We start from the raw sequence: 288,358 nt of genomic DNA on the forward strand, positions 1-288,358 counted from the left end.
CAAAAGCCTTTCCCTGACTTAGGATGCCCGTCTTTCCTGTAACAGTTCCAAATATAAAAATGAATGTCAAATTCTTGCCTTTAACCCGCAGTGCAGACGTAAGTATTGTGCAGTTAAGATTTTACTGTATCTTCGTGCTTTGTTTTGTGTAGATAGACAAGGTTACCTATATTGTCTCTTGTTAGCCACAATGTTTGTTATCCCTAAGACACGAACCACTACAGCACACGTTTTGTTTGGAAATATCTTCCATCCAAGGCTATTAATTCAATAAAAAGTCGTATCATCGTAATAGGTAATAAATTGTTGCTTTCTTCCATATATTGTATCGTTTTCCTGCACAAATATTTACTTTACGCTGAGCAATTTATATGTCAACTGCATTTAACACTGCTTGGGAGCTATTGGATCGCTGCTTGCCTGTGCAAAACGGCCAGAGAAAAGGCAGGGAAGGTAAAGGCCGTTGGCTACCCCTACTTCAGGGGTTGAAGACAAAACTCGTAACTTTACAATAAAGTTTAGTCCATAAGGAGGGAAATATATTTACAAAGTGTATTAATAAAAATAACTGCACATAAAACGAAGTAACACAATAAGTTACTAGGCTGAGCAACATCTTGTCGTTAATATCACAGTACATATATTTCGTTATAGTGGATATAATCTATACTGAGTCATCATTGAAGACAAAACAACATAATAAGATAATATAGCGTTCTAACGTCAGAACCTGCGCAGAAATGAAACTTAAACTCACAAAGCCATGGTAGTGCATCAGCTGACCTATTCAGATACATTTGCTCAACATCAGTACTACAGCGGTATATAGCATAGTGTCATGATGGAGAGGTGGAGCATGAGATACTGTTTTTAATACGTTTTAATTGGGTGGCTTTCTTGTCTGTCTGGTCAAATTTTGAAACTGATTTTGAATTAACTTCCTGATAATCTAGATATACGAAATTTTAAATATAGCCAAAAACCGGTTGATAAAGCAATATTAACTCTCTTCCTTGTCTTTCTGTTCGGCAGGATCAGGTTTGGGGATGGAATATGACGGTAATATCTGTCATCTAGGCAGGACTGGTGTGTTGTGTGGGTAATATCTCGATGTGCTCCATGTGCTTTGCGATGTGACAGGCAGGACTGAGCAGAGTGAAAGGGGAAGAGTAGATGAACAGAGAGAGAGAGAGGGAGGCAGGATATGTGTATATATATGTTATGATCAAAATGTTCAAAATCCATTGAAAAGCTTCACACACACGAGACTAAAAAGCATACAATAATTAGTTAAATGTATTTTTAATATCATACAGATACCTCAGAACAATAATGACGACAAGAAAGCCCAGGTAAATCACAATAACACACGACCCCATACATAGAAGAACATTTTTTAACACACTGAAAGAAATAAAGGTGGTCAACAAGACCGGAAAGCTAAACCAGGAAACATTAACAAATACGCCATCCAAAGTGAAATTTGTGGGAGAGATCTCGGAACCATTCGAAATGAAGACAAGAGTGAGACATAGAGATGGCCTATCACCCATTCTATTAGAGTCAGTTTTGGAGAAAACAATCAGGACATGGGACAAACGAGTAAATGGGGTAAAGATGGGGAGACACAAGAATAAAACAGTCAACATAAAATGTATGGCCTTTGCTGATGATATAGCCATCATAAAAAATAACAGAAAATAAGCCAGAGAAGCTCTAGAGACACTACACGAAATCTCAGCCAAAACAAGACTACAAATCTCATATGAAAAGACGCAGTACATGGATGTAAAATCCACAGACAGACACCCACTGGTAACGAAGTATGGAAAGATAATCCAAGAAGAGAGTTTCAAATATCTGAAAGATATTGTGCAGAAAACAGGACTGAAATCGACGTTCATTGAAGAAAAGATCGCACAACTACAAAAAGCATACAGACTTAAACGGATCCATTACAACAAAAGAAATGTATCCATCAAAGCCAAATTAAGACACTTTAGTACAGTAGTCTTACCAGAGGCCTTATATGCCTCAGAAACAACAGTAATCAAGGGAAGAACGAAATCAACAAGATGGAGAAACAAGAGAGGAAAATGATGAGAAAGATAGGAAATCATCTGCTCCTTTTCCCAGTCGCTTTAAAAGCTTTGTTGCTCCAGCAACCTACCCAAAAGTGCTACTAGAACGGGAGCCGTTTCTTTCGTATAATGTATCTCATGCGGTCCAGATATCTTTCCACTATTGAGTGATTTTAATTGACGTGTTATTTTATGATCACTTTTCTCGATGTCTGTCAGATCGGCGTTCGTGTGATTATTGAAAGGAGATAGAGTAATGGTATATTCCATACTCCGCAGTAGAACAGTTCCGGAACATTGAATTCAGTATGTCGGCCGTGTATCCATAAATACGAAACAGTATGCACCATTATTTGTATAGAGTGTAGCCATGTATGGAAGTGAAAGACGGACGGTAAATAGTTCAGAAAAGAAGAGAACAGAAGTTTTGAATTGTGGTGCAGCAGAAGAATGTTGAAGATTAGATGGGTAAATCACGCAACTAATAAGGACGTACTGAATAGACTTAGGGAGAAGAGAAATTTGTAGTACAGCCTAACCAAAGAAGGGATCGATTGGTAGGACACATTCTGGGACATCAAGGAGTCACCATTTTAGTACTGGCGGGAAGTGTATGGGGTAAAAATCGTAGAGGAAGACCAAGAGATGAATACAATAAGCAGATTCGGAGGGATGTAGGTTGCAGCAGTTACTCGGAGATGAAGAGGCTTGCGCGGGATAGAGTAGCATGGAGAGCTGCATCAAACCAGTCTCCGGACTGAAGGCTACAATAACAACATGCAGCATTATGCAGTACATAGTTTCAATAAACGTCCACTAGAATCGAATACTGCTAGTAACAGACCGCAAATTTTCAAACTCGTGTTGAATACCTTTCTCCTGCCAAATTCTTTCTAACGTCTGCAGGAATGTATTCAATCCATTTAGTTTTGTTACGAGAATATAGTTCACTGGAGTAAATGGAATACTAGAGGGAACTCTTCAATGTGGTTGTCATTATGTCGGCGTGATTTAACTCACTGATAAATACGAGAAGTAGTTTGTGTGTAAAAGGGATTATGACTTGTTTACATGATGTAGCAGTCCTGATATTTCTCCCAGCTCATTTCTGTTGTGTCCTGCCTACTCGTCGAATATAGGGTGTCTAGCAAACCTGATTTCTCGGATCGCTAGACAACAATTCAAGGAAATCGTATTATTACAGTAAGATAAATGACAATACTGAGAATTGACAATGATGTGTCGCAAGAAATGTGCGACGGGCAACATAAGCAATCTCATCAGCATAGACAGTGCCTAATACAAGTGAAATGATGCATTTCCTAAGTCACTGTTATAGAGCTCGTAGACGGCTAGTCTTCAACTGGGCTGCATCCAGGCGGCGCGGCGCGGGGCTTAACGTTGTCTTCGTCTAGAGGCCGCTGCTGTCTCGGTGTCGTCCTAGAGACGGGTCGGTCAGCGTACTATTGGCTGACGTCTTCGTCACAGCCTTCTCCGCTTTAATGTTCCTGACAGGCGTTCCGGCGCTTGACTTTACGCCGGAACAATTTCAGGCTAATGCTGGGAGGCTTTCTAGTATTTTGCCATGGATGACACCTTTCCCTTTCCTTCCACTCATTAGTACTGCATGTTTAACAGTATTATTATTGACATGTGGAACGATCGGGTCTGCTGCCGGATGTTTGTGTCGCTCTGGCACAATATTTCGGCCACGTAACTCGTTGCCTTCTTCAGGTGCTACCTGAGACTGCCGTGTTGGAGGATCTTGTCCAGTATTTATGCTCAGAGGGCGCTGGGTGCTCTCTTTGCCGTCCGCGCCCGTCTGGCGCTGCTTATAATGTGTTGTCTCTTCCCCGGTGTTATTATTATTATTATTATTATTTTATTTCTGGCCTGGAGTTTCACTTCATTGTCTTATTGTTATCATAAATTTCGTAATCAAAACGATCTGTGTAACTTATGAAATGGTTTATAACCTAGTTTCACTAACATAAATGACTGAAAGAATATAAACAATAGAAAATAATGTAAAAGTGCGTATTCTACGACTGCTTAGTTGAATTAAGCTGCGCCATTTTAGAAAATTAAAAATGGCCATTAAAGCCGACGTTTCGGCCTTATTTGCAGTGGTTTTTTACAGGATCTCTGAACTGTTAGTAGTTGTTTTTAGATGAAAATGACGGGGACTGATGACCAAAAGGATTTTTTTCAAAATAAAACTTATTCCATCTTTGTGAGTTAATAGCTCGTGAGATTACACGAGATCGATCACAGAAAGTCTTTAATGTTGGCTCATTTCTTCTCTTGCGACTGGAAGACGTCTGTTTTAAGATTCTCGCGTCGGGAAGTTTTTCCAAAATTGGACCGTACCCATCTTGTCCCAAACAATTCCTCACATAACATCGATACCATCTTTCTTAACCAACCAAACCCAAAGCTACCTCTACATTTTATGCTCCAAATTTAGACTATCACATCCTCTTCTCTGTGCCTACTCTGCACACCCATCACCTAGCAAAACACATGAACTACTTCTCCGTCGTTTGTGTAAAACATAAAATTTTTCTTCTCATAAACATAGACATTACTATTCCATTTCATTATGTATCTGTACTGTCGGGAAGAAAATGCAACGCCCTCAAGGCCAAGGTCATTTTATTGACATGTGGGGGTGAAAGGTAGTTCATCATTGAGGGAGTATATGATAACAAATCCCGACCAAATGAAACACACAAGCCACAAGAAAGGGTGCCCAAACAGAAAAGGCAGTAGCACGTTGATAACAGCCTGTGCAATGTAGATGGGCACTGCTTACTTTATGTTGCAGAAGCACCAAATGTGACCGCGATTTGTAACTGACAGCCCCCCACACCATGTAGCCTGGGATGGGACATGTCTGTCCTGGGCGAATGCACTCTTGGAATAGAAACCGCATAAGGTCTACACCACACATGTTTATGTTTATATCCATCAGTCGCATACAGCTCCTGTTCGAAGCGAAATAGCGGCAAACAGAGAAAGAACGAAATAAATGGAGGGGGGGGGGGGGGGGGGGAAACGCACACCATGCATGGTCAACAACTCTACCCACAGCGGCTAAGGCTAACGAAAAGCTTCCTCGGAACATCGAAGAAACTACACTACTGGTCATTAAAATTGCTACACCAACAATAATTGCAGATGATAAACGGGTATTCGTTGGACAGATATATTATACTAGAACTGACATGTGATTACATTTACACGCAATTTGGGTGCATATATCCTGAGAAATCAGTATCCAGAACAACCACCTCTGGCCGTAATAACGGCACTTGATACGCCTGGGCATTGAGTCAAACAGAGCTTGGATGACGTGTACAGGTACAGCTGCCCGTGCAGCTTCAACACGATACGACAGTTCATCGAGAGTAGTGAGTGACGTATTGTGACCAGCCAGTTGCTCGGCCACCATTGACCAGACGTTTTCAGTTGGTGAGAGATCTGGAGAATGTGCTGGCCAGGGCAGCAGTCGAACATTTTCTGTATCCAAAAAGACCCGTATAGGACCTGCAACATGCGGTCGTGCATTATCCTGCTGAAATGTAGGGTTTCGCAGGGATCGCATGAAGGTTAGAGCCACGGGACGTAATACATCCAAAATGTAGCGTCCACTGTTCAAAGTGCCGTCAGTACGAACAAGAGGTGACCGAGACGTTGTAACCTCCCCACAAAAATTTAAAAGAAATGACAATATTATTTAGAAATGCTAATGGACATTGCGCTAAGTGTAACCTCTCCACTGAAATTTTAAAGACAGAAATAATAAATGAATAGGAGCCAAGAATAACCTCCCTACAATGGAATGTAATGACAATAAAAGTGTGAGAATCGCAATCTGACCCAAGTATAAGTTCCTCACGAAAATAATGAAAAACAATTCAGTGCTAATGAAATTCAATTAAACCGAAATATCGGTCTTTGGCCTTGTGCAAAAATCAGAATTAAATTTCTTACCTCTTTATAACTGCTAGTCAAATTTCTGCTCTTATTCTTGCGCACGGCTTGGAGGAACTGCATTGCAAATAATAATATTCCTTTTTTTTGTGATCTTACTGAAATTTTTCTTTAACGGAAGTGGAATGAAATGGGAAGTGCAATTAAATAAATTTTGTTTTGTAAAAACTGCTTTGGAATAAAAATTATTATTGGGGCATTTGTTGGAAATTAATTACAATAAATAAACTTTACATTATCTGATGATTACGTTAATTAACAATATACCTCATTCAGCATCTTGACCAGTGTTGCTGACAGACTACATCACACAACCGCACTGGGCTGCTACCACTGACCGACCGCTCTGCATGACGACTACTAGCGTACAGCACGCCACTGAACAGAGCTACTGCTCGCAACAACTACTGACAGAGTACTCGACTACTGCAACTCGCGTACAGCTCGCAACACTCGCGCGGTCAAGCGCATACTCTCTGGTCAGAGACGCTGCAATGCCTCGCCATCGCTGCTACGTTACATACGTGTTTCATAACCCTCCACTGGGGGGGCAAAAATTTGGCAGCGATGGTGAGTCATTTGGACTTGCCAAGCGCGGCAAAATTTTTCTTTAATTAATAAACTTCTACAATTTACAGAATATTTAGATGTAGTACATGAATTAAATGTTGTGCACACGCACTAAGTACAAAATATATCAGGCAAAGACAAAATGTGAGTACAAAACATAATAACAAATCAGAAAAATGTATATACAAATTATTTGATAGATAACAAAGTGCACAGGCACTGAAAAAATTCTTTAGCATATTCAGAACAAATAAACAGACTGGCAAAAAATATTATGTTGACAAGTGACATGAGTGCACATGCACTGCAGTTGAGAACATATCAGTAAATGATGAAATGTATATACAATTAGTAACAAATGACATAAGTGCATACGCATTGAAGTATTGAATATACAGAATAGTACAAATCATATTGAAAAATGAGAAAAGTGCACAGGCACTGAAGTTCAGTAGAAAACATATTAACGCGTAACATAAGTGCACATGCACTGTAGTTCAGAACATATCATTAAAATAAAAATGTATATACAATATAAAAGACAAGAGTGTACATATACTGTACTTCAGAACAAATCGAAAAAATGTCTTTAGCATTTTCGCAATAAATAAACATAATGGCAAAACAAATCATCTCGACAAGTGACATGAGTGTACTCGCATTGGAGTTCAGCGAATCGAAAAAAAAATGTATAACCCATGAACATAAATGATGTTAGCAAAAAAAATGATTTTCACTATGTGACAAGAATTAGGATAGGAAAGGGAAGGATTGCATCATGGTTGTAGCACTTTAGATTGCACACAGCTGTTCTGAAAGTCCATATCTTTCCACAGAAGTACAACACCAAGTGACACAACTTGAAGTTCCTTTCCCATCAGAATTTATCAGTGTAGCCAAGACACTGAATTCTCGTAGTAATATTCCATGTTTTCATTTTGGCAGTACATTAGGTACACCAAACAGTGGGACCATAATAACGTCTTCATCGCTCACGGTGGTGGACAGCATGTCGTGTCAACACCATGCTCTTACAAGGCACACCAACGTAGAATTAGTGCAAAACCAAATATAGTGCTCCATGATCACTAGGATAAACAGGACAAATGGACATTGCAGTAATTCAGGGTAGTTAGCTTATGAGGTGAAGGACATTAAGTCACATAATATTGACAATTACAGTCTTCATTAGTAGTTTGTGGCATTCATAGCCCAGTTATTGAACATTTCTGTACCAAGTATGTAGTATTACAGAAAAATGTTCATTAATTGTTTTACATAGAATCAGCAACCTTCTTTTCCTAGTTACAAAGCATTATTAAATAATCGCATTCTTTTCCAATTACAAAGTATAGCATAGTTAATTAATCATTTGTCATTCCAATATAGTATTAATCACTAGCCTTTTCCTAATTACAAAGCATTATTAAACAGTCACATTCTTTCTCAATTATAAAGCATAGCATAATTAATTAATCATTTGTCATTCCAATAGTAATAATCATTAGCCTTTTCCTAATTACAAAGCATTATTGAACAGTCACATTCCTTTCCAGTTACAAAGTATGGCATAGTTAATTAATCATTTGTCATTTCAATATAGTAATAATCATTAGCCTTTTCCTTATTACAAAGCATTATTAAACAGTCACATTCCTTTCCAGTTACAAAGTATGGCATAGTTAATTAATCATTTGTCATTTCAATAGTAATAATCATTAGCCTTTTCCTAATTACAAAGCATTATTAAACAGTCACATTCCTTTCCAGTTACAAAGTATGGCATAGTTAATTAATTATTTGTCAGTTAATTAATCATTTATCATTCCAATAGTAATCATTAGCTTTTTCCTAATTACAAAGCATTATTAAACAATCACATTCTTTTCCAGTTACAAAGTATGGCATAGTTAATTAATTATTTGTCAGTTAATTAATCATTTATCATTCCAATAGTAATAATCATTAGCTTTTTCCTAATTACAAAGCATTATTAAACAATCACATTCTTTTCCAGTTACAAAGTACGGCATAGTTAATTAATTATTTGTCATTTCAATATATAGTAAGAATCATTAGCCTTTTCCTAATTACAAAGCATTATTAAACAGTCACATTCTTTCCCAATTATAAAGCATAGCATAATTAATTAATCATTTGTCATTCCAATAGTAATAATCATTAGCTTTTTCCTAATTACAAAGCATTATTAAACAGTCACATTCCTTTCCAGTTACAAAGTAACAACATTAAAAACAAGAGCTAATTAATGGCATAATTAATAACAATTCATTGAGTGACATTAATTATTGGCACTCAGTGGCCAGCAAGTATTGAGTAGAATAAAAACATAGTTCATCATTCAGTAGTATTCAGATCATTACAAAGTCAATATTAAAATCAGTTAATTACAGTCATAGCATTAATAATTATGGGCATTATAAGTAGTCTCATTACAATAAATAGTGTTCCTCATTCAGTAGTATTCAGATCATTACAAAGTCATTATTAAAATCAGTTAATTACAGTCATAGCATTAATAATCATGGGCATTATAAGTAGTCTCATTACAATAAACAGTGGCAGTCCTTGGCCAGTTACAAAGCATTATTTTATATATATCTTTTTTTGTCTTATTAAGAAGTCATTACTCGAGTGACATACTATTCAGAGCTAACCAGTATTATTCAGAATTTTCTCAAACTGGTATCACTACTTGGGACTGGTAATACATTTTTTTTTGTTAGCAATGCATTGTGTTGGGATCGATGATTAATTGCTGAGGCATAACACTATTTGCTTTTGACCTATTGCTGCAAATGAGGATAGGTAACGTCATTCGTCATGAGTCAGCTGTAGCAAGGTTATGTAACAAGGCAGTATATGTGATCACATTTATAAATGATAAACACAAATGGGTAAAAAATAAAAATGCAAGTACTAGAACAGGTATAATAAGTAACAGGTTTAGTAAGTATCATGAAAAGCTTCTCCTGGAAAAAATACAAAATGGATTATTGACCTGAAAGAAGAAACGCACACTATGCTGAAAAGTAGTGAACTTCGAATTAACAGGTAGTGAAATGTGTATAAAATGTGTTCCATAGCTGTCCTTTCCAAAATTTTCCGTCATCCTACTATGCAATGTAACACCTGCTGTCAAAACAAACTGCAACAAATACTTAAATAACTACATAGCATAAATACATAACTTCAACATTATCCTCTTCTGTAAAGAAAAAACTTCATTATCCATCACTTCATTATCCATATTATCATAACTTCATTATTATCATCACCTGTAAAGAAAAACTTCATTATTCATAATACCATATCCTTCATCATTTATCCTCATCTGTAAAGAAAACTTCATTACTCATTATACAACTATTCCTTATCTCTAGCATATTTCATCACTAAAACTAAGATGTGTAGTTCAGTCTGACAGCCTGCATCAATCACCTTGTATTCTGAAAGAAAAAATTAGTTAAGACTGCTATTCTACGATGAGTATAGTATATTCTTGTTAATGCCTGCCAATCCTGATCCATTTACTCTTCCTCATAAAGTTATTGCATCTTCTATCGTTTATTCCGTAGGTGAAATTCCCATTTCTGTTGAATTTATCTCTTACACGCATCATTTCTTTCTGAAATTGATGAACAAAGATTAACGTCTTGCATTTAAATCATATACCCACTAAATAAAGACTGGTTTATGGTAACATACTTAAGCATACAGCCTAACATGACAGAAAACGTAACGTGTCAAAGACATTGACAGTGTTCAGATGCAAAATGTACACAGAATATCACAATGCAGCAGCAAAAAAAATGTAAAACAGTCACGATGTTGAGATGTCATAAGGCAAAAAAAATGTCAAAGTCAACTGGTGTGTGTTATATCTTAACTATTTCACAGTGCATATAAACAAAACTGGAATACAATCGTACACAAAAAAAGTGGAAAATGTGCACGGTCTGATGTGTAACAACAAGAAAAGCGACCTGCTAACCTTACCTTGCCGGGCACTTGCAAGAAAAAATACGATAATCGTCAGTAATTAGTCAGGTGAATATAATTGCATTAGTAAATGGCATCATAGTGTGTTGAGTCATACAGTGTCTTCACTCAATAAACGGTTTAATGTTTGAGATATGGTGATTGCCTTTCGATTTTCTGGTTCTCAAAGTTTCGACGTGTACAACATTGGGGTGAGGGATGCTGCGAATCCGATATGGACCTGCGTTTATAAGTTCAAATTTACTGCACTTACCTTTTAATTTGCTGGATAAATAGTGTGTACGTACTAATATCTTCTGTCCAACGTGAAAGTCTCGGCGTCTACAAACCTGTTTTTGTTGTCTTCTCCGGCGCTCTGCGGCACGTTTGATGTTGTTCAGCGCAATGTCAATTATTTCGTGGTGTCTTAGTCGACGACATTTGGGGAAGTTTACTAATTCTTTAATTTTGTTTGGTGGTTCAACGTTTTTCAATATAACAGACGGAGATAGCATAGTGGATTCATTTGGAATGGAATTAATTACATCTTGGAATGAGAGTATGTGTGTATCCCAATCAATATGTCTTTTGTGGCAGTATATTCGGCACAGCTTACCAATTTCTTTCATTAATCTTTCACAGGGGTTCGAAGAAGCGTGGTACTTGGATATATAGATCGGAGAAATGTTTCTGGCTCGTAACATGCGTGTCCATATGGTACTACGAAATTGAGATCCATTGTCAGAAATTACTCTCATCACATGCCCTACATGAGATAGAAAATGTTTTACAAATGCTTTCGAAACAGTTTTAGCAGTAGCTTTGCGTAATGGAGTGAAAGTAACAAATTTTGAAGTGAGCTCAACAGCGACAAATATGTAGCAAAAACCTCTGTTAGTTCTCGGAATCGGACCAAAAATATCTACTGCGGCCATATGTCATAATTTAACAGGTATAATGGGATATAATGGAGGAATATGTGAAGTGGTGTCTGATTTAGCTTTCTGGCAAATTTTACAAGACGCTAAAACTCGTCGTATACGTTTCTCCATGTTGGTAAAATAACAGTTCTGTCTCAGTATAAGAAAACATTTTCGTGCTCCGTAATGTGCGTAACTTAAATGAGTGTACCAAATTAATTTGTTAACCAGTTCATCAGGAATGCATAATAACGAATTGTTGCTGTCAGGATGAGAGCGGCGAAACAGAATGTCATTGCGTACAGTGTAGTGGTTCCTAATCGTAACATTATTCTTATCTTGCCAAAGGTGTTTAATTTCTTTCCACACATTGTCTTTCTTTTGCTCCTTTGCTATGTCCTGTAATGACGATGAAATAAAGTTTTTCAAATGCAACTTGCTGAATGTACATGACACTGAAATTTGTTTTGCAGAAGTTGGTTGCTACGTCTTGCTGATTGTTGCCGAGAGAACGCGATAGTGCATCTGCTATAACATTTTGTGTGCCGGGAATGTGAACAATCGTAAAATTAAATTCCTGTAAATATAGTTTCCATCTGCTTAATCTGTCGTGAGTAAATTTAGCTGAAATCAAAAATTGTATAGCTCTATGGTCTGTGTAAACGGTAGTATGTCTGCCATAAAGAAAGTGCCTAAATCTCGTGAAAGCCCATACAACACACAATGTTTCAAGTTCTGTAACGGAGTAATTTCGTTCAGCAGGTGACAGAATGCGACTTGCAAATGCGATGTTTTTAATTACTGTAGAGCCATCTTCTTCAATTTCCTGGAAAATGTGTACGCCTAAAGCGGTGTTGGAACTGTCGGTGGCAATGGAAAAATCTCTAGTAAGATCTGGGTGCGATAAAGGTGGTGCATTCAACAGAGCATGTTTCAAATAACATTCTCGTGATCAAAATTCTGCGTGTCAAAATTAATGTTTGCGTTACTGTAATATGCAATCTGTGCTGTATCTGGTTAAATTCTATCGTACGTGCTATTATTTACGGGAGGATGCTGTGGCATATCCACTATATGAACTGTTCTGTTATTTCTTACTGACGTGTTACGCTATGGATGACACCTATTGTCTGTTCCATTCATGATTATTTGTTGTTGCTGATGTTGTTGCTGCTCATAAGATCGACTGTTATTAAATGTACGCTGAAAATTGTGCTCATCATTTTTTTTTTTTTTTTTACGTCTGTCATGATAGTAATTTCTATACGGCGCATTGCGATACGAGTTGAAATAGTGTGTTGTTTGTACGTGGTTATTTCTTTGCTGCCATGCGTTACTATTTGTTGGGGCTGGGACTATACGTGCACGCGGCGAAACATTAAAGTTTGGTTGACCTTGTAGACTGCATTGTTGGATAGGTATGCTAAGCGGCTGACTTTCATGCTGTTGCGGTGAAAAACATCTATTGTTACAAAAATGTGGTTCCTGTTACTAATACTTTTACACATACTGATGATTACGATTTTATATGTAATTAAAATTACGGCGGTAGTTGTCATTACGGGAGTGCCTACTGAAAATTGTCACATTCGGTAAAGATTTGTCATATCCGGTTTTCATTACATATTCTTAATCCTAGATAGAGCAATAGTTAAAGAGCAGTTTTGATAGATATAAAGGATAGTAGAAGAAAAGGCAGCAGTGCAGAAAACTAAAGATGAAACAGCACTACTACAGCTCGGGGCCCTATGCTCGCTACGGCACATATTCATTAAAGCGTAATGAATCCCCTGAGGTCAATTACGCACTGCAAATAAATTTTAGCTTTTGCGTTGCAAGCAATAGCGGTAAAAATCCAAAAGCAAATTGTTGTATCCATGTTAATTCCAATTTCTGCATAATAGATAATGCTGATGAAAATACAATAGCAAATTGTCGCCTCTGGTTCAAAGCTAGTTTCTGCATTACAGGCAATAGCGGTGAAAGTACAAAAACAAATTGTCGTATACAGCTCAAAGAGTGTATCTGTGTTCTGTCATTATTAAATTCTTTAGTTTTTCTGGCAAATACAAATTGCTTATTATCAACGCTCTCGTCACTGAATTTGAGAACACGTTCAGGTTTGTGTGTGAATCTGTTCGTCTGTGTCATTTCGGATTTCAAGTTGCGTAGCTTTTCGGATTTCAAATCGCGTAGCTTTTCGGATTTTAATTCGCGTATTCTCTGTAAATTGCTCACATTATACGCGTTGCGCGAGTCTGACAAATGTTCGCAAAGTGGCGTCTGCTGTGTTGAGTTATTAACTGAAATACTTTTCATCTCTGTTACTTCTTGTTGTAAATTTGACAACTTCCTACGTAACGTGTTGTTAGATGAATCGATCTCATTAATTGTCTGTTGTAAATTTTGAAATTCAGGTGTTTGGTTAAATGAAATCGGTGCAGTATCGTCTGATTTATTATCATTAGCACTTTCGATAGCATCAATACGACTGGCCAATTCATCATATTTTTCAGTCAGTATTTTTGCCTGATCATCGGTTTTAGTGTCAGTGGCATTAATCTGTTTTTGCAATTTACGCGTAGTTTCATTCAGTTTTTTAACGTCAGTTTTGACGACATCGCAATCCTGTGTTAGTTCTAATTGTTCGACTCTGTCGGTCACTGTTTGAATATTTACTGTGTGTGTGTCTGTTTTTAATTGAAGATTGGAAATTTCGTCACCTAATTCCGCGTTCGACTGTTTGATGGAATTAATTTCGTCGGACACTGTAGCAATATTGTTGTCTACGTACGTCTTCGCTTTCGTGAACATTTTACGTTTGTCTTCTTGTCTTTGTGCAGTGATTGTTTCCATGACCTGACGTTTTACTTTGTTTTGATCTTGAATAAATTTGCGGAAACGCGTATCACTGTTTTGTATGTGCTGATTAAAGCGCTCGTTAATCTGAGTGTTCTGCTGTTCGAATTTCGCGTCTATCTTTGCGTCCACTATGCGCGAAAGTTCTACCGTCATTGCTTTAAACTCGTCCCGTAATTGTGTAGCTTTTTCAGAGCATTGTTTAGCGACTCCGCTAATTTCGTCTCTGAGTGTTTCTGTTGCGGCTGTTTGCATTTCCCTTAATTCTTGCGCAACAGACTTAATTTCTTCGCTATTTTTTCTTGAACAAGCCTCAATTCCCGCGCGCAACTGTTCCTTAGTGTCATGACACTGCGCGGCAACGGCTCTTATTTGTTCACTAAGCTGTCTGGAATTGTCGTCTAATTTTTCATTTAACTGTTGTTTGAGTTTTTCATTATCTTGTTTGACCTGTTCACTAAGTTGTCTAAAATCTTCACTCTGTTGTCTGAAGTTTTTGTTCTGTTCACTAAATTGTTGTTGTAGCAATCTTGCCATAATTTGTTCAAAGCCAAAGTTAGCGTTTATACTCTCTGTGCTGTTTAGTGGTGGATCTGGAACTTTCTCGCTTACTGTAACCATTTGGTTATTCTGAGATTTGGAAAAAGGTTTGTCAGTCGGGTGTACACTGTCAGACATTATTTCGGAATTAAATGGATCCGTCGTACTCTCACTACACTGACCATTTTCATTCGAAAAATTTGTTTGTATGTTACTTGAATTTTCCAAACCGGTTGTATTAAGCTGGGTAGCGCTCATTACAATAGAGCGTCCCGCGTCATCAATTGTCGTCAAATTAACAGAGGACATAACCGAGTTCGTTTGTTCATCATTAAGACAAAAGTCATCATTAGTGGTTGGAATACACTGATTGTTAGTGAACGCAGGATTGACATCATTACACTGCGTGTCACATGTCCTATCGGTAAAGTCGTTTGAGCCGGTAATTTCGTTCGTAATACCTCGCGATACACTATTCACAGTCTTTCGCGGCATTTTTACAATAGTCACAAATATTCACAAAACAAATAAGCACAATGCAAAAACAACACACAAATACAACAGAGCAAACGAATTGTCGTTGATCTGTGGAAAGAAAGTCACAAAATTAGTAAAAGCGTTGCGCCAAACCCTAATTATATCTAAGCAAATAAGAGCAGATATCTGACTGTTGTTCAAAAGATTCTCAACGAAATTCGATCCTGGCAGGGTCGCCAAGTGTAACCTCCCCACAAAAATTTAAAAGAAATGACAATATTATTTAGAAATGCTAATGGACATTGCGCTAAGTGTAACCTCTCCACTGAAATTTTAAAGACAGAAATAATAAATGAATAGGAGCCAAGAATAACCTCCAACCTCCCTACAATGAAATGTAATGACAATAAAAGTGTGAGAATCGCAATCTGACCCAAGTATAAGTTCCTCACGAAAATAATGAAAAACAATTCAGTGCTAATGAAATTCAATTAAACCGAAATATCGGTCTTTGGCCCTGTGCAAAAATCAGAATTAAATTTCTTACCTCATTATAACTGCTAGTCAAATTTCTGCTCTTATTCTTGCGCACGGCTTGGAGGAACTGCATTGCAAATAATAATATTCCTTTTTTTTGTGATCTTACTGAAATTTTTCTTTAACGGAAGTGGAATGAAATGGGAAGTGCAATTAAATAAATTTTGTTTTGTAAAAACTGCTTTGGAATAAAAATTATTATTGGGGCATTTGTTGGAAATTAATTACAATAAATAAACTTTACATTATCTGATGATTACGTTAATTAACAATATACCTCATTCAGCATCTTGACCAGTGTTGCTGACAGACTACATCACACAACCGCACTGGGCTGCTACCACTGACCGACCGCTCTGCATGACGACTACTAGCGTACAGCACGCCACTGAACAGAGCTACTGCTCGCAACAACTACTGACAGAGTACTCGACTACTGCAACTCGCGTACAGCTCGCAACACTCGCGCGGTCAAGCGCATACTCTCTGGTCAGAGACGCTGCAATGCCTCGACATCGCTGCTACGTTACATACGTGTTTCAACGTGTAACCAATGGCACTCCATAACATCACACGCTTCCAATGTGCGTTCACTGCGATGTCGCCTAACACGGATGCGACCATCACGATGCTGTAAACAGAACCTGGATTGATCCGAAAAGATGACGTTTTGCCATTTGTGCACCCAGGTTCGTCGTTGAGTACACTATCGCAGGCGCTCCTGTCTGTGATGCAGCGTCAAGGGTAACCGCAGCCATGGACTCCGAGCTGATAGTCCATGCTGCTGCAAACGTCGTCGAACTGTTGGTGCAGATAGTTGTTGTCTTGCAAACGTCCCCATCTGTTGACTCAGGGATCGAGACGTGGCTGCACGATCCGTTACAGCCATGCGGATAAGATGCCTGTCATCTCGACTGCTAGTGATACGAGGCCGTTGGGATCCAGCACGGCGTTCCGTATTATTCTCCTGAACCCACCGATTCCATATTCTGCTAACAGTCATTGGATTTCGACCAACGCGAGCAGCAATGTCGCGATACGATAAACCGCAATCGCGATAGGCTACAATCCGACCTTTATCAAAGTCGGAATCGTGATGGTACGCATTTCTCTTCCTTACACGAGGCATCACAACAACGTTTCAACAGGCAATGCCGGTCAACTGCTGTTTGTGCATGAGAAATCGGATGGAACCTTTCCTCATGCCAGCACATTGCATGTGTCGCCACCGGCGCCTACCTTGTGTGAATGCCCTGAAAAGCTAATCACTTGTATACCACAGCATCTTCTTCCTGTCGGTTAAATTTCGCGTCTGTAGCACGTCATCTTCGTGGTGTAGCAATTTTAATGGCCAGTAGTGTAACAACCACTGATAAAGGAGCCAGGCTACAACTATAGAGGGCTGAGACAACCTACCCTCTAGTTTGGAAAAGATTTTCAGATTCCTTATCCTCTGGTCATGATGAAAATTGTCCGGTCTGGAAGTCTTTGAATAGGCCGAGGTTGGGAGAGGACAGATCACGGGTTACCCGGAAAAGTGGGGACACATTGAAGAAAACAAACCCCAACGTGACTGCAGGGAAGAACAGATTGTTCAACACATTCTTCAGTGTCGACTGTGTCCAGCCACATGCACAGAAGATGACCTTCACCAGGCAATGGGAAATGCACCGGAAGTGACCTAATTTTTGTCAAAGATTATATAAACTATATTGATCTGTCAACAATTGTATAAACTATGTTTTATGTATGGTTCTGACACAAGAATAACAGTAATACAGACGGAACCTACTCTCATCCATGAAGAGAACACAGCACCATTCCTCTCTCCAGTCCACTCTTTCACGGCATCAGAGTAGCCATGTTTGCATTGTCGTGGTGTCAGCAGTAGCCTGGGTAGAGGTGTACGTGATCTTAATCCTGCAACAGGCAGACGCCTCCCAATGGTCCCTGATGATACAGCAGTTGCACCGTGTGCCCGAATTTCGTCCTTCGTTGATGTCTGATCAGCCACCGCTGCTCTCACAATGTGTCGATCATGACGTGCGTGCCGGCCGCGGTGGTCTAACGGTTCTAGGCGCTCAGTCCGGAACCGCGCGACTGCTACGGTCGCAGGTTCGAATCCTGCCTCGGGCATGGATGTGTGTGATGTCCTTAGGTTAGTTAGGTTTAAGTAGTTCTAAGTTCTAGGGGACTGATGACCACAGATGTTAAGTCCCATAGTGCTCAGAGCCATTTGAACCATGACGTGCGTCATTATCACGCGAACGCCCAAAAGCTTGTTTACATGTGTGGGAATGTTCCACACACCACTGCTGAAAGCAGCAGCACACTACCGATACATTGTGCCCAACATTTGCATCAGTGCGTCGATACGTCCGCCTAGCTCCTCGCTGGCCCACAGTGCGATCCCTTACAAAAGGTTCAAGCTGTTCAAAAGGAGTATTTATTCGCTGGTAGAGCATCGTTTTACCCCAGAATGAATGTTACATGCGAGGTCTGTTCAAAAAATTCCGTAACATTAGTAATTTCGCACCAACGGTGTGTTGGATCGAAATACTGTCGGCATCCCTGCACACGCCTGCGTTTAATGTGTAACTGCCGGAAGTTTCATTGTTGTATATCTGTTAGTTGTTGTTCAGTGCTGTATTGAATAGAAAGTTGTGTAGCATAGTTTGCGGATATCGAGATGTCAGAGGTAGAGGAGCAACGCGTCTGCTTTAAATTTTGGCGTGAATCTCAAGAGAACCTTTACAGAGACACAACAAATGACGCAGGAGGCTTGCGGTGATGAGTGCTTAAGCTGTAGTTACAAACGGCTCACACGGTTAAAAAATGACCCGACGGAAGTTAAAGATGACCCTCGTTGTGGACGCTCTTGTCAGGAACGTCAACGAAATTGTTCGTGCCAATCGAAGACTGACTATCCGAGAGATTGCAGAAGAATGTAATATTTCAGTTGGATCATGTCATGAAATCGTAACACAGCATCTTGCACTGCATTGTGTTGCCGCCAAGCTCGTCGCACGGGATGAGAAAGACCTTCACCTGGTAATCAGCGAAGAGCTTTTGGATGAACGAGATATTCCGTAAGAGAACCATCATTGGTGACGAGACATTGGTCGACGGTTATAATGTTGAGACCAAGGTTCAGTCATCACAATGGGTCGAGAAAGGTTCTTCTAGACCAAAAAAGCTCGTCAGATCGGGCCAAATGTCAAAGCCATGCTGATAGTTTTCTTTGACTGAAGGATTAGTTCATCATCCCTTCGTGCCACAGGTACAGTTAATCGATGGTGCTATCTGGACGTGTTGCGACTCTTGCGAGAAAATGTGAGAAGGAAACGGCCTGCAATATGGCAAGACAATTTATGACTCTTGCATCACGACAACGCACCCGCACATTCATCCCTGTTGGTACGTGACTATTGCACAAAAAACGAAATCACTGTGCTGCCTCATCCTCCGTACTCACCAGACCTAACCCCTGAGGACATTTCTTTTTAATTTCCAAAGTTGAAAACCCCGTTAAAAAGACGAAGATTTGCAACGATAGACGAGACAAAAGAAAATTCACAGATGGCGCTTTGCGCGATCTAGCAAGAGACGTAACAAGACTGCTTCCGGAAGTGGAAACGGCATTGGGAGCGGTGTTACAATTGTGGAGTGGGGTATTTCGAAGGAGACCATGCACGATAAGTAAAAAGTAAAAATTTTGTGGACAAAGATACGGAATTTTTTGAATAGACGTCGTACGCTGTTTACGGCTAAGCTCAGCATAGTTACTATCAGCAGAGTCGAAACAGAGGGTGCACAGATAGGCATCCAGAGCTCCATCTAGTTGCTGATGGCCGTGACAAGTGAGTCACTAACACTACAGCCCCTCAATGTGCACGTGTAATACCTGCTGCCACCAAACATTGTTCTGGATGGTGTTGCAGGTTTTCCAGCAGTCTGTCAACTACTTCGAAGCACTCTAGCTCAGACAATCTCGATTCAGTTCCGAGACGTCACAAACCGTCAAAAATCGAAAACTGTCGGTCAGATGGCATCGTTATTTGCTTCAGCACCCGGTCGCCGACCTTTGAGACCGTAGAATACCATACCTACATAACTGGCCATTAAAATTGCTACACCACGAAGATGACGTGCTACAGACTCGAAATTTAACCGACAGGAAGAAGATGCTGTGATGTGCAAATGATTAGCTTTTCAGAGCATTCACACACGTTTGGCGCCGGTGGCGACACCTACAACGTTCTGACATGAGAAAAGTTTCCAACTGATTTCTCATACACAAACAGCAGTTGACCGGCGTTGCCTGGTGAAACGTTGTTGTGATGCCTCGTGTAAGAAGGAGAAATGCGTACCATCACTTTCATAAAGGTCGGATTGTAGCCTACCGCGATTGCGGGTTATCGTATCGCGACATTGCTGCTCGCGTTGGTCGAGATCTAATGACTGTTAGCAGAATATGGAATCGGTGGGTTCAGGAGGGTAATACGGAACGCCGTGCTTGATTCCAACGGCCTCTTATCACTAGCAGTCGAGATGACAGGCATCTTATCCGCATGGCTGTAACGGATCGTTCAGCCACGTCTGGATCCCTGAGTCAAGAAATGGGGACGTTTGCAAGACAACAACCATCTGCGCCAACAGTTCGACGACGTTTGCAGCAGCACGGACTATCAGCTCGGAGACCATGGCGGCAGCTACCCTTGACGGTGCATCACAGACAGGAGCGCCTGCGATGCTGTACTCAACGACGAACCTGGGTGCACGAATGGAAAAACGTAATTTTTTCGGATGAATCCAGATTCTGTTTACAGCATCATGATGGTCGCATCCGTGTTTGGCGACATCGCGGTGAACGCACATTGGAAGCGTGTATTCGTCATCGCCATACTGGCGTATCACCCGGCGTGGTGGTACGGGGTGCCATTGGTTACACGTCTCGGTCACCTCTTGTTGGCGTTGACGGCACATTGAACAATGGACGTTACATTTCAGATGTGTTACGACCCGTGGCTCTACCCTTCATTCGGTCCCTGCGAAACTTTACATTTCAGCAGGATAATGCACGACCGCATGTTGCAGGTCCTGTACGGGCCTCTCTGGATACAGAAAATGTTCGACTGCTGTCCTGGCCAGCACATTCTCCAGACCTCTCACCAATTCAAAACGTCTGGTCACAACACGCCAGTCACTACTCGTGATGAACTGTGGTATCGTGTTGAAGCTGCATGGGCAGCTGTACCTGTACACGCCATCCAAGCTCTGTTTGACTCAATACATAGGCGTATCTGGGCCGTTATTACGGCCAGAGGTGGTTGTTCTGGGTACTGATTTATCAGGATCTATGCACCCAAATTGCGTGAAAATGTAATGACATGTCAGTTCTAGTATAATATATTTGTCCAATGAATACTCGTTTATCATCTGCATTTCTTCTTGGTGTAGCAATTTTAATGGCCAGTACTGTAACTAGCAGCAAAAACTCCATTGTTGTAACGGGACGCTCAAAAAGTTACCGTGCGAAGGCCACACTAACACCTCGCTTACGTATCGGTGCTTTATACCCGCGTCGGAGTCACGCTGGCTTGCAAACGCGCTGCGGCGCCGCCCTCAAACGGAATTTTTTTGATCGCCTCTTATACGTAAGCGGGCTGTGTAGATGGCAGCTGTGTGAACCTAGCGCAGTGTTGTCTTATAAAGATGGCGCGGTGGTTGAAACAGTGCTCTAGCGTTAAGGAGCAGCGGCGTTCTCCTAGGGCTGGTTAGAAGTAGATTTTCCATGGTTTCAGTAGAGTGCTTAAAGCAGCTGTAGGGATGGTTTCTTTGGAAGGGCACGGCATCATTCCTTGTACTCCACCTCTAATAACGTAGCCCTCGACGGGACATTAATACCTGACAGTCCTTCATTCTCGAACCGAGGCAGTTTAATGACAAATGTACGAGGGTGAGTCAAATGAAAACCTTAAATTTGTAATAACAAATCGAAATTTCGCGCCGTTATCCTGTAAGTTGGTAAGCGTGCTACAAACAGCGTGCAGAATGGCCTGTAGGTGGCAGCATAGTGCAGATTCACACATAACATCGCACTATCAGTATAAAGATGGCCGCCACACTTGCGACTTGCACGAGGCAAGAACAGCGTCCCGTCATTCGGTTTTTGCATAGTGAAGGTGTGAAACCTATTGAAATTCATCGATGAATGAAGTTTCAGTGCGGTGATGCATGTTTGTCACAGCAGCAAGTCTACAAATGGAGTAGGAAGTTCGCAAATGGTGTGACTTCAGTGGAAGATGCTCCTCGTCCAGGTCGGACACAACGAGTTGTGACTCCACAGAACATTGCAGCAGTTGAAGTCATAGAGAAGAAAAACCGCTGAGTGACACTGAATGACATTGCAGCATGTTTACAGATTAGTCATGGGTCAGCACACCACATTGTGCATGATGTGATCCAGTTTCACAAAGTGTCTGCAAGATGGGTGCCACGGCAGATGCCTCCTGAAATGAGAGAACGACGTGTTGATGCTTGTGAAGAACTTCTTCGGGGCTTTGAACGAGAAGGTGATGGCTTCCTTGCAAGAATCGTTACTGGGGACGAAACCTGGGTTCACTTCCACCAACCGGAGCGAGCAAGGGATGGCGCCATTCCTCATCACCAAAACCAAAGAAATTTCGAACAGAACCATCAGCAGGGAATGTTATGCTGATTCTCTTTTGGGACGAAAAAGGCGTCATTTTGGAGCCTTACATGCCTAGAGGGACCACTGTCACCAGTGCATCATACGCAGATCTCCTAAAAAATCATCTGCCGCCTGCAATCAAATCAAAGCGACGTGGATTGCTGTCAGCAGGTGTCCTTTTGCAATATGTCAATGTAAGGTCCCACACTGCCCGTACAACAGTTCCAACAATCACAGACCTGCATATTGTGTGTCTTCCTCATCCACCATACTCACCAGATCTTGCCCCAAGTGATTTCCATATGTTTGGACCACTCAAAGACGCAATGGGAGGAAAGAAGTTCCGTTCTGATGAAGAGGTACGCCACGCGATGCATGAGTAGTTGCGCGGACTACAAAAAGAATTTTTTTCTAAAGGAATTTATGCACTTTGTAAGCGCTGGAGAGCTTGCATTGAGCTTGGGGGAGGCTATGTTGAAAAGTGATACAGCTTTCTGCAACTTCTGCACAATAAATAATATTTTTAAAAATTATTTAAGGTTTTCCATTTGACTCACCCTCCTAGTTACGAACACTTTTCCTGTAACTTTGATAATTGTCTTTGTGATCTTCATTCCAAAGACGCAACTCTACACGGAGTGTATTCCTTGAAAGCCTGTTCATCTCTGTATAATTACTTAAAACTACGACCATTTGAACCTACTTACTGCAGTTAAGCCTTAGTCTTTCTCTGCAATTTGTATCCTCCGCACTTACCAGCATTTCCAAATGAATGTGGGTTGCAATAGTTATGCAGAGAGGAATAGGCTTGCTAGAGATACGCTAGCGTGAAGGGTTGCAACAAACCAGTCTTCGAACAAAAGACGACAGAAGACAACAACATGTAAATGTTTTACGCCAACTGAAGACGGGTGAAAATATAAAACGCGTCTTGTCATAAGTAAAGCTACTGCACGCAAAAATTGCCGTATTTCTGCAAGGTATTTCAATCCACAGGCACTGAACTCAACTATCATTATCAAGGATAAATTAACGTTTGAATTTGTCCTTTATATTGTACACAATAGCAGTATCCTAATCACAGTCCAACGTAGACGAACTGAGGTTAAGACATGTTTTGATAAGACGCTGCCGCTCACTAACAAGGAAATCATACAACCAACGGGTTACACATTGATGGAACAAATGCTGCTAAAGTACTCTGCGCTTCTTAAGGGCTTCCAGTAAATCTACATTCAAAGATTTGCCAGCGTGTTGAATACCATACGAGAGTGCCAGCCGTCGCGCAACGACGGTAAGACGGCAGATTACAAATCTGTCCGTAGTGCGTTCGAGTATCTTCGCATCTGATTGTTTCCGAATCTTCCACTAGACTCATGGGCCGCTACAATTAATCGTGTTTCCCTGGAAAGGAACAATAATGATGATGACACTCATTGTAGTAGACCCAAGGCGAGGTATAATAAGAAATCGTGATGCGATTAACATTTATTTACCTATGCTTTGACGCGCATATCGCAAATATAGTGTACCCCATTCAAAGCAGGTACAGTCCTTCCTAATGTCACTACGATACGCGCAAGAAAGTATCGATAAACGATAGATAAGTTCATCACGATTCGTTAGAAATCTTGTTTATACCTGGCCACAAATGTACCAAAACATCATTATATTATTGTTATTGTTGTTGTTGTAACAGTTCCATTCCGAAGAAATCAAGATTCATTGTAGTGAAAGCGCTGCTTGGTGGAATAATAATAATAAAAAAAAAGAAATTTACGCGACTCGACCACAGTACGTGCAGACTTCTAATCAGCCGCCTTGGCTGGTTACTCTACGCAGCTTCTCGAAGGCTACTGCTCTCGTATGGTATTCAACACCCTCCTAAAACTTGGCATCTCAATTTCTTGAAAACGCTTAAGAAGCGCACCACAGTAGAAAAGGATTTGTTTAGTCGCCAAAGACGTCATCTGCTTTGCTATCATTGGGAAAAAGTGTGCACGATAACCGTGCGAAAGATGAGGAAAACTGGTGAGCAGTTAGATGGCCAGCAGTGTTTTTCGCAGTGGTTCTGTGATCGTGGTTGTGTAGACCGCCCGCGCTGCGTGTGTGTTGCAGGTAGCGCGGCAGGCGGCGAACTGAGGGGCAGCGAGGCGGGCAGATCGGTAGGCGTGCGGGACAGCCGACGGCGACGCCTGCCGCGCCCCCTGCGGTCCAGTGCGCATGCGCCGCGGGGCAGCAGCCCCAAGATGGCGGGCGTGCACCCTGCGCCAGCGGGTGACGACAGCTACTGAGTGCGCGCCGGCGGAAATGGCGAGCGAACGTGGATCGCGGGCCCGGAGATCGCCCGTTCACAGCCGGGAACGGCGCGGGGTAGGCCGTGGACGACGAGAGCAGCAGCCGCGACGCCGCGGAGCGACGCCCCGGCCGCCGGCGTCGGCATGAAGGGCGGAGTAGTGTCGTGTCGTGTGCCTCTGCCGCTACGACTGTGCAGTGAGTAGTGAGCCGCACCGGGAAATCAGCAGCCTCGCCGCTGCGGCAAGACCGCCGCCGGATCCAGGACTGCAGTGGCGACAGGAAAATTATAATATATATCGTCCGGGAGAACGGAAAGGGACTCGCACACGACGGAGGGAAACATGCAAAAGGAAAATAACACCAACTCTGGGGAGCACCAGCAATATGTTGGACCCTTCAGGCTGGAGAAAACACTCGGAAAAGGCCAAACAGGTAAGCGCAGTGTCAGTATTTCGTCCGTAGTGCACCTCCGTGCGACGTTGCCAGCACACTGTTTCCCGGCGCTTTGCGACGTTCGGCGAGGGGCGGAATGCTTCTCCGCCTGCCAGTTAGGCAATTCTGGCGTGCGCTGGTGCCAAGTGTGCTGCATTCCCGTGCCGCTGCAGGGGCCACATTGGCAAGCAACAATATTCACTGTAGAACGCCGATACTACCGAAAAGTGCCTACCTATCAGTTATAGAAAGTGTTGTGGAATAGCTTCCACGATAGATGTTTACAACCCCGTTTAAGAAACACAAAATGTCAATACTGCAATGTCCTAATTGCTGCCAGTGCGGAGAGAAGTAAAGAAAAATAATAGTGGTTTTCAGTTCGCCCCACATAGATGGTTCTCGACTCGAGGATATGCAGCAGTACTATGAATAACGATATTCCCTAGAGATTCAGCATTACTTCTCATTCGTTTTTATTCTTTAAATCCTGCAATAAACCCGCCAGTGCTTATTTTTCTTGAGTTTGCTTCTATTATTGCCAAATAAATGCCGATTATTATCAGCACAGCCGCTATAGCCAATTAGTGCGACAGACAAATTAGTACCGAGTGAAATATAACTGCTACCGTTTTGCCACTCATTTATGTCTAATAGAAATGATAAAATGAATAAATAAAAAGAAAGTCCGAGTTTATAGTTAGGTGGTAGACCTGCAAATTATCTCAACACGAAATATAGCCAACACTTGATATTCATTGTTCTTCACCTCAGAATATCTTCTTACCGTAGTAGAAATTCTGAAAGCATACATCCATAGTGAACTAATGCGTTTCAGCCAACAACTAGTCCTTGACAACCTTCTTTGTATCTTGTCATTTCCTTTTCACACATTCGTTTTCTTCTGTCTGATAAAACTGCTCTTTCTGTTTTATATAAACAACAAACTTTTGAAATGAGTTATATTACACAAATCAAACTGACAAAGTCCTGTTATCAATATTTACAAATTCCCATGCCGTAACCCATTATGCCGAATATTGACAGGCTGACAGCAGTTCACCAGAGAAACTGTGGAAACCTTTAATGATTCTTTTCTTAAAACGTCTCAGAATAATCAGACTGCATTGATTAATGACGATAGTGCATTCTGAAATATTTTTTTCATTACCTATTAACAATATGCCCCAAAATATTAATTAAAATAAGAAATTGTTATATTTATATTAAGGAAGATTTTTGACAAGGTGTAGAACAACTTTTTGACAAGCTCACAAAAACTCGCTGTAGTTCAGGAAGCAAACGTTTTGCCTCATATATTCGTCAAAAATCACTTAACAAAGCAGGTAATGTAGCATAACCTAAAAGCCACAAGTTATATTCCTCTCCCCTTCTAACCAGATCTAACATAAGAAAATGACAATTTTATCATTAACATCTGAAAAGTTATCTCCATAGTGGACAATATTTTTCACATCACAAATAATTGTTTGGAATCCATAAGCATGATGATTACAGCCATTGATATTTTTCTTAATTTTCCAAAGCTTTTACTTGTATATACCACAATATGCCTACACTTCTATTGAATGTCTAACAGAGAGTAATATTTAAAGTCTGACAACAAGCAAAGGCAGCAGCAGTTAACACCTACCTCTCCAAATATCCTGATGCTTCATGGCAAAACTTTTACAGTCACAGGATTTTGCAGTTAGGTGTGGTTTGATATTTCAGGATACATTATGTAAAACATATGTAAAATGTGAGCCAATTTGTATGTGAGCTTTGCCAACATGATGCATTTGCCATGAATATAAGCAGGCAACTACCATTAATATTCAAGGCATTTCTTTCATTTTATATTATAATATATCCACTTGCTCCAAAATTTTGTACTAACTGATCACAGAAATTCAATAATCTGTCTGCAGAAACACTTAGCAAGCTAATTTCTTCAATTCACTTCAGGTCTCAAGAGCTTGCAAAAGGTAGTAATCCCACACAACAGTAGATGCAGAAACAGTATTGTACCCAATGTTCCAGAACACATTATATAAAGTGATCTCAGCTGGAAACATCTTATTCTCTAGGCCTTCGAAGGACTATTCTTGACATTATTTTCCTTGAGATAATTTCTTATATTGGAGACATAAATGTACTAAAGCTGTGTTGTTTTAATGACATAGTGAATTATGAATTATTTTGTAGATGTACACTGGATATAATTTCTGACACAAAACTTTCACAAAGGCAAAATTTTAGTATCAAAAGATGATCAAACAATCAAACAGTTTGAATTCTTCTAATTGAACAGATGTGAAAAGCTTTCTTGAAAGTATCACACATTTCACTCAGTGTGGCTTTCTTCACTGTGAGAGTAATCTCCACTGTCTCTGCCACTGAACTCTGAAAGCATATTTACTTTCTTTATTTTGAATCTATTACACCTTGTGTTACATTTTGGGTGAATGCTCTGCAATCATAAAGAATGTTCTCTGTTCAGGGAAGGCCACTACAATATTGTACTGTATGGTGTGAGACTGTGAACTTGATGCAACTAACAGTCCAAGTTGCTCAGGTTTCTAATGCTGCATTCTTGTACATACACTTATGCATTTTACGACTCATAGAACGCTATGACTCATAGTATGTTACCCTCCAACCATGTGCTCAAGGTCACCTCCCCCTTGACTGTCCCTTCCTGGAGATCCGAATGGGGAACTAGTCCAGAATATTTGCGAGTTTAGAGATCATCATACTTTTCATTTATAAGCCACAAATCCTGTTGGTACACTATGTGTGTCTTTAAGGAGCAGTGGTTTCCATTACCTTGTGCATTGTTGTACCATTGAATATTACTGATTCTTTCGAGTAGCGGATTATGGTTCTAAATTCTGGGGATGCCTAGTCTTCCTAATGACCACCACACCTACTACTATTACTACTAAGATAACAACAACAGCAACAACTACTACTAATATTACCACTACTTCGATATTAATAATAATTATAATAATAATGACACTCACTTTTATTTACAAATGAACTGGTAAACTGGGCATTTGAGCATTGTCACTTGTAAAACAAGTGAACTTGATAATCCTTAACCCTCCTCTTTCCCAAATCTTTCTAAAATGTTGTCAAACGATGTGTTTTGGCTTTAAAGTATTTGCAGCACTGGTTTTTCAGTTGAGGTACAAGCAAGAGCTGATAAATGATTCTGGGCTGCACTGTTCCTCAAATATGTTTTTACACATTTAAGACAAGAAAAACGTCTTCCAACTGAAGCACTTGTTGCAGGAATGGTAGCATTTAGACAAAATAGTTTGAAAGATTCTTGAAGAATATGGTCCATTTCATTCTCAGTCATTCTTTCAATTACATCTCCCAAACTTTATCTGCCGGGAACAAAATACAGTCTCCACTTCTACATGTAAATGCAAGCAACTAAAGGATGCACCATACTTTTGTAATACTGAAACCACACCATCTACTGGGAAATGCTGAGCATATTTGGTGAAATGAGTAGTATCACGAAATTTAAGGAAGAGCTGTTGATTACAGTGTGAAAATCTTATTTCCAGTTGCATTACAATATTATCCAGTGCCTTAACTGTGTCTGTTTATATTTTGACATCAATGAATTGCCACTGTATTCATCCATCATCTCAGCTCTACTAATGGAAGCTTCAGGTTGCAAATTAACCAAGCATGTCATGAAATTAAAACAATCCCAAGTTTCTTGTATGAGCTATGCACTCTGAGACAGCATTGTTGCAAAACTATGCATCATTGATATTCTTCTGAAGAATGTTCAAAAGCATATGCTTTGATGAACAGAGAGAAGAAAAACACAGTCAAAGTCTAGGCTTCTCTTGTAGTTGTTGCACTAGAGTCTCTACTGACAATTGTCTCATTTAAAACCTCAATTATCTACAAATTGTTTTTGAGAATGGCAAATGTTATTCTGGTGGTAGAGTTCCATCTCGTTTCACTGTTGGGAGGAATTTGTTTACCAGCAATACTGTCTAGAATTGTTGTTTGTTTGGAAGACTGGTGAAAGAAAGCAGGAATATCCTGGAGTGCAGAGAAAAAATTCCTTACTTGTTGTATACAAGAACAGTTCTGGTGCAAAACTGAATCTAAGCAATGTGCCAAACAGTGAGTAGAAAGAGCTTGGGAGGCAATTTTATGGACCATAGCTTGCAGACCATTTAATTCTTCCACCAGAATGGAAGCACCGTCACAAGTTTGTGACACCAGTTTGTTCTTCATACCATAATTCTGAAAAACGCCACCCAGCACAGTGAATAAAGCAGCAGTAGTTCTATCTTGGCTAACATCATGCAAATCAAGAAAATGTTTGTGAATGCACTGTTGCAGTCCACCAGCCTCACAACAATAGAGCCACTGTGATTTGTCCAAAACATGTTGCATTGTCCACAATGCAGACATAAATGAGGTTCTGTCCGAACCTGAATATATATATTCAAATGTTGACGCATTTATACATTCAGTCAGTTCATTCTGTATATTTTTTGAAAATCCCAGAAACAGCCCATTTGCTTCCAATATGATTTCAAATCTTTGCTTCTGTTTATCACAAGTTTAAAAAGGACTCAGAAAAATTCAAGATTCAAGGAATCTTCTGTCTCATCATGACCTTTGAAAGCTAGCTCCTGATTTCATGAAATACTTGCGACATCACTTAGAATTTTCATAATCTCTCTATTAGCTTTCACTACATTGTTGTGTCAAATTTTCATTGGTTTGTGATGTTCATAAAGTAGATCTGAAATTCCAAACACTTCTTTGGATAGTTCTTTAACTGAAATAAAATTACTGAGATGATCTTTAGAGGAAGCATGCCATGTGCATCCTCTAGACAGATTCTTCACATAACTGAAACCCTCAGCAGACAATACTGTTTTTCTTGTGCTTAAGAGCAAATGTGGCCAGCAGAATAATTTTCTTTTTGTAGGACTAGCAAATAACCACTCGTGCTGCTCATACAAGTTTGGAATGCAGATGTCTTGAATTTATCTTTCTGAAGAAGATGTGACACCAGTGTTGGACATCCTTTCTTCAAAATTTCATGTCATTCAGTTTCACATTTCCTCGAAAACAAAAGTTCGTACAAGGAAGTAATGATATCCTCACTCAAAAGCATTACATCAGTACTTGTACAAGGTTGGACATCATCCACATTCATGACACATGGGTTAACTAACATAAGCGAAACCTAGAGAGGCAGCACCACAGCTGCAGGCCTCCCATGTCATGGAGGTACACAGCAACATGGTTTAAGGCAGCTTGTACCCCCCTCTCCTGTTTCCAGCAGTGATGTTGTAGCCGTGCACTACTCTCTGAAATAACTGGATTAATAGATTCATGTTGTAACCAGAAACCAAATCTTTATTATCACTTTGGTGAACACTAAGCTATTACAACAAGTAAATTATAAAGAACAAACAGGAGTGGTGAACTTCTCATATGTCTCAACTATCGTCGCAGTAGCCCCCTCCCCCCCCCCCCCCTTTTTGAATGTGGTGGCTCTCTGGAGATCATGTCTGCTGTTTCTTCTCTTCCAACTGTAAAAATCTTCTTCTGGAGCTCTGGTATGCCTGGAACCCCTGGACACGTAGGATAAATGCAACTCCAGCTAGGAAGAACACTTCTCTTCATTGTCCTGTTATTGATCAAGGTGCCTCACTACGTACCACAGTCAATGCCCATAGCCTTCTTTGCTGTTCCCATGACTGCAGTTGGTTGGCTGCTGAGGTGTCTGCAGTGTAGGGGTGCCGAGGTAAAACTTTTCTTCCTGCTTGCATTCTGTATTCTGCCTGAACTTCGTGCTCAACTGGCTGCTTATCTTCTTCTGTTGATGCGTCTGTGAACTACTTTTCTCTTTGCTTGTAAAGATCACTGTATTGTCAGATGTTAATGTCTCTCAACCTTGTCGATTGTTCGTGGTTTTGAGTGTTGTAGGTTGCACTGTGTCCTCCTCCTGTGCCACAACGTAATGATTACCATAGCAACTAAATGTTTACCGGTGGCCTCGCTTGTATCTAGCCTCTTTGCTGTATGCTCCCCTCCACCTTTTGCTTTAGGTTAGGGCTAAGCTTTTGCACTTTGACTTATTCTCTAGTGCTGGTGGTTTAAAAGGAACAATACAAGCTACTGTCTTTCTTGCTTGCTGACAAAACTACATGAAGGTTTATTGTAACAAATAATTACTGCTAATACTACTACAACTACAACTACTACTTCTAATACAGAAAACTGAGGAGATCCAGCCTTGCTTGGCTCCTCTGATAGCTACCATTAATTCTTCTGCCTTTTAGGGACAGTTTCCCACACCAAGGGAAAGAGAGTGCCCTGGACCTCTGTCCAGTCCTCCACCCTCTTTGACAAGGCTGCTGGCAATATGAATGTGACTTCTTATGCTGGATCTCTTCAGCCACATGTATCTGACAATTTTCATTCAGAATTTAAGCAGTAGTGTGGGGTTGAACCCAGGACCCAGGATGTTTTAATTACTAGTCAAAGACGCTACCCCTAGACCATGTATGTATTTCATGACATATTTTGGTGAAGTGTATGGGTATGTAACAAAAGTAAGTGACTGAGTGTCTCAATAGTTTTAAAATCTGGACATATATGTGTCCTCTGAAAACCACTGTGAAGTACATGGCAGAAAGTATTTATCACATTTTAAGAACCTCTAAATGAGATATTATCCACATGTATTTCAACTAAAAAAACACTTTCAGTTTTCTCCAATGGCTTTATGTAGGTTTCTTCCAAGCAGTAAACTATCTATTCCGTTTAACTTTACACATTGAGCAGCTTATTTTTTTTATTATTTTGCATTTTATACAGCTTCTTCATGATCCATTTTTGTTTCTTATTATGAAAGCAGGCAGATTAATATTTATGTCTATTCATTTTTGCTGTCAATATTTTCTGCTTAATGTACTTTAGTTATATAGTTTATAAATTATTCTTCCGTATTAACCTAATAATGTCTGTCTTATGTTTCATAATTTGCATGTCTTTCACTCCATTATTGATTATTGGTATTGCAGTACCAAAGGTTTTCTTTCAGTTTTGCGTTTTCACTTCCATTAAAATTTCTGTGGAATAATTTAAATGATTAAATGTAACTGTGTCAGTTATTGCCATTGAGTTTAATGTCTGCTACTGTCCTCAGCACATTTCTTGACATCCAACTCTATTCCTATATTATTTGTAGATTGCATTTTGATTGTAGAGGCTGTGATGCCATAAGGGCATTGAAAGAAAGTGCTTGGTGTAGCTTTTTCATCTGGCACATTGTCAACAACAACTTCAGTAAACTTTGCTGTCAAAATGTTTTAATATTTGTTGGCTTCTCTCCAGTTGAAAATTGCCAAGGTTTGCTATCAATATTAAGTTTACCCATAAGCACAGGTCTCACAGACTTATGGATGGAAACCCCGTATTATTGGCGAAGGGCTAGCAGTCATCATATTGAATTTTGAAAAATGAAATAAAAGTTGCCCTAAATGTGGTCCAGTCCAAAGCTACAGGCTGTGATTGCTGGACCCCTTCAGAACAATTCCTATCACTAGCAAGATGCTTATGCTCATTAATACGGGTAAGCAAATCATAAAAAGAAACTCGACAAATTTATATCACTTCACATTGATTCCTAACAAAATACACTACTATCCCCTCACCTTGTATATACTGCAAATGAAACTAATCTGGTTCACAATTCAGACACCTTTTAAATAATTACAACTCATTTTATTGAATTAGCAAGAGAATAATTATATAAAACAAATTACATTATAGTTTCTTATCCATAAAAGGCTCTTGTTTTCCCATTTCCATTCTAAAAGTTACAGCATAAAAAAAATGGGCACAGAGCACAGAACTTCTGCCACAATGCATGCTGACAGACAGTGGAAGCTAATTGTTATCTCTGCCACACTGAGTACACAAACAGCATTTAAAATTATACTACAATGTCAGTTTAAAGAAAACAGCAGATATATAATGTATTACTTCCAACTCCATTTTAAGTGATCACAGTTTTTAAAAATGTTTGTAAAAAATTTAATCAATGGAAAATCCAGTATGAATTATAACAGTATTACAAAAAGGATAAATTACTACTCAACATATAGTGGAGATGTTAACTTGGAGAATTGAACTATGTACATACACAAATACTTGTAAACAGGGCTCACATGCACATGTGACCACTGCCTCTGGCCGCCGAGGACAGACTGCAAGCAACAGCGTATGGTGGGAGAAGCAGTCTCAGCAGTTGGGGTAATGAGGGGGCTGGGATCAGGAGTGGGAGGATAGCAAGGTAAGTGTAGAGTACGGTAAAGTGCTGCTTGTGGGAACATCCAGGGATGAGATGGAGTGAGGGTAAGGCAGCAAGGTGCAGTCAGGAGATTAGGTAGAGATTGGGGAAGTGAAAAAGAAGAGAAGTAAAAAGACTGTGGGAGCATAGGTGGAATAGAAGGCTGTATAGTGATGGAGTGAGAACAGGGAAGGTGATAGGTGATAATTAATTGAAACCCTCAGCTGCTGACAGGTGTTGTTGATATGTCTCGATATGGATTGCTGAAAATGTGTACCCCGACCAGGACTTGAACCCGGGATTTCCTGCTTACATGGCAGATGCTCTATCCATCTGAGCCACTGAGGACACAGATGAATAGCGCGACTGCAGGGATTTATCCCTTGCATGCTTCCCGTGAGACCCACATTCCGAACTGTCCACAATCTACATACGTAATGTACCTAATAGATATTTGCCCATCCACTCATTGCTTGTGCACACTAAGGTGACGATTCCCGTAAGACAGTCGGGAATGTGGGTCTCACGGGAAGTGTGTAAGGAATAAATCCCTGCAGTTGCTTTATTCATCTGTGTCCTCAGTGTCTCAGATGGATAGAGCGTCTGCCATGTAAGCGGAGATCCCAGGTTCGGGTCCCAGTCGGGGCACACATTTTCAGCTGTCCCCTTCGAGGTATATCAACAACATCTGTTGGCAACAGAGCATTTTGATTAATTATCATTTATTCTAGAGAAGCTGCATGGTCATCAGTAGTATCTGTTCTTTCGAGAACAGTTACGATCTTCATATATAAGGTGATAGGTGGTTGAAGGACAATGACTAACAAAGGTCAAGGCCATGATAGTTATGGGAATGTAGGATATATCACAGGGAGAGTTCCCACCTGTGAAATTCACAGTCATTGAAATGATGGTGTGTTGGACAGTGTACTTAGCAACTGGGTAGTCCAGCTGTTTCTTGGCCACAGTTTGTTGGTGTCCATTCATGCAGACAGGTAACTTACTGCATAAAAATTTCTCGATACACTTGTCATGTGAAATTTGGATAAAATTCAATGCTTTCAATGAGATCCTCCAGTGTTTTCGTCAGGGACTAAAACTGACTGTCATGAACTGTTAATGTTCCCGCATCTTTTCCCCTGAGGAAGGCATCTGATTAGCTGGATTATGTCATGATGGCACGTATACGTGTGATGCACTCTATGTAGAATGCACCACCTCTGTACATGCCATCATGATGTAATCCAGCCAATTGAATGCCATCCTGTGGGTATAAAACAGGGAACCTTGCTAATTCCTGACTGTCAGTTTCAGTCCCTGATGAAGATGATGGAGGATATCACTGAAAGATTGGAATTTAATCTGAATTTGACATTACAGGCAAACTGAGAAATTTTTGTGCAGTGACTCTGTCACAAAAAACTTAACTGGCAGACAGCTTGTTGGTTGTCATGCCCATGTAGAATGCAGCACAGTGGTTGCAGCTTAGGTTTTAGATGTCTGATTTCACAGGTAGCTCTGCCTTTGATGAGATAGGTGATGCTTGGGATGGGACTGGAGTAGGTGGTGGTGGAGAGATGTATGGGACAGGTCTTACATCTAGGTCTATTACAGGAATATGATCTATGAGGCAAGGTGTTGGGAGCAGGAGCTAACTAGGGATGGATGACAATATTGTGTAGGTGCAGTGGGCAGCAGAATACCACTGTGGGAAGAGTGGTAAGGACAATGGGAAAGACATTCCTCATTTCAGGTTGCGACAAATGGTGGTCATCACCCTGAAAGAGAGTGTGAGTCAGTTGCTCCATTCCTGGATGATACTGAGTCACAAGGGAACTGCTCCTCTGAGGCCAGATGGCGAGACTTTGGGACCACCCAATTCACCCCCCTGTTCACTTTCCAGAATTTCTTAGCCTCAAATCTTGCCTCACCATCAATCTCCAAATCCCTCAACATAGCAAGCTAACCTTACATCCGCAGAAATAACTGCAATCCCTAACCCAAAAACTGGTCCTGGTCTTATAATCCCACCTGCTGACAGAGACTCCACCACTTTGGTTTTGAACTGCAGGTATTATCTGGTGGAAGGAATCTGCCAAAGATCAGATTCATCCAACTACAAGCCCTGCCTCAGTGATCCAATTCCAGAAATCTTGTAGGATCCCCAGTCTCTCCTCAAATCCTTAGGTCCATCCCAGAACCTCTTCTTCGAGTCTCCCTTTCTCCTCACCCCTACCACTCACTGCACTCCTGTCTTCTACATACTTTGTAAGTCCATAAATACAAACGCCCTGGATGCACCATTGTGGCCAGTTACTTTGCCCCCACTGAGAGAATCTCTGCTTTCATAGACCAACACTTTCAGCCTATTACCCACAACCTACCCTCCTATATAAAAGACATCAACCATTTCCTCCACCAATTCTCCACAGTTCCTGTTCCTTTACCACACTGTGTGTTGCTCATCACTATTGATGCCACATCCCCTTTACGCTAACATCCTCAATTCCTACAGCAAAAAATGGTTCAAATGGCTCTGAGCACTATGGGACTTAACTTCTGAGGTCATCAGTCCCCTAGAACTTAGAACTACTTAAACCTACCTAACCTAAGGACATCACACACATCCATGCCCGAGGCAGGATTCGAACCTGTGACCGTAGTGGTCGCACGGTTCCAGACTGTAGCGCCTAGAACCACTCGACCACCATGGCCAGCTCCTACTGCCAAGCTGCTATTGAGCAGTACCTTCACCAATACCCAGCAGATTCCAAACGTGTGACTGCCTTCCTCGTCACCATGACCAACTATATCCTCAGGAACAATTACTTTTCCTTTGAAGGCATCACTTACAAACAAGTCCAGAGTATGAAAATGGGCACCTGCATGACACCAGCCTATGCCAGCCATCTAGAGGTTTCCTTCCCAACCCCAAGAATCCCAAACTGCTCACCTAGTTTAAATGCACTGATGATGTCTTCATGATCTGGATTGATGGTGAGGACATCCTACCTACATTCCTCCAGTACCTCAAAACCTACTCCACCGTTCACTTCACCTGGTCGTCCTCAACCCAATAGGCCACCTTCCTTGATATTGACCTCCACCTCAAAGATAGCTACATCAGTACCTCTGTCCATATCAAACCTACAAACCACCCATTACATACAAAGAAGTCCCTTCCATACAGCCTAGACACCCGCGGCTGTTGCATCTGTAATGTTGCAATATACGGTACCAAGGATCTCATTGAGATCTTCACAGACTGTAATTACCCTCCCAAACTTGTACAGAAACAGATCTTCCATGTCTCATCTCTCCAGTCGCTCACCATCTCCTGATGTCCCACCGTTCAGTCAGAAAAACAAATTCCTCCTGTGACGTAGTGCCACCCAGGACTGGAGCAACTGAATCACATTCTCTGCCATGGCTACAACTACCTCTTGATGTGCCCTGAAATGAGTAATGTTCTTTCTTTCCACTCCTCCAACAGTGGTATTCTGCCACTCACTGAACCTACACAATGTCATCATCTGTCCCTACTCAATCCCTGCTCCCATGCTGTTCCCCTCATGGCTTGTATCCCTGTAACAGACCTGTCCCATACATCTTCCCATTACCATCTTTTCCAGTCCAGTCACAAGCATCACCTGTTCCATCAAAGGCAGGGCTACCTGTGAAACCAGTCATGTGATCTACAAACTAAGCTGCAAATTCTGTGCTGCATTCTACTTTGACATGACAACCAACAAGCAGTCTGGCTACATGAGTGGCCACCAACAAACTGTGACCAAGAAACAACTGGACCACCCAGTTGCTGAGCATGCTGTCCAACACAACATTCTTAATTTCAATTACTGCTTCACAGCCTGTGCCATCTGGATCCTTCTTACCAACACCAGCTTTTCTGAATTGCACAATCAGGAATTCTCCCTGCAGTGTAGCCTATGTTCCCATAATCCTCCCAGTATGAACCTTCTTTAGTCTCTGTCCATCACCCTCCTATGCCCTTCCCTGTTCTCACTCCATCACTACAAAGCCTTCTATCCACCTATGCCCCACAGTCTTTTATTTCTCTTTTTGACTTCTCTTCTTTTCTGCCCCCCCCCCCCCCCCCTTTCCCTGCTCTCTGTCTGATTGCAGCTAGCTGCCCTACCCTCTCCCCTCCTGATCCCTGTATGCTCTCTCAAGCAGTGCTTTACTATTCCCCAGTCTCACCATGCTATCCCTCCCCCTCCCCACTCCAGCCTCCTCTTAACTCCCACCACCCACATTGCTTAACTTATTGTGTGCTGTTGCTTGCAGTCTGGCCTCAATAGCCAGAGACAGTGATAATGTGTGCAGTTTTGCATCCTTGAATGTGAATATGTATGTTGTCTAATTCAGAAGAAGGCCTTTGGGCCAAAAGCTTACTTGTTTAAAAATTTGTTGTGCCTGTCAGCATCAACACCTCCTCTGTATGGTAAACAGCAATCTATGCTTTTGATAATTTTGTCAAAAATGTCATATTGTTTACATTAATCTTTGGTACAACATCATTCTACCAACAGTGGCTAAATATGAGCCTTTTAAAGAGATTCATTGTTCAGGGAATACAATGTGATTGTTTTATTTTATCTAATTCTACATCAGCTGATTAATTAGTGATGCCAGTATGTTTTGGTTCTGTTAAATACAATGTACATTTCAAGGCAAATAGGTAAATTACTGCTGAAACTTCCATGTTCTACTCTTCCAAGTATTTGGGGTGGGGGGAATTGTATCAGTGGTCTGACTTTTGTGAGAGTGCTGTTGTCATCCTATCACTGCTTTTAGATCTGAGAGACATTTCTAATCAATACTGTAGCCTACCAATTTAATGTACAAATGCCTCCCATCTTTAAGTAGGGGAGGTGATGAATTCTTTTTTCTGAGATCCATATATATCCATTGTTGTTATAACAGTTGTTAATAATTTAAAAGAGAGTCATACGAGAGAATTGCATGACTTACAACAAAATTGAAATTTTATTACATTCTCATCTTACAATATTACCATGTTTTGTGTCTTGGATGTTTTTGAATATATGCTGAAAATTTATTATTTGCTGCTCTTAGGTCTGGTTAAACTTGGTGTTCACTGTGTTATGGGCAAGAAGGTAGCTATCAAAATCATCAACAGAGAGAAACTGAGTGAGTCCGTGCTTATGAAGGTAAGCAAACAAATATATTAATTCCACTGATATACTTCAGTCACAACTGTGGTGTGGTGCAAGCTGATATACTTCAGTCACAACTGTGGTGTGGTGTAAGCTGATATATTTCAGTCACAACTGTGGTATGGTATTAGACAACACAAAATCCACTTTTGTAGTTGCTATATGCCATCAGCACCAGAAATATTTTAGGTTTTTCCACTTTGTGATTGGGATCTTCTTTCCATCACAGATAGACAGTTCATGGCATTTATTATGCAACAAACTCTGATATATATATATATATATATATATATATATATATATATATATATATATATATATATATATATATATATATATATATATAATGGAAGGAAACATTCCACGTGGGAAAAATTATATATAAATACAAAGATGAGGTGACTTACCGAACAAAAACACTGGCAGGTCGATAGACACACAAACAAACACAAACAAGCTTGTGTCTGTATGTGTGGATGGATATGTGCGTGTGTGCGAGTGTATACCTGTCCTTTTTTCCCCCTAAGGTAAGTCTTTCCGCTCCCGGGATTGGAATGACTCCTTACCCTCTCCTTTAAAACCCACTTCCTTTCGTCTTCCCCTCTCCTTCCCTCTTTCCTGATGAGGCAACAATTTGTTGCGAAAGCTTGAATTTTGTGTGTATGTTTGTGTTTGTTTGTGTGTCTATCGACCTGCCAGTGTTTTTGTTCGGTAAGTCACCTCATCTTTGTATTTATATATATATATATATATATATATATATATATATATATATATATATATATATATATATATATATATATATATATATATATATTTTTAGTTGTTCTTAGTAATTTTACCAGTTCCGCAGCAGCCACAAGCATTTGTGGTGTATGTGAATCTCTTCTGACTGATATAGTTTATTAGTGTTGTACAAACATTTCAAGTTTAACCAATATTCTTATTTATACTGTGATAGTATTCTGTCTTAAGTCTGTTGCTTTTCCTAATTCGTAGTCCTACAGTATCACCTGTGTTAAGTAAGCAAGTAGTACACAAACCATTTATAGGCATATGTGAAACATCAAAGTTTCTTTTTGTGTGCTTGGAATGAATTTGAATAAAAAATAATACACCAAATTGGTTTTATGCAAGGTTATGATCTCTGTAACATTCAAATTTTACAGACATTTAGTTTCATGTAACCACTAACAGTATCATATGTTCAATAAAACATCCACACAACAGCACTTACATTACCAGAAAAGTTATTGTTCCTACATTAGTTTATGATCAAAGTAATACAACATAACATGTTTGTCAGTGGATTGCATATGTGTATATGTATGTTTTAAAATATAAGTATGAGTAAACCTAAACTGATATTTCAACAAAGTAAACAGAGCAATAACTTGTATTATGATAAATATTTCATAATTAAAACACTAATGTTTCTCTTATTTACCTTTCTGTTAAGGTCATATCTGTAAACACTTGGGGCAAACTGACATTTCAAATCACTACTGAAAGTATAGGGAGTGACATGATTTGTTTTTACATTTGAGGCACAAGTTTCACATTTTCAAAAATGGCACTTCTTTTTTTGAGGGTCCCAGGCAATGTCCAGCACCTTAGACTGTAGGTACCCAAAAGAAAACTTTGCATGGATTGAAGTCAGTTGAGTGGATGGGTCATCTGATGACATCAGACAGAGAGACTGAATGACCAGGGAACAGTTCTGTATAAACCAAGAATGATTATGAAGAATGTGGATTATGGCCTTTTTTACAATAATCACAGATTCACTGTTTTTAAAAAAATGTTTTGAGACTAGAACCACATTGTTTGCACAGCTCACTCATGTTGCTCATTGCAATTGACAGTATCATAAATAACTAACAATACTTCTCTGACCGTGTACCACAGCAGTGATACCTCTGTCACTCGAGGTCTTATCATTTTATCATTGCTGACAAGCAAAGTCATGGGAATCTTACTTGAATGCCTTCAGTATGGTGTACTCAGTAGCTGCTGCAAATTCATTGATGCTCTTTACAAAATGCATAATTTGTTTTTTAAAAAAATGAAATTTTCTGTACTTCTTGTTATTTTCATTGAAAATGGGAAAGTTATTTATGGCACTCCCTGTGGGAGAGAATTTTTTTGAGGCACAGAATAATACAACAGAGTAAAAGGTGAACTCATGAGTAATAGGCCTAATGCGTGAAGTAGACAACAGTGAGGAAAGTATAATTTACGGAAGTATACATTTTAATGTTAGATGACACTTCATTAGATAGACTAATAATGCCTGCTGCTACAGTAAATAAGGTCTTCATGAGTATGTTCCATCCTGGAAGCACATGAAATTATACACTACAAAATTTTTGTGGATGTTTTCAGTGCTACATGAGAACTATTCAATTCGCCCATAGAAAAGTACAAAATGGTAGTTTGGTTCGTACCTGTCACAACTACTGTGGACATAATTATCAACAAAAGTTCAACATTCATAGTAAATTCTTACTTGAAGGGAAGGGGTAACAATAGCAATAATAATCACAATTTTACTATCTTATGGGATCTTGTCCAAAATAAATATGACTTACCTTGCAGTTCCGTGTATTTATATGGCATGTTTAATTAATTATGGTTATGATTGATTTGAGTCTACAGACATCCACTCTACAAAAAAGTTTGTGCCTTTCATTTTCCAAGGCCTCAGCCATTTATCCTGTAGTATGTGTGATTACATCTGTAGGAAGACTGTTTCTCCACTGCCACTGACAAGAAAAACTCCCCATCACACCTCCCACCGATTTAATGGTAAGATGGCCCAGTGGACAGTCCATCAAAAACTGAACACATGTCAAGCATGAAAACAGCCAGGAGCTGTACTGAACTATGATAAAAGAAGCAAAATCAGAGAATGAATGAACCAAGCTCAACCTATGCAGCACTTAGTAAGTTTCAAGAGTCAAATGGTTGTGTGGTCACAGTGTTGAACTGCAAAGTGGGAGATCTGTGTTTGAACCTCCCTTGTGCTCCCTCCTCCCCCCCCCCCCCCTTCTTTTTTCCAACAAAATTATGAATTGACTGTCTGGCCACTGACAGGTCTGTTTGCTGTATTCAGATTTGTGTCTGCGTTGTGGTGCAATGTCCATTTGCAACAGCAAGGTGTAAGGAAGGGACCTCCAGATTTACGTTTCCCCTATTTGTTTTAGACATGTACCACATGTTATGAATCATGCCTTCCATTTTGAAAATTTTTGCTCTTGATTTCCTTTGTTGTAACTTAATTCACATCAATTTATTTGTTGTTTTAGTTTCTGTTAGAGATCTGTGTGTCATCTCACCTGATCTCACCATTCGTCTCATTTGCTTATGATGGTAATACTTTCTTTCCACATTATTCATATTGTATTACCAACACGTAGTATGAAAACTGCCAATGCTGCAGAGGGATGACAGACACACAATACCTGGGTGGTCAGTTCATAACTTTGTGGGGGGAAGAAAAAGAAGAAATGAGGTACAAGGGAATTAGAATATGGGTTTCCTGCTTTGCAGTCCAACACCATGACCGCACAACCACAATGATGTGACTCTTAAGATTTGCTCTTAGGCTTGGACCATTCATTGCTTCTATTTTGCTTCTTTTTTCACAGCTCAGTACTCCTTCTTCCTGTTTTCATGCTGGATCCACATTCAGTTTTTCACAGACTATACAGTAGGCCACTTTACTACTAAATCTGAGAGGGTGTGATGGAGTGTTTCCCTCATGAGTTGACAGAGCTAACTGAAACATCTCACCATATGACACATTTCTAGGTTGAAAAACGATCATAACTAATACATTATGGCATATATTAGTTATGAAAGCAGTCATTTTTTCATTCCTTGTATGTTACTTTTGTAATTGGTTTTGTAGCACTAAGGTTTCAGTAACACAAGTTTTATTGTCAAATCTAAACTGAAAATGAATTTATTATTTAAATCCAAAGTTTTGACCTCATATGCCCTTATAATGGTTATTGTCTTTCTTTATTTCACAGTAAAGTTACTCCTTTTTCATAAGGCTTATTTTTTCATCCCTTATTCCCCTCAAATCTAAACTGCCTTTTTTTCACACCTAAGTAGGTAGAGCTAAACATTTTCTTGAGAAATTTTTATGTTCATTACAGGGTATGAAACAAGAGAGAAAATCAGATGATTTGAAATGGTGACTGACACATGTGATGATAATTAAAGCAGATATTTCATATTCCTAGTGCACCATATGTCACTATCTGATTACATTACTGTAAGCAAACCATAGACACAGTCACTGTATTTAGTTACATTTTAATTATCAGGAAAAACTGTTTTCTTAACCAAAGTTATTGTAATAAAATTTGTCACACTTTTTAAAATGTTCCAAGCTAAAGTCATGGTCAGATTAATTTATTTTTGAAACTCACTATCTCATCCCCATCTGCGGAGGACATATTCAAGGAGGGGGCATTATGGGAGAGAAAAGGTGGTGGAGAGAAGGGGTTTGTAGCTGTTTCAAAGGTGTGATGTACACCATGGTTAGCTACAGACAAGTAAAATATAATTTCTGCATGCTCCTGCAGCAGTTGTCAGTTGCTGTCATTCAGTACTGCTATCACCTCTTCATGGAAGACGTACACATCTTCTTCAGCAATTGAAACCAGATACCATTCAGTTTCACATCTCATTATTTCAGTTAAATTTATTTGGATATTTAGTAATTTCTATGGCCTCTTTGTACAGCCTTTGCTATCTACTTTGATGGCATCCTCAAAGATCACAAGGGCAACTGTAGAGGGGGAGAGGCACTCAGTCAGCCATTGTGAAACATGCTTTTCACCCAGAAGATTCTTGGATTCAGTTTAGTAAGGCTTGTGTACTATCAGCCACAAACCGACACTATGAAACATTTTATCATGTTTTGATCACCCTTGGCATGCTCTCTGCAAGATGATCAGGGCACTTCTGCTCAAGCAACAGCTTCAGTGGCAATCCTCCAGATGAGGTGGCATCCTGCAGTGTCACACTGCAGGTTTTGACTAGTCACAGTCACATTCAGTCTTTCAAGGTGATAATGTATGGGCACAATGTGCCACCTCAAAAAAGCACATACACCAACTATGCAGATGATGAGGGTAGTCCAGAATTTTTGAGCAGTTTATATGCATATGAAACAGTCATAAATCAATGTAATCAATTATATCTTCAGCCTGCTTTGAGATTTTGTTTTGGAAGCAATCCCAGTTCCCAGTATAATTCTGTGTTTTTACCTTCAAAGATTTAACTTCTATGTATTCCTCTTTCAGGTGTCAGCTGCAATTTATAAATTAGTTGTCAGTGCAAACACCATGCTATAATGATTATTTTGTCATTTTAGGTTGAGAGAGAGATTGCCATTATGAAGCTGATTGACCATCCACATGTTCTTGGTCTGTCTGATGTCTATGAAAACAAGAAATATCTGTAAGTAATGAAAATAAAGAGAAGATATATTTTGTTTCAAGTTTTGCAAATCATATCACTATCAAAGTACAAATGCAGTGGTAGATATTTATTTTACTAATATTTTTAATCTAACACACTAGCCTCTTAACTGACATCAAATAACCATAACTTTCTACATTAAACATATTTATTAACAGTAATAATTTTGGGGAGCATGGAGTAATATTTATATTTTTGGTAACAGCATAATTTAGAATTTGCAGTACCTATCAACAACATTAAGCACAAAAGCATCTGCAAAGCAAGAAAGTCAGAGACTTGATAAAATTTTCTTGTGTACGCTCATAAACATATATATTTTTTGAAATTATAACAATAATCAGGACTTCAGATAGATCCATCTCTGCAGTACTGAAAATAAAGATGTTGTGTTGGTGTAGCACCTGGAAAATGTTCTATTTTATGTCCTTACTTTTTCAGGGTAGAGTCACGTTTTCTTCCAGGATTACAGTAATCATCTTTTACACATGGCATAAGACACAGAGTCATAGCTATTAGGCTTTAATTTATTCCAGTAACAATGTCATTTTTCCATACAGCTTATCACATAATTTACTTTATCAATAAAAATAATTGGCTTTTCTTTTAAAATGTAATATAATTGGACTAATAAAAAATCAACTCACCAAGTGGCGTCAGGAGAAAACATCCAGAGTGAAATTTTCACTCTGCATTGCAGTGCAGGTAAAAAACTTTCTGGCAGATTAAAATTGCGTGTTGGACCAAGACCTTTACATTTTGTAGGTAAGTGCTCTACTGACTGAGCTATCCAAGCACAATTCACAACCCCTTCTCAGAGCTTCACTTCCACCAGTACCTTGTCTCCTACCTTTCAAACTTCATACAAGTCCTCCTGCGAAACTTGCAAGACTGTCACTCCTGGAAAAGGTCCTGGGTTTGAGTCTTGGCCCAGTACACAGTTTCAATCCTCCAGGAAGTTTATATCAGCACTCAGTCTGGCGCAGAGTGAAAATTTCACTTTGGAAACATCCCCCTGCCTGTGGCTATAACCCATCTCTGCAGTATCCTTTCTTCCAGGGGTGCTAGTCTTGAAAGTTTTGCAGGAGACCTGTGAAGTTTGGAAGGTAGGAGATGATGTACTGGGGGAAGTAAAGCTGTGAGGCTGGACCATGAGTTGTTTTGGCAGCTCAATCAGTGGAGCACTTGCTCATGAAAGGCAGAGGTCCCAAGTTCGAGTTTCGGTCCGGCCCACAGTCTTAATCTGCCAATAAGTTTCATCAGAAAACATATATAAAGAGTAAATAAATGTGCAGGCTTTTGGAGCCCGTGGCTCCACCTACTGGAAAAAGGGTTGAAGGGGAAGGAAGAGGGATGAAGGAAAAGGACTGGCGAGGTTTAGGAAATGGGGAGAATTTGGAAAAGTCATCCAGAACCCTGCCTCAGGGGAGACTTACCTGACAGGATGAGAATACATAATATTGCTCTTGTGGCAATCAACACTTCTTATGTAACCCTCTTTTCATTCTTTGTTGTTGTCTATATTGATCAAACTGTCTCTGTTTTCGCATTAAGTGTGATTTTGCCCAATTTACATGTACTATCTGTATTAACCAACATCTCGGTCCTACGTCTTTTCTAGTAACGATATCTGCGCACTTATATGAGTCTACTGTTATTTATGAATTTGCATGTAGCACTTCATTTATGGTTTTTTTCACTGATTCATTTGCAAATTTGACAGCGCTTTCCTTCCCGACCTGTCACTTACTTTGTTTCTATCTTATTATTTCATTTTTTTGGTGCATTTGTTTCTCACCAAACCATACTGATTGACTGTTACCGCTGTTTCCAGTATTCTTTCATTTCCCAAGTACAGTAGATTCCATTTTTTCCACTAATTTCCTTTTTCTGTTTGCTTTGTTTTTAAACTTTTGTCTGTTTTCATGTCTTTTCCATGACATTTCCCTTGCAATTTATTGTTGTAAATTTTTACTGTCATAATTTTTTTGGATCTTATAGCCCACTTTTCTAGTAAGAAATTCACACCCACTCTTCTGTACTTGGGCACTAATTACCTCCTCTGTACTCCTCACTTTTCTCATGATTTTTGTACAAATTTTTCTATATACTTCCAACTTCCTGTTTTTTTGTGTGCTTGTCTTCCTTCTTTCTCTTGTTTTTCCCACTCTCATTTTGTTTTGCCACTCCCATCATCACTAATACTCCAAACCCTCCTCTGTTGACATGATGAATCTCATCACATATTTTATTTGGTCCTTTCAAAAATGTGCTTTTCCTCTATCAAAACTGAGGTCTCACATTCTGTTACTCCTAACCCTCCTCTGTTGACATGATGACTCTCGTCACATATTTTGTACGATCTTTTCAAAAATGTGCTTTTGCTCTATCAAAACTAAGGTCTCACATTCTATTTCCTGGAATCTGCCTGTCCTTAGCAGTTATCCTAACATTTAAAGTCCTTATTTCTGGATGTTATCCAACTCCACCGCCTTCTTTTACAATTCCAAGTGTAGCAATCTCTTGCAATTAAGCAGCTAATCTGTGACCTATATGTCTTATTTGGCATTTTCCACTCCACCAGATTTCTCACCTTCTACATAATTCTGTAGTTATCTGCCGTTTATGTTTCCTTGGATGGTATCATCTGCCAAGCTAAATTCAAACTGCAGCAGGTCAGAGTTCATCTCAAAAAGCTGTTCTAAGTGGTATTTTCCTTCCTGTCACTCTGCAGCTCCATAAATAACCACACTATCAACTACCACTCCTCTCTCACAAACTGAGCTTTGCCAACCTTATTAACATATCCTGGATTTCACCACAGACTTCCAGATCATAAGAACCAGCCACAATAGTACAATATTCTCAGTCTTTTATCTAAGGCACTCTCCCCTCCTGACTTTTCTGTACTATCCAAAGATATCACTTTCAGCTCAAAACCTGCTTCTTTGGTGAAGATCCTACTTTTTTTCATGCTGGATTGCAGAAGGATGGTGTAGGTTATCTTCAATCAGAAAAAATTCCCAACAACTAGTAATAAAATGGTATTTATTAAATATGAAGAAATACTCAACTTAAATGATGCTTCTTAGGTGTTTGAAATTGTTACAAGTCCTCTAAAATATTAAAATCCTGTCACTGTTCGTCTGAGTGATGCCTACATAGAGTCCAGAGCTGGCCCACGATGACTATATAGCCTAAGTATCAGAGACAATGGACTAACACTGCAGCTTGTACACATGGCAGTAACTGGAGACTGTACAAAACTCAGTGCACTGAAGAGAGCTGTCTGCCTTTGCTCAGTGCTCCAGTATTTAATGAGGCATCAACCAGTCACTATCCACACATGTGATGCCCATGGGTTGGCAGCTGCAGCCCCTGATGAACCTTGGTATAGTTTGTACTGCCAACCCATATAGCTACTGCACTATGAATGTTTTTGAGTGTTGTTTATCTATTGTGGTGTGGTATAGAGTGCTGCAATGCTCAATGTTTGACCCGTCACGGCTTGCCTGTTGACAGGGGCACCGAGCCGCTTGTGTCCGACCCCATATGACTTGGCTCAGTCACGTACTTGCCCCATGTCTGTTGTCTGGATTCCAGACATGTGGATAACCGAGCATGACTGGTCACTGCTGATGTCTCACCTTGCCTCTCCCCGAGTCACTGCACTGTACTGTAGAAATCCAGTGCCTCTCTGTCTCTGTCTGTCTCTCTCTCTCTCTCCCTCTCTCTCTCTCTCTCTCTCTCTCTCTCTCTCTCACACACACACACACACACACACACACACACACACACACACACACACAATGTATTTACCTCTGTCTCTCTCTCTCTCTTTTAATACAAAAGCAACGTTACCAAGAACCGGTACATGACACAGCTAAATTCATAAAGCACTGGGAAAGTAAAATGGTATTTCAATACAATCACAGATAGAAGACGAGTCTCATTTCCAAACAGAAAATATATCTTTTCTTTCATTGATAGGAAACAGTAAATAAGTGCTGTCCCTGTAATCTAGAAGACAACCATCTTCATAAAAAAAGCATGCAAAGAACATTAAACATTTACAGACATAACTTGTCATACTTTTCACTTATTTGCAACAGAAACAAAATTATAGTTATTGTTGATCAGCAGCAAATTACTAACGCATTCCGAAATTAATTGGCTGCGATGATTTGTTAGTAACATGCTGACTTTACTAAATCTTCTTTCAATAGGTGTGCTTGTTGCTGGGATGCATAAAATACATCTTGCAACTGCAGCCAGGCCTGGCAGATCTGTTTCATGTCTGCTCCACCATTTTAAGATGTCATCATCATCTCCAGGGTGCATTAGAATGTAGAGATCTACTTCATCTGCTGTGGATGATCTGTTGTTCCTCCATTCCTTGAAATGATCGCTCTTTATAGGTGGTGATGAAAAATACTTTAAGGATCTATCCACTAACTACGCAAAAATGATTATGTTAATGATTGCATGTTGTACCTGTGTAAGTAGCACACATTTGTCACAAATTGCTAAGAATTTCCTGCTTTTCATTTATTTCAACCATATTAAGATCACGGTAAACAGCCAAAGAAACGTAGCAATTTTATGTCTGGAAGTGATCACAATGTTCTCACAAATGAAAGTCAGGGCTAGATTTTTAATCCTTTGTACCTCCTGTTAAAAAATACATATCTGTTAGTACACATCAATTACACTAGTTAATTATAAATCTATCGTGTATCATAATGAAACAGTGCTTTTAACTGCAGTAATTACTCACTTGTCAGTCAGTGTCATTGACACTGCCAATTTGTTGCAGTTTGTGAAGACAAAGAAGAACTAACTGGACTGTCAGTTCTTTTTCACCTTCTAATTCATCTGTGGCCTATTTAACTGGTCTCAGAAAATGCGCAATTTTTCCTGCAAGCTCGTTATCATATCCTTGCAAGCAGAGTCCTTTTCTGTCACCAAAGCAGCAACTTCATTATACTGAGTGTGTGAGGATTTCAGCATAGTTTACAAGCTGTTCCAGCAGACCTATTGTTTCAATGATGATTTCAAAGAAGAGCAGAGGCCACTTTTCTTAATGTACCTTACAATGCATTTTGCAGTATTTATTGTTGATGCGATGTTCGGGGCAAGATTTAAGAAGAAGTTATCTTCATTGAAAGTATGACTAAGTGCTGTGTTTACACAATGAGCAGCACAAGGAATCCTTTCGTGATTTTCCAAAGCCTTTATTACATTGGCACCCTGGTCGGAGACAAAAACAAAACTGTGCAACATGTCCGGCAAAATGTCTGAATCGGCCATCCTCTCTTTAATTTCTTTCATAATATTTACTCCTGTCTTCTTAACGTCCGGGAATTTTGTTGTAAATAAAACATTGTTCACAAGAGACCAATCTGTGTTAATATAATGTGTTGTAAGTGTCAGATAGTGCACCTGATTATGCGAATCAGTCCACTGTCGCAGAATATGTTTTATTAACAACTTCTGCAGTAACAGAAGGCATTATGCTGTTTCGTATTGCAACAGCTTGTTCTTTGACATGTCTGCTTATAGTAGAGGGATGTGACATGACATCTGCCACGTTAACTTGTCCATAATGTGCACCTAGATGTATTAATTTTTGGTGTAGGTCTCTGAAACCTTCACTGGAAACAGCATTAAAAGATCTCATATCGTTAGCACACATTGCAACACACTTTGCTGTAATACTATTTTTTATTACTGTCAGTATCCCTGAAGGAGCTGTATCTTTGTGAGGTTTCTTGCAACTGTTTTTTTTTTTTTTAAATGAGTGGTTCCTGACTGTAAACACAATAGTGTGGACCAGTTTATGCATGATACATACCCAGTAGATACACTGTTTTCATCTACAACCAACAGAAATGTACTCCGTACTTGGCTTTTTAGACCTTCCCATTTCTTCAATGTGTAAACATTGCTTTCAATCTTATGTCTTACTGCACTGGCTTCCTCACACTGCATGGTTACAAAGAGAGACATGCCACAAATGAGAAGCCCGTACTGGCTGCAGTCTCACACGGATAACGACACATGTAATGTGTTTGAAGTTATGTGCTACGTATTCGGTCATGGCTTCTATGCTCGGTCACTAGGACTAGTGCGGGCAGCCTATCCAGTTAGGGTGTGCTTGCCCCATCTCGTATTTTGTGCTCGCTTACTTGGTCGTGCAGAATTATAGTGCGGTACTCTCTGGAATGGTGAGTACCATCACCACACTTCACACATACTCCATAATAATCATACACACACTGGAAATATCACTTTGCAACCCAGTCCCAAAATCTTTCCAACAGTAAACACTGAACTCCAGGCCCTTTGTTTCTTAAAAACTGATGACTCCATGATATCCTCCCAGCAGACAAGGTCTCTACTACTGCGGTACTTGATAGATGGGAGTATGTAAGTGTGGGTCTACATCAGCTGTCTGATACCTCTATGTGCAGAATCTACCATCAAGATCCTATCCCTGCGACAGAAACTGATCTGCAGTCCCTCCTTAAAACCTCAGGCCTCTCACAAGGACTAACACCCGGATTCATAGAACTTCTCACCCTACCCAAACCATGCACTTCCACAAGGGGATCCCCTTGAAAGAAGTTGAAAAAATTAGGACCTAAACCCAATTTTGGAAGCATTCTAGATGCCTCAACAATATATTTCAGTAGCAATTAAAACTCCTAAAGTGAGCCAATTTAAGCCTAGATCATAACTTATTTTACCATTACAAAGTATCAAAAAGTTATACAATATTAACATTTAAATTTATCAACAGTGTGTGTATGATTATTATGGATTATGTCATAAATAATTGAGGAAACTATTTCAAATTGAATAGTTTCTCAAAGCAAATTGTGCTTGAATTTCATTGGAAACTAGTTAGGTATCTACACTGCCTCAACAGGTCTTTTTCATTAGTCCATCTCCTTCTCCCCCCTCTTTGTACATCTACTTCTTCACCCTCATTGTACATCTCCTTAGCCCTCCTCCCTGTCCATCTCCTTCTCCTCCCTCTTTCTGTCCATCTCCTCCACTCCCACTGTCTATCTCACACTGCCCCTCTCCCTATCCATCTGCTCCTTTCCACTCTCTCTGTCCATCTCCACCTCCTCCTCTCTCTGTCTGTAGTCGCCTCCCCTCTCTCTCGTCCATGTCCTCTTCCCTTTCTCTGTTTATTTCCTCCTCCCCATCCTTCTGCCCATTTCCTCCTCTATCCTCTATCAGTCCATCTTCTCTGCTGACCACCCCCAATCCATCTCCTACACTTTCTTTCCTCTGTCCATGTGCTACTCTCCATCTCTCTGCCCATCTCCTTCTTTTCCCTTTCTCTGTCCATTTCCCCTTCTCCTCACTGTGTCCATCTCCTCCTCCCTCATATTTGTCTCCATGTCCTCTTTCTCCCTCTCCTCAGTCTGTCCATCTCTCTGCCTTCTCACCATCGCTCCAGTAGGAAGTTGCTGGTTCTTACACCCCCCCCCCCCCCCCAAGTATTTGTTTCCAGATAGTAATAGGTGTACCACATTTGGTAGAAACTGATCCAAGGGTTTAGGAGGAGCTTTTAGCCACAGCTTTGCCCAAGTATGCATGTGTCACATATATTTTGTATTTATTTAACATATTTCACACATTTTTGTACACATATTTCACCTGTATCTATAGCAAATTTCATAATGAAGTTTTAATTTCATGCAGCGCAGACTTTGTGATGATATATTTCCTGAAAAATGTATTACACAATGATATAATTTTGCAGGTACGTTCATTGGTATATTTGGATACTATGTGCAAAATGTGCTGCAAATAGAGGTTATAGTAAAGATGTAATAAATTAAAAGTCACACATATTGCAACAGTTTTCATGCATCTCAGTGTTTATTAGGTCATATCTCCTGAACTATTCTAATATAATTTTGTAGATACATTCAGTGATATATGTGGGCACTGTATTTGTTACGAATAGAGTTCGTAGAAAAAAAGAAATAAATGTAACTGTCTTGCATGATGTGACAGTTTATCAAATATCTTAGGGTTCATGACATCATTTCTCCTGAACTATGTCTTATACAATTATATAATTTAGCAAGTTAAAGTCAGTAGTGTATGTGAATACTGTCTACAAAACATGTCATGAATACAATTAGTAGTAAAGAAATAATAAATCAAAAAACCATGTCTCATGCGACAGTTTTGATACATGAGCAGCAAAAATGTAGTAGTGATAAAATTTTCTACTTTTATCATTTTGTCAAGCTTATCAGCAAGAAAAAGTTTCATAAAGGTTTTAAATTATGTGTACAGTTCGTTCTAAGTCACTATGTGCTCTCATTCTGAAATACTGGATGGATGAAGTCTGCAAATTTGTGCATAACGAGCTACACTATTTTTTCACACCAACAGTCTCCCCTTTCACAGGTAGGTAGTTCTTACCCACAGTGATTCTTTCCAGACAGTAAGCGATATGCATACCATGTTAGGTTGAAATCAGTCCAATGGTTATGATGTGGTATGGAACATACATAAATACTTATGTACATTTTAATAACATTTATTTTTACAGTTTAATTTAGTTTATTCTTCTTCTTCATCATCCTTTCTTCCTAGACTAAAGTCTGTTACCTTCCATACCTGAGGTTCTCAATTGTAATCTACCCTCTCCTTCCTAGTTGCAGCTATTGCCCACAATAAGCGAAGTCTTGTATGAAAAATTTGAGAGGAGTGAAGATTACAATAAACTTTCTAGTTTACTTAGCTTTCTATGTAGAGTAGGTCCAGTTCTTCTTGTCTAGGGGTCTGATTCTTGAAGCTGAAATTATCACATTTTAGGTCCACATGGTTGAATTTATCCAAATAAATTTGAAGATTGTTGCTGCAGAATTTCTGTTGTTATGTTAATATACATTTTAGTATATCATACAGTCTTTTGAATTTTCACATTAATGGAGCCAAAATTAAATTGTTTGTCCAAAATACAAAAATACATCTGACCACATCAGAGGCATGCTTACTACTACTTCACTCTGCGATAATAATCTTATTCCATAAAGTTTACAATTTTTCTTGACAAATGAATTTCTATTAATTTTGATTATTATTTCATAAATGAATCCAGAAATAAACCAGTAAACAGTACTAGATTGCATAATAAATAATAGAAAATTAAGTCTACCAAATAATTTGTAATTTCAAATGTTTCTAAAAATAATTTTAACTGTACATTCAGAGCTAGTACTTATCAATTGTAACATTGAAAATAAAGTAATTCCTTTTCATAAAATTTATTTTGAAATATAACATATTGTGTATAAATTTATACGAGTTTTCAGAAGAGCACTCGAGATAATATTGACCTGTCCAAAATTTGACAAATAATACTGGCATTGACAACTACTGTTAAGGAAAAGTAATACTAGAGGAGGATGTCCTGTTACACAGTCCATCCTTTCCTTGGACAGCTGATATTTTTTTTACCAGCTGGTGATTTATTTCTTATGATTTTTGTAATCTGCCATTCATCCATCCTGTCTATGTGTTTGTTCATTCTTTTTTATTTTTCGAACATTAAAAATATTTTTAAAAACGGAAACAAAAAACTATGAAAACAAGGGATAAAAACGTAAGTATTTAAAAAGTCAGAAATGATAAGCGAATCAAGCGAGGTGGCACAGTGGTTAGCACACTGGACTTGCAATTGGGAGGACAACAGTTCAATCCTGCATCCAGCCATCCTGATTTCGGTTTTCCGTCATTTCCCTAAATTGCTTCAGGCAAATGCTGGGATGGTTCCTTTGAAAGGGCACAGCCAACTTCCTTCCCTGTCCTACCCTAATCCAATTAGATTGATGACCTCACTGTTTGGTCTCTTCCCCCAAACAACCCAACCCAACCCATGATAAGTGAAATATGGTGTCAAGAGTATAAGGCACAATAATTATATAAAGTTCAATCTAAAGTGATTGAAATACATTTCTCCTGTTGTCAAGATTGGATATAAATATACTAGCAGCATTTATAAAATCTACTTGGTTCAACAACATCTAGGGCACACTGCAAACTGCTATGTGAATGAGCTCTTCTATGGCATTATTGAAGGCAGATAGTTCTTCAGTCATCAAGAGGAATCTGCTTCACTGCTTGAGTCGGGGTACACAAGCTCAAGTCTTACTAATGCTTGAACATTAGCAAATAACTCATGAATTTCTTTTTTCATAGTAACCAAAACATCTTTCATGTCTTTCAGGCATTTTATATTGTATCATAGATGAAAGAGTTGAAGTTCTGTTTTCAGAGATTTAACATTGATGTCCAGACACAGAGCTAGCACATCATGCTCTTTTTCCTCCATCAACACTTTTTCTAAGAAAACCTGTTTCTTCATGCCAGGTTGATCAAGTATTCAATATTTAAACACTCGCTCAGCTGTATCGATGATTCTGATGGGTAAATTGCTAGTTTATTATAAACTTCTTGCAGGGAAGATTCAATGAAAAATAATATACACTGAGGCAGCAAAGAAATTGGTATAGGCATGCATATTCAAATACTGTAGTATGTAAACAGGCAGAATGCAGCACTGTGGTCAGTAACACCTACATAAGACAATTGTCTGGCACAGTTGTTAGATCATTTACTGCTGCCTCAATGGCAGGTTATCAAGATTTATGTGACTTTGAATGTGGTGTTATAGTCTGTGCACTAGCAATGGGACACAGCATCTCTGAAGTAGTGATGAAGTGGGGATTTTCTCATATGACCATTTCATGAGTGTACCATGAATATCAGGAATCTGGTAAAACATCAAATCTCTGACATTGCTGTGCCTATAACAAGATCCTGCAAGAGCGGGATCAACAATGACCAAAGAGAATTGTTCAGTATGACAGAACTGCAACCCCTCTGCAAATTGTTGCAGATGTTAATGCTGGGCCATCAACAAATGTCAGCGTGCAAACCATTCAACAAAAAAAATCATCGATATGGGGTTTTGGAACTGAAGGCCCACTTGTGTACCCTCGATGAGTGCATGACACAAAGCTTTATGCCTCGCCTGGGCCTGTTAACACCGACATTGGACTGTTGATGAGTGGAAATATGTTGCCTGGTCAGATGAGTCTCATTTCATGTTGTATCAAGCAGATGGACAAGTACACGGGTATGGAGACAGCCTCATGAGTCCATGAACCCAGCAGGTTACCAGGGGACAGTTCAAGCTGGTGGAGACTCTGTAATGGTGTGAGGCATGTGCAGGTGGAGTGATATGGGAAGTCTGGTACATCTAGATACAACTCAGACAAGTGACACATTTATATGCATATTCTCTGATTATCCCCATCCATTCAGGTCCATTGTGCATTCCATCAGACTTGGGCAATTCCAGCAGAACACTGCAACATCCCACATGTCCAGAATTGCTACAGAGTGGCTCAGTGAATACTCTTCAGTAATTGATTTCAGACAGAATGTGATCACCTTCAGACCATTGTGCAGCATGATGATGGGCAGCAGCAGTGAACAGAACAGGTACCTTGACTGTACAGATGTCAGCTGTGAACATACAATACCTGCTCGACCATTGATATTCCTCATTATAAATGTCCTCACAGTTACTGAAACCATTCTTAAATTCCATTAAACAAGGTGCTCTAATACACTGTGGTGGTAAAATTTAAAATTGAGTGAACTGGAATACACTTTGTAATAAATATTTACTTATCATATTTACTTATCATAATTCCTTCAAAAAAAAACAAAATTATCTTAACCAACGTGCCCACCTAATTCAGTACCTATGACATCCGTAATCAACTTTACACTTACCAACAACTACTTTGCCTTTAAAGGGCAAACGTACAAACTGACTAGGGGCGTGGCCATGGAAACCGGGATGACTCTTTCCAATGCTGACCTTTACATTAGTTGCTTGGAGGGAGCTTTCCTGAGATCCATAAGCCTTCATCCCTGGTTTGGTTTAGATACGTGGATGACATCTTTGTCTACAGACTCATAATGAGGCTAAACTGTTAAAATTTTTAGAATTGCTAAATACATTCTCCCATTCAAATTTCACATGGTCGTATCCCAAATCCCATGCCAGTTTCTTTGATGTTGACATCCTCACTGGGTATCAGCTATACACTTCCATTCACGTTAAACCTACCAACAAACAACAGTACTTACATTTTGACAGTTGCTATCCTTTCCGTGTCAAATGTTCCCTCCCATACAGTCTTGGCATTTGAGACAAGAGTATTCATTCAGATGCAGGCTCTTTACAACAGTACACCACCAGCCTAACCTCAGCCTTCACTGCATGTAATTACCTCACCACCTAGTTCAAAAGCAGATTTTTTAGACTCTCATATCTAATATTTGTACTGCTGATCCCTCCAAGAGTATACCTCTCATTACTCTGAATATTGAAATCTTGAAAGTTTTAATCAACTACTTTGACAAAGCTATGACTTCCTAAAATCTTACCCTGAAGTGAGGTCCATTTTGCCTGACATTTTGCCTACAACACCTAGAATAACTTTGCGGCATTGCTCCAATTTCCACAAAGTCCTTGTCGTACACTATGTTCCTTTTGCGCCAATTTTGCTACCCAGCAGTTCCTACCCCTGTGGCCATCCCCACTGTAAGACTTGCACTCTTTTGCCTTCAGCTATTCCAGCTCTGTAGCTGACAAAACATACACTATCAAAGGAAGAGCCATTTGTGAAACAACACGTCACATACCAGGTGTTATGTAGACACTGTTCAGACTTTTACATTGGTATGATTCCATCAAGTTATCAGTTAGGATGAATGAACATGGGCAGAGGGCATATACTGGCAACCCACATTATCCTGTTGCAGAGCATGCCCTACGACGTGACAGTTGTGACCTCGGTGCATGTTTCACCAAACGTGCCATCTGGATTCTTCCCCCAGGAACCAGTTTCTGAGTACACTGCAGGTGGGAACTGGCATTACAATATGTCCTTGGTTCTCACTACCCTCTTGGCCTTAATTTATGTTAATTTCTTCAGTCTCAGCATTTCTTCTCAGTAACTATCCCTTTCTTCACATCATTTTAGTTTCCTATTTCGTTTGTTTCCTGACCTGATTATTTTCTTCCTACCCTCCACCTCTACTACATAAAGTGCACTTAGCTTTCTGCTGTTATTAAGTCTTGCACAGTGTTTTTCAGTGATCTGTGTCTTGATTATTACCCCATCTTCCTCCTTTAAGCTCTCAGGTTTTCAAACCTCATCTAGTGCAGTCCCCAACAATCAGTATTTCCTTCTCATTTCATGTGGGATAACTCTCCCATGACCCATGGATCTGGACAGCTTTTCCAAACTCTCCCCATTTCCTAAACCTTGCCAGTTCATTTCTCTTATCCCTTTTACATCCTCTTCAACTCTTCTGCCCAAAGAAGGAGCCACCTTGAACAGCAGACACAAGTTCAAAGCACATACTGTCAAATCATGCGGCTGCCTTATTAAATATTTATGAGAAATCACTGTTAACTTTAAATGTGAAAATTTTAAGTTAAGTTTGAAAATACTACAACCAACCACATTTATGCAATACAATGCATCTTTTGGACATGCATGCATCATAATCAGAATAACGCAAGCATGCAATATCATATTGAGCTTCTGATACCAGGCAAGTGACTTTCAAGTACTACGTCTGACCTGTATGGGAACTTACATATGAGCACAGGTAATAGGAACATGGTTGATGACATATGGAAGTTTGTGTCTGGCCATGAGTCATGCATGGATAGGCAAATGGCAAGGCAACTGCTCGCAATAAGTGGGAAATCCAGGTTCGAGTACTGGTCCAGCACAAATTGTCATTGTCATCATTCCAGTCTACAACTGATGATCATCCTTATTCACAATTGTGAATTCATTCAATGCAGCCACATCTATTGTTCTTAACATGATGTGGAAAGAGAAAATAGAAATTTGTATTTTCAAATTGGTCTCAGAACTGATGTTAGATAATATGATGATAAAAAATGTAAATCTTATGCTTAACATGATCTGAGACATATCTCTCTGCTCCTTTTAAAAATGAAAAAAGTAAGTACATTAGTAAAATAAAGCCAGCAGTGGACTACACCAAGATGTAGGCCTACATCAGTGAGAAACAGAGAAGTGAATCTTGAATAGAAAAACTGACTTATAGAGGCAATGAATAGTACTAAATAGTGGTAAAAGTTCTATACAAAGATAAAAAACTAGAGAGGATGTGTTCAACTCTTCATCAATCCAATGAAAGTGAAGATGATCTGACGAATACTTCAGAAAGATTGTGCAGAATGTCTAAATCTATTTTCACAAACAATACGATCAGAAAGTCTTAAAGCTCACAAATAATTACATAATAAAATCATTAACATTTGAATTTATTACTGAAATCTGTGTGTTTCAATGAATGTCATAGAAGTCAGGAGGAAAAATATGTTGGAAAACAAATATAGAGGGTAAGAACAAAGCAAGCGCTTGGTGCTGATTATGCTCAAATAGCAAGGCTTTACTGACTGTTTTACTGTGCATCCTGTAAGAATCTTATAAAATATAATATAAATAAGACTTTCTGTTGTCTTAAATTTATCATTATGTCCTTTCTTCTGTGCAGGTATTTGGTGCTAGAACACGTATCTGGTGGAGAACTGTTTGATTATCTGGTGAAGAAAGGTCGTCTGACTCCAAAGGAAGCAAGGAGATTTTTCCGTCAGATAATTTCTGCCCTTGACTTCTGCCACAGCCATTCTATCTGGTAAGGAAAGCATAAATCAACGTTTTTGAGTAGTAAAATTCATAAATCTTATGCTTGTTAAGAGTAACATCTCTATATACAGGGTGTTTCAAATGAATATACAGGTTTTAAGGCTTTGTTGCATTTATTATGTTCAACTTACAGTTATAAATAATACATCAAATTAAAGAGCAATTCAAACAGTTTTGTTTTTGTACCCACATGCAAAGGGAAGAGAATGGAAGGAGCCAAGAGTGACCAAAGAACGTGCTGAATGAGTGAGACCCTTTCACGCATAGCCCCAAGAAATCAGTTCAGATGGGTAGTCGTGATTTAGCAGTTCCAATGATGTCTGTGTGGAGACTTTTGTTTAGAGGAGATGTTTGCAACTATGTCTTTATCATTTGCAGTTGTTACAAGCTCTGAAGCCTACAGTGTATAATTTACATGCCAACTTTGCGAAACAAAATGTTGCTGCATGTCAATGAAGATCTTCAGTGATGGATTGACATTTTATGTAAGTGGAAATGTGAACACATGTAATGTGTGCATCTGGGGAGTCAACAAGGCTCATGAGATGGTACAGCTGGAACAGGACTACCTTAAGTTGAATTTTTCTCTCATATGCCAGTGGAAAGTTTGAGCCATTCTTTTTCCATGAAGCAACTGTAACTGATGCTTCTTATCTTAATGCACTAGAGTTTGGCCCTTTTCCTGAACTGGAAGAAGCTAACCACAGAACTTTATTTGGTAGCAGGATGTGTGCCTTCTCACTGGCATAACTCAATACATGATTGGTTAAACGACTTTGTTCCTTACCGCTAGATTTGCTGCAAGGGGCTAAATGACAGAGCTTGTTTTGCATGACCTCCATCTTCACACACACAAACTGACTCAATCTCACTTTTACATTTGGTGATTCATGAAGAATGTTGTGTATGTTTCTCCGCTACCAGCTGAGCCACCCGACTTTAGAAACAGCATCGTTGCAACAATTATACTGGACCCACCGATCAAGGTTTGGGAAGAGCTCCCATACTGATTCAATGTCAAATGAATGGTGGCCTCATTGAACATTTGTAAGATAAACTGTTGTAGCTGCTCTTTCATTTGATGTATTATTTATAACTGTAAGTTGAATGAAATAAATGCTACAAAGGTTTAGAATCTGTACATTCATTTTGAAATGCCCTGTATATTTGGACACACATTCTTTCTATTTTTTACCTAAGTGTCTCTTAGTTGTTGATGGTAATCAGTCTTAGGAATAAAATTAAGAAGAAAATAATCTACAAACTGCCAATAAATTTTGGCTATACCCAACTTCGAAGCATTTCTTCTCATAGATTTGGATTCATGTGTAAGTTCATAGCATTTTTGTTTTGATTGTTGAATTGTGGTTCCTTTGTGTTTGTTTATCAGTTTTCTATTTGTACTTTACTGTTGCTATTTGAGTCTGCATATTTTCTATCGGAGATAGTGATTGGAGCTGTGCACACTAGAAAATGGGAGTGCCAAATGGAGAAACTGGAACATTTACAACAAACACTTTTGTTTGAGTTCATAGAGGAGTGACAAGGCGACCTGAAAGATTTGTGTCTTACATTGGATAATGCTGTTGGACAGAGCAAGGCAAGAAAATGGTTTTCCTGTTTTAAGAAGGATCGTTTTGACTTTAGTGACACTCTACATTCAAGAAGATCTTTGGAGTTTGGAGAAGATCATTTAAGCGCATTAATCCACTAAGATCCATATCACTTTACTCAGTAACTGGCAGATGTGATGAAATGTGATCATTCCACCATTGTGTGACATTTGCATGCAACGGAGAAGGTTCAGAAATTGGGTGTACGGGTACCACATGCTCTAAGCCAAATTCACAAAAATAAGCAGGTGGACATATGTGCATCTCTACTTGCTAATCATCAACTGACTCATGAACAACACCAGCCATTCCTATCCTGTATCTTTACTGATGATGAGAAATGTTGTCCTTATGCTAACATAAGGAAAAGAAAGGAAACTTCCCATACAAAGACCTATGTGCGTCCACAAAAGATAATGTTATGAATCTGGTGGAACAGAAATGGTGTGGTGTACTGTCAATTGCAACCCTAAGGTGTAGCCATCGCTGTTGACATATACTGTCAACAACTGAGTTGTCTTGCAGACACAATCAAAGAATGACCAGGAAGACGGTATGAAGTGATGCCCTCTATGATAACACCTGCCTACAATCTGCTAGACTGACAAAACACACTATACAGGATTTGGATTGGGAAGTTATTCTACCCCGATATTGCACAATTAGATTTCATCTTTTCAACTGAAAAATTTACCCCTGAATTTGCAAGCTGTTGTAAATAGTGAAAGAGAATGTATTATAGATGACTAAAGTCTCTGATATGTGTATCTGTTGTGTTTATTAAAGTTAAGGAAAAGTATTATGAAATTATTCACCAACCTAGTGTATTTAGTATCCAAGGGGGCTGCATTGTAAATTATTACTTGCAGTGTAATGTATCACAAAGACTCAATTATACTGTTTGGGTCATAATGAGACATCTGTCTGTTCTTTTTTATAAGTTTCTTGGATAAATTTGTCTCCTTGTTTGTTGCAGAACACACTCACAACGTTGTCTTACTGCTATCTTCCACTGCAAAATTTTGTGGGATATTAATCCACAAAATCTCAAACAGATGTGATGACAGTTGATGTTCTTGATTTGTGGTGGCAGATATTGCAACATTTTATTGCTCACTGGTTCAAATTTTTTCTGTCAATTCATCTACCGGGGGTTCTAATTAAAGTACAGTTACACACGGAGGTCCAATGTGGGCTGTAATTGTCATACAGTAGTGAAGCTTGGTGGATATGCTGATGTGTTAATGTGGAACCAATGTATGCTAGAAAAAATTATTTCCAATTTTGGCCACCAGGTGCAAGTCTTGCTCTGTATAGCATCTCATTGACATATCCTGGCAAATATTAAACAAATCGTGAAAGCAGCAGTTAATAATAAAATCAAAATTATGACCTTCTAATCTGTTTGACCTTTCTGCCCATGTTCCATTTCTAATCCACTATGTATGGAAACATTTCTACACTCTTTCCTGCATTCAAAGTGCCACACAACAGTTGTGGCTCCTTTTTGTCAGTTATGATAGGGTCCAAGTCCTGTGATTGCTCTTACATGATATAGTCCTAATATTTCTACTAAAGTTTTGTGGTCTATCCAGGCAAAGGCTGTTATTAGACCCATAAATACTCCTACGCATTTATTTTTAGAGTCTTAGTTTGGTTAAGATACTCTCAGTGAGATCAATGACTGCGTTGACCTCTTGGGTGCCAATTGGTTCTTCAAATTGGTTAATTCAAATTTCATTAGAAATCCAATGAGTCTCTGTGCATAAGGTCATTTTCAATATGATTGGCAACAGAGCTGTGGATCTATAATTTTCTGGTTTGTATTCATTTCCCTTTGTCTGAACTGGTTTTTATCAAGGCTGTCTTTAACAAATTTGAAAAAATTCCTTCCAGGAATGACATGTTGATTAAGTGTGTAAGATGTTATTTGTTTTCCTATGTTTCATTTTCTATAGTCCCCCCCCCCCCCCCCCCCCCCAAAAAAAAAAAAAAAAAAAAAAAAAAAAATGCTTTAGATTTCAGGCTTTTTCTTATCTCACTGGACACAGTACCACTCTTATTTTATGGATACTGACATGTTTTTTATGTGTTATTGCATTTTCTCTTACTTTTGGCCTGCTGTGCCGAAATGGTCATTCAAGAGATGGATGATATTACTCTGTTCTGTTGTAGATTTTTTTGCTGATTATAAACTGTATTTTGTTGTATTCCTGTGAGTTTCATGGTGTACAATCTTGTATTTGTAATGTACCAGCAAGCCTTACCTTTATTGTCAGTACTACTTGTGTTAAGTCTTTGTGTCTAGTAGTTTGACTGCATGCAGTGCATTGGCATGTATTTTTTATATTTTCTGAAATAGACTTTAATATTTTTATCATTGCTGGCCTTTTATATTCTGTGCTAAATTTTCATCTTGTTCCTAGTGATCAAAATACCTTTTGTTGTCCATTGTTTTTATTGGTGTTTTGGTATTGGCCTTTTTTTACTGGGAATATTGTATTGAGATAACAGGAAAAGATAGTGAAAAAAGTTGTCACTTTATGATCTAGTAAAGAATCTATTTCCACCATTTCCCATCCTAATTTTTGAAGTTTAAGCTTGTGAGTTGTTGGGTTTTTTTCCATTTCGGCATTACCTTTTCTTTGGTGGTGACATTGTTTTAAGTATATTTTTATTGCATCATGGTCTGATAGAGCTGGTTCTATAACTTCAATTTTGTATTGGAAGTCACACAGATTTCTGAATATGTTATCTATTTGTGTACATATTATAAGTGATTAATGGAAAATCTCATATAAGATGTGAAACAAATACTAACAAAGAGATAGAGGGGCTGGCCAGTACTTATCTCAGCTCAGTACAGCTGATAGATACACATAAAACAGAACTGAAAATTTACATTCCTAGCTTTCGGAACTTTGTTCCTTCATCAGGGAGGAGAGAGGGGAAAAAAGGGAAGAAGGGAAAGTGGATTCAGTTACTCACAACCCAGGTTATGAAGCAACAGGGAAAGGTAAACAGGGAGGGTAGCAAGGATGGAGGCATGGTTGTCAGAGGGAAGCCAAAGATATTCTACTGTAAGTACTGTGCCAGCTTCAAACCAAAGAGGATGCATACAGAAGTAAAGAGGTATATAGTATAAAGATAAACACAACTATGTAGGATGAAAAGATGCGTGAATGGCTAAAGAGGAAAGGGAAAGAGGAGAACGCTGAAGAGTGAATGGGAGTGAGGTTGTTTAACGTAGGTTCAGTCCAGGGGGATGGCGGGATGAAAGGATGTGTTGGAGTGCAAGTTCCCATCTCCGCAGTTCAGAGGGACTGGTGTTGGGTGGGAGAAGCCAAATGGCACATACGGTGTAGCAGGTTCCTAGGTCCCTAGAATTATGCTGGAGGGCATGCTCCGCTACTGGGTATTGGGCGTCTCCTAGGTGGACAGTTCGTCTGTGTCCGTTCATGCGCTCAGCCAGTTTAGTTGTTGTCATGCTGATGTAAAAGGCTGTGCAGTGCAGGCATGTCAGTTGATAAATGACATGTGTAGTTTCACACGTAGCCCTGCCTTGAATTGTGTATGTTTTACCAGTAGCGGGACTTGAGTAGGTGGTTGTGGGGGGATGCATGGGGCAGGTTTTGCAGCGGGGTCGGTTACAGGGGTAGGAACCGCTGGGTAGAGAAGGTAGTCTGGGAATATTGTAGGGTTTAACAAGGATGTTACGGAGGTTAGGGGGGGCGACGAAAGGCAACTCTGGGTGGTGTGGGGAGAACTTTGTCAAGGGATGATCTCATTTCAGGGGTTGACTTGAGAAAGTCATATCCCTGGCGGAGTAATTTGTTGATGTTTTCGAGGCCAGGATAATATTGAGTGACAAGGGGGATGCTTCTGTGTGGTCTCCTATTGTTGTTGGATGGGGAGGAATGTATTGCTCGGGAAATCTGTTTGTGGACAAGGTCTGCAGGATAGTTGCGGGAGAGGAAAGCACTGGTCAGGTTATTGGTGTAATTGTTGAGGGATTCGTCACTGGAGCAGATACGTTTGCCACGAATACCTAGGCTGTAGGGAAGGGAGCGTTTGATGTGGAAAGGATGGCAGCTATCAAAGTGAAGGTACTGTTGTTTGTTTGTGGGTTTGATATGGACAGAGGTGAAGGTACTGTTGTTTGTTTGTGGGTTTGATATGGACAGAGGTGTGGATGTGAGCTTCAACAAGATGAAGGTCAACATCCAGGAAGGTGGCTTGGGTTTTGGAGAAGGACCAGGCGAAATTCAGATTCGAAAAGGAGTTGAGGTTATGGAGGAAATTAAGGAGTGTTTCTTCACCATGAGTCCAGACCACAAAGATGTCATCTATAAACCTATACCAGGCCAGGGGAAGCAGCTGTTGGGTCTTCAGGAAAGCCTCCTCCATGCGGCCCATGAAAAGGTTGGCATAGGAGGGAGCCATCCTGGTTCCCATGGCCGTTCCCCTGATTTGTTTGTAGGTCTGGCCTTCAAAAGTGAAGTAATTATGGGTGAGGATGAAGTTGGTAAGTGTGATAAGGAACGAGGTTTTTGGAAGATCTTCGGGTGGGCGTTGGGAGAGGTAGTGCTCAAGGGCAGAGAGACCATGGGTATGTGGGATGTTTGTGTAAAGGGATGTAGCATCTATGGTGACAAGAAAGGTTTCAGGTGGGAGAGGAGTGGGAATGGATTTGAGGCGTTCTAGGAAGTGGTTTGTGTCTTTGATGTAGGATGGGAGTCTGCGGGTGATAGGTTGTAGGTGCTGGTCTACCAGAGCTGAGATACGTTCGGTTGGGGATTTGAAGCCTGCTACAATGGGACGGCCAGGATGGTTCTCTTTGTGGATTTTGGGTAATAGGTAGAAGGTAGGGGTACGTGGCTCAGGTGGAGTGAGTAAGTCTATGGAAGCCGTTGTGAGGCCTTGTGAGGGACCTTGGATTTTTATGATTTTTTGCAGCTCAGTCTGGATGGAGGGAATGGGATCCTGGGTAACAGCTTTGTAGGTTGAGGTGTCAGAGAGTTGACGCAGTCCTTCTGCCACATACTCCACATGGTCAAGTACGACAGTTGTGGAGCCTTTATCCGCCGGGAGGATGACAATAGAGAGGTCTATTTTCAGCTCCTTAATGGCACGGGATTCAGCTGGGGTGATGTTGGGGGTTGTCGGGATGTTCTTCAAGAAGGACTGGGAGGCAACACTGGATGTGAGGAATTCCTGAAATGTCTGCAAGGGATGGTTTTGGGGGAGGGGAGGAGGATCCCTTTGAGAAGGCAGTCAGAACTGTTCTAGACAGGGTTCAACACTGGGTCTAGTACTTGGGGGCTGTGTTTGGGTAGTGAAGTGATATTTCCAGTTGAGGTTCCGGGTGAATGAGAGGAGATCTTTAACCAGGGCAGTGTGGTTGAATTTAGGTGTGGGGCTAAAGGTTAAGCCTTTTGATAGAACAGATGTCTCTGGAGGAGAGAGGGATCTGGATGAGAGGTTTAGGACTGAATTGGGACTGGTGGTATGTGGCATTTGACTGTGGTTGTAGTTGAGATTTGGTCTGTGTGGGGTATGTGCTGGGATGGGGAGATTGAGTAGGGTGGCTAGGCTAGGTTTGTTGGCCATGAGGGGGGTTTGTTGAAGGTTCTGCAGATTCAGTATTACATTATTTAAGCCATCTGTTTTCACTGTCTTAAAAAGTTCCCCTATCATTGGAATCTTGTGATATATGTTCAGATCACCTAGTGGTATGAGTTCACAGCTTTTGCTTGGAATGATATGTAGGAGTTCCCCAACATTTTTTATGAAAGTGTCTGTGCATCCATTTTGCTGTCTGTAGACATTCAGGATGTACAGTGAAGAACTACTTCATATTATTTTTTGGCATGTTACTTCTACTACATTTTCAATATTATATTTTTTGCATAATAAATGAAGCCTGTGTATACAGTTTCTTTTTATTTGTTATGGATTAATATTACAACCCTCACTGTTCCTTCTGAATGGGCTACCTGCTTCATTATAATTTAGTAAAGTAAGATCTAAAATTTCAAGCACATTTAGTTGACATTGTGTCAGTGGTAGATTATTGGGAGTTTCTTCATGTAGAATTATTTCTAATTGATTTACCTTATTTTTTATGTATTGTATGTTCTGGTGGACTATTTTATATCCAAATGTCCTGGTTCCTTTTGGTTTTTGTGTGTTCATTTTCATTTGCTTTGTTAATTGGTCATGAACCCTGACTTTTGAGATGAGGCAGATGATGTGAAAGCTGCTGGCTGTGAGCTATATTTTGAGAGTGCAAAATGACTAATTTTCTGATACAATAATACCAGAGGGATGGATTATGGGAGTGTTGTTGTTGTTGTGGTCTTCAGTCCTGAGACTGGTTTGGTGCAGCTCTCCATGCTGCTCTATCCTGTGCAAGCTTCTTCATCTCCCAGTACCTACTGCAACCTACGCCCTTCTGAATTTGCTTAGTGTATTCATCTCTTGGTCTCCCTCTATGATTTTTACTCTCCACACTGCCCTCCAATACTAAATTGGTGATCCCTTGATGCCTCAACACATGTCCTACCAACTGATCCCTTCTTCTTATGGGAGTATGAAGTGATAAATGTAAACAATTCTTTTGGCTTCTAGATGTAGTGATATTTGTGTTTAATAGCTGAAAAGAATGCATAAGAGAGTAAATTGTAACATTTACTAGAAGGAACTGTGGTTTGCTGAAACATGTCAGTGCTACCAGTGAGGTCACTGAAAAGTAGAAACAATCTAAATTTAAATCCCAAATTATTCATAGAAATTAAGACCAGGACTGATATTGTATACTTTGGCACACAGGTAAGTAATGTATCTGCCCTGCTTGTCCTTCCCCTGTCATTTATTCTAATCCTCACATTAAAATAGCAACTCTGTAATGTAAAATTTTGTTTGTAAATGGGCAGTAGAACATAATACGTGTTTGTTTGGTAACAATTTGCAGTATTTAATATCAAAATACAGAAAAACAATAAGCACCAAATAACAAAGTGTTATAATCATGAAGGGAAGAGGCAGGAGAAATGTCAAGAGTATTTCCCTTTCTCTTACTTAGATTATCCATTTTACTTGCTGATATGCACAATTGTTGTTTGAGTCTGCACAAGGCTCATATTATGTGGCATCAAGACTATTGCCTTCATATTATAATGCTGCTTGGTTGGTAAATGTGCTAATAATAGAAACAAATTGAAAATCCAGTTTGTTAAAATTTTCTGGATGTTTGCCCAAAATTTGGTCCCCTCTAAATTTCAGTGTCCTAGGCAACTACATAGTTTACCTACATGGTAGTGCCAGTCCTGATAAAGAATTGTGTTGAACTGATGGCTAAAAGAGAATAAAGTTGTTGTTTCTACTTCTTTGTTCAGTTGATTTCATACATGACACAGTAAAGTATGAAACATGTATGATAGCTGGTATTTGTTCATGTTGTGTTCCTATTTTCATTTGCAGATGTTTTGTTTACCTTCTGACATTGGATTACTAATAGTTTTTGTCCCTTCCTTTCGTTCTCTTACACTCCTTTTTCCTGTAATGCCTTCTTTATTACCTGCTCTTGTGATGTATTAGGTTCCAAAAGAAACAAATTTTGAATCTGAAAGCTTTCTTTTTTTTTCGAATTTCTTTCAAAACCCATCGTGGATCATTTTTCCCCTGTTTTGCTCACAGCCATCGAGATCTGAAACCTGAAAATCTTCTGTTGGATGAGAAAAACAACATAAAAATAGCTGACTTTGGCATGGCATCTCTTCAGCCAGCTGGCAGTATGCTGGAGACTAGCTGTGGATCGCCTCATTATGCCTGCCCTGAAGTTATACGGGTAAATATACCAAATAAGAAAGAAAAGTGTCATTTATTTTAGATGATCTTATGTATTTATAAACTTAAAATTTGAAGTAGCAAAATACGTTAAGTATATATTCATTCTAGTATGCAGTATGGTAAAGAAGAAAAAGTATTACAGTAGTCTTAAACAAAAATAAATGTTGGAGATTCAGATGTTTACTTGCATCCACATTATCAGATATGATTGACATAACCCAGAAGGGTAGTGAGCCATGTTCTTATTGCTTAAATGATATCATAAAACGAGATGTTTCTTTCTACTGCAGTTAGTTTTGATGGCATTGGGTAGAGGTCCCCTTGCCCCACAAGTGAAGGTTTACGTAAGAAACTGAAGGTGAGGAGATTATATCATTAATGTGATCAACATGACACAACACAATACTGCCTACCACACACTTGAATGTGTCTGTAATGCCTTGGTTTCAATGTGTCACCACACTCACTGTTGGACACACTATTACCAATCCTCACCTTCAGCCATATTCTGATAAAGTGAGATAAGACTGATGGGTCAGCATATGGAATATCCTTCCTGCTACAACACATAATGTAAGCATTCGTCATTTTCGACCATTTCTTCATGAAAAGAGATAAGAATTTATTCCAATGTTTGTGATGTATTCAATATTGAGGATGACACTTCCATTATATGTGGCTTCAGCAGCCAGTGAGTTTTGTTTGCGTAAGTGTGTGTGTGTGTGTGTGTGTGTGTGTGTGTGTGTGTGTGTCTGTCTGTCTATCTGTCTGATGAAGGCCTTGTTGGCTGACATCAGTCATTTTGTTGAGCCTTTATGCAACTCAGCATCTGCACTGTATGGTGAGTAGCAACTACCCTTTTATAAAACTGAGGTGTGAATTTGAAGCAATTTGATCAGATTCACAGGTAAAGGATTTAATCACATACAGGGGAGTGAGGTGGCTGTTTAGTTAAGACCCTAGACTCACATTCATAAAGACAATGTTGCAATTCTCTGTCAGGCAATTCATATTTAGGTTTTCTGTGTTTTTCCCATATTGACTGGAACAGTTCCTTTCAAAATAACATGAAATCTTCCTTCCGTATCAGTGTTCTATCTGAATTAGCACACTGTTGTTCAGTTATCACACCAATGTGCTTTTTAAATATAGTTTCAAATACTTACACCTCATGAGTGCTTTCTTTGCAAGCATTCATTTTCGCATGCAAGACCGGGTACAGAAAACAATATCAAGGATAGTATGAGTTGTTAGCATCCCACTTAGTAAATGAATCGACTTCATTTACTTCCAGTACGATGGACGTGTAAGAATTATGGGCAAATTTTAAACACATTGTAAATCATGCATTGGACAAGTGTGTACCGAAAAAGTGGGTTACGGACGGAAAAGACCCACCGTGGTTTAACAGCACAGTTCAGAGAATGCTCAGGAAGCAAAGGCAGTTGCACTCACGGTACAAGAAAGATCAGGAGAATGAGGACAGGCAAAAGTTAGAGATTTGTGATGCTGTAAAAAGAGTGATGCGTGAAGCATTCAACCACTACCACTGTCATACCTTAGCAAAAGATCTTGCTGAAAACCCAAGGAAATTCTGATCTTATGTAAAGTCGGCAAGCAGGTTGAAGGCTTCCATCCAGTCACTCACTGATCAGTTTGGCCTGGCAACAGAAAACAGCAAAACAAAAGCTGAAATTGTAAATTTAGCATTTGAGAAATCTTTCAAGCAGGAGGATTATATAAACATACCGCCGTTTGAGCCTCGTACAGATTCCCGTATGGAGGACATAGTGATAGACATCCCTGGGGTTATGAAGCAGCTGAACGGGTTGAAAATAAATAAATCACCAGGTCCTGATGGGATTCCAATTCGGTTTTACAGGGAGTACTCTACTGCATTGGCTCCTTACTTAGCTTGCATTTATTGTGAATCCCTTGCCCAACGTAAAGTCCTGAGAAACTAGAAAAAAGCGCAGGTGACACTTGTATATTAGAAGGGTAGAAGGACGGATCCTCAAATTACAGACCAATATCCTTAACATCAGTTTGTTGCAGGATTCTTGAGCATATTCTCAGTTTGAATATAATGAATTTCATGAGACAGAGAAGTTGCTGTCCATGCATCAGCACAGCTTTAGAAAGCATCGCTCCTGCGAAACGCAACTCACCCTTTTTTCACATGATATCTTGTGAACCATGGATGAAGGGTATCAGATGTATGCCATATTCCTTGACTTCCGGAAAGCGTTTGACTCGGTGCCCGAGCATATGGGATTGGTTCCCATGTATGTGAGTGGCTCGAAGACTTCTTAAGTAATAGAACCCAGTACATTGTTCTCGATGGTGAGTGTTCATCGGAGGTGAGGGTATCATCTGGAGTGCCCCAGGGAAGTGTGGTAGGTCCGCTGTTGTTTTCTGTCTACATAAATGATCTTTTGGATAGGGTGGATAGCAATGTGCGACTGTTTGCTGATGATGCTGTGGTGTACGGGAAGGTGTCATCATTGAGTGACTGTAGGAGGATACAAGACAACTTGGACAGGATTTGTGACTGGTGAGAAGAATGGCAGCTAACTCTAAATACAGATAAATGTAAATTAATGCAGATGAATAGGAAAAAGAATCCTGTAATGTTTGAATACTCCATTAGTAGTGTACCGCTTGACACAGTCATGTCGATTAAATATTTGGGCATAACATTGCAGAGCGATATGAAGTGGGACAAGCATGTAATGGCAGTTGTGGGGAAGGCGGATAGTCATCTTCGGTTCATTGGTAGAAATTTGGGAAGATGTGGTTCATCTGCAAAGGAGACCACTTATAAAACATTAATACAACCTATTCTTGAGTACTGCTTGAGCGTTTGGGATCCCTATCACGTTGGATTGAGGGAGGACACAGAAGCAATTCAGAGATGGGCTGCTAGATTTGTTTTGGTAGGTTTGATCATCACGCGAGTGTTACGGAAATGCTTCAGGAATTCGGGTGGGAGTCTCTAGAGGAAAGGAGGTGTTCTTTTCGTGAATCGCTACTGAGGAAATTTAGAGAACCAGCATTTGAGGCTGACTGCAGTACAATTTTACTGCCGCCAACTTACATTTTGCGGAAAGACCACAAAGATAAGATAAGAGAGATTAGGGCTTGTACAGAGGCATATAGGCAGTCATATTTCCCTCGTTCTGTTTGGGAGTGGAACAGGGAGAGAAGATGATAGTTGTGGTACGAGGTACCCTCCACCACGCACCATATGGTGAATTGCGGAGTATGTATGTAGATGTAGATGTAGATGTAGAAACTGTACTGTGTCTGATAATACAATGTTTATTCAGAAAGTAGATTATGTTTTTGTCTGCAGCAACAACAGGCAGGTGTAGTGCAGTCATATTGCTGTTTGAGCATATGTCCATTCAGTTTTCGTCCAGCCATGCCAGTGTGAGGTTTGTGTCATTTCTCATTATTTCACAATAATAGTTGTAAATTTTGCCACAGCTGAAAATCCCATAAGTTGTGAAGTACATTTAGTAATAAGTTTTTGTTGGAAAAAAAAACCATAAACTGATTGATATTTATCAGAAGTTGTGTGAACTATACAGAAATGGAGTGTACGAATAGTGCATTAGATTTAAAAATGGCTGAACCAACATTCATGACAAAGAGTAAAGTGAACAACCAAGCATTATGACTGTTGAACTGGTCACAAAAATCAATGAGGAGATTCAAGAAAACCATCAGTTCACATTGACAGAGCTCTTGTTTAGTTTCCCACTTTGGAAAACTTAAGAGGAGCAATTCAGAATAAGTGTAGAGGAAAGTTGATCTCAAAAATATTGTTCTTGCACGACAGTGCTCAACAACACACAGTAAATTGCACTTGAGAGGTAATCGATGGTTTAAGATGGGACATATTTCTTCATATTCCATACATTCTGGATCTTGCACCCAGTAATTACCGTCTGTTTCCAATAGGTGAAGACCTGGTTCACAACACAGCAGTTTGACAAGTGTAACAGCCACTGTCTCCAGTCATTTCTTTATTTGACAAAACAGCATGAATAAAACATCATTTTTTCTCACACTTTGTTTTAATACAAAAATATAATCTACTTTCTGGATAGCCCTCATAGTTCTGGACAACGGTAACAAACAATTTAGTTGAGGACTATTCCAAGAACATAAAATAGTAAATGCTTGTAAGTTTTGATTTAAAACCTTTACATCACTTATGATACTCACCAGATGGGCCTAGAAATATTAAAGTCCAAACATAATATTGAGCAAGAATTGTGGAATGTATTACACTGTATTGTGCATTTCAGCTGTTATATGCAGTAATGAGAACATACTTCAAATACCTAAAGTTATAGCTATCATATACTTCGATAAACTTCAGGGATGCAAAATACATTTGATGGCTCACATCTATTCTGATCATTTGATGTAAACATGATGTCCATTGCCAGAAGAGCCCATAAAAATCAGCCACCTTAGACACACAGCAATCATGCAGAAAATATCTACATGTCAACCACAAAAACACCTATGGAATGTCAGTATTGTGTTCTGTAGCATCTTTGTTCATAGTAGTTCATAAGCATCATATCAAAGTACAAATGTTTACAGTACCAATAAAATGTAACTCAATTTGAGGAGAAGATTACCTCAAACAGTTGTTGGTACAATAATGCTGTCAGTATGAGATTCTTAAATTTGCAATGATGGGGCAGTCATGTTAACAATATTACAAAGTAAATGAATCATGGCAAATTACATAACAATAGATCTTGTAATTAAAAAAAAAGGAAAGAGAGAAAACCTGCCTGATAAAAAAAGTGGAGCACTGAGAAGGAGAAGAGGAAATGAAATGAAACAGCACTTTTGGTGGTTATGAAATAAGGTCAAATATACAATTAGCTTGACAGTATGAGACCAGTTATCAGTGTGATGTTGCACCTGCCTGGCCTGAATGGATGCTGTAATTTGATTGGGAAGAGTGTCACAAAGCACTGTATCCATTCCTGCAGGAAGATAGCCCACAACTCTTATAATTGGTCCTTGATATCCTCAATACTGACACTGAGATGGAGTTTGTGGTCAAGCAGATCCTACACAAGTTCTGCTGGGAACAGATCTGGGCATCTTACTGATCATGGGAGTATGTAAAGATCACTTGTACAGAATTGAGACACATGCATGCCTGAATGAGCATTGACCTGTTGAAAACTGGCACTGTAATACTGCTGCATGAGAGGAAACACATGAGGATACAGAATGTCCTTGATGTACTGTTGTGGCATCAAAGTTTCCTCAATTGCTAGTAGCCAGGACCTGAAGTCATATCCAATGGTTTACCACAACATATTCCAGAAATAACACTGCTGTTTCTCTCATAAATATTTGGAGATGGAACCTCTCCACAGGTTACTGGCATACTCTCTAACGGTGGTCATCCAGGTTAGTGCAGAACCTAAATTCATTACTGAACACAATGTGATGCATTTCATCAGCAGTCCATGCCTCCTAATCATGACACCATGTTTTGGTGTTAGTCTCTTGCTGATATTGTGAGATAATACATAATGTTGCAGGGAGTCCTTTAATTGTTCTCAGATGCCAAGCACATATGTGCTTGGGCTATGATTTGCTTGGTGCACAATACAATGATTCTCATTTGTGGTGAGTAGATGTGGTCGACCAGGACCTTGCTGATTGGTGTACCTGCCCTCATGTTACAATTCAGTCCAATATCAAGTCCCCATCACATCTGAATGGCACACAAATCTAGATATTGTACAATTCAACCAGCCAGCAAAATGGAGACCCACAAAAAGATCTCTGACAGGTTCTGCTGACCCTGTCTCACACAAGTACATGGCATCTTCCTGACCTTCACAGTGATCACTCAACATCTGACACTGTTCACATATCATATGCATCTTACAATGCCTGGCAACGACATTAAATGCAAGCAACACTTATACACTCTGATGGGCATTCTATCTGTTACAGAAAATTGCAACTCTAAACCATTTACATACCTGATAATGGTGGGTACATGTATAAAATTACACTGATAACTAACCATGCAATGGTAAACACCAAACTTTATGTAACAAAATTCATTTTAAAAAAACCAACATGAAAAAGATATAATAGTCTCACTGTGTAGGGGAGATGTTGAGTTGCAGACAGGCGCAGTGAAAAAGACTACTAAACATATAAGCTTTTGGACAAAAAGTACTTCTTCTGAAATTCACACAAGCATGACTTACACACACATGGCTACTATCTCTGGGCACTACAGGGGCATAAAAAGTACTACATGCCATATATGGAAGTGCTCTTTTCTTTGTCATATTACTTCTAAAACCTTTTTTCATTACACTGAATGCATAAAATTTATTGTGAGTTACTATAGCATAAGATAATTGATATCTCAGTAATAACAAGTGTTTTCCTATTCACCAACTCCATTGCAAAATGTAGTAATATTGTTACATGCAACAGGAGCTCATAACTAGTTGGTTCTGCTGGAAAGGTAAATTTTCTGTACCAGAAAACAGTTTTTTTAATATATTTATGTATTGAAAATTATCACTGACTGAGAAGTAAACCAAAAACATTCACGTATCAAATAACATAGTTCGCAGGAGAGCTTCTGTAAAGTTTGGAAGGTAGGAGACAAGATACTGGCAGAAGTAAAGCTGCGAGGATGGGGCGTGAGTCGTGCTTGGGTAGCTCAGTTGGTAGAGCACTTGCCTGCGAGAGGCAAAGGTCCCGAGTTCGAGTCTCGGTCCGGCACACAGTTTTAATCTGCCAGGAAGTTTCATATCAGTGCACACTCTGCTACAGAGTGAAAATCTCATTCTGGAAATAACATAGTTGTTGTTCAAGTTTAACTTTTAGTAATAAAGCAATCTTATTTTTACAGGGTGAAAAGTATGATGGCCGCAAAGCCGATGTGTGGTCATGTGGTGTTATACTTTATGCACTTCTTGTTGGAGCACTGCCATTTGATGACGATAATCTCAGGCAACTGTTGGAGAAAGTGAAACGAGGTGTATTTCACATTCCACATTTTGTTCCACCTGACTGCCAGAACTTGCTGAGAGGAATGATTGAGGTCAATCCAGAAAAGCGACTTACAGTAAGTACATAACATTATTTAATTTTCATTCATTCAGTCAGCATGTTCTGTAGATGGCATCAAGAGGGAGAACTGTCAATGGTGTGGAGCAACTAAAGATAAACAGATCATAGAAACTTAATCTGTGCACTGTATTAAGTTAATCTGTGTACTGTATTTACAGGAAAAGTGTCACTAAATTACAAATTACAGTGCTACTTTGGGGTGCCTCCACAGCTGTACTACATAGTCACATATCATACAGCTATACAATGAACACTACCATTTTATATATAGCTAACAGAACCTTTCAAGCATTCATTCTAGATTTTCAACTAATCTGGAGAAAAAGTGACTGAAGGGGTATGTTTTTATTTTTAATTTGAAGTGATTGGGGGTCTGATTACTTGCTTTATGTTAGGTGGAAGCTTATTGAACTTATTTACATCACAGTACATTACCATACTTTTGAACCCTAAACAAGGATTCTGAGAAACTTATCTCAACAAAGATTTGAAGACCCCTCTTAATAATTAGTGCAACAAGAAATGTCTTTTCTTATTGTATTGTTACAGTCTCTGATTTTATCAACTGCAGTGAAAAAATTAATTGTGGATAAATGCTATTAGAATAATGTAAATACTCTGATGAACCCAAATATTAGGGCCACTTGCTAAACCTCTAGAGACCTGAAGAGAGAGTTATACAGTGAACCAAACACAACAAGCTTTGACATGTTGGTTGGCACCACTGATTGTAAAATATTAATGAATAAAAATTTTTATATTTACAAATTGTTCCAGGCCATGTATCATATGTGATACACCAGGTTGCTAACAAGACAATCTGCCACAAAGTTAAGAAATAAATGTTACTTTATATTTGCTTATTTGCATGACATATATCCTCCTCATGTTAGAAAATGCACAAAATTGTTAAAATTGTCTAATTACATGTCCTTGTGGAAATATAAATTGTTAAAAGTATAATAAGTAAACATTACAAAAGCTTTTTGCAATTTTTTAAAAATGTTGCAGGATATTTTTATGAAGTATGAAACTTTTTGAAACAGTTTCTTTCCAAAGTAAAGCACAAAATCACCATACATTCGGAACATCTCACATTCGTTAACTTTGAACAGCCCATTCCTCTGCATCTTGATCTGTTCTTTTTCTCAGTACCTGTTTCTGGCATGTGCAAAACACATTTGTATCTTTTGGCCATTGGTGACATTGGCTGAACTAATCTTCTCTTCTTTTCATTGTTCTCTTCCCTTTATTCACTTTCCTCTTCATCACCTTCCTTTTCATATCTATCTGGGATGTTTATGTTTCTTTCGGTGGTGCTGAACATCAGATTTTCAGCAATATCCATCTTGAAGGAGAAATGTGATAATACTTGTTTTCTTTGCCATTTCTCTTCAAGTGCAGCATTCTTGTATTCAATATATGATGGAGCAATAACAAAATTTAAAAAAATGGTGCAGTACCCTTATTGTCCACTTCTTTGTTCTATCTCCCATGGCATATTAGCTAATGACCCTGTCCATAAGATCCACACTACCCATGTGAGAGTTATACATCTTTACAGCAAAAGGACAAGGGCTCTATATGTAATAACCTTGCTGCTTGCTCAACCTTCAACAAGTTTCCACAGGATTTACCCCACAGTAGGTAGAAGCCAAATGAATGGCATGATTATCATGCCACTTTATGATTGCAGTTCCATCATCACCTCTCACCATTTGCTCTAAACTTCTTCTTTCCTCACATTTGAGAAGTCCATCTTTTTTCAAGCCAATGCTTTTTGGTAACCTTGAAGTCATCACTGTTCCACACCCTCAAATTGTTCTGTGGTTGATAAGAGAACTCAGAAGAGGCAAAGAAGTGAAATATCGGTCCATGAAAATCATTGTTCCTGCTGGCAGTATATAAGACAACTTCAATACCACTTTCCCTCCAATATCTAATTTTTCAGGCATACGTGTCATCTCTGAATTAATTGGTCTTGGTTCACCCTCATACATAAAAAAAATTCTAAGGGTAGTCCACTTGATGAAGCCATTACAAAAGTTTTCATGCCCACAGGTTGAGGTTTTCCTCTAACATATTGTTCCATGCGAACTTGCCCATGGAATGGCACCATTTATTTGTCAATAGAAACCATTTTTGGACGAGGATGTTGCAGACATGCTTTCCTAATCATTGACAACATTGGTCTTACTTTCCAGCATCTGTTAGTTGGTTTTTCATTGTCACTGACAGCATTGTCAACAACAACCTTGAGAGATGCTCTAAGGCAGTAGAAACGATCTCCGCTGATGTTTTCTGCAACCATTGGATATGTAGTATGTTGTTCCCAACACATCCTAAGCTTAGGAATACCAAGAAGTGAAATCACAATACTTGCCACCTAGTATTTCTTAATCCCATCTGGGTTGGTGTTGAGGGATTTTCCATGTGAAGAAACCAGCTTCATGTTTTTTTTTTCCTGCCACATTACTGAAAAATCTTCATTTAAATACTTATTAAAACATTCAAATGGTTTCCTAACTCCTGTACTGACAGATTCTACATCAGAACTTGATGATGTTGACATTGTGGCAGTTGAGATACTGGGCGAAAATCCAAAATAGAAAGAACAATATTGTTTAAAAATGATTCTTTTGCAATAATTAACATTCATGCGTATTTAAACTACTAAAAACATTATGTACTCTGTTCTGTGGTACCAGTGTTGTGTTGGTTCTCTAGGTGATGGAGTTTCATGAGCTTGTGTTGGCACTACTAAACTTTCACTGTCTGAAACTTCATCTTCTTCTTCAGATGCTGTCAGTTGCAATCCCTGAATGTGAACTTTAGCATCATCGCCATCATTATCATCATCATCATCAATTTCAATGTCAGAAAAATTAGTGGCAAAGACTTCATCCAGAAGCTGAGCTATTTCTGAACCAGTTAGTCTGGTCAATAATATTTAGATTTTCATTTTTAAATCATGTCTGTGAAGTTTTATTTGTATACAAAGCATTATAAATTCCTATCCCATTATTAAACTTGTGAAATGTGCACTAAAAATAATAAAATAATGTTGAAACAATGACTGAACAATATAAAATGCAGCTGACCGCCATTTTCTCACCGGCATATGAAATGTAGTCATCGAGACCCAATGTATCAAATGAGATGCATCTACTAAAATACGATTTTTCAGAACTAAAATCATCTTTCATGCCACTTTCTTTGATAGAATTATATCAGGGAACTGTTAACAATATTTTATCCTTTTATAGAAGTAAATAAATGATGGATTAACAAAACTAACCTTTCTTGAAGCCATGCTTACTCGTCCAAAACACACTTGTTATTGACTGCTCCTGACAGCTAGTGGGTCATTCTAAGAACTATGAGCAGGCTGCCTGCTTGTTCTGTAGAGTGTATTGAATATGATAAAACTGACGCTTTTACAAAAAACGGCACACATTGCGTAGGAACATCATTTGAATGGATGTATCTTATATGATACAAGGAATCACTAGAGGTTAACCTTTATAATACAATACAGTAGCAATTCTGCATGGTATTGATCTAACAATGCGCTGGCAAGTTTCAAATTCTTCCAATATTTATTAACATTGCATCTCTCTTGCACCTGTACACAGCTCATGGTCTAGTGGTTAGCTTCATTGTCTCTAGGTCACTGGGCCTTGTGTTCATTTCCCAGTTGGATCAGAGATTTTTTTTTTTTATTCAGACCAATCGCCAGGTATCACCTGACAACTTTTTTTTATTCGGGGACAAGATTTATTTGACCTAAACATCCCATCTCATCTTCATCGATGCGCAAGTTTTCAAAGTGGTGTCACATAGAAAGACTTTTACCATGTGCCCAATAGTTGCTGATAGGGTCTCCTGGCTAATAATGCTGCATTGTCATTTAATTTTTTCCCCATTCCACCTTAACCAAGCAGCATGACAATGCATCCATGCATACTTCAATCATGAAGGAATTACTGGGCTGAAACATGCCAAATGTCCCTTACCATCCTACTTGCCAGACCTATCCCTGTGTTAATTTTACATGTTCCTGAAGATGAAAATTGTGTTAAAAGATTGGCATTTGGACTTGATTGAAGACTACCAAGTTGAAGCACAATGGACCCTGAACACCGTTTGCCATTTAGTCTTCCAGCAATGCTTCCAAAAATGGGAACAGTTCTGGGACTTTTGCATGCATGCCCAAGGTGACTACCTTGAATGTTTCAGAGGACATTAGGATGTGAGTATAGTTTTCTGATTTTTTACAATGAAATTCTTGGATGTTTTGGGTAGCACCCGTAATCTTATCCTCCCTCACATCACCTGTTGATTGTCGCTCTTCAAAATTAATTTCTTTTGATAAGCTTCAAGAGGAGTAAGATTTAGAAATAAACTTTTTTACTTATCTTCTTTTCTTGTAGTTGGCTCCAGTTCATCACATCTAGGGGTTGATTCTTGAGGCTACAATTTTGGGCATTATAGGTTCCAAATGGCATGATATTTATTATGTCACATTTTTCTATCTCACACTTTCTTTACAGTTTCCCCTTCATGATAAAAAATTATGTGGTTGTTGCCAAAAATAAAAACACATCTGATTCCATTAGAGGCAGCAGGTTGCATAATTAATAATAGGAATTTTAAGTGTGGCAGATGTTATAACCTTTAATTACTAATAAATTGCGTGGATATACAAACGTAGAAACAATAGCTAGTTACATGCTACCAATTCTGTATCGGTCATTCGACTGCCGTGCCATGACATGCGGCCGGCGCCGTTCGTAGCTAGGTGGCACTCCCACGCTCAGCAGAGTTGCGGAGCACCTCTATTGCCATTTGCGTGTACTGATGTGGTGGCACTCTTAAATGTCGTGGCACTGTCGCAACACCTTTCCCCCCTTGAAAAAAAAAACACTCACTTCCTGGGAGACACGGACAGCATGGAGACATCCATGGCCTCTTGGGAGGCCCCGAGAAGATCCTGCGGAGAAACACGAGAGTACAGTCGAAAATGTCCAGGACGGAAGCCCATGCGTGGAACGTGCCTCCTGGATGAGATGATGGGTGAAAACTCCAGAGCAGCATCCATAGGTGTCATGGACCTGGGGGTGTGCTCCAGTGAGATGGGTCCTGGAGAAGGCGGCGTCGTGACTGGGGCCGGTTCCGGCATACTCGGAAGCGGTAGCGACGTCGGCTGCAGCAACACGCACGGGAGATCGGCAGCAGCGACAGGACTGGCTTCTCAGGCTGGTGGAGGAAAGGAAGGGGCGGTGGCACCGGCGTGGCCACCACTCGTGGGCGCATCTGGTCATAATGGCGAACAACCATGCCGTTGTCCGTACGTATTTCACAAAGCCGGCGGCCGCGAAGACCCTTGACCACCCCTGGAATCCATTTAGGGCGAGATCCATACCCTCGTGCCCACACGTCGGTGCCCACCGAGTATTTTCCCGCACGAGGGGACACAGTACAAGGCCTGACAGGGTGAAGCAGGTGCAGTAGAGTGCGCGGTTGGCGGCCATGCAAGAGTTCAGCAGGGCTGCGATCACCCAGAGGCGTGAAGTGATAAGAACTCAGAAAATGCAACAGAGCGTCATCTGTGGAAAAATCACTAAGGAATTTTTTTATCTGGCTTTTGAAAGTGCGGATAAGGCGCTCGACCTCCCCATTCGATTGCGGATGGAAGGGCGGTGCTGTAACATGATGAATCCCTTGTCCAGTACAAAAATCACGGAGAGAACTGAGGGCCATTGTCCAAAAGGATGGAAGACCTTCTAGCGCAAAGATTTTGGACAAAGCCAGCATCATCGCCACATGGTGGGCGACGGACATCGAACAACAAATGGAAACTTTGAGAAGGCGTCAATCAACAGTGCCGAGGAAGGGGCCGGCAAAGTCAGTGTGCACCCGTTCCCGTGGCTGCGCCGGGTCAGGCCACGAAGAGGGCATTGTATGGGGTCCAGCCAGTTGTTGAGCACACTGACCACACACAGCGACCATGTGGGTGATGTCTGAATCAATACCGGGCCAATAAACGTGCCTGCGGGCCAGGGACTTAGTCCGAGAAATCCCCTTCATGCAACAGTTTGAGAACATCTTTGCGAAGAGAGGCTGGCACCACGACCTGTGGAGATGCGCCATCTGTGGCCAGAAGAACACCACCATCACGAACAGACAGACGAAGGTGCAAGGTATGGTAGTTGCTAAGGGGATCCGATGCCCGGCCCTTGGTCCTGTCCGGCCACCCCCGTTGAATAAAACCGATCACCTGACGCAGGACCGGGTCCCGCGCAGTAGCTGACGCGACCTGCGACCCTATAAGCAGAAAACCCTTGACCGCACAACGTTCTGCCTCATCAATGTGGAAACAGAGTAGTTCATCTCGATCGAAAACCGGGTCGGGGCCCATCGGCAAACGCGACAACGCGTCAGCGTTGGCATGCTGGGCTGTGGGGCGATAGTGAATCTCATAGTGAAAACGAGACAAATATAAGGCCCAACGTTGCAGGCGGTGAGCTGCCTTATCCGGAAGCGACGCTGATGGGCTGAACAGAGAGACCAGCGGCTTGTGGTCGGTGATGAGGTGAAACTTAGAACCATACAAAAAAAACGCTGAACGTTTTTAGAGCATAAATGATAGCGAGCACCTCCTTTTCGATTTGAGAATAATGCCGTTGCGCATCGTTGAGGGTCTTGGAAGCATAGGCGATGGGTCATTCCGACCCATCCTCATACCAATGGGCAAGAACAGCCCCTAGGCCATACTGGGACGCGTCAGTCGCCAGAACCGGATGGAATGTGGCAAGACAAGGCGCCGACTGCAAATGAGCCTTCAGGCAGACAAAAGCTTGCTCACACTCGTCGGACCAACAGAAAGGAACGTTTTTGCGTAACAGCTGATGCAGAGGATGAGCTACCACCACCGCAGATGGAATGAATTTGTGATAATAAGCAATCTTGCCTAGAAACGCCTGAAGTTCTTTTACCGTAGACGGCCGGGGTAGAGCGGTAATGGCCGCAACATGCTGATGTAGAGGACGTATACCCTCACGGGACAAGTGGAAACCAAGGTACACGATGGAGGGTTGGAAGAACTGTGACTTGTCCAGATTGCACTTCAACCCAGTCGAATGCAGAACCCGAAACAGTGAACGCAAATTGCGAAGGTGCTCCTCAGTGGAGGCCCCCATGACAACAATGTCATCCAGATAGTTTATGCAGCCGGGAATGGAAGCCATGAGCTGTTCCAAAAACCGCTGAAAAATGGCCGGCATGCTAGCGATGCCAAACGGTAACCACTGGTACTGATACAACCCACAAGGAGTGTTGATGACGAGAAATTCCTTGGAAGACGCATCCAACGGCAACTGATGGTACGCCTCCGATAAGGCAAGTTTGGAAAAAAACTGGCCCCCAGCGAGCTTGGTAAATAACTCCTCAGGACGGGGAAGAGGATAAGTGTCAATGAGGCTCTGAACGTTGACAGTGGCTTTAAAATCACCACACAATCGCAGACTCCCGTTTGGTTTAGAAACCACCACGATTGGCGATGCCCATTCACTGGAGGTAACAGGAAGGAGAATCCCTGAAGCTGTTAACCTGTCTACCTCAGCCTTGATAGGTGCACGCAACGCCACCGGAATAGGGCGTGCCTGGAAAAACTTAGGGCGAGCTGCAGGTTTAAGAGTAATGTGGGCTTCAAAATCCTTGGCACGACCCAGACCAGTAGAGAACACGGGCGAGAATTCGGAACACAATCCATCCAGCTGTTGATAAGGAATATCCTCAGATATGAGGTGCACATCATCATCAATGGAGAACCCGAACAACTGGAAAGCATCATAACCGAACAGGATTTCAATGCCCGCATGATCCACCACATAAAATGTGAGGGGCCTAACAACAGACTTGTAGGCAGTGGACGCATCAAACTGGCCAACGATAGGAATTTTCTGTTTATTATAAGTTCTCAGATTTCGCGTAACTGGAGACAAGGGAGGGGAACCCAACTCCAAATACGTGCGAGAATTAATGAGAGTTACTGCAGAGCCAGTGTCCACTTGCATGCGAATGTCTTTATCCAGAACACGAACAGTAACAAACAACTTATTTGTTTTAGAAAGCACACAGTTAACATCCATGTCCAATGCCTCGTCCTCATCGGCAGGAACTTTAGGGGACTGACACACAGAAGCAATGTGGCCTTTTTTCCTACATGAATTACACGTGGCCCAACGTTTTGGACACGCGGCCCTGTCATGCTGTACGAAACAACGTGGACAAGAAGGAAGTGTGGAACGAGCCTGCTTCTGTGGTTGCTGTTTTCACTGCGAGCGTGGTGGCCCAACGCAATGTTGTTGGTGCGAGTGAACCGCCGCCACATCGTCGGTCCCCTGGGAAACAGGCAAATTGTCCATGTCGAAAGTGGTCTGTATAGCGCCTACATCACACCATGCGTGTATTTGCTCACCAGCAGCGTGAGACACTTCAAACGATTGAGCGATGCTTAGAACTTCCGACAACGATGGGTTTGGCAGTTGTAAGGCATGTTGCCGAACTTCTTTATCAGGAGCAAGCCGTAGAATAGCATCCCTAACCATTGAATCAGCATAAGACTCATGATGAGTGTCCATGACAAACTGACATTTCCTACTCAGACCGTGTAGTTCCGCTGCCCAAGCCCGGTAAGATTGATGGGGCTGTTTACGGCACCGGTAGAACGCCACGCGGGCGGCAACGACGTGGGTGTTTTTTCGGTAATAGTTAGACAATAAGTCACACATTTCTTGGAAGGACAGAGAGGCAGGTTCCCGCAGCAGGGCTAACTGAGATAGCAGCTGATAGATCCGTGGGGAAATCCAAGATAGAAATAACGACTTACACATAGGAGCGTCGACAATGCCAAAAGCCAAGAAGTGTTGCCGCAAACGCTTCTCATAATCCTCCCAGTCTTCAGTGGCCTCGTCGTAAGGAGGGAACGGAGGCGGAGAAGAGGAAGACAGACAATGAGTAAGCAACGTTGACAACGCCTGAATAGCAGCTGTCAGCTGTGTTAGCTGTTCAATGAGCGCTTGCATAAGCTGTTCCATGTCTGCCCCGACACGAACACACAAATCCACAATGCAGGAACAAAAATATCCCATCCTCGTCGCCAAAAAGTGTTATAACCTTTAATCACTAATAAATTGCGTGGATATACAAATGTAGAAACAATAGCTGGTTACATGCTATCAATTCCGTATCGGTCATTCGATTGCCGTGCCGTGATATGCGGCCGGCGCCGTTCGTAGCTAGGTGGCGCTCCTGCGCTCAACCGAGTTGCGGAGCGCCTCTATCGCCATTTGCGCGTACTGATGTGGTGGCACTCTTAAATGTCGTGGCACTGTCACAACAGCAGATATTTTGCAATTTCAAATGTTTCCAAAAGAAAAGTAATTTTGACTGTACATACGGAGTTATTACATATTGATTGTAACAAAGTAATTACTTTTTATACATTTTTGCCTAAAATATACCACATCATATATAAAATCATTTGAAATTCTTAGTTAAACAGCTGAGATAATATTAACCTATACAAGATTCGAAAATATTTTTGGTATTGATTACTTCTGTTGAATAAAGCTGATGTTAGAGGATGACACCCCTTTACACACCTCATGTACTTGGTTAAGACATTTTTGGTCTGTGTATGTTGTCACCATAGTACATCAGTGTGAAATTACAAACAGCAGTATATACAGGGTGAATGTTAATAAACCCAACAAAATGCAGGGATGGATTCCTAACTGGAAATGGAGGAAGAAAGGTCCTATGAACTTGTGTCCAGAAATGCATTGTTGCCATGTATATGGTGCTGACAAATGGAAGTTTCTCTGACCACGTGCTGTGTGTTCCTTGGGTGTTGCAGGCTGTGTGATTGATGCAGTGTACTGTAAGTAGCAGAATGGGTCAGTATTCATATCAGGAACAAGCCAAGATCACATTTGTGTATGGCCAAGCAGATGTAAACAATCAAGAGACAGCACACCTGCATGAAAACAAGTAACCTCACAGACAACAATCACATCTCACAACATTTTGAGCGCTTTTTGGGTGTTTGTGTGGTCATGGCCCTTTCAGAGAGACGAATGTGCAGGGAGGCAGCAGACTGTGTGTACACCAGATTTGGAGGACTGGGGTTTGCAGGATACTGAGATGAACTCTAGTATAAGCTCTAGGCAAGTGACCCACTGACATGGAGTAAGCCAAATGTATGATTATGTGTATCTTGCATGACACTGTATCCCATGGAGGCCACTTTGAACATCTGGTGGGACGTGGATGCGATGCAGTCTGTACTGTGTTCCAGGGTGACTTGTTGTCACTGCATGCACACTGTCTGTTTTCAAATACACTATGTGATCAAAAGTATCTGGACACCTGGCTGAAAATGACTTACAAGTTTGTGGCACCCTCCATCGATAATGCTGGAATTCAATACGATGTTGGCCCACCCTTAGCCTTGATCACAGCTTCCTCTCTCACAGGCGCACGTTCAATCAGGTACTGGAAAGTTTCTTAGGGAATGGCAGCCCATTCTTCACAGAGTGCTGCATTGAGGAAAGGTATCAATGTTGGTTCAAGAGACCTGACACGAAGGTATTCTATAGGATTCAGGTCAAGACTCTGTCCAGGCCAGTCCATTACAGGGATATTATTGCCATGCATTATGAACAGGTGCTCGATTGTGTTGAAAAATGCAATTGCCATCCCCAAATTGCTCTTCAACAGTGGGAAGCAAGAAGGTGCTTAAAACATCAATGTAGGCCTTTGCTGTGATAGTGCCATGCAAAACAACAGGAAGTGCAAACCCCCTACATGAAAAACACGACCACACCATAACACCACCACCACCTCCAAATTTTACTGTTGGCACTGCACACGCTGGCAGATGACGTTCACCGAGAATTTGCCATACCCACACCCTGCTGTCAGATTGCCACATTGTGTACCGTGATTCGTTTCTCCACACAACATTTTTCCACTAGGCATCGTTTGACATTTACCGGTGTGATGTGTGGCTTATGGGCAGCTACTCGATCATGAAATCCAAGTTTTCTCACCTCCCCCCATCATAGTACTTGCAGTGGATCCTGATGCAATTTGGAATTCCTGTGTGATAGTGTGGATAGATGTCTGCCTATTACACATTATGACCCTATTCAACTGTCGGTGGTCTCTGTTAGTTGAAAGACATGGTTGGCCTGTACACTTTTATGCTGTACGTGTTCCTTCATATTTCCACTTCACTATCACATCGGAAACAGTGGACCTAGGGATGTTTAGGAGTGTTGAAATCTCACTTACAGATATATGACACAATTGACACCTAATCAACTGACTACGTTCAAAGTCCATGAGTTCTGTGGAGCACCCCATTATGCTCTCTCACAATGTCTAAAGACTACTGAGGTCACTGATATGGAGTACCTGGCAGTTGGTGGCAGCACAATGCATCTAATATGGAAAATGTACGTTTTTGGGGGTGTCTGGATACTTTTGATCACATATTGTACATGCTCATAGCACCTTTTTCCTCCCTTTCCAGCCAGGAATCCATCCTTGCAGTTTGTTGGTGTTATTAATGTTCATCATGTATAGAAATGTTCAAATTTCTTGTATGGACTTGCACAATTGGTGCGTAGTAAGATCAGATATGAAGCGAGTACTTGTTTAATACTGTGGGTTACACACATTAGAAATCAAGGTACTGCTGTTACATTGGTGCTATATTGGCTTTCTTGCTTCATGCTGTAGTTCTGTGACCAGGACAAGCCAGAGAATGATGGTATGGTGGCTTCTTACTCATCAACTCATTCTCTCTTACTGAAGCATGCAGGAGTACAGGCCTAGTTGTCTTAGTAGAGAATTTGACTGCACAATCATTATTTTGTAAAGTAACACTGACAGTGTGAAATAATCGACTTTTGGGATCAGAAGTCCTCCAACTGTATTTTGTGAGACTTGGTGGGTGCAAGACGAAAATTTTATGTGCTCCATAAGAAGAAGAGTGATTTCCAGAATAAATTTGATGCTGACAGTAAAAAAAAAATGTTCAAATGTGCGTGAAATCTTATGGGACTTAACAGCTAAGGTCATCAGTCCCTAAGCTTACACACTACTTAACCTAAATTATTCTAAGGACAAACACACACACCTATGCCGAGGGAGGGCTCGAACCTCCGCCGGGACCAGCACAGTACTAACAGTCCATGCTTAAGATGGAAAACATACAAATTTCATCCAGTGGAGACAAAGTGATTGTGACCTTGTTTATACCATATATATCATGAGAAAACATGTGCTCTGTCAAATGAAAACTGGGCACAAAGCAGCATCCTGTTACGCCCTAGTGATCAAAAGGTGTGCTATTTGTGTGTTCTCTCAGCCATGGTAACTTGCATTACTAGGTTAATAGTGAGTTGTGTAGCTTATCATTCACTGCTGAAACTTTTCCAAAGACTGCTGTAAATTTATTTTAGTAATGAATCAATGACAATACATCTCTTCCCAATATTCTGTTTCCTTGTGCTGTCAGCACATACTAAGTAATGTGGGAACTGTGTGCATGTCAGTGTAGTTGTTAGACATTCTCTGAATATAGATTAAATATTGAAATTAATTTACAGCAGTCTTTGAGAAAGTTTTATGCATTATGTATATATGTTATAGTGGAAGTGGAGGTTTCAGGGAAAGTATACCATCACTGGTGATAGTGCACCTTCACTGGCCTATTTAGTGAAAGTGGGTTACTGTTTCCAGTTCCGTCAAACAATACACATTGACTAGGGATAGTGGACTATCATGAGTGAATGTATACCTTCACTGCCAAGAGGTAAGGAATGTGAACCATTGCTGAAATAACAAACAGTCATACTTCGAAAGTTACATTTATCACCTGTAGTATGAAAACATAGTCATATTATGTAAAATTCATTTACTGTAGCGAGGATATGCACTATTGCGCTTTGAGTTGCACAACGCATTTTTGTTTTTGCAAAAGCATCTCAGAATCTGACCTTTTTACTGGCAGTTGCATCTGAAGACTCCCTGGCCACTTCCCATCGACTGAGATGTTGCAATTGTCCTCAGGGCAGCAATTTTCTCTGTTAGAACTTCCTCCTCTGAGATTATTCTTTGAGTGCAAGTACTGGACTGGGACCTAAAACAAAACATTGAAGTTGTAGCTGCAGTGGCATATCGTATCACCCCTTCCATCATTATTTAAAAACAACCAATTTATTACCGTGCATATAGTTCACTCAGCACACCATCTCTCATGCCGATTCACTAGTAGCCATCGGCCATTGTCTAGAGAATATCAAGATCGACCTAGCATCTCCTTTTCCTCTGTTGAGGTCAGGAACTGAAATTCTCGCAGTACAGCCCTTTTCCACTGTTGGAAACCGCAATCTGAACACTGCCACATTCTTTGCACTTGTTCTTATAAGCACTCATATGCTTTAATTCTGTGTTTCGTAATAGCACAAGTTGGCTCATCCAAATCAATTGGGCAGTAGTCATTATTGTCAGAAATACTTTATTTCTGTTCTCAACCTCTGTTGCTGTTGGTATGTTATCCCCTTGCAATGGAGATTTACTGTGATCATTATCCTGAAATGTTTCAGTCTGTCTCACTGCTAACACTCACTTGATTAATTATATTTTCAAGGTTATCCTCAGAGTGAATGTTCATCAGTGCTTCAGGAGGTAAAATTGTTGAAGACAAACCATGTTTATGAGGGCAGCCAAACAACACTTCATATGAAGATCTTTTAATTTCAAAATGTACAGCATTATTCTTCGTTAGGTGCATAAATCTTAATACACGGCTCCACTCCTGCATCCATGTAGTTAGCATATTTTTTATGTCTTGATATCTTAAAATTGGGCCATAGTTCAGTCAAGCTGCTCATTATTTTGTTAACAAACTCTCTACCATTGTCAGACTGCAATACTGAGGGAGCGCCTAACAATGTAAAAATGTCAGTAATGTTATTGCATACCTATTATGGTATATTGATAATTTTTACTTATGGACTGTCTGGACTACAAAAGTTGAAGATGTTATTGCATACCTCTTCAGCTGTTTTGGTCTTCAGTGGCCTGAGAACAAACATTTAGGGAGGTGGTCCTGATAAACCATTATGAATTTGTAATCTCCATCTGGCTGTGATTGGAAGTCAGAACTAGTTCTATCTTAACATACAACCAAAATTTCTGGAAGTTCTGGGGAAGCCCTTGTGATAATGTGTTGCTCTGACAGTTATTGCATTTCTGACTGACACCCATGTTTCTATCAACATTTGCGTATCTTTGGATTATGTTTTGCCCTGGGCCCATTGGCAGGAAATATGCTGTTTCTTGCCGGCCAGAGTGGGCATGCAGTTCTAGGCGCTACGGTCTGGAGCTGAGCAACCGCTATGGTCGCCGGTTCGAATCCTGCCTCGGTGATGGATGTGTGTGATGTCCTTAGGTTAGTTAGGTTTAATTAGTTCTAAGTTCTAGGCGACTGATGACCTCAGAAGTTAAGTTGCATAGTGCTCAGAGCTATTTTGCTGTTTCTTAAGTAGTTTCCTAATGTTGTTTGTATACCATGAAGGGTCTCTATCATCTAGTTCTTTGGAATTAAATGTTCAGAGTATATTCTTTCATGACTAATAGTTCTGTCTTTGCATCAGATACCAATGTTCCTTGAAGCATGTTATTTTTTGTGAAACAATGCAAAAATACCCCAAATTTTATTGATACATTGAATGCTTTTAATAAATTTCTCCAAAGAGCTATCACATCAATTTACACATGAACTAACAGTGAACACACAATGAAAAACTGTCTCAGAGAATAAATCCAGAGCCCAAGATGTAACAAAATTCTCATGCAAGCTCACTATATATGATTTGATGCAGAATTTAAAGCCCTGCATTTCTGGTAACTTAGAAGAATTTGGTAAAAAACAGAAAAAGTCCAAAATTTAGGTAGTTTCCATCATGGCTGAAATTCTACTCAGAAAAATGGGAAAACTGAGGTTATTCATGTCAGAGTTGTATCCGAGTGAATAAAACAGTTTCCAAAACTCCTCTAGTTTTCGGATGGCAGAACTTGAATTTTCTTGGCCTAAGTGCTGTTGCCCACGAGTTTGTGAGTATCGTCATTTGTATTGCAGGTAAACTATTTTCAGTAGCTGGCCATTGCAACATAGCAAGGTAACATTCTTAGAATATCCTTAATTTAATTTTATGTTCATTACTATTAATAAGTGTTGTGACTCGCCGATCATTCAAAGTGCCGCCGTGCAATTACGCGCGTCCTCTACATGCGGTGCTGTCTGCCAGCCATGCAGCAGGTGCACCACCTGAGTGGCCAGCCAGCCAGCGGCTGCTAGACTTGGACTCAGTGCTCATTCGAATGTGACCGTGTTCACATGTCTTGCTTTGTCAATTTGCTCAGTGACTTATATCTGTTGTGTCATTTTGAAATATATGTGTTCAACTTGATGTTATAACAATTGGTGACGAGGTAGTGGATTTTTCCTTTTCACCGTTGACCCACAGGTTTCCATGGCTACTGTCGAGCAACTATTGCAAGGTCTCATTGAACAGCAAATGCTTCTCACATCGGCAATTCACGATTTCGTCGCGTCATCAAATGCGGGGCGTTTCTTGTCGTTGGCTATACATCCTTTTCCTCTTTACGTCAAGACAGCGGAAGACTGGTCTGATTATGAAAAACGTCTTCGACAGCACTTCTTGGCATTTCATGCCACGGACAAACGAACATGTAGGACTCTGTTCCTTTCCTGGATTTCACCTCAAATGTATCGGTTGTTGTCGCAATTGGCTCCTTTGAAAGATCCTGCGTCTTTGTCCTTTGCTGAAATGTGCTCACTTCTGTCTGTCTATTTTCAGAAGCAAATGCATGTGGTAGCCTCTCATGTTGCCTTTTATTGTTGTCAGAAACAACCGCATCAATCCTATCACGCTTGGGCTGCTGAACTTCATGGCCTCAGTCGAAAGTGTCAATTTGTTACTGACGTTCACAAAGAATCCTATACCAATTCCATGGTATGGGATGCTATTATCCGATTAGCGCCCGACAAAGATGTTCGGCAACATGCCCTTCAGTTGGCAAATCTGACTCTAGATTAAGTCCTATCCATTGCGCAGTCTTTTGAAATTTCTCGCGCCGCTGGGGTGCAAATAGAGGCGTGGGGTGATGTTGGGGAAATACAACCTCTGTGCGCTGTTGACGACGCATGCGGTGCATCCCTGCCAGCTGACGAGGCTGCAGTACGCTCCCACACGCAGCCTCGGCCTAACCATAAACAACCTTCTAAGAAACTGCAGCAAAACCCCCAGCAACTTCCTTCATGTCTGTGGTGTTTTACGAAACATTCACGTGAGGATTGTCCCCAATGTTGGGCTGTGTGTCACAATTGCAAAAGAAAGGTCATGTGTCTTCCATTTGCAAATCCGACAGCATACATGATGTTCATGAACATGATGCTGATTCTGATTCTGTGTTGTCTGTCAATTGCACTTCTTCCCTTTCAGAGAAGTTATTCCTCACTGTCCAAATCCTTGGTCGGGATGTTCACATGCAGGTGGATACCAGTTCTGCTGCCACTATAATTAATTCTCAGACGTACCTTCAGTTGGGTTCTCCACTCCTATCACCTGTCACTCAGCAATTACGGATGTACAATAAACAGAAGATTTCTCTCTTGGAACAATTTAATACTGAGGTATCTTACAAATCAGTCGTTCGTACTGTTTCCATATTTGTGGTCAACCAGAGTAACACAGAGAATCTTTTTGGTTTTGAAGCCTTTCACATTTTTGGGTTCTCAATAGACGACTCTGTCAATATCGTCTCTGATGCTATTCCTTATGCTCAATTGGATTCCTTATTGACGACATTTTCGTCCCCTTTTTCTCCTGGGTTAGGCCATGCAAAAGACTTCGAAGCTCATATCACGCTCAAACCCACTGCTCGGCCTAAGTTTTTTCGGGCTCGGCCTATTCCTGTGTCCCTTCATGATAGGGTAAAATGGGAGCTGGATCATCTCACTACTTCAGGGTTCTTGCTTCCTGACACTTACAGTGAGTGGTCCTCTCCTGTCATTGTTGTTGCTAAGCCCAATGGTGATATTCGTCTCTGTGGTGATTTTAAAGCCACTGTAAATGCGCAATGCCTCATCGACACTTACCCTATGCCCCGACCTGAAGAATTGTTCACTAAACTTGTGTGAGGCCAGTATTTTTCTGAAATTGACCTGACAGAAGCTTATCATCAACTTCCTCTTGACACTGCTTCCCAGCAGTTTCTGGTCCTTAACATGCCTTTCGACCTCTGTCAATACCAACGATTGCCATTCGGGGTTGCCAGCACCCCTGCTCTCTTTCAGCAATTCTTGGAACAATTATTGCTCCCTGTCCCTGGGTGTATAAATTACATGGATGACATTGTTGTCACTGGCTCCACCACTGAAGAACATCTTCAGGACCTCCGCACACTCTTTCATGTCTTACAGACTGCCGGTCTTAAGTGTAATCTTCAGAAATGACAATTTTTTCAGGCATCTATCACGTACTTGGGGTTTCAACTCTCTCAGGATGGTATTCGTCCGCTTCAGCAAACTGTCGCTGTGATCGATGCTCTTCCTCGCCCTACATCTGTTAAGGAACTGCAGGCCTTCTTGGGGAAAATAGCATACTATCACAAGTTCTTACCATCTGCTGCTTTGGTGGCTCAGCCGTAGCATCGCCTGTTGCATAAAAAAGTGCCTTTTCACTGGTCCGTGTAATGTGATGCGGCTTTCCATAAATTGGAGACTATGCTGAAACAGGCCCTGTGCCTGGCTACTTATCAACCTGGCCAACATCTTGTTCTTGCCACGGACACCTCTCAATACAGGGTCGGAGCAGTCCTTGCGCACCGTTTTTCAGATGGCTCTGAACAACCCATTGCTTATGCCTCCAAAACGCTCATGGACGCCCAACAAAAGTATTCTCAAATTGAAAAAGAAGCTTTGGCCATTATTTATGCTCTTCATAAGTTTGGTGTTTTTCTCTATGAATCCAAATTTCTTCTTGTTACGGATCACAAAGCGGTTGTTTCCTTGTTTCATCCATCATTGTCACTTCCTGACAAGGCTGCACTCCGCCTCCAGCGTTGGTCTCTTTACTTGTCTCGTTTCAATTATGAGATTCATTTCTGGCCGACGGCTCAACATGCGAATGCTGATGCACTGTCTCGCCTTCCCGTGGGTCCTGATCTGGCATTCGATAAGGACTAACTTTTGTGTTTCCATCTGGATGTTGCCAAGCAGCGGGTTGTGGACCGGGGACCGGCTGGTGGCGGCTACAGGTTCTGATCCTACCCTCTCCTGGGTTTTACACTGTATTCAGAAGGGTTGGCCAGATCGTCCATCCGCAAAGACTTCTGACCCGTTGCGGAACTACTACGCTTTGCGCTACTGCCTCACGGCTAGGGATGGTGTTATCCACCTTTCCACCGACAATGCTTCACCGCGTGTTGTGGTACCTGCATCTTTGCATGCTTCGGTCTTGCGCCTCCTTCACCAAGGCCACTGGGGTGTGTCTCGCACAAAATCTCTGGTGCCCCGTCATGTGTACTGGCCTGGCATCGACTCTGAAATAGCACACATGGTCGCTGCATGCGGCCTTTGTGCATCACAGGCCGCCACCCCGAAGTCATCTTTGTCACCGTGGCCTTTGCCTGAGATGCCCTGGGAGTGCATTCATGTTGACTGTGCAGGACCTTTTTTAGGTACTTATTGGCTTCTCGTAATTGACGCCTACTCTAACTTTCCTTTCATTGTCCATTGCACGTCGCCTACCACCGCGGCAACCACAAGTGCTCTCACCCGCATTTTTTCTTTGGAAGGCCTTCCTTCTACTCTTGTTACTGATAATGGTCTGCAATTTGCCTCTTCAGAATTTGCAGTTTTTGTGCTCGTCACGGCGTTATGCATGTCACGGCCCCTCCGTTCCATCCACAATCAAATGGTGAGGTTGAATGGCTGGTCTGCACATTTAAGGCTCAGATGCGGAAACTCCTGACTTCTTCTGCTGCTGATGATGAGCTTCTCCAGTTTCTGGCTTCTTACCATTTCACCCCCATGGGCGACCACAGCCCAGCTGAGCCCTTACATTACTGACAGCCCCGCACGCTACTTCATCTTCTACGGCCTTCCACGTCACGGCCGCGGGTGCCTTCGCTTGGCCGGTTCACCGCCGATGACCTTGTCTGGGTACGGGGATAAGGCGGCCAAAATGGAGTCCGGGCCGCATCTTACGACACCGTGGCCGACACCTGTATGAAATCCAGACAGACACGGGTGTTGCAGTGCATCATTCGGACCAGCTTCAGCCTCGTGTGCTGGCAACGCCTGTTCCGAATGTCACTACACCACCTTCAGCTCTATCTGACACTCAGGATCTCGGCATCTCTCATTACTCACAACACAGCCCTCTCACCGTCATCTCGATGCCAGTACAAGAACGGACGCCACCAGGGGATGTGCCCATGCAGGAACCGGATGACCATCATCTGTCAGAGCCAATCTACTCGCCTCCTTCTCCTACGGACGCTGACACATCGCCCATGTCTCCTGTTATATCAACTGGACTTGCCGCAACGGGCAGATTGGCGCATGGGGCCCTAGCAGATTCGACCCCTACGTCTCCTGTCATCTCAACCCGTTATCATTGGGGACACTTACGTCCATACGGGAAGCCGCCTCCTTGAGGCTTTACGGCCAGTCACACAACACCTATGGACGTTAGCAATCTACAGGCCACCTCCATCAAGACCAGTGAAAAAATTTCAAAGGTGGGAAAAGTGTTGTGACTCGCCGATCATTCAAAGTACCGCCGCGCAATTATGCACATCCTCTACATGCGGCGCTGTCTGCCAGCCGTGCAGCAGCTGCGCCACCTAAGCAGCCAGCCAGCCAGCGGCCGCTAGACTCGGACTCAGTGCTCATTCGAATGTGACCGTGTTCACATGTCTTGCTTTGTCAACTTGCTCAGTAACTTATATGTATTATGTCATTTTGAAATATATGTGTTCAACTTGACGTTATAACAATAAGTAACACACTTGAATATAAATTTTCCAGTTTTGTGCTTTCACAGAATATTATATTTTTCATTTGTCATTTCTACTAAAGCACTAGACTCACAGCCATCGAGCTCTCAGAGGCGACAGGCTCAGTGGAGGTGGGCAGTGGGTGTATTGGGAGCACTGTCTACCTCCACTGATCCCGCCGCTTCTGTGCCATAACAGCAGCCAGCACATCAGCGGAGAAGACACAAGGTGATGGGAATACTGTGCTGCTGCTTACATTACACCCTCAGACATAACATAAACATAAAGACAGATAAATACATAGACTGAGGCAGGTACAGTATTGTTTGTGCTACACATAAACTCTGTATGTAGGCCATTCTGTGTGAGGTTTTCACAAATGCTACTGTGTGCACATCATTGCACTTCACAGTAATGGTTACTATAAAGCAGCAATGTACTACCACATTAATAACACTGGACAACCATTACAACAGCCAGTTTAACCCGAGAGTCCACCATCCAGATTTGGCTTTTCTGTGGTTTCCCAGTTCACTCTAGGTAATTGCTGAGATGTTTCCTTTAAAAAGGTCATGGCAACTTCCTTTCTCTCATGAACAAGGTGGAAATTCTTTTCCATCTACTTCTCTGCTTCCCTTGCTTACTAATTCGTTATTGTTTGAAATGATACCAGTTGTTAGAAAGACATTGATTGTTGAAATTTATGCATGAATGCATACTGCCATTTCTGAACAACATTTACTGCCATACGAAAACACATCACCACAGAGATGTCACTGACAAAAGGATTTTACTGACTGATTTTTGTGATGAATATTATATTTATTAGCTAAATGACTCACAGTAACTTTTTAAATTTTATGTATAAATACACACATATAGTGTCATTTTGTGCTCTATTACAAGTCCATTATGATGTACATCTGTTGAAAACCTCTCCCGAAATCAAATCCTAGTTATACCTATGATCTGTTCCCTCATGCTGCATTATCATTCTCTTAACATTTTACAGCAGATATCTGTAACACTAATCACTGTCAGTTTCAATGCATTTTTTTACTATAAATTACGTGTTACTCAACACAGATAATTTACTTGGTTTGTATGGATTTTAGCTGGCAGACATAAACAGACATCCCTGGGTGACGGCTGGTGGAAAGGGCGAATTAGAGTTGGAACTGCCAATGATGGAGGTTGTCCAGACACACATTATACCTTCCATTGATGCCATGGATCCAGATGTGCTTCAGGCCATCTCTAGTCTCGGTTGTTTCAAAGATCGGGAAAAACTAATTCAAGAATTGTTGAGCCCAAAGTAAGTATTATGTATTTCTTTACATTCAATGTAGTTTAGGGTCAGATGACAGATGATTTCATCTGGAAAAAAATTTCTCTCTGTATTTTTTTTAATGCCAGTAATAATTCTGTGAATGATATTCTATATGTTTTTCTTTATTTGTAAATTTAATAAAACCTCTTGATAAGAAAAACTTAATCATATGCACAGACTAGCTGAAAACTCAGGAAATAAAGAAAAAGTATGAGTTTGCTGCATTTCATTTCGAAGCCAGAGGAACAAATATAATACAAATGCTATGTGCAAGAGCAGTTAACCTTGTATTGGTATTGTAACAACATCATAAAGTGTGAGGTTATGTCATTACAATGTAATAAGTTCCTATTGTATGAAACTGAACAGTACATGGCCTCTTTCACATACACGTGTGACTCAAAAACATGACTGAATATAAGTTTGCAGAGTACACAAACATGATCTTAGTAAATGTCAAAGCCAAAGATAATGAAAGTGTTGTGCATCAGCTACATACAGATGATTTTTGTCACCTATATGAACTCATCACATGTCCTGTTTGCTACTTTTGTTCAGTAGTTACAAGACAAATGAACTTACACTGGCGACAGGATCGACTATGGTGTTCTAAAGAAGTGCTGCACAACTTCAAGAGGACATACGTTTTAGTATCTGCAGAAGGTGTGACAATGCCGCTGTTTGACACGGTCATCATGGTACTTTAGGCAGACAATGACAGTGTAACAACTGGGAACACAGCCCTGTGAATGGAACTAACTCACCATGTGACTTCAACTGCAGGAAGCAGAGTGCCCATATCCAAGGAGATAGATGAATAACAATCACCCAGCATGTGGCTGGCACAGGCAACTAACAACTGCGCACACAAGAACTCCCAGTACATGTGCTAGGCTAGGTCTGTGGTGGTCTAACTCTGCAGGAGCAATGGCCCATTCCATTTACTGCTGCTGACAAGTGAACACTGACAACATCGGATCTGCCCATATGACATGACAAATGTACCCTCCATGGCAGATTTCTGAACTACTCCACTGTTCTACCCATGCCAATTAATCTGCCTTCATCAGGTTATTCATTGGTAAATGTACCAAATCCCTCTCCTTTGAAAAGGTCACATAAGTCTGAAATGGCCAGGCTTGGGTAGTGGCCTCTGGCACAGAACCAAAGAGAGCGCTGGAGAACCTGGCAGTAGACCAACCACCAATGGAGGCAACACTGATGCTACCAGCTCTACCAGAAGGGTGGAAGGATACAGAAGCTGTGTCAATGACAGGTCCATCAGTAGCAGTGAGGATGAGGCCACTTCCATCAACAAATGAGGAAAGGAGGCAGAAGGGGAGGGGTTGGATCGAAATCTGTGGGCTCCATAATGACAGGTGTAGGTTTGAGCCACAGTGGGGGCCTAGGGTGCAATTGATGGGAGGAAGGTGGAGGGCATGGAAGGAGGTGACAATGGTGAGGCATGCTGCTGCAAGCGGGAGCCCATTCTGTGAATAATGTTATGATCAACACTGTCATTCAGCCAACCGAAAGGCAGGCCCAGGGGTGATGCTCCAATAGGGCATCAGTGCAAGTGATGACATGATGAGTCAGCTCCTCCCCATTGACATCCACCACAAACAACTGCTGACTTTTGTGACCTACTGAGACACCCAACTGCCACCCTAGCTGCCAGCAGAAGGATTGGGCCCAAACAGCAGCCCAAGGAGGAAACTGCAGCAGGCCGTGGTGGTCCATGGCCTGTGACTCCTGACGCAACAAATCCATGAGGCCCCTTGGTAGGTGCCATGCAAATATTCCATTGGACTGCACCGCTGACTGATGTCACCTGGTACATAGCCAAAAAACACAACAATGCATCATTGCGGTGAGAAGCAGACAAGCACTTTTTCATCTGAGTCTTGAATGTATACACAAAATGCTCCACCTCCACGTTAGAAGCTAGATGAAACATGGTGATAGTCTGAGGCTGAATATCATTGTGAATATAAAAGTCTTCAAACTCCCATGACACAAACTGCCTATCATTACCAGATGTGATGGTCCTAGAGGATCCCTCAGTGGCTAAAATAATTGACAGTGCATTACAGTAGCTGTCAATGATATGAATATCAGCTTGGCTGTGTACGGGAGATATGACAATCTATTGACCACCAACTACCACATACTGCTCAAAAATGAACCTACGAAATTAACATGCACCCTGCCCCAAGGGTAATCTTTGACCAGCCAAGGAGAGAACAAACATGATGGAATGGCCTAGTTCTGAGCACAAGCTGTGCAAGTCATACAAGGAGTTTGATATCATGACTGATCACCAGCAAACATAAATGACATCATGCCAATGCCATCATACGGGTCATACCCCGGTGTGAGGCATGGAGCAACTGGAGAACGCAGGGATGCAACACTGGTAGGACAACCACTTGATAGCATTACTCCTCTGTGGCAAGCATGAGGACACTCTGGATAATGTTGAGACAAGCACAGAGGAGAAAAATGTGTGCCACATGGGATCCATATCCATGAGACACACACCTGTCAGCCCATCTGGACTTCTGAAATGATTTTCCAAAAATGTAGGTCAGCAGCTATGGTGATCATGGCCTCTCATGCTGTCAACAGAAAATCCAGCAGGTTTTGCTGCAAAGTGTCATCCAACATGAACATGAGAGCCTCCTGCTGGTCAAACTCCAAATTGGGCCCCACCGGTAATTGTAAGAGTGCGTCAGCATTGGTACACTGGGCTGTGAAGTGGTAATGAATGTCATAAGAATAGTTACTCAGAAAGAGGGCACACCACTGCAACTGGTGGGCAGTCCTATCTGGCAACTTGAAGTGAGGGACAAATGAGGAAACCAACAGCTTGTAGTCAGTGATGATCATGAACCTCATCCCATATAGGAAGATGTAGAACTTTTTTACCCCAAAAATAATAGCCAGCAGCTGATTTTCCTCTTGTGAACTGTTCTGTTACACAGTGGAAAGTGTCTTTGAAGTGTAAGCAATGAGCTGTTCGGTGCCATCCAGGTTCTGGTTGAGCCATTAAAAAGGATGGCTGGCAGATGGTGCACAGCCTGTGAATGAACAGGGCATAATACACAGTCTTACTAAAAACAGACTGGAGCTCCTTCAGATTCTTGAGTGCTAGTGGACTGACAGTGGCCTTGATGTGTGGTGGAGACCACCTCTGCTAAGTGAATCACCCAAAAAAAATGCAGTTTCAGGGAGAAAGAACTGCACTTTTCAGCTTGCAGTGAAGGCCATTATCCAGGAGGCATTGGAAACCTGACTGAAGATTTCATAAATGCTCCTCACAAGTGATGCATTACCCATGACCCATCAAGGTAACTGACCCAATTGGGAATGTCTCGAATCAACTGCTACAAAAATATCATTCATAAATTGCCAGTGCAGGAGAAATTCCAAAATGCTAGCAATGAAACTGGTATAGGCCACAAGGATTGTTGAAGACCAGGGAAGTCCTGGAAACCATGTCCAATGACAACTGTATGTAAGCATCATGCAAATCAATGTGGGAAAGATACTGGCCTCCCGACAACTTTGCCAATGATTCTGCCTGCTGATCAATGGGAAATGAATCTGCAACACTTTGTACATTGACCATCTGTTTAAAATTGGCACAAAGACACATGAAGCTGTTGAGCTTCTCAATTATCACTGAAGGAGTGGCCCACTGACTCAACAAAATAGAAGAAATGATATCGTAATCCTACCATTACTGCAACTCAATCTGTACCTAGCCATTCACGGGGAAAGGAATGGGGTGGGGGCAACAGAATTTTGGGATCACTAATGGCTTAAGAGAAATGTGCCTTGAATTTTCTGCCTAGCCCAAAGTATTCTCAAACAATGGGCTGTAGGACTGCAGAAAGCCTAAATAATGAAAAGGAATGGATTGAGACACTAAATGCAGTTTGTTTTTGATCTGAAAACAGAAACCAGAAAAAGCATCATGTCCAAAGATATTTTGTGCCAATGGCAACTTGCCCACTAACAATGTAAGTTGCCATTCCACATTCTTGTAACACATGAAGACAGAGAATTGACTTCGCAAGGGAAGGTACTATTTACTATAAAACACAATCTGACAGAGCATCCGTATCTGACAGAGCATCCGTTGCAACTCCAGACTCTCCAGTATCCTATATGTATCCTAATGAATGAGATTGGCCGATGTTCCTGTATCTCTTTAAAATTTGACCAGCCACCCAGCCACTTTCAACATTAGCAAAATACACTGGGGCAATAAGCACAGGGAACTGGAAGCAGTACCAGAGTCCAGTGAAGACTCTGGGGTATCTGATGACTGACTCATAATCCATTGACTGTCAAAAACAATTGCCAAATGGCCTATTCACCATTATACCCTTCATTTGTCCTCCATATGTCAGCAATCATGGTGGACATACAACAAATGGCAGTCAGGACAGGAATCCCAGCTAGCCCAATGAGTGGAGAGGGAACGATGTCAAGGACACCAATAATTCTGCTGGTTGGATTGATGATGCTGTAAATGGCACGCACATGCTGACTATGCCACGGGTGAGAATGGGGATACAGTGATGTCTCTGCACTTGCAACATCAACAGCAGAAACACAAGGCAGCTTGGTGGGAGGTGAGGTTGCCTGGGGTTTCATGCAGGGCACTTGGCACTGTTTACTACACACACCGATTTGAGCCACCTGCCAGTTATCAGAAAGGGTGTCCCTTGCTGCCATCATAAGCTCATACAGTTCCACAATTTGGGCCATTCACCTAAAAAGTCCGTGAAAAGCTCAACACCCTAGTCTGAACCTCATGATCAGGAGCTAATCTGACAATCACATCACAAATTAGTGAGTCTACATAGGAGGCAGTGTAAGTGGAATACTCAAAATGACACTTGTTTGGGAGGTCTTCCAAATCTACGAGCCAGGCTGCCCACAACCACCCAGGATACTTATGATGCTGCTACCACATGGGTTTGAAGGCCAAAATTTGTATAAGCAACTGACAAAGCTTGTCAAAGAAAAACTTCTCAGGCTCAATGGTGGGCTTTAAATTTTGGACAACTTCAAGAAGTGGTGCAGCGACTGCTCCCATGTCATTGAGGGCAGAGAAGAGAACTGCCCCCCCCCCCCCCCCCCCGTCCTCCCTCTCTCCACAGTAAGGCAAGGGCATGAAGCAATGAAGCAAGTCCGACACATCCTGGGTTGTCACTAACTGCATCTGCTCACTCCTGTTGCTATTGCAGCTGCTGCCCCTTCTGTAGAAACAACTGTTTCTGCTAGCATTGCACAAATGCTGCATCCATGCTTGTCCCAAATGAGCACTATGAAAATGGGTGAAGAAAGAGGAAGGGGCATCACACAGAAAAACATCCGTCATTGTCACTTTGGTACCTGCAGAAACCATGACAGTCCACTACTCAACATGGTCGGTGTAATACTTCAAGGTGACGGTAAATTGATAACAACAGAGGAACAGGACCCTGTGAATGGAACAATGGACAGTGGAGTGCATGTACCCAGGCAGATACATGTGCAATAGTCACTCAGCATGTGTTGCTAATGGTTGAGCACATGACAACCCTCAGCATGAGTGCTATGCTAGGTCTGCAGCAGTCTAATTCTGCAAGAGGACTGGCCTGCTCTGCTTAATGCCACCCACAAGTAAACACTGATGTCAGTGTGTCTGCCCATTTGACGTAATGCATGCATCCTCCATGGCATGTTCTGCTGTTCTACCCATTCCAGTTCATCTGCCTCCATTGGGACATCTGCTGGCAGGAATACTAAATACTGCATTTAATTGATGAAGATCCCTCAAACAGTGCCTGACTAAGTGTGTATTCGTTGGCTTCCAGCCAGGTTGAAACACTGTCAGACATTTACTACTCTGTGTAAAAATACTCAGTTTTTTCATTGCAGAATTGCATGTAGAGTCAAGTTTACACAACATCTGGAGAGACATTGCTGCCCTGCCTCACCTTTCTGGGGAGCATCTGTTACCAGCTGCACTCACAACCAGTCAGCTCTCTTCCTCCACAACCATGGAGGGCCCAGTGCAGCTAAGGAACTTAGAGTGGCATGCCAAAAAGTCTTACTGATTCCACTGGGATGTTGACCACCAGGCCCTGCTGTCAAAGAGTGGCACCACCATACCCAACACAAATCTGCTGCACATTATGCTTACACCGACACCCACTTAGCACCACTGTCATTGGACAAAACTATGACCAACTGCTTCTACAGACATCACGAGCTGCTCAAACATTTCTTCGCATGCAGTGCACCATTTGCCCACTGTCTTTGCATACAAAGCTGGTCACTGTGTTGTTCAGGACTACTATGTCAGTTTTGCTTTTTGGAACCATTTGTTTCACCTGTGAAAGTTTTCCCATACTTGTGTTGTGAAATACACCTGTTGACTGTCATGTCAAATTTTTATATATAATATGTGTCACAACAGACTCAGACAGATATTCTGAGATGTGTTGTGGCAGCTGCGAAGGCATTTAAGTGTAGCAGATGCCTGGTTACTCGAGTTTGTGCACCAGGCATGATTCATATGCCCAAGTGTGTGTGATAAAGATGATGGTCCCCAACCAGAACTACCATAGCAGTAGTGTATAAGGATATGAATCATCAGTGGAAGAAACAGTACTATAAGTGTTGTATTTCTTGAACTAGCTGCATGACTGTGTCCTTGACTGGGAACTTTGAATTTCGTGGTTATTATTATTACTGGCCAAGTATCTATGCGTGACCTACAACCTATCCTCACAATTACAATTTTACCAGCATCTCTCTCTTTCTTTCTAAATTTAACAAAGCTCACCTGCATACTCAAGTTGGCTAATGCTCCTGAAAGAAAGGATACTGTGGAGAAATAAAATGGAGTGGAACCTATCATGCTGTTCCCAGAGTGAATCTGTCACTCTGCAGTGGAAAGGACTCTGATTTAAAACTTCAAGCCGGATTAAAATGTGTCAGACTGGGACTAAAACCCAAAACCTTGCCTTCCATGGGCAATGCTCCCACCGTCTGTAGTATTTCTATGTGGGGTGTTCAGAAGAGGACTCTGAGTACAATTGAAGTTTTTATTCAAAAGTAATCACCAAAGGCTCAAGCACAACTACACCACTGTTTCATGAGATAAAGGATCACCATTTTCCAGAATTCCTGCAACTATAAGAGAAGCCAGTCCTCCACTGTCCTTCAGTCCACCTTCCAATTTGAAAATTTTCTCTATGAGGCATTGTTTAGCAGACAATACACATCTAAGTCACAAGGCAATATGTCCAGGCTGTAGGGTGGACACTCGAGCTGTTCTCACCTAAACTTTGCCATTATGCTTTGTTTGATCTTGGAGACACATGGGCACATGTTGTTGTAGAGTAGAGTCACTCCCTCAGTGAGCAGACCAGGCCGTTTGCTCTTGATGGACTTGCATAGGCTATGGACTTCCACACGTCACTGTTAATGGTTTTCTGTGCTTGAGAAATTCAATGGGTGTCAGACTTCAGATGTTGAAAAAGACAGTGAGCATCACCTTGCCTACTCAGATCACAGCTTTAAATTTTTTTTAGGAGGTGATGTCACTGTATTCATGCCCTAAATGTCTCACTACATTATCCCAAACCGGCACATGCAAATTTCAGCCAGTTTGGTTCTTACAATATTTCATACTTTTTCATTTGGCTGTTCCTTATATATTCGTAGCAATTACAGGATTTTCTCTTAAATTGGTCTGAGAACCAATGCTCATTTTATCTAAATCTAACACTAAATCTGGTGTCAGATAATATATGTGGACTGCATAATGTTTATTTTCATTCTGTAATACCTCTGAACTGAAATGCTGTTATGGGTTTTTATTTTTACTACATTGCTTAACTTGAAGTATTTTCTGTTAATACTACCAAACAAATATGACTAGAACATGTGTCACAGAAATTGTTGTGGCGTAACAAGCTAGTTACGCCACATTGCGAAGTGAGCCGAAAGAAAGGCACGCGTACACACACGCCGACTGGCATCAAGTCTGGAACAGGATAACTATTGAATGGTAGCAAGAAAAGTACGTAGCTGCTTTATACTTAACTTTTATTCTTTGATGAACACAGCGTTCTTCTTGAGACATTTATACTATAACTCTCAAAGTAGGTAAGGCTAATGGCGCCTTGCTAGGTCGTAGCCATGGACTTAGCAGAAGGCTATTCTAACTGTCTCTCGGCAAATGAGAGGAAGGCTTCGTCCGTATTGTCGCTAGCAATGTCGTCGTACAACTGGGGTGAGTGCTCGTCCATATCTCGAGACCTGCCTTGTGGTGTCGCTAGGTCTGCGATCACACAGTGGCGACACGCGGGTCCAACATGTACTAAATGGACCGCGGCCGATTTAAGCTACCACCTAGCAAGTGTGGTGTCTGACGGTGACACCACATTCCTCCCCTGCAAATCGGCGAACGGTCGTGTTATAAGGCTTCCGCCCGCCGTGGGGAGGACCCCATGTTGACATATGCGATGAGGTGGGGAGCCTAACAACAGGCGAGGCTGTGCCACCTGCACCCGGCCATTCGGTCCGAGGGGAGCTAGGAAACACCTGAAAACCTAGTCCAGGGTGCACGGCAACATGCGGTGTATGCGCCCGTAAAGAGACAGGAGGGGCCGAAGGGTTGACCTGCATTGCGTCGGGGTAGCCGACGCGCGATGACGTCATGTGGTCCAGAGCGGGCGGGAGTTCCATGGCAGAGGACAGCTGGTCACGGGACGCGATCGGCGGCGCGTGACCCAGGGAGGCGCTTGGCGGCTGCAGCGAAGCGTCGAATGCGGGCGGCGCCGGGGGGAGAACAGGCGGCGGCGGCGGCGGCGGCGGCGGCAGTGGCGGCGGCGGCGGCGGCTGCTGCGGCGGCGCGTCACCATGGGGCAAAATGGAAGGCATCATCGGTAACACCTGGGGATGAGGCGAGCCAGTAGATGGGTCCCCAGGGCGCTGACTGGACGGCACCATCACTGAAAGCAGACGGGGAGCGGCAGAACCCGTGCGACGACAGAGGCGCAGCTGATTGAGATGCCGACGCACCTCACCAGAGGCCCCCAAAACCAAATACATCGCACGGCCGAGGCAGCGAAGAATGCGCCCTGCGAGCCAACGCCGTGAAACTCGATAGTTGCGATAAAATACAACGTCGCCTGGAGCAAAAACAGGAGTCTGCCGCTGCACAGGAACCTGATGCGGCGGATGCAGCAAAGACATCAAGGTTCGATGAGGACGACCATGGAGCAACTCAGCCGGCGAGCGACCATCTCGGGGCTGAGAGCGATACGATGACAAAAAGAGCAACAACGCGTCCTCCCGAGAATGCAACTCTTTCAGCTTCAACATCTGTGACTTGAAAGTCCAGACCAATCGTTCAGCGGCACCGTTTGACTGAGGCGAAAACGGCGCGGATGTCAGATGTTGAATACCATTGGCCTGGCAGAATGACTGAAATTCTGCGGACATGAATTGTGGGCCATTGTCGGAAACAATAGTCTGCGGAAGACCTTCAATGCAAAAGATAGCAGACAACGCTTGGATGGTGGCGGAGGACGTCGTGGAAGACATCCGGACAACAAAAGGAAAATTACTGAAGGCGTCAACCAGAACCAACCATCGAGCATTCCAGAATGGACCAGCAAAATCAATGTGCAAGCGTTGCCAAGGGGAAGTGGCTTTTGGCCATGCAAAGACTTTCCGCGGCGGTGCGGATTGTTGTTCGGCACACGCCATGCAAGAAGAACACATATTCGTAATCGCAGCATCGATTTCGAACCAAGTACAGTGCTGACGAGCAAATTGTTTTGTTCGCACTATACCCCAATGTCCTTGGTGAAGAAGCCGTAAAACAGAGGACTGTAACGAACGTGGGACCACTACTCTGGACTGATCATTATCAGAACGCAACAACAAAACACCACGTCGAACAAAAAGTCTCTCCTTGTGAGCAAAAAATCGGCGAACCAACGGATGCGCAATCCGAGACTTTGACAAAGGCCATTGCGTAGCAACAAAACGCAAAACAGTAGCAAGGACAGGGTCAGCAGCTGTGGCGGTAGCTACACGACGAAAATCAATCGGAAACGATTCGACCACTTCATCGGTTTCCGAATCAATGAACAGGCAAGCAAGTTCGGAAGAATCGAAGCTTTATCCTCAGCAACAGGCAAACGGGACAACGCAATGCCGTTTCCGTGCTTAGCAGTGGACCGATACAAGATATCGTAGCGGTACTGCGAGAGGAAAATAGACCAGCGAATGAATTTCTGCACTGTACGCGGAGGTACAGGCTTGGTCGGATGAAAAAGCGATGTCAAAGGTTTGTGGTCTGTGATGATGGTAAAGTGACGACCATGCAAGAAATCATGGAACTTAGTAACACCAAACACGAGAGCCAAAGCTTCTTTCTCTATCTGGGAATAATTTCTTTGCGCAGACGAGAGCAATTTGGATGCAAAAGCAATAGGGCGATCATGGGAGCCAACTTTGTGCGCAAGCACAGCACCGATCCCGAAATCCGATGCATCTACCATCAACAAAAGGGGTTTCTGGGGATTGAAAGGCGTGAGGCAAGTATTAGAAAGCAACGCCGATTTCAACTGGCAAACAGCGCGTTCGCATTCCGTCGTCCAGAGAAACGGAACACCGGTACGGCGTAAGCGATGAAGTGGAGCTGAAATTGAAAAGGCATTGCGCACATTCACTCACACCTTGCGATTCTAAATCGTTTAATGTTCTTGCGACCTCATCACGCAATGCGTGGGGAACATTGCGCGCTCTGAAAAATTTCGGTTGCGCGTTTACTTTCAGTTCCAAATGTGCTTCATAGTTTTTAGCGCAACCTAAGCCCAGTGCAAAAATGTCTGCAAATTCATCACACAGACGAGAAACACTGTCTGAAGGCACAGTTTGATTCACTGATAGGACCTGATTTACAATAGACATGTTAAACAACTGAAATAAATCTAAACCAAACAAGTTCACTGCAGAAGAAGAACGAAGAACGTAAAATGACACAAGTTTTGTATGTCCCTTGTATGTGGCAAGAAGGCTGCACTGTCCTAACACAGGTATATTCTGTCCTGAATAACTATGTAACTTAACATTTGCGGCATGCAACGGAAGTGCGCCCAGTTGTTTGTACGTGTCGTGATTGAGCAATGAAACTGCAGCTCCGGTATCGAGCTGGAATGGTATCACTTTGCCTTCAAAGTCTAAGTCCACAAAAAGTTTATTGTCCTGCAGACGACAAGAGTGACTGTTTTGTGCAATGTGAACAGACACTGGTACAGCATCACTTGCTAATTGACGTGATTTCCGGCGACGTCGACGCACAGTTTTTGTGGGACGAACACAGTCACTGTTAGAGAAAGTGGCACTGGACGAATTGGAATTAACTACATGAATGTCCATGGGCGAAGGTCCACGATCCTGAGTGTCCTTGGTTCGATTCCGGCGCGAAGCAAAGGGCCTGGAATGATTGTGATTGTCTGATCGGAGCTTTTTCTGGCAAACACTTTGAACATGTCCTTTCCTATTACAGAAAAAGCAAATAGCTTGGCGTGACGGGCAATGTTCACGCGAATGTCTAGTAGCACACCGCGGGCATGATTTCACTGCATTTGTGGGCTGGCGCGGCACACCTGGTTTAGAGCGCGGCGGCAGCTGCGTTTGTGTGCGCGAGGGCAGTTGACCGGGCCGCGCAGCTCACCCGGCGGGCCGGTTAATGTTACACACTGCTGGTGAAGTTTCAAAAGATTCCTGAGCACAGTCAAGTGTGTCTTGTCTATCCAATATGTCTATCACTTGTTGAAGGGAGGGATTAACTAGTTTCAAAATGTGCTCCCGTATGCGAACATCAGAAACGTTCTGTGCAATTGCATCACGTACCATTGTATCTGAATAAGAAAGGCCACAGTCACAGTCAAAGGCACAGTCCCTAGTAAGTCCTTGCAATGTTGCTACCCACTCCCTATTAGTTTGACCGGCCATACGTTTTGTACGAAAAAACGTATACCGTTTTGCAACCACATTAACTATTTCTTTGAAATAGGCATCTAAAGCAGACAAAATTTCTTCATAGGACAGAGTTGCTACGTCACGTCGGGGAAACAATTTCGCTATCACACGGTAGGTGGACACACCGACACAAGAAAGCAAAAACGGCTGCCGCTCATTACCTTGAATTCTGTAGGCGGCTAGATGAAATCCGAACTGTCGGGACCATTCAGTCCAAGATTCGTGCGCCGCATTAAAACTGCGAAACGGCGGTGCAACTGCATGTTGGGGCTGCGGTAGCGGTGAAGCGGCGGCTGCCGCATCGGTTTGAATGGCACGTTGACCCTGGACGAGCTGTCCAAGGGCATCCAATAACGCCTGCGTCTGCTGATTCTGCAAGCGAGAAAATTCGGACAGTACATCTGGAGATTGTGGTGAAGCCATGACACAAATAAATCAGAGCAAAGCAAGTAGAAAGAACACGATCCTTTAAGCCTCGTCGCCAATCTGTTGTGGCGTAACAAGCTAGTTACGCCACATTGCGAAGTGAGCTGAAAGAAAGGCACGCGTACACACACACCGACTGGCGTCAAGTCTGGAACAGGATAACTATTGAATGGTAGCAAGAAAAGTACATAGCTGCTTTATACTTAACTTTTATTCTTTGATGAATACAGCGTTCTTCTTGAGACATTTATACTATAACTCTCAAAGTAGGTAAGGCTAATGGCGCCTTGCTAGGTCGTAGCCATGGACTTAGCAGAAGGCTATTCTAACTGTCTCTCGGCAAATGAGAGGAAGGCTTCGTCCGTATTGTCGCTAGCAATGTCGTCGTACAACTGGGGCGAGTGCTCGTCCATATCTCGAGACCTGCCTTGTGGTGTCGCTAGGTCTGCGATCACACAGTGGCGACACGCGGGTCCAACATGTACTAAATGGACCGCGGCCGATTTAAGCTACCACCTAGCAAGTGTGGTGTCTGACGGTGACACCACATTCCTCCCCTGCAAATCGGCGAACGGTCGTGTTATAAGGCTTCCGCCCGCCGTGGGGAGGACCCCATGTTGACATATGCGATGAGGTGGGGAGCCTAACAACAGGCGAGGCTGTGCCACCTGCACCCGGCCATTCGGTCCGAGGGGAGCTAGGAAACACCTGAAAACCTAGTCCAGGGTGCACGGCAACATGCGGTGTATGTGCCCGTAAAGAGACAGGAGGGGCCGAAGGGTTGACCTGCATTGCGTCGGGGTAGCCGACGCGCGATGACGTCATGTGGTCCGGAGCGGGCGGGAGTTCCATGGCAGAGGACAGCTGGTCACGGGACGCGATCGGCGGCGCGTGACCCAGGGAGGCGCTTGGCGGCTGCAGCGAAGCGTCGAATGCGGGCGGCGCCGGCGGGAGAACAGGCGGCGGCGGCGGCGGCGGCGGCGGCGGCAGTGGCGGCGGCGGCGGCGGCTGCTGCGGCGGCGCGTCACCATGGGGCAAAATGGAAGGCATCATCGGTAACACCTGGGGATGAGGCGAGCCAGTAGATGGGTCCCCAGGGCACTGACTGGACGGCACCATCACTGAAAGCAGACGGGGAGCGGCAGAACCCGTGCGACGACAGAGGCGCAGCTGATTGAGATGCCGACGCACCTCACCAGAGGCCCCCAAAACCAAATACATCGCACGGCCGAGGCAGCGAAGAATGCGCCCTGCGAGCCAACGCCGTGAACCTCGATAGTTGCGATAAAATACAACGTCGCCTGGAGCAAAAACAGGAGTCTGCCGCTGCACAGGAACCTGATGCGGCGGATGCAGCAAAGACATCAAGGTTCGATGAGGACGACCATGGAGCAACTCAGCCGGCGAGCGACCATCTCGGGGCTGAGAGCGATACGATGACAAAAAGAGCAACAACGCGTCCTCCCGAGAATGCAACTCTTTCAGCTTCAACATCTGTGACTTGAAAGTCCAGACCAATCGTTCAGCGGCACCGTTTGACTGAGGCGAAAACGGCGCGGATGTCAGATGTTGAATACCATTGGCCTGGCAGAATGACTGAAATTCTGCGGACATGAATTGTGGGCCATTGTCGGAAACAATAGTCTGCGGAAGACCTTCAATGCAAAAGATAGCAGACAACGCTTGGATGGTGGCGGAGGACGTCGTGGAAGACATCCGGACAACAAAAGGAAAATTACTGAAGGCGTCGACCAGAACCAACCATCGAGCATTCCAGAATGGACCAGCAAAATCAATGTGCAAGCGTTGCCAAGGGGAAGTGGCTTTTGGCCATGCAAAGACTTTCCGCGGCGATGCGGATTGTTGTTCGGCACACGCCATGCAAGAAGAACACATATTCGTAATCGCAGCATCGATTTCGAACCAAGTACAGTGCTGATGAGCAAGTTGTTTTGTTCGCACTATACCCCAATGTCCTTGGTGAAGAAGCCGTAAAACAGAGGACTGTAACGAACGTGGGACCACTACTCTGGACTGATCATTATCAGAACGCAACAACAAAACACCACGTCGAACAAAAAGTCTCTCCTTGTGAGCAAAAAATCGGCGAACCAACGGATGCGCAATCCGAGACTTTGACAAAGGCCATTGCGTAGCAACAAAACGCAAAACAGTAGCAAGGACAGGGTCAGCAGCTGTGGCGGTAGCTACACGACGAAAATCAATCGGAAACGATTCGACCACTTCATCGGTTTCCAAATCAATGAACAGGCAAGCAAGTTCGGAAGAATCGAAGCTTTATCCTCAGCAACAGGCAAACGGGACAACGCAATGCCGTTTCCGTGCTTAGCAGTGGACCGATACAAGATATCGTAGCGGTACTGCGAGAGGAAAATAGACCAGCGAATGAATTTCTGCACTGTACGCGGAGGTACAGGCTTGGTCGGATGAAAAAGCGATGTCAAAGGTTTGTGGTCTGTGATGATGGTAAAGTGACGACCATGCAAGAAATCATGGAACTTAGTAACACCAAACACGAGAGCCAAAGCTTCTTTCTCTATCTGGGAATAATTTCTTTGCGCAGACGAGAGCAATTTGGATGCAAAAGCAATAGGGCGATCATGGGAGCCAACTTTGTGCGCAAGCACAGCACCGATCCCGAAATCCGATGCATCTACCATCAACAAAAGGGGTTTCTGGGGATTGAAAGGCGTGAGGCAAGTATTAGAAAGCAACGCCGATTTCAACTGGCAAACAGCGCGTTCGCATTCCGTCGTCCAGAGAAACGGAACACCGGTACGGCGTAAGCGATGAAGTGGAGCTGAAATTGAAAAGGCATTGCGCACATTCACTCACACCTTGCGATTCTAAATCGTTTAATGTTCTTGCGACCTCATCACGCAATGCGTGGGGAACATTGCGCGCTCTGAAAAATTTCGGTTGCGCGTTTACTTTCAGTTCCAAATGTGCTTCATAGTTTTTAGCGCAACCTAAGCCCAGTGCAAAAATGTCTGCAAATTCATCACACAGACGAGAAACACTGTCTGAAGGCACAGTTTGATTCACTGATAGGACCTGATTTACAATAGACATGTTAAACAACTGAAATAAATCTAAACCAAACAAGTTCACTGCAGAAGAAGAACGAAGAACGTAAAATGACACAAGTTTTGTATGTCCCTTGTATGTGGCAAGAAGGCTGCACTGTCCTAACACAGGTATATTCTGTCCTGAATAACTATGTAACTTAACATTTGCGGCATGCAACGGAAGTGCGCCCAGTTGTTTGTACGTGTCGTGATTGAGCAATGAAACTGCAGCTCCGGTATCGAGCTGGAATGGTATCACTTTGCCTTCAAAGTCTAAGTCCACAAAAAGTTTATTGTCCTGCAGATGACAAGAGTGACTGTTTTGTGCAATGTGAACAGACACTGGTACAGCATCACTTGCTAATTGACGTGATTTCCGGCGACGTCGACGCACAGTTTTTGTGGGACGAACACAGTCACTGTTAGAGAAAGTGGCACTGGACGAATTGGAATTAACTACATGAATGTCCATGGGCGAAGGTCCACGATCCTGAGTGTCCTTGGTTCGATTCCGGCGCGAAGCAAAGGGCCTGGAATGATTGTGATTGTCTGATCGGAGCTTTTTCTGGCAAACACTTTGAACATGTCCTTTCCTATTACAGAAAAAGCAAATAGCTTGGCGTGACGGGCAATGTTCACGCGAATGTCTAGTAGCACACCGCGGGCATGATTTCACTGCATTTGTGGGCTGGCGCGGCACACCTGGTTTAGAGCGCGGCGGCAGCTGCGTTTGTGTGCGCGAGGGCAGTTGACCGGGCCGCGCAGCTCACCCGGCGGGCCGGTTAATGTTACACACTGCTGGTGAAGTTTCAAAAGATTCCTGAGCACAGTCAAGTGTGTCTTGTCTATCCAATATGTCTATCACTTGTTGAAGGGAGGGATTAACTAGTTTCAAAATGTGCTCCCGTATGCGAACATCAGAAACGTTCTGTGCAATTGCATCACGTACCATTGTATCTGAATAAGAAAGGCCACAGTCACAGTCAAAGGCACAGTCCCTAGTAAGTCCTTGCAATGTTGCTACCCACTCCCTATTAGTTTGACCGGCCATACGTTTTGTACGAAAAAACGTATACCGTTTTGCAACCACATTAACTGTTTCTTTGAAATAGGCATCTAAAGCAGACAAAATTTCTTCATAGGACAGAGTTGCTACGTCACGTCGGGGAAACAATTTCGCTATCACACGGTAGGTGGACACACCGACACAAGAAAGCAAAAACGGCTGCCGCTCATTACCTTGAATTCTGTAGGCGGCTAGATGAAATCCGAACTGTCGGGACCATTCAGTCCAAGATTCGTGCGCCGCATTAAAACTGCGAAACGGCGGTGCAACTGCATGTTGGGGCTGCGGTAGCGGTGAAGCGGCGGCTGCCGCATCGGTTTGAATGGCACGTTGACCCTGGACGAGCTGTCCAAGGGCATCCAATAACGCCTGCGTCTGCTGATTCTGCAAGCGAGAAAATTCGGACAGTACATCTGGAGATTGTGGTGAAGCCATGACACAAATAAATCAGAGCAAAGCAAGTAGAAAGAACACGATCCTTTAAGCCTCGTCGCCAATCTGTTGTGGCGTAACAAGCTAGTTACGCCACATTGCGAAGTGAGCTGAAAGAAAGGCACGCGTACACACACACCGACTGGCGTCAAGTCTGGAACAGGATAACTATTGAATGGTAGCAAGAAAAGTACGTAGCTGCTTTATACTTAACTTTTATTCTTTGATGAATACAGCGTTCTTCTTGAGACATTTATACTATAACTCTCAAAGTAGGTAAGGCTAATGGCGCCTTGCTAGGTCGTAGCCATGGACTTAGCAGAAGGCTATTCTAACTGTCTCTCGGCAAATGAGAGGAAGGCTTCATCCGTATTGTCGCTAGCAATGTCGTCGTACAACTGGGGCGAGTGCTCGTCCGTATCTCGAGACCTGCCTTGTGGTGGCGCTAGGTCTGCGATCACACAGTGGCGACACGCGGGTCCGACATGTACTAAATGGACCGCGGCCGATTTAAGCTACCACCTAGCAAGTGTGGTGTCTGACGGTGACACCACAGAAATAATTTTAAACATGTGTGTGAATGTGTGTGTGTGTGTGTGTGTGTGTGTGTGTGTGTTTTGCTTAGCAGCACTGAGTGTTTAACTGTTATGCATGACACACTATAACTATGTCAAAGTGCATCATGATATTTACAACATTTCTCTTCAAAACAGCCACAATACTGAAAAAGTTATCTACTTTTTACTTCTGGAGAGGAAGCGCCGTCGCCCAGCATTTGAAGATGACACAGAAGCAATTGTCAGAGTACGCTCAGAATCAAGTGATCCTCCCAGGAAAAGAATAGATACTTGCAAAGTTAATGGTACTGCTAATTACCAGTTTGGGCAGATAAGTGAAGGTTCACCACTTACTCCTCGTCGCCAGCAATTTGGGTGAGTCTAGCTCATGTAGTTACCAATACATACTAGAAAGATAAAGTATGTAATGATACAGAAATGCAGACAGCCCAGCAACAAATGCAACAAAAATCAGAGTTGGGTAAGCAGTGAAACATTTTTTGGAACCAATATTATTTTTATCATCAGAATTTACTACACAACCTACTTTATGTGATACTCTCCTTGTGTTTTAATTATTGATGACCAGTTTTATTGCTAATCACATTACTCATATTTTACTGATTTTATTTAATATACTTTATCTGACCTCAGATTATCATTAGTTTGTCATCTTAATACCCACTAGGTTCACATGCATGTATAAAACAAGACTGTTTAAAAACTACTTGCAGTCAAAAAATTCTGTGTAAAAGCTGGTTGATGTGAACAAGGAGATTCATTAACTTACAGGACCTTCGGTTTGGTGAAACAGTATACAGCACTGCAAGAAACAATGAAATGTTACCTATAAATGAGATCCTAAGACCTGAGAAGTTAGAAATGTCAGAGAGAGTGTAAGACAAGTTGGAATCAAAATAAAATAATGGAAATATGAGTGTGAATATGCCAAAACCTATACCATTCTTGGTTTGGTAACCTGCTGGTTACTATACCTACCACCACAACAGACATAAGTTGAGCCAGTGGCATGTATGGTGTGCACTGACATTCAAACAGCACAATGGCAACTAGTCAAGGTGGCCACCAGGTTCAGCCCTGGTCACTGTTAACAATCACCAGGTCTGCTGTGTGTGTGCAGCACTACACCAGTGACACTTGACATGGATAGCATCTTTATAAGGGCATACACAAGCCTCTGAGCCCTCAGTTGGCAAATGTGTTTGAGACCTGTAAACTTCTGCCATTGTATTCATGTTGATGTCACTCCATGACTCAATAAATTTTACCTCCTTTTTAGCCATGCATTTGCTTGTGCTCCTAGTTAGTGCATTAGTGGTGACGTTGAGGATCATATTTTCGTATGTTTCAGATTGTGTGTTTTTTCTGCCATTCAGCCCTTCTTAGGAGGCTTTACTCCAATCACTTCTGCAACACCAGCAGGTGCATACTGTCACGTTGGAACAGTTGTTGGTTGTTCACCCACCACTGTTCCCCCCCACCCCCTCCCCCGTATAATGAACCCATGGAGGGCTGGGACCCTTTTGAGAAGTGACTACACCAACATTTCGTATCATTCCAGGTGGTTGACATGGAGGCCTATAAGGGTCTTTTTTTATTGTAGATGCCACCTCATAGTATTCGAACTACCTCCTCTGTATGCAGCCAGTGTGACATTCTTTTCATGATATATATCTTTTGCTGTCCGTATATCACCAGAAGCATATGCACATGGTCATAGCACATGTAGAATTCTACCAATGTTGCAAATAATTGCAGCAATTGTATCAAGCTTGATGCAGTCATTTGTTCAGTCCCAGATAATGAGGTGTGTCAATGTGCCCTTCAGTTTGAGGACCCACATTTGAAGGGTTTTGAATATTGCTCACTCATTCAAGGCCACTAACAAACTTTTAATTGAAGTGCAGGTGATAGATAAGCCATTAATCCTAAAAGTTGACATAGGGGCCGCCCTCTCCCTACTCAATTCACAGACATATGCCAGACTAGGGTCCCCACTGTAGGCCTACATGAGCACCATTTGGTGAGCTATAACAAATAGCAGATTTTTATTCTCAGCTGATACAGTTTACAAGTCAGTTGTCTGCTTCATTATATACTTGGTGGTTAATGATGAACACTGAAATTTTGTTTGGCTAAAATGCCTTTTCTGCTATTGGGTTTTCTATTGCAGATGCATTGCATTTGGTGTTAGACCAAGTGCCCTGCCCCCTTGTGTCTGAGTTTTTGGATCTGTTTGCTGCAGGCTTAGATCATGCAAACAATTTCACTGCATGCATCATTCTCAAATGCTCTGCTGACACTCACTTTTTTCAGGTACAGCCAGTGTCAGAAGCTTTACACAACTAGGTTAAGACAGAATTGGATTGCTTAACATCACTGGAAGTAATTAGATTAATTTCCTCAAGTGAATGTGCTATGCCATTAGTGAACATAAAGAAGCCATCCTTAAGCTTCAGCTCTGTGTTGACTTCAAGATCACTATTAATGCACAGGCAGTATTTGACACTTACCCCCTGCCTTGCCGAGAGGAGTTGCCCTCAAAATTGGCTGATGTCAATTCTTTTGAAAACTAATGTGGCCAAAGCCTACCTTCAGATTCTGTTGGATGAGACATCAAACCAGCTGACTGTCATTAATATGCCTTTTGGCTTTTATCAGTATCAGTTGCTGATGTTTGGGGTTAGTATCACACTTTCCGTCTTTCAACATTTTTAAAAAAAAGTTGCAATGGTGTCCCTCATTGGTGATATCATTGTGTCAGGTGCTATGATGGAGGACCATCTATGTAACCTCCCTTCTTTGTTTACTGTTCTGTAGACCCTAAATGTAATCTCACCAAATCTCACTTTCTCCAGCCTTCCATTGTGTATTAGGGTCTAGCCCAGCTGTGTGTGGCCCCCTCTCCCCCTTGCACTATTACAGTTTAGCCCTATCTGTCTAATCTAAGAGAACTTCAAGCATTCCTTGGCAAAGTGGCAAACTGTCACAAGTTTATTCCCAGAACAGCTATTATTGCCCACCCCTTGCATCTGTTTTTCAGAAAAGTGCTCCCTTTGTTTGGTCTGAAACCTGTGAGTGTACTTTTGTGCAGCTTAAGGATAGGCTTCACTCCACACTGTATCTTGGAACATTTCAACTGGGCAAGCATCCACCATGGAAGTGTCCAAGTGCTGAGTGAGGGTGGTCCTAGCCCACTGCCATTCAGATGACTCCGTAAAGCCTATTGCGTCTGTGTCAAAAACATTTAACTCAGCTCACATGTTGCCAAGATTGTTTCAAGTACTCTTCAGAAGTTTCACTGGGAAGTCCTTCACGTCCTATAAAAGTTCCAATCTCTCCTCATGAGATTTCCATATTTTTGGAGTCCTGTCAATTTGCTTCAGATAAAGAGGTGCATGCCTGTGTACAATTATTTCTGTAGGCAACCACAAACATTTTTCCATGAAGGCGTTGGCTGTCTTGTCTCACAGTGGGATAAATGTATTAACAGTTATGGTAATTAACTTTGAAATAATGAAGTTTGTTTCCTTTCTTTCCACCTTGTCATGTCCTGAGAGGGAGTTAAATTGACACGTGTTATACTCAGGGGTCTTACCTCGTTCGTTCTGCTCGAAGAGTGGAAGGAGGCACGGACAGCTTCTGCAACTCCAACATCTAGAAGGAGTAAGCTATTGCTAAGGTGCAGGATACAGAACTCGGTGAGGAGTGGTCATTTATGCAGGGCAGAATTCATAAGATTCCTATAGCTTGACAATCGAAAAGCCCAACTGGCACTGCCTTGCATTAATTTTATCAGTTGAACCCTTTGATCTGGAATCTATCTCCCTGAATGCTACAGAGCCGAGGTTGGTGAATCATACTGAGTTCTCATGTATGCCTTAGAATCACATGGAGCTTGCATCATTAAACTCAGCAGATCTAGCCTGCCTATAGGATACTCCTGACCCCCCCTCCCCATATTTATACTGTTTTTGTGCATCACAGAAAGCTTCTAGAACATTCTATATCTCCTGCTGAGAGGCTGACCACTTACTTGGTGTATTTCCATCATCATGTGATGTATGTAAGCTACTTGGATCACTGTTTTGAGTCTGTACACAGCAATCATGTAGTCATGTAACGTTATTTGTCTCTCGGTGCCACTTCGTTGGCACTGGCCAGTATCATATACAAATACTGTTGCAGTGCTTCTGGGAGCTTCAGCCTGGCTGCTTTTCCAGCTGAATAAGCCTTAATAGATTTAATTTATAATTGTCTCTGATTGAGATTTGCAACAACCTGTTCATTTCCATTTGACTGCCCCTTATATAATATGTGATCAAGTGTCAGTGAAGGCCTTCAGGTTAATCTGTCCATGTTAAGTAGGCCAAAATATAAAATTTTTTGGCAGATGTCCAATCATTGTTTGTGACAGCTTTGTATTCCTTATGCTAACACTACACAGTTATTCAGCCAAAACATAGCAAGAATCAAAAGCAGTTATATATACTGTGTGCTGTAAGAATCTACTCATCTGCTGCCACTTAATACGTGCATGATTTACTATCATTATTTTATTACACTGACTGAAGAACTAATTTTCCATATCAAAAACATAAATTAGCATGAACCAAGTATAGCTGATGGAAGAACATGCTATGACTTTGCTTTATGAACTAATCTGGTTGTTATTTTACCATTACTCTCTTATTAAAGTGTTTGTTGGCCTGATGGGTGTCTATGCACCACTGTGTTCAATGCAAATCCGTGTGTGGTGCATCCCTTAATCTAGACCATTTGCCTCCTCTGTGAGAGGCTTCCTGGCAGGGCTAGGACTGAAGAGGATATTCTGTGTAGGCCACGTACAAGGGATGTATTATTTTAACATATTTCAAACTCAGCTATGCATGCTTTGTGGACCCACATTTTAATATGCACCTGAAGATGGGATACATGTCCAAAACTGGGCTGTGCTTTCCTTTTTAGGAATAAATAATTTTACACTGTAGTGGATTTTATCACTGACGATGAATAACAGCTGTGGATGTTCCATCAAGAGAAATGTGTGTCTACTTTCAACTGCCTGCAGATGAATGGACAAAACCATTTGTGGTGATTAATATGACCCCAGCATATGCAGGGTGTACATAAATTCCAGGAACACTTTCAAGTCTTTATTGCACAAGAACTAAACATTGTACAGATGTCAAACATATTGCATTTTGAAGAGAAAGTCTGAAAGTTTTTTTACAAGCATTCAATATCCAAACCATGAGTTAACCATCAGACATTAATACGGTAATAGAATTCTTGCTATGCCTGTCCCAGCATGGTATCATTGACTGTGGCAGTTGCTTCCCATATTCTCTCCTGGAGTTCTGTTACATCACGTGGGCAAGGTGGTACATACACCAGATCTTTAATGTGTCCCCACAGGAAAAAGCCACACAGAGTGGAATCTGGTGATCATGGAGGCCATTTCATGAAACAGCTGTCCCCTTCTGTAGTACGGCCTGTCCACTGATGCGGCATGTTCAGGTACCCACGAACTTCGCGATCAAAATGGGGTGGAGCCCCATCCTGCTGAAAGATGAATGGAGAGTCTAATTGCATTTTAGGCATCAGCCATTGCTGCAACATGTCCAAGTAGGAATATCCAGTGACACTGCTCTCGGAGAAGAAGAATGGCCCCTACAGTTTTTGACGTGACAAGGCTCAAAAAATGTTTACCTATGCTCAAATTCAATGCATTCGTGTGGATACTTTGTACCCCAGATTCGACAATTATGCCTGCCCACTTTCCATTAGTGCAAAAAATGGCTTTGTTGCTAAAAATGAAGTGATCAACAATGTCATCCTCATCCTCATGCAGTTGTTGTAATTGCGAACCAGACTCAAAACACTTGTCTTTGTTGTGATCATTGAGCTTCTGCACTAGCTCCAATTTGAATTGTTTCATAGACAGCTTCTGTCACAGGACTCTCCACACTGTCATTGGAGCCATTTCAAGTTCACAGGATGCACAGCACACCGATTTATTTGGACTCATTATAAATGTCTCTTGTACTTGCTCCACATTCACTTCACTCACACTGGGACGTCCGCTTCTCTTTGCCGGGCACAAGCAACCTGTTGTAACAAATTTGTTGCGCCAGTGGAAAGTGGCCTTCCTTGTTTGTGGTTTCTTACCATACTTGGTTCTAAACATCCATTGAACAGCTGCAGCACACCTGTTTTTATCAAACTCCAATGCACAGAAAGCTTGCTCTGCACCTGAACTTGCCATGTTTGTGGCTGGTGCTGACTATCGGCAAATTACCAAACTATGCTGTCGTGGTATACATGATAAAAAAACTTCCAGGGTTTCTCTTCAAAATGACATATGTATGATATCTGTACAGTGTTTGGTTCTTGTGCAATAAATAATTGAAAGTGTTCCCCAACTTTATGTACATCCTGTATTTTTATAATAGGTTGCCATTTGAGATCACAATCACTACTGATATATTTAAAAGATATCTTGAGCAACTCATCCAAGGCATCCCCTACAGTGTTATTTATTTAGGTTACTTGCTCATTGATTGGCCATGTGCAGCACATGCACAACCTACAGATACTGTTTTCACAGATCCCAGCCCATGGTCTTTGTTGCCACATTGAAAAATGCATTTTCTTTGAGCCAAGTGTAAAGTACTTGGGGAAAGTCTTAAGTAAAGAAGCTGTGATACCCACTCAGGAGTACATGGATGCAATTACCAGCTTACCCAGTATAAGATCTCAAAAAACTTAAGTTGTTCCTTGGCAAAGTCATTTATTATGCGAAACTTATTCCCAATGTGGCCCAGATTTCCCACTTGCTTAAAAATTTGTGAAAAACGATGTTAAGTTTGTGTGGTCAGTGGTGTGCCAGAAGGCTTTCATGCAACTTAAAAAGTGCCTTAGGTCAGCACCTGTTTAGAAATGTTCCATCCCTACAAATGCTTAAGACTTGCCACTGATGCATCTGATCATGACACTGGTGCCTTACTGTCCCACAAATACACCAGTGGTGCAGTGCAGTCCATTGCATTTGCATGTGAAACATTAAACATAGAACAAAGGAATTATTCACAAATTTAGAAAGAGGCAATTGGTATCACATGTGGTGTCTGAAAATTTTACATGTATTTCTATGGCACTATGTTTCATCTGATCACTTATCATAAGCCTGTATTTTTCATTTGACCCCCATTGAAAACCTCCTGATAAGACAGTACAGTGGTTGCAATCATGGAGTAGCAGTCAAATGCAGACACACCATCCCAGCATACTAAAGCTCCTTTATGTAGCCCACTGGAGAATATGCAGAAAGAAATCAATAGCAAGGTTTATGTCTACTGGTCTGGTGTTGATGCTGTCACAGAACACACTGTCCAGAACTGGTAGGCCTGCATCCACACTTAATCAGCCCCATCACAGCAGTTAAACTCAGGGTTATGCCACATTTAAAAATGCAGTTTCTTTGAGCCAAGCCCCTGGCAAAGAGTGCATGTCAGTTTTGCCAGATCATTTTGAGGAGCAGTGTGATTGCTAGTTGTTGATGCCCTCTCTAGCTTTCCCTATATAGGACAGATGGTTACTATTCTTGTCCTTCCCATCGCATCTTCAGTAAAGGGGGCACCTTCCACCCTGGTTTATGGTAACAGCTCTCAGTTCATGGCATCTGCATTTTAGGATTTTTGTAGATGACTCTGCTATTCCCTGGACTTGTTTTTGGTTAGGTGTTCACTTCATGAACTCACCTGTCATTGACCTCAGGAGCCCCTTGTTTGTCCCTACATAGAGTAGGATAGAGAGATGTACAGTTTCATAAAATACATGGAGTGGGTGTCGGGCTGTGACATTTGAGTACTTAATAGCATTACTTGTAATTGCTGCATGATACCTTGACTCTGTGTGATCAATATGCATGGGTAGGACATCTCTAGAATCTTTTATGTGTGATCCAAGCAGAAATCTGCATCATATGACACTAAATTGTTCCTCCTTTTAATAAGTGCTTAGGTCTGAAAATTGCCAGGATGGTGCCTGGGTTGATATGGCGTGGGGTTAAGGATTGACTGTAGGATCTTCCTTCATGGCTTCCTGCATTTCATTGTCTGACTTGGCTGCTGTCACAGGAACTGCTGGAGTGAATGTCATGCTCTGGGCTAGTTCCCGTGGTGGTGCATCCACTCGTGCAAAGCCACAGCATCAAGAAGCTGGTATCCCATAAGGCTGGCGACAATGCCTGGCTTGGTCTCCAGCCAAACAAGTGAGACCAGATTAGGGAGCCCAACAGTAATACAGCAAATGCTGCCACAGGCACTGGGCTTGCTGTTTCAGTTTCAGACTGTCAAAGAGGGTCCATGATCCATGCCTGTGTAAAATTACAGTTAGACTGCATCCACTGACTGGGGTGAAATGGTATGTAGTCAAGAACCTGTTCTGACCTCTCTGCTGCAGAGTGAAAATTTCATTCTGCTCTGAGCTTGCTAGATGGACACCCACAACATTTGGGTCTTGATAGTTCTGACCATCTGCTCCACCATTGAGTTAGTAACTGGATGAAAAGTGTGTTCTCAGCTCAGGATGTCTAATATTCTGACCCCAGTTCTGACTGTGCACTCCCACAGCATACATGGCCGGTGCCATGGCTACAGAGTGGGCAACTGCCACAATGCAGACCAGTATGTGTCCACTGTGCATGCCAAATACCACTAACAAAGGCACCATAGGTGAGCCATGCCCCTGGACACCAGCCAGCCTTCACACCATTGTGTTTGCTAATCAAAACTTGAACTGGGAGCTCTTCAAGACACCTGGAGTCTTCTGTGTGTCAGCATCAAGTGAACAGTTCAAGTACTCTATGCATAATCAGACGCCAAGGCAAACATTTGCAAATGTTACATGATTACCTCTTTCTCATCAATTTGATTGTCTGTGTTAAAGTATGATATCACCTAGACTGTTTACAGACCATGATTATTATTTATATTTCTATGTATGGTGTTATTTATTTGAAATATGCCTGGTTCACTGTGCCCTGCTTCTTGATTGCAAATCCTGGTTTAACAATTCCTTGTTAGATAGGTTTCCTTCAGATGGAGGCAGTGGTAAGATGTTGAGCTGCATTTCAATTATATAAATGCTTAAATGCAGATGAAACAAAATCTACACCTACAGGTACATGGCTATTCTGCAAATCACCCTAATGTGCCTGGCAATGGAGGGTTTTTTGAACCACTTCACAATAATTTTCTGATATTCCACTCTTAAACAGCACATGGAACAAATGAACACTCATATCTTACTGTCTCAGCTCTGAATTCCCTTATTTTATTATGATGGTCATTTCCCCCTATGTAGGTTGGCATCAACAAAATATTTTCACATTTGAAGGAGAAAGTTGATGATTGAAATGTCATGAGAAGATCCCACCACACCAAGAAATGCCTTTGTTTTAATGATGTCTACCCCAAATGCTGTATCATGTCCATGCACTCTCTCCACTATTTCTTGATAATGCAAAACAAGCTCCCCTTCTATGACCTTTCTCAATGTACTCTGTTAAACCTGTCTGGTAAGGATACCACACTGTGCAGCAGTACTCCAAAATGGGGTGGACAAGCATAGTGTAGGCAGTCTCTCTAGCAGATCTGTTGCATCTTCTAAGTGTTGTGCGTGTAGAACAGTCTTTGGTTCACCTTCCCCATAACATTCTGTGTGTGTTCTTTTCAGTTTAAGTTGTTTGTAATTGTAATTCCTAGGTATTTAGTTGAATTTACAGCCTTATATTTGACTGATTTATCATGTAACTGAAGTTTAATGGATTCTCTTTAGCACTTATGTGGATGTCCTCACACTTTTGATTATTTAGTGTCAACTGCTAATTTTCACACCATAAACCTATCTTTTTCTAAATCGTTTTGCAATTGGTTTTGATCATCTGATGACATTACTAGAAGGTAAATGACAGCATCATCTGCAAACAAGCTAAGGCAACTGCTCAGATTGTCCCCTAAATCATTTTTAAATATAATCACACAATGGAACAGCCAGAATGCAATGTAACAATATTATGAGAAGGAAAGTTGCTACTCAGCATATAGCGGAGATGCTTAGTAGCAGATAGGTACAACAAAAAGACTCTCACTATTAAAGCTTACGGCCATTCACCTCCATCAACAATTGACACATATATGCACATGCAAAAACACTCACGCAAATGCAACCCACACGCAACTGCAGTCTCAGGCAACTGAAATCACGCTGCGAGCAGCAGCACCAATGCATGATGGGAGTGGCGACTGGGTGGGGTAAGGAGGAGGCTGGGGTGGGGAAGGGAGGGATAGTATGGTGGGGGTGGCAGACAGTGAAGTGCTGCAGGTTAGATGGAAGGCAGGGAGGGGAGGATAGCTGAAAAGGAGAGAGATAAAAAGTTTGGGTGTTGGGGTGGAATGACAGCTGTGTGGTGCTGGAACGGGAACAGGGAAGGGGCTGGATGGGTGAGGACAGTGACTAGTGAAGGTTGAGGCCAGAAGGGTTAGCAAAACATAGGATGTACTGGAGGGAAGGTTCCCATCTGTGCAATTCAGAAAAGCTGGTGTTAGTGGGGAGGATAGCCATCATTCCACCACAACACTCAGTCTTTTATTTCTCTCCTTTTCCATTACTTCCTCTCCTCCTCCCCACCTCACCCCTGCCTGCTGTCTAGCCTGCAGCACTTCACAGTCTGCCACCCCTACCATACTGCCCCTCCTCCTCTCCGCCCCAGCCTCCTCCTGACCACCAACCCAGTTGCCAATCCCATCATGCACTGGTGCTGCTGCTCGTAGTGTAGTTTCAGTTGCCTGAGACTGCAGTCGTGTGTGAGTTGCATTTGTGTGTGTGTGTGTGTGTGTGTGTGTGTGTGTGTGTGTGTGTGTGCGCAAGTGTGTGTCTATTGTTGACGAAGGCCATTGGCCAAAAGCCTTAATTGTGAGAGCCTTTTTGTTGTGCCTATCTGTGACTCAGCATCTCAGCTATTTGTATATGTAAGGAGCAACAGAGGGCCTATAACACTATCTTGGGGAATGCCAGAAATCACTTTTGTTTTACTTGATGACTTTCCATCAGTTACTACATACTGTGACCTCTCTGACAGAAAATGATAATCCACAAGCACACAAACTGATTACAAGCTGCCTGCAAGGTACCATGTAAAAAGCCTACTGGAAATCTGGAAATACAGAATCAGTTTGAAACCCTTTGTTGATAGTACTCAACTCTTCATGTGAGTATAGAGCTAGTTGTGTTTCACATGAGAGATTCTTCTAATTCTGTGTTGACTGTGTGTCAATAGACCGTTCTAATCAAGGTAATTCATAATGTTTGAAGATGTATGTTCCAAAATCCTACTGCATATTGATGTTAATGATATGGGCCTGTAATTTAGTGGATTACGCATATTGTCTTTCTTAAATACTGCTGTGAACTGTCAGCTTTCCAGTCTTTGGGTGCAGATCTTTAATCAAGTGGGAAGGCATACCCTGTAAGGAATCTAACTAGTACAAAATGTGGACTGGAAGACTTTGTTTTATTAAGTGATTTAAGTCGCTTCACTACTCCGAGGATATATACTTCTAAGTTACTCATGTTGGCAGCTAATCTTGATCCAAAATCTGACAGATTTACTTCATCTTCTTTGGTAAAGGAATTTTGGAAGGCTGTGTTTAGTATCTCTGCTTTAGTAGCACTGTCATCAATAGTATTTCCATTGCTATTGTGCAGAAAAGGCATTGATTGTGTCTTGCCACTAGCATGCTGTATGTATGACTGGAATCTCTTTGGATTTTCTGCCAGGCTTTGAGTGAAAGTTTTCCTGTGGAAACTACTGAATGGTTAAAATTAAACTTTTCCTATTTAACATGTTATAACATGGAAACAAATTACCGTATGAGTACCAAACTTGGTAGCATTAATGTCCAGAGTATGGGGTGCATGATTTCCATGCATTACAGCACAGCCATCCAGTTCTAACTGTGGCCACCAGGTACTGTGATCAGTCATCATGATTCAGCCTCACACACCTGACCAGTCACAGTGCTCTTGTTGATGTGTCAATGTGAGCTTGGACAAAAGGAGCAGGACACTATTGGTGAACTCTATCCTCCAAACAACAGTAATGCCACAGCTGCACTTCGAGAATATCACTGGCTAAAAGGATTGTGGAAGTTCCTCTTTCTCCACCTGCTGTGCAGAGCTTGATGATGAAGTTTGAATCAACTGGAGAATTGGGCATTGCTCTGGGAAGAGGCCAATGACCAGTTGCACCACAGGTGGTTGATGAAATCACTGTTGCTATGGCTGACAATGTGTGTGCAATGTACATTCAACAGGCAGTGCGCATGCTGTATCATGACAGTCGAACATCCCATGGCCCTCTGTACAGTAGGTGATTCAAACCATTCTCAAGTGGTATCTGTACAAGATCCGTATCGTACAGCACCTTGCACCACAGGATGCACAGCAACTTGTTAATTTCACTCTTCACTTTCTCGCAAGGATTGAAGTTGATGGGGGCTGGTCCTGGACAACCCTACAGACAGATAAAGTTCATTTTTCTCTGACAGGTGAGGTTAACACACTAAATTACTGAGTGGAGATCTTCACTTCCAGTAACTGTGCACGAAGTTCCTCTGTATGGCAAATTTTTCACTACATGGTGTGGCTCCATGGCTATGTTCATTATTGGCCCATTATTTTTTGAACATGTTGGTGCTCAAGGACCAAAGACATGCATTGTGACTGGCCAGCATTACTGTGATATGTCTCACCAGCATGTCATACCCACCCTACAGAAGAGAGATGCATTGAACTCAACAGTTTTCATGCATGATGAGGCCTCACTGCTCATGAAGTTCACCTGCATCTCCAAAACACATTTGGAAGTGTAGGAACTATCAGCCAATCATTTCTAAATGCTTGGCTGGCACAATCACCTGGTCTCACTCCCTGTGATTTCCAGTTGTGGGGTTACCTGAACAACAGGGTTTACAAGGGTAACATTCACACATGTGCTGATCTGAAGCACAGCATATCAAGAGAGGTAGCCAGCATATCTACGGACGTACTTCATTCTGCTGTGCAGAATTCAATCCTGCACTTTCAGACTGATGGGCACCATATTGAGCCCCTTTTGTAACAGTAATGGTGCCAGTATGTAATGATATGATGTACCATAGCAGCACATTAAAAGTGTGTCTGTTGAAATGAGTCTGCATTATTTCACTTCCCTGTGCCCTTGGCATTAATGTTACCGAGATTGGTCCTCGTACGGTAATTACTTTCTGTGTTATAATGTGTTAAATAGGGAAAGTTTAATTATAACCATCTGGTATTATAAGCATCTTATGTTGAAGTCCATGATAAAATCGAGCTTCTGTAAAAGATTGCCAATATTTGGGGCCTTACATTCATTTAAATTTGACATGCTTCTTCATTGTTTCTACAACAGTGTTCTGACCTGTTTTGTATATCATGGGTGGTCAGTTCCATTTTTTGTCAATTTATTTCATATAAACCTTTCAATTGCTGTTGATGCTATTTCTTTGATTTAAAGCCACATTTGGTCTACACTTACACTGTTAATGTGGAAGGAGTGGAGATTGTCTTTCGGGATAAGTAGAAAGGTCAAACCTGTAACATTTGGATGTGGTATTACTAGTGTCCTGCTTGACATATATAGTCAAGTCATTTAAATATCTGGGCATAATGTCAAAAAGTGATATGAGATGGGACAAGCAGGGGAAGCAATTGGTTGATCTCACTTTATTAGGAGAATTTTAGGAAAGAGTGGTTCACACATAAAGGAGACCACATATGGGGTGCTGGTGCAAACTATGCTTGAGTGTTTGGGATCCATATCAGGACAGATTCAAGGAAGACATCAAAGCAGTTCAGAGGTGGGTTGCTAGATTTGTTACTGGTAGGTGCAAACAACACAGAGATGCTTCAGGAATGTAAATGGGAATCTCTGGAGGAAAGGCAATGTTCTTTTCAAGAAACACTATTGACAAAATTTAGAGAACCGTCATTTGAAGCTGACAGCCCAACAATTCTATTGACACCAACATACATTGTGTTGTGTAAGGACCATGAAGATAAAATACAAGAAATTCGAGCTCATACGGAGGCATATAGACAGTCACTTCTCCCTCACTCTATTGGTGAGAGGAACAGGAAAGGAAATGACTTGTGGTGGTGCAGGGTACACTTCACCGTGCACCATATGGTGGCTTGCAGAGTATCTATGTACATGTAGAACACATCAAGTGAATTTTTATATTCTTTTTGGAATAGATATAGTTTTTGTATATTTTTGGTGGATTTGGGAGTTATGATATACAATCTCATTATGACAACCCTGTGTTTATTAATCCCTGCATCCAGTTAGATGCTCATTATTAATGTAGAATTATTTGTGTGTTTTCACAACCATTTACTATTCAAGTGGGCTCCTGAACTAGTTGCTCCAAATAGTTTTTGGAGTATATGTTATCACAATTTTGGATGATGTTTTATGTGTTTCTCCAGATTTAAATATGTTTTTCACCAACATATCAAGGATAAATTGAAGTCACCACCAGCTATAACTGTATGAGTTGGGCACATGTTTGAATTTAGACTGAAGTTTTCTTTGAACCTTTCAGCAATTTTCTCATCTGAGCTGGGAGGTTGGTGAAAGGATCCAATTATTATATTATTCCAGTTGCCAAGAATGACCTCTTCCCATACTAACTCACAGGACCTATCTACTTCAATTTTGTTACACAATATACTACTTCTAGCAGCAACAAACACACCACCAACAACTGTATTTAGCGTATCCTTTCTTAACATTGTTAGCACTCCATCTTCAGGCCGCAAGTGGCCCATCGGGACCATCCGACCGCCGTATCATCCTCAGTTGAGGATGCGGATAGGAGGGGTGTGTGGTCAGCACACCACTCTCCCGGTCATTATGATGGTTTTCTTTGACCGGAGCCGCTACTATTCGGTCGAGTAGCTCCTCAATTGGCATCACGAGGCTGAGTGCACCCCGAAAAATGGCAACAGCACATGGCGGCTGGATGGTCACCCATCCAAGTGCCGACCATGCCCGACAGCGCTTAACTTCGGTGATCTCACGGGAACCGGTGTATCCACTGTGGCAAGGCCGTTCTTAACATTGTTAGGTCCTTCACAAATATTTTGGCTGAAATTATCTCCGGCTTTAGCCATCTTTCTGTACTATTAACAATTTGAGTATCAGTGCTTTCTATTAGTACTTGGAACTCTGATACTTTCCCAACACAGCTATTATTAGAAACATGGATGTGGGAATTACCATTGATTGCAAGAACTGTCACTAGATCCTAGTCTGCAGCTGCCCCAGAAGTGGTCAACATTCTTGTTGACTACCTCAAGATAGTGCCGAAAAATTGTGGGATGCTTCTGATCCCAAACAGCAATCAGTTATATCTGTACGTACCAAAAGACATGTTAATAGCAGGTATGTTTTTAGATTCTTCTCCAATTGAGACTGCATTAATTATTGCTTTTAATTTCATGCATATGTGAATGAATCCTCTTGGTTTATTTACTGATACCACTGGAGTGGCCCTTAACTGAATAATAGTGGATCTATGACTTACATTTCCTGCATGATGTCAATTTTTTATTTAACTGCATCCCACATAGTAAATGGTACAGGGTGTGCTTGCAAGAAGCACAGCTGGGAGGATTGCTGGAAGCATACCCCCATAGTCCAAAAAGATTTGAAACAGGATTAATAAAAATTAGAGAAACACTAAGGTGGTGGTTATAATGCCTCAGGTATTCTACATAGTCTGTCCCCCCTCCCTCCTTCTGAGTACAAAACACTGAATGTTCACACACAGCCGAGTGAAACTGTCAGAAAATTCCATCGTTGGTATGTTGTTCACCTCATGCACCACATTGGCTTGAATAACAACAGTGTAGTGAAAATGGACGATTCACCATATAGAGGAGACACTGAGTCACAGACAGACACAATGAAAAGACTGCTATACCTTTAAATTTTCAGACAAGGGGCCTTCTTCAGGAATAGAGAACATGCACACGCATGCACGCGCACATGCACACGCGCGCCCACACACACACACACACACACACACACACACACACACACACACACACACACACACACTTGATCACTGTTTCTGGCTGTTGTAGCCAGACAGCAGCTGCCCCTAACAATGCTAGCAATCTGACATAGGTCGTCGACTAAGGAGAAGGCATCAGGTGGGAAGGGGGAGGGATAGCATCGCAGGTGTAAGGAAAGGTATAGAGCTGATAGTGGGAGTGTCCAGGGATGTGATAGGTATGAGGTAGGGCTACTAGGTCCAAGTGGGTGGGTTATATTTGGAGAGGGGGAAAGGGGAGTGGGCAAGGAGGGAAGCAGAGAAAGAGAAAAAGAGTAGTGAATGGTTGGTGGAGTCAAAGGCTGTGTAGTGCTGGAAAACTGTTGTTGGGAGGAAGGATCCAAGCTATGAAGCAGGCATTGAAGTGAAGCACATTCTGTTGGATAGCTTGTTCAGCAATTGGGTGGTCCAGCTGCCTTTTGGCCACAGTTTGGCAGTGGGCGTTCATGGAGCCACATAGCATGTTAGTTGTCATGTCCACTCAGAAAATAGCACAGTAGTTGCAGCTTAGTTTGTAGAGCACATGGTTGATTTCACAGGTAACCCTGCCTTTGATGGGATGTAATATGCCTGTTACTGAACTGGAGTCGTTGATGGTGAACGGATGTACGGGATAGGTCTGGCAGATAGATCTGTTGCAGGGGTTTGAGCCATGATCAATGGATAAGAGCAGGGTGGAGTAAGGATGGATAAGAATGTTACGTAAGGTTGTTGTGCACTGGAATACCACTGTGGGAGAAGTGAGAAGGATAGTGGGTCTGATATTCCTCTTTTCAGGGCACGACAATAGTCAGTTGCTCCAGTCATGGGTGGTACTTAATCATGAGAAAAATGCTCTTTTGTGACCAGATGGTGGGTATGTGGGAGATGGTAAGAAACTGGAGAGATGAGGCATGGAAGATCTGTTTCTGTACAACGTTGGGAGGGTAATTTCAGTCTTGCTGGCCTCAGTGATGCCTTAGCATATTTGGACAGGGACAAAGGAATTGATGCAGGCATCCTTGAGGTGTATGTCAACATTAAGGAAAATGACTTGTTACTTGGGGAGGACCAGATGAAGCCAACTTATGCTTAAGACAGGAATCCTTGCTAACCAACCAGAACCCCGAACCCCTCACCTTTTTTACATTCACTGATGGCATCTTCATGGTGTTTACTGAGGGTTAGGATATTCCTCCAGAACCTTAACACTATCTCTCCCCATTTGCTTCAACTGGTCCTCCTCAGCCCAATAAGCCACCTTCCTCAATGTTAACCTATACATCAAGAATGGGTATCTCCATCCACATCAAACCTACCAATCAAAAACAATACTTTTGCTTTGACAGCTGTCACCTATTCCATGCCAAGAGACCCTTCCATATGACCTAGCCATCCATGGCCATCACGTCTGTCCCTCCCCAAATATGCCATGGGTCTCAGTGAGGCCTTCATTGACCGAAATTGCTTTCCTAATTTAATACTGAAACAGATCTGTGCCTTGTGTCCCCAGTCACCTACCATTTCTCACATACCCACCATCTGGCCACAAAGGAGCACTCCTCCCATGACTCAGTAGCACCCAGGACTGGAGCAACTGAATCACATTATCCACCAGGGTTTTGAGTACATCTGCTCATAAGGGATAACCCACTATGCTTCTACTCCTCCTACAATGTTATACTGCCACCCAAGAAACCAATGCAATATCTTTTTCCATCTCTACTCCAACCCAGCTCCAAACCCCTTGCCTCATGGCTCATGTTCCTGAAATAGAGCTACGTGTAAGACCTGTCCCATACTTCATCCCACCACTAAATGATACGGTTCCATCACAGGCAGCCCCTATCCTATCAAAGGCAGAGTTATCTGTGAAAGCAGCTACGTGATCTACAAACTAAGCTGCAACACTACGTTGCTTTGTATGTGGGGATGACAACTAATAAGATGTCTCTGCATGAATGGCCACTGACAAACTGGCCAAACGACAACTGGACCACCCAGTTGCTGAACATGCTGCCCAATGCATGCTTCATTTTCAGTGCCTCACTTCACACATGCATCATCTGCATCCTTTCTGTCGACAATGGCTTTTCAGAAATGCACAGGTGCAAAATCTTCTCACAATATATCCTACATTCTCATAGCCTCCCTGGCCTCAACCTTCACTAGACCCTATCTACTATCTACCTATCATTTTCTCTGCTCACACTCCAGCACTAAAAAGCCTTATATTCTGCCAACACACTCACAAGTGTTTTTCTCCTTCTCTACTTCTCTTCTTTCCCACTCTCTTCTACTGCTTACCAAATCCAAACCTCCTAGCTGCACCTAGCAGCCCTAGCCTATCTCCATCACATCCCATTCCTGAATGTTTCTGGAAGAAGCGATACATAGCAATCTTTTCATTGTGCCTGTCTGTGAGGCGTGTCTCCTGCATGTGAACATAGCAATCTATCTTTTTCATAATATTGTTGTTATTCCATCCTGGTCTTTACAAGAGAGTTCTAAAAAGTAATGCCTCTGGAATTTCCATGTGAAAACCCTTAAAGCCTTTTATATAAAACAAATGCTATTAACATTCTACATCTGTATTCTTCTTGTCTACATATTTGCAGCCATGTGCTGCTAGAGGGCTCCAAATTGTAGCATGCTCTGTGACATCTGCATCAATCCAATGCCTTGGGTTTGCTGTCACTGATCATCCTCCGTACAGTCCCAACTTGGCCCTACCTAATTTTCATCTGTTTTCAAAACTTAAAGAATGCTTTTGAGGACTTCACTTTGATAGTAATTAAGTGATGCAAGCAGAGGTGAGGCTGTTGCTCCATCAATGAAGTCAAACATTCGACAGTGATGGTATCAATAAACTGGTCTCTCATTTGGAGAAATGCGTTCATTGTCAGGGTGTCTATGTTGAGAAATAAATACAAAGATATCAAAATAAAGATGTAGAAAGTTATTAACATTAGTTTTATTTAAAAAGCCTTAAGAATTTTCACATAAAAAATTCAGAGGCATTACTTTGCAGCACACCCTTGTACATTGGTTTGAATGTAAGTTATGTTGTCGAGGCACTGACCCTTCTTATGAATTTCTGCACTTCATCATTTTATTGTAGGTTCATGAATTTCTGCAATTTGTCATTATGCAGTATGTTCATATTGATAACACCAAGTCTTGTTACTTTTGATAATTTTTCAAGATAAGAATTGTCCATATTTTGCATTTCAATCTAATTACAGCAGGCTACCATGCATAATCGCTGTTTTTTGAGAGTCAGGGTATGCAGGATAAACTCTGCACATGCATTTCTTTTCTTCAAAACATTCTGGAGAGAATCTTGTACAATGAAAAGTTCATTTCTACATTGCAGTTTGTACACCACAGTGAAGAAACACTGTGGCTGCATGTCCACAACACTGCCTGCTCATGTTGTTTGCAGCTGATAGTTCAAGCTACCACCATAGTTACTGTGTTGAAATCGCTTATATTCCAGGAGTAACATCAGTCTCCAGAAATTTTGGGTGGACAGTGTATGCACTTGGAAATTTTTCACACAAGCCAAACATGGTTTGAAAAATTGCTTACATTCGGCGCTCACTATACGATGTGGCAGTAGACGCTATAGATACATTGCTGTCAGTTTGAAATTGATATGAGCATGTCTATGCAATATATGTTAGGTGCTACAGATGATCTAACTATTAAAAATATTACTTTGCACAACAGTTGCTTGTAACCTACTTTAATTATGGGTTTGCTCCTTAGTGTGATTCATTGACCATTGTAGGATACAACTTGTCTTTTGAGCTCATTGGAATCATAGGATGTCAATGAGTTGGTATATGTACCACGTAATTAGTGATATTTCTGCATCTGTTTCCAGTTGAAACTTGATTGCTTGTCCGTTGGTTCTAAGCTAGATAATCAGTCTGGTTGGTGCTCCATTCATTGGCTTATCAGTCTTTATGTTGTGGTACTGTCTGTTGCACAATGATGGCATTGTCTGCCTCTTGTTCGTATACACTGACAAGATTGTTTGAGCTGTGACAGGCATCACAGTGCACAGTGTAATGTGAACACTGTTTACAGTCATTTTTGATATAGTAGTGGGGAAGTGCTTTACTTCACATGTAATAATACGACAGTGCTGAGAAGCAGAGGTGACATCTGCATTATAATGTACTAAAAGTGGAAATAGTTAGTAGACCTAGATTGAAACTTAGCCTGGAAACCAATTATAATAATGCCAAAAGTAATGTACAATGAACATGTTAAAAAGAAAAAAAATCCTAATTAAAACTGGGTCAAAGAAACAAAGTGAAAGTCCTAATTATGGCTATAAATATAATGAAGTGGATGATTATGACTATAAAAATAATGAAGTGGAGGTAGGTCAAACATTTATCCAGGAAAACATATGTTAAAGGATCAAGCCAGTTATTTGCTGACTTCAAAGAGTTAATAAATGACCCAGTCAGTGGCCCAATGTAAGGTGTGCAGGTGAGGTACTTCTGTATCAGTGGATCAATGGCTGATGTGATGAAGATAATGAAGCTTTCACTAATGCTGTTTCATCTAAAAATATTACTTTGAGCTTTGTTGCAAGTTTCTAGATTTTTTCCATTATTTAGAAATGGAAAACAGTGTCATTTTAGTTATTCTCACTGTTTTCTGGACAGAAAATGCCTGTTCGCTATAATAGGATGGCGTAAGATAATTTACTGAAAATAGTTTCCTTTAGTACTTACAAACTTTACCCACTTTTTGAGTAACAAATGGATTCTGCAATTTAAAAAATTAGGTTCTTTTAAGGTGATCCACTAATTGACCCAGTCTTTGAAATCATTAAAAGATGTGAAGGAGTTGTCAAAAGGCCATGCTGCATGAACTGAAACAAATGGTAATCAGGATGGATAATGTCTGGTGAATATAGTGGGTGGGGGAAGACCCCATCGAAGTCCTTTCAAAGTTTCCTGCAATCTGTTTACAACAGGTGGTTTGGCATTGTCATGAAGCGAATTGACCTTGTGATGTTTCTGAGCATATTGCAGGGAGGAGGAGGGGGACATTGTCTTCAAGTGCACAATTCAAATTGAATAACTGTGCTTTCACCATCCGACCTAGTTGCAGCAGCCCCACACTGACCAGGATGCATTTTGTCACTCATCTCAAAACCAATCTTTGCATTTTGTTTCCAACAGACCATGTTCTTCAAGCATTCAGTGGCAAACAATGACTTTCCGCAGCAGATTTTGTGAGATGAAAGCAGAAGAGTAACACTTTCTGCAAAGTTGTATTGTAAGAACAAAACCCAACATCTTCAAATCACTAAATAGGTATGTTCTTTTCACTTCACTTAAAAATCACCCACAATATCTTAAAGCCTAATGTTTCTACTGCTGAACTGGTCTTATGTCACAGTCCACTATGCTGCACTTGTACAACTACTGCCCTCTGTTGACAGTATGAATTAATTTGAACTTACAGTCATACAAAAAGTGCTGTGTGAATTACTGAAGCTGTGCACTGTATCTGGAACTGTATAGTGTACTTAATTATTATAACAGAAGAAATTTCAGGATGAGAATAAGAAACAAAATTAGGGAAGACAGTCATTGACTAGCAGATGAATTATAAGTAGCACATTTGATGATTTTACTGAATTTTGCCAGCATGAGTGGCTGGCACTGTCAAAGCTTCACCCTCCATTGCTGGTGGTGAACTGGGGCCGAGCTTGCGGCTGCGGACTATATGTACCTGGTGTGCCAACGTCCGAGGGCTTCTCCGCGGTCATTTCCGGTGCGATTGTCCTCTTGCTACCTGTGATGGTCATTCGCTGCAGTATGGGAAGCCAGGATCCGTTTACCTTAAGGCTTTCCTCCTTCTTGTTGAAGCTGTTCACGTGTTTTTGTATTTCTACAGATTCTCTGAACAAGCGGGTGTGATAGTGCTTCTCTACAGCCAGAACGTCCGTTTTGGTGAATTTTATTATGTGGTGTGTCTCACTCAGTGTGCGCTCTGCCATGGCTGATTTCTCCACCTGCCCCAATCTGCAATGTTGCTTATGTTCTTTGATCCTGGTGTTGATTGATCATCCAGTCATTCTTACATAAACTTTTCCACATGTGCATGGTATACAGGATATTCTCTACATTGCGGGTGGGTCCCTTTTCTCCTTTGCCGATCTAAGACACTCTTTGATCTTCCTTGTCGGTTTGAAAATCATCTTTACGCCATGTTTGCGCAATATACAGCCGATTCTGTCCATCACTCTGTAAATGTAGGCAGATATGCAGTAACTGACATTTCTTTTTCTGATTCCTTACTTCGCCGAGTGTTTGGCTCTGTTACACTTCTAGTATAATTTGTGGAGTACCCATTGCTCCTCAGAACACTTTACAGGTGTTGCATTTCGCACTTGAGGTGCTGCCGCTCACATATTCATCCTGCTCGTGTTATGAGCGTATTAATCATGCCTCTTTTCTGGCTCGGGTGGTGGTTTGATAGTTTGTGCAGGTATCAGTCTGCATGTTTTGGTTTTCGGTACATGCTGTGTCCCAGATTTTCACATTCCCTTGTGACCAGCACATCTAGAAATGACAGTTTTTTGCCCTTTTCTACTTCTATTGTAAATTTTATGTTGGCATGGAAGCTGTTCAAGTGTCTTAGGAAATCACTGAGCTGTTTTTCACAATGGCTCCACACAATGAACCTTTGGTGTTTGGTTTACAAACAAAAGAAGCAAAAATGAGGAATAAGTAGGACTTTTCATGAAATTGGCTTGGAAATCACAGTCTAGTCATGTACAACTAAACAAGACAATGAATGAGGGCAATCGAAGCAAATGTGGTAAACATAAGCTAATTTTAAGCAATTACCCTTTAAATATTTTCTGAAGGTCAGAATTGTTTTATCCTCTGGGCCATTTAATTTTCTGGAATGAGATGAATTTTTCCTTTAAGATTATGAGCATACATTGTATTGGACATCATACGTACATAATTTTGTCGTGACCTGACTTGTAAGCATTTTGTTTGTGCACATGTTCTGCACCAGAGTGCATCATCCTGTTGCACCAATACACACACAGTTGCTATTTTATTTAAAAACCAAATATATGTAACTATTATTGATACATATCCAATTACAGATGACAACACAATAAAAAATTTACTTTCGTATCTGATATTAATATTATATGAGTCAAAATGATCCATATAAACTAACAGCTCTATTTTGAAAATACTCAATTATTTATAGTTAATGAAAAGTGTTGCATCAATAACCATACTGAAAAGAGAACTTTCTGCCAGCTCTGGATCTACCAGGCACCACAGCAGGCGATCACCAGCAAGTGTTCATTCAACTAGCAACCACCAGGTGACCTCACCAGTTGCAACACTACATGCAGGCCTCAATAATGCGTCACCTGGCAACCTATCTCCTGGCCCACAGAGGGCAGCATCTGCGCACCATCACCATCATCACCATTACCGGCCTGTTGGTTTAGCTCCACCATCACCCCATCATCAGAGAGCCAATAGCAGTGGTGGGACGCCTGAAATCAATACAGATGCTTCAGCTGGTAAGTTATGCCTTTTCTTCAGCATTCAACAATGAGGACAAATGGTGTAAATTGTTTGCAGTAATGGCTGACCTCATGGAACATGTTTCTCTATTTATATTTAGTGTAATGATATTCAACCATGATATCCGCACCTCAAAATATGTCACTTTATTGAAACATATGTAGCTCAAGTAATACAGGGTGAGTCACCTAACGTTACTGCTCGATGTATTTCATAAACCACATCAAATACTGACGAATCGATTCCACAGACCGAACGTGAGGAGAGGGGCTAGTGTAATTGGTTAATACAAACCATAAAAAAATGCACGGAAGTATGTTTTTTAACACAAACCTACGTTTTTTTTTAAATAGAACCCCATTAGTTTTGTTAGCACATCTGAACATATAAACAAATACGTAATCAGTGCTGTTTGTTGCATTGTAAAATGTTAATTACATCCGGAGATATTGTAACCTAAAGTTGACACTTGAGTACCACTCCTCCGCTGTTCGATCGTGTGTATCGGAGAGCACCGAATTACGCAGGGATCCAGAGGGAACGGTGATCGACCTTAGGTACAGAAGAGACTGGAACAGCACATTACGTCCACATGCTAACACCTTTTTATTGGTCTTTTTCACTGACGCACATGTACACTACCATGAGGGGTGAGGTAAACGTACACACGTGGTTTCCGTTTTCAATTGCGAAGTTGAATAGAGTGTGTCCCACTGGAAGCGCGTCGACGTATGTGGTATCAGCATGATAGTGCACCTGCACATTCCGCAATTAACACTAGGCTGACCCTTGACATGATGTTCGACGGGCGTTTCATAGGACGTGAAGGACGCATAAATTGGCCAGCCCGTTCTCATGATCTTACACCTCTGGACTTCTTTCTGTGGGGTACGTTAAAGGAGAATGTGTACCGTGATGTGCCTACAACCCCAGAGGATGTGAAACAATGTATTGTGGCAACCTGCGGCGACATTACACCAGATGTACTGCGGCGTGTACGACATTCATTACGCCAGAGATTGCAATTGTGTGTAGCAAATGATGGCCACCGCATTGAAGATCTATTGGCCTGACATGTTGGGACACACACTATTCCACTCCATAATTGAAAACAGAAACCGCGTGTGTACGTGTACCTCACCCCTCATGGTAATGTACATGTGCGTCAGTGAAAAAGACCAATAAAAAGGTGTTAGCATGTGGACGTAATGTGCTGTTCCAGTCTCTTCTGTACCTAAGGTCCATCACCGTTCCCTTTGGATCCCTACGTAATTCGGTACTCTCCGATACACACGATCGAACAGCGGAGGAGTGGTACTCAAGCATCAACTTTAGGTTACAATATCTCCGGATGTAATTAACATTTTACAATGCAACAAACAGTACTGATTACGTATTTATTTATATGTTCAGATGTGCTAACAAAACTAATGGGGTTCCATTTAAAAAAAACGTAGGTTTGAGTTAAAAAACATACTTCCGTGCATTTTTTTATGGTTTGTATTAACCAGTTACACTAGCCCCTCTCTTCGCGTTCGGTCTGTGGAATCGTTTCGTTAGTGTTTGATGTGGTTTACGAAATATATCCAGCGGTAATGTTGGGTGACTCACCTTTTATATTCGTATTACTAATATTTTGCACTGTTTGGAATATAAAAGGGCTTTAAGTCACGGATTAAGTCTATACTGGATTATCAAAAATTCAGGATGCTAACGTGCTGACATTTTATGCCATGGAATAATAAGGGTACCTCTCCTAATACTCAGAAATTTCTGATATCAGTGAAAAAAGAATAATTATTCATTTCTGAGTTTTCTTGAGTCAACTGACATTGCACTTGCATTGAATACACCAGATGCAAATAATATCAGCCACAAATCTAATACACCTTTTCTTTAACATCGGCTTTCCGACTGGTGTGATGTGACCTGCCACAGTTTTCTCTCCTGCACCAGTCTCTATATCAAAGTAGCATTTACACCCTGTGTTCTCCATTATCTGTTGGGTATATTCCAGTCTCTGTTTCTCCCTATAATTTTTCTGTCTGCTGCTCTCAATTGTGGCATTCTACTTTACCGAATGAAGTATGTTAGACACCTTACTTGGGTAGATGAGTTAGAGAACTTGGAAAGAAAAATGTATATGTTGAAGTAAAATGTAGTGGGAATTAGTGAAGTGTAGTGGCAGGAAGAAAAAGATTTCTAGGTATGTGAATATCGGATTATCAACACAAAATAAAATAGGGGTAATGAGAATAGATCTAATAAAGAATAACAAAATAAGAATACCAGTGGAATTCAATGGTGTGTACAAAACTTAAGGATGAAAATCACTTCTGATGTGTCACTGCCAAGTAATATAACTCGATGGAATTTGGACCATATATAAAAAGAACTCCTACAGTATAGTACAGAAAGTAAGTGAAAAAATATACAATGAACCTTTCATTCAAAGGCAATAACTACCTTGAAGTCACTGTGATTTATGATGGCCCCCTGGACATTACAAAAGGTGGGACATAGTTCTTAATAGGCTGTGTGACTACCACAGACAGTGATGCATGCTCTCCAACATGCTCCCTTGTTGACCAAAAGGTTGGTAAGGAGTTCTTATTGTTGGGCGTTCCATTTCTCCACCAATTCAGTTGACAACTGCTGGATGATTGTGAGTGCATGTTGACAAGCTGTAATATGTCTCACCAATGCATTCCAAATGTGCTTGAAGAGATTTACTTTGGGGGAATGGAAAAATTAGTTTATTTAGATTAGTTTATTTAGAAAATATCCTCTCATTCCAGGAGCTCCTCCACCTGTGCTGTTCAATGCAGTTACACGTTGTCATACATAAAAATGAAGTCAGGGCTGAACACACTCCTGAAAGGTGAAAGGGTACAGTGTACAGTAATACTGACTCGTGACTGGAGGTCAGTATGCCCAAGCAACATTATGCCTTCCCACACCATAACAGCTGGACCCCAGAACATTTGCATGATGTGTCACTGCCAAGTAATGTAACTTGATGGAACTTGGACCATACATAAAAAGAACTCCTACAATAAAGTACAGAAAGTAAGTGAAAAAATGTAGAATGAACCTTTCATTCAAAAGCAATAACTACCTTGAAGTCACTGTGATTTATGATGGTCCCCTGGACATTACAAAAGGTGGGACATAGTTCTTAATAGGCTGTGTGACTACCACAGACAGTGATGCATGCTCTCCAACATGCTCCCTTGTTGACCAAAAGGTTGGTAAGGAGTGACTTGAGGTCAGTACGCCCAAGCAACATTATGCCTTCCTACACCATAACAGCTGGACCACCAGAACAATCATGTTTGACAATTTTTCTGGGTTCATTATACATTCTCACCTCTTACCATATGAGGGTATGTCCAGAATCACTACTCGGCCTGAACCTGCTCTCATCCAAGAAAAACGTTCAATCCCACTCCTTGTTGGTCCAGTCCTTATGCTCCTGGCACACTGCAAATGGTGCTGCTGCTGTGTAGGTGTCAACAGAACACAACGTACTGGTTGTCAGGTAGAGAGACCACTCCCATACAGTTGCCTTGTCAATGTGGAGCATGAGATTGCATCCCTTGCTGTCCGATTGAATGTCACTACAATTGCACTCGCTGTTTGATGTGAGTGCCATCTTGCCCATTGCACAATGTAGCCATCGTCTGCTGCTGTTGTTGACCATGGTTGACTACTTCCTCACCTTGTTTGTTGTTGGGAATGCTCTCCATGCATGTGAACAACAATGTGAGCAGTACCAAACTTCTGGGCTATACTCATCACACTTAGTCAATCTTCCCATTTTCCAATGATTCTTCCGTGTGTGAATCCAAACGTTGTCTTTGGGCATGTTTTAATGAAGAACATCACCACAAGGCACAGTAATTGCTCACTGATTCATACACAGTGGAATTTCCCATTCCTTCAACTGTCTTATGTTGTGGGACCAATCCTATCTGGTGCTACAGACATGCTGGTCTCACACCAGATGTCATCCAACTTTGTGTTCATAACTGGGAGACTGCTGGCAACATGCTCCCAAACTTTCATTCATATTCACCACATGGTGTGTTACTTCATTTAGCTCATCCTTAACTTTTGCAGAACAATGCACTATGACTAGAAAAGTTAATGTATTACTATAGCCAAGGTAGAACCAAAGCCAAGATTCCAACAGTGGACAAATATATACATGTGTCAGTTCTGCAAGTGATTAACTTATTGAAAGAATATCTATGGAGATAAAATGAGTTATTCAGACTGCTAAGAAAGAAGAAAAGTCCATTGTGAGGGAGGACTATAATGCAATAATAAAAAAAAAGAGAGGAAGAAGTGTAGGAGAATGTGGCCTTGGGGAAAGGAATGAAAGAGGAAGCTATCTGGTAGAATTTCACATGGACTACAATTTAAACATTGCAAACACTGGGTTTGATGCCCATAATAGGAGATTATCAATGTGGAAGAGACCTGGAGATGCCAGAATGTTTCAAGTAGCTTTTGCAGTGATAAGGCAGAGATTTTGGAACCAGATTTTAAGCTGTAAGATGTGACCTGGCTAAATTGATAGAATCAGTTACTGAAAGAGAGCACTGAGCAGCAATTGACTGAAGCAGGGGAAAGTTAAACAATAGAAGGCAAATGGGTGGCTTTGAGAGATGAGATAGTGAAGGCAGCAAAGAATCAAATAAGCAAAAAGAAAATTTCTCGTATAAATCCTTGGCTAGCACATGTGATATTGAATTTAACTGTTGAAAGGAGAAAATATAACACTGCATCATATGAAGCAGGTGAAAGGAAATACAAGCTTCTAAAAAAAAGTGCAAAATCAGAAGGAATGGCTGCAGAGAAAAGCAATGACGTAGAAGCAGGCATGACTATGGAAAAGATAGAGGCTGCAGACAGAAAAATTAAATAAACCTTTGGAGAAAAGAGAAATACTATATCCTCACCCACAATTACTTCTCCTTTGAAGGCATTACCTACAAACAAATCCACGGTACAGCTATGGGCACCCGCATGGCACCATCCTATGCTAGCCTATTCATGGGCCGTCTAGAGGAATCCTTCCTAAAAACCCAGAATCCTAAACTCCTCACCTGGTTCAGATTCATTTATGTCATCTTAGCTATATGGATTGAAGGTGAGGTCACCTTATTCACATTCCTCCAGAACCTCAACAACTTCTTCTCCATTTGCTTCACCTGGTCCTACTCAACCCAACAAGCCACCTTCCTAGATGTTGACCTCCACCTCAGAGATGGCTACATCAGTACCTCCATCCATATCAAACCTACTAACCACCAGCAATACCTCCACTTCAACAGCTGCCACCTGCTTCATACCAAGAAGTCCCTTCTGTGCAGCATAGCCACCCGTTGTCATTGCATCTGCAGTGACGAGCAGTCCGTCTCTAAATATACCGAGGGTCTCACTGAAGCCTTCACTGACCGTAATTATCCTCCCATCCTTGTACAAAAATAAATCTACCATGCCTTATCTTTCCAGTCTCCCACCACCTCCCAAAGTCCCACAGTCCGGCCACAGAGGAGCTTTCCCCTCATAACTCTGTACCATCTGGGACTGGAGCAACTGAATTACATTCTCTGCCAGGGTTTCAATTACCTCTTGTCGTACCCTGAAATGAGAAATGTCCTACCCACTATCCTTCCCACCCCTCCTACCATGGTATTCCACCATCCACCGAACCTACACAATAATCTCATCCTTCCTTACACAACCCCTGCTCCCAATCCCTTACCTCTTGGCTCATACCCCTGTAATAGACCTAGATGCAAGACCTGTCCCATAAATCCTCCTACCACCACCTACTCCAGTCCAGTCACTAACATCATGTATCCCATCAAAGGCAGGGCTACCTGTGAAACCAATCATGTGATTTACAAGCTAAGCTGCAACCACTATGCTGCATTCTATGTGGGCATGACAACCAACAAGCTGTCTGTCTGTATGAGTGACCACCAACAAACTGTGGCCAAAAAATGAGTGGACCACCCTGTAGCTGAATATGCTGCCAAACATAGTACCCCTCATCTCAGTGACTGCTTCAAAGCCTGTGCCATATGCATCCTTCCCACCAACACCAGCTTTTCTGAATTGCACAGGTGGGAACTTTCCCTGCAATACATCCTACGTTCCCATAACCCCCTGGCCTCAACCTTCATTAGGCAGCATCCTCACCCATCCAGCCCCCTCCCTGTTCCAATTCCAGCACTACACAGCCGTCATTTCACACCACACCCAGTCTTTTAATTTCTTTTATTTCTCTCCTTTGTGCTACTTGCCCCCTTCCCCCTCCACACCTTCTCTCCTGCTCTCCGTCTAAACTGCTACACTTGACTGTCTGCCACTCCCACCATACTATCCCTTCCCCTCCCTGCCCCAGCCTCCTACTTATCCCCACCCAGTCGCCACTCCCATCATGCACTGGTGCTGCTCACTGGTGCTGCTGCCCGCAGTGTAGTTTCAGCTCTCTGAGACAGCAGACGTGTGTGCAAGTTGCACTTGTGTGAGTATGTGTGTGTGTGTGTGTGTATGTGTCTACTGCTGACAAAGGCCTTAATGGCCGAAAGCTATGATTGTGTGAATCTTTTTATTGTGCCAATCGTGACTCAGCATTTCTGCTATGTGGTGAGTAGCAACTTTCCTTCTCTCGTATTCTTGCTAGTGTTGAATACACCAGGGACGTAACATAATGACAGAGAAAAGTCAAGAGGGGTGATCAGCAGAGCACAGCAGCAAAGGGCTAGGCAACCCCTTATAATCACTCTGCATGTAAAGTTGTCTGTGAGATATGTCTTAGCCTGGTGTTCAAAGAATCAAAGAGCACTAGAGAACCATCATTCTCAAAACACAAACTAATGTGCAGTTGCAAGTGAACATCCTACAGAAGTTCAGGCAAGGTATTGTGCATATCGTTCAAATATCATGTACCATTCGAATAATCTGGTAAGATGTGTATCTGATCAAAAGTATCCAGAACTATGTAATGCAGAACTGACCACTAGATGCCACAAGAGATGCACCCATCAGTGTAAAAAGAAGCGGGGACTATTGTTGTTGTGACTCGCCGATCATTCAAAGTGCTGCCGCGCAATTACGCGCATCCTCTATCTGCCAGATATGTAGCAGCCACGCCACCTAAGCGACCAGCCAGCCAGCAGCCGCTAGATTTGAACTCAGTGCTAATTTGAATGTTACCGTGTTCACATGTCTTGCTAGGTCAACTTGCTCTGTGACTTACACGTGTTGTTTCATTTTAAATATATGTGTTTAACTTGAGGTTATAACAATTGGCGACGAGGATGGGACTTTCCTTTTCATCGTTGACCCACAGGTTTCCATGGCTACTTTAAAGCAACTATTGCAAGGTCTCATTGAACAGCAAGCGCTTCTCACATCAGCGATTCGCGATTTCGCCGCAGCATCCAATGCGGGCCGTTTTTCGTCATTGTCTATACATCCTTTTCCTCCTTACGGCGAGACGGAGGAAGACTGGTCAGATTACGAAAAACGTCTTCGACAGCACTTCTTGGCATTTCATGTCATGGATGAACAAACATGGAAGTCTCTGTTCCTTTCATGGAGTTCACCTCAAATGTATCAATTGTTGTCACAATTGGCTCCTTTGAAAGATCCTGCATCTTTGTCTTTTGCTGAAATGTACTCACTTCTGTCAGTATATTTTCATAAGCAAAAGCATGTGGTAGCCTCTCGTGTGGCCTTTTATTGTTGTCAAAAACAACCGAATCAATCCTATCGCGCTTGGGCTGCTGAGCTTCACGGCCTCAGTCGAAAGTGTCAGTTTGTTACTGACATTCACAAAGAATCCTATGTGGATTCCATGGTACGGGATGCTATTATCCGGTCGGTGCCCGACAAAGAAGTGAGGCAATGTGCCCTTCACTTGGCAAATTGTCGGGGGCATACAACCTCTGTGCGCTGTTCACGACACGTGCAGTGTGTCCCCACCGGCCGACGTGGCCGCAGCAAGCTCCCACGTGCAGTCTCGGCCTAAGAGTAAACAACTCTCTCAGAAACTGCAGCAAAACCTCCAGCAACTTCCTTCATGTCCGCCGTGTTTTACGAAACATTCACGTGAGGATTGTCCCCAACGTTGGGCCATGTGTCACAATTGAAAAAAGAAGGGTCCTGTGTCTTCCATTTGCAAATCCGACTGCATACATGATGTTCATGACTGTGATGCTGATTCTGCTTCTGCGTTGTCTGTCAATTGCACTTCTTCCCTTTCAGAGAAGTTATTCCTCACAGTCCAAATCCTTGGTCGGAATGTTCGCATGCAGGTGGATACTGGTTCTGCTGCCACTATCACTAATTCTCAGATGTATCTTCAGTTGGGTTCTCCACTCCTATCACCTGTCACTCGGCAATTACGGATGTACAATAAACAGAAGATTTCTCTCTTGGGACAATTTAATGCTGAGGTATCTTACAAATCTGTCGTTTGCACTGTTCCCATATTTGTGGTCGACCAGAGTAGCGCAGAAAATCTTTTTAATTTCGATGCCTTTCACGTTTTTGGGTTCTCCATAGATGACTCTGTCAATATCGTCTCTGATGCTATTCCTTACGCTCAATTGGATTCCTTGTCAACGACTTTTTCATCCCTTTTTGCTCCTGGGTTAGGCTGTGCAAACGACTTTGAAGCTCATATCACGCTCAAACCCACTGCTCGGCCTAAGTTTTTTCAGGCTCGGCTCATTCCTGTGGCCCTTCATGATCAGGTAAAACGGGAGCTGGATCGTCTCACTACTTCAGGGTTCTTGCTTCCTGACACTTACAGTGAGTGGTCCTCTCCTGTCATTGTTGTTGCTAAGCCCAATGGTGATATTCATCTCTGTGGTGATTTTAAAGCCACTGTAAATGCACAGTGCCTCATCGACACTTATCCTATGCCCCGTTCTGAAGAATTGTTCACTAAACTTGCGAGGGGCCAGTAGTTTTCTAAAATTGACCTGTCAGAAGCTTATCATCAACTTCTTCTCGATGCTGCTTCCCGGCAGTTTCTGGTCCTTAACACGCCTTTCGGCCTCTATCAATACCAACGATTGCCATTCAGGGTTGCCAGCACCCCTGCTCTCTTTCAGCGATTCTTGGAACAATTATTGCTCCCTGTCCCTGGGTGTATCAATTACATGGACAGAATTGTGGTCATTGGCTCCACCACTGAAGAACATCTTCAGAACCTCCGCAAACTTTTTCATGTCTTACAGACTGCCGGTCTTAAGTGTAATCTTCAGAAATCACAATTTTTTCAGGCATCTATCACGTACTTTCTGCCAGGTGAATATAGGGTTATAAATACAAAATCAAATAGTGGTAATGCAGGAGTAGGTTTAATAACGAATAAAAAAATAGGAGTTCGGGTAAGCTACTACAAACAACATAGTGAATGCATTATTGTGGCCAAATAGACATGAAGCCCACGCCTACTACAGTAGTACAAGTTTATATGCAAACTAGCTCTGCAGGTGATGAAGAAATTGATGAAATGTATGATGAGATAAAAGAAATTATTCAGGTAGTGAAGGGAGATGAAAATTTAATAGTCATGGGTGACTGGAATTCGAAATTAGGAAAAGGGAGAGAAGGAAACGTAGTAGGTGAATATGGATTGGGGGAAGAAATGAAAGAGGAAGCCGCCTGATAGAATTTTGCACAGAGCATAACTTAATCATAGCTAACACTCGGTTCAAGAATCATAAAAGAAGGTTGTATACATGGAAGAAGCCTGGAGATACTGACAGGTTTCAGATAGATTACATAATGGTAAGACAGCGATTTAGGAACCAGGTTTTAAATTGTAGGACATTTCCAGGGGCAGTTGTGGACTCTGACCACAATCTATTGGTTATGAACTGTAGATTAAAACTGAGGAAACTGCAAAAAGGTGGGATTTTAAGGAGATGGGACCTGGATAAACTGAAAGAACCAGAGGTTGTAGAGAGTTTCAGGGAGAGCATACAGGAACAATTGACAGGAATGGGGGAAGGAAATACCGTAGAAGAAGAATGGGTAGCTTTGAGAGATGAAATAGTGAAAGCAGCAGAGGATCAAATAGGTAAAAAGACGAGGGCTAGTAGAAACCCTTGGGTAACAGAAGAAACATTGAATTTAGCTGATGAAAGGAGAAAATACAAAAACACAGTAAATGAAGCAGGCAAAAAGGGATACAAACGTCTAAAAAATGAGATCGACAGGAAGTGCAAAATGGCTAAGCAGGGATGGCTAGAGGACATATGTAAGGATGTAGAGGCTTATCTCACTAGGGGTAAGATAGATAATGCCTACAGGAAAATTAAAGAGACCTTTGGAGAAAAGCGAACCACTTGTATGAATATCAAGAGCTCAGATGGAAACCCAGTTCTAAGCAAAGAAGGGAAAGCAGAAAGGTGGATGGAGTATATAGAGGGACTATACAAGGGCGATGTACTTGAGGGCAATGTCATAGAAACGGAAGAGAATATAAATGAAAAGGAAATGGGAGATACGATACTGCGTGAAGAGTTTGACAGAGCACTGAAAGACCTGAGTCGAAACAAGGCCCCAGGAGTAGACAACATTCCATTAGAACTACTGACGGCCTTGGGAGAGCCAGTCCTAACAAAACTCTACCATCTGGTGAGCAAAATGTATGAGACAATCGAAATTCCCTCAGACTTCTAGAAGAATATAATAATTCCAATCCCAAAGAAAGCAGGTGTTGACAGATGTGAAAATTACCGAACTATCAGTTTACTAAGTCACGGCTGCAAAATACTAACGCAAATTTTTTACAGACGAATGGAAAAACTAGTAGAAGCCGACCTCGGGGAAGATCAGTTTGGATTCTGTAGAAATATGGGAACACGTGAGGCAATACTGACCCTACGACTTATCTTAGAAGCTAGACTAAGAAAAGGCAAACCTACATTTCTAGCATTTGTAGACTTAGAGAAAGCTTTTGACAATGTTGACTGGAATACTCTCTTTCAAATTCTGAATGTGGCAGGGGTAAAATACAGGGAGCGAAAAGCTATTTACAATTTGTACAGAAACCAGATGGCAGTTATAAGAGTCGAGGGGCATGAAAGGGAAGCAGTGATTGGGAAGGGAGTGAGACAGGGTTGTTGCCTCTCCCCGATGTTATTCAATCTGTATATTGAGCAAGCAGTAAAGGAAACAAAAGAAAAATTCAGAGTAGGTATTAAAGTCCATGGAGAAGAAATAAAAATGTTGAGGTTCGCTGATGACATTGTAATTCTGTCAGAGACAGCAAAGGACTTGGAAGAGCAGTTGAACGGAATGGATAGTGTCTTGAAAGGAGGATATAAGATGAACATCAACAAAAGCAAAATGAAGATAATGGAATGTACTCGAATGAAGTCAGGTGATTCTGAGGGAATTAGATCAGGAAATGAGACACTTAAAGTAGTAAAGGAGTTTTGCTATTTGGGGAGCAAAATAACTGCTGATGGTCGAAGTAGAGAGGATATAAAATGTAGACTGGCAATGGCAAGGAAAGCGTTTCTGAAGAAGAGAAATTTGTTAACATCGAGTATAGATTTAAGTGTCAGGAAGTCGTTTCTGAAAGTATTCGTATGGAGTGTAGCCATGTATGGAAGTGAAACATGGACGATAACCAGTTTGGACAAGAAGAGAATAGAAGCTTTCGCAATGTGGTGCTACAGAAGAATGCTGAAGATTAGATGGGTAGATCACATAACTAACGAGGAGGTATTGAATAGGATTGGGGAGAAGAGATGTTTGTGGTACAACTTGACTAGAAGAAGGGATCGGTTGGTAGGATACGTTCTGAGGCATCAAGGGATCACCAATTTGGTATTGGAGGGCAGTGTGGAGGGTAAAAATCATAGAGGGAGACCAAAAGATGCATACACTAAGCAGATTCAGAAGGATGTAGGCTGCAGTAGGTACTGGGAGATGAAGAAGCTTGCACAGGATAGAGTAGCATGGAGAGCTGCATCAAACCAGTCTCAGGACTGAAGACCACAACAACAACAACATCAAGTACTTGGGGTTTCAACTATCTCGGGATGGTATTCGTCCGCTTCAGCAAACAGTCGCTGCGATCAATGCACTTCCTTGCCCTACATCTGTTAAGGAACTGCAGGCCTTCTTGGGGAAAATAGCATACTATCACAAGTTTTTACCGTCTGCTGCTTCGGAGGTTCAGCCATTGCATCGCCTGTTGCATAAAACCATGCCTTTTCACTGGTCCGCGTCATGCGATGCGGCTTTCCAGAAATTGAAGACAGGCCCCGTGCCTGGCTACTTATCGACCTGGCCAACATCTTGTTCTTGGCATGGACGCCTCTCAATACAGGGTCAGTGAAGTCCTTGCGCACCGTTTTTCTGACGGTTCTGAACAACCCATTGCTTATGCCTCCAAAACGCTCACGGATGCCCAACAAAAGTATTCTCAAATTGAAAAAGAAGCTTTGGCCATTATTTATGCTCTTCATAAGTTTAGTGTTTTTCTCTATGGATCCAAATTTCATCTTGTCACAGATCACAAACCACTTGTTTCCTTGTTTCATCCATCAATGTCACTTCCCAACATGGCTGCACACCACCTCCAGCGTTGGGCTCTTTACTTGTCTTGTTTCAATTACGAGATTCATTTCTGGCCAACAGCTCAACATGCAAATGCTGATGCACTATCTCGCCTTCCCATGGGTCCTGATCTGGCATTCGACCAACGTTTGTGTTTCCACCTAGATGTTGCTGAGCAGTGGGTTGTGGATGGATTCCCCATCACCGGGGACCAGCTGGCGGCTGCTACTGGTTCTGACCCTACCCTCTCCCAGGTTTTACGCTGTATTCAGAAGGGTTGGCCAGATTGTCTGTTCGCTAAGACTTCTGATCCGTTGCGGAACTACTACACTTTGCGCTACCACCTCACGGCTAGGGATGGTGTTATCCTCCTTTCCACCGACAATGCTTCACCGTGTGTTGTGGTACCTGCATGCTTCGGTCTTGTGCCTCCTTCACCAAGGGCACTGGGGTGTCTCTCGCACAAAATCTCCGGCACGGCGTCATGTGTACTGGCCTGGCATCGGCTCCGAAATAGCACACATGGTCGCTGCCTGCGGCCCTTGTGCATCACAGGCCGCCGCTCCGAAGTCATCTTTGTCACCGTGGCCTTCGCCTGAGACGCCCTGGGAGCGCATTCATGCTGACTTCGTGGGACCTTTTTTAGGTACTCATTGGCTTCTCGTTACTGACACCTACTCTAACTTTCCTTCCGTTGTCCGTTGCACGTAGCTTACCACCGCGGCAACCACAAGTGCTCTCGCTTGCACTTTTTCTTTGGTAGGCCTTCCCTCTACTCTTGTTACTGATAATGGTCTGCAATTTGCCTCTTCAGAATTTGCAGATTTTTGTGCTCGTCACGGTGTTATGCATGTCACCGCCCCTCCGTCCATCCACAATCAAACAGTGAGGTTGAATGGCTGGTCTGCACATTTAAGGCTCAGATGCGGAAACTCCTGACTTCTTCTGCTGCTGATGATGCACTTCTCCAGTTTCTAGCTTCTTAGCATTTCACCCCCATGGGCGACCACAGCCCGGCTGAGCTCTTACATGGTTGACAGCCCCGCACGCTACTTCATCTTCTGCGGCCTTCCACATCCCGGCCACAGGTGCCTTCACTTGGCCGGTTCCCTGCCGACGACCTTGTATGGGTACGGGGATATGGCAGGCAGCCAAAATGGAGTCCTGGCCGCATCTTACGACATTGTGGTCGATGCCTGTATGAAATCCAGACGGACACGGGTGTTGCAGTGGGTCATTCCGACCAGCTTCGACCTTGTGTGCTGGCAACACCTGTTCCGAATGCCGCTACACCACCTTCGGCTCTACCTGACACTCAGGATCTTGGCATCTCTCATTACTCACAACACAGCCCTCTCACTGTCATCTCAGTGCCAGCACAAGAACAGATGCCACCAGGAGATGTGCCCATGCAGGAACCAGATGACCATCATCTATCAGAGCAACTTTACTCGCCTCCTTCTCCTACGGATGCCGACACATCGCCCATGTCTCCTGTTATATTAACCGGACTTGCCGCAACGGGCAGATTGGTGCACAGGGCCCCAGCTGATTCGAGCCCTACATATCCTGTCATCTCGACCCGTTATCATCGGGGACACTTCCGTCCGTATGGGAAGCCTCCTCCTCGAGACTTTACGGCCAGTCAAACAACACCTGTGGACATTAGCAATCTACAGGCCACATCCATCAAGACCAGTTCAAAAATTTCAAAGGATGGAAAAGTGTTATGACTCGCCGATCATTCAAAGTGCTACCGCGCAATTACGTGCGTCCTCTACGCGCTGTCTGCCAGATATGCAGCAACCGCGCCACCTAAGTGGCCAGCCAGCCAGTAGCCGCTAGACTTGGACTCAATGCTAATTTGAATGTTACCGTGTTCACATGTCTTGCTAGGTCAATTTGCTGTGTGACTTACATATGTTGTGTCATTTTGAAATATATGTGTTTAATTTGACGTTATAACAATTGTGTTGTCAGTAGAGAAGCAGTAACAGCAGATTTGGTTGGTCAGGAGAGTGCAATGACTTCGAATGTAGCATAGTCATTGGATTCCACCTGAATAACAAATACATCAGAGATATTTTAACTCTCACAAAGCTGCCCAAATTGGTGGCTAATGATGTGATTGTGAACTGGAAACATGAAGGAACAGCCACAACTAAATCAAGACCAGGAAGACCCATGCACTGACAGACAGGGATCATCAAGTATTGAGGAGGATAGTTGTAAAAAAACTGTATGAAATCAGCATAAATAATCACTTGTATGTTCCAAAGTGCTGTCAGCAGTCCAGCTAGCACAGCAACTGTGTAGGGTACAATTGTTGAGCAGCCCCTCATAAGCCACACATTTCTGTAGGTAGTGCTAAGTGAAGCTTGAGGTGGTGTAAAGATTGAAACCACTGGATGGATGGCTGGAAAAAAATGATTTGGAATGCTGAATCATGCTGTACCTTGTGGTAATCCAATGGAAGGGTTTGGCTTGGCGAATGCCAATAATGAAGTACGGAGAAGGTGGTGTTACTGTGTGGGAGTATTTCGTAAGGCTAGAGTGTAGTCCCTTTGTTGTGTTTAAGAAAACACTAAATATAGGAGGATATTAACATATTTTACAGCACTGTGTTCTACATCCACTAAATAAACAATTGAGAGATGGTAATTGTTTGTATCAGCATCAAATTCCACTTTGCGATAAAGTGGCATCTATGAGGGAATGCTTTGTGAACAGTAACATTCCTGAAATGGATTGGCCTGACTTGAACCCAATAGAAGACCTTTGGTATGAGCTATAACATCAATTTCAGTTTAAACCCTAGAATCCAGCATCATTATTTTCTCTGGTTTCAGCTCTACAGGAAAATGGACTGCCATTCCTCCACAGACTTTGAGACAGCTCACTGAAAGCATCCTCAGCAGTGTAAAAGCCATCGTAAAGGTGTTGAATGAATCTGATAGTGTACATAATCTACTTTTATGAGTGTACTATGCCATGCATTTTGTCCCAATTTTGAAGCCCCAAGCTGTTGTGTTTCCTATGCATAGCTTTTCATTTTACTAATGATATTGTTACCCTTATGTTAGCAGGTCTGAGCACTGTGAATGTGGCACCTTGTACCCCACCTGGATCACCACATACAAGTACAACAGGCCATCATTGGAGATCTAGGCTTACAACAATAAAAAATAGTTTTCTTGGGAGTCCCAGGTTCCATCGGCGGAAGTTGCAAAGTAAGTAGAGTTGGATTATCTGTACAAGTAAAAGATGCAGACAAGGTTCAACAAAATGATATATGTAGCAAAAGTGCATAGACCAAACAGACCGGTAATATGATACAATGGATTTTGCATCTAAACTATTTTGTATAATTGTTAGAACAAATTTAAAATGGAAGATGGTAAAAAATAAGCACTGTCTGGTAAACAGTGACTCTAAGAAACACTTCAGAAAGGTAAATTATGTCTTTAGTGTTCAAAATTACTTCTGTACTGTTTTGTCCCTCTTTTATACCTGTTTTTTCTCGGTTCATAATAAAATTTTCTAATTATTTAAAGAGGTCATGATATATAGCTTCTAAATATTTTGAAAAATCAAGATATGTTACACCAGCTTTATGCCACTTTACTAAATGTATCTGTGTTGTTGTTGTGGTCTTCAGTTCAAAGACTGGTTTGATACAGCTGTCCATGCCACTCTATCCTGTGCAAGCCTCTTCATATCTGTGTAACTGCTGCAACCTGCATCCCTCTGAATCTGCTTACTGTGCTCATCTTGTGGTCTCTGTCTATGATGTTTACCCCCCATGTTTCCCTCTAGTACTAAATTGGTGATCACTTCGTGCCTCAGAATGTGTCCAACCAACCAATCCCTTTTTTTAGTCAGGTTGTACCACAAATTTCTCTTCTCACCAATTCTATTCAGTGTCTCCTCATTACTTATGTGATCTACCCATCTAATGCTCAGCATTCATCTGTAGCGCCATATTTCAAAAGCTTCTGTTCTCTTCTTGTCTAAACTGTTTACCGTCCATGTTGGACTTCCATACATGGCTGCACTCCATACAAATAATTTCAGAAAGGACTTCCTGATACTTAAATCTGTACTTGATGTTAGCAAATTTCTCTTCTTCAGAAACACTTTTCTTTCCATTACCAGTCTACATTTTATATCCTTCCTACTTCAACCATCATCAGTTATTTTGCTCCCCAAAATAGCAAAACTCATTTACTACTTTACGTGTCTCATTTCCTAATCTAATTCCCTCAGCATCACCTGATTTAATTTCGCTACATTCCATTATCCTCGTTTTGCTTTTGTTGATGTTCATCCTATGTCCTCCTGTCAATATACTGTCCATTCCATTCAACTCTCTTCCAGGTCATTCCAAGTCAAGAATTAAAATGTCTTCACCAAATCTCAAAGTTTTTATTTCTTCTTTCTGGATTTTAATTCCTACTCCAAATTTTTGTTTTATTTCCTTTCCTGCTTTCTCAATATACAGATTGAATAACACTGGGGACAGGCTACATACCTTTCTGACTCCCTCCTCAACCACTTTTCTTTCCCTGCCCCTCAACTCTTATAACAACCATCTGCTTTGTGTTCAAACTGTAAATAGCCTTTCACTCACTATGTTTTACCCCTGCTACATTCCAGTCAACATTGTGAAAAGCTTTCTCTAAGTCCACAAATCCTATAACCCTAGATTTCCCTTTCTTAACCTATCTTCTGTGAGAAGCCATAGGGTCAGTATCGCCTTGTGTGTTCCTACATCTCTCCGGAATCCAAACTGCTCTTCCCTGAGGTCCGCTTCTACCAGTTTTTCAATTCAATACTAAATAAAACTGTATAACACTGATGCAAATATAAGTACTGTACATTATTGTCTAGTGAGTGAAGAATGGTTGAAACTATCACAAAGCCAACAATGCAGTTGTCTTATCTTGGTGAGAACAATCACTCAGTGAAGCCGGCAATAGTTACTGACCACTTGCTGTGCCAAACTGTTCTGGTGTTTGCTGAAGGCATCTGATTGTACTGCCAATAGCACCGAGTTAAAAATACGGGAAAATTTCTGACGTGTCCCGGACCATCAGGTGTGCTGGTTTATCAAGTGCTGGGTAATTGTGGTCTTACTGTACCATCCTCAGACATAAAAAAACTAAGTTACAGGACATGTTACTAATAATGATCATTTGTATGTAAACCAACAAATAAACGAACTGCATTAAAATTATGGAATACCGGAAAATACCTGATTACTACATTGGGCAATACGATTACAAAGACTTGTGCTACAACTTACTTATTTAGTCCATATGATCTAATATTATACAATGTAGTATAGGTGTCAGACAAAATATATTAATATTTACAGTAAAGGAGTGACGTTTACAATACATTGCAATAGGTTTTTATAAAATTAGCTTTTCTGAGTAGTTCATGTATTATACTTAATCATAACCAGCACAAAATACATTATTGTGTATGCCAGGTACATTATGGTACATTTGCTTCACTGAAAAGTTCAAGTGTTGTACTTAATCATAACCAGCGTGATTACCTTTCTAGGTATTTTTTATAGAGAAAAAGCAATGGCACACAAAATAATACATGGTGTTCATATACTATCTCTACAACTTATGACTATACTAGTTTTAAAACTATGCTAGATATTCAACATGTGATAAGATAGCTCATAATGTTTTTTTTCCTCATTCATACACATCAGTTTTTGCAACCTTAGTGGCAAGGGTAATGTCTAGTCAGAATTCAATTTCTTTCCATTTACAGTTCAAGATCACTATGGTGGCATGTTAAAATGCATTGTGAATGCATGTCCTATAGCTCTAACCTCAGTTTGGCACACCATATCCTTTACAAAATGCCACAGGAAGAAGTTTAGATGGTATGAGGTCAGGGGATCATGGCAGTCATTGAATTGGACCTTCTTGTCTAATCCATGTATCTGAAAACTTTTCATGTAGAAATTGACAGGCATTTGGAGACCAATTGGGTGGTGTCTCATCCTGCTGGAACATGACATCAGGTTGCAGGTGTTCCAATTGTGGCATGGAGAACTATTGTAAGACTCCCAGGTAAACAGCACTGTTGACAGCAGACTCGGTGAGAAAGAATGGGCCAGTGATGTGATTGCCTACCAGTTGGAGCAAATACAACATACATTTTTAAATGGACTTAATTCACAAAGCATTTGTGTCACAAAAAAGTGCAGTATGCAGAGGTATTGTTGTAAAACTACGTTATAATGCCACCATGTACAGAAAGTCAGTGAATAAGGAGAATCTGCTAGTTGCAAGTGGAGAGAGAGAGAGAGAGAGAGAGAGAGAGAGAGAGAAATAAGCTTCCATTTTCTTGTTTTGTAAGATGTGTTGGTGTCAGAGGGAAGTCAAATACATTCAACACACTGGATACAAAGAAATATCTCAAACTTCAGTCCCACATATTACGAAAAGAAAGGATTTGAATAACCTATTAATTTGCGTGTCATGTTGACCCTACTCCCATTACATTGTACCTCCCAGAATCTGTTTTTTTTTTTTTTTTTTCCCCGGCCTGCATATGTACAACATGGCAGCTGCATAGCCTTGTTTGATGGCACATCAGTATACACATAACACGACACAGTGCAATTGTAATTCGTAAAGCGAATTCCAGTTTCCATTGATAGTTTCTCTGACACAATTGTTCACAATTATTATTTCCTCAGATCTGCACCTAATTTGATATCCACAATAATTAGCCGGCCCCTTTGCAATATCACTAAGTATTAACAATGGAAATAAAACTGAATTAATTTTCTTTGTGTCATTTTCGTATATGCTTCCTAATAGCATCTGTCTTTGTACAGGCTCCAGAGTTTGACAGTAATGTAAAATCCAATTAATGTTTTCAGTGTTACAAAGATGAAATATGAAGTATGTGGTATGCAAGCAAAATCTCCTATTTCTCCAAAAAATCTGTGTATGTGTTATGTATTAGTTCATTCCTTGGTCATTCATCTGAATGATGTTAAAATTTTGTTAGAAATTGTGCAAACATTAGAAGAAACAGGAAATAAGTCTGCTGATTCCATGAATTGGCACAAACAATGATTGTTGTGCTAGTTAAAGTTCATATCAAAAATATAGGAAACATTACAGTAGTAATTTTCAGGGAGGGAGAAAATGGTGTACATTTTTTTTTTTTTTTTTTTTTTTTGGTTAAATGAAGGGGGAAGAAAACAAATAAAGTTAAGCAGTGTGCAAAGCCAATTTCCTGTTATACAATCAGAAAGTGGCTTGTATAAATGGAAGAAAGATTTACACAAACTACAAAATATGTGCTGAAATGAAACTCACAAAAGTGCGAAAGGATGGCTACTCTAAAGATTCAGAACTGCTTATGAAAGTCAGTGCACTGTTACCAAGGGAGATCTATGAAACTGGGGTCTCTAAATTATGACTGAGATGAACATTACTTATTTCCAGGCTTTTTCAATGTAGTTAAACAGATTCAGAAAGTTATATGGAAAAGAATGCTGCAAAATTACAAAGTTTACTTGAAATAAACATCTAGAGGAGATGTCATTATTTGGTAATACTACAGAGAAATTTGTAGCTGACATGAAGGTGAAACTTCTTGTTATTCCCTGAAATGCTGCTTATAATGCTAGTCAGTCAGGTTTCATGCAAGAACTGTTGCAAACTGCACTTTATCATTTTGAGGGTAAAAAAGACATAGTTGCTTTGAGTCAATGAAATCTATGACACATTCGCATACAGCAGGGCCAGTGATAAGTATCAGTGAATTACTATTTCTGCAATTTTTAATCTGTCTGCAGGAACCTGAAGGCGAATTAGTACCAAAAATAAAAAAGGACTAATTAGCTGAAAAACATCTTATAATCGATGTAACTAATCTGTAAAAATGGAAGAGAATAAGTTTCAATATTACATCTGAAACATCTTTTTACCAGTTGCAGAAAATAATTCATTGCTTTTGTTGGAGTCATGGTCTGGACATAACAGGACTTCTGTCTTTAGGAGGACAATGAAAGGCTGTTAATGTAATAATGGGATTCTACCAGTAACTAATAACGTGATTCAGCCTCTTGTAAAAATTTTTTTGAGAGTATAAAGCATTTTTCAGAATCCTGTCAAACAACGTAGTTATTGACAGCTATTTGTCTCTTGGGTTTATCAGTGGAACAATATTGCTAAACTTAAGACACTTGTGCATCATCAGTTTTCGCCACCACATTTTATGAATTTGATCAAGTATGCCTGGTATGCAGCACAATATGCAGAAAAACAACAATGATCACTTTAAATCTGCCCCAGTATTGTCCAACTAAAACCCGTAATTACACTGAACTGCCAGAATGTATTCATTTTTCTTGTATCATGCTTGCCTAGTGTAAGAAAAATATTCAGTTTGTTTTCATCATCCAATAGACACTTCATATTTTTGTGATTACTACAGGAAATAAACAAGGAACTGTTCCATTGTTAGTAAAATCATCTGTGATGTAACATCATACACTGCCTTGATTTTCTTTCTTCTGCTAGTCACTTGTGTAATAACTACATCTGCAACAGTTTAGCTGTTTGTATGAACTGCAAGTCATTCAAGAAACTAATGATTTGAGGGATTTTTGCATGGTTTCAATGCTTAAAATTTGTGTGTATGCATTTTGGACTTTGCTATGTGTGGTGCTACACTCTGTTGTCATGACTGCAACTGTATATTTGCCAATTTGCTCGCAAGGTAGGAAGGGTTGTATGAACTGCTGTTATAAGTGTTTCTTTGCATGACAAAAAAGAGTAACTGGAACATTAAAAGAAATACGTCCTGTGCACCTTAGCAGCTAAAATTTTGGCACTGTATTTCTTTAGATGTATTCTTTCTGTGTGAAAAATTTCATGCTTGGTCCCATTTCCTTGTGAGTCAAATACCTTTTGGAAGTTAAGAAACATTGCATCTACGGGGTGTTTCAAAAATGACCGGTATATTTGAAACGGCAATAAAAACTAAACGAGCAGTGATAGAAATACACCGTTTGTTGCAATATGCTTGGGACAACAGTACATTTTCAGGCAGACAAACTTTCGAAATTATAGTAGTTACAATTTTCAACAACAGATGGCACTGCGGTCTGGGAAACTCTATAGTACGATATTTTCCACATATCCACCATGCGTAGCAATAATATGGCGTAGTCTCTGAATGAAATTACCCGAAACCTTTGACAACGTGTCTGGCGGAATGGCTTCACATGCAGATGATATGTACTGCTTCAGCTGTTCAATTGTTTCTGGATTCTGGCGGTACACCTGGTCTTTCAAGTGTCCCCACAGAAAGAAGTCACAGGGGTTCATGTCTGGCGAATAGGGAGGCCAATCCACACCGCCTCCTGTATGTTTCAGATAGCCCAAAGCAATCACACGATCATCGAAATATTCATTCAGGAAATTAAAGACGTCGGCCGTGCGATGTGGCCGGGCACCGTCTTGCATAAACCACGAGGTGTTCGCAGTGTCGTCTAAGGCAGTTTGTACCGCCACAAATTCACGAAGAATGTCCAGATAGTGTGATGCAGTAATCGTTTTGGATCTGGAAAATGGGCCAATGATTCCTTTGGAAGAAATGGCGGCCCAGACCAGTACTTTTTGAGGATGCAGGGACGATGGGACTGCAACATGGGGCTTTTCGGTTCCCCATATGTGCCAGTTCTGTTTATTGACGAAGCCATCCAGATAAAAATAAGCTTCATCAGTAAACCAAATGCTGTCCACATGCATATCGCCGTCATCAATCCTGTGCACTATATCGTTAGCGGATGTCTCTTGTGCAGCAATGGTAGCGGCGCTGAGGGGTTGCCGCGTTTGAATTTTGTATGGATAGAGGTGTAAACTCTGGCGCATGAGACGATATGTGGACGTTGGCATCATTTGGACAGCAGCTGCAGCACGGCGAACGGAAACCCGAGGCCGCTGTTGGATCACCTGCTGCACTAGCTGCGCGTTGCCCTCTGTGGTTGCCGTACGCGGTCGCCCTACCTTTCCAGCATTTTCATCCGTCACGTTCCCAGTCCGTTGAAATTTTTCAAACAGATCCTTTATTGTATCACTTTTCGGTCCTTTGGTTACATTAAATCTCCATTGAAAACTTCGTCTTGTTACGACAACACTGTGTTCTAGGCGGTGGAATTCCAACACCAGAAAAATCCTCTGTTCTAAGGAATAAACCATGTTGTCTACAGCACACTTGCACGTTGTGAACAGGACACGCTTACAGCAGAAAGACGACGTACAGAATGGCGCACCCACAGACTGCGTTGTCTTCTATATCTTTCACATCACTTGCAGTGCCATCTGTTGTTGAAAATTGTAACTACTGTAATTTTGAAAGTTTGTCCGCCTGAAAATGTACTGTTGTCCCAAGCATATTGCAGCAAACGGTGTATTTCTATCGCTGCTCGTTTAGTTTTTATTGCCGTTTCAAATATACTGGTCATTTTTGAAACACTCTGTATCTGACTGCCTTGATCCATAGCTTTCAGGATATTATATGAGAAAAGCATAAGTTGCATTTCCCATGATTGGCATATTTGGAGTCCATGCTGGTTAGCATAGAGGGGTTCATTCTGTCTGAGATACCTCATTGCATTTGAGCTCAGAATATGTTCTAAGCCACTATAACAAGTGGATGTCAGGGATAATGGATGTTAGTTTGATGTTCACTTCTGCTGCCCTTCTTGTAAATGGGTGTGATTCATATATTCTTCCGATCACTGGGCACTGTATTTCTAATGTAATTCTTCAAGCTTTCCCAGCGAGGTGGTGTCATGTTGACTAATTGGATTTCTGCTGGTTATTCGCATCTTTCCTGTATGATATTTCAACTGCGTGACTCGCAGTCTTCTTCAGGTGCTATCTGATAGCACCTGAAGAAGACTGCCAGTCACACAGTTGAAATATAATGCAGGAAAGACACGAATAACTGGCAGAAACCCGATTAATCAACATGACACTGTCTTTCTGTTCAAGGAATCTTCAATACATTATGGATAAAAGAGGTGCTAACTTGGCTCCAAATATGGTGTAGAATCTGACAGATATTCCTCGGGCAGTGGAGATTTGTTCTATTTCAGTGACTTCAGCTGTTGCTCAGCTGACACAAATATCTGTTTCAGTTGTCTTTGCAGTGGTATGAGAATTAAGTAGGGGCATTACTCTAAGTTTCCATTTGTGGAGGAAAATTTGCAAATAGAGTTGCTCTGCAACTCTCATTTGCAGCTGCTGTCTTTTCCATGAGTGACTGGACACTAATCTTAGTGCCACTAACAGCTTTTACAAATGAGCAGAATTTCTTTGGATTCTGTAAAAGATCTTTCAATAATATTCTGCTATGGTAGTCATTGAAGGCATCATGTACTGCTCTCATAGCAGCTAATACATTTCATTTAGCACATCTCAGCCCAAAGCCGTATGCTCTGTTTTACATCTACACACACCAAAAAATGTTTTGTATCACCCTGGTTCCCAGAACTCCTGAAGATAGATGTTGACTGTGGATATTGTATCACAGACACAGACCCTTTGACTGTTCAGGTGATGTCACTAAACCCACCCAAAGATGTAAACAACCATGCATGAGCAGCACCTATTAGACGGAGGGGGTCTGACAGCCAATCAGTTCCAGTCATTCCACCAGGAAGGAGGTACACAGCTCATGTTGTTTGTAGTTCAACCATGCCTAGACAGTCAATACCACAGTTTGATCACATCCGCATTGGTACCTTGTGCCAGGAAGGGCTCCCAACAAGGGAAGTGTCCAGGTGTCTCGGAGTGAATAAAAGCGATGTTGTTCAGACATGGAGGAGATACAGAGACAGGAAATGTCAATTACATGCCTCGCCCAAGGGCTACTACTACAGTGGATGACCGCTACCTACTTGTCATGGCTCGGAGGAATCCTGACAGCAATGCCAACATGTTGAATAATGCTTCTTGTGCAGCCACAGGACATCATGTTATGACTCAAACTATGCACAATAGGCTGCATGATTGCGCTAATTCACTCCCAACATCCTTGGTGAGGTCCATCTTTGCAACCACGACACCATGCAGTGTGGTACAGATGGGTCCAACAACATGCCTAATGGACTGCTCAGGATTGGCATCATTCATCTTCATGGATGACAATTCGCGCCTCCATCATGCACATCTTGTGAATGACTTCCTTCAGGATAGTGACATCATTCGACTAGAATGGCCAGCATGTTCTCCAGACATGAACTCTATCAAACATGCCTGGGATAGATTGAAAAGGGATGTTTGTGGATGACTTGACTCACCAACCACTCTGAGGGATCAACACCAAATTGCCATTGAGGAGTGGAACAATCTGAACCAACAGTGCCTTGATGAACTTGTGGATAGTATGCCACGACGAATATAGGCATGCATCAATACAAGAGGACATGCTACAGAGTATTAGAGGTACTGGTGTGTACAGCAATCTGGACCGCCACCTCTGAAGGTCTCACTGTATGGTGGTACAACATGCAATGTGTGGTTTTCATGAGCAATAAAAAGGGCAGAAATGATGCTTATGTTGGTCTCTATTCCAGTTCTATGCAGGTGCTGGAACTCTCGAACTGAGGTGATGAAAAACTTTTTTTGATGTGTGTATTATGCAGTAGTCTCTGTTTCTTTAGAAGTTACATGCAGTGCCCTGTGCTGAAAGTTTTTTGAGTTCCTCATTGAGATATGGCACATGGCACCACTGCATTTTTATCTTATTTACTGAAGATATAAATCTTTACACTTATTAAGTTGCCCTTTGTACTTTGGTAATCAGTCTTGCTGCAACTGCCTTATGGTCACAAATACTGGTTTTAATGTGGACATCCTCAAAGAGGTCAGGCCTGTTTGTGGCCATAAGTTCAAATATATTTCTGTCATGAGTGGGATTACAAACCACGTGGCCCAGTTAGTTTTCAGAGAAGGCATTTAGTAATGTTTTACAGGATATCTTGTCATGCCCACCACTAAAAAAAAACTATAATTATCCCATTGATTATTGGATGATTAAAATCTCCTCCAATGATCACAGCATGATTGGGGAACTTACATACTAGTGAACTTATGATTTCTCTAAAGTTTTCAGTTACCTCAGGGAGTAAGACCAGCAGTCAGTAGAAGGAGTCAGTTATAATTTTATGCCCACCCCTGACACTGAGTCTTGCCCAAATAATTTCACATGCAGCTTCAGTTTCTTGTCTACTGCAACAAATGTGCCATCTCCATTTTCCATTAGTGTATCCTTCTGATATGTTTACATTTTCCCCAAAAATCACTCTGCTGTTGCTTTTAGGTTTTAACCAGTTGGCTGTACCTAGTATTATGTGAACTTCACTACTTTTTATGAGTGCTGCAAACTTTGGCACTTGGTCGTGTATATTTTGGCAGGTAACTACTAGGATTTCAATACTGTCATATGAGACTGACATTTCTTTGGTTCTTATACTGATACCTCTAGCTCTCCTACAGTTATTATTAACTGGACTGGATTGAAAGTCATCTACCATAGAAAACTTTGTGTGTACTCCACAGACAGTCAGCCACCTTGTTACTAGCCTTTGATGCATAGTGCACCCCTGATGTATTTAGTGAGACCCTACAGTTCTCAGTCCTGTGGCGCAAGTTAAGGAATTTTCAGCTTAGTCTGTTGCAGAAACTTTGCAGTGTCTTGTTCAAACCTTCCACTTTACTCAGAACCATAGGCCCCTGATCTGTTCTGGGGACAATAATGCAAATTGTGAGCTTCATTGAAACTCTGAGTGAGGATTGCCTTCTCAACATTCTCTGCCAGCCAGTGGAATAATCAAAGTATGATCTCAGTGCGCAGTTGACAGACAGTGTTTGTCCTCATGTGCACCATAATCTGCAGTTGACTGCATCCTGTACCCTTAGTGGCTACCAGAATAGCCACATCAGTATGCTAGATCAGGTTCCCAGACATACACACTGAGTTAACATGGTGTTCCTTCCATCACATGCTGCCTTTTTCCTAGCATATGTTTGAACTGCCAACAAGTAGGACACTTGCTATCACAAGAACAAACACAATTTATGGAGTGTAGTACTTTATAGAGAAACACTTAAGATACAATGAAGTAAAGGGTGTGCGTAGCACTGAACATATTGACTGTACAACAGTAATACAGGTTAGAGAATAGTCCAAGCATTCATTTATGATCACTCAAATAATACTGTTTCTTTGGCAGCTCACAAGAGCATGCCAGCAGGCTGACCCAGGTGGCCTCTATAAGCAGGCCTGTGAACTGTATGCACACATGATCTCTGAAATCGTGTGTGTCCTGAGTAAAGGTACATCAAGACCCTAACCTTTTGTGTGAGCCTCCCCTTGATATGGAACACAGCATGTTTCCCAACAGATGAAGTGAGTCTCGTCAACTCACTTTTAGTTTAAGTGGGAGACAGCACCTCAGATTTGTTGGTTGGGGGAATGAGTGTAAAAACCTGAGTTCTCCCTGGTCCCTGTCTCCCCTGTACAGGCTGCCTAGCTCTGCTGCTGACACACTACTCACAGTCAAGTGGGTGAGTAGTGACAGATCCTGTACTTCCTGCAGAGGAGACAGTACCTTAGGAGGCTTTTAAGAGTCATATACCTTTGGTGTCTCTAGTATATGACTCTTAGGAGTCCTTTCAACACACTCATTTGCAACACCTTTCAATTAATTGACCGTGGTCAGTGTGATTTCCAGCTGCTTATGAACAGCAACTATCTTATCCCATCCTACAAACAGTGTACATAGGGGGACTGCATTGTGATTGGTGCAGTATTTTACAGAATAGCAAACAAATAAGTTTAAACTGAGCTTGTTGATTCTCTTTCACTTTATGGGTCTAAGATGCTACAAGTATTACCAGTAACCTTTCAGAACTGAAGTGGTTAACTGAGATATACATTACAGCAACAGAAAAACTTGTTTCCCTGAAACATTTTTCTGGTTATGTTCACCAATGGATTTGACAATAGCATTAATTTACGATAAATGCAGACAATATATGCTGCTCTTGAAAGAGAAAACTAATGTAATATGACATGACTGTAAATTATAGACACTGATGTTCTATGAAATATGTAATGCACAACTCACAGGTTTAAAAAAAATTCTCAAAAATACACTCCTGGAAATTGAAATAAGAACACCGTGAATTCATTGTCCCAGGAAGGGGAAACTTTATTGACACATTCCTGGGGTCAGATACATCACATGATCACACTGACAGAACCACAGGCACATAGACACAGGCAACAGAGCATGCACAATGTCGGCACTAGTACAGTGTATATCCACCTTTCGCAGCAATGCAGGCTGCTATTCTCCCATGGAGACGATCGTAGAGATGCTGGATGTAGTCCTGTGGAACGGCTTGCCATGCCATTTCCACCTGGCGCCTCAGTTGGACCAGCGTTCGCGCTGGACGTGCAGACCGCGTGAGACGCCGCTTCATCCAGTCCCAGACATGCTCAATGGGGGACAGATCCGGAGATCTTGCTTGCCAGGGTAGTTGACTTACACCTTCTAGAGCACGTTGGGTGGCACGGGATACATGCGGACGTGCATTGTCCTGTTGGAACAGCAAGTTCCCTTGCCGGTCTAGGAATGGTAGAACGATGGGTTCGATGACGGTTTGGATGTACCGTGCACTATTCAGTGTCCCCTCGACGATCACCAGTGGTGTACGGCCAGTGTAGGAGATCGCTCCCCACACCATGATGCCGGGTGTTGGCCCTGTGTGCCTCGGTCGTATGCAGTCCTGATTGTGGCGCTCACCTGCACGGCGCCAAACACGCATACGACCATCATTGGCACCAAGGCAGAAGCGACTCTCATCGCTGAAGACGACACGTCTCCATTCGTCCCTCCATTCACGCCTGTCGCGACACCACTGGAGGCAGGCTGCACGATGTTGGGGCGTGATCGGAAGACGGCCGAACGGTGTGCAGGACCGTAGCCCAGCTTCATGGAGACGGTTGCGAATGGTCCTCGCCGATACCCCAGGAGCAACAGTGTCCCTAATTTGCTGGGAAGTGGCGGTGCGGTCCCCTACGGCACTGCGTAGGATCCTACGGTCTTGGCGTGCATCCGTGCGTCGCTGCGGTCCGGTCCCAGGTCGACGGGCACGTGCACCTTCCGCCGACCACTGGCGACAACATCGATGTACTGTGGAGACCTCACGCCCCACGTGTTGAGCAATTCGGCGGTACGTCCACCCGGCCTCCCGCATGCCCACTATACGCCCTCGCTCAAAGTCCGTCAACTGCACATACGGTTCACGTCCACGCTGTCGCGGCATGCTATCAGTGTTAAAGACTGCGATGGAGCTCCGTATGCCACGGCAAACTGGCTGACACTGACGGCGGCGGTGCACAAATGCTGCGCAGCTAGCGCCATTCGACGGCCAACACCGCGGTTCCTGGTGTGTCCGCTGCGCCGTGCGTGTGATCATTGCTTGTACAGCCCTCTCGCAGTGTCCGGAGCAAGTATGGTGGGTCTGACACACCGGTGTCAATGTGTTCTTTTTTCCATTTCCAGGAGTGTATATCTTTTTTCATTTAAATATACAGTAAAATTATGGAACAATTGTTTCTGAAGAAGGATACTGTTGCTAAAAGCATCTAAAAATCGTGAATTAAGTTTACAATTTATGATATAGTAACAGTTGTTCATCACAAGAATTCCTGAAAATGAACAATGTATCACATTACACATGAGCATTGACACGGTTAGTGGAAGATTATGTGAAAAAGACATGAACAGTACAATATTATAATTTAAAACTTGGCCCGTCTGGCAAATGCAACCATCATGCAATATGAGTTAGATGGGTATGTGCTAAGCAAGATCTTAAGAGATGGAAAAGAGCCACCATGGTACAACAACTGAGGTAGAAAACTACTGCAAAAGCAAAGGCAACTTCACAGCAAACATAAACATAACCAAAGCCTTGCAGACAAACAAAAATTACGCGAAGCAAAATGCACTGTGAGGAGGGCTATGCGAGAGGCGTTCAGTGAATTCGAAAGTAAAGTTCTATGTACTGACTCGGCAGAAAATCCTAAGAAATTTTGGTCTTATGTCAAAGCGGTAGGTGGATCAAAACAAAATGTCCAGACACTCTGTGACCAAAATGGTACTGAAACAGAGGATGACGGACTAAAGGCCGAAATATTAAATGTCTTTTTCCAAAGCTGTTTCACAGAGGAAGACTGCACTGTAGTTCCTTCTCTAAATTGTCACACAGATGACAAAATGGTAGATATCAAAATAGATGACAGAGGGATAGAGAAACAATTAAAATCACTCAAAAGAGGAAAGGCCACTAGACCTGATGGAATGCCAGTTCGATTTTACTCAGAGTACGCGAAGGAACTTGCCCCCCTTCTTGCAGCAGTGTACTGTAGGTCTCTAGAAGAGCGCAGTGTTCCAAAGGATTGGAAAAGGGCACAGGTCATCCCCATTTTCAAGAAGGGATGTCAAACAGATGTGCAGGACTATAGACCTATGTCTCTAACGTTGATCAGTTGTAGAATTTTGGAACACGTATTATGTTCAAGTATAATGACTTTTCTGGAGACTAGAAATCTACTCTGTAGGAATTAGCATGGGTTTCGAAAAAGACGATCGTGTGAAGCCCAGCTCACGCTATTCATCCACTAGACTCAGAGGGCCATAGACATGGGTTCCCAGGTAGATGCCGTGTTTCTTGACTTCCGCAAGGTGTTCGATACAGTTCCCCACAGTCCTTTAATGAACAAAGTAAGAGCATATGGACTATCAGACCAATTGTGTGATTGGATTGAGGAGTTCCTAGATAACAGAATGCAGCATGTCATTCTCAATGGAGAGAAGTCTTCTGAAGTAAGAGTGATTTCAGGTGTGCCGCAGGGGAGTGTCGTAGGACTGTTGCTATTCACAATATACATAAATGACCTTGTGGATGACATCGGAAGTTAACTGAGGCTTTTTGCGGATGATGCTGTGGTATATCAAGAGGTTGTAACAATGGAAAATTGTACTGAAATGCAGGAGGATCTGCAGCGAATGGCAATTGAATCTCAATTTAGACAAGTGTAATGTGCTGCAAATACATAGAAAGAAAGATCCCTTATCATTTAGCTGCAATATAGCAGGTCAGCAACTGGAAGCAGTTAATACCATAAATTATCTGGGAGTACACATTAGGAGTGGTTTAAAATGGAATTATCATATAAAGTTGATCATCGGTAAAGCAGATGCCAGACTGAGATTCATTGGAAGAATCCTAAGGAAATGCAATCCGAAAACAAAGGAAGTAGGTTACAGTACGCTTGTTCGCTCACTGCTTGAGTACTGCTCAGCAGTGTGGGATCCATACCAGATAGGGTTGATAGAAGAGATAGAGAAGATCCAATGGAGAGCAGCGCACTTCGTTACAGGATCATTTAGTAATCGCGAAAGCGTTACAATGATGATAGATAAACTCCAGTGGAAGACTGTGCAGAAGAGATGCTCAGTAGCTCGGTATGGGCTTTTGTTGAAGTTTCAAGAACATACCTTCACCAAGGAGTCAAGCAGTATATTGCTCCCTCCTACATATATCTCGTGAAGAGACCATGAGGATAAAATCAGAGAGATTAGAGCCCACACAGAGGCATACCGACAATCCTTCTTTCCACGAACAATACGAGACTGGAATTGAAGGGAGAACCAATAGAGATACTCAAGGTACCCTCTGCCACACACCGTTAGGTGGTTTGCGGAGTATGGATGTAGATGTAGATATGCAGTCTCACGCAAAGGAAAATTCAGAAGTCAGCTTGTATATGTAATTAAATGTGCAGATGACTCAGATTTTTTTACTTAGCTGAATTTCTCACATCTCCTACATTAAAGTGCCAAAGATGAACACTGCAATGTCAGTTTAACAAAGTCAAAATTGTAAAGACTTAGAATCAATAGAGAACATTGTTCCCTTGAGCCAGTTTGTGCTCATCTTCCATTAAGATGAGTACTGTGAACCTTTTCCACAAAAATTTGGCACAGATCCTGTGTTGAAATCCACAGTCTCAAAGATTATGGTGTGTATTGTTCACATAGCTCCTACTTTGCTAGAAAGAAAACCTTAGTCTGTTGCAGTCTTCATTCAGAAACTGGTTTGATGCTGCTCCCCACACTATTCCACCAGTGCAAGCCTCTTCTTCTCTATATAAGCACACCAACCTACATCGGATTAAACCTGCATATTGCATTCAGGCCATGGTCTCTCTCCATATTGTAATGCCCTCCCCCCCTCCCCCCCCCCTTTCCCTGACTGTCTTCCATTATGAAACTGACAGTTGCTTGAGGTCTCTGGATGCATCCTACCAACTGATCCCCTCTTTTAGACAAGTTGTGCCATAAATTTGTTTTTTCCCAAATTCGATGTCTTTTTCAAGACACTATTCATTTTGTTCAACTTCTCTTCCAAGTCTCTGAATTTTAATGCCCTTTGCAAATTTCTCTGTGGTTTCCTTTGCAGCTTGCCCATTTGAGTAACACTGGTGATAGGCTACAATCATATCTCACTCTATTTTCAACTATGGCTTCCATTTCATGTCTGGTTTTGCCAAAAGCTATCTTTAAACCTACAAATGTGTTTCTTCAGTCTGTCTTCTAAGGTAAGCTGTATGTTTAATATTGCCCCATATTTCCAGAACACAAACTGATGTTCTCCAGTGTCAGCCTCTAGCAGTTTCCCCATTCTTATAATTTGTGTCAGGATTTCGGAACCATAATGTATTACTGAGAGTTCAGTAGTATTCACACTTGTCATCATCTACCTTTGTTTTTTCATTGGAATTATTTCTTCCACTTGAAGTTTGAGGATATTTCACTTGTCATGTATATTTTGCACATCAGATGGAATAATTTTGTCTTAGGTGTCTGTGTCAAAGATTTCAGTAATTCTGAGGGAATGAGGGAATGTCATCCACTCCTGAGATGTTGTTTCCATTTACACATTTCAGGGCTCTCTCATATTCTTCTTACAGCAATGGTGGCTACAGGAAAACCTCAAGGATGGGGTGCTAAAGGTATCTTGAGCTACCTCTTGACTAATCTTCACACTTGTACTTGCTACAACTAGAACATTTTATTATACTTATTCATTCTTGTCTTAATGTTTGTGCTTCTGAAAATAAATTAGCTTCCTATTTGGCAAGTAGTCCTGGGGAGGAGAGTGTGGGGTGGGGTGGGGGGTGAGGGGGACTTAAGTAAAGAGATTTTAAACATCAAAACAGGTGCCAGCGTTATATGATGAGAAATAATTTGTATAAAAGAATAATAAGATGAGAACAAATTTATTAATTATTATTGAGAATGTGTGAGCAGACCGCTGTTTTTCAGTCTCCGCTGAGGATAATGTGAAACATGATGCTAGCACAATATATATTTTTGGATCAGTGAAACAGTAACAACAGTTGTGTATAGACATACATATATTATTCTATGTAAAATAGACTTTAGAGATTTGTGTCAAAGCCATTGAACATATTATAAGATCTGTTTTATACAGCCAAGTACTTGTGAGAGAGTTCCACACAGACATCAACAGTGTCTTAATCAAGAGACAAAATACTCCAAACATAAAATAAAGCAAAAACTGAGCAAGCTGCCTCATTGAAATTGAAGAAGAATTACGGGAACTGTTGAATGGAATGAGCACTCAAATGAGTACAGAATAGGGAATTGAGAGTAGACCAAAGTAAATGAAAATAGCAGAAATGAGAATAGTGAGAAACTTAACATCAAAATCGGTGATTACAAAGTAGGCAAAGTCAGGTAATTTTGCTACCCTGGAAGCAAAGTAACCCAATGGATGAAGCAAGGAGGACTTCAGACACAAAATAGAATAGGCAAAGAGGGCATTTGTTGCCAAGAGAAGCCTACTGGTATCAGACATATCACTTAATTTGTTTTAATTTCTGAGAATATACATTTGTGTCACAGCTTTGTGTGGCAGTGGAACATGGTCTGTGGGAAAGCTGATAAGTGAAGGTAATTGAAGCATTTAAAAGGTAGTGCTACAGAAGAATCTTGAAAATTTGGTGGATTGATAAGATGAGCTAAGAGGAGGTTCTCTGCAGGATTGGCAAATAAAGCAACATACAAAAAATGCTGACAAGAAGAAGGGGCAGGATGTTAGGACATGTGTTAAGACATCAGGGAACAGCCTCCATGGTAATGGAGGGAACTGCAGAGATAAAAAACTGTATGGGAGGACAGCGACCAGAATACATCCAGCGAATGATTGAGGACGTAGGGTGCATGTGCTACTCTGAGATAAAGAGTTTCGTGCAGGAGAAGAATTGGTGCTGGGCTGCATGAAACAAGTAAGATGACTGAAGACACAAAAGGAAAAAATAATTATAATAATAATATTCTGTTTAAATGTTGCTTTTTATATCATTGTATTATAAATCTAGCACCAAATTAAGCTAAGAAAAATTAAATAATGAGTCTTTTTTTCAATAAATGCCATACATCAAGTCACAGTTTCATTGAAAACATGTATTTAAAACATAAGTTGTATGTCTGTAATATCTTTTCAGCATCCTCAGAAGAAGTACACCTTACACCTGAGTCTTCACCTGAACTAACAAAGAAGTCATGGTTTGGCAGCCTTATGACCACTGAAAAAGATGAAACCTTCACTATATTGGTCAAAGGAAAACCATTAGCTACAGTCAAAGCTGATCTCATTCATGCCTTCTTATCAGTGAGTATTGTTTCCAAGTTGTATAACGAACTCAGTTTTATTAAATTGTATGTATTTAGTTCACATGTATTGAAAAGAGAATGAGTGAAGACAATTACTCACCACATAGTAGAGGTGTCGGGTGGTGACTAGGCATATAAAATATAAATGGAACATAGTAACTCAGCATATGAACATTTGGTTTTCTTCAGAATGTGCATATGTGCGCACACACACACACACACACACACACACACACACACACACACACACACACTGAGAGGGATGTGGTCAAACTGGCACAGAATATGTGTGTATGTGTGCAAGTTTGTTGCAAGCTGGGCTACTACATTGCCAGTTCTTTTTTATGTGCCTTTCCACTGCTCATCCCTTCCTCTATTAAGGTGAGTGATTTTCTATGCTCAGTTAATTGCTTCTGTTCCATTCGGAACTTTTCAGTATACTATACATGAACTTGTTTTAGAAATTTCTAACAATTTTCATTCTTAGAAGCTATACTGTAGAAACAGCTTTCTTACTCACTTGTACATAATGCAGTGCAATAATAAACTAATGGTTGGGACTTAACTTGTGCTACCACATAACATTTTATACAGACTTAAAAAATTATTTTATAAAGGGAAAATCTTTAATATAGACAGTATATAGTAACATTTTTCTTTGTAAGGTATTTGTTTGGAAATCTTTTGGTCTTCTAGTTTCTTATTTTCATTTCTAATATCCTGTAGTATTCCTTATGTATGAAGTATGGAATCCATAAAGAAATATCTGTTTAAGAAGCTGGTGATCCTAAGCTTTTTATGTGCATTAAATCATGGAATTTTTCATTAATACCCAATTTTTATGATGTGATTAGTCACTGTAGATACAGGCATGGTATTGTCATATCTCACAGATCAGAGATAGAGCAAAGCATGAATGATATTTTGCAATTACATTTCACAATAAATCTTATTTGTTAATAACATAGACAATGTATCTAATTTAAGAAGTAGATGTCTTCAGTGACAAATAGTCCTTCTCAGAGGATTAGGGTTAAGTCTTTAACAATGGAAGGTCTGGCCAATCTTGCAACATGTCACACTTATGAGAACATTGCTCCTGAAAATAAATGTGAGAAAAGGTTAAAAAATTATTTATCAGCTGATTAAATAATCCTTTTTCAGAAATGATTGCTTTAGAAATTTTAAGATAATTTTCCGAGAAGCAACAATTATACACAGTATCTGTCTAAATGCAGTTACATGAGGAAAAATAGATGAGTGTTCTTTGCTAATACCTGTTAAATTTCGTTAAGTTGTAGAAGGATATTTTTGTGCAATATTGTCATGAGCCATGCTGCATGCACTGTGGCATAACAATTAGAGTCACTGCCTGGTGTGCTGTGACTCAGCATTGATACATTACAGAAATCACCATCAATAGCTTTGTCAACCTCCTCAGATTCACTACTCAGATTGCCTTTACTGGATCGCACCACATCAGAAATCACAATACACTTGAATTCTGCTAAATTTAGAACTAACTCTGTCTCCAAAACATTTTCTCTCCTCTCAGATTTCTCCAACACTTTGCAATCTGATCCATTACCTAAACACATTACTTTCACATTCATCCTTCCACATCACCTCATAATTCATGCTTTCATCAAGAGCCATTGGTTCACTTCCATCAACAGAAATAAATGCACAAATAAATTCCTTCCTCCCATACATCAAGAGCCATTGGTTCACTTCCATCAACAGATATAAATGTACAAATAAATTCCTTCCTCCCATATATCTAAATCAGTAGCTACAATCTTCACAACTTTAGCACCTAAAACATCACCTTTACTTCCCTTTAAAAATAAATCACCCTCTTCTGCTGAAACATAACAAAATTTATCATCAGCTGATGAGACTATTGCTATGCCACCTTCACATATACCTTCACATACTTCTGCTGATTCACTGCAAAATTCATCTCCAGTTGTCAAAACTACAGCTTTTCCGTCTTCAAAGGTAACTTCACCTACTTCCTCCAACACAAAATCATCTACATATCCTTCACCTAAATTACTATAATTGTTGCTATGGTCTAGTGCCTCAGTAGAATTTGTCACAGATTCTGCATTCACCAAAATCAGATTCACCTCAGCCACTCTTATGATCACAGGATCTATCAACACATATGTTCATTCCATCATTCACTTCCCTTTCACAAAATAAATGTTTCAGCCCAATATTCTCATTATCAAATTCTCTAAACGTTCTGCAGCCTTTCACATTCATTCCATCATTCACTTCCCTTTCACAAAATCAATTTTTCAGCTCCATATCCTCATTATCAAATTTTCTAAATGTTCTGCAGCCTTTCTTGTGCCCTCTTTACAGCTACATTACTTCAAATTATTTTCCATTTTATTCTTCCTTGTCATTGATCGACCTGCAACATTTGTGGCTTCTTTGCCAAATGTTTGACACCCACAGAATTTTCATAATAATGTGTCCTTGTCAACACCAGTTTATTTTGTGGTCATCTCTACTTTCCTGATCTCATACTCTGGTGTTGCATTTCATGAGGCTCGTGCCACTCAAACCTCCGCTCCCGGTTTTCATTTCCATTATGTAAGTTCCTATTTCCATTTCTGCTTTGAAAATTGCTATTGTGGTGATAATTATTTCTATTATGATTATTATAATTATTGTGCATATTACTATTGTTCCTGCTCTGGTGCCCATTTGCCTACCTATTGTTCCCATTATATGGTTTGAATTCCAATGCCTGTTCAAGATTCTCAAGAAAATCTAAAAATTCATCACTGAAATTTCTTGGACTGTGGACAAGATCCCATTGTAAATGCTCTGCAATGTCTCTTGAGCACTGTAATCCCTGTCAACATTCCCAGTGGATGATTTGTGTGTGTCAGCTTAGCTAGTTCAAGTATACAAAAATCCTGCATCAACCCAGTTCCATGTCTAAAGCTTTATCCATTTAGGAACTCATTCTGAAGTGCATTTGCATTGCTTCACTCCAGAATTTGTTCAGAAAACAACCCTCAAACACTTAATAGGTAGTTAATGAAGCATTCATTAAATTTGCCCATGATTGAGCATTGCCCTCAAGATGCCTTTTAGCAAACTTAATTTTTGCCTCCTCGGAAATTCCTTTCACAAAATCATCTCTTCACAAAGCAAGAAAATCAACTGTATGATATTTTCAATCATTTTCAAAACTTTATCATCCCCTAATCAACCTATGGAACACCTGTCAAAGTAATAGCCTGTTTTGCTGCTAAAGAATTTAATTCTGACTTCATGTCTTTAAACTGCACAGCCTTTTTATTTAATCATGATTCAAAATGTTCTCTGCTTTTAAATACCTCCTTTTAAAATTGTGCCATTCAACCTAAAAAATTGTTAACACTTATTGGTAATGTCCTCAAATACATTTTTGCTCTGCACAAAAATTTCACTTCCCCACCCAGCTTGTCTCAAAAACATTTTTCTACATTGTATACTATGGTGTTAACCAGGCCAACATCCTCAGAAATTTTGTCTAAATCTGTCCATATAGCATCTAATTTTGAATCTACCATCTCTCTGTACTACATATAATTCCCTTCACCTCACCTTTTACACTTTCTGCTGCACTTGTCCAACTGAACCTGTCTCCATTTTTTTTGAACCTATTTCTGTATCCAGTACCACCATTTCAGAGTTCAAGTTTGTCAAAATTTCCCTTAAATATTAACTGAACCACTTGCAATTACATCTTCTTTTGCTGATCTCTTATTACCTACCCCACTAATATCATCACTATCAACATCACCATGATCAGATTTAGAATGAACTGGTCCACTAATATTATCTGGAACACAAACACTGGGTGACTGCTTAATCATTGCAAGCAACATCACTGACAATGACCCTGTGGGTTCACATATATTAGCACTGCTGGTGCATGTGCTTCACTTGTCGGTAATGCTGGCTGCTTCTGCTGTGGTGCTGTTGCCAATGATGATGATCTTGAAGTCTCCACTGGTAGTCCATGTTACAATGGCCACCACCACCACTGTGCCACCATCAGTCTCTCCACTGCAGAAGGCCACTGCAAACTTGAACTCAGTGTACTTCTGCATAATCTTCTTCTCTCTTGAAGTTCTGTGCCTAACGTCTCCACATCTAACTTTTGTTACTGATCCTCATGCACACAACTGTTGCAAAATCTTATACTCAGAGCCCTGATGCAAAGTGCCTATAATGCTGTAGATTTGGGTCCTGGATCATATAGTCACATCCTGAACGTCAAAACCCCAATTGCAATGGTACCTAATTGTTATTGATGAGTAGTTGCTTCTCCTGACAGAATCCCATACAATAAAACCAGTTGTGTCTTTACCTGTGGTTACTTATACTTTAAGTACTTGGGCTGTGCATGGCTCTGTTCAAAAAGAACAGCTTGATGTTGTCATAGTGTCAAGCTGCATACATCTGCTTTCATGTCCCACAGCTAATTAGCTGAAAATAATAACCTGTAAAATGTTAAGTATATTCTGCCATGCACCTCACCATGGCTGGTATAGTATGTACACAGATGCAGAGAGAAAACATTATTTGCTGTTTATGTTGTAAATAAAGTAACTTTTTGCAACTGTAAAAGATGAATAATAGTTATTTTATATACAATATAAACAGCATTGAATTACTAAAAGAGGAAGAATAGCTTTGTGTATTAAAAATGTTTGAGGATATTTTGTTAGCAGTCAGAATGAATGTCTACAACTATTTGGTCTTACTGAGAATAGTCTTGAGCAGCTAGTTCAACAACACTCACACAATGGTCACTGCGGCTCAGTTCAAAGCTGGACTCATCACTGAAGACAATCCTTCTCCATTCAATGATATTCCATACTGAACACATGTCTGGAGACATCCTTCACAGTGGTGGGATACAAATCTGAGTGTCACCCACCATACAACGCAACAACCATGAGTGATGTTCTGGGGGTGCCATTTATTTTCATACCAGGACATCTTTGGTTGTAATCCATGGCTCCCCTGCAGCACAGTGGTAAATCACAATATTATACACTCTGTTTTCTTGCCCTTCTTGGCAAATTGTCCTGGGCTTACATTCCAACAAGATAATGCCTGCCTGCACATGTCGAGAGTTTCTGCTGCTTGTCTTCGTGCTTGTCAAACTCCACCTTGGGCAGCAAGGTTGCTAGCTCTCTTCCCAACTGGGAATATTTGGAGCATTATGCGGAGCACCCTCCAACCAGCTTGCGATTTTGATTATCTAAAGTGCCAGTTGGACAGAATTTGGCACAGTATCCCTCAAGAGGACACCCAACAACTCTATCAATCAATGTTGAGCAGAATAGTTGTTTTTGTATAAGGGGCAGAGGTGGACCAATGCGTTATTGACTTGTTCAGTTTGTGAAACTCTTTCTTTTTTTCTTAGAGTGTAAGTGTACTGTTGGTGTTTGTTAATTTGTCGTTCACTTTTTAAATTTTGTTTCATTGTGGGTGGTTTTTGCAGAACTACAAAAGCATCAGAAGTAATGTTGTATCAAACCATCTTAATTGCAGTTACAGAAAAATGCAAATAATTTTAGTTTTATTGCATCACTATTTGCATAAAATAATGCATTACTGCAAATAGTGTATCTGTAACTAACAATATAATCATTGTATCATATTTTCTATTGGTTTCACTTAAAACTCTCTTGTGGTGATCATTTATTTCATACTTCATACTTAAAACCTGTTTTTTATTTCAAGTCCTTTTGTGTGAATGCGAGTAGAACTTTGTGCCTGTTGTTTATAGAAAGAAAATGTTCAAATAACATGTTAAGTTAGAAATAAATGCATGTACATTGTAGTGGTTCCTACCAGAGAAAAGTGTCTTTTGTAGATTAAACAATGCAGGCATCTAGATCTGTTCTGTATACCAACATAACACCTACAATTAAAGCAAACACAGACAAAAGAGCTTCAACATCAAGATGATATTTATTAACGAATTTAAAAAAAAATCATTTGATGATTTTTTCCAGTAAGATGTTATAATTCTTTTGGTAATGCAGTAATTTGTTAGAAGAATTAATTGGAATGGTGATATTTTTTGGTAATAAGTACTAACATGTCTCACTACCTTGAGTAATTAATAACCATCACATTGTACTGAAACCAAACAGTGATACCGAAACCTGAAGATGGTTTTAACAACTGTGTTTCTGAAGACAAATGGTGTGGTGTGACTTATCAGGCATAAGGATCTAATGGTTAACTTAGGTCTGTGTGAATAGTGTATGCTTGAAAAATCTAGTATGGAATGTAACAATAATATGAAAAGGATAGTTGCTGCTCACCATAGAGCTGAGTCGCAGATGGGCCCAACAAAAAGACTATCACAAAATGAGCTTTAGGTCCCCAAGGCCTTTGACAAAAATAGACCATGCACACACACACACACACACACACACACACACACACACACACACACACATACACACTCACACACACATGTGCGCGCGCATGTGCATTCGCTCGCGCAAACCCAACTCACACACACATAATCACAGTCTTTGGCAGATGAAGCCAGACTATGAGCAGCAGCACATAGTGGGAGAGGCAACTGAGTGGGGATTAGGAGGAGGCTGGGGTGGGGAGAAGAAGGGATAGTGGGGTAGTCATGCTGCTGGGGAGCATGCGGGGATGAAGTGGAGAGAGGATGGTGCAGTTAGGTGCAGTTGGGAGGTTAGATGGAGAATGGTGGAGAGAAGGGGGAGGGGTGGTACTGGAATAGAAAAGAAGTAAAAAGACTGGGTGCATTGGTGGAATAGAGGGCTGTGTAGTGCTGGAATGGAAACAGGGGAGGGATTAGAGGGATAACGACTATGACTACTGAAGGTCTAGGCCAAGAGGGTTACAGGAATGAAGGATATATTGCTGGGAGAGTTCTTGCCTGTGCAATTCAGAAAAGCTGGTGTTGGTGGGAAGGATCCAGATGGCACAGGCTGGGAAGCAGTCATTGAAATGAAGAATGTCGTGTTGAGCAGTTGCTCAGCAACAGAGTGGTCCAGTTGTTGCTTGTCCACAATTTGTCGGTGGCCATTCATGCAGACAGACAGCTTGTTGGTTGTCATGCCCATATAGAATGCTGCACCTGGGTTGCAGCTTAGCTTGTAGATCCATGACTGGTTTCACAGGTAGCTGTGCCTTTGATGGGATTGTTTGTGACCTGACTGGTGTAGGTGGTGGTGGGAGGATGCATGAGACAGGTCTTACACCTCTCAGTACCACCCAGGACTGAAGCAACTGAATTCTATTCTCCACTAGGTTTTCGACTGCCTCTTGTCATGCCCTGAAATGAGAAATGCCCTATCCACTATCCTTCCCACCCCTCCCACAGTAGTATTCCACCACCCACCAAACTTATATAATATCCTTGCCCATCCCTACACTACCCCTGATCCCAACCCCTTGCCTCATGGTTCATATCCCTGTAATAGACATAGACCTGTCACATACATCCTCCCATCACCACCTATTCCAGTCCACAAACATCACGTATCCCATCAATGGCAGGGTTATCTGTGAAACCAGTCATGTTATGTGCAAGCTAAGCAGTAATCACTGTGCAGTATTGTACATGGGCAACAAGCTGTTGTCTACATGAGTGGCCACCAACAAACTCTGCCCAAGCAACAACTGGACTACCCTGTTGCCGAACACACTGCTCAGCATGACGTTCTTCATTTCAATTACTGCTTCACAGCCTGTGCCATCTGGAACCCTTCCCACAAACATCAGCTTTTCTGAACTGCACAGGTGGGAACTCTCCCTGCAATATATCCTACATTCCCATAATCACCTTTGCCCCAACCTTCGTTAGTCATTGTCCTTACCAATCTAGCCCCTTTCCTCTTCCCATTCCAGCACTACACAGCCCTATATTCCACCAATGCATCCAGTCTTTTTACTTCTCTTCTTTTCCATTACCTCCTCTCTCTCCCCCACCCTCCATCTAACCTCTCGACTCTGCACCTAGCTGCCCTACCCTCTCTTCATCTTTTCCCTGCACTAGCAGCACTTCACTGTCCCACAGCCCTACCCTGCTATTTCTGCCCCTCCCCACCCCAGCCTCTCCCTTAGCCCACCCAGTGCCTCTCCCATCATGTGCTGCTGCTCACAGTCTAGCTTCAGCTGCCAGAGACTGTGGTCATGTGTGTGTGTGTGTGTGTGTGTGTGTGTGTGTGTGTGTGTGTGGTCTATTTTTGACAAAGGCCTTGTTGGAAAAAAGCTCATTTTGTGACAGTCTTTTTGTTGTGGTTATCTGTGACTCAGCATCTCTGCTGTATGGTGAGTAGCAACTATCCTTTTTATAATACTTTTATAATACTGTTGTGAGCTTGAAAAGAATTTTATGAACATGTACTGTGAATTATTTTCAAATCACAATGATATTTTGTCCACAACTCACAACTGGATTTTCAGTCAGGACTTACGCAAGGTATATCACATAATTCACTGAGAGATTCAGTGGATTTGAAAGAACTACTGTGAAGTGACTGATGTACCAGTGTCACTGATATTTTACATAAATAACTTCCTTTGGACATGAGGCTGTGTACAGCTTTTTTGCAATTTCCCTACCTGGAAAGAAAATTAATATACCAAAAACCATCTCTGAAATTTCCTTATTGGCAGTTGCCTGTACAAACTTGCACTACAAAAGCTTATGCCCTCAGAGTAGAAAAGCTTCACAATTTTTCATGAGGGCCCACATCAGAAGGTTTAACCCTTTGAATGTTTTAACACATTGTGCCATGCCATTCCTTAGGTACTGTAGCCAGATAATCTTACCAATATTCCTTCCCCACAGTGTCATAGTTATATCTGTGTGCACTGCCCAGTAAACCCCTAAGTACTGTGCTCATGTTTGGATGTGCTGCTTCTGAAATACTGTGTTCTTGGGATGTGTTGACATGCATAGCACTATTTCTGCACTGAACTTCGGTAACTGTTCAAAGTTTAGGTCATTTGGAATATACAGGTGGGTTTGTGTTATGGTCTTGTGTTGATGTTATCAATTTATCCTTCTGACTCTTACTGATCATCTATATCATAGAATTATTATCTTTTATGTATTCTACACAAGCAAAGAACTTATCAGTTTTTCTATGAAAATGTCAAGTCTATAGAGGAAGAAATATGACAAACATTGGAATAACAGTGAGATTAACTTTTTCAGTACTGATTACTATGCTGGCTCTCTTACCAAATCTTGAAGTGACATTCCTCAGTCACTTGCATTAGCTTGTATAACGCACTGGTTTGTTCTATGTAAAAAAGATGTAACTGGCAGTTCTTCAGAAACAGGGGATTTAAAAGAGAGAATAAAATATAGGAAAACACCATGGTGTAATGGTGAGTTTGATTGGAAAAAGTTATTCTCATCAATTGACATAGGTATTTGATAATTGGATTTCAAGGTGTAATCTAGGTAATGTGTCAGTCACTTGCTCATTTACCAAAATATTTCTAGTAGAAAACCTTATGATAGAGAATGAAACCATATGTTTAATTTTTTTTTCCGCGAACTGTGAAATACGCGAGAACCAATGCATTCTACATTGTTAAAGTTGAAAGACATGTACTCTGAGTAAATTTGTTGACTCTTTGTTATTTTATTCTTATTACACAAGTGAAAGAGTTGAACTTAGTGTTCACTGATCAAGAAATACACTGAAGAGCCAAAGAAACTGGTACACCTGCCTAATATTGTGTAGGGCCCCCACAAGACCGCAGAAGTGCCGCAATGTGACACGAAATGGGCTCAACTAATGTCTGAGGTAGTGCTGGAGGAAATTGGCACCATGAATCCTGAGGGCTGTCCATAAATCCGTAAGAGTACACAGGGTGGAGATCTCTTCTAAACAGCACATTGCAAGGCATCCCAGATATGCTCAGTATTGTTCATGTCTGGGGAGTTTGGTGGTCAGTGGAAGTGCTTAAACTCAGAAGAGTGTTCCTGAAGCTACTCTGTAGCAATTCTGGACATGTGGGCTGTTACATTGTCATACTGGAATTGCCCAAGTCCATGGGAATGCACAATGGACATGAATGGCTGCAGGTGATCAAACAGGATGCTTACACACATGTTGTCTGTCAGAGTCATATCTAGACGTATCGGAGGTCTGATATCATTCCAAATGCACATGCCCCACACCATTACATAGCCTCCACCAGCTTGAACAGTCCCCTGCTGACATGTAGGTTGTATGGATTCATGAGGTTGTTTCCATACTGATACACATCCATCCACTCAATACAATTTGAAATATGACTCATCCTAGCATGCAACATGTTTCCAGTCATCAACAGTCAAATATCAATGTTGATGGGCCCAGGAAAGACATAAAACTTTGTGTCAAGCAGTCATCAAGGGTACAAGAGTGGGCCTTAGGCTCCAAAAGCCCATATCAGTGATGTTTCATTGAATGGTTCATACGCTGACACTTCTTGATGGCCCAGCATTGAAATCTCCAGCAATTTGCAGAGGGGTGGCACTTCTGTCATGTTGAATGATTCTCTTCAGTTGTTGTTGGTCCTGTTCTTGCAGGATCTTTTTCTGGCCACAGTGTGTAGTGTTGACAGATTGCCAACACTACGCACATTATTTAAGGGAGGCGGCCATTAAGCAAGCAGGCGGACTTGATGATCTGTAACAGGATACGTGATGAATGTGATAAAGAAAAGAACGTAGCTACTAGAACACTTAACTTTTATATAGTCCTTTGGTATACAGCATTCTTGATGATACAAGTGAGACTATCTTAAAATGGTTAATGGCGCCTTGCTAGGTCGTAGCCATTAACTTAGCTGAAGGCTATTCTAACTATTGGCTTGGCAAATGAGCGATGCTTCGTCCGTGTAGTCGCTAGCAAAGTCGTCCGTACAACTGGGGCGAGTGCTAGTCCGTATCTCGAGACCTGCCTTGTGGTGGCGCTCAGTCTGCGATCACACAGTGGCGACACGCGGGTCCGACATGTACTAATGGACCGCGGCCGATTTAAAGCTACCACCTAGCAAGTGTGGTGTCTGGCGGTGATACCACACAGTGGTGTCAGAGATTTGATGTTTTACCAGAATCCTGATATTCACAGCACACTCATGAAATGGTCATATAAGATAATCCCCATTTCATCGCTACCTAAGAGATGCTGTGTCGCATCACTCATGTGCTGATTATAATACCGTGTTCAAACTCACTTAAATCTTGATAACCTGCCATTGTAGCAGCAGTAACCAATCTAACAACTGTGACAGTCTCTTGATGTCTTATATAGGTGTTGCCGACCACAGTGCCACATTCCGCCCATTTACTTATCTCTGTATTTGAATATGCATGCCTATACCAGTTTCTTTGGCACTTCAGTGTTTAATTTCAGTCAAATTATGTTTCAAAACAAATTTTTGTTAATTTTGACAATGCTTTACTCCACTGCCAGTTCCATCAGAAAACAATAATTATTCAAAATTAAGAATATTCTCCATAAACTTCATGTGGCAATCCTCTGCGGATTTCTACTACATATCTTCTCTCTTTCTTTAAAATGTTACCTTCAACAGTGAATGTCATCTCTTCTTTTTTCACCAATCTCTTCACATTCAGTAACACTATACCTCAATACATACTATCCTTTTGTGGTACCAATCCCTCCTTATGCTCCCTACTGATCAGTCCTTAGTCCTTTACCCAGCTTGTCCTTGGTCAATACATTGCATCTGCTAATCACCACTCCCAACAGCTACTGTCTTTGCTGAAAATCATCCACTTTTCAGCCCATGGACCTGTTAGCACACTCACGGTAATTCTCACAGAAGCTAGCCATAAAATTAAGAAAGTACATAATCCAGTCACATTAATGTATTACCTATGTTCAACAGCAATGTGCAGTAACCATTTGCGGACACCAGCTAGCAGCACTAGCAGTAGAGGGCAGATAAAGCATGTCCAGAAAAGGGTGTAGTCTTTGTCATAATTTAGAAACAGATTGAACTACCTGAAGTCCAAAAGGGATGGTCATGGAAGTATTTCCGAAACACCTAAGTCTGTAAACAGAGTTTGCATGCTGCCATAGTTAAAGGATACCGTGCATGGCAAAATAGTGCTATCCAAAACCAGTGTTGAGGCAGCTGTGGTGCACTGGGCAATAGATGACAGAGATGAACAATGGCTGCAGAGATGTGTATGGATGAATAGATGTACAAATGTTGAGCAACTGACTGCCCAGATGAACAAAGGGGATACCAACGGTGTCTCTTCAACGACAGTTCACCGAATGTTACTGCATATGGGCCTCTGCAGCTGACACCAGGTTCATGCACTGGTGTTCATTGCTGTTCATTGGTGATAAAGGCTGGAATCTGCATCCCAGTACCACAAGTGGATGTCCACTGAGTAGTGCCAGGCGGCCTTTTCAGATGAATCATGTTTTACACTCTGTAGACATAAAATGTCTGAAAGCAAGCACTCTGCAGCTTTCATCGGAATGGCCCAAGCAGGAGAAGGGAGCATTATGATCTGTAAAATGTTTTAATGGCATTCCCTTGTTGATATTCACATTCTGGAAGGCACAGTGCATCAACACAAGTATGCATCTATCCTTGGAGGCCATGTCCACCCCTAAATGCAGTTTGTTTTTCCTCGGCGCGAAAGCATCCACAAGTATGGCAATGCAGCATGTCACACAGCTTGCAGTATATTTGCATGGTTCTAAGAGCATCAGGATGAGTTTACCATACTCCCCTGGCCACTAAACTCCCTGGATTGATGCCTAGTCAAGAATCTATGAGTCCACCTCGACCGGGCTGTTTGCTCCAGTGGATCCTCATCAAGAAACCTAGTGCAGCTGGCCACAACACTGGAGTGGGCATGGCTCCACATCCCTGTCACTATCTTCCAGAACCTCATTGACTCTTCTCCTGCGTGTCTTGCAGTGGTTCACACTATGAGGGGGTTATTCAGGCTTTTGACAGGTGGTGACATTAATGTGACTGGACACTCTGCTTCACACTACATGAAGAAGCTATCCAGCTTATTAGTCAAACATACTGAAAGTGGTGTACCTCTACTCCTCTCTCAGAACTACCTTCCAAAAATCTGCGACCAAAAGTCCCTCCTAGCCAACAAGACCTGCCTGTCTTCCTTATTTATCCTTCCACTGTAGTGAGAATCAAGCTCCAGTACCTCAGAGTCCCAGCACCCTTTCAATCCTAAATCTTTCATCCAGGTCCCCTTTCCAAAGGCCTAATTTTTAGTTCTGCATTCAAGTTCAGTCACCTTGCTCTATTAATCCTTTAACTGCTCTGGACGTGTTACCGCGCGCGCCTTTGTACCTGTCCCTGTGTTCTCTGAACGTGTTTATGTGCACCATCAGTCCTTCTACCTGGTACTCTGAACATGTCTATGCATAGACACATTCAGAGCACTAGGTAGAAGGACTGGTGGTGCACATAAACATGGTCAGAGCACACAGGGACAGGTACAAAGGCGCGTGCGGTAACACGTCCAGAGCAGTTAAAGGGTTAAAATGTCTCCTTTGATTCACCCACAAAATTAATAGGAAATGTCACTTCAACATTCAGTTAAAACCTACAACTCTAATGAATCCATCTTTTTGCCACCAAATTCAACGTCCCGAAGCTGTAGAAGTCACTGCCCTCAGTATACTAACAATTTACAATTTTTCATATGAGCCCATATCAGAAGTCTCAACATTTTAAATGCTGTGGATGTTTTAACACACTATACCAAGTGGTTCCATAGGTACTTTAAAAGTTTAATCTTACCAATATTCCTCACTTAAAGTACTGTCTCCAAATCTTTCCTGAAAAAATCTTCTAAAATCCCATACCTCACAGGAGTTAAATCATGGGCTATCCATAACCTCAAGGTGCATCACTCTGTCTTCAGTCATCCTCCCTGAAGACAAAAAGCTCTATTATCGTGGTACTAGACCAAGAGGACACCTCAAAATTTATAATTGTTCCTAATGTTTTCATTCCTTCTACCCAGTCTAAGCTGTAGAAAATTCCTTTAAACTTTGTCCCTTAAAACAACTACATATGGATCTCTACATTTTAACAACTCCCCAAAATACACAGAAATAACCATCCTGAGCATACCAATGTTTCCAGCTCAGAGCCTCCACCAAATGTGTCTCAACACCAATAGGCCAGCACCACCAACCCATCACCCAGACCCTACCATACTATGCAGCTGGACATTAAAATTGCAACATTTTAAATTGGAATTAAGCATACTACATGCTTGGATATTAAAATGACTAGAATTTCAGTGTAAGCACACAAAGTAGAGAAAGGTAACTCTAAATATAAGGAATGATTACACAACTGGTTTCTCATTTAGAAATTGTGTTAGAATCAATATTTTGAACAAGGATGCACTCTATAGCAACAGTTACAGAACAGAAGGTGTAATAGACAGTCAACCAGTTGCAGTAAATGGTGGTTTTCAAGTAACCTGTACCATGGTTTCAACAGATTTAAACCCATCTTCCTCAGAAGGACAACAGACTTCACATTAGAAATCAGTCAGTAATGCCATCTCCCCATGACATGATTTAAACCCGTCTTTCTCAGAACAGCAACGAACTTTACATTAGCAATCAGTCAGTAAAGCCATCTCCACATGCCATGTGTTGACAATGGTCTGTATGTCCATATGTAAAAGATAAGGCCCCTAGAATCAAAGGCTTGTCACATCAGTAAAACCAATATCTTAAAATAACAGACCATTTTAATAACTACATACCAGTATGTATCTGTAAACATGGTCCGTTATTTTAAGCGATTGGTTTTACTGATGTGACAAGCCCTTGATTCTAGGGACCAATTAGCTTTTAAATTTGTACATACGGACTGTTGCTGAGAGATGTCATGTGATTGTTAATGTGAAGTTTGCTGTCCTTCTGAGAAATATGGGGTTAAATTTATCAGAAACATGGTAAAGGTTATTTGAAAACCACAATTTATTGCAACTGGTTGGCTGTCTATTATACCTGTTGTATTAGAATGTTGGTTGTCTCTGAGAAGGAGAAATGGCTACTAGCACATGTCAGAATTTAACAGCAGCAATGTCATGGCTTATATTATTCTGTGATATTGTTGCTCACATTGTTCGGGAGTCTATGACAGTAATCTCAATGAGGAATCAATGGGTTCAGGAATACCATACTCAATGCCATGGAGGATCTCAATAGCCCCAAACAACCAGCATCCAAGAGGGTTAGGCCACACAGGTGAACACAGTAACTATTGTTTGGTTTCTCATGACGAGCTAGCAGAGTAATTTGTACTGACTGTGGAACACCCAGAGACAACACTGGACACAGGAGTGACACCATGTCATCTTTTTAGATGAGTCTTAGTTCTGCGTACAGCACCACAGTGGACTTATTGATATATGGAGGTTCCAAGAAGAACAAACACTGCCAGACTGGATTCATCATTTACATAGAGGCAGAGTGGGTAACATGATGGTATGGGATCTCAGTGTGTACAGAACATGATCACTTCTGGGTCTGTTTTATTTCTGATGTGTATAGGTAGGTGCCCTATCTTCAAGATCTCTCTGACACTAGCCTTAGATGAGATAACACAATACTGCCTTTTGCCAATGCTTTTCTGAACTACTGGGATACAGAGGCTGTTTGGCTGTTGCCCTGACAAGCATATTCTCCACATTTTTCTCGCCCACTGAAAACATCTGGTTATGTGTTGCGAGACTGGCACACAACAACTTGCTAGCTATTTCAATTGATGAACTATGGAAGAGATTTAAAGCATCATCCATCACATTAGTTCCTGTCATCAAAGCTCAATTCGACAATTATATTCTTTTCAAAATTTGACAGAACTTCCATAAATTTCATTCACAGGCTTATACTGTGCTCACTTTACTCTATATCTGCATCCATATGTTGACAACAATTGTAAAGTGCATGGCAGAAGGTACTTCCCATTGTACCAGTTATTGGGGCTTCTTCCCTTTTTTTTTGTATCTGTGCAGTGTATGACAATGCCACAAACCATTACTGTAAGTTCAAAGGTAACTGTTCTACCCAACAGTGCCTGGACTGAAAAGCTGGGGAGCTGAACCCTAGAAAAGAGAAAAATGAAACTTGACATGCGAGTTAATTCAGTGGAGAGCACAAAGTCTGAACACTGTGTAGTTAACAGTTGTTGATGTTGAGCAGCAGCCATACAACAATTCTCAAATGAACACAATGCCATTTGACTGTATTATTGTTTATTTAATTACAACCCAGGTTTTGGCCTTTAATGCCATTTTCAAATGATTGAGTTATGTCATTAACATATACTGCAGAACATCGAGCTCAAGCTTGGCCATAAATTTAGAAAAATATTGGCTTCTTACGAAATGAAATGATGGTTAATTTATGGCTAATTTTGTGCTTGATGCCCTGCCATTAGGAAATGATTAGGAAATGAGGCACTTAAAGTAGTAAAGGAGTTTTGCTATTTGGGGAGCAAAATAACTGATGATGGTCGAAGTAGAGAGGATATAAAATGCAGGCTGGCAATGGCAAGGAAAGCGTTTCTGAAGAAGAGAAATTTGTTAACATCCAGTATTGATTTAAGTGTCAGGAAGTCATTTCTGAAAGTATTCGTATGGAGTGTAGCCATGTATGGAAGTGAAACATGGACAATAAATGGTTTGGACAAGAAGAGAATAGAAGCTTTCGAAATGTGGTGCTACAGAAGAATGCTGAAGATTAGATGGGTAGATCACATAACTAATGAGGAAGTATTGAATAGGATTAGGGAGAAGAGAAGTTTGTGGCACAACTTGACCAGAAGAAGGGATCGGTTGGTAGGACATGTTCTTAGGCATCAAGGGATCACCAATTTAGTTTTGGAGGGCAGCGTGGAGGGTAAAAATCGTAGAGGGAGACCAAGAGATGAATACACTAAGCAGATTCAGAAGGATGTAGGTTGCAGTAGGTACTGGGAGATGAAAAAGCTTGCACAGGATAGAGTAGCATGGAGAGCTGCATCAAACCAGTCTCAGGACTGAAGACCACAACAACAACAGCCCTGCCATATATGTTAATGACATAAAAAACTCAATCACTTGAAAATGGCATAAAAGGCCAAAACCTGGATCATAATTAAATAAACAATGATACAGTTAAGTGGCAGTGTGTTCATTAAAAAAAGACACTGTGTAGAGATGAGCTTGGAGGAAAAACAACACAACCAGCACAAATGACTAAAAAACTTGGCTTACAAAAGCTAGAGCATGGGACAAAGCAAGAGCCAGCTCAGAATATGTTGATGTCAGTGCAACAACTGCTGGTTGAGACCTATTCATGCTGACAAAGAATCACCTGGGCCAGTGGCTTTGCCCATACCACACTTTGCATGCACCCTTCATGACAGCATTCTGCACTATTATGCTGTGATACTTATAGCAGCTAATTTGCATGCATATCAGTGTCTGTTGAGAGGGATACTAAATCCCTCACCCATGAAAATGCCTGCCTTCTGCCTTGACCTCCATCATAAAACTAGAGAAGGAGCAAGAGACTCTGGCAGCAGATCAACCACTGAAGGAAACAATGCTGATGCAGCTGGCTCCACGAGAGGGGCAGAAGATTGCAAAGGCTAGGATAGCAGTTTGGTTCAGGCACTGGTGGGAGTGAGGACCCATCCAGTGGTCATTGGGGAAAGGAGGATGCTGGTTAAAATTCCATGGGCTCCACATCAGTAGTTGCTATGCCAGCCAGTGCCCTACTCCACAATTGAAAGTAGGATGGCGGAGGACATGGTGGGATTGCTGCAGGTGAGCACTCTGCCACAGTAGGAAGCCTTCCATCAGAACGATGCTATCATCAGGTGTCGCTTTTCTGACTTTGAGACAGCAACATTGAGAGTCCAATAGGTCAATGACACAAATGATAGGAATGATGAGTCAGCTGCCCTTGACTGACAATTGCAGCAAACAAATGCTGACCTTTGTGATGCACCACTACACCTACATCCATTGTGAAAAATGAGAGCCTCCTGTTGATCAAGCACTCTATGAAAAGGATCCACAATATTCAGGTTTAACGTTTACCAATGCACTGACTAGTAAAGTTATGACCCTACCCACAATGAAGCTTAAATTTCAGCTTAAGAAGTTCCTGTTACAAAATCCATTTTATGCATTAAAAGAGTACCATACTTACATGCAGAATAAGAAAGGCTCAGAAAAAATGTATAAACAGTGTTAAGCAAACCATTTCATTTGTAATTTAATCATTTTGTTAATCAGTGACATATTCAGAAGAATGTATTATTGTGCTATGTATAAGGAATTGTAACCTGTTTTTATACATATGCAATGAATCATTCAATGTTGAATAAAGTATTATTATTATTATTATTATTATTACCTTAAAGATTAGGTCCTGCCAGAAATCAAGATAGTGCATCTCCACTAGAACGCTATGTGGCGGATCAGTAACGAATGTTGTAGCATTAGTTGCTGAAGGAAAGGGGCCTAACTTTTGCAACCAGATGTTTGATACATTAGCTTTGAGTGAGAGCCAAATAAGGAAACCAGTGACTTTTAGTTTGTGATAAGGAGGAACTTTGCTCCATACAAAAAAGCATGAAACTTTTTAATACCAAAAATGATAGTCAGTGGCTCATTTCCCATCTGCTAGTAGTTATGTTCCATTGGGGAAATGTCTCTCATGCCTAAGCTAAGAGCTGCTCAGTGCAGTCTGAGTTCCATGAGTTCCAATGTGACAGAACAGCTCTAATGCCACAATGAAATGCATTGGTGGCCAAGATTACCTGGTGCAAAGGAAGCTAAACAGGGAGTGGAGCACAAACACTGATTAAGAGATTGGAAAGCAAACTGACAGTCCACAGACCACATGAATTTGACACCCTCTTGACAAAGCTGGTTAAGAGGATGACAGATGCATATGGTGTGGGGAGTGAAGTTAGCATAATAAGAAATCTTGCACAAAAAGGACTGAAGCTCCTTCTGGTTATTGGATGCCAGCAGGTTGACGACAGCTTTGACATGCTTATCTGTAGGAACGAGACCTTCTTTGCTGGACCTTTGGAGAAGAAAACTATGTTTTTCCAGTTTAGAATAAAGGCCATTCCTTAGGAAGCACTGGAAAACTGTCTGCAGATTTTGTAAATACTTCTCTTACATGAAGTCCCTGACCAGATGTCATTGCGATTGAGGTAGTTTGTGCTGCAGGGAATGTCCTGAATCAACTGCTCCAAATATCTTTGACAAATTTCTGACACAGAAAATTCCAAAGGGCAAGCAGTTGAACTGGTGAAACACATTAAGAAATTGCAGGAAGTGGTGTTCAACCCCGACTGAAGGTATGCTTCACGCAGGTGAGTTTGTGAAAAATACTGACCTCAACACCAAGGCTCTTGTACATGGCAAAGGGAATGGGGCAAGTGGTGACAAAATTTAGATACTGTTTACTGTGTAAGGTAGAAGTATGCTGTGAAATTTTCTGCCTGACACAAACTATTCTCGACCAGCTGGTCATATGGCCACAGTAAAGAATCCAAATCTTGAAGGAGACTGATTGAGGCACTAAGTGCACTTTGTCAACTATCTGAAAGCCAAAAAAGAAAAGGTCTCCAGCCTACAAACATTTCATGTCAACAGTGAATATGCATTAATAATGTATGTTGCCATTGCACATTCTTATAACAAGCTGTATGCTCAAAGGAATACACTGCTTACTATAAGAGGCAACTTGGCATAGTGGCTGGTGCTGATATGTTGCAATGTTAAACTTGCAAATTCAACAACGCATCATACATCTCAGCATTGGATGTTGCCCACTTGCCAGGCAATTATGTTTTGCTGAAAAGTAAAATTCCTGGTTTTCCACTAGGTGTCCATAAAAGTGCCACCAGAGATTGTGGGTCATGGTAACCTACTTCTTTCCATAACACACATGACCGAAAATAGATCCCAAGGTACCCTGCCGAAGGGCAGTATTTAGGCTGGTGCAAAGCCATTCATCGGCAGTTGACTCTGAGCCAGGACTCCATTTCAAACATCCATCCCATGCTGATGCTGCTGTCTCTGCCACTGAACAGCCACTGCCACTACGGACAATGTTCTGGATCACTGCGACGCAGCTGACAGAGTTGTCTTCATAGTTGTCGATGATGTAAAATGTGGTTTAAAATTATTCTTGTAGTATACTGACATTAGACTGTTCAAAAGGAACTTCATCTCCATTTTGAGATGGAAGAACTTATACCTCTTGTGGAACCTGAACTCCGTGAATTGATGGAAGAACTGAACAGTTGTATGAACTTGACTTCAAGACTGTCTCACTGAGACATATAATTGTCATTTTGTGCAACCAACTTGTTTGTTTCTAAACTATGTCCTTCAGCCAGTGACTTTCTCCTGTCAATTTTGTATTATTATTCCTTGAAGTAGATGAACAGTGTTTTTTGGTTTTGTTAGCAAAATTTTTGAAGTATCTTTAACATTGTTTGTGTTGCCTATGGTGTATTCCCCAGTTGCAACACAGGGCAGCCCAAGAGCTTGTACATATTAAAATTAATTAGGCTGAACAACACAACCATGGTCTACCTGAAACTCAGTCACTCACCCATCCATTACTAAAGATAGCAGAATATGTTTGGATGATGTTTGTGGTGTTTTGGACTCTTGAGTTTAGGGTAAATAGCATGACCTATGATGACCATTTTATGGCTTGTAGATTGTCAAAAACTGTTGCCAAATGGACCACTTGCAGTATATCCCACACAAGACATCTACATGTGTGTATTACTGTCAAAGATGCACCAAAGGACAGTTGGGGAGGATCGTCAGCTTGCCTATTGAGTGGAAATGGGTGCGGATGGGGAGCAATGCCAGGAACACAAAAATGATGTGAGCAGTGATTATTGTGCTTCAAATGATTTGCACCTGCCAGGTCTGATGCAGCTGAAGATGGGAAACACCACGATCTCACTGCACATGAATTGTCAACAGGATCAACACGCAGCAGCTCAGCAGAAGGCAAGGCCACCTGACTTACCCTACAGGGCACTGGGGGCTATTTACCATGCACGTGTAACTTCGTCACATGCCAATTGTCAGACAGTACGTCCTTTGCCGCTGCTGTTCATGTGACTCCATAATCTTAGTAACTTTAGCTAAAGACGGGTTGGACAAAGTCAGTGGCCTAATTTGGACCTTGTGGTCATCTGTTAACTGGATGATAAAGCACATTGAACATATTCAAACAGACACTTGCACAAGACACTCTGCAGGTCAGCAGTATACAACTGCTGAGGCACTTGTGGTGTTGGTTAAATAGTAACTGTGCCACTGTCATAGGTTTGATGACTAATATACTGTGTGAGCAACTGACAAAGTTCTGTTCAAATTCATAAAATCCCACACTACTGGTCAATAAAAAGGCAGCCTCATCAACTGGGTCAATACCTGGAAGTGCAGCAAAAAAGGTGGCAGGGAGAAGGCTCCTCTGCAGGTGCCTGGCCTGCTGCCACTATTGTAACTGCACAGGACATGACTACGCTGTGAATCATCGTTATCAGTTCACATGTAACTATACTAGCCAATGGTAGCTAGTCTGCAGAGCTGGGGAGCTGAAACGCAGAAGAGAGTGAAACTCAACATGTAAGTCCAAATACCACAGAACAGAAAGTCCAAATACCACACAATGTGAACAGTGACAATGATCAAGAAACTTGGCATGTTGAACTCAGAGTAAGGCATGAAGTGAGACCCAGGTCTGAGGATGTTGATGCCAGTGTAAGACATGGCAGTCCGAGCCTGTTGCCACTGACAAATAAACACCGAAGTCAGTGGCTCTACCCATACCATGCTTTATGTGCATCCTCCATGACAGCAGTCTGCACTATTCTGCTGTGGTACCCATGTCAGCACATCTGCACCCATCTCAGTATCTGTTAGCAGAGATACTAAACCTTCCTTTCATATATTGCACAGGAAGAATGACTGTCCAATGCCTCTGTGGTGTAATTAATCTAATCTTGACCTCACAATCCATATGGGAGTGATAAGTATGGTGTTGCAGGATATTCCTAGGGTCATCATTTACAGCTGGTTCTTAAAACTTTGTAAGTAGGCTTTTTCGGTATGGTTTGCATCCATCTACAAGTTTTAGGCCAGTTCAGTTTCTTCAGCATCTCTGTGATTCTCAATAAATGATCAGACAAACATGTGACCATCTCTGTTGCCCTTCTCTGTACACATTCAGTATACACTGTTGATCCTATTTGGCACGGGTCCCACACACTTGAGCAGTGTTCTAGGACAGGTCACACAAGTGATTTGTAAGCAATCTCCTTTGTAGACTGAGTGCATTTCTCTAGTATTCTGCCAACAAACAAAAATCTGCTTTCTTTACCTATGACTCATCCTATGTGATCATTCCATTTCATTCCACACAAAGTAATCCAGATTTTTGTATGAGGTAACCATAGGATACTACGTTATTTTGTTTTGTGAAATTCACAATGTTACACTACTGAACATTTAAAGCAAGCCACCAATCTCTGTGACACTTTGAAATCTTATCAAGGTCAGACTGGATATTGTGCAGCCTTTTTCATATGGTACTGCCTTATAGTTAACTAAATCATCTTTCAAAATTCTATCACTACTATTAATATTGTCTTTCAGAATATTAATACACAACATGAACAGGAAGGGTTCCAACACACTTCCCTGTGCCTCAACTAAAGTTATTTATACATTCATTGATGGCTCTCCATATGGGGTAACATGCTGTGTCCTCCCTAACAAACAGTCCTCACTCCAGTCACAAAATTCACAAGGTACCCATATGGTCTCATTTTTGATAATAAGTGTAGCTGTGGAACTGAGTTAAAAGTCTTTTGGAAATTTTACTGTATCTGCACTGATCCATGCCTTTTGGAATATGCAAGAATCTTGTCAGTTGAGTTTCGTATGATCAGTCTTTTGGAATCCATGCTGGCTGGCATGGAGAAGGTGGCCTGATGTTGGACTGCATGGGAATATGAAAGCAAGCATACTCATCATTAAGGTACTGCTCTGCCATGCCTGACCACCACAAGGAAGAGTCATCCTATTGTGGACCTAGTACATTATAACAAATTAACATCTACACCTGACATCCAAGAAAAAGTAATTGTCTCCCAGCAACATTCTGTTTCATCCTGCATGATTGGTCAGAGACTAGCAGCTGCTGGACTAGGGAATTACCATCCCATACATAGGCTGCCATTAACACCACAGGTCATGCGGTAGTGCTCTCGCTTCCCGCGCCCGGGTTCCCAGGTTCGATTCCCGGCGGGGTCAGGGATTTTCTCTGCCTCGTGATGACTGGGTGTTGTGTGGTGTCCTTAGGTTAGTTAGGTTTAAGTAGTTCTAAGGTCTTGGGGACTGATGACCATAGATGTTAAGTCCCATAGTGCTCAGAGCCATTAACACCACAGCACAAATGGCTTTGTTTGGAGTGCTGCCATGACCAGAAACCATGAACTGCTGATGAATGGTGCTCCATTATGTTTAGTGATGAATCACAGTTCTGCACAAACTTGAATTATTTGCATTGTCTTCAATGCATTATGTCTCACAGGAAATGTTCAAAGCTCCTTACATTGCTTCTAGGCATGTATGCTCAGCTTGCATCATGGTGATCGCCAAATTGTGTCAGAAGATTTCGAAGTTTTCCATGACATACCAGTAAGCTGCCTCGAAATCTAGAAAGGCCATTAAATAAAGTTAAGCCCACATACAAAAATTAAAATGATAAAGGACTGGCAAATATGCAGGCAATGGAGAAATAGTCATCCATTATCTATCTCTTTGTCATTGCAGGCACTGGTCTCTCCATCTCAAACAATGAGGCTAAAATGCGCTAGTGCCCTGAGGGCCAACTTTTATCACTGTCACAAAATGCTTTCTCAGTAATGGCTAAACAGTGAAACACTAATGGACATACCATATGTTTGCTTGATTATTTGGTTTATGGCTTGAACAAAGGTATGTGAAAGAAGCACAAAGGGGAGGGATGTGTCACAAGCACTGATCTGTATTTTCTGTATGCTTCTGTTGACCTCAAATGTGTGCAGTTATTACAGAGATCATACTGGGGGAAAAATTTACATTTCTGTTAGGTCTCCTTTCATCATGTAGCTGAGTAGTCATACTTCTTTATGGTGTGTTTATATCTCCATACTTCTTTAGGCAATTAGCAATCCCTCTGTAAAGGTAAGTGCTCATGAAAATTGCAGGAAATGCAGAATTGATTCTGGAAAAGTAACACACAAGGTACTTAAGCTTTAGAACATAAAAATGATAATCGCATCTTACAAAAGTAATTATGAACAACAAATACAGAACAAAGTAACTGTTTTTTTTCAGGCAGTGATAAGAAACAGAACACTGACTAACAAATGTGAAGTTAGTAAGTTCTTTTTTTTTCTGGAAAATCTGATTTGGGTTCTAAATCCAATACATAAATACTGCGTTCAAAATGAAAAAAAAATTGTATTTATTGTTAAAAATTTCTTTTTCCAAGGAAAAAAAATTGTTTTATAAATCAGATGATTAGTTACAACACACATCAGAAACTTTATTTTTTTAATGTAATTACTCCTGTAATTTTTGTCAATTTTCTAAGCCATACACCATTTCCATCCTGCTTCCACCTTCACAGATCGAATATTCACCATGCCATTGTATCTGCAGTCTGTTACACATCTTGCAAGTCATACATGCCATAAACACACCAATGCGAAAGACCCAAGGTGCCTGAAAATGATGAAATGCATGTATGATTATTCCATGTTTGATGTTAATTTGTTTTTATCTCTTATGTTCTGCTGTAGGTAATGATTTGTTCAACATAAAAACTTTGTATTTCTTTGTCTGAAAAGTTCATCTGCATCTTGCAACACTAAATTTACATATGGTATTTGTGTCAAATGTTCGTGTAAACTGGCCTGCTGCATGTTTTTCCTGTCTTACTATTGTAAATAATTCCACATATATTCTTTGAGTTCAGGTTATTAATAATACTTATAGAAACTGCAGTCTGAAAATGGGCAAGAAACTACTGTTGTGGGTTATATTTATTATTATTTAATTTCCATTTATATGTTTATACAGTACATGGTGGAAGTAGGGGCCAAAGACTGAGGGGGTGGGGGGGAGGGGGGGGGCAGATGAATGTGGTGGAAGATACAAGGACTGAGGTGCAAAATATATATTGTACAACAAGAATTAAGAAAACACAGAAACATTCAGTTTATTAAATAATATGACAAGACTGACACTGCTCATTATGAAAAGACATTTGTGACACACCAAGTTTTGTTTGAGGAAGCAACCAGTAGGCACTCATCCAGTTCAACTTCTCACTCTGCACACACTTTAACTGAACTATTATTAAATACCCCAAAAGATAAATCATAAATGTCCAGTAAAACACCCATTCAGTGACTTTACTGCCAAAACCTGCATGGCATGCAAGATGTGCATGGTGCAAATAAAGGTAAAGCTTTGCACAAGAAAGCACAATCCTAGTAATACATCATATGCAAAATGTAGTAATTTTGTAGACAGTTCATCCATATGTACACTGCATACACTTAATGTAAAGCATGAAACTGATTATATAACACCAGAACAAGTAAAGTCTATTATTTATGATTTTGTGGACTTAATACAGTTCTGACGTTTAATCATATCAGTGGGGGTTTACAGAAAGTTGCATTTTCAGAAAGTTCTTCTGTGACATATAAATACAAGTTTCAAATCCAAATTTATCTAGTTTAGTGATCATTAATCACATTAAAAATTATTAAAAATGTTTTTTGTATCCAGTTACATCCATGTTGGATGGCCCTAAATGACATCAAAACATAGTGTTCACATCATAGTTAAGTCTCAGCTCCTTTAATCCTGCTGTGAGGCCAGACTTAAGTAAACATCCCTGCGTCCCTGGCGTTTGCAGATAGCAGAACTCAGTCACAGTGTGTCGAGTCCGATGTCATTCCGAGTCGAGTACAAGAGGGGTTCTACTGCTCCAGCCATGTTCCAGAGACAAGTCAGGTTCCAGGTGGATGTGTCCACCATAACAAAACAGTCTGGAGACAGCCCCAAGGAGTACCTGTATGCTATAACCTTCACTCTCTTGTCAGGTAAATCCCAAATACTGCAGATAAATGTGATGAGGTATCAGGGTTCCCACATTTCTGCTTTTTAAGGCTAATTTAACTAGTTAGAGATGGGAATCACTCTTTGACAGCAAGCTTCTAGACAGAGCTTAATAACTAAGTACTGCTAGAAGCAGATTTTTGCACCTTTACATAGCAAGTGATGTTTATTATCCATGTAAAATTCCATCAAACGTTGCAGTTATGATGTAAGGTGATAGTGTGTCTCATTTTGCCAGAATGCAAGAATTGATGCAGCATAGCTTATTGCCTGTGGGAGCCCTGCTAGGATGTCTGTTTATCATGGATGGCGACATCCCTCCAAATTCACTACAGTACCCAGCAATTGTTAACTTTTATAATCAAAAAATATTAGCTAACAATATTATTTGAACTTTGTGGAATGTCTATAATATTAATGATGTAGATCAGTTACTATCTACAGTATAATGAGCAGTCCTCTATCTTTTCCTTGCATTTTGCTTACTGTCTGGTGTAGCTGGTGATGGATAGACTAGTGTAATGAAATTAAAATAGCAAAATTGGAATTTATTTAGAAGAATTTTTCTTTTATTGGCTAACAATATATATACTGTAGCATTTTAAAAACTTTTCTAATTGTAGATATATTATTAACGAGAGAGCTGCAAAAACATGTGCTTCATGTGAGTATTGCCTATCATATAACTATATGTTTCAGATAAATGTTCTGGTAATAAACATATCTTACTTTTAGATATGAATATGTGCAAAATTAAACATTGTTGAAAATGTTAATTTTTTATACCACTTTTCTTCTTTACTCAAAAATCTGTTAAACTGCTGTTTGGAGCATTTACTTTTTCATTATTGATAAGATGACCACATTTTCAACCATAATCAATAAAAGACTCTTTGCTATACTAATAACTGATCTTATCAGTATCTTATATTTTTCCTTGTGATACTACACAGTGCTTAAGATTTACTGTATGTAGTCATGAAAGTGTGTGAAATTTTAAAATACTCTAATTTACAGAATTGGTTCAGACATAACTTTAAAACAAATTCATCATTTTTTCATAAAAATGTAGTACCAGCAGTATTTGCTATGGAGTAGACATCCCACATGAAGCTGTAAGCATAACATAAGAGACTGAAAATAATAATAATAGTTTCAATGTAAACTCTGTGTTCACCAAACCAAAAATAAAATACAGAAACAGAAAAATTCCAGAAACATATTTATAATAATACGTTAGTAGCCCTCTTCATATGAATTGCCAGAAATTCTACATTCTGGAACTGCAAATCATTGTTGATACTGTAATGACTAGTGCATATAGTGAAATTATCTTCCATCTCCTTGTAGGTAATTTTTACCATTCATGGGTATCTGTACCATACATAAAACATAGGTGCTGTCTTCAGAGTAGTACAGCTAATGCCTTTAAATAAAGTGGTGAGCCAGTTCACATTGATAGTATATTCCTTAACTCCTGGAAACACAATTTGAGCTTACAGAATATTAGACCAGCTTTTTGTTTCTGCTGAGAACTTTCCAGTAGATGGAACTTAAAATGTAATTCTAAACTTGGAGACATAATTCGATCTCATTTTATGTTCAAGCATACCCAAGGAGGTTGTTATTGTTGTGTCTTCACTCCAAAGACTGAGCTGATACAGCTCTCCATGTGAAACTATTCTGTGCAAGTCTCTTCATCCTGGCATAACAATTGCATCTACTTGAATCTGCTTGCTGTAGACAAGTCTTAGTCTCTCCCTCTACAATTTTTACACTCCAGACTTCCCTCCATAACCAAATTAAGCAGTCTTGATGTCTCTGAACATATCCTATGGCTCAGTCCCTTCTTTTAGTCAAGTTGTGCCATAAAGCTCCTTTTTCTCCAGTTTGATTCCTTACTTCTTCATTACTTATCTGATCTACAATCTAATCTTCAGCATTCTTCTATAGCACTACATTTCAAAAGTTTCTGTTCTCTGTTTTTGTACTATTCATAGCCCATGTCTCACTTCCACAAAAGGCTACACCCAAGGTAACTATTTGCTGAAAATATTTCTCAACACTTAAATTAATATTATGCACTAAAATATTACTCTTGTTAAACATTTCTCTTGCTGTTGCCTGTCAGCATTATATACCTTCCCCACTTTGGTCAGCATAAAGTAGTTTGCTATCCAAAGAGCAAAATTAAACTACTACCTTTTGTCTCTCATTCCATAATTTAGAACTCTCAGAATTGCCTGATTTGGTTATGCTCCATTACTTGGACTGTACTTTTGTGTATGTTATCAAGAAACTATCCATTCCATATGATTGATGTCAAAGTTCTTTGTAGTCTCTGGTAGAATTGTATTACCAGCAGACTTTAAAGTTTTTATTTTTTCTCCCTGGACTTTAATTACCTTTCCAAATACTGTTCACAAAATATATTTGAATGTTCTGGTGAATAATGTTGAAACCTCTGTGAGGCTGTTGGTAGACACTGTATGTTGGCATAGTCTCAACATCAGAAAATTATAGTTAACTCCAGAAAGACATTCAAAGGAATTATGCTTGCAGCAGGGATGGGCAGTAACACTCAATGTAAGAGAAGATGGTATATTTCGCATAAAGAAGTGGAAAGACCTAAACTTGGTTTGCCTTTACAACTCATGATGAAATAGTCACAATGACAGAATATTATGGAATATGCATTCAGAGCAACCCAAAATAGAATAATTATGAAAAACTAGCTGCAGGAAAAGGAGATGCTCATTAGTTATCTGCCCTACCAATCTTATCTTCGGAGTCCTTCTATAGCACTACATTTCTCTCTCTCTCTCTCTCTCTCTCTCTCTCTCTCTCTCTCTTGGCCAGTCTGGAACTCTTAAAAGATAGGATTAACATGAGAGGCAGAGGATATCGAAAGAAGAGCAAAATGTTTCTCCATGGATTAGTGTCGTAAGTGCAAGAGATTCACAGAGATGTAGTTTACTGTGAAGCTTCAGAGAACTCATATTCCATGAAAAGTCTAGCAAAATACAACTTGCTCCCAAATATATCTGATGAAATTACCATGACGGCAAAGTCAAAGAACTCCAAGCTCTTTGAAGGCAAACATTAGTGGCACACACCTAAAGGAGGTTTACAAAGCACATATGCAGACATGGATTAATGATTGTTCCTGTAGCAAACAGAAAATAGTTTAAGTAAAGTGTCCCAAATGGTCATTGTACATAATAATAATCAAAATAATATATTTTTAAAAATCAATCGACATCCCTATACATTCTTGACTGACAGATGTAGGGAAAAGTGATGTGAGAGAGAAAGAGTTAATGAGTCTAGAAAGTTTTCAGTTAATGAGTGATTTTAAGCTCCCACATTGCTTCAAGGATAACATCTCTGTGAGAAAAGATTGATAGTATAATAGAATATGACTCACTCAAAGGTTAAGACTGATTTAAAGTTACAAAGGAGGTTTTTTAAAATACTGATGTACCCAAACTTTTAAAACATTGTGCTGAGTTGATGTCTGAATCCTGATGTGTAGCAAATGCTGGTTGACTTAAGTTTTGTTTTAGTCATGCAACAGTGTCACAGGTGCACAGATGCTATTATTGCCACCCATTTCCATTTCATTCTGTACTTCAATGAAAACAATTATTGACAAAATTTAGCATTTTGTCATTCTATATTTCATATTCTTTAAATGAGAATCACCCAAAAAACAAAGAACGTCTAAGTGTACAGAAGGTCTTGACCTTCATTTCTACAACTTCTTCATTATTTTGCCGGTTAAATTTACATCAGTGTGGACCAAACAACAAGATGTGCAAATATGTACTGTCTGATCAAAAATATCCAGACACTTATTAATGGATATTAATATGGTGTGTGTACATCATTCACCTTCCTGACTGCTTGTCTGCTGGGGACACTGTCACTGAGGTGTCTGAATGTCTGTGAAGGCATGACAGTTCACTCTTCCTCAAGTGCCAAAACTAGAAATAGTAGTAATGAAGGAAGAAAGGAAGATTGGGGTTTAATGCTCCATTGATGTGGAAATCATTAGAGATGTAGCACAAATGTTTCAAGGACGGGGAATAAAATCAGCTGTATCCTTCCAAAGGAATCATCCTGGCAACTGCCTAAAGTGATTTAAGAAAATCACAGAAAACCAAAATCTGGATGGAAGGATGCAGATTTGAACCATTGTTTTCTAGAATCAAGTCCAGTGTGCTGACCACTGCACCACCTCGTTCTCTATGGTAGTAACGATGGACACTGGGGTCTGGAGCAAAGTCAACATGTTTCATGGGGTTTAGGTCAGGAATTTTGGCATGCCACTTCATTTCAGGAATATTATTTTTCACAAGCCATTGTTTCACTGGTGCTGTTTTATTGGGGGAGGCAGGGGGGGGGGGGGGGGTGCACTGTCATGCTGATAAAAACAATCACCACCCCTTGTCTCTTCCCAAACTGTACACAGTACACAATGCTGTTAAAGAAGTTTATACCTTTCTGCATTATCTTCTTCTTAAGATCCATAATGGGAGCACACCCTAACCATGCAAAACAGCCCCATCATCATGTAACACTGACTACAGAAATGTATGCTTGTGAGGAGCTATTCCACCACTGTACATCCTCCACAAAGCTTGATGAGCCCTGTGTGTCAGTACATGACATTTGCTTGGTTTTGGTTTAACTGTGGTAGTTCACTTCTGTTTCCACTTCAAAATAACATCACCAACAGCCAACCTGACCAACTTGAGAAGGACTGAAACGCTCCTGATGAATTTGTTGCTTAGGTGACATCCAGTGGCTAGTCCAGGTTTGAAGTCACTGAGCACTCCTGACTGACCCATTCTGCTGTTACTGCTTCTCTAGTGACAACACAATACTTCCCACTAGCTTTATACTGACACATCCACTTGTTATGACATGCAGTGGTCAATTCTGCATTACACAGAATTGTCTGGGTATTTCTGATTAGATACTGTATTATATGTGCATAAGAGAATATGTTAAACATGATGTTTGTAATGGGATGCCCTTTCCAAATGTAAAAACAACCAACCATTCCCATCAACGTTTATAACTAAGGATTAAGACAATATTATGGAATAACATATTCAGTGGAGAAAGTTTAAATGTACTGATAGACCCCCCCCCCAGACACATGGAAAATGATAGGTCACTAAGAAATTCCATAGTGTAGGTGTTTCTGCCTTGAATAGTTGGCACACAATTTTCAATAAATTCCAAGGTCTCCTTTTCATTATATTATTTCTTTCCAAAATCCATGAATCTCAAATTTTGACATTATCACAAAAGAAGATGATGAATGATAATGAAATATGAATGTCCCCTGAAGCATTAGAAAATGTGTGCCAAATATCTCAATAAAAACTGAACATGCATGCATGCACACGTGACCACACACACACACACACACACACACACACACACACACACACACACACACACACACACACACCACCCAGAGAGAGAGAGAGAGAGAGAGAGAGAGAGAGAGAGAGAGAGAAGATAACAAGATATTGGAAAATAGGTTTTGGAGAAGAAAGTTTTCCTGTTGGTTTATATTATAGTGACAGGACAATCTACTAACTTATAGGTCTAATGTCATATTCATCAACTGCTTTGATGTGTATTAAGAACATGAGATAGCTTTGCTGCCTATTGAAGTTGTTCTTTTCATGACAATGCTCTTCCAAGTGCAAAAACTGCTGAATGTCACAGAATAGACGGGATTACAGTTAAGGCACTGTACTCACATTTGGAGAGGAATGGGTTTGACATAACTGCTTAGTGATACAGATTTATATTTTCAGTGTTTTATGAACTGCTTAAGGTTAATGCCAGAGTGGTCCCTCTGAAAAGAAAACAGTCAGTTTTCCTGCCCCATCTTTCAGTATGAGCCTGTGCTTTTTCCTTAATTACCTCGTTGTTGAAAAGATATTAAGTCCTAACAGTTTTTCTTCTTGTTTGCCAGTGTCTTGATGACAGAATTTTGTCACATCTGTCATTGCACCAGTTGCTCTCTCTATGCAGAGCATATAAATTTCTTTGTTTGAATTCAGGTTAGAGATGAAGAGAAAGTGAATGAAGCTTGACAGTTTAACAACTTATTGCAGCAAACAAGTACATCAAGCAGAAACAAAGATGTTAGGTGAACTGTTTGAAATTCTATGTGGCTACACAGAAAAGTGTTTTTCATTGGCTTCTAAATCGCAAATAGATTTTTATCAAATAGCCATTAATTTCATAATTTCTGTAACAAAGCATCCTTTACATTCTGAAAAATCATCATACACTTTTTGTTTGCTACGACAGCAAATGATCATAACTCCTCCCATTTTATATTTATACTCTGGTGATAAAATGTAGAGTTCATCTTACTCAATCACTGATCATCCCATCACTGTTTTAATTCATTATGTTTTGCTCTCCTGTCCTTTCAGCTTTTCTCACAGAGCGAGGTGGCACAGGGGTAGGACACCAGCATTGGATTCAGAACAGCAATACAAATCCCCATTGGGCCATGCAGATTTATGTTATCCATGATTTCCCTAAATCACCCAAGGCAAATACTGGGATAGGTGAGACTGGTTCCCTTTCCTGTCCTTCTCCATTCCACACTACCGTTCTCTCTCTAATGATTTTGTCATCAGAGGGACATTAAGACCTAATCTTCCTTCCTTTTCTCTCTTTCACTTGATCCACTACCTTGGCACACATTCAAGTTGGTTCAATCCACTGGCAGTGAAGAAATTTAAAATGATCTTTACTTAATTGAGGGTCTTGATTTTTTATTACTCTGCACGGGGTATTTCATCCTTACACTTGATTGCAGTTGTAATTTATTGCTGAATTCTGTGGCCAGGTAACATCAGGAGGTTCAGGAGGGTCTGCGAGCACATCCAGTCGCAGGTGTGCAGTCGCAGGCCGCCCCCTTCCCCACGAGCAGCACGCAAGTTCACCACCGAGCTGAGTGAAAGCTCCAGCTGTGGTTCCGACACGTCTGAGCGACTGTCTCCTTACCCTGGCACAAGGCAGGTAAGGTAACTTAACCTGTTAATTGAGTTGCTCCTCTAAGATGAGGCAGCATATGAATTTAAATAAAACCAAAGGAGAACAATCAATCTGAAACACTGTGCAGGCCTACAGAAACAAGAAGTGACTTTGTATGACCATAGGTTCTCTTGATGAATAAAACTAATAAAATTTGTCTCCTGTTTTCAGCTGAGACAGATCATTGATAGACCATAAGATTCTGATGAGTTTCATACTTGTCATCATCTAGAGAAGTTTTGGGATCATCTCCACTGCCTCATCTTAAAATTCTACAGAAGATTTGCCCATCTCCCTCACCATCCCCAACACCCTCAGTGACTGGCTGCACATTATATATAGGGACTTGCAGAGAGATCATGTCCCATATGTCCGGTAGGAAGGCGAACCTTCAGGGATATTGAACAAGTCAGTAATAGCTTAGTAAGTAGATATCACCAACTGTCTTTGTTGCCACATCAAGTATCAGCTTAATTGACAATAGTCATGTGCTGTTTCTTTACTACATTTATGCTTATGTACAATAGTAAATGGACACCTCACTCTACTCTTCCACAAAACACCACTGCTTTTCAGAGACACTATTTAAGCTGCTGCTAATCTATTGGTATTGTCTGACACATACATATGTAAGCAAGTAGTATTTAAACAGAGCCTAAAATCCATGATAATTTAAATATTGTTTGTCATAGTGTGGAGGGTTATTATCATACATATATTAAACCTCCATTTCATAGAAGCTCGGGTCAATTGGAGGAGGACTTGTTAATAATACATACAGCTGTGTTGCTCAGTTGCTGTTGGAGTACTGGTTATTCTTTGTGTTTACCATTCCTATTAATAAAGTATCAATAAAAAGAATCCCAATAGACTAACTTGTGACTGACCTACTGAATAGGCATGTAAAATCCAGTTTCAAAAATCATTTTGGTTGTAATGGAAAACAAACTGATGTTTTCCATTGGCAATGGGCATGGCAGAAAAGATGTGATGAATCCAGCTACACATCACAAAAATCAGACTACAGATGTGTGCCAAAATGCCAGAAAAAATGTGTCTTACAATTGTTAGGATGAACACCTGATATATTGTTTCAAAAATATGTTTTATATACATAATTATGCCCTGGGAGAAGTAATTCAATTTTTTCATTTGCATTCTTGTACAGTAATTATAAATTTAGCCTTTATGTTAAGGAGGCTGCTTGTGAATTCGTAGAACACAATAACCTTGTTTTCAGTGCCACTTGAGTTCAAGCTAAAATACAGTAATTTATTTCATGCAGCATATGATTTGCTTTGAATGGGTTTGCCAGTACCTTGCAACTCTGTCCCTTATAGTTGTTTACAACAACAGTGGATACACATACATTTACTCTTTGCAGTGAAATACATGTGGCTGACTGTGAGTACATAATGGTATCATTAATCCTAGTTCTGTTCTACTGGTCAATGGTAGGCAAAAAAACTGGCTGAGGCCATACTTCTGTATGAGCCCAAATTCCTCTCATTTTACCAACTTCGTTATTACGCAGAGTGTATATTGGTAAAGTGGATCCCAACCAACATAGTTATCCATAATATTTTCTAAATGGTTCAAAATACCAAAATAATTTGTTGAGAAGTATGGCACACATACAGTATGGACCAGTATTAATATTATTATATTTATCTGCTAAGTTCTCGACACAACAATATTTTTAATAGATAGATGCATTTCTAATAGCACCATTAAATAAATATAAAAAGATTTTTTGTTATAACTGCAACATACTGCAAAAACAGTTTGTAAATGAAACACTTATGACAGTTACAATGCTACTGGTTTGGGGTAAGGAGGAGGTTGGGGTGGGGAGCAGAGGGGTGAGGGACGGTGAAGTGCTGCTGGCGAGCATGCAGGGATGAGATGGAGAGAGGGTAGGGCAGCTAGGTGCAGTCAGGAGGTTAGATGGAGGACAGCGGAGAGGTGGCTGGTGGGGAGGGGTTAGTGGGAAAAGAGAAGTAAAAATACTGGTTGTGTTGGTTGAGTAGAGGACTATGTAGTTCTGGAATGGGAACAGGGAAGGGGTCAGGAGGGTTAAGGGAACATAGGATATATTGCAGGGAGAGTTACCACCTGTACAATTCAGAAAAGCTGGTGTTGGTGGGAAGAATCCATATGCCACAGACCATGAAGCAGTCATCGGAATGAAGAATATCGTTTTGGGCAGTGTGCTCAGCAATAGTGTGGTCCAGTTGTTTCTTGGCCAAAGCTTGTCGGTGACCATTCATGCAGACATACAGCTTGTTGGTTGTCATCCCCACATAGATTGCAGCACAGTGATTGCAGTTTACACCCAAACCTCCAGATGTCAGTCACTCAGATCTGGACCAAACAGTATGTCGATTGAGTATCAACCAAAACTCCTATTTAGTTCATACTGTATGCTGTTGTCCATCAGAATGTGCATAAACATTAATTAAAAGTAAGACCAGTACTACCAGAGAAAATGGAAAGTATGTCCTTGATACATTTTATGAGTGGCTTCTATGGGTGATTTGGTAAAAATCAGCCATGGAAGCCACTCATAAAATGTGTCAAAGATATGCTTTCCATGTGCTCTGGTAGTTCTGGTCTTACTTTTAGTTAACATTTATGTACATTCTGCTGGATGACAGCACATGGTATGAAATGCCGGCATGGTAGCTCAGCATGTTCAAGCAGAGAGCTGGCTGGTCTCAGTAATAAAAAACTGAGTGAAGAGATTAAAAATGAACTTCAGTGTATGTCATGTGATGTCTGATATGATCAAATACAACGAACAAAATGATAAAAAAGGTTAGGTGTTAGATTCTTGTCCTGGAGGGTCCCGAGTCCAATTCCCCCCCCCCCCCCCCCCAACTGTATTGTGTGTGAAAGTGTTACATGTGACAACATTTTCCTGACATGCAAAAGGTCTGTTTAGAGTTTACAGCAATGTCTGCTGGCAGTCTGCTTTCGCTTTTGTTTCTTTAAAAGTAATAAATCTATGGAGGACATTTGTAATTTCACAGAAAAATACAGAAACAATTGCATCACACATATGGAAGTAATAGTAATAATAATAACAATACATGTAATACAACAAACAGTAGTAAACATAAACACAATAATACATCTAATGTATGTGGTACTGCCATCTGCAGTCATTATTATTATTATTATTAGTGTTAGTATTATCATTAGTACTTCCACACTTTTGATACAATTTTTTTTTATTCTATTGTCCCATTGTCTCTGTTTATTCTGTGAAACTACAAATGCACTAGCTGCTTCATCATGAGTCATGACTGCTCTGTCGCACATGTCCAATGGAATACCACACCTATATATACAAATGTACTTTATCAGTTTGCTGCTTTCAACAAATGAAGCAAAAGCAGACTGCCAAAAGAACATTTTTACAAACTCCAAAAAGTCTTTTTGCATGTCAGGAAAATCTTGTCCCATACAATACTTTCACACATAATGCAGTAAGAAGAGGATTAAAAAAATTGTTGCCATTGGGATTCGAACCCAGGACCATCTGTACATCACTCTACGACTCCATCATGTCACCCACCAAGACCACACATAATGTGGGTCACAGATGTGCTTTTCATGTGCTCTGGTAGTACTGGTGTTACTTTTAATTAATGTTTATGCCCCTTCTGCTGGACGATAATACATAGTATGAACTAAATCAGGGTTTTGATTGGTACTTTACCACCATACAATGTTCGGTCCGGACCTGAGGCTCTCACATCTAGAGGTTTTGGTGTTAGCTTTTAGATCACATGAGTGGTTTCACAGGTAGGCGTGCTTTTGATGGGGTAGATGATGTTTGGGACTGGTGGAGTAGGTGGTGGTGGGAGGATGAATGGGACGGGTATTGCATTTAGGTCTATTACAGGGGTATGAGCCATGAGGTAAGGGTTTGGGAGTAGGGGTTGTGTAGAGATCGACAAGTATATTGTGTAGGTTTGGTGGATGGCAGTGTAACACAATGGAAGGAGTGAGACGGATAGTGGACAGGACATATCTCATTATAGGGCATGGTGAGAGGTAGTTGACACCCCGGCGGAGAATGTAATTCAGTTGCTCCAATCCTGGGTGGTACTGAGTTATGAGGGGAATGCTCCTCTATGGCTGGACAGTGAGACTTTGGAGGTGGTGGTTGACCGGAAAGATAAGCCACAGGAGATTTGTTTTTGTATAAGATTGGGAGGATAATTGTTGTTGGAATGAGATTTCAAATGAGGTTGTTGTTGTTGTGGTCTTCAGTCCTGAGACTGGTTTGATGCAGCTCTCCACGCTACTCTATCCTGTGCAAGCTTCTTCATCTCCCAGTACCTACTGCAACATACATCCTTCTGAATCTGCTTAGTGTATTCGTCTCTTGGTCTCCCTCTATGATTTTTACCCTCCATGTGGCCCTCCAGTACTAAATTGGTGATCCCTTGATGCCTCAGAATATGTCCTACCAACCAATCCCTTCTTCTAGTGAAGTTGTGCCAAAAACTTCTCTTCTCCCCAATCCTATTCAATACCTCATCATTAGTAATGTGATCTACCCATCTAATCTTCAGCATTCTTCTGTAGCACCACGTTTCAAAAGCTTCTATTCTCTTCTTGTCCAAACTATTTATCATCCATGTTTCACTTCCATACATGGCTACACTCCATACAAATACTTTCAGAAACGACTTACTGACACTTAAATCTATACTCGATGTTAACAAATTTCTCTTCTTCATAAATGCTTTCCTTGCCATTGCCAGTCTACATTTTATATCCTCTCTACTTCGACCATCATCAGTTATTTTGCTCCCCAAATAGCAAAACACCTTTACTACTTTAAGTGTCTCATTTCCTAATCCAATTCCCTCAGCATCACCCGATTTAATTAGACTACATTCCATTATCATCATTTTGCTTTTGTTGATGTTTATCTTATATCTTCCTTTCAAGACACTATCCATTCCGTTCAACTGCTCTTCCAAGTCCTTTGCCATCTCTGACAGAATTACAATGTCATCGGTAAACCTCAAAATTTTTATCTCTTCTCCATGGATTTTAATACCTACTCTGAATTTTTCTGTTGTTTCCTTCACTGCTTGCTCAATATACAGATTGAATAACATTGGGGAGAGGCTACAACCCTGTCTCACTCCCTTCCCAGCCACAGCTTCCCTTTTAGTGTCCCTTGACTCTTATAACTGCCATCTGGTTTGTGTACAAATTGTAAATAGCCTTTTGCTCCCTGTATTTTACCCCAGCCACCTTCAGAATTTGAAAGAGAATACCCCAGTCAACATTGTCAAAAGCTTTCTCTATGTCTACAAATGCTAGAAACGTAGGTTTGCCTTTCCTTAATCTAGCTTCTAAGATAAGTCGTAGGGTCAGTATTGCCTCACATGTTCCAATACTTCTGCAGAATCCAAACTGATCTTCCCCAAGGTCGGCTTCTACCAGTTTTTCCATTCGTCTGTAAAGAATTCACGTTAGTATTTTGCAGCTGTGACTTTTTAAACTGACAGTTTGGTAATTTTTGCATCTGTCAACACCTGCTTTCTTTGTGATTGGAATTATTATATTCTTCTTGAAGTCTGAGCGTATTTTGCCTGTCTTATATATCTTGCTCACCAGATGGTAGAGTTTTGTCTGGACTGGCTCTCCCAAGGCTGTCAGTAGTTCTAATGGAATGTTGTCTGCTCCCAGGGCCTTGTTTCGACTCAGGTCTTTCAGTGATCTGTCAAACTCTTCACACAGTATCATATCTCCCATTTCATCTTCATCTACATCCTCATCCATTTCCATAATATTGCCCTTTTATAGACCCTTTATATACTCCTTCCACATTTCTGCTTTCCCTTCTTTGCTTAGAACTGGGTTTCTATCTGAGCTCTTGATATTCATACAAGTGGTTCTCTATTCTCCAAAGGTCTCTTTAATTTTCCTGTAGGCAGCATCTATCTTACCCCTTGTGAGATAAGCCTCTACATCCTTACATTTGACCTCTAGCCATCCCTGCTTAGCCATTTTGCACTTCCTGTCGATCTCATTTTTCTGACGTTTGTATCCCTTTTTGCCTCCTTCATTTACTGCGTTTTTATATTTTCTCCTTTCATCAATTAAATTCAATATTTCTTCTGTTACCCAAGAATTTCTAGTAGCCCTCGTCTTTTTACAAACTTGATCCTCTGCTGCCTTCACTATTTCATCCCTCAGAGTAACCCATTCTTCTTCTACTGTATTTCTTTCCCCCACTCCTGTCAATTGTTCCCTTATGCTCTCCCTGAAACTCTGTACAGTCTCTGGTTTAGTCAGTTTATCCAGGTCCCATCTCCTTAAATTCCCACCTTTTTGCAGTTTCTTCAGTTTTAATCTACAGTTCATAACCAATAGATTGTGGTCAGAGCCCACATCTGCCCCTGGAAATGTCTTACAATTTAAAACCTGGTTCCTAAATCTCTGTCTTACCATTACATAATATATCTGAAACCTGTCAGTATCTCCATGCTTCTTCCATGTATACAACCTCCTTCTATGATTCTTGAACCAAGTGTTAGCTATGATTAAGTTGTGCTCTGTGCAAAATTTTACCAGGCGGCTTCCTCTTTCATTTCTTATCCCCAATCCATATTCACCTACTACGTTTCCTTCTCTCCCTTTCCCTACTACTGAATTCCAGTCACCCATGACTATTAAATTTTCATCTCCCTTCATTATCTGAATAATTTCTTTAATTTCACCATAAATTTCTTCAATTTCTTCGTCATCTGCAGAGCTAGTTGGCATACAAACTTGTACTACTGTGGTAGGTGTGGGCTTCATGTCTATATTGGCCACAACAATGCATTCAAGTAGCTTACCCACACTCCTATTTTTTTATTCATTATTAAACCTACTCCTGCATTGCCCCTATGTGATTTTGTATTTATAACCCTGTATTTGCCTGACCAAAAGTCTTGTTCCTCCTGCCACCGAACTTCACTAATTCCCACTATATCTAACTTTAACCTATCCATTTCCCTTTTTAAATTTTCTAACCTACCTGCCTGATTAAGGGATCTGACATTCCATACTCCAATCCGTAGAATGCCAGTTTTCTTTCTCTTGATAATGACGTCCTCTTGAGTAGTCCCCGCCCGGAGATCCAAATGGGGGACTATTTTACCTCCAGAATATTTTACCCAAGAGGACGCAATCACCATTTATTTATACAGTAAAGCTGCATGCCCTCGGGAAAAATTACAGCTGTAGTTTCCCCTTGTTTTCAGCCGTTCACAGTACCATCACAGCAAGGCCGTTTTGGTTAGTGTTGCAAGGCCAGATCAGTCAATCATCCAGATTGTTGCCCCTGCAATTACTGAAAAGGCTGCTGCCTCTCTTCTGGAACCACACATTTGTCTGGCCTCTCAACAGATACCCCTCCGTTGTGGTTGCACCTACGGTAAGGCTATCTGTATTGCTAAGGCACGCAAGCCTCCCCTCCAATGGCAAGGTCCATGGTTCATGAGGAGGGGGGAGGGGGGGGGGGATAATTACGTTATGTCAAAGCCTAAATGAGACCCTTGGTATATTTCGAGAGGGACCGCTTCTCACTGCAAATGCAATACCCATGGGTAGCTAGGCTGTATGGTAGGGACTTCTTGATGTGGAACAGGTGGCAGCTGTCAAAATGGAGGTATTGCTTGTGATTAGTAGGTTTGATATGGGCAGAGGTACTTATGGAGCCATCTTTGAGGTGGAGGTCAACATATAGGAAGATGGCTTCTTGAGTTGAGTAGGAGAAATGGAAGTGAATGGGGGAGAAGCTGTTGACATTCTGAAGGAATATGGATAAGGTGTTGTTACCCTCAATCCAGATCGCAAAGATGTCATCAATGATTCCGTAGCAGGTGAGGAGTCTAGGATTACGGGTGTTTAGGAAGGATTCCTGTAGATGGCCAATGAATAGGCTGGCATAGGATGGCGCCATGTGGGTGCCCCTATCCATACACTAGATTTATTTTTAGGTAACGCCTTCAAAGGAGAAGTAATTGTGGGTGAGGATATAGTTGGTCATGGTGACTAGGAAGGAGGTTGTTGTTTTTGAATATGTCAGGCATTGGGAAAAGTAGTATTCAATAATGGTAAGGCTATGAGCATTAGGGATGTTAGTGCAAAGGAAGGTGGCATCAATAGTAATGAGCAGGGTACCATGTGGTAAAGGGACTGGAATTTTGGAGAGTTGGTTGAGAAAATTCTTGGTACCTTTCACACAGGAGGGTATGTTGCGGGTAATAGGCTGAAGGTGTTGATCTATGAGAGTAGAGATTCTCTGCATGGTGCACAGTAACCAACCACAAAGGGCTGTCCTGGTTGGTTGGGTTTATGGACTTTGGGCAGCATGTAGAAGGTAGGAGTGCGGGGAGTGGTTGGGGTGAGGAGAGAAATGAACTCCGGGAAGAAGTTCTGGGATGGGCTTAAGGATTTGAAGAGAGACTGGAGATCCTGCTGGATTTCTGGAATAGAATCACTATGGCAAGCTTTGTAGTTGGATGTATCTGACAGCTGCCAGAGTTCTTCTTCCAGGTAATCCTTGCAGTTCAAAACAAGTGGGGTGGAGCCTTTGTCCACAGGTAGCATTATAAGATCAGGATCAGTTTTTAAATGGTGGATTGTAATTCCTTCTGTGGATGTAAGATTAGTTTCCACTGTAGGGACTGAGAGAAGGAGAGAAGGTCTTTAACAAGTACTGCATGATTGAATTTGGGAGTCGGGCAAAAGTTGAGGCCTCTGGAAAGGACCATTATTTCTGAAGGGGTAAAGCTTTTGGAGGAAAGGTTTGTGCCTGTTTCAGGTGTGTTTAGGCTCTGGATTTTGTGTGGTGGTGGGAGTGAGTTTTGGAGGGTGGTGCAAATGTAGTAGGTCTGTGAGACAGGGTTTGCCAGTTATGAGGGGATGTGGGGGAGGCTTGGAGGTTGTTGTAGAGGTGGTGGACAATGGTACTCCAAGGCAGTAGTAGGAAGTGAGAAGGGTGGAGAGTTTTTTGAGGTGGGGTTGTGCACATTGCTCTAGTTCCTGGAGGGCAAGAGCTTCAGTGTGTGGTATGGGTTCCAGGACATGAGATAATTAAATTCCCAGTTAGGCATCTCCATTCAGTGGTCACTTGGAGAAACTATCCTGTGCTATCTAACTCAGCCATCACATTTAGCACTTGTTCAAGTCAGTATTATAGAACAGTTCACTGAAAAAATTAAAACAATCTGTATTACTCTACTCCTATCAAGACCCTTCCAGAGGTATAAAGAATTTAGAGGTACCATACTCTGTTACTATCTCCACTGATAAAAATTTACTTGCATTAAGTATACCTCAGAATACTTCTGTGCTGGATACTGTTCATCCATCCATTCATTCATTCATTCATCATGTTCAGCAGATCTTATGGAGAATGAGAACCTTTTGAGATGGGGAATGAGTCACATACATATTAACATAAGATGGAAATGGAAATGAGCGTTTGGCGTCATTGGCCGGGAGGCCCCTCGCGGGGCAGGTCCGGCCGCCATATCGCAGGTCTTATTACAGTCGGCGCCACATTGGGCGACCTGCACGCCGGATGGGGATGAAATGATGATGAACACAACACAACACCCAGTCCCTGAGCGGAGAAAATCTCCGACCCAGCCGGGAATCGAACCCGGGCCCAGAGGACGGCAATCCGTCACGCTGACCACTCAGCTACTGGGGCGGACAACATAAGATAAAGACTTCATAGAAATGGCATCTGTGTGGTATGTTAACAATAAAATGTCACTACGCTTTAATGCTATTCACACTTAGGTCATCCACATTTAAATGAGTAAGTTAATGAGAAAACTGCTACTTTGGAAAACTGCCTTCTCAGTTTTATTATAATGGTTTTTTTCAAAGAAAACATTTTTTCATTGTTTGCACCTACTGTATAAATACTAATCTAACAGAACTTTTCAGTTTTCAAATCCAGATAATTGGTAGAAATGGTGGCTAATGAGGCACCATGTTTTTAGTTTTTCCTTTATAATTAGTAGGGATTCTAAGTTTCTTCCTTTATATTAGGTAGGAGCTTGTTCAGTATCTCATCGACACAGCACATAACTCCTTTATGTATACTGAACATGGAAGTGAATGGTGTAATGAAAATTATTTTTGTGTTTTGTATTGCGTGTACATCACAGCTCAGTTGAAACTGATTTTTATTATCAGTAGTAAAAACCATTAAGCAGTAAATGTTTTGGTAAGTGAGCGGAAAAACTGCAAGATGTTTAGAAAGTCTTCTACACATTGTATTGTTATCTATTGTACACAATATTGATACTGTTCACTCCTACTGAAAAAATACTTTTTCCAGTTTAGAAGCATTCCCACAGAAGATAGTTTCACAAGATAATATGCCAAATAAGACAACACGCTTGTCTTAAGTCAGCACAATAAGAGGTGCTCCTAAGGGCATGAACACCAAGCTTCTTGATTAGTTTATCTGTGTGTTGATGCCATTTTAACTTGTTATTTCACACTGTGCTTCACTCAATATGTCACCATTAATGTCTGCTTCTGGTGCTAGAAAATCATTGTTGCTTGTCTGAAATTGCATAGTATGAGTGTTTATGACATTAAGACTTAAACTGTTAGCAGTGAATCGCTTTTGTACCTGTTCAGCTATCATCTAAACTGTGTCTGCTAGGGCTGAGTTTGAGCACTTGGTTAGTACACGTGTGTCATCAGCAACATTATAGTTTCAACTTCTAGTGAATCTGATATTAGTATCTTGAATCATTTATGAAATATTCCAAGTACCAACCTTATATGGGAAGCCATGTGTGACAGCTTTCTCAACATTGGCTCCTGGAAATTTGAGAGTAGTTGTTTTCATTATGCCCAATACTTTTATTTCAAAATATCCCACTAGGGTTTGTTGGAAATATCTGTTACTTTCACATTCTTAATAAACAAAACCTATGAAAGGTTGCGAAATGTTTTGAACTGTCAGTCTGTTGATCATGTTTGGGTTCCTTATCAGACAAAAGAATGCTTATCAAGAATGAGCTGGACAAGAGTTTTTGTTAACAACTTCCTATATGGATGAATTTTACTGGAAAAATTCTTTCAAAGTGTATTGCAACCTAGCATCTATTTTTTTACAACTACATTTAAGTGACTGCTATTCCTTACTAACTGAAAGATGTAACTTCTAAATATTTGAGTGCTGTGACTCAGTATAATAACTTATCAGCAATGGTGCAGCAAACTGTTTTAAATATTTTTGATTCTTTATGCATGTCACATTATTTTTATTCATATGGAGAATGATCTCTTGCAATTGCACCAAGCACTGATCACCTGCATGACCTGGGGCCAACTGCCTGAATAACTGAAAAATCAGAACTAAGTCATGCATATAAATTAACAGTGTAGGAAAAGATAGATTACTATTTACTATAAAATAGACACATTAAGTTGAAGACAGGCAAAATTAAAAGACGCTTATATAGAGCTTTCAGCCACAGCCTTCATCATCAAAATAGAAACACACACCATTCATACACACAAGCAAGCACACCTCATGCACGCAAGTCCACCTACTCCAGCAGCTCAGGCCAGATTTGTGGGAGCTGGCAGTCATGTGTGCATGAGGTGTGCTTGCTTGTGTGTATGAATGGTGTGTGTTTCTCTCTTGCTGTAAGCTTCACGTAAATGTCTTTTAACTGCCAAACAATGGTTAGGCTTAGAATCCTACTATGACAGAGACATTATTGCCTATCGTACATTTTCTATTGGAGTTAAGGGAGATAAGAACTATGGTACAGCTGTTGTACTTATTGATAAACCATTTTCTTTATATAGCACAAATAGGAGACGTGTTAATGCTAATGATAGAGTTAATATTTGGGCCAAGATTGATGGTGTTTCAACTAATTATATTAAAGTACAAGGTGATGTGACTGTATATTATCATCCTTAATAAAGTGACCATCCTTATCTATCCAGTGAGATTTTTTTTTTTAAAAAAACCAAAAACACTAAACATATGCACTGAAGGGTGCGGGAGTTCCGACTCCTGGGGAGGTGGGTGGGTAATATATCATGGCTGTGTGTGCCGCCACATTGGCAGGTGACCTTGAACGAGTTTCGCTCGGCTGCCGCTAGGGCTGGGAGGATCGCACTATAGTTTTAACTAAGCGCGATCTGCAGAATTGCTCGACTTCCGTCGCCGCCATTGCAGTTTATCACCGCACTACTTCCTGCCGCACCCATTCTTATCAGTAGGCATATCCGCTATACAGGCAGCTGCAGGCTCATTTGACACAAGGCAGCTGCACGAAGCACACAGCCATGCCTTACCGTTGGAGAAGATATTACAGGAAGCAGAGAATGCCAGTTTATAAAACCATGGACAGTTTTGGTTTTGTACCCAATAATGCCTGAGACTGCAGTCATGTGTGTGTGAGTTGTGTTGGCGTGAGTGTGTGTGTCTGTCGTCTATTTCTGAAGAAGGCCTTACTGGCTGAAAGTGTTATCTGTGACAGTCTTTTTGTTATGCCTATATGTGACTCAGTATCTCTCCTATATGGTGAGTGGCAGTTTTCCTTTTCATAATATTGTCTTCCACCTGTGCTTGTTTGCAATTTGAGATATCTTCTTTATGGTAAGTAGCAATTTACTTTTCCTACCATGCTGATATTCCTACCTGGAGTTCCCATTGTCTGATCATGCATATAAATTGTTAGTAGTGATTGTTCTATTACACTTCCTGTATTAATACAACACTATTTCATCCATCACTGACAACTTCTCAAATAAGGCAAAGTATTTCGTCCTACAAGCTAAGTAGTCCACAGTGCCACTTGCTGGTCTGTTGCATGTGTTTGTGTTTTATTTACTTGATGAGATGATGAAATTTATGAAAGGCTTTATGCAAGTAATTAAGTACAGCATTAGCCTGAGTGCATCAGGTGTGGTGAGAAACACGTCCATACAAACCAAAAATCCCAGTTGGACATGGATTTTTTCAGTCACTTCACCTCTCAGTAACGTGAGGATTCACCAGGAACAGCATATGTTCAGGCTCTGAAAATGGCTCTGAGCACTATGGGACTCAACTCATATGTTCAGATTCCACGTTAAACTGTAGGTCCCCTTTCCCCATATATTATGGTAGATTAAGTACAGGAAAGATGCCAAAACTCCTTCTGATTGAAAGACTAGCATTTTGACACTGAGCCATACAAACTTAATATTATTAATGTGAGTATCATTATCTACAGCCTTCTGTAAATGACAAATCAATAGGACAGTCAGAATATCACACTATTGCTATATTGGGAATCCATACTTTTTTTACATAGCACAGCTGTTGTATTGTTTCTTCAGCTGAGTCACTGTTAACAATTCTGAGTATCATTTGTTTGATTGGTTTTATGTCTCTCTCTCTCTCTCTTCGTATTCTGAGTTTATTTTTTTATCTGTGCTTACTTCTTACACTCAGTACCATAGCACATGTCCCAAACTGTCATTTTGGCGCTAAGAATTTACCATTTGTATATTTTTATCTATCCTTTCTACTAGCTCCTTTTTTCCCTTATTTGAAATACTTCCAACTCTTCTCTAGTTTTACAGTTATCCAAGTTTCACTTTCATACCATGCCCTAATCTGCTCCTGATATATTTCTAACTTTTGTGATCTTGTGAATTCACAGATCCTAATTAACAGTATTCTTTTATTGTCATCCTGAAGTATTTTTACTACTATTATTCATCACTTCCATCTTTGTTTTGCTTGTTCTCAATGCAAGTTGTGTGTTAAGTTGTCTTGTAACTGTATGTACCATTTGAAAGTTCTTCTGAGTTCTCTTTTCTTTAGCCATACTTTTATTTAGCCATGAGAGCTATGTTATGTCCAAATTTCTTTGAACTCCTTCATTACTTCTTCAAGAAAAAAAAGTTAAACACACTGATGATAGCCTTCAGTCTTGCTTTACACTTTTGTTACACGTATTGTGTTTCTGTAGCTATTGTAGAGTTTTTCTGTCTCCTAATCCTACCTCCCATCCCGTTCAGAATTTGAAACATTTTATTGTTCCCCACAATGAATTTCTGTATGTTCGCAAATAACGTTACAAAATCTAGATTTCTAAATTTTTCTTTTTTGTTTCCTAAGGCCAGAATCACTCTGTTGGTTCCTATACCATTCCTGAATCAAAACTGATATTCATCCAGTGCCTGTTGATTTTATTCTTTTATTCTTAAGTATTTTATCATAGTGGGTAATTTAAGATGTTATCAGTTTGATTGCTGTGTACTTTTCACATATATCTTTCTTCATAGTACGGTGATAGCCCTCTTTTGGGAATCTCAAGAAATATCTCCAGGGTCATAAATTCTTGTTATCAAAGTACTTACAACAGGCCTCTAGTTTACACATGTCCTTGTGGTTTTTATAGTTCAGAATGTACCTCATTAACTCCAGCTAACTTGTGTGGACCCAAATGATTCAATGGTTTCTCAAATTATGATCAAATTAGCTGATTTGTTCTACTTGACCTTCTTCTCTTCTACTGCTTTTCCATTCTTTTTTGTCACACAGACTACGATTATTCCAAATTTACCCTGTCTATAATACTTGACTGATGATTTATATTTGTTTCTCACAGTTCCACACTTACTTTTTACCTCCCCAAAGTTACAGTTAACTTTTCTCACATTCTGTAATCGTATATAATTTTTATATGCTTCTGTCATTAGTACTAAACTGATGACATTGTATTTACTGTAGAGTTCATTTCTAAGTAGTTTATACTAATGGCTTTCCATGATACCCTGTGACTCATACATTTCCTTCTTTCAGTGATAAGCTGCTGTATTTCTCTTTACTGTATTATACTCCTCATTTACTGAACAGTCCTCTGTGGTTTTATTTAGTCTGATATTCACTTTTATTCATTTATTTACTAGCATTCAATTTTAACCTGCTGCCTGGGTACTGCAGCAGATCATGGTATATCTATTATTACATATTTTTGACTGAGTGCACAGGCTTCTGCTTTATGGTGATATTAGTGTGTTCATATATTTTAACTAACAATATTATGAGAAGGAAAGTTGCTACTCACCATATAGTGGAGATGCTGAGTCGCAAATAGGCACAACGAAAAGATTTTTACACTTAAAGCTTTCAGCCAATGGCCTTTTCTGTGAATGGAGTTTCTGTATCATAGAGGCAGATTTTAACAACTGGCATCAGAAGGCTCTCCAGTTTCACACAACACAGTCAGGTGCTTGATTTCTGAATTCTGATAAACTGGGACTGTGGCTGATAAGGCTCCTTGGTCAAAGCCATCTTCAGTTACCTGCAACAAAAAAGATTGTTATAACTTCTCAACCATAACTGCTACTTTGAATCTGTTTGGAGGAATGAACTTGTCAGAAAAATGCTGATGTTATTTGATCCATCATATGACCCCATTTCTCTCTCTCTCTCTCTCTCTCTCTCTCTCTCTCTCTCTCTCTCTCTCACACACACACACACACACACACACACACAATATTGTCAATTTCAACATGGCACCCATGTTTTGTACATACCATAAAATATAGACCATTCCTGCAGGGTTTTTGACACAATAGGGTGTACTGTGACTTTTGACTCACACTGTACTTATTCAGCTGTCCTAGGCGGAAATCATGTAGTTAGTGCTGTGTTTGAACATGACGTGAACTGTTCGAACAGCATACATCACAGTCAGGGAAATCTTGAGTTCTGTCCAATCTTTTGATTGGCCTGTAACCTAGTGGCTTTTGTTAGTACTGTTACAATAATCTGTCTTAGCATTTTTAATGCACTGTCGATTTCAATGATAAAAATAGCCGTAAAACACAGACTAAATATCTTCTAGGATAGAGACCATGTGTAACAGTGGCAACTAATAAATAAATAAAAGATTGCAATCATGATTCTCTCTGATTTCTGAGCTTTTGCTCATTCCACAATCTAGTGACATCTGATGGTATTATCTGCAAGATGGGCCTTGCCACTGTAATTCATTCTCATGATAAACTTTACAGTCACTTTATTATGATATATTTTGTTTTATTTGGTTTTTAATTCTTCATTAACTGTCTTAAACTGTTTAATCTGAATGTTGCTGTCTTGTTTCCAAACTGATTAAAATCTGGTAACACTTCTTTTATCTGTTATTCTAATACATGAACAGAGACTGAATTGCTCATTTGCAACCTACTTAGTAAATTGTTACTGCCTCTCTTAAACAAATAAAGTGTAATACTGGGTTCAGTCAAGTAATATGTTTTGGTGGATAACATATTTGTCTTTATTACCTTTATTTAAAAAACAGCATAAATGTCTGTACATCCATATATAGTGGCACTGTATGACAACTCATACTGTAAATTTGTTCAAACACAATGGGAGTTTTTGTAGTGTTTTACAAAATTTTCAAATTTCAAACAGAGCCATAGCTTATTGTTGCAGCTAGTTTGTAGTTTCTTGCATTTCCCTGGCAATCATACTGCATGATTCGAATGTCAAGTGACCATTCAAACAAGCTTGATACTGTATTGAATGCTGCATCACATCAGGAAATCTTGAGCCTCCTTCTATGTGAGTATAATTTCCCAAATCCTATATCCAGCTGCCTGTTCCACAGCACTGATGAAATCCATGATAGATGCAGATTTAGGAGTGTGTGCAAAACTGAGTCCGTTCTTAAGAACTGAAAAAACATTCTCGCCTAGTTGCTTGGCCATGAGATTGATGATAGTCCTGCAGGAAGTCTCAGAAGGTTGTCTCTGTGTTATATGCTCAAATTTTAATGGCTGATATCCAGTGGCCTTCCTTTGTTCAGAATCTCCTGTGGCACATGTGACACCATCAGTCCACTCTGTGTCCAAGAACTGAACTGGTTGGCCAGCTGTAGATGTAAAATGAAAAGTTCTTTGTTAGTTGAGTCCAGGCACTGACAAATAAAGCATATTCTCCATCCTACTATGGCTAGGATGGTACATTTCTTCATTCTTCTAGCTGTCACTGAGTTGATGTGATGCGTTACCTTGGCAAAGTTTGACACTACACATTGTTCAGAGTGTCTCATAAGGAATGAAAGTGAACTCTGCAAATGGCTCTTCCAGTGGCATGGCTTGTCAAGTCGAGACACAAACAGCACATTAGATTGCAGGAGTCATGGAACATTGCCTACTGGAATTACACAGAACAGATTATGACCATACTAATGTTCTGACACAGACATCTAACCTGTGGCTCTGTGTCATTAAAGTCTTTTATCAGTATTTGAGTAAGGGAACAACTGATCAGTCATGATAGCACCTACATCCTTAGTAAGGCCCGGGAACCTGCAATTTGTCTGATTAAGAAGAAGATGGAGATACCCCACAAGGAACCAATTTCAGTGGCAGGTGGAGGGACAGCAGAAGTGCCACCAGCATGTATACCTGGGTGTGAACCTAGGACAGAGCAATGAGTGGACAGGAGGAATGGGAGAGGAAAAGCTGGGTATGGATGGTGCCTACAAAAGCAGATCAGAGGGAGGGGAAGAAGAGAGAACAGTGCCACACTGACCTCCATGTAGACAGTTCGTCAGCACATCTGTGATGGCAAAGTGGTTGCTTGCCAAAATATTGCACTCTTTGGACATCCACCCAGGAACTAAGTAAACCTGGAAGTAAACCTGGAGAAGATGAAGAATCACATGTGGCATCTTCTTACCAGTAACAGCAGCTGCCATTCTAACTGTGATTAAATATGTAGCTATCTCATGCCTGATCTGAAAGCAGATGCTTGTCAGCATGCATTTGAAACCTACAACCAGAATGTATGTGGTTACTATGTGCTCATTGCATATTAAAATTATTTTTGTAACTGTTATGTCCTTTTCAAAAACGCAATGGTAGCCATTAGTTTGAGTGCTGTACACCCTTGCTGACTTGTTTCCTACCATGGCTGCCTGCTGTATTTATAATATTTGGGAAACAGTTGGTTTGAATTGAGGAGCACCTTACCATAACATTTTACTAAATCTTAATACCCTGCCTCCTAGTTCACAGGTTCCTGCCAATGTGTGAACACTCTTCTCAGCAGCTTACACAGTTGTCTGACCCTTATAAACATATTACTGAGTCCATGCTGTATTTGGTTGACTGTCTATAGTACTGGAAACACTTATGTCCTTCCAATGGAATGCACTTGTCTGACAACGTATCTTAAGGCAACTACCAAGTTGTTGATTTCTCCAGGTATGGCTAAACTCATGTTGTCCCCAGATTCCTAGTATAACTCTGCAGGGCCTATCTCATAGTTACTAGACTTCTTCACGCCTGACAAAATATACCCACAGGTTTTCATATCAAATTTTTTGTGTCTGATGTTATTCACTTTAAGGCTTCTTGATGATTTGCTCTGTTCTTTTCTGTCCATGCCTGAAGCAGAACTTGTGTACTGTAAGAGGCAGTCAAATGAAAACTGAACATTCACCACAATAGAGCCACAGAATTGACCCATTCAAAGGTAATTACTGTAAGTGTTAAGACATTTATACTACTGGGAGAAGAGAAGATCAATTCCTGTTTTGTAGAATGTGGTCTTCAGTCACACAGTTTTCTTGGTGGTGGCCTCGAAACTTGACTCCCACAGTTTGCTCCGGCACACTTGTCCTGATGAAGCTATTTTGCAGAGGAGGCACTGGAGAGGAATTTATGATTTTCTGCTGCATTTGGATTTTAATAGGTGCTGAACACTGCCTTAACATTTTCCTCTATGGAATGGCCCTCCTAGTGTTTTGGACCCAAGTGGATTGGATATCTTCTTCCTTCAAATGTTTCCTGTCTCTTTGGTCTGTGTCGTTAACCACTTGTGTGTATTTTCTGCTCTTTATTCTGTATACTTTCCTTGCTGGCCATAATTGGTTTGCTCTATTTCTCTCTAGAGGAGCATTTGGCAAGTCAGGCATTCTTTACTCTGAGTTTGGCATGTTTCCCCTCAGGGTACACACGGGATGTATTTTAGTAGCTTATTTAAATTTGGACACTTTTTTTCTGGTGATTGTGTGCACCAAAATGTGCACATACTGCCACTCCTTCTCTACAAGCTGCTGCAAAGCTGGCCGCTGTGGCCGAGCGGTTATAGCCACTTCAGTCAGGAACCGCACTGATGCTGTGGTTGCAGGTTCAAATCCTGCCTTGGGCATGGATGTGTGTGATGTTCTTAGGTTAGTTAGGTTCAAGTAGCTCTAAGTCTAGGGGACTGATGACCTCAGATGTTAAGTCCCATAGTGCTTAGAGCCATTTTGACTCAGGTTCTGGTGACAGAAAGACTTGAAAACCACATGGGAGCCATGTACTGGAACTCTTCAAAATCCAATTATATTCTTTTGATGTCCATCAGATAGTTCCTTGTCCAAGGAGTGACCTGTATCACATGGTGCACAGCTTCTTTATTATGTGGTCCTTTCTGAAATAGCATTTGACTTCTTGGTTCATCTCAGCGTTCAATTTGTCTGTACATTCTGGTTGAGTAACACATCCATAAGCTCAATCTCAGACAGAACAGACACAACATTGTACGTTATAATAAGCAGACACCTTTGCTGTGGTTGCTCAAATTTAAGATCCTCTGTTAATTTTATGACAGTATTATGAAAAGATAGATTGCTGCACACCATATAGAGGTGATGTTGACTTGCAGACAGGCAAAACAGAAAGACCACTAAACATATTAGCTTTTACACATTTACACCTACATCTACATGGATACTCTGCAAATCACATTTAAGCATCTAGCAGAGGATTTATCGAACCACCTTCACAATTCTCTACTATTCCAAACTCGTATAGCATGTGGAAAATACAAACACCTGTATCTTTCCGTATGAGCTCTGATTTCCCTTATTTTATCATGGTGATCATTTCTCCCTATGTAGGTCAGCATCAACAAAATATTTTCATATTTAGAGGAGAAAGTTTGTGATTGGAATTTCATAAGAAGATTGCTCCACAATGAAAAATGCCTTTGTTTTAATGATGTTCATCCCAAATCCTGTATCATTTCAGTGAAACTCTCTCCCCTATCTCGTGGTAATACAAAATGTACTGCCCTTCTTTGAACTTTTTTGATGTACTCTGTGAATCTTATCTGGTGAAGATCCCACACCATGCAGCAGTATTCTAAAAGACAATGGACAAGTGTAGTGTAGATAGTCTCCTTAGTAGGCCTGTTACATTTTCTAAGTGTCCTGCCAAGAAAAAACACAGTCTTTTGTTAGCCTTCCCCAAAACATTTTTTATCTGTTCCTTCCAATTTAAGCTGTTCATAATTGTAATTCCTAGGTATTAGTTGAACTTAAGGCCTTTGGATTTGACTGATTTATCGCATAACCTAAGTTTAATGGATTCCTTTTAGCACTCGTGGATGGCCTTACACATTTCGCTATTTAGGTTCAATTGCAATTTTCGCACCATACAGATATCTTTTCCAAATCATTTTACAATTTGTTGTGATCTTCTGATGACTTTACTAGACAATAAATGACAGCGTCATTTGAAAAAAACCTAAGACAGCTGCTAAGATTGCCTCCCAAATCATTTATATAGATAAGAAACAGCAAATTGGGGAACTACAAAAATCACTTCTGTTTTACTCAATGACTCTCCATCAATTACTATGAACTGTGACCTCTCTGACAGGAAATCATAAATCCAGTCACACTATTAAGATGATATTCCATGAGACATAAAGCCTTCGTCTGAGATAGACAACATACACACCCATATATTCACACAAATACAGCTCACACATGCATGAACACTGCCTCTGGCTGCTGAGGCTACATTCTGTTAATTTTATATTTGCTATGACTTTTTGCTGTGTCTTTTGGTGTCTCAGTCTCTAAAAATGTGGATTTATTTGTTGCTTTGATACTCTTTTATTTTCTTGTTGAGGTCTTTTAAGTTAGTAAACATTTTATTTGTAGCCTTTGCTTCATCATCTCTTATTGACCTCAAGCCTCTATGGATGTAAGTTTCATATTTGTTGAATCAATCTGTTTTCCTTACCCTACAAAAACAATGCTACCATAGCTCATTTTCTCACAGATGGGGAGATCAGTGCAGAGTTGCTTGACCTATTTCTCTATTTCTTCATTCTTTGCCCAGTTTTCCCTCTACCATTCACTGTATTTTTCTAACTTCTCTTTTATTTCTATCAGCCCTCATTTGGCACATGCTCCAAACCAAGAGTTTTCTTTTAAAATCTGTTGCCTTTTGTTCTGTTAAGTCATCACCAATGTATTTCAGCATATTTTCATTGAATTCCTGGATACTGTTGACAGTAGAGTTTGAGTCTTCAACCTCACTAGTTTGTGGGTGCTTGTTTATCTTGTTTCCTGATATTGACTGTCTGTAGAGAATTTCCACACTATTTTTTCCCTTTATACTCCTCCCTGCTTCAGATCTCATGGTTAAAGGATTATTTGATCAAGCATACTGGGAGAAAAAGTCCAAATGTGAATGTAAAAATAAGATTTTCAGTGATTCAACATCCACCAACATCATACAACAGGAAATTCCTTTATGACCTGTCATTAATTTTCTTCTTTTTTGCGACTTAACTGACACTATTTTACATAAATTAACTACAGCTAATTGATGGGCTTACTTATTTGAGAGCAAATAAAAATGCCCTCTCTTACTTGAAAATTATTTGCGATGAATTTTCTTTTAAGTATGTGAAACTTTCACCTTCCTTATCCACAGAAAAATACTATGATTTTCCTCCGTGTCAATAAGTTATCAACAAACAAATTTAGGAAAGATCGACAGGAGATGCAAGGACACAGTAACACCTCAGAAAATTGCACGAACTTTTTAGTGAACTATCATTGTTTTGTTTCATATAAATACAGACTTTATTCCTTCTTATTTCTATTTCCATTGCTATTACAGCTGATCACTCAGGCAGGTATAGTCAATATTTTTGCAGCTGCAGAAGTTCAATGTTCTCTCTCTCTCTCTCTCTCTCTCTCTCTCTCTCTCTCTCTCCTCTCTCTATGTCTCTCTCTTTCCTAGTGCATACTTGCTTGCATGCTGCTTGCTTATAACAGTTACTGGCAATAGCTTGCTTGACAACCAATACAATTTTCTGAGTTGCTACTGATGACTGTCTCCCTACCTGAATGATTAGGGTCACAGCCTTTGGTATAGAAGAACCATTCAGTTTCGAGTATCAACTTAGATTTTTCTGAGCAGGTGAGGAGCTGCTTGAATAAAGACATAGGGGTGCTACCAGGATTCATCTACTGGCAGTAACGGCTGGAGGGATTGGTGACTTGCTGAACATATGTTCCACAATCATAGGTTACTACTTGTAGTGCACCATAGGCAACAATCGGCCTATTGGAACAGACCTAAGGCCTAATCTGTGGTGTTTATGTTTAGGAATTACTAATGGTTTACCAGTGACACATGCCTTTCAAGTGTTCATCCAACTGTGATACAACTTTCAGAAATATGTTTCTGATTTATGTGGGCCAGTGAGCAACTATCAGGCTGTGAATCCTCCTTTGCAGTGAAATTTCTTAAAGCCAAATATATGGGCAGGGAAAAAGGCACATAAGTATTGCCACTGTGAGTACTTGTAACTTACACAACCATGGACCCAATTCCGATCCACCATCAGAAATGCTGGATGAAACTTTGACAAAGACTGTCACCTGAGTAGTCAAATTTAAACAATATTCATCCAAAAACGTTGAGAAAAACATTATAAAGGCATCACATCAAGAAGCACAGTGAAACCCTTTAAGTATTTCACACAGATCTAAATCCCTCTTTCTTGTCAATTCCAAAATATTTTATTGTACTTAACAAGACTTCCACTATTGTCTATTCTTGGTGAGTGTGAAAAATGCCTGATTGCACTGTGATTCAGATTCTGTGTGTCCTCCAATAACTGACTGATAGTTCACATATAGGAAGAAGGTGAAGTGACCACCTCCAGTAAGGACATGCAAAGTAAAATAATGTAATGTCAAACTTTTCTTCATGCTGATGACTACTTTACTTACATGATTCTGGCAAGAAATGCATCTAACTTCATTTACAAACACAGTATTAAAATACAAACAGCAGTTGCTAGAACACAGTATAAATGACTGTTAAACCATTGTATACTTTTCTATTTTATAGATTGTGCTTTATAATTATATCTGCACTGCATATGTACATATACTTTAATTACAGGTGGAATCTGACATCGAAAGTGACACCTCAGTGTTTGATGTCAAATCTCCAACGCGAGACACAAGCCCAAGTGGAGGAGGCAGCAGTGGAAGTGGAAGGAGACGGAGTTGCACCAGCAGCAATAACAACAATAATGGGGGTGGCAGTGGAGGCGGCTCAGGGGGAGAGAGCAGCAGTGGTGCCACAACAGTCTCCTGTCCCACGTCCACTGAGACAATGACTCCTACCCTTAAGGCAGTGCGTTCAAGTAGTGAAAGCCCCAGTGGAGTGGTGGACGCACAAGGTTCAGCTACGTGAGGACTGAGCCAATAAGAGTGTTCAACTCCCTGTTTGAACTGAAGAGCAACAAAGCTTTTTGCAGCATTTTTGTGGCTTGGTCATGAGGACTGCTCTATTCACAAGATGCTGGTCCTGGGAGTGTGTTTACACTCAACTTTCTCCCTCAGACTTCAAGTGAAAAAATTGTGATGAGTATTAAAAAGTGCAATAGTGGCACTAGTTATCAGGAATGCTTTCATAAGAGTAAGGCAAAAAAGTCTTTTATTTTGCATATGATTACTTTCACATCATCAGCTGACTATATATAGGAACACTGCTTCAGCAGAGCACAGAACTAAAAAGACAGCCTTAGTGAAAATGTTGCAGATGACAGCAAGTTTCAGTGGAGATAGTTGAGAGAACTGTCTGTTACACTGAACTTTTACAGGCTTTACAAAACAATGGTGTGTAATATGTAAATTGCACCACTGGATGACATTCCACAAATGAAGCACATTTTATGATGCCTCGTCATAATTCTAATTTGTGAAGAGCTTTGATTTTAATCTGATAGAATAAATAAGCTTGTTCAGGGAACGTTTATTCAGGCCTTGCCTCGCAGTTTTCATTTAGATATGCATGTTGTACTGTTATATGTGTATGTAGTATTTATGAGAAAAGTTGTACAATCAGTTGTTTTCAGAACATTTTTGCTATGCTGGCCAGTGATAACTTGTGCAATAAATTTAATTCTTGTGATTACTGTTATTAAATTAGTTACTGTTATCCAGTTTTCAAAAAAAATTGCAACATTGTATTAAATACTGAGTTGAAAAGTTGTTGGCGCATCCTCCTCCTCCTCCTCACTTTTTTAATCTGTAGGGTTTATGAATGCCTAGCAGAGAGAGAATTATGTAATTATCTGCTTTCTTCCTAATAAGGCATTAATTCCCTAAAATGTGAGGAGTGACAGGCAAATGCATCATCTTAAGTAAAATTGTGAAATGTCCCACCAGGGAAATTATGCCGTCATCTTAAGTGTATATTACTGTTAATTTAGCACCAGTGTTGTGACTCTATTTGATAACTGAGGAAAGACTGTGTTTAAATTGCTAAGTAATGCTGAAAATGTTAAAACTACTCTCTAAGTTTGTTTCGTCTTTTACACTGATGCTATTTATTTATTAGATTTCTGTGTTATAACTAATTATGAGCACTTCACAAACAGTGAAATATTCTGGTATACCAGAGTTATTCCAGGTAGAAAAACGATTTACTGGGATAATTTTTATCATATCTTTTATATGTACTGATGCATATTAGCAGTCATATGCAGCAATGCTGTGATATTACTTTTAGATTGATACAACTGATACGTTACCACGTTTTACACATTTGAACATTCCTAGTAGATAAGTCCTTTCAATTAATTTAATTGTATTTGGGGAAACTCTACCATTTCTGTCTCTGTAAACAAATTTACTCTGCAAGGCTTCTGTATATGATAACAGAATTCGTTTTGCTGTGGTGTTGCACTGCCTTGCCAGAATATGTTGTACATAATATTAGCAATCATTCGCCCTCAGACTTATTTGTCATTTACTTTTTGATGATATTCATAATTGGCTGGCTTGACTATTCCCTCACGTATTGCTGATAAGACTGTTTTGCATTATTTTTCAATATCCTAGATGGTAAGCTGATTTCCACTTTCAAAACTATTGTAATGTGTAACTGAAGTAACAACTGCAAATTGTAATAGCAGGACAGAAAGGAAAGGCAAAAATATGAACCACTGAGGGTTGTACTTTTGCAAGTAATAAATGCAAGAGATGTTTGTTTCTCAAATGTATATGCATAACGAGAATAAGACTAACTTCTTAGGGTGAGCTAATTTGTTTACAAATGAAGGACATCAGTTAGAAAATGCCAGAACCATGTTTTCATTACTCTTGTGTGAATCTGCATAGATGTTATACAAGCTGATTATGTTACAAAATCAAATACAAATATTTGTTCCTGTAGCAAGAGTAAAAACATATTTTTAATTCAATTGTGACATTCACATTTACTTTTATTTTTTCACAGTGCTTTAATGATGACTTGTATATGTTATTCCCATTCTTTCTCTTTGAGGTACATGCAGTTTCTAGCATTCCACTTCTGTAGTCATTTTTCATCTTTAACTTCCACATAATCTAATTTAATGAATCAGGAAATGCACAGAAAAACCATGCCATTCCTCATATTAGACTTCAAGGTGTTTCACAATATAATTATTTGATAACAACATAAATTGTTTTAATCTTCTCCATTCATTCTCATCTTGTCATACCTAAGTGAAAAAATTCAGCTATAGAGATTCAAACTTTGCAAAGGAATTAATTATTCAAAAGCTGCCAGTAAAAGATTGGTAAAAAGCAAACATCTGCAAATGAAAAAAAAGATGAAGAAAAGTGAAGGTGGAAATGTGAGGCATCTAACATGCTTCACAACTTTTATTTGTAATGTTGTTCTTCCCACTTCAAGGGTTAACAGCTCTACATTGGCAACTTATCTCTTTTTGTTCATCATGTTGTCAATTGACACCATAATCAACTACAGTGGGGAAACACAAAGTGTCTTTGTTCCAAAACAGTGATGGCAGATGACACACTTTAGCTCTGCTGTCTGCCATGTGCAGTGCTTTTGTCTGCTTCAATTTCGATTTACAGTTGAAGCTTTATCATTTTGTGGGGTATATGCTAAATACTCTGTATGGTGCTTCATATATTTTCTTGCAATTTTGAGTCAGCTTAAGATTTATTGAAGGTGAAGGTCATAAATATTGCTTACATGTGATAGAGTGAACATAATTTTCAGTTACATTGTGAGCGATATTTCTTTTCTCAAATTTGTGTCGAGGTGATTTCAAGTGACACCATTTTCTTCTTTTTTTTTTCAAAAATTGTTAACGAAATATCAGTTGTTTGCAGTAAGGGTGTTTAGATAAATGATTTTACCAAGGGAAATGCAAATACTTGGCAGAAGAAATATAGTTACACTCTACTGGATCCTCACTTGATAACTCCAGTTTTTAACACAACTCTTCATCTGATTCTTGGCACTTTCAAGTGCCATCTACCCATTTCTGTGTAGCTCATACTTTTGATATCTTCATGACCCAAAGACAGATCTTCAATAGTTTTCCTGCATTTTATTTACATGTGGTATTAGTTTCATGGCTTAGTATTTTTCTAGACAGTGAAAATATTTTCATATTTTTGAGCACTCCAATTACTCCTTTTGTACATCTTTCGTGTAAGTATACCTTACAAATTATCTTTACACACTATGTTTTGTCTGTTAAAGATATGAAAACTGCAGACACTATGGGCTTCATGTAAGATATTTTGTACCATGTCATCTAAAATTATTGCAAAGAGAAAATGACAAACACTGAATCCTGGTGCAGATAACATTTAATGGCAAATCTTTATTTTAATTACACATGTGAGTTTCTTGCAAGTAGGAGCAACAATTTCCAGTGGTAGTGTCAAGTAAAGATGCTTAAGAGCAGCAGGATAACATACCCATACTTCTATGGAGAAGTGAAAAGAGAAAGATCAGAGCAAAGGTCAAGAAACCAGTGGTGAGAGAACAGGAGCAAAAGGCCTAAGATGTGAAGACGTCTATTGTGACAATAAGAAGAGATGGTAAGCAACTGCATGCCACTCTCACCTGAAAAATGATATCAGTCTTACAGCTATCCACTATTCATTGTATACTTGTCTTGATATTTCATAATCACAGCTACAAGCCTTTCACAGAGGAATAGAGATCACTGTCATATGCTTCTATTGGAAAATTTTTCATTTAGGTTGCTCCCTCACCTTCCAACCCCCTTCCCTCCTCCCTCCCCTTCTAACTCCCCACTTGCACAGAATGCATCTTGTGCTTTGTCGCCACTAAATATAGGCCTGAAAAATATAATTCCCACATTACTTAAGATATTTGGCATTGTTTTAAGCCACAAAAAAAGCAAATAAGTATCCTAGTATGTTGTGAATTGTATCAATATAATCTGTGGATTGCAGGGAAGACATTTCAGCAATTTCATCTGCCTTTTCATGTAACACATGGTCAGCATTCAACATGGTCTTTAATCCCCTTCCAAATCTGTACTAATTATTATGTTTTTTATTTCATTGTTGTATTCTCAGTGATCAGCAGTGATTATCTAATTACTTTTCTTGCCCATTGACATTTTGTATTTGTATTAAAATGCCCCACTTAACTGACAATTCTTTTACAGAGAATTCACAAAAATCCAAACCTAATAAAAATGAAACTGAGATGCCAAGTATTTCACTACACTTTCAGTGACAAAAACCTATGAGGAATTACTTGACTGCAGAAGATTAGTTATGTAGTTAGACAGAGAATAAATATGGTTTCAGACTATTTCGATACAGCACAGTCCTTCACTGTTTTGCCTTGAGATATTACAAAAATACATTATTTGAAATGCTTTCAATTTCCAGCCACTTCATTAATACTGCTTCAAAATGCCTTGACTCATACAAGAAAAATGCTAATAAATAATAACCATGAAACTGTCTGACACATCAAAATAGTGTGTCAGAAGAAAGCTTAGGATGACCATTCAGAAAATGCAGGCCTCTAATTTGATTCCACAGTTAAGCATACATTTACCATCTGTTATAAAATAGACAGTTTAGCATACACTCTAATGTTGTTTAGACTGTTCTAATTCAGGGCTGAAGACTTTCACACACAACTGGAAGCAAAACATTTTTGCATCAACTTTTTCACTGCCCTCACAATTCACATCCAAAAATCTCCATATCTTTTAAATGTTATTTTGAAAATCAGGCTTACAGGTCCACAGTGGCAAATTTGGTAAAACTGTCATATCATTACACTAGTATTATGTGGTAGTAACTTATTCAGCCATTTATTTTTATTTAAGATCAAAAATACTATCAAAGTAACAGTAAAGAGACGTCTAAGGAAAAGTGACTGTTATTTTGCATGCTTCAAATACACCTTCCTTTTGAAGCACACACACTTCATTGTATAAAAGAAAAAAATATATCATGTTTTTGCAGCACAGCAAACACATTTCTGAGACAAAAAAGCCATTACTTTTGCCTGCTAAGAAAGCAAACATCCATGTTTAAATTTCTGCTAATGTACAATTTTTATACTGTCTAGTATTAAAGTCATTCCTTATATATAAAGATCCTCCATGTGTTTGGGTAGATTTATTTCCCCTTGTTTCGTGACGTCTGAGCTGCAAAAGCTGTTACATTATAGAAATGTTTCTATGCAGTTTTTATGCTTCTCTGTTCATATATTTATGTATGTTTACCGCTTAGGTTACCTTTGTATTTTCCTCAGTTGCCTCCAATAATTCTTCTACTTGAGATTATGTCCAACCACAGCACAACACAAAAAAAAACATATCTTTCTTTAACTGTTCATACACTTCACTCCTGTTGTCCTCATGTCAGTATTATCATTGCAGTTATGAAACTGCTTTACCACCTCACTATAGTAAATGACCAATGTCACTAATACGGAATGTTAGGGTGGTAACAAAGGAAAGTCTAAAATGACAGCATTAAGCAACCTGGAATCATATGGGTCTGTATACAGTAGCTGAAAAAAATTAATCTGACAATATAGTAATACATAGTTAGAAACAATGAAAGAGAAATGCAGTATCAATTATATGATGCAGAATTTTCATTTGGGCCAATGTCTCTGTTGGAATGTTCCTTTTGATTACTTATTCTGACCTCATTGTATGATTTCCTGGATCTTTAGTCCTCACAAGTATCTTTTACTTATGAAGAGTATAATATTAGTGTTAGGCAGTGCAACAAGCATCAGTGTCATTTAAATGAAAGATATTTAATAAAAATAAATACACTATACCTCTAATTTTAAATTCACTTTTTTAAGCACTACACTGTAAGCAGTCACAGATGTTAAATTATTTTAATTTTCAAAATTTTTGAGAGCTTTCTGTTGTAGCTTCTCATGAAAGGAAAGAAAGTCACTTTAATTGCAAGAATTCAGCAGTACAATTAGTATTTCACAGTTACACCAACTGACACTGAAGTTTTAACAAAACAGTTTAGGATGTTTCTATAATTTCAGTGCTACCTTGACCATCCATTTAAGTCTTATATGAATGCATATTAATCTTAAAATAATGCTGGCATTGCATCAAATTTTTTAAAGCAAGTTATTCATAGGTTTTTCTCTATGCTCCCATGTAATAGCTGCTACTTTCTGTTCTCTTTTGATACAATAATGCACACTTTTGTTCTTAAACGCATACACTACACTTCTAGTGAATATATTAAAATGTTTCTGGCAAAACAAATAAAAAAGTATTGAATAATGCTGCTAATCTATGAATCCCTTCACATGACCTTGAATGTCTACAGTACATGACAATGTGCTACATTGTGCAAACAATGAAGTGTCAACTGTTACAAAAAATATCTTGGACAGTGCAGACAAGAATTATAACTTCTTTTGACAAATGTACATGTATACTTTTCCTACATTTAGTACATAGACAGGTTTTGATATATCAAGGGGTGCAATTCATTGAAAAGTTGTGCAGAATTAGTATATTAAAGCATATTTTAAGAACTGAAACATTATTTTTTAAAATTATCATATTATAAAGCTGGATTGAGACACAAGCCCATCATGCTCAATAAATGGCTATAATAATTAAAGCATGCAGCAAAACTGTTAAAGACGCCTGTGTAAAAATGAAATACATAACAGTCCAACTTTTATTTCAAGCTCGATTAAATTTCATAGAGCTTGCTGCCTTTCTAGTCATTAGTCTATAGTAGTGAATACTGACTGTATTTATACATATTATAGACAGCATAGAACTTGTCCATTGTAAACTTAGATATGAAGTTCACACATTGCATAAACCAAACTAAACAGACTGTTTTGTTAATGTAATATACAAGCTGTAAACATAGTGCAATTTTTTGTACTAGTATTTCTGAAAAAAGCCATCATGAAATAAACATTAATTCATCAGTTTTTGGTCTTGTACCTCTGTTGACAGAAAATAAAATTACAAAACTCTGAAGTACTGTTAAACCTAATCATAACTTTTATTGTGCAACTATTTTAAAGAGAAGAAAAGACCTTCTGATATCATGGATATGTTATTACTACATGAATGTGTTGTTATATTAATACTGAATCTTGCAGTAAAGATAAACTAACAGTGAGCAACATAATGACATTAAAGTTCTGTTTGTTATCATCTAATAAAAGATGTTATTGAGAAGAAGTGATTTCAACACCGCATAATTCAAATGCGCTTAATATTTGTTTAAGTTGTGCAAGTTACTAACGTACATTTACATCGCATAACATCTCATATACCATAGATACCTCATGGTGTGGGTACCATAAAGTGTACTTACAGATAAAACAACAGAGAATGATCAAACTGTGACTGTGATTTTTATTAGTCCCATAAATTTAATTTTGTATAGTTATGTACTTGTAACATGGGACACATCATTATGTTTATAATCTAGACAATATAGGCAAGATGTATGAAACTGGCGAAATACCCTCAGACTTCAAGAAGAATATAATAATTCCAATCACAAAGAAAGCAGGTGTTGACAGATGTGAAAATTACCGAACAATCAGTTTAATAAGCCACAGCTGCAAAATACTAGTACGAATTCTTTACAGATGAATGGAAAAACTAGTAGAAGCCGACCTCGGGGAAGATCAGTTTGGATTCCGTGGAAACACTGGAACACGTGAGGCAATACTGACCTTACGACTTATCTTAGAAGAAAGATTAAGGAAAGGCAAACCTACGTTTCTAGCATTTGTAGACTTAGAGAAAGCTTTTGACAATGTTGACTGGAATACTCTCTTTCAAATTCTAAAGGTGGCAGGGGTAAAATACAGGGAGCGAAAGGCTATTTACAATTTGTACAGAAACCAGATGGCAGTTATAAGAGTCGAGGGACATGAAAGGGAAGCAGTGGTTGGGAAGGGAGTAAGACAGGGTTGTAGCCTCTCCCCGATGTTGTTCAATCTGTATATTGAGCAAGCAGTAAAGGAAACAAAAGAAAAATTCGGAGTAGGTATTAAAATCCATGGAGAAGAAATAAAAACTTTGAGCTTCGCCGATGACATTGTAATTCTGTCAGAGACAGCAAAGGACTTGGAAGAGCAGTTGAATGGAATGGACAGTGTCTTGAAAGGAGGATATAAGATGAACATCAACAAAAGCAAAACGAGGATAATGGAATGTAGTCGAATTAAATCGGGTGATGCTGAGGGAATTAGATTAGGAAATGAGACACCTAAAGTAGTAAAGGAGTTTTGCTATTTGGGGAGCAAAATAACTGATGATGGTCGAAGTAGAGAGGATATAAAATGTAGACTGGCAATGGCAAGGAAAGCGTTTCTGAAGAAGAGAAATTTGTTAACATCGAGTATAGATTTAAGTGTCAGGAAGTCATTTCTGAAAGTATTTGTATGGAGTGTAGCCATGTATGGAACTGAAACATGGATGATAAATAGTTTGGACAAGAAGAGAATAGAAGCTTTCGAAATGTGGTGCTACAGAAGAATGCTGAAGATTAGATGGGTAGATCACATAACTAATGAGGAAGTATTGAATAGGATTGGGGAGAAGAGAAGTTTGTGGCACAACTTGACCAGAAGAAGGGATCGGTTGGTAGGACATGTTCTGAGGCATCAAGGGATCACCAATTTAGTATTGGAGGGCAGCGTGGAGGGTAAAAATCGTAGAGGGAGACCAAGAGATGAATACACTAAGCAGATTCAGAAGGATGTAGGTTGCAGTAGGTACTGGGAGATGAAGAGGCTTGCACAGGATAGAGTAGCATGAAGAGCTGCATCAAACCAGTCTCAGGAATGAAGACCACAACAACAACAACGTATGCATATAATAAGTGCAACCACAGTGGAGGAGTATCTTTTGAGAGGCCTGAAAAATATGTGGTTCCTGAATAGGGTCATGTTATGATACGAACAAACATGATTTATGGAGCATAGTACTTTACAGAGCAGCACGTAAGATACAGGTTGTGCATATCCTTGAACACATTGACTGGACCACAGTAATACAGCATAAAGAATAGGCTGAGCACTTGTTTGCGATTGCTTGATTAATGTTGTGTCTTTGGCGGCTGAGCTGAGAGCACGAGGGGGCAACTCAGGTGGCCTCTATAAGCAGGCCTGTGAAGTGTATGAAAGTGCACTGTCTGAAATCATACTCGTCATGAGGGAAGGCATCTCACTCCTCCCTTCTAGGGGGGTGGAAAACCCACAGATATACATACATAAAAGACACTAGGCACAGAAAAATGCATGGTGCAGAAAAAAAGCACTGACACTGAAGAAGCACTGGTAACAAAAAATAATTGGTACTGTGGAAAAAAAAGACCTAATCTCACAAAGCACTGAGATTACGAGTTACGAAAAACACCCATGATGGTGCTGACATCAAGTTTGTCACCCGACGACGATGGTCGCTGCAGCATGTGGTGGGCAGCCTCCAGCGAGTAGGAGTAGAAATGATGAAGGGGTAGGTTGATGTGCTGTCCCTCCACATGTGAGAGGCTGTAGTGCATGACAGGGGATAGTGCCTGCATAGCAACATCCTCGTCAAGCTTAGCAGTTGGCACCGCAGGCATCAGCAGGGAGGCCAGAGATGATGGCCTCAAGGGACCCAGCAACAGAGGTGGTGGATGCGATGGCTGCAGTGTCAGTTGCTCAGGTGCAGTGGGGGTTGCGCTGGCGATGGCAAGAGTGGGATCAGAGGCGGGAGGCCCAAACAGTGATCTGCAGGTGTCAAACCCCCTGCTGTGTGAAATGGACTGTCTGCAACACAGGAACATGAATTGGCAGCAGTGGGGGCAGGGGAGGTGGTCGGCCCTCAGGAACAAGCCCCACCACTCATTGCCACAGCTGGTTAAAGTGACAGGATGTTCACCTGTCAGGAGTGTGAGTGATGCACAGGCACTGGTCCTGGCGACACTCAATGATGGCATGTATCCGGATTGGCCAGTGGCTGAAATCACGAGACCAAACAGACACACGTGGTTGGAACTGTTGCAGAGCTGGCAATGTCAGTGGACATGGCATGAGATGCAGCAGGTGAAGGAGTGTCCATTGTTGGCATCCATGTACCAGCTCCACCAGGCTCTTGTCCCCCACTGGAGTTAAAAGGGCTGAACTCAGAAAATAGTCTAAAGCAACTTCACAGGACTTGCCAGATACATACTTCTGGATCTGAGTTTTAAATGTCTGAACCATTTGTATTGCCTCACCAATAAACTGGGGGCCATTATTGGTAACCATGGTACTGGAAGTCGCTCAAAAATCTTTGGCAAGTTTGAGACTGTGGGTGGTGTGGGACAATGGCGTCACATAGAGAAACTTGAAATAGGTGTCCATTACAATGAGCCAGTACTTATTTAGGTAGGGCAAAGCAAAACTGACACGTAGATGCCCCCATGGGTGCTGCGATGCTGGCCAGGGAGAAAAAATTTGCCCATGGGTCCGCTTGTTGCTGAACACAGTGCATGGAAGTGGCAATAAGCCATGCAATGTCCTCATCTATTCCCAGCCATTATGTATGCCAGTAGGTCAAATCTTTGATGCAAGAAGTCCCACAATGACCAACATGTGGAAGCTGCAGTACATTATGGTGAAATAAAGCACTAATCACAGCTTGGGGAGCACTATCCTCCATAGGTAACAAAAGAACTGCATCAAACACACAAAGGCAGTGCTGGAGGGAGATGTAATTATGCAAGGGATCCAAGGAAAGGCACGGGGGGCTTCTGGCCAACCCTGCTGCACAAAAGTGAGGACTTAACTAAGTACAGGATGCTGTTGTGGCACTAGTGACGGAAAAACCATTGACTGCGTTCTAGTTCTCAGTATCTAAATAGAAACAAAGCAATTCATCCTGACTGAACACTAGGTCCTGCCTCATCTAAAGCCAAGATAAGGCAATGGCATTGGCGTATTGCATTGTTCACCGGTAATGAATCTGATAATGATAACGGGAGGGGAAGAGAGCCCACCACTACAAACAATCCACTGCCTTGTCTGTAATGGCAGCCGAAGGTTTAAAAAGAGCAACCACCTGTTTGTGATCTGTGATTAAATGAAACTTAGAGCCATGCAAGAAGACATGAAATTTCTTGAGGGCCAACACAATTGCTAAAGCCTCCTTCTCAATCCAAGACTACTGCTGCTATGCAGGAGTTAAAATCTTAGAAGCATAAGCAATGGGTTGTTCAAACTCACTGCATATTTGTGCACCAAGACCATGCTGAGAGACATCTATAGCCAACATTAAATACTGACTGGCTGAAAAGTGGCCAGACAGAAGGCAGATAGAAGCTTCGATTTAAGCAAAGTGAATACTCAGTCACAAGCTGGTGACCAGAAAAAAGGCACATTTTTATGAAAAAAAAATGTGCAGTGGATGAGCAATAGTGGATGTACCTGGTAAAAACTGATGGTAGTATGGAACTTTACCTAGAAATACCTGCAATTCTTTAACTGTGGTCAACCGCAGCAAAGTTGCAATCATGTCAACATGGTGATACAACAGCTTAACTCCTGTGCAAGAAATCTCAAAACCTAGGCACTCAATTGATGGCTGAAAAAATTAAGATTAGACAAGACTGCACTTGAGACCCTCAGACTGCAAAACAGAAAACAACAATTGGAGATTGCTAAGGTGGTCTTGTGGAAGAAGCTGAAATAATATTGTCAAGTTAATTGATGCAGCCAAGTACAGAGGCTATCAGCAGTCCTAAAAAATGCTGAAAAATTGCGGACATGCTAATGACACCAAAAGGCAAGCATTGGTATTGGTAAAGGCTGAAAGGCGTATTGACAATGAGAAGGTGCCTAGTGGCGTCATTCAAGGGAAGCTGGAAGAAAGCTTCTGATAAATCAACCTTGGAAAAGTGGTTGTCTGACAATTTTGCAAGCAACTCGTCATGGTGGGGCAAAGGGACTGTGCATTAATTGTCACACCGAAGTCACCGCAGAGATGAAGCTTACCCATTGGCTTCTTAATGATAACCAATGGTGTAGCCCATTCACTGGATGAAATGGGCCAAATGACATTGAGCAATATCAAATGGTACAATCTGGCCTTGACAGAGTTGCACAATGTGACAGACACCTATTGCACCTAAAAAAGCAAGGGTGGGCAGACTCTTTCATGGTAATGTGGGCCTGAAGACCAATAGCACAACATAGCCCAGAGGTAAACAGTGATGAAAATTCACAGCAGAGGGATTCCAACCTCAATGGGAATGAAGAAACCAAAAGCAATAAACATATCTAACCAGAACATGTCTGCGGTATGGGAATGATCCACAACAAGAAAGGTGAGAGGGTGAATAACAGATTTGTAAGAGGCCAGAGTGGAGAACTGACCTAGGATTGGAATCTGCTGTTAATTGTGATGTGTTGGCAGAAGAGCCAACACTGTTTTGCTAGAGGAGGCCGAAATGCATGCGTTTAATTACACGCTGACTGGCGTGAGGTCTGGAACAGTTAAGGGAATTAATAGTAGCAAATAGAGTACGTAGTTGATATAATACTTAAATTTAATCCACAATTGTAGAACATCTCTCGTTACGGTACATGCTTCACAATATTAATTATCAAATGCTATGGCGCCTTGCTAGATTGTAGCAAATGACGTAGCTGAAGGCTATGCTAACTATCGTCTCGGCAAATGAGAGCGTATTTGTCAGTGATCCATCTCTGGCTAAGTCGGCTGTACAACTGGGGCGAGTGCTAGTAAGTCTCTCTAGACCTGCCGTGTGGTGGCGCTCGGTCTGCAATCACTGACAGTGGCGACATGCGGGTCCGGCGTATACTAATGGACCGCAGCCGATTTAAAGGCTACCACCTAGCAAGTGTGGTGTCTGGCGGTGACACCACAAATTGCAGCTAAACAACTTCCGTGAAACCTGTGTAAGGGGAGGGAAACCCAAGTTCATGCACATTTGTGCATTTACTATACTGCAGCTCCTGTGTCCACTTACTTGCATTTTTAGCGGTTTATTAAAATACACACATCAATAAAAAATTTGTTTGGGGAAACAGTCACCGTAGGTGTACATTTTATGTCCATCAGTACTAGTGTGTTTGCAACGTTTGAAGAGGAGTTACACACTGACACAAAGTGGCCTTTCTTTCAACACTTGTTGCAAACTGCCCAATACTTAGGGCACACAGCATACACATGTTGGACAAAGGTGTATGAGCAAGTCAGAAGGAGGGCACACGGCTGCTGTAGTGACTGGCCTGTTTCTGCTGTAGCCATAGCTGATGCTGCTCCATGCCACGCTGAGTCAAATGATGTACTGCTACAACAGCTTTCCTGTCATCCTGGACACTTGCAGCATATCTAACAGGGGTTGAGCAACTTCTGATACCTCCCCCCATGCAGAAATTTGACTACCTGTGGCCCATGACACTACACAGGACTGCGCTATATTGAGCACATCTGTAAGCACTGGATTCTCTCACTGAAGTGCTTTTTTGCAGACTTCCCTATCTAGGACCACACGAATAACAACATCACACACCATATCATCAGCATAGGATTTGTGATGGGTACTAGTGACAAATTTACAAAATGGTTCAACCAGTGTAATTCTGCAGTCCAGGTTTTGTAAGACTGACAATTGTAAAATTCTACACGTGTCGCAATGACATGCACTCTGTCACAGTAATAGGTTGAGTGAAGCTTGCACGTTTCATCAAATGATAAGCTAGCTGGTTCTTGTAAAGCCACAATTTGGCACAACAACTGATAAATTCACAGCAAAAGGCAGGGAAGAAAGAAAGCCCTACTCAGGTTTACATTGCCAGTGCGAAAAACCTGGAAATGTTGGCATAACCATGTCTTGTAGGAGTCCCAATCTTTAGATATTTCATCATAAAGGGCAATGGTTGTACTGATGGAGGGTAACATGTCACAGACAGACTGGCACCCCATGATTGTGAGTGGTGGCAAGACTCTGCTGTTGTTCTGCAAAAGCTTGCTGCTGGGCAATGAGGTGTTTGAGTATTTCTGCCACTGAGATGACTAAGCACTGACACTAACACATAGAGGAAACAATCCTCACTCGTCACCAAGTTTGTTATAGCAAGAACAAACATAATTTATGGAACATAGTACTTTACTGAGCAACACATAAGATGCAGGTTGTGTGTAGTGCTGAACTCACTGATTGGACAACTGTAATATAGCATAAAGAATAGGTCAAGCACTCATTTGTGATCATTTAAATAATGCTGTTTCTTTGGTGGCTCACCAGAACGCGACAGGGGGCTGACCCAGGTAGCCTGTTTAAGTGGGCATGTAAACTGTATGGGTGTGTACTCTTTCAAATCGTGTGTGCCGTGAGTGAAGGTGTGTCAATGCAGCAGTTTTGTCAGTAGTTGCAGGGGCAACAATCTGGATGATTCACTGATCTGACCTTGTAACATCAACCAAAATGGCCTTGCTGAGCTAGTACCTACAAACAGCTTAAAGCAATGGGAAACTAGAGCCAGATTTTTTCCGAGGGCATGCTGCAATACTGTATGATTAATTGATGATGGCGTTCTTCTGGGTCAAAAATTCCAGAGATAAAACAGCCCTCCATTCAAATCTCCAGGTGGGGCTACTCAGGAGGATGCCATCATCAGCAAAAGCAAAACTGGTCTTCCGCAGATCACAGTGTGGAATGTTAGATCCCTTAATTAGGCAGGTAGTTTAGAAAATTTAAAAAAGGAAATGGAGAAATGGATAGATTGAAGTTGGAAATAGTGGGAATTATTGAAGTTTAGTAGGAGGAGACACAGGACTTCCAGTTAGGTGAATGCAGGGTTATCAATATATGATTGTATAGAGTAATGCAGGGGCAGATTTTATAACGAATAAGAAAGTTGTAAGGTGGGTAAACTAATATGAACAGCATAGTGAATGCATTATTTATATTTATGTTTATATACCAACGAGCTCTGCAACTGATGAAGAGCTTGCCGAAATGTATGACGAGATAAAAGAAATTATTTAGATAGTTAAGGAAAATTTAATTGTGATGAGGGACTGGATATCAGTAGTAGGAATAGGAAGAGAAGGAAAATTGTATGTGAATATGGACTAAGCAAAATGATTTTTGCACAGAGTGTAATTTAACCATCGCTAATACTTGGTTTACGAATCATGAAAGAGGGTTGTGAATGTGGAAGAGACCTGGAGACACCAGAATGTTCCAGACTGACTATATAACAGTAAGGCAGAGATTTTGGAGCCAGATTTTAAAGTGTAAGATATTTCTGACCAATTTATTTTATTTTATGTACTGTAGATCGAAACTAAGAAAATTGCAAAAGTTTAGGAAATTAAGGAGATGCGATTTTGGTAGGCTGAAAGAACAAGAGGTTGTTGAGAGTTTCAGAAGGAGCATCAGGAACAAATGACAAGAAAAGGAGGAAGGAGTATAGCAGAAAATGACTGGGTAACTCTGAGAGTTGAAATAGTGAAGGCAGCAGAGGATCAAATAGGTAAAAAGACAAGGCTTCATAGAAATCTTTGGCTAACTCAGGAGATATTGAACATAATTGAAGAAAGGAGAAAATATAAGAATGAAGCAAATGAAGCAGGAGAAAAAGGAAGACAAACCTTTAAAAAATGAATCTCACAGGAATTGCAAAATTGCAAGCATGAATTGTTAGAGGACAAATGTAAGAATTTAGAAGCACATTTCACTAAGGGAAGGATAGGTAATGCTTACAGAAAATGCAAGAAGCCTTTGAGGTAAAGAGAAACAGCTGTCTGAATATCAAGAGCTCAGACGGAAAACCACCCATAAGCAAAGAAGGGAAACTTGAAAGGTGGAAGCAGTATACAGAGGATCTTGGAGGCAATATCATAGAGAGCAAAGTTGACATAGATAAAAATGAGATGGAAAGCGTGATCTGCAAGCAGAATTTGACAGAGCTCTGAAATATATAAGCCAAAACAAGGTTCTAAGAGTAGACAATATACTGCCAGAACTGCTGATAGCCTTGGGAGAGTGAGAAATGACAGAATTCTTCCATCTGATGTGTGAGATATATGAAACAGGCAAAATACCCTCAAACTTCAAGAAGAATTTAATAATTCGAATCCTAAAGAAAGCAGTTGCTGACAAGTGCGAAAGTTATATCACTGTTTGTTTAATAAGTCATGGTTGCAAAATGCTAACATGAATTCCTTACAAAAAAATGGAAAAACTGGTAGAAGCCAACCTCTGTGAAGTTCAATTTGGATTCCAGAAAAACGTGGATAGTATTGATCCTATGAATTATCTTAAAAGAAAGGTTTAGGAAAGGCAAACCTGATGAACACCAACAAAGTAAAACAAGGACGGTGGAATGTAGCTGAATTAAGTTAGGCAATGCTAAGGGAATGAGATTAGGAAATGAGACCTTTAAAGTAGTAGATGAGTTTTGCTATTTGGGCAGCAAGGTAACTGATAATGACCAAAGTAGAGAGGATACAAAATGTAGACTACCAATGGCAAGAAGAGCATTTCTGAAGGAGAGACATTTGATAACTTCAAATATAGATTTAAGTGTTAGGATGTCTTTTCTGAAGACATTTACATGGAATAGGGCAATAAACAGTGTGGATGAAAAGAGAACAGAAGCTTTCAAAATGTGGTGCTACAGAATATGTCTGAGTATTAGATGGGTAGATCATGTAACTAATGAGCAAGTACTGAACAGAATTTGGGAGACAAGTACTCTGTGGCACAGCCTGACCAAAAGAAAGGCCTGTTTGACGAGATGCATTCTGAGACTTCAAAGGATCACCAATTTGGTACTGGAGGGAAGTGTAGAGGTCAAAAAATGTAAAGGGAGACCAAGAGATGAATACAGTAAGCAGATTCAGAAGGATGTAGCTTGCAGTAGTTATTCAGGGAAGAAGAGGTTCACACAGAATAGAGTTGCACAGAGAGCTGCATCAAACCTGTCTTTGGACTGAAGACCAAAACAACAACAACAACAACAACAAGTTACACAGTAAATACTTATAATAGCTTCCACAGTATATACACAATGTTACATAATGCATGATAATTTACAATACATAATGACTTACAGACACCATGCTGAGACTGCAGTTGAAGTTTAGCAATAGGTCAGTTTCGTGTAAATGTTTCTAATAGGGATGACCCACATTTCACCTTAATAATAATTTCAAGTCTTGTATGTGATATTAGGATCAGGTATAAAAGGACGTCTGATAGATGGAAGTCCTTTCTTTCAAGCAGCTGCATACAAGTAGATTTTGTTGTAGGTTTTCATGCACTTCTGAAAATTGATGATCCAAAACATCTTATAAACATTAAATCAGGCACATAAGATGATACTGAAAAGACAGCCCCCCAATACTTGCACAATATGAAAAACAGCCTATTCTTAAACTAATCCTTCATGTTTACACTCATCTATTCTGTTGCCTTCATATGTTGCAAGAATGTCATTTTCAGTAAAATATCTCCCAATGCTTTGCTCATTGACCAACGTAAGTGGTTCAATGTAAATCCTTGGCATTGCTGTAAAGGCTCAAGCCATCATTTTCGAGGTTAACAGTAAGACTGCAAAATTTGATGGGTGCTAATCATTTAGGATTCTCCAAAATTCACACTTTTCCTCTCCTTCCAGTTACAATTTTCAGTGGTTCAACCCATACACCACATGAGGTAACCACTCACATTTCTCAGTAGGATGTGTGGCTCGGCATATGCTTGTCTATGAAAAGCATGTTCTTAACAAATACCAAAACTAGCATGGTGTCAGGAGAGAATTCTAATTATACATTTTATTCATGAGGGAGAGAATAAGTTAATATCATTTTAAGTAACTTACTCTGCAATGCTGACCTGTATCTGGAATTCAAAAAGAGATCTTATCATTTTTCAGTTGCAGGTGCCCATAGAATTTCTATTCCATTAGGTTTTTGGGAACAGGTGGTTGAGGTATGATAAAAATTTTAAAGTCTCTTATACCAACTTGTTATATAATATGTGGCATCCATTCAGCAAACTATATTTGGATTCAGAGAACTCTACGGCGTTTTCCTTTCTGTCCAATCAGTTGTTTCATTATGTGAAAGAAAACTATATAACCATGTTATTCACAATATGCAGCTTTACATTTTGTAGGACATATAGATACCTCTGATCACAGTGCGTTCATTTCAGTTGCAGAGGAAAAATACTCTGTTGGTATTTTTTGTAACTTTGTCAAGGTATTTGACTTTATGTTCTGCTTTACAAGAAAATAGATTATAATTTTACATCGTAGCATTAAAGCTCTCAGTGGGAGAGGTTGGTAAGATTGTGAAATTAATCAGCACCATGTACCAAAAAATCAGTAATGGCATATATCACTAAATCAGTAGCTAAATGGTAAACAGACACTGAAATAAACATCAGGTCCAAATTCCTTGATTTCAATATGTATAACAACTAATGAGGTATCTTGGCAATGAAATGCACAATAAATTAAGTTCATCTCATATATTCTGATAAACAGGCAACAATAGTAAAACATTTTTCAGATTTTCTCTTTGTTTGCTCATGGTAAAGGCAAGGAAATGCAAAAAAATATTTATTCTAGTGAAATGAATCATGAGATAATTCAGGGTTGCCACAAGTTTCCCCAAGTGACATTCTCTGATATTTCCCTGAATTACAAACAAATTTTAACATTTTTACCTGACAAATTTTGATATCTCAAGGGTAAGTAAAGACATAAGTTAACAAAAGAATGTAAGGACTTCTGTATTTCTCCACCATGTGAGCGAAACTCTTACGTATTAACACCAGCATCTTTTGTAATGAACTGTTTTACATGGAAGCCAAATGATAAATGTGTTTTATTAATCCCACTGTCATTATTTTATTTCAATAAAACAAAACACATTTGGCACCAAAATACACATTTTAATAGATGACAGAGGAATTGAAAAACATTTAAAATCACTCAAAAGAGGAAAGGACACTGGACCTGATGGGATACCAGTTCGATTTTACATAGAATACGCGAAGGAACTTGCCCCCCTTCTTGCAGCGGTGTACCGTAAGTCTCTAGAAGAGCGTAGCATTCCAAAGGATTGGAAAAGGGCACAGGTGATCCCCGTTTATAAGAAGGGACGTCGAACAGATGTGCAGAACTATAGACCTATATCTCTAACGTCGATCAGTTGTAGAATTTTGGAACACGTATTATGTTAGAGTGTAATGACTTTTCTGGAGACTATAAATCTACGCTGTAGGAATCAGCATGGGTTTTGAAAAAGACGATTGTGTGAAACCCAGCTCGCGCTATTCGTTCACAAGACTCAGAGGGCCATCGACACGGGTTCCCAGGTTGATGCCGTGTTTCTTGACTTCCGCAAGGCGTTCCATACCGTTCCCCACAGTCGTTTGATGAACAAAACATCCTGCCTCGGGCATGGATGTGTGTGATGTCCTTAGGTTAGTTAGGTTTAATTAGTTCTAACTTCTAGGCGACTGATGACCTCAGAAGTTAAGTCGCATAGTGCTCAGAGCCATTTGAACCATTTTTTTTTTTTTTTTTTTTTGTACTGAAATGCAGGAGGATCTGCAACGAATTGATGCATGGTGCAGGGAATGGCAATTGAATCTTAATGTAGACAAGAGTAATGCAATACAGCAGGTCAACAACTGGAAGCAGTTAATTCCATAAATTATCTGGGAGTAGGCATTAGGAGTGATTTAAAATGGAATGATCATATAAAGTTGATTGTTGGTAAAACAGATGCCAAACTGAGATCCATTGGAAGAATTCTAAGGAAATGCAATCTGAAAACAAAGGAAGTAGGTTACAGTACACTTGTTCACCCACTGCTTGAATATTGCTCACTAGTGTGGGATCCGTACCAGATATGGTTGATAGAAGAGATAGAGAAGATTCAACGGAGAGCAGCATGCTTCGTTACAGGATCATTTAGTAATTGCGAAAGCATTACGGAGATGATAGATAAACTCCAGTGGAAGACTCTGCAGGAGAGACGCTCAGTAGCTCGGTACAGGCTTTTGTTGAAGTTTTGAGAACAGACCTCCATCAAGGAGTCAAGCAGTATATTGCTCCCTCCTACGTATATCTTGTGAGGAGACCATGATGATAAAATCAGAGAGATTAGAGCCCACATAGAGGCATACCGACAATCTTTCTTTCCATGAACAATACGAGACTGGAATAGAAGGGAGAACCGATAGAGGTACTCAAAGTACCCTCCAGCAGACATCGTCAGGTGGCTTGCGGAATATGGATGTAGATGTAGAGTAGATTTCCTTGGTGTTGCAAGTCAGGATTAAAATACATTTGCACTGATTTCAGAAATAATCACAGAAAAACAGGCCTCTTTAAAGAAGTGTATAAGGCAGGGAAGAGATGTGTAAACCAACACTATAGGTGACTGCCAACAAAATGTTGGTTCTACTATGTTTGTTATTGTCTGTTGTTATGCAGGTATTGTATGATTTTTCTTTTGAGAAATGTATGAGTGTTTAGTGTACAAACTGCCAGTGATGTCTGAAGTACCAAAATGTACTGCAATGAATAAAATGTCTATAAAACACCACATTGTACAATGTACTTGCAGTGAGACAGTCACAATTCCTGAAATCTATCGCATGTGGCCTTGAGTCTGCCGAGTAGCACCTTGGTCCTAGATCCATGGGTAAACCACAAAAATCCACTGCATTATGCCATACAAAACAGACCTGGTCTGCAGGCAGATTGGTGAGACTAGATCCGATGGGCATGTGCTATGCACTGCACATTAGTGAAAAACAATGGGCTTCAGATCAGCAGGCCCAATCCATAAGAGATACCCCCAGAAATGGCCTGCAGTCTGCCACTGGAATCCACTCATGTGGCCAGCTATTTGCGTCTCACAGACAGCATGTTGATGAAATGAGATTGCAGTGATCAATCCTTGCAACAGATAACTTGTGCAAATGCTCTGACAATCAATAATAATGAGGAACCGTAGCAACTCACCCTAAAGATGACTGCTGAGCTGCAGGCAGATGGGTAGAATCACACTCTCACAACTAAATTTTCAGCCATAGCCTTTTGCAAGAAAATGAGCACACACACACATTCACACAATCATTGAGACACAACTCATGCACACATTACTGCCTTCTCTGGCGGCTGCATCAACAGTCTCTGAGATTCAGATAAAAAAAAAAAAAAAAAAAAAAAAAAACACTCCTCAAATCTCCCCGCCTCTCGTAGGCAGCTGCCAGATTGTGGCGAGAAGTGGTGGCAGCACTGACTGCAAGCTGAGGGGAGTAGTGGAAAGAGGAGAAGCAGTAGTAATGAGGAGTAATGAGCGAATAGGGAAGAAGCGCATGTTCTCAGCTGTGTCCAGACATTGACGATGCATATCTCAGTAAACACACCATTCAAGCAACTGAGACAAAAATGAGATTTTTCCAGTGTTTTTTTTTTTCAATTTCCCTGATATTTTCCCTCATTTCCCTGACATGTTTGAAATTCCCTGATATTTCCCTGATTTCCAGAACTTGTTGGAAACCCTGTAATTATGCAATTTTGATAAGCAAGCGTAAGACAGGGATCATGTCATTATGAATCTTTCATTGTGTACATTTACACATGTTACTGGATTTGCTTATGTATGATAAAAAATATTTTTTTTTCAGACTGAGAGAAGAAATAGAAAACATTATGTACATACATCATAAAGAATCTAATACTGGCCACATTATTTTTAAGTAGCTGTCATTCCATGTAATGGGGGTGGGGTGGGGGGTGGGGAGCAAAGAGGAGGGGGGGGGGGGGGAATATCCTAAGTAACTCTGGGATCAGACCTAGAGAAAGGCTGAAAGGCCAATATGTCATCCTCCACCCAATGGCACCATTGGATGCCTCAGTTTAGTCATCAGACCAATGCAAAGTTATTATAGAGTCAGTGACACTGAGAAAAACTGAAATTGTTAAAATTGAACAGTTCCAAAGTGTGATGGAATACCCATCAGATTCTACACTGAATTTGTAGCAGTGTTAGACCCAAATATACTTGATGGCCATCTGCTGTAGAATCTTGGAACTGGAAGCATAAGGAGATATCTCATAGGTGACCTTCTTTATGCCAATCAGCAAGGATTCTGAAAACATTGGTCATGCAAGATCCAACTCTTGCTTTTCTCACAACATCCTGGAAGCCACGGATCATGGCAGACTGATGGACACAGCTCTTTTTGACTTCCATAACGGATTTGACTTAGTAACACTTCTTTTTCTTTCGTTCTTTCTTTTTCTTTTGCCTCTGTCCCACATCGGTGCAGAACTGGTATGGTTAATAACAGATTTGGCATGGTTAGTTTAAATAGAGGCAGGATACTCTTCCTGTTGCCACCCTGTTACTTTCTGGGATGGAATATCTGTACCACAGCTGTATACATGTAGTGTTCTTCATGTGAGAGTGAGCAGAAGTTTTCTAAATGTTTGTAAATCATATAATTGAGGCAGGACTTGGGCAACAGCTCAGTATTCACCTAATGAGATTTGGGAAACTGCCTGAAAATCACATCACTGCTAGCTGGTTCACCAACTATCATCTTCAATCTGCCAGGTGAATTGGACCTGAGGCCAGTGTAATTCCCCATCCCAGAAGTGGTGTTTTAACATGAATGGCTGTCTGGGTGGGTATTTGGCTCAGTGCCACATCTATCATAGTTTTTGAAAGTACTGTCATATGGAGAATTACGTTGGATTTGTGAGTGGAGTGAGAATTTCCTGGTGGGGAGGGCTCGCGGTTTATCTTCGATGGAGTCATTGATAGATGTGGAAGTAACTTCAAGTGTGCCACAGGGAACAGTGTTGAGATCATTGCTGCTCATGTTGCCTATCAAGGATCATACATAAAATATTAACAGCAACCTGAGACTTTTTGCAGGTGATGCAGTTATCTGTAATTAAGTACCATCTAAAAAGGACTGCACAAATATTCAGTCAGATCTTGGTAAGGTTTCAAAGTAAAGCAAAGACAGGCAACAAGCTTCAAATATTCACAAACATAAAAGTGAATAATTCACAAAATGAAAAAAAAAGTACGAGTCACAAGTGGAATCAGTCAACTCATTTTAAGGACTTGAGTATAACAAATTTGCAGGAGTGTCAAATGAACAACTGCACAAGCTCAGTCATAGGTGGATTTGTGGAAGAATTTGGTCCATTTGAAGGATATGGGGAAAGCGCATTCAGTATACAAAACATTTGTGCAACTTATCCTACAATAATGCTCAAGTGTGGGGGATTAACAGGGGATAATGAATGAATGCAAATAAAGGCAGCATGAATGGTCACAGGTTTGCTTGACCTTTTCATGAGTGTCATGGAGATGCTGAACTGGCAGATGGTTGAAGATAGACACCACCCAATTTGTGAAAGGCTACTTACCAAGCTTCAAGAACCAGCTTTATGTGAGGCATCTAAAGCACAGAGGCATTTATGCAACCGGTCTTCCCACATAATACATACAAATGGAATGACGGAACCCTTAATAACTCATACAGTGAGAAGTACCTCCTGCTATGCATTTCACAGTGGTTTGCAGAATGAAGTGTAGATTTAGACTGAGATCATGGGGTCAACACACAGTTCTCCCATGCATTGTCAGCTTTCCTGATCTCAATCTGTTACATCTCATTCAAGTATCAACTTGACTGACGTCACAAGGCTGGGTGCACTCTGTTTCAGTCCTTCAGCCAAGGGAGATTGGGAATTGAACCTGTGTCTATAGAGGCTGACATTTAACTGACATAAACTGAAAACTCAGTTAAAGAATTTTATTAGGAGGTATTCTCCTCTGGAAGCTATGCAAATTTCTGTAAGCTATAATCACAGGCATTTGTTAACATCTTTTGGGTGAATGCTCATTTTGTGTTAGATTGTCACAGACCAATAAAACATTTACTTTACTCATGAAAAGCATGAAATAACACAGAAGCCAGCCGCAGTGGCCGAGCGGTTCTAGGTGTTCCAGTCCGGAACCGCGCGACTGCTACGGTCGCAGGTTCAAATCCTTCCTAGGGCATGGCTGTGTGTCATGTCCTTAGGTTAGTTAGGTTTAAGTAGTTGTAAGTTCTAGGGGACTGATGACCTCAGATGTTAAGTCCCATAGTGCTCAGAGCCATTTGACCCATTCAAACCATAACACATACCCTCAATCACAAGTAAAATGTCTGTTTTTCAACGATAGAACTAAGCAAGATTTTCTGTAATGTTCAGTCTTCGTTTCCAAAAGAATACGTAATAACATACAATATTTTCACAGTTTTAAATAAGTCTCCACACTTCTATTCAATCTGCTGTTGTTGGAGAGATTGCACTTGACAGCCATTACCAGCCTTCCAAAAATTATTGCTCAGACAAAGAACAGAAAACAGTGAAATAAACTAGGAGACTAGTGTATTAAGAAACCTGCATAGCCAAGCGCTTTAAAGTGTCGTGTTTCACACTAACAAAAGATTGACATGTACTTATACCTCTTAAGGTATGCATTTTACATTCCTGTTTACTGCACATTTTTGTCTTATTTTGGTCTCTAAATATGGCATACTCTTTTTCAACACCTTCTGTATGTAAATGAGGAAAAAAGCCCCTGCTCAATTTCCTACATGACTCAGCTGCTGTTTTTATCTAAGGTATCAAACAAAGCATTTTTGTAGCTTATGCAGAACACTATCAGCTCTGCCTATATACTGACAACAAATAATAGAGTTGTACAGAATTTACATCCTCGAGTACACATGTTCCGAAAAATACTAGGAGTGACTAATAGTGCAGTTGGGAATTCCAGTTTCATGTCTGGTGTTTTCCAGCACTGTGTTATTATGGACTTTTGAAATAGAGTATTGCACTCCATTCCGAACCCTAGAGAGGGATGCAAAGTCTACATGAAAACAATTTTTACTTTTAGTATCATGTTTGTGAAGTGCAGAAATAATTGTGAATTCACTTTTGTTACTAAAACAAACACCATTAGTGAGTATATGTATAGACATAGTGTCATGTAAGTGCACTAATTCCTCGATCTCTGAAGGGATTTTTAGTGGAAGTTCATTTATAAACTGTACGCAATATTCTTGTAGCACACTTTTGTAGAATAATCACTTTTACATTTTAGTTGCATTGAATCTGAAGACTATACCACAAGACAGTATTGGGTGAAAGTATGCAAAGTATGCTAGCAATCCTGTCGTAAATGAACACAATGAGAGATATTCCTAAGTGCAAAGGAGGCAGAACTGAGCTTTTTGGTTAACTAATCAATGTTCTGGTGCCACCTCAATTTATTATCCATAACGATATCCAGGAATTTCACACATGGAGCCTTATCCAGTGGATTCAATTTATCTTTAATTCTAGCAAACCTATCTGTCAGATATTATTTTAGATAAAATAGTGACATATGAATTTTTGTGTGATTAAGGATTAAGCTGTTGGCTGTGAACCAGATGTAAGCTTATTGCATTTTCTGCTGCATGTGTCTGATATGGATGTGTTTCAGCTCTTTGTTAGTACTTGTGTCATTAGCAAACGTTACTGTTTTTGAACAGTCCTCCAATTCCCTGTGTAAATCATTTACATAGAACAATGAAAACAGAATGTTGCAGTGCACTATATTTAATGTTTATGCCCTCTTAATTTAATCTTACTCCAGTTGTGCCACTTGCTGATGTGATCCTTGTGTTTTCTGTTCTTAAGATAATACTAAATCAACACAAGGGAATGGCCTTTAATTTCCATATTGAATTTTATTATCTACGTAATTGAAGACCTTCCCACGATCATGTAAAAGTCCGCATGGTAATTTTTATTGTTCAGTTCTCATAGACTTGAGTTCATGAGACCCTATATTGGCTTCTCAGTCAAGAATCCTTTTCAGAAGCCAAAATGAGCAGATGTTAAAGAGTTTATTCTCAGAAATGTGGTTCAGTATTCTATTGTAAGCTACCATCTCAAAAATTTTTGTACACTTGCAAAGGAGGCAGATGGGTCTTCAATTAAGAGGTTACTTACTTGTATCCACTTTTATGAGTGGATATTCATACTGAATACTTCAGACTTTCAGAAATACAACAGGGCTCAATGACAGATTACAAATGCAACTCAACGGTGACACGACCAAATCATCACAAGAATTTCATACTTTGGCTGAGTTATTATGTCCACACCAGTGGATATAATGCCTATGGAGTATTGCCTCAGTTGTGCAACTGGATTTGTGATGTCCTGTCAGAAGGTCACAGTTCGTAGTGATAGATGGAAAGTCATTGAGTAAAACAGAAGTAATATCCGGCGTTCCCCAAGGAAGTATTATAGGCCCTCTATTGTTCCTGATCTACATTAACGACATAGGAGACAATCTGAGTAGCCATCTTAGATTGTTTGCAGATGATGCTGCCATTTACCGTCTTGTAAAGTCATCAGATGATCAAAACGACTTGCAAAATGATTTAGGTAAGATATCTGTATGGTGCAAAAAGTGGCAATTGACCCTGAATATAGAAAAGTGCGAAGTTATTCACATGAGTACTAAAAGAAATCAGCTAAATTTCGATTACACGATAAGTCACACAAATCTGAGGGCTGTAAATGCAACTAAATACTTAGGGATTACAATTACAAATAACCTAAATTGAAACGATCACATAGATAATATTGTGGGTAGAGCAAACCAAAGACTGTGATTCATTGGCAGAACACTTAGAAGGTGCAACAGTTCAACCAAAGAGACTGCTTACACTACACTTGTCCGCCCTATTCTGGAGTACTGCTGTGCGGAGTGGGATCCGCATCAGGTGGGACTGACAGATGACATCGAAAAAGTGCAAAGAGGGCAGCTCATTCTGTATTATCATGAAATAGGGGAGATAGTGTCACAGACATGATATGTGAATTGGAGTAGCAATCATTAAAACAAAGGCGTTTTTCATTGTGACGGGATCTTCTCATGAAATTTCAATCACTAGTTTTCTCCTCCGATTGCGAAAACATTCTGTTGGCACTGACCTACATAGGGAGAAATAATCGTAATGATAAAATAAGAGAAATCAGGGCTCGCACGGAAAAATTTAAGTGCTCATTTTTCCCGTGTGTCGTTCAAGAGTGGAACGGTAGAGAGACAGCATGAAGATGGTTCATTGAACCCTCTGCCAGACACTTTATTGTGAATAGCAGAGTAATCACATAGATGTAGATGTAGTTCCAGCTTTTTAGTTATAGTACCTAATGGTCTTTGTGGTGTCTCTAATAGACACTTTGGCAGAACTGATGACTGGTTGTGGAGTATGTAATACTCGGCTAAGTAAATCTATCAGATCAGCCTTTGATAGGTTTTTTTAGCTGATTTTACAAGTAATTCACTGACTTCATTAATCAATTAAACAATGATTTTAACTACTAATCAATTAATCAATGATTTGAATTACATATCATCTGTCTCACTGCTGCTCTCATCTGGTAATTTAATACCAACTGCCTTACTGAGTTTATTCATTTCATACATGGTAGAGCTCCAGATTTTCCTGGCCTTGTACCCAACCTTTTTCCCAACTTAAATTGAAATTTTCCATGACCCATGAATAACACAGATTGGATTTATAATGTTGTAACTATTTATTATGAAATAATTAAAGCCATCATTCACTGTGAATTCTTGGTAAATTTTTTTCTCCTGTTTCATTAATTCTTCCTGAATAGTGAACTGAGTCAGCATTTACAATTTTGTGAATTTTAATTTTTCCTTTCTTATTTAAACCAGACTGTTGGCGTTACTTTATTGGTGCAATTTGACCACCATTGTCAGCTAAAACATTTATTTTGGAGCTAAAATCTACTTCATACATGACAGCTGCTGTTGTACTACATCTATCTAGTCTCACATCTCAATCTGAAATCCATGGGTTAAGACAAACAAGTGAATGAGGTATTTCTCAACTTCTGAAAAGCAGTTGACTTGGTTCTACACTAACAGTTATTAACAAAGTATGCTTATATCTTTCTGTTGTTTCCTTACCAGTACCTTCCCACTGGTCCATGGACTGCTTTCTTCTCGAGGCACACGATATCGTACAATCGAACGCTTCTGGGTGATTTAGGCTTTTTGATTAAGGTCTGCATTTATAGTGTTCAGCCACCATAATTTAGGCCTCCTTGCTGTCTTTGGCTTTAAACAATGACATGATGGGCTGAGCTGATAACTGAGCTGGATAGTGTCCATACAATATTTCCATACCAATGTATGGAACGAAGGACTTCTACACAAACTGATAAAAGTAATCCCCTGCTGTATGACACTGAGACTTATCAACAACATGCTTTCGGATAAATACTTCCAGGTGATACAGGGTAATGACATACGCAAACAGAGGAAACTGAACAATGGACTGCCTTTAGGATCAGCAACAATGCTCTTTAATCTTTACATTTTTGACCTGCCTGAAACCGTCTCAAGGAAGTTCAGCTATGCTGATGATATGGCCCTAGCTATCCAAAGCAAGCAGTTTGAAGACACTGAAAACATCCTCACAACTGACCTAAACAAAATGCATGAGTATTTCACCAAATGGAGGCTAATACCAAATCCCACCAAGACTGTAGTCAGCTGTTTTCATTTGAACAACAGAATGGCGGGATATGAGCTGAAGGTTCATATGAATAACAGTCAACTGTGATATTAGCCATATCCAAGGTACCTGGGGGAGGGGGGGGGGGGGTCACTCTAGATAGGACATTATCCTTCAAAAGACACATGGAAAATGTATCCAATAAAATAAGCTCACGGAACAGCCTCATTCAGAGGCTCTGCAGCACTAACTGGGGAGCAGCAGCAGACACACTACGAACCTCTGCACTTGCGTTAGTGTACTCTGCAGCTGAGTACTGTGCACCAGTGTGGTTAACCAGCAAGCATGTAAACAAGGTGGACACCCAGCTCAATGCTGCTATGAGAACCATAACTGCATGCATAAAGGCTACCCCACTACATTGGCTTCCAACACTTAGTCATATAGCTCCACCCTCCCTGCAAAGACAGGAAGCTCTGATGAAGGAAGACATAAAAATAATGAATAACTCCCTACTTCCTATCCATGAAGATGTCCCAACTTTGGAAAGAACACTACTTCACTCCAGAAATCCCCCTTTAAGACTGGCCCAACAACTGTCAGCTGCCAACTTCAGCATGGATACTAAATGGCACGACAGCTGGACTGATAGTGCCTCCCCTGACAACCATGAACTTATCTGTCTATCAGAGAAATCTAAGGGCTTTGAACTTCCATGACAGCTATGGAAAAGCCTAAACAGAATCCTAACAGGACATGACTATGCGCACACAATCTACACAAGTAGGGAAAGCTTCCCAGCCCTAGCTGTGACTGTGGGGCACCTAATCAAACAATACGGCACACCACCCAGGACTGTGAAATGAGAGCCTACCAGGGTAGTCGGGCTGAATTCTTCAACGCCACACCGCCCTGCCTCAAATGGATCACCAATTTGGACATCAGAATTTGAAGACTTATGTAACGCAAAATATCTGCTGTGATGTTACTTTTTATTGTGTTTATGCATTATATTTTATCTGAATATGTATCCTTCACTTATGTATTTTATAGTGTATTTTATCACATAATTTCATATTGTAATAAGTGTAAACCATGTATGTAGTGCCATACGCTAAATAAAATAAATCCATTCTTGCACATTCTCAATGACTGGAGCCACTTCATTTAGTTGTTGAATCGTGTTGTCGACATGGTCAAAGAGAGAAATTCATAATGATCATCTCAGTATTTTCATTTATATAACTTGCAGTGATTACTCACCAAATCTAGGTGTGATGCAATACTCAGCATCATATAAAGCAACTGGCCTCACCACTGTGCGGTATGTCTTTGATTTCAGTTGGATACGCATCTTCTTAACACACCCCCAAACACCAATGATATCTCTGAATTGCATCCAAACTACTCTGACTCTTGCTCCCACATCCTCATTCATTTAGCTGTTAACCTGTAGTTGAGAACTTAGGTACTGAAATGTGTCCGATTTGGTGACAGTGGTTCCATTAATTTGTACAGTTCCAGGACATGGAGCTGTTTTGTGTTACTCAGTCTTGTGGATGTTTAAATGGAAGCCAAATGTTTGCAGACAATCTTACCATGTTTGGGCTTAAGTTTCAAGATATTTATTGGTATCTGCTACAAAGCATCACATCCACAAATATGATATATTTACACCGATTGTTTGCAACAGATATGGCAACTTTCCTCCTGTAAAACCAGTCTTGCCCTGATGAAGACCACTGTAATACAGCCCAAATGTCAGTTTAATAAATATATCAATGAAAATAATCAATTTTTGAGAATTTAACATAATCGAATAAAATATGTACTCATCAAACAATGGCAGGAAAAGACACATACAAAAGTTAGGAAATATGCCAACTTTCAGAGCCAGTTGCTGCTTCTTCTGCCAGAAGGGCTGAGGGGGGAAGGAAGAGGGATGAAAGAAAGGGAATGGCAAGGTGCCCTTATACAACCTTTCATTTGGAGGTTGGTAACTAGAAATTTATGTTGAAGGGCTAAGCCTTCAGATGGTATGACCTCAGTGTCTATGACAACTGTAAAATCGTACCTGCAAAGAAATGTGTAGTCAATCTCAATATTGTCATCCCCTTTTTGCTGAGTGGTCAGCTTGTCTAACTGCCATGCAGTGGGCACGGGTTTGATTCCCAGATGTGTCGGAGATCTCTCCATCCACGTACTGGGTGTTGTTTGTCATCATAATTTTATCATTAACAACACGCAAGGCACAAAATGTGGCATCAACTGCAAACACATATATCTCAGTGGCTGAACTTCCCTGCATGGGGTCTCCTGGCCAACAGTGCCTTATAATCATTTCATTTCATTTCAATCTTGGTATTGCACCTGCCACTAGTGTAGATGGTGAGGTAAGATGAGCATTTCTTAAATAACACATTGATGATAGCTCGGTTATTTGCTTCAGCAAATTCTAGCATTCAGTACCCATCTTCATCGCTGATACCATATCCAAACTTTTCATGGCACCCATACTCCTTGCTGTTACTGGCAATATACCCACTAAAATCTCCACAGATTATAAATTGCTCTGGGCATGAAGTGTATAGTGACATGTACTTTGATGACAAAAGTGTAATTGTCCACTGTTTACTGTGTAATAAACTACGAAAATACCTAGGGATGGAAAGAGAAAGTGTCATTTTTTTGGATGACTACACAAAGAGTGGTCTTTTGTCAAGAAAATACGTACAGATATGAAACGTTGTGTGACATCTGTAGCTGTTTCATCTCAGTAACTCACGGAGGTAAGGCAGATGTGAGGCATCACATTTCTACGAAATCATACATACAGATTCGCAGTAGCGTCAACAGCAAAGCCTATTTCTACATTCATGACTAAAGAAGACGCCTAGGAAGAACTGCTCATTGCTGCTGCAGAACTAATAACAGCTTATGAAGTTGTCAAGCACCATTCAGTACTTTAGTACTCTTGACAGTACCGCAAAACTGAATGCCTCAGTGTATCCTTACTCCATAGCAGTGGCGGATACGTATCTATGTGCCAGACAGAACCGTAGAAAATGATGATGATGTGGATGTGCGTGCTACATAGGAAATTACAACTACTCGATAACTAGATTCAGTCGAGATGACTGATGGAAGAAACGAACGAATAGCGTGCACCTGACTGAACATATGCCTGCGAGAGTGGAAGCTGTCATCAAGGCTAAGGGTGCGCCAACACTAAATTGAATTCCATCATTACCGGTGGAGGGCACCACGAACTTGTAAGTCATTATCAGCCAGGTGTCCGTATACTTTGGATCACATAGTGTATGTATTTGTAGTAAACAAAGTGTGACTTGGAAGAATGGAAGTCTACACACTCCGTGCAAGAAAGGTGGATTTACTTTCTTAAGGAAACCGAAAATCCTGAATGCAAATGCCAACTGCACACAACGGCACTGTGGAAAGAGTATTTTTGCTGCCGTCGTCCCAGTGAACTGATGTGAGAAATCGACAGCTGCCAGGAACTATGGAATGAGTGTTACAGTGCCAGTTGGACTACAAGCTGATTTGCATGGAGTAAAAGGGGAAAAAGACTTGAAAAAGGTGAAATATCCCCTGCTGCAACAAGATCCATGTAATTGTGTTCTAAACAAGAAGCAATTAAAGTAAACAATTTTTTTACTTCGTTTCTACAATCAGCAAGCTTATCAGAGTGTCCCGATGAGGTCCCAGCCAGACATGGCAACCAAGTTCAAAAATGTTCAAATGTGTGTGAAATCTTATGGGACTTAACTGCTAAGGTCATCAGTCCCTAAGCTTACACACTACTTAACCTAAATTATCCTAAGGCCAAACACACACACCCCTGCCCGAGGGAGGACTCGAACCTCCGCCGGGACCAGCCGCACAATCCATGACTGCAGCGCCCCATACCGCGCGGTTAATGCCGCGCGGCAACCAAGTCCCGCCCCATCTCTCAGCTGATGAAACGAGCTGTGCCAAACATAGGAGTGTGCAACAGCACTGCTTGTAGAATTTCCAGTGATAATCCTGGGAAATCAGCAGGAACTCGAGGGAATAAGAGGTAAATATCAGTTCAGTTCAAATTACTGTTCGACAGTACTCTGAAACTGTCTTTCACTTTTGCCTGAATTTGTTTAAAATGTTAATTAAGTTTGTGTGTGCAAAGGCTGAGGGAATACCGGTACTGATACTGTTTCAATATCAAATACTGGTCTCCAGGGAAGGGATTGACTTTTTCGAAAAAATTTGGACATTTATGGTAAGATCTTATGGGACCAAACTGCTGAGGTCATCAGTCCCTAAGCTTGACCATTACTTAACCTAACTTAAACTAACTGACGCTAAGGACAACACACACACCCATGCCCGCGGGAGGACTCGACCCTCCGACAGGGGCAGTGTCGCGAACCGTGACAAGACGCCCAAGACAGCGCGACTGCACAGCGCGGAGATTTTTTTGAACTTCGGTATGTATACAGTTGTGAAGGTTATGTTCCCAGTTACTGTATAGCATCTTATGATCATTATGCCAATGAACCTTCGTTTGCAAATAACAAAAAAAGGCCTGTAATCCACTGGTGGACTGTGGCTGGAGTAACAAGTGTAAATTCGAAGATCTCACATAGGCTAATTTACGAGTCCTGCTGCAAGAAATTTCTTTCATAGACCATCATTGTTATTTTTATTCAGTTAATTGTATCTGCGTGGCATGACACGTGGCCATATATGTTCTAGCAAAAGGTTGATCCCAGTCTAGGGGAACATGCTTGTGGCATCTGTACAGTCTGAATAAAATGTAGTCCTACTTTCTGATGTATTTTTTTAAATTTCCCTGTCATTTAGGCCAAAGTCGACCAGGAAAACCCAGAGGGATGATTTTGACAGGGGTGTTGTGAGAAAGACGATAGAAGATTTTTACTTGGTGCAAAAAATTGTTCACCGTCTGTGGAGACTTCTGCCAGTACTCGAGGAAAAGAATGGCTGGACTTGGGACATTACATCTCTAAGGAACATTTTGTTATCGATGGGATTTATATGGAAAAAGGTGGTAAATAAAAGCACTTCAATGTTAGGGCGTGGAGACATTATAGATTGGTAGTCATGTTTCACTTTGTAAATGAAACATATTTGGGAAGCAGCGAGTAAAATATTTTTCTGCACAAAACATGGATTGACAGCAACCTGACAAATGAAAAATGTTGGCAAAAGGATGATGTTACCGGTCTCATGGAATGGGGAACCTCCTTTAAAATACTTATTGTTTTATGTGTTGAATCTTAGCAGGGATTCGCCAAGGAAGGCAAACTAAAATTTTTGGCAAAGTCATCCAGAGGGGACTTATGGACAGATGACCTCACAAAACTTTGAAATATAGTTCATGAATGTGGTTCTACCTGATCTGTCCCCGAACTCAGTAACTGCGATGGACAGCACTCCGTATCACAAAAGGCAGATGCACAAACCACCCACACGGTATGACACGAAAGCGAGGGTGTTAGAATGACGGCAGAAGAGGAATGTGAAGTGTAATGTCTACACGAGAAAGCAGGCCTCGTTGCCTTTAATTAAAAAACAAACCTGAATAGCAGCTGTATGTAGTCAGTGAAATTGCAAAAGAGGAAGGCCATGTGGTTGTCTCCTTGCCTCCATATAACTGCGACTTAAATGCGATGAGTACATCTACATCTACATCCATACTCCACAAACCACCTGACGGTGTGTGGCGGAGGGTACCTTGAGTACCTCTATCGGTTCTCCCTTCTATTTCAGTCTCATATTGTTCGTGGAAAGAAGGATTGTCGGTATGCCTCTGTGTGGGCTCTAATCTCGCTGATTTTATCCTCGTGGTCTCTTCGCGAGATATACGTAGGAGGGAGCGATATACTGCTTGACTCCTCGGTGAAGGTATGTTCTCGAAACTTCAACAAAACCCCGTACCGAGCTACTGAGCGTCTCTCCTGCAGAGTCTTCCACTGGAGTTTATCTATCATCTCCGTAACACTTTTGCAATTACTAAATGAACCTGTAAACGAAGCGCGCTGCTCTCCGTTGGATCTTCTCTGTCTCTTCTATCAACTCTATCTGGTACGGATCCCACACTGCTGAGCAGTATTCAAGCAGTGGGCGAACAAGCGTACTGTAACCTACTTCCTTTGTGTTCGGATTGCATTTCCTTAGGATTCTTCCAATGAATCTCAGTCTGGCATCTGCTTTACCGACGATCAACTTTATATGATCATTCCATTTTAAATCACTCCTAATGCGTACTCCCAGATAATTTATGGAATTAACTGCATCCAGTTGCTGTCCTGCTATATTGTTGCTAAATGACAAGTTATCTTTCTTTCTATGTATTCGCAGCACATTACACTTGTCTACATTGAGATTCAATTGCCATTCCCTGCATCATGCGTCAATTCGCTGCAGATCCTCCTGCATTTCAGTACAATTTTCCATTGTTACAACCTCTCGATATACCACAGCATCATCCGCAAAAAGCCTCAGTGAACTTCCGATGTCATCCATAAGGTCATTTATGTATATTGTGAATAGCAACGATCCTACAACACTCCCTGCGGCACTCCTGAAATCACACTTACTTCGGAAGACTTCTCCCCATTGAGAATGACATGCTGCATTCTGTTATCTCGGAACTCTTCAATCCAATCACACAATTCGTCTGATAGTCCATATGCTCTTACTTTGTTCATTAAACGACTGTGGGGAACTGCATCGAACGCCTTGCGGAAGTCAAGAAACACGGCATCTACCTGTGAACCCGTGTCTATGGCCCTCTGAGTCTCGTGGACGAATAGCGCGAGCTGGGCTTCACACGATCGTCTTTTTCGAAACCCATGCTGTTTCCTACAGGGTAGATTTCTAGTCTCCAGAAAAGTCATTATACTTGAACATAATACGTGTTCCAAAATTCTACAAATGATAGACGTTAGAGGTATAGGTCTATAGTTTTTCACATCTGTTCGACGTCCCTTCTTGAAAACGGTGATCACCTGTGCCCTTTTCCAATACTTTGGAACGCTACGCTCTTCTAGAGACCTACGGTACACCGCTGTAAGAAGGGGGGCAAGTTCCTTCGCGTACTCTGAGTAAAATCGAACTGGTATCCCATCAGGTCCAGCGGCCTTTCCTCTTATGAGCGATTTTAACTGTTTCTCTATACCTCTGTCGTCTATTTCTATATCTACCATTTTGTCTTCTGTGCGACAATCTAGAGAAGGAACTACAGTGCAGTCTTCCTCTGTGAAACAGCTTTGGAAAAAGACATTTAGTATTTCGGCCTTTAGTCTGTCATCCTCTGTTTCAGTACCATTTTGGTCACAGAGTGTCTGGACATTTTGTTTTGATCCACCTACCGCTTTGACATGAGACCAAAATTTCTTAGGATTTTCTGCCAAGTCAGTACATAGAACTTTACTTTCGAATTCATTGAACACCTCTCACATAGCCCTCCTCACACTACATTTCGCTTCGCGTAATCTAACTCGGTTGTTGCACCACGGTGGCTCTTTTCCATCTCTTACGATCTTGCTTGGCACATACATACTCATCTAACACATATTGTACGATGGTTTTGAACTTTGTCCACTGACTCTCAACACTATCTGTAATTGAGACAAAACTTTTGTGTTGAGCCATCAGGTACTCTGAAATCTGCTTTTTGTCTCTTTTGCTAAACAGAAAAATCTTCCGACCTTTTTTAATATTTCTATTTACGGCTGAAATCATCGATGCAGTAATCGCTTTATGATCGCTGATTCCCTGTTCTGCGTTAACTGTTTCAAATAGTTGGGTCTGTTTGTCACCAGAAGGTATAATATGTTATCGCCACGAGTCGGTTCTCTGTTTAACTGCTCAAGGTAGTTTTCAGATAAAGCACTTAAAAAATTTTCACTGGATTCTTTGTCCCTACCACCCGTTATGAACGTTTGAGTCTCCCAGTCTATTCAGGCAAATTAAAATCTCCACCCAGAACTATAACATGGTGGGGAAATCTACTCAAAATATTTTCCAAATTATTCTTCAGGTGCTCAGCCACAACAGCTGCTGAGTCAGGGGGCCTATAGAGACATCCAATTACCATGTTTGAGCCTGCTTTAGCCGTGACCTTCACCCGAATTATTTCACATTTCGGATCTCCATCAATTTCCTCGATACTATTGCACTTCTTATCGCTATAAACACGCCTCCCCCTTCACTGTCCAGCCTGTCTCTGCGGTATACATTCCAATCTGAGTTTAGAATTTCATTAATGTTTACATCTGGTTTCAGCCAACTTTCTGTCCCTAGTACTACGTTGGCATTGTGTCCGTTTATTAATGAGAACAGTTCTGGGACCTTTCTATAAACGCTCCTGCAGTTTACTATTGGCAGATTAATATTGTTATTCCCTGTTGCATTTTGCCTGTTCCTACCTTGCCGTGTCTCAGGAGGCGTCTTGTCGGGTCTAGGGAGGGAATTATCTAACCTAAAAAACCCACATGTGCACTCCACACGTACTCCGCTACCCTTGTAGCCGCCTCCTGCGTGTAGTGCACGCCTGACCTATTCAGGGGGACCCTACATTTCTCCACCCGATAGCGGAGGTCGAGAAATTTGCACCCCATATCTCCGCAGAATCGTTTGAGCCTCTGGTTTAAGCCTTCCACTCGGCTCCAAACCAGAGGACCGCGATCGGTTCTGGGAACGATACTACAAATAGTTAGCTCAGATTCCACCCCGCGAGCGAGGCTTTCCGCCTTCACCAACTCCGCCAACCGCCTGTATGAACTGAGGATGACCTCTGAACCCAGACAGCAGGAGTCATTGGTGCCGACATGAGCAACAATTTGCAGTCGGGTGCACCAAGTGCTCTCTATCGCCGCCGGCAGGGCCTCCTCCACATCTCGGATGAGACCCCCCGGCAAGCAGACAGAGTGAACACTGGCCTTCTTCCCCGACCTTTCCGCTATTACCCTAAGAGGCTCCATCACCCGCCTAACGTTGGAGCTCCCAATCACTAATAAACCCCTCCCCCCGTGTGCCTGCTCGGACCTTGCTGAAGGAGCGGCCACATGTCCACTCACAGGCAGAGCGGGCGATGCCACACGGCCAGCCTCCACATTGACCCTCTGCCTCGTGCGCCGCGAACGCCGCTGAACCCACCACTCCCCTTGGGGAGAGGGTGGCCCAACCGCGCCCGGTACCCGCGAAGATGTCTCGATAGCAGGGACCGTGGGTGAAGCATGTAACACTTGGGGTGTAGCATGCGACGCACCAGAGACCCCACTGCCGCTACACTCCGAGGCAGCAGCCTGAAGACGGCTGACCGCGGCCACCAACATGTTCAGCTGTTCGTGAACAGTGGCCAGCTCCTCCTGCGTCCGTACACAGCAGTCACACATCCTATCCATCCTAACAGGGGAACCTCCCCATCGCACCCCCCCCTCAGATTTAGTTATAAGTTGGCACAGTGGATAGGCCTTGAAAAACTGAACACAGATCAATCGAGAAAACAGGAAGAAGTTGTGTGGAACTATGAAAAAATAAGCAAAATATACAAACTGAGTAGTCCGTGGGCAACATATGCAACATCAAGGCCAGTGTAAGCTCACCAGCACCGTGGTCCCGTGGTTAGCGTGAGCAGCTACGGAGCTAGAGGTCCTTGATTCAAGTCTTCCCTCCAACAAAAAGTTTTAATTTTTATTTTCAGACAATTATCAGAGTTCAGGCACTCACACATAATCAATTTCGCTCTCCAAAATTCCAGGACGTGTTCAGATTTGCTTGGACATATGCAGGATTTGACGGTCTACACAGGGAAAAATTTGAAAACGTTAAAAACATATGTTTTGACAGAGCACAGAGAAAACTGTGCGACTGTGAAACGGTTGCATTCATTTGTTGCAGTTTATGTGATACATTCTTATGTTTTCATCACATTTTTGGGAGTGATTATCACATCCACAAGAAAACCTAAATCGGGCAAGGTAGAAGAATCTTTTTACCCATTCGCCAAGTGTGCAAGTTAGGTGGGTCGACAACATATTCCTGTCATGTGACGCACATGCCGTCGCCAGTGTTGTACAGAATATATCAGACGTGTTTTCCTGGATCAAATGTTTTCGGTTCCCATTGGAGAGGCACGTCCTTTCGTCTACTAATCGCACGGTTTTGCGGTGCCGTCGCAAAACACAGGCCCTAAACTTATTACAGTGAATAGAGACGTCAATGAACGAACGGACAGATCATAACTTGCTAAAACAAAGTAAGTAAACTTTTCGCTCAAGGGTAGACTTGAACCAATGACCTTTCACTCCGCAGCTGCTCACGCTAACCACGGGACCACGGCGCTCCTGAACCCTGATATGCCTTGATGTTGCATATGTTGCCCATGGACTACTCAGTTTGTATATTTTGCTTATTTTTTCATAGTTCCACACAACTTCTTCCTGTTTTTTCGACTGATCTGTGTAGAGTTTTTCAAGGCCTATCCACTGTGCCGAATTATAACTAAATCTGAGGGGGGTGCGATGGGGAGGTTCCCTTGTAAGAAATCAATTTACTGTAGAGAGTTAATCAACTTTTAACTAGACTGCTAATTCACTAAAGGCGGCTGATAGTTGACAACTGTGGTTACTAGACACTTTTTGTAGAAAACAATGAAAATAGCACTACAGTCTCTGGACTGTATTGAAAAAAAACACTAGCACTACTGGCACTGTGGCTGACTAAAGGGACTCTCTCTGACTGTATTCAAAACAAACACGAAATCTATGGAACACTATTACTAGCACTCGACAATTAAAGCTTCCTAAAAGCAAAAACACACGGAAGAAGAAGTGATAAGTAAGAAAAAAAGTTAATACTTAAATTAACGTAGCTCGCTGCTAGCAGACGTGACGCAGACGGCAGTTAATAAGACTGTTTAGGGAGCGATATACTTCCGGTGTCTAACGAAAATTTGTTTAAGATTACCAGTGAATCCCTTCTGACAGTAGCTGCTGGAGACTGGCAAGCATACTGCATGAAAGTCCAACAGCAACATGATAACTGTATACGCGATGGTGTTGTGCAACCTGTGACAGACTAATTCATTATTGGTCCTGTCGAATCGGATGTAGCAATGATAACAGAAACTCTTGCACAGATGAGGTATGCAATAAGACATACTCACAGTGATTCGTATGTTTTAATAATTAATTATTTTTTAATTATTTTATATTTATGTGTTACATACGTTAATAAATGTTTGAAATTTTTATCACTCTTTCTTAGTGCTACAAATTATTTTATATTTCTGCCTCTTAAATTTAGAATTATCTGTGAGAACTGTTCTGAAATTAGTAGTAGCAAGCACATTTATATCGCGTTATAACATCAAATTCAATATCATGAATTTAGTAAGCATTTGTTACGCCCCCTGTCTCTCTGTTTCTACTTCCATGGATGTTAGATGTGAATGTCAGGTCACTAGAGCCTCCCGTCGGGTAGACCGTTCTCCGGGTGCAAGTCTTTCGATTTGACGCCAGTGCAGCGACTTGCGTGTAAATGGGGATGAATGATGATGATTAGGACAACACAACAACCAGCCCCTGAGCGGAGAAAATCTCCGACCCAGCCGAGAATCGAACCCGGGCCCTTAGGATTGACTTTCTGTCGCGCTCACCACCTTTTTTTCCCATTTTGTTCGATATACAGGGCTATTACAAATGATTGAAGCGATTTCATAAATTCACTGTAGCTCCATTCATTGACATATGGTCACGACACACTACAGATACGTAGAAAAACTCATAAAGTTTTGTTCGGCTGAAGCCGCACTTCAGGTTTCTGCCGCCAGAGCGCTCGAGAGCGCAGTGAGACAAAATGGCGACAGGAGCCGAGAAAGCGTATGTCGTGCTTGAAATGCACTCACATCAGTCAGTCATAACAGTGCAACGACACTTCAGGACGAAGTTCAACAAAGATCCACCAACTGCTAACTTCATTCGGCGATGGTATGCGCAGCTTAAAGCTTCTGGATGCCTCTGTAAGGGGAAATCAACGGGTCGGCCTGCAGTGAGCGAAGAAACGGTTGAACACGTGCGGGCAAGTTTCACGCGTAGCCCGCGGAAGTCGACGAATACAGCAAGCAGGGAGCTAAACGTACCACAGCCGACGGTTTGGAAAATCTTACGGAAAAGGCTAAAGCAGAAGCCTTACCGTTTACAATTGCTACAAGCCCTGACACCCAATGACAAAGTCAAACGCTTTGAATTTTCGGAGCGGTTGCAACAGCTCATGGAAGAGGATGCGTTCAGTGCGAAACTTGTTTTCAGTGATGAAGCAACATTTTTTCTAAATGGTGAAGTGAACAGACACAATGTGCTAATCTGGGCGGTAGAGATTCCTCACGCATTCGTGCAGCAAATTCGCAATTCACCAAAAGTTAACGTGTTTTGTGCAATCTCACGGTTTAAAGTTTACTGCCCCTTTTTCTTCTGCAAAAAAAACGTTACAGGACACGTGTTTCTGGACATGCTGGAAAATTGGCTCATGCCACAACTGGAGACCGACAGCACCGACTTCATCTTACAACAGGATGGTGCTCCACCGCACTTCCATCATTTCTTAAACAGGAGATTGGAAAACCGATGGATTGGTCGTGGTGGAGATCATGATCAGCAATTCATGTCATGGCCTCCACAATCTCCCGACTTAACCCCATGCGATTTCTTTCTGTGGGGTTATGAGAAAGATTCAGTGTTTAAACTGCTTCTACCAAGAAACGTGCCAGAACTGCGAGCTCGCATCAACGATGTTTTCGAACTCATTGATGGGGACATGCTGCGCCGAGTGTGGGAGGAACTTGATTATCGGCTTGATGTCTCCCGAATCACTAAAGGGGCACATATCGAACATTTGTGAATGCCTAAAAAAACTTTTTGAGTTTTTGTATGTGTGTGCAAAGCATTGTGAAAATATCTCAAATAATAAAGTTATTGTAGAGCTGTGAAATCGCTTCAATCATTTGTAATAACCCTGTAGTTTGTTGCGTTTTGTCTGGGCGGACGTCACAAGACATCTGTTCAAGTTGATCGTTGATGCCTTGACTCAGATTTTTCATTACAGAGAACACGCAGCCCTCTGACCAAACACGATGAGCTACCGTGCCGGCAGTCAGCTACCGGGGGCAGACTTTTCATGCATGTTATGGCCGTGCCAAACGCATCAGTCTTTGTGCTGGCCAGCAGATGGCACCATCAGTGCCTCTTGGAATATAAATTTATTTTTGACGGCACGTATGTCGCCAGCACTGCATTACATAAATCACTGCTTGTTCTCCCCACATGTCCCTAGCCCCTCGGTAGCCTATGTATTGAGATTCGGTGGGTGGAGCTTGCTTCGTCCGCTTTCCCCCACTCCCTCAGAATCCGTTCTTCACACTGTGAACAGATAATAGAGTGAGTAGAAATGTTGTTCAGTACCGGTAAAGCTAAGCTAGGATTAAACGAGCAAGAGTGATTTAAATAACAAAATGCTGCACCAGTTAAGTTTTTATGCATAACACGACGAGTTTCAGGAATTTATTCCGCCTTTCAAGCGCTGCTGAAGTTTAAATTAGTGTTGTGTGAGATTTCTGTGTTTGTTGTCCTACTTTTTTCACCCTGCAGGGAAAGAGATGCAGAACAACACAGATGCAGACGCTACTGTTAATCTCCTTTTGAGATTGGTAGTGAACACACACAAATGCACAACACCTCACAGTTAAATGAACGTATTTTGTTACGACCTGACACACGAGCAGGTGCAGAAAAAAAAGTGGTTCAAATGGCTCTGAGCACTATGGGACTCAACTTCTGAGGTCATCAGTCCCCTAGAACTTAGAACTACTTAAACCTAACTAACCTAAAGACATCACACGCATCCATGCCCGAGGCAGGATTCCAACCTGCGACCGTAGCGGTCTCGCGGTTCCAGACTGTAGCGCCTAGAACCGCTCGGCCACTCCGGCCAGCTAGCAGGTGTAGAGCCCCGCCATTTTAAACATGATAACAAAAGAAACAACATACCAAAGATCACACAAGAAAGATAGTTCACATCAATGACAAACCGGCCGACCCCCCACCCCCGCCTGATCTATGACCACCACTAACTTCCGATGGGTTTTCAGCTTCAGGTTGGTCGACGGCCTTTGTCAGTCAGCTACGTTCTTCTCACTTGTGATATATTCCAAACTTAAGTAGTTGGCGTCCGCCTCCTCTTGTACGAAGAACATGTTCGGATACGTATGTTTAGTCTCTTCTGAAGCCTCACAATTTTCAGCAAGTTCCTCCACACCTTCATTGTTGATGAAAATCTTCATAGGATGCAAGAGAAAACAATCTTGAGCAGTCGCACTGAGAAAACTGTTCATCCACTTTGGGTCTTTTACGGTTTCACTTAGTGCAAACAAGCTGTGCTCAACAGTGCTTAGAGCCGTTGTTCGTTGTTTCCTGCTGCTCCACCTCGTAGCTGCACCCACAAACACAGTCAAATATCCACTAAAGGATTTACGGCGATTTGGATTAGCTGCCTAGTCTGCATCAGTATACACTTCAATTTCCTTGCCAGTCTTCCGGTAAGCGAGCGCATCATTAGTTGTCCGTACCCCGCAAATAACGTAGTGCGTGTTTCACAGGACGCCAGCGCTCCTCACTCGAACTGCTCCTGAAGTGGCTTAGATACGTCGCAATGACGCATGCTGAATCTGGCCTTGTACCCGTTGCCAAGTAAAGAAGACTTCTGACTGCAGTTATTACCTTGATGCATCGTGTTCGCTGAGCTTGTCTTCATCAGTAGCATTTTGTAACTTTACACTGGAAATGAGTGGAATTTGCTCAGGTTTAGAGTTTTCCATTTGGAGTTCTTTTATGAGTTCCTTTGGATATGCTGTTTGGTCTAAAACCAGTGTTCCATTCTTCCTTTATCTCGGATTGACTCTACATGTTGCGCTATCTAAGGTCACTTACTTCAAATTAAGTTCTTAAAATATTTTTCAGTTTACTTATTTCAATTTTGTTTCCATACAACATTATCTATAAATTCAGTTACTATGAGTTCATGCCGTAGATCATAGTAAACACACCGGTCAGCTATTGATCGCAGCATCCCTTGCTTGCGCAGGAATACGTCGAGTGTCATCTCAACCCCTGTTGAGACTGATGCAACCCATGATGATGATGAAGTCCCATACTCCTTGACAGAGCGTAGGGGACGATGCGGGAGTGCCCGCACCGCTGTACTAGGCAAGGTACTAGCGGAGGTGGTTTGTCATTACCTTCCTCCGACCGTAATGGGGATGGATGGTGATGATGATGAATACGACACAGCAACACCCAGTCATCTCGAGGGATGTGAAAATCCCTGACCTCGCCGGGAATCGAACCCGGGACTCCGTGCTCGGGAAGCGAGAACGCTACTGCAACATCACGATATGCGGACGATGCAACCCATAGAAGCACTTTTTAAGCTCGCAGGTCAACTCCTGATCCGGCATGACATTGAATTTTCTTGGTTCAAATGGCTCTGAGCACTATGGGACTTAACATCTATGGTCATCAGTCCCCTAGAACTTAGAACTACTTAAACCTAACTAACCTAAGGACAGCACACAACACCCAGCCATCACGAGGCAGAGAAAATCCCTGACCCCGCCGGGAATCGAACCCGGGAACCCGGGCGTGGGAAGCGAGAACGCTACCGCACGACCACGAGATGCGGGCTGAATTTTCTTCTTGGTTTGTCAGTGACATCTGTGAAACCCATGTATAGTTGGAGATAAGACTCCATCTCTCATGTCAGCCATCGAATATACCGCAACAACGTCTAAATGATGAACTTCCCAATCGCGTTCAACTGCTGCTCCCATAAGTAGTCGCATAGTTTTCATTTTTACAACTGGACCGTAACTTTTGTCAATGCCTGATCTTTTCTCATTTCCTAAAGCCACAACTTGTGCTCCGCGTTTAGCAATGTTTCCATTCTCATCACATATTCACTTGAAGAACCATGTTGTTTATATCTACACCTACATGGTTACTCTGCAATTCACAATTAAGGGCCTGGGGGAGGGTTCATCGAACCATTTTCGTACTATTCTCTATCATTCCAGTCTCGAATGGCGCGTGGGAAAAAGGAACACCTAAATCTTTCCGTTCGAGCTCTGATTTCTCTTATTTTATTATGATGATCATTTCTGCCTACGTAGGTGAGTGCCAACAAAATATTTTCGCATTCTGAAGAGAAAGTTGATGACTGAAATTTCGTAAATAGATCTCGCCGCAAAGAAAACCGCCTTTGTTTCAGTGACTGCCACCCCAACTCGCGTATCATGTCACTGACACCCTCACCCCTATTGCGCGATAAGACGAAACGAGCTGGCCTTCTTTGCACTTTTTCTATGCCCGTCAATCCTACCTGGTAAGGATCCCACACCGCGCAGCAATATTCCAGCAGAGGACGGACAAGTGTAATGTAGGCTGTCTCTTTAGTGAGTTTGTCGCATCTTCTAAGTGTTCTGCCAACAAAGCGCAGTCTTTTTTTCACCTTCCCCACAATATTATCTATGTGGTCTTTCCAATTTAAGTTGCTCGTAATTTTAATTCATAGGTATTTAGTCGAACTGACAGCCCTTAGATTTGTGCAATTTATCTTATACCAAAAATTTATCAGATTTCTTCTAGTACCCATGTGGATGACCTCGCACTTGTCTTAGTTTAGTGTCAATTTCCACTTTTCGTACCATACAGAAATTCTATCTAGATCATTTTGTAATTGGAATTGATCGTCTGACGATTTTACTAGACGGTAAATTGCAGCGTCATCTGCAAACAATCTGCAAACATCTGTCCAGCTTCAGTTTCGCATTAGATTTTCCAGTTCTTCCGACATTGCTTCTTGCCATTTGTTTTTACACTCCTGGAAATGGAAAAAAGAACACATTGACACCGGTGTGTCAGACCCACCATACTTGCTCCGGACACTGCGAGAGGGCTGTACAAGCAATGATCACACGCACAGCACAGCGGACACACCAGGAACCGCGGTGTTGGCCGTCGAATGGCGCTAGCTGCGCAGCATTTGTGCACCGCCGCCGTCAGTGTCAGCCAGTTTGCCGTGGCATACGGAGCTCCATCGCAGTCTTTAACACTGGTAGCATGCCGCGACAGCGTGGACGTGAACCGTATGTGCAGTTGACGGACTTTGAGCGAGGGCGTATAGTGGGCATGCGGGAGGCCGGGTGGACGTACCGCCGAATTGCTCAACACGTGGGGCGTGAGGTCTCCACAGTACATCGATGTTGTCGCCAGTGGTAGGCGGAAGGTGCACGTGCCCGTCGACCTGGGACCGGACCGCAGCGACGCACGGATGCACGCCAAGACCGTAGGATCCTACGCAGTGCCGTAGGGGACCGCACCGCCACTTCCCAGCAAATTAGGGACACTGTTGCTCCTGGGGTATCGGCGAGGACCATTCGCAACCGTCTCCATGAAGCTGGGCTACGGTCCCGCACACCGTTAGGCCGTCTTCAGCTCACGCCCCAACATCGTGCAGCCCGCCTCCAGTGGTGTCGCGACAGGCGTGAATGGAGGGACGAATGGAGACGTGTCGTCTTCAGCGATGAGAGTCGCTTCTGCCTTGGTGCCAATAATGGTCGTATGCGTGTTTGGCGCCGTGCAGGTGAGCGCCACAATCAGGACTGCATACGACCGAGGCACACAGGGCCAACACCCGGCATCATGGTGTGGGGAGCGATCTCCTACACTGGCCGTACACCACTGGTGATCGTCGAGGGGACACTGAATAGTGCACGGTACATCCAAACCGTCATCGAACCCATCGTTCTACCATTCCTAGACCGGCAAGGGAACTTGCTGTTCCAACAGGACAATGCACGTCCGCATGTATCCCGTGCCACCCAACGTGCTCTAGAAGGTGTAAGTCAACTACCCTGGCCAGCAAGATCTCCGGATCTGTCCCCCATTGAGCATGTTTGGGACTGGATGAAGCGTCGTCTCACGCGGTCTGCACGTCCAGCACGAACGCTAGTCCAACTGAGGCGCCAGGTGGAAATGGCATGGCAAGCCGTTCCACAGGACTACATCCAGCATCTCTACGATCGTCTCCATGGGAGAATAGCAGCCTGCATTGCTGCGAAAGGTGGATATACACTGTACTAGTGCCGACATTGTGCATGCTCTGTTGCCTGTGTCTATGTGCCTGTGGTTCTGTCAGTGTGATCATGTGATGTATCTGACCCCAGGAATGTGTCAATAAAGTTTCCCCTTCCTGGGACAATGAATTCACGGTGTTCTTATTTCAATTTCCAGGAGTGTATATACGCGTTCTTCTTTTCTTTTGTCTTGTAGTCCATCAGCCAATGAACTGTCATCCGGAACATGCTCTACAGTGTTCATTTATTCCAGATTGATGTTGGTGACAGTTATTATCCTCTTTCACGGAGTAACCATTGTCAGTACTCTCATCCTCCTTTAGATCTCCTCTACGTCAACGTTTTCGGAAGGCATGCATGCATGTTATCATGTTACCATGTTCTCCTATTTTCATAATATCCACATTCTCTAATGCTTCTTCATTGTCTGTTACGGTTGTGATCTTCAGGTCAATCACTGTTTTCAGGAAATACTCTTTCATCAAATACAACATCTCTGGAAACAGTTATATTTCCAGTCGTTGGACGCCACAGACTGATGCCTTTCATGGTTTCTGAATATCCAGCCATTACGTGAGGTTCTACTTTTGGTTCAAATTTGCCATGTTGGTTTTTCATTTTTGTCCACGAACAACATCCGAATAATTGCAGATGATCAATATTTAGCTATCGTCCATGCAATCGCTTGTAGGGATTTCCTCCACTATTTGATGTTGTCGGGCACCTATTTCGCCCCAGAAATTTTGTCACAATCCACTCTCTAACAGCGTGCATCACTCGGTATTGAAAGAGTTTGGTTGAACTAGTCTGATGCAGCGCTTTGTTGAGGTGTGCCAGGCACAGTCAACTGCTCCGAATTCCTTCTTTTAAGAGGCGTGTTTCGATTTCTTTACTCATATATTCACCTCCATTGCCTGAACGTGGTGTTCCTACTCCTTTCTGTTGACAGCTTGCTGCACACACTTTACATTCTTTAAATAACCGAAGCACTTCACTTTCGCCTTTTAATAAATGTATCACCTCATGTTTCGAGTAATCGTCAATGAAAATGACAACATATTACGCTTCACCAAGCGACTGTGAGCCAGAGATACATATTACATCAATGTCTATCAAACGTAGCAGTTTATTTTTTTCTGTTTTCATTTACTTTAGGAAAAGGCTTAGCTTTCACTTTGACCCATCTGACTTGTGTCTTTGCTTTATTGATGTGAATGTGGCCTAGCCTTTGGCGCCACGTATCCAGTTCCCAACTAACGTTAAGATTTGCGACATGACCACTTCCACACATTGAAGTACTGGACCTGTCTTCACTAAAGTAATAGAGGAGTGAATTTTCACGCCGGCCGCGGTGGCCGAGCGGTTCTAGGCGCTGCAGTCTGGAACCGCGCGACCCTACGGTCGCAGGTTCGAATCCTGCCTCGGGCATGGGTGTGTGTGATGTCCTTAGGTTAGTTAGGTTCAAGTAGTTCTAAGTTATAAGGGACTGATGACCTCGGAAGTTAAGTACAATAGTGCTCAGAGCCATTTGAACCATTTTTTGAATTTCCACTACCGATAAAACTCCTGAAACAAATATTTCAGTATTCCATATCACACCTGTGTACGAATTCAAAAAATCAGTTTAAAAATCCTTATGAACAAATTATCCTGCAGGTCATGTTGTCATTGGAATTACGTCGTTGTGCAATGTGTACCAGCCTAACAATAAAAAAAATCATGTGGTATGTGTCGAGCTGGGAACCCTTCGCCTTACATTGTAAGAGGGGTCACTGAAACAGCCGAGAGAAATTAATCCGTAGCGTTTCTCTGCTTACAATGTCTTTCGGTCTAGGGAATATTGGGAACAGTTTTGACATCCTCCACTGTACCTGCCCGCCTGCTGAAGCAAACGTCATGGCCGTAGTTCTTTATCAACGTTAAGTATGGGGTGGGGCTAGCTGGGGTGGTAATAAAGGGCGCACGCTGTGAGATAAGGGGTGAAGAAGTGCGTCCGTAGGGCGGTAGGTAGCCTGTGCTCGTTTATTAACGGTGTAAAGGGCGCCGAGGGGAGGCGAAATCTGCTGGACTCTTTTGGATGCCTCTGGCACAAATTTCAGCTGCTGTTTGGACAGCTAATACAAGGTACTAAAACAAAGTTTACTGTATTCTAAGTTTATGTATCTCTACGATTAAAAATAATATTCATTATGTCGGACATCGTGGTAAATGAGACAAAAAGGGCACTGATGAGCTTTAGAGGCATCACAACAAAAGCCAGAATTAATAAAATCTTACAATTAGAGGGCTATTGCAATGAACAGACACCTTACGTGGAGTTTCTAGGAGTTTGGATAAATGAGCATTTAACATAAAAAACGCCGAACAATTGAACAGAAAACTGAGTAGATACTGTCATGTCCTAAAAAGTGCTTGAGGATAGTTATAACACTGAAACGGTTCTGTGTGCTTATGGAAATATGCATAGCATGTTACAGTATGGCGTGTGCTGGGGAAATGCAAGTTTCGCAAAACAGTCACTTAAAATTAAAAAAAAACGAACAATAAGAATAAAGAAATGGATTATCAACAGGCAAACAGGAAAGAACATTTTGTTTTAATTGAAATTTCTTTCCTTATGGAGTCTCATATATACGAAAGTATTTGTTACTTTAAATGCAGGGATAGATGCAGCTCAAGCTCGGGATGTTTCAAGGACGGGGAAAGGAATCAGCTGTGCCCTTTCAAAGGAACCGTCGCAGTATTTGCCTGCAGCTACTTCGGGAAATCACGGAAAACCTTTATAAGGATAGCCGGACGCGGATTCAAACCGTTGTCCGCCCGAATACAAGCCCAGTGTGCTAAACACTGTGCCACCACGCTCGGTAGAAGTAGGAATGATTTTGATAGAGAATTATACAGCAAGGGCGATATCAGGAAAAAGTATGCTGTACAAATAAAAAAAACCATCAGTGAACTTCCAAGCGTTAAGAAACAATATAAGAAAACATTAGATATGTTTAAGAAAAAGTCGTAAAAGGTGCTAATACCTGAGGGTTTTATATACTAAGGAACAGTTAAAGATCCACAATTACACTTTGTTCAAGAATGTTTGTACTAGTATGATTTAATAAGTCCTTCACAGAGAAACGGTTCTGCTTCTGTGTTTCGTTTTTCAGGCTGTCAGACAATTGGGAAGCTGGCAACATGAGCTTCCCAAGAGCAATAATTGTTACGGTAAATTGATAATTTTACTTATGGCCCGTCTGACAGCAACTGAATAAAACACGATTTTAGTGCCATACGCGTTTCGCCTTTATTTTCTGCAAGGCGTCATCAGTGGCCTGGAATATGTACATATGTTTGCTATTTAATTTACATTTTTGTCACTGTACCTATAGGTTATAAACAGTTCTGGTGGTTGGTATTTCCTATTAAGTAGTAATGTTTTGAACTGTACTTACAGGCTGTGTGGTCAATTTCTTACATATTACGCTGCTGCTGTATTTTTGGCGTTGTTCTTCTTCTTATGGATGCCAATTTGCGGTTTTTTCCCACATTCCACAGCACTATGAACTGAACGCTTGTTTCAATGCAATGTTTTGGTTTCTGTTGCCGACTGTCAAATGTTTTTGCCAAGGATCGAATGTTATTGACAAACTTTCGAGTGTAATTATTGAAGTATCTGTGACCTGCTCGTGTATGCATTTGTTTCTGCGTTTGTGTGTGTGTATAAAACACAGATGTTTTTGCCAGAGATCGAATGTTATTAACAAACTTTCGAGTGTAATTATTGAAGTATCTGTGACCTGCTCGTGTATGCATTTGTTTCTGCGTTTGTGTGTGTGTATAAAACACACACACACACAAATGCATACACGAGCAGATCACAGATACTTCAATAATTTCACTCGAAAGTTTGGCAATAACATTCGATCTCTGGCAAAAACATCTGACAGTCGGCAAATGTGTGTGTTATATATATAACCCCAAAACACACAGACACACAAACGCACACACAAATGCATACACTAGCAGATCACAGATACTTCAATAATTACACTCGAAAGTTTGGCAATAACATTCAATCTTTGGTAAAAACATTTGACAGTCGGCAACAGAAACCAAAACATTGCATTGAAACAAGCGTTCAGTTCATAGTGCTGTGGAATGTGGGAAAAAACCGCAAATTGGCATTCATAAGAAGGAGAACAACACCAAAAATGCAACAGGAGCGTAATATGTAAGAAATTGTCCACACAACCTGTAAGTTCAGTTCAAAATATTACTACTTAATAGGAAATACCAACCACCAGAACTGTTTATAACCTATAAGTGCAGTGACAAAAATGTAAATTAAATAGCAAACATATGTACATATTCCAGGCCACTAACGATGCCTTGCAGAAAATAAAGGCGAAACGCGTATGGCACTAAAATCGTGTTTTATTCAGTTGCTGTCAGACGGTCCATAAGTAAAAATTATCAATATACCGTAATATTACACGCAACTGAGGAAGACAGGACTACAAAAGGTGAAGACAGCAATAATTGTGTTTATGTAGTGGTGTGAGTGGACTGGTGTCACTGTGATGCGTGCGTGATGGGATTAATAATAGTCCTAAGAATGTTCTAGTTCAATTTAATGACAAGTTGAAGATGTTAGTGTGTGTGTGTGTGTGTGTGTGTGTGTGTGTGTGTGTTACGACACTAGAAGTAATGAAGTATGAAGGAGAACATCAGCTTTTCATTGTATTTGTACATAATTAAGAGAAAAAATTGTTTCTATCTTATATTAATGACATTCTGTGCACCTCTTTCTGAGAGAATTGTCTAATCGTCGCACAACCTGATCAAAGAATGAATAAATATTATTATTAGTTTTATTAGTGATGGAAAACGTTCATGTAATGACCATTTTGTCCGAAAGTTTGAGACGTTCATGTGTCATGAAATTGTTTTAAGAACTACATTGGACAACAAAATGAAAGGATCGCTTTATCGAAACTCCGTAATTGTCGCCCATTGCGACCCAAAAGTTGAAATTTGGCTCAGAGGTGTCTGCAACCTTCCTCTGTAATGGTAATGGTGCTAAAGTGTGGCGTTTCGCAACGTCATCCTCGGACTCGCTGAGGTTTCAAAGCATAAGTTGTCGATAAATCGAAAAAGAAAAAAGGTCAGAGATCAGAAAGTTCATATGAGGTGTAAGGTGAATTAATGATGTCACATTGCCACCAAATTTCACTACGATTCTGCCCAACGGCACCGTGGATACGTCCAAGATGGGAAGATCGTCGCATCCCCTTTTAGTCACATTTTACCTCTTTTGACACCTCTGCGATGGAAGCCAGAACCTTGACGCCCAGCGCTGAGATCACAAAGTTTTCGTAAACGTGGCCAATAAAACATATCAGACGCACCGCTGCCCATAATAGACAGGAGGAGGTTGCATACAGGGCGTCAATGAAACTACCCATTCCCTTGGGGTGTTATTTCTCACAAATTTAGATGCTGAAACCGACTGTTTGCTCCATGATGAGCAACAGGACATGCTGTTGACAGCGTTAGACTTTGCTGACACTCCCCCACCCTCCGAACTATTTAGGCCTTCGCCGCGGACATCGTGAGGATGCAGTTCCACCGGCTGCTGTGGCCAAGAGGTTCTAGGCGCTTCAGTCCGGAACCGCGCTGCTGCTACGGTCGTAGGTTCGAATCCTGCCTCAAGCATGGATGTGTGTGATGTCCTTAGGTTAGTTAGGTTTAAGCAGTTCTAAGCCTAGTGGACTGATGACCTCAGAAGTTAAGTCCCATAGTGCTTATAGCCGTTTTTATGAAGCTTCAGTGGTGTAGCAGGACTGTAATATTTGGTCTGGTATACAGGGCGAAACCACTACGGGCCATTCAGAACCATTCGTCGAAATTCTAAAATAATACGAAGCCCTCCTGTTTCATGACCTTCTGTGGTGTTATCATGAGGGGTGGGGGCAATGGGTGGTGAAACATTGACAAGTGCGTGAATAAAACGGCAGAGGATCCCTCTAAGACCCTCAGTTCAGCAACAACCTCGTTGCAAGCCATGCACGCTTGTTGTTCACATTAAAAATGTACCTGTACAGAGACTTCGACATCCATTCAGCTACATGACGCTCCGCTGCTACTCTAGCGCCTGAGGGCAGGCAACCTCTTTACACTTCTTATATTCTTCATGCCAGTAAGTAGGTGCTACAGCAACAGCATAGCATCACTTAGCTCAATGGGTGTCGAAGTCTCTTTACAGGTACATTTTCAGTGTGCTCAACAAAGGTGCATGTGTGGCGCTGAGAGTGTTGCCATACTGGAAGGACGAAGAGGGACTATTTGCTGTTTTATTCACACGTTTGTGAATGCCACGTCACTAATGATCACGCCACAGGAGGGTGTGAAACATAGGACTGAAAAAGCATAAACACCTTTTACTGCTTCGGACAGCATTCAAATTTTGTAAGATGGTGGCTACACCCTGTACACCAGGGCAAAAATTGCTCTCACACTGCACACCGTAGAAGTCTCATCACGTTCAATGTGGAGACAAGCCCACGATATCCTTAGAGATGGCTTTAATTGTGGGGGATGGGGGTGTCACCAGCATCAAAGGTTGTCAAGAACGCCTTCCTGTTGCTCGTTGCACTGTGAACTCTCATTTTTGACTGAGAAATGTGTGGAAATCAACGGCTCAAGGGAAGTGATAGTTTCATGGATACACTTTATGTCACCTCCTGAGGCATTTGTGGGTTGATTCTGGGCGACGGTGTACGTGAACTGTTGTCCTTCGCCACCCATTAACTAGCCGTGTGGTTTACACGCTAGACAACACAGTTCTGACCCACATTGCAGAGACGTCAAAAGAAGGGGTGACTTATGCTTAGGAGGGGGCACGACGCCCTTTCCATCGCGTGAATCACCCAAAATGGCGTTGCGCAGAATCGTGATTAACCCTGGTGCCAATGTGACATCATTAACCCACCACGCACCTGAGGTCTGGCCTTTCTGTTTGAAGTGCCGCTGAGCCCAAGAGTGACGTCTCAGGTCGCTACGCTTTTGCATCATCGCAAAGGAAGGTTGTAGGCACCTTTTAATCAAATTTCAGACTTATGTGTCACAAGGATAGGCAGTTACGGAGTTTCGGAAAAGTGATCCTTTAATTGTGTTGTGCATTATAAATTGAAGTGCCAAAGAAACTGGTATAGGTATGCGTATTCAAATACAGGGATATGTAAACAGACAGAAGACGGCACTGCTGTCGGCAACGCCTGTACAATACAACAAGTGTCTGGCGCACTTGTTAGATCGATTACTGCTGCTAAAATGGCAGGTTATCAAGATTTCAGTGAGTTTGAACGTGGTGTTAAAGTCGGCGCATCAGCGATGAGACACAGCATCTCCGTGGTAGTGATGAAGTGTCGATCTTCCCGTACAGCCATTTCAATAGTGTATCGTGAATATCATAAACCTGGTAAAACATTAAGTCTCAGACACCGCTGCGACAGGAAAAAGATCCTGCTAGAATGGGACCGATGACAACTGAAGAGAACCGTTCAACGTAACATAAGTGCAACCCTTCGGCAAATTGCTGCAGCTTTCAATGGTGGGCCATCAAGAAGTATCAGCGTGCGAACCATTCAGCGAAACATCATCGATGTGGGCTTTCAGAGCCGAAGACCCACTGGCGTACTGTTGATGCCTTTACGCCTCGCCTGGACCAGTCATTGGACTGTTTATGGTCGGAAATATGTTGCCTACTCGCACGAGTCTCGTTTCAAATTGTATCGAGCGGATGGCTGTGTACGGGTATGGAGACAACCTCATGAATCCATGGACCCTTCAGGTCAGCAAGGGTCTGCTCAAGCTGGCGGATGCTCTGTAATGGTGTGGGACGTGTGCAGTTGGAGTGATATGAGACCCCTGATGCGTGTAGATACGACTCTGACAGGTGACACGTATGTAAGCATCCTGTCTGATCACCTGTAACCACTGATGTCCATTGTGCATTCCGACCGACTTGGGCAGTCCCATTGGACAATGAGACACCCCACACGTCCAGAATTGCAACAGAGTGGCTCCAGGAACACTCTTCTGAATTTAGACACTTCTTATGGCCACCAAACTCCCCGGACATGCACATTATTGAGCTTCTCTGGGATGCCTTGAAACGTGTTGTTGAGAAGAGATCTTCACCCGCTGGTACTCTTACGGATTTATTGACAGCCATGCAGGATTCATGGTGTCAATTCCCTCCAGCACTACTTCAGACATTAGTCGAGTCCATGCCACGTCGTGTAGCGGCACTTCTGTGTGCTCAGTGGGACCCTACACGTTATTAGACAGCTGTACCAGTTTCTTTGGCTCTTCCGTCTATAATAGTAACAAGCTCTCATAACTTCCGCAAAGTGCTAATTTTCGCGATTTAAAATCCATGTGTGACCAACATGATCAGAATTTCACTTAGCACTGACATTGTGGGCGCAGGTCTGAGTATGCAAGCATGTAAATGGTGCGGGGATGCAATGCAGTTTCTTTCAATCGTATCCACTTCCGTTCACGAAACCCAGTCTTTCTGGTTTTTAACTTTTCTCTTATTGGACGGTCTTCACTTCTTTGTCTCACTTCACTCAACTACCTGTCCGCCCCCGGTAACTGAGTGGTCAGCGCGACAGAATGTCAATCTTAAGCGCCCGGGTCCGATTCCCAGCTGGGTCGGAGATTTTATCCGCTCAGGGACTGGGTGTTGTGTTATCCTAATCATCATCATTTCATCCCCATCGTGCGCTTGAAAGACTTGCACCCGGCGAACGGTCTACCCACGAGAGACCCTAGTCACACGACATTTACATTTTACTCAACTACCTCTGCTTTTCTGGTGCCACTTTTGTACTCAGGAATAGTGTGTGATTTGTTGTCGTCAGCAGATCTGGTCAGCCAGTGAGTGGGTGCCTTTTCGTGATTTGGATGTTCTTGGGGGAGGAGGGTCGCCGGCGGGGAGAGGGGGGGGGGGGGGGGGGGGAACTGGCCTCATGAACCCCATGGCCACGCGCCTTACAACTTCTGCACTTTCTCTCACTGAAACTTTTAGATCACCGAGATTATTATTTCACAACAGCATCATTGGAATGGACATGGGAAAGACCGTTTTGTTTCACGAGTCACGGTACATTTCGCTATACGGCGACAAAAGGATACAACTAAATCCACTTGAGGCGCTTGCTCTCAGCCCACGTCTCGGAACCACGTGCAGTGGCGTAGTGGTTAGCGCACTCGTCTCGCTTTCGGCAGGGTGACGGTTCAAATCCCTGTCGGGTCATCCAGATTTAATTTTTCCGTGATTTCCCTAAATCGCTCCAGGCAAACATCGGGACGCTTGCTTTCAAACGGGACGGTGGATTTTATTGCCCATTCGTATTCTAAGCTTGTGCTTGGTTTCGAATGACGTCATTGTGGCATCATGGCACTCATCCAGGTAGGTGATGCAGAGTTTCTCCCGTGGGGAATATTTAGAGGGGGTACTATGGTGTCCTGCTACGACTGTTATTCTCTCTCATCTGTGAAACACACACGAATCCTAAATTTGTTATTCAAGAACTCTCAACAAAGGAGCTATCCAGCACGATTATGGACCACCCTTTCGCTCTCGAATACTATCAGAGTGGTTGTCTTCGTAAAACACACCAAAAGCAGTAAACTTAGCAGGCCAGTCACCCCATCACTCCTGAGTTGTGTCAGAATGGTTTGTTCCTAAAGCGCCACACAAGTGGTCATTTCAGCAAGACTGTGCATAACCACATCACTTCCGAACTTGTTTTCGTAAATCACACTGAGTAGTGGTCGGTTCAACAAGGCTATAAACATACCCACATCACTCTCATCGCTCGAGCTACCACAGTGGTTAACACAGCGTACTCAAATTCGGGACAATGTTACAGTCCCGCGCTCGACCATCTAAGTTTCTCCGTGATATCCCTAAATGGCGATACGTTTCCTTAAAATGGCACGGCCGACTTTCTTCCCCACCCTTGGAAACATTCCTAGCCTATGCTCCTTCACAAATGAACTTGATGCCTATGGGACGTTTAACACTGATCTTCTTACTTCCCACCACTTTAGAATTGTGTTAGAATGGTTGTTGTTCTGAGGAACCAAGGAAGCATTCATTTCAGTGGTGCTACGTCACTCTGTCCTTCCTGAATTGTGTAAAAATGTTTGTTTTGGTAAAAGACCCTACAAGTGGTCTGATCACCAAGTCAGTGAATTATCACACGACTCCTGAATTGTGGCTTTCCGGAAGTACCTCACCAGTGGTTTGTTTAGCAAGTGTCCGTCATCCCATCGATTCAGAATTGTACCAGAGCTGTTACTTTCTTACAGATACACCCAGGTGGTCTATTCAGAAAGACGTTGCACTAACCTCTTGCTGCGGAATCGTGACGGCATGGTTGCTTTCTTATCGCTCCCCTCAAGCAGTCGTTACATATCTCACTGGAGGCTCTCGCTGTAACAGTTGAGCCTACCAGTGTTTGTGAAAACGCCTCTAGCGTGATATGCTCGCCCACCAGCCAGCCTCTGTGGCTCTGTGGAGAAGCATTTAGGCAACTCGAGCTGCCTCTGTGCCGATCTCTTGGGGGACGTTCATCTGCTGCGGCAGCAGGCCTACGGGAGCCGTATATCATGAGGCACTCCCTGCTGCGTTCGTGTGGGAGTGAGACCCCCTGTATTTGGCGCTATTAGAGCGCCCACTGCGAAGCCGTGTGTGATTCAGAAGCCGAATGTATATGTCCCTACGACTTGAAACCGCGATATAAATCCTGCCGGCATTCTCTCTACAGATATAGTATACTAGCGAACCAGGCAAGTTTCGCAACTGCTAAACATGTTTGGGAATTAAACTAAGTCCTAATCTCCTACTCTCTCCTCTCTCTGCCCATCCCCTCCTCCCCCCTCTCTTTTTCCATTTCCTCCTTCCCCCTTTCTTTGTCGATCTCCTCATATGGCCTCTTCCCTCTAAACAGCACTTCCCCCTCACTTTGCGGGTCACCAACTGCCCAATCTCTGCCCATCTCTTCCTACACTTCCCTCTCTGTCCATCTCCTTCTCCACTCTTTCTCTCCCCATCTCCTCCTCTCCCCCTCCTCTACTCCTTCTTCTTTTCCTCTTTGTCTGTCTCCTTCTCCCT

General features: G+C 41.1%; 1 protein-coding gene across 1 annotated transcript; it reads left to right on the forward strand.

Moving 5' to 3' along the window:
* Positions 1–25,289: 25,289 nt before the first annotated feature.
* On the forward strand, positions 25,290–232,439 carry LOC124711610 (serine/threonine-protein kinase BRSK2). The gene is made up of 14 exons (XM_047241774.1): positions 25,290–25,406; positions 38,860–38,954; positions 44,353–44,438; positions 59,118–59,258; positions 68,581–68,731; positions 75,662–75,877; positions 97,167–97,366; positions 115,177–115,395; positions 138,548–138,819; positions 154,522–154,665; positions 173,108–173,274; positions 199,367–199,553; positions 206,462–206,634; positions 229,942–232,439. Exons 1-14 carry the CDS (start codon positions 25,316–25,318, stop codon positions 230,236–230,238), a joined length of 2,439 nt encoding a protein of 812 aa, XP_047097730.1. The 5' UTR covers positions 25,290–25,315; the 3' UTR covers positions 230,239–232,439.
* The last annotated feature ends 55,919 nt before the right edge of the window (positions 232,440–288,358 follow it).

Source organism: Schistocerca piceifrons, chromosome 8 (genome assembly GCF_021461385.2).
Source record: "Schistocerca piceifrons isolate TAMUIC-IGC-003096 chromosome 8, iqSchPice1.1, whole genome shotgun sequence".
Taxonomy (NCBI): domain Eukaryota; kingdom Metazoa; phylum Arthropoda; class Insecta; order Orthoptera; family Acrididae; genus Schistocerca; species Schistocerca piceifrons.

What these genes read in the sequence shown, in the direction of transcription:
- LOC124711610 (XM_047241774.1), top strand. Translation starts at nt 25,316, where the DNA reads ATGCAAAAGGAAAATAACACCAACTCTGGGGAGCACCAGCAATATGTT. An exon ending in ACTCGGAAAAGGCCAAACAG is followed by an intron (nt 25,407 to 38,859) that starts GTAAGCGCAGTG and finishes TGCTGCTCTTAG; the next exon opens with GTCTGGTTAAACTTGGTGTT. An exon ending in CCTGCCCTGAAGTTATACGG is followed by an intron (nt 68,732 to 75,661) that starts GTAAATATACCA and finishes TTATTTTTACAG; the next exon opens with GGTGAAAAGTATGATGGCCG.